General features: G+C 38.3%; 1 protein-coding gene and 1 pseudogene across 3 annotated transcripts; both read right to left on the minus strand.

Annotated features, from left to right (window-relative positions):
- Positions 1–26,677: 26,677 nt before the first annotated feature.
- Positions 26,678–27,203, minus strand: LOC100686509 (annotated as a pseudogene).
- A 23,398-nt stretch (positions 27,204–50,601) lies between these two features.
- On the minus strand, positions 50,602–243,534 carry HIVEP2 (HIVEP zinc finger 2). Of its 3 annotated transcripts, none has more exons than XM_038526205.1 (10): positions 243,240–243,534; positions 134,835–134,946; positions 81,263–81,357; positions 74,722–74,766; positions 68,273–73,809; positions 67,033–67,187; positions 63,418–63,593; positions 60,303–60,404; positions 58,632–59,527; positions 50,602–53,078 (listed from the first exon to the last, which is right to left on the minus strand). In XM_038526205.1, the coding sequence occupies exons 5-10, from the start codon at positions 73,424–73,426 to the stop codon at positions 52,254–52,256; spliced, it is 7,308 nt and encodes a 2,435-aa protein (XP_038382133.1). In that variant the 5' UTR covers positions 73,427–73,809; positions 74,722–74,766; positions 81,263–81,357; positions 134,835–134,946; positions 243,240–243,534; the 3' UTR covers positions 50,602–52,253. The 3 variants fall into 3 exon arrangements, with proteins under 3 accessions (XP_038382133.1, XP_038382135.1, XP_038382134.1); XM_038526207.1 differs by lacking the exon at positions 243,240–243,534 and adding an exon at positions 242,845–242,904; XM_038526206.1 differs by lacking the exon at positions 243,240–243,534 and adding an exon at positions 146,171–146,289.
- Between the last annotated feature and the right edge of the window lie 259 nt (positions 243,535–243,793).

The raw sequence follows: 243,793 nt of genomic DNA on the forward strand, positions 1-243,793 counted from the left end.
CTTTTTTATTTCAGAAGCAAACACAATTAGATTTCACACATTGGGAACCAGAATTTTGTTACATTGCTGAGTTCTAGATAGCAGTCTCTATTGTATGATTAGTATACTTCGACTGTTCTGTACCATAAAGTATTCAGTGCTTCATAGTGAGTTAGGGACAAACAGGCCTAGGCAGGGCTAGGTAGGGGGCTACGGAATCAGGCTCACAGAAATCCCAAAAATTCCAAGGTGTAAGTAAACCAGAGATAAGGAAGCAAGCTGGACCACCCTGCCCTAGGTGTGGGCGGGGAGGGGGTCTCTTTATGACAGTCATCTGTGACCAACAAAGAATAACCAGACCCCAAAGAAGAAGTAAGCCATTAAAGATGTTATCACCAGTCCTACCTCAAACCAAGACAGCACAAGAATCTCAAGGCCACAAGCTTCCCAGTCAGTTCTCAATAAAAGACTCTCACTACAAGCCTTCAGTGGCAGGGACCCCTCTCACTTCTGAGAGCTTTCTCTGTATCTTTGCTTAATAACTTCTATTGCTTTACTCACTCTCTGTTGTCCTCGAGATTCATTCTTCGACTCCATGAGACAAGAGCTAAGCCTTCCTGTATCAGTAGTGTAGGCCCCAGGATCCCCAAGGCCAATCATGGGGCATATTCTTAATGTTCCCTACTTGGGATCAGTCTCTCCCTTCTCTCACCCAGAATCAAATTTTCCTCTTATGCTTTGTTATCAAAGCTCTGCCAGGTAAGGCCTTGTTCAATAAACCCATTCACCTTGAGATATTCATATATGATAATATTCTACTGAAAGTAAGTCTATAAAATATTTACCTATGAAATAATACTTTTTAAAAAAGAGGCTAGCATTTTTTTTTTTAAAGATTTTATTTATGTATTCATGAGAGACACAGAGAGAGAGAGAGGCAGAGACACAGGCAGAGGGAGAAGCAGGCTCCATGCCGGGAGCCCGACATGAGACTCAATCCCAGGTCTCCAGGATCAGGCCCTGGGCTGAAGGTGGTGCTAAACCGCTGAGCCACCCGGGCTGCCCATGAGGCTGGCTAGCATTTTTTATTGTGAAGAGCCATGCGTTGCACCAACCATTTTAAATATATCAGCTCATTTAGTCATGACATCTCTACAAAATATCATATTATACCTATTTTTTGGATGGGAAAGTGCGGTTTGGGTGGTTGCTCTGTGTCATACTAACAATAAGTGGCAGTACTGGGATTGGAACACAGGCTACTTGAATTCTAAGTCTATGTACTTTATCACAGTGCCTGAAATGAAGCAGCCACTCTGCAAATTGTGACTGCTGCAAACAACAACAAAACAAAGATAATTGCACGTCTGCTATAGTATGCTTCCCCAAAGGCACAAATTAGGACCTTTTGGATTCAATCCCCTTTCAATAGCCTTCATGTTGAGAGTTTAACTAAACTACTCTATAATATTTCTGCCTTGGCATCCATTCTGTGTGGCCAAGTGGCCTGAGGGTCTTGAGCTGCCTGACACTAGCCCCTCCTCCAAGCATGTGCCCTAGACAAAATAGCTCTCAGGGCCACAAGTAAATGAAAGTTCCTGGTGTGACTCCCTCAACCACGCTGGTGATAAATAGTCTATCCCACCTCCCACGGCCTCCCCCTTGTGTATCCCTTAGAGGAGAGCCCCATGAATCTTACCAAAACCTGGCTCCTTCTGGCTTGAATAGACCAGACCGGCATTAGCCTGGCAACTCCAAAGCATTCCACCCCCCGACCCTCCTAAAGACATGAAACCCAGGTCCTGCCTCATGCTCTGCCTACACCCTGCCTCACCCATCCCCCTGTGGCTCCTGGAGGCATGCCATGTACCTCCTCCAGGACCTGTGGGTAATCAGCTTCTCTATTTCAATTCCCTTGTGGTGTTCTGCTGAACCTGTGGCTCACCATCCAGCACCCCAGGGCTCTGTTTAACAAATGTTCATTTAACAAAGTCACAGCACCTCAGCCTACACCTTCTCAGCAATTTCCTCTTCTCTCCATTCATTGATTTAACACTAATAATTTCGGCAGATAATTTAGGCGATACTAACAGCCAGTAAAGACCCTCTCTGACACAAGACTGCCTCTACTTTTCCAAGATGAGGAGGTGCCCCCAACCACCTCTTTTGATTAACTTGCCTCCTCCCTGCCCTGTTTGCAGTTGATCATCATTGCCATTACTGATCTGCTTCCTCTCTCAGGATCCTGCTCAAACCCCACTGGCCCCTGGAAAGGGCGTCTGTCCTAGATCACTGGCTGTGGAGGGATGAGCTATGAACTCACTCTACACCACCCAGGCCAGCCCATCACCCCCTCAGTTTCCTCTTTCCTCACTCCCAGCTCTACTCTGCTCATTAACCTCCTCATCTGCAGCATGAGAAGGTGTGCTGGAGAGAAGAACACAGGAAAAATCCTGGAACATGCTCAACATATTACTTTCATGAAGAGAACAGTCACCTCTGGGTCCAGATGCTTTCAGGCTCTAAGAAGGCCAATTGCATCAGCCTCACTGAGACAGACTCAACCACTCTAGCACCATCCCCACATGGCCACACTGCCTGCTGGAGGCCCAGTGGGGGTAGGGGTGGGGTCACTGCCTCTACCCATTCCTGGAGCTTCTGCAGCTGCCTACAGTTCTTTAATCCAATCAGAGCTACACTGTCCTGTTTCCATTACCATCATGATGAGATTGCCAGAAGCAAGATATTCATCCTTTCTGGCAAACCCATCCCTCTCAGGAAAGGCCATCTCTGAAGCTGCCTAGACTTCCTTACTTGTCCAGACGGTCTGGGGACTTTCTTAGGTAAGACCCCATTCCTTGGACCTTTGCCAAATCATTCACACTCTCTCATTCTTTCCAAGATCCTTGGAGGGCAATTGAAGAGAATGTCTTGAGTGTGAAGGAGAACCCCACTTCCCATGTAATAGCCTTTATGACATATAAAGGCTGAGCTCTGTCCACAGAACTCAATCAAGGACCCACAGTCTTGTTTTCTCTAAAAGCCACCTCCAAACTCTCTCTAGTGAAGATAACACTTAGAAGTTCCCTGTGCAATTTTTGCCAGAATTTTAATTCCGTTTGTTCTTTTAAGGTAGGCAGAATTGCCACTACCACCCCCACCCCACACACAGAGATGCTCACATTCTAATTCCTGAAGCCTGCAAATGTGTTACTTGCCTGACAAAGAGGACCTTGCAGGTGTGATTCAGTTAAGGCTCCAGAGGTAAGGAAAGTAGCCTAGATTACCCATGTGTGTCCAGTCTAATCACATGGGTCCTTAAAAGCAGAAAACCTTTCCCAGCTGTGACCAAAGAGCAATGGGGTAATAGAGATGTGACATAACTAGCTTTGACAATGGAGAGAGAAGCTGTAAGCCAAGGAGTGTGGCCTCTACAAGCTGAAAGAGGTAAGAAAACATATTCTCCCCTAGATCCTCCAGAAGCAGCCCAGACCTGTCAGACACCTTGATTTTACCCTAAAGAGACCTGTGTTGGACTTCTGCTCTCCAGAACCATAAGATAATAACACTGTAGTGTTTCAAGCTACTGAGTTTGTGGTAATTTGTTTTAACAGCTACAGAAACCTCATACAGGCTGAAAAAGAGCAACAGGCAATTCGAAGCCCTCGTCTTCTCAAAGTCCCATTCAACTAGATATATTAGCAAATGACTCCTTCCTAACTGACATTTACTTCTCAATAAGCAACTGTTACAACAACTATGAAAAAGACAAAATAAATTTTAAGAAAAAAAAATGTAAAAGATCAACATTATCCAGGCTGCTTGGGAATGTATATATTGCTACCGATGGAAAAAGACAAGGACTGGTACATGTTCATTCCCAAGATTATTTTCAATGCAAACTGTTAAATTTAACAGGAAAGCTCTTTTCTTATTACAAACTACCTGAGCACATTATAGAGTTAGGGATTTTGTTTACTAGATTCTAAAAGACATAAAATGGTACTGAAGAAGTTTTGAGATTGTTTGAAGTCAGGGCATCTTGGATGATCTCAACTCCCTATTGAACCTGAAGAACTTGTTCACAGAACTCCATATCATGGCATTCAGTGATTGTGCCAAGGCTAATCACCAAACTCTTCAAGGAGAGAAATTTGACTCCGTGTATTCCAACATGAAATGAAGCTTCACCAAATTGAGTCAAGAGCATTTAGAGCAAGCGTGAAGGTAATGAATGGATGCTTCCTCTTAACATCAGTGTTTCATGTTATATCCTTTCCCAAATATTAAAAAGGCATTTTTCTTTCCTGCCTTCACTCTTGAATCAGTCTTTTTTTTTTTTAATTCATTCATGAGAGAGAGAGAATGAGAGAGATAGAGAGAGAGAGGCAGAGGGAGAAGCAGGCTCCATGCAGGGAACCCGACACGGGACTCCAGGGACTCCAGGATCACGCCCTGGGCCAAAGGCAAGCGCCAAACAGCCGAGCCACACAGGGATCCCCCTCCCCTTGAATCAGTCTTAAAAAAAAGTTTCATGTTCCCTCTTATTATTTACTTTTATTTATAAAATTGTGAAAAATTGAGTCAAGAAGAATTCCTGCCATTTACTGAATTACTACTATGTGCTAGGAACCTGACGTTCACTGCCTCATTTAATCTCTTAATTAAGGATTATTATTCCTATTCATTGGAATAGGAAGGATGGAGGATGCCTGGGTGGCTCAATGGTTGAGCGTCTGCCTTTGGCTCAAGGTGTGATCCCGGGGTCCTGGGATCAAGTCCCGCATTGAGCTCCCTTCAAGGAGCCTGCTTCTCCCTCTGTCTATGTCTCTGCCTCTTTCTGTGTCTCTCATGAATAAATAAAATCTTAAAAAAAAAAAAAAAGGAATAGGAAGGACAAAACCAAGGCTTAGGAAGTTCAAATAACTTGCCCAAACTCGCCGGGAGAGAGAAGGCAGAAATCAGAGCACCTTCCCTCCTTAGTCAGGGTCCTCTAAGTTTCTTATATTATTCCCTCTGTTTCTTGAATGTGAAACATGTTCAAAAACAACCGTAAGAGTCAAATAAAAGGCTCACCAACAGGTGAGTCCAGTGTTAGATCATGAGTCCATTTCCCCAACCCAAGTTAGGGATTCCCCAGAGCAGCACACAGAGAAGGCCACTGGCTTCCCTCTCTGGGATGGACAAACAGAGAACTAATAAAACTCTTGTTTTTTAGTATGGCTTCTGTCACTCTGCAATTACCTTTCTTTTGTGAAGGGGCCTCTTGAGAGCCCTAGAGAGGTAGAAATACCTACATAGCCTAAAGGTATCTCTCACAATTGAGGGTCACAATTAATTTACCATTTCTATCAGGTAAGAAAACAATGTTGTTTGGTTACTAAGACAACAGCCTTCATTCTTTACTTTGTTGCTTTGGTCTTTTATTGCAGCTCCCCAGAAAATTTTTCTTCAGTATTGTGATGCCTTGTAAATTGAACTACTTGCTCAAATATCCCCTCTCCACCATTCACAATGCACTGTCTACTCCGCATCAAAATAGTCATTGCATAGATGCTTTCTACAGCAATGACTGTTGGAAAATAATTCCTAAACTCATTCTCCGTCCCGAGTGTGGAGGCCGAGAAAAATTAAGGCCATTCCACCTCAAGTTTAGCATTAGCACAAGTACAGCCATCTTAGGCCCCTGGGAATAAGAGCTGAACTTTACAGGAAAAACTGCAGAATGTCCTAGGCAGGGAATCTCATATCAGAAAGACAATAAAGCTCAGAATGCCCTCGGCAGAGAATCCCATATCAGATCCGAAGATACTCCCCCACCCTTTCCCCATATTGGAAAGAAAAAAAATTTTTTTCCTCCATCCCTTCTGAAAATCCCCTAGACCAGCCCATAAAAAAACCCAGCTGTAACCCACTTCGGGGTCCAAGCCCCTGCTCTGCTGTGTGGAGTATACTTGACCAAAGCTCGAGCTTGTAAATAAACCCTCATGTGCTTGCATCGGTGTCAGCTCCTTGGTGGTTTTTGGAATTGCGATCTTGGGCACGACACTGAGTTTTCCTTTAGCTGCCTTACTTCTGCTCCTTCTGCGATTTCAGAGACCGGTTTGCATTTCCTCAATTTGCTGTGGAGTTGCCATGATGTTATATCTTTGTGAATGATATTTCCAATGCCTAGAGCCCATTCCAGGTGGTAGATTCAAGCAAAGAATTAGGAACAATAGCATGATTGCATCAGCTGCTATAGAAATGACCAAGCATAAAGTAAAGGGAATCTGTTTTCATTCACTAAGGAGCCAACTTTGGCTCATTTATATAGCGATAAATACCTATAAACAATTTACCACTTATACAGGTATGTAACTGATATAATTGTTCTTTATCTGTGGCAGTAGATAAGAAATAGGAGAGGTGATGAGAAAAAATGAACTTTTTTTAGGATCATATATACAGGCTCAGAAGAATCACAAAGACCATGGGCAATGTCTCCATAGATGGATTAAAATATGACAATAATGTGAGAAAGGAGGTCACTTCTTGGGAAGTTTATCACAATGCTAGAAATAAAAGAGAAAGCAATCCATTTGGGATTTGGCCTTTGGTTTTCTGATTTAGGGTTCAGGCCTAGAAAAAACTTGCATTCTATTCCTATACTTGATACTCACTCTTGCATGGTTCCTTAGGGATACAAGTAATGAAACAGGCAGGGTATTGTAAGCAAGAAGAAACAAACTTCATTCTAAAATATTGGACAAGATTGGGATGTTCTACACACTTACAGAGAGCAAGGTTTGGGGAAAATGATATTGGCAATCAAAAATAAAACAAAAATCTTGATGCCAACTCAACATCAAAAAATCTAGCTACCTATAATTTGCCTCAATAATGCCCGAATTGAAATGTAAGAACTATAAACAAGACTGATGAAAAAAAAATTATAGAATTTGCAGGTGCTGGTCTAAGTGCAATCAGACCTCAAACACATCCAGATTTAATATCTAAAGTCTTGATGCAAAATATTCCCCAAGGGAAGCTGAGAAAACCTTAGCATATTAAAATAAGTGTAGAACAAATATTGTCTTTATGGTAAAAACAAATGATACCTGCATATACAGAATCTCATCAGAGGGTTATTATTTTCCCCAAATCTCAGTGTTTCTAATGCACATCTCAAGGTAATGATTTTTCTCTTATTTCTGAAGTTTACCAAACATACTGCAAACTATCTTGAATGGACTGTAGCATGGGAAGATTAAGGCAAAATGCTAATATTTTTTCAGGTTCTGACCAAGAAATAAGCAGACATGCTGAGTGATTATTTTTAAAATCACATGGTAGACTTTTACTTCTAGCTAAAATAGTTTGCACTAGACCACTTACTCTGATGAGAATAGAAAACTCAGATAAAATGTAAAAAAAAAAAACACACACAAAAAAAACAGCTATAACAACAGCTGTCTGACAGAAGGCATTGGAAAATGACTGAGGCAACCAGGAATTGAAGGGCCAAGATCCAGCAGAGACAAGAAAAGGGAGCCACAGAGAGCTGAGCTGATAGTCTGCAAACAGCTTTTCCCCTCAGGGCAATTGCCAATTTTTGGCATAGGATTGGAGGCTAAGAATCCACCCAGAGAGCTGTGGCTGATAGAGAAACAGTTTCTGAATATCTCACAAGGGTACAGACAAAAAAGAAAAAGACTGGGAGTGAAGGGGAAGTTGGGAGATTGGTTGGCCAAAGCATCTAAGACTTGAGGTAACAGAATCCTGAAGGGAAGGGAAGCACAGAGAAGTACACTAGATACCACATTTTCAACTAGAGGCATATGCCAAACCCTTAAGCTGCTAAGGACAAGAAGCTAGGCAGGAAATCACAGGAAATCAGAACAGTTTTGGCCTACTCACAGAATTGAAGAGACAAAAATTGGAGTTTACAGCCTGACAAAGAGAAGCCCTAAGTCAACTCTCTAGGCTCTCAGGTGGGACTCTTGGGGGCCACACCACTATGGAGGAGCAAACCAGAAGTAGGTCAATTTCCAGACTTCAACCCAGACTCGTCAGTTTTGTTGCTAATTGAATCAAAGTGATGTGCTTCTTCTTTAACTACATAACCAAAGGATAGGATAAGCCCTATCAAAGGAAGAGAGTGCCTCCACAATCTTTCGTAAGTAATATATAGCATTCAATAAAAAATTATGGTCAGGGATGCCTGGGTGGCTCAGTGGTTGAGCCTGAGCCTTTGGCTCAGGTCGTGATTCCAGGGTCCTGGGATCAAGTCCCGCATCAGGCTCCCTGCAGGGAGCCAGCTTCTCCAGCTCTGCCTATGTCTCTGCCTCTCTCTGTGTGAATCTCGTGAATAAACAAATAAAATCTTAAAAAAAAAAAACAACTATGGTCATATCAAGTAAAAGGACCAAGAGGAAAAAATAGGTAATATAAACAGACCCACAAATATTCCTGTTATTAAAGTTATAATACTTGGATTTGTAAATATATAATTAATGTGACAAAATTAAGAAAATATAAGTCAAACATAGTCAAACATAAGTATATTATTGCTAAAACATAAGGCAAAGATGGAAAATTCTTACAACAACACAGAAAATGTTTAATAAAGAAAAAAGGTAATTCACAAAATCTTCTGGCATACACATATACATTTTAGAATAAACCAGTTCTTTCATTAAATATAAAAGGATTAAATATTCCTGTAAGGGCCAAAGATTGTCCAATTGAATTTTTAAAACTATGTACAGGGACCAATTTACAAAAAGAGTCATCTCTGCTGTCAATCAACTCTATTTTCTTTTTTTTTTTTTTCAACTCTATTTTCTATGACAATATTTCCTCAGCCTTCCTTAGGTTGTGTAAGAATCCTCTGAGAATCTTGTTAAAACACAAATTTCTGAGCAACATCCTTCAGAGTAGAGGTTTAGAAGCATTTCTGTGAGGTCTCAGCAGCCAGGTCATGCTGATGCTACTATTCTTTAAACTTCATTTTGCACAGCTATTATCTACATGATGATAAATGTAGACTCATAGAGACTGTAGCAAAGGTCTGACTCCTTTCTAATGAGTTCATATGAGAGGTGAGGTCAGGAGAGGCAGATGGGCCCATATTTTGAGTTTGGGTAGGATATCACTCTGCGTTATTGTTTTATAAAGAAATAGCACATGCATACAACCTTCTTCATCTTTTCCATTAAGAAAATAGGACTCTCCCAGTTACCTTCATCAATCTCTATATTAACAGGGAGTTTATACAATGCATGTAAAAATTAGGATCCCATTTCACTGAAAATTCTGCTGATACCACTACTAAACCAAAATGGGACATCAGTCAAGAGATGTACCACCCTGCATGCTTAAAAATGCATCAGTGATTCACCAATAATTTCATGTGTGTTCCATCCCCATCTAAATATTATACCATATGAGGGAAGGAATCATCTCTGCCATTTTTTTGTATCTTCCCAAATATCAAGCACAACAATTTCCCTCAGTGAATTATGAAGACTAAAGCCAAGGCAATTGCTAGGAATTAGCATGGAGTTAATCCAAGTTTGCCTTCTGCCCTATCCAGCACTCCCATGTATCATCTTATTCAACACTCTTCACCAGCAACACCCACCTGACTTATATTAACCCAATTCAGTACTTCCACTGGGTTGATGGAACCCCAATGCTACCAATATCCCAGTAGAAAATAATTAACTTCCTACCTTTACATCTACTCAGAGAGCATAGCAAAATGAGGGTATACTCCCTGCTAACCCTATGTGGCAGCAACACTCAACAATGAGAGTCTAGACACTCCAGCTCCAAAATACAGCAGACAAACTAGACAGTGTTACTGCTGGAAGGTCAGAGCCCTTCAAATTACGTGTGTAAGTGACCATCTAGCTGGTTCCTGCAGGCCAGGCTTTTCCTGACTTCAAATTAGTCAGACCAGCCGTAACTAAAGCAAGCCTCCAAGACTGTTTCTGTTGGCTTAAAGGTTTGTTTAATTGTTGTTTTTATGGATGCCAGGCACAGACACTTGTGACTAATATCTCACTTATTTGAATGATACCAGTTATCAATGGTTTCATCAGGTGAATGGCACAGATCATATGCAACATATAAAACATGATTAATGTGCAAGTTCTGAAAGTCCTAAGTCCTAAGATGATAGATTTCAATTTTATTTCAAGATCACAGCATGAAAGTCAAACCCTCTCCTTTCTTTAGAAAGAGAAAGGAGACTGTGAGCCTCTTCATTTAGAGTTAGAAGGACCCCAGAAATATCAGACAAATTTATAAGATTCAGCAAGCTTTTCTCCTCAAAGTTGGCTTTCAGGATATGACGTCTAACCCCATGTAATGTTTTAATTTTGGGAACCCCTGCTGAATTGGGGGTAGGCATTCTTTCAGGACAAAGAAAGACCTGAAATCTTTCTTGAAACAAATATATTGGTTCGCAGCTAAGCAGCTAGCTGTCCCTCAGGTAAGCATTTAGATTTATGGAGATATCCAGGAGAACCAGGTGAAATGAAGAGACATGCTACTTTTCATTTATAGTTATAGTGAATATATAACTTGTTTATATAATTTGTTTTTTACTAGCCTATCTGGGATATAGGGAATCATACTTCCAACTGAAGTGAATAACTTCTTATATATATGGACTTCCTAAGTAACCCCAGCTGTTTCAAGCCTGTTTCCTAACGAGTCTTTCTCCAAGACTCTGTTCCCAGATTGCCGGTCATGAAGTCTCCACCAATGGAATATCACCTGCTTTATCAAGGTGTTAAACCTCCAAGCCACTGAATACCTGTCACCAAACCTGATAGGCCATTTCCTTCCTTTCCTTCCAGTGAATGCATGTTATTTCCATGTTTTGATCACTGCTAGTGTGACTCTTTCAGTGTATCTACTACCTCTAAAGGCTGATTCATCAAACTCTGTGTGCATGTGCATATGTGTGCATGTGTGCATGCATTTGTGCTCAGAGGATGATACAGCAGAAAAGACCTAAATAATTAGTACATATATTTTTGACCTTCCTCTCTATGACCTAGGGATTCTGTAGAATCCTTTCAAGGTTAGAGGAGAAAATGAGGAAACCCAAGGGGATTCAGTTGCCCTTAAAACTCCATAATGAGTATAGCTTCCTGGTAATCAGAATTATATATTGACTTTTGTAGCAAGCACGATTTTGAAGAAAGAGTGCTCTCACTTCATAAAGGGGATGGTGTTGAAAACCAGATATTTATTTCAATCCCTCTTCCTCTACAGATGAATAAATCAAGAAGAAATGAAGATTGTTACACAGTCACATAGCTATTAAGCTAGAGTTGGAACTAGAACTGAGGTCACTTGATTCCTCAAGTGTGTATTTTCTATGTATCACACAGCAAGGAGAAAGGAAAAAGAAACAATACTGTGTTTGTTACATGTGTTAATGATCAGGATATGTTTTGATGGTGATCTAGGGTTGAAGTGGGAAACAAAAATGTGGGGGTGGGATGTCCCATTCTATAATGTGTCCCAAGGAATCTCAGGAAAATCAGAGACTAAGCAAACGATTGAAATCTTGAGCTAAGGGAAATTCTTTCTGGATATTTTTGGTTATCTACACCCACATTTCATAGCATAAAGAGGCAGTAGGAGTCCTAAATAGCCCTTATAAGAAGTTTCCATTAGGATGACCATGAAGATGCACCTAATAAACTAACAGAATTTGGAGTTTCTACATATTGGTCATTTGTTAGGAGTCCTCATAGGATGGCAGCAAGGCTTATGAGCAGAATGTCAACTGTATCGTATCAAGATCACTCTAGTGAAGAAAGCTGCTAAAGTCTACTGGAAAGGTCTTACTGATCAGAATCTTTTGCATATGTATATACAAACACAGGCCTGCAGAATCAAACTGTGAAGGGTACCCCTGGGTTTTAGATCTTTATTTTCTTGGCAATCATAGATGATACTAGAATCACTTTGGGAGCCTTAAGCATAATGATGCCAAGCTCAACCCCAGAAGAATTCCTGCAGATAAGAGTAACATCATTATTTTTAATGTCCCAGATTATTGTAATATACCACCAAGGTCAAGAGCTGCTAAGTCAGAGGTTCAAAAGAATCCAAAACATGAAGGAAGAAGAATAAAAGGTAATGAGATGTTACTATGCTCCAAAGAGCCAAAGTAACTCACTGTCCAAGCACACCTCCTCAGTGCTGAGTGACCTGTGTTACTTACAGAACCCAGCTAGGATCATGTGGCTACCATGTCACCACCCTAGATGTCTCACTGTCCCAGTGCATCTCTCTCTTGGGATAAACCTGCTTCTAGAACTCTGTATGATTGCACAACTACCCGATCCTCACTCAGCATTCCTGCCTCCACTTCCAGGAGATGCTACCTTTACCTCCCATCTGCCATAAACAACCAAACCTCTCATGGAGTATATACATATTTTCCCCCACCATTAGTAAACAAAATAAATTTGCCATGTACTACTGTTTTTATGAGGCCCTAATGGAATCCTTCTTACAATCCCTTAAAGGGCAAGAATACCCTCCTGGTAATAGATTTTACTACTTAAATGAATCCATTCTAACCCTTGCATTTTCCAAAGATATGGCCGCTCACAGTAGCTGCAATAGCCAAAAGAAACCTCCAACACTTCTGCTAGCTCTGGTGAACGTTCAAGTGCTGCTATCCCATCTCTACTCAGAGGTTTCTGTTCATCATCTGCTCACAGCCTCCAAATCGCCCACACTTTCAGAAAGCAAGGCAACATTCCTCTTGTCTGCTTGGCTTCTAAGCAGCCTGGCACTGTATAAACAATACCGGAACAAAGTTTTGTCCTAGTAGCCTGACCCCATTCAGGCTGGAACTGCTCAGCCTTCTGGTAGACTTCTCATGCTCCCCTCCCCCAAGAGATGGTTTGATAGCCCACAATTCTGCCCCAGTTCTGAGGGAGGAGAACAGGAATTGCATCCAACTTCTTATGAATATTATTGAATCCTTGATATCCATGTTTCCACTTAGTTAGGAGGAGCTTACTGAGGACCTGTTCTGTACCGTGTGTGTGTGTGTGTGTGTGTGTGTGTGTGTGTGTGTGTGTAGCTTGGGGAATTAAAGCTTGTCAAAGGCAGGTGGAACAATGGGATGATAATAATTCCAGGAGTCAGGAATCATGAAGTCTGATCCCAGCACATCAATAACATGCCTAGGACTAAGGGCAAGAGTCCATTTCCACATTCCTAAAATAAAATGATCTCTAAGGAAAGTACAAGGGGAATGGAAGGGTTTGGCATTTCTGCAGCTAGAAATCAGAACAGAAAAACAACTGGAACACAACGGAAATGGCAGGTGTCCCTCGCTATCCAAAAGTGGAGCATTCTTATGAAAATTTTCATAAGTTGAAATGGCATAAAGCCAAGAAGTAATTACCATTAATTGATATAGAAACATTTTTGAGCATCCCCAGACCCCAAACATAAGCTTTCTTAGGTCACGTCTTGCTAAAAGATGCACACACACAAAAAAGCGGAAAGCACAAATGGTCATAGACCCAGTTCAAAGTTAGGATGGCTTGCTGCTGACATGCCAAGTTTAGGGTCTCCGGGGAAAGAGCTTGGATGTACCACTCTCACTGCTCTCTGCACACTGCCTCTAAAACAGCTCTCTGCAGAACAAACTGAACATGATGTTTGCTTTCCACCTTCTTTTGTGAAAGCAAAAATCCTCTTCAGATTCCTTTTGGTTAGCAGAAATAGGTACTATTAGGCCTTTTATAAAATTGAGTGGCGTAATGTGAACTTTTGAAAAGTGGGGGATACCTTTACCTGAGAAGAGTTACACAGCAACATAACCAAATTAAAAAGCCCTATCTTCAGTACCTTAAGAAATGAATAAAGTAATAGTTATATTAAAGGAGTGATATATGAAACAAGAGTTAAGGACACTGAATTTCATGAAGAAACACAATTATTAATATGTGGATCACTCATTTTACATGTAAGAATTGAAAGTTCCCATTTCCTGAACACACAGAGCCTTTATTGTCCATATGCTGTTATCTCTGTCTGTGCCCTCACTCCTCATCAGAAGCATTCACAATGCCCACACCTCGGAGAACCGGGATGATTTTGCATCTAACAACTTGGCTTCCAACTTGGATCCTCTGGGAAATGAAATTCTAAAGGGAGCTTTAGTCCAAATGAAGCCCCCACAGGAAAAGCTCGCAGGATGCCAGCTCCAGCTTTTCAGAGCACCCTCAGTAATGCTGAGAACGGCAGGCAACCATCAAGAGGAGACAAAGAGCCAAATGTGTTTCACAGATACATCCACACTGTGCATGTGCCAGTGAATGTCTGAAGATGCCCCTGACAGCACAGGCTGCTCCATCATGGACCCAAGGAAGCCCAAGTGTTACTTGAGAGATCTAAAACTGGCCAGAGAGGAGGCTGACACACATCCTTAGTGCCCCACACTGTTCTGACAGGGAAAACCCACAGTGTGTCCTCATCCAGAAGGTCTTTTCCTCCGCGGGTATCTGGGGATCTGCAGGCTGGGAGCTTCCTGGGATTGAACAGAAGGACGGGTCTGTGCATGTTCACACATCTCATTTCATTCATTCACACTTCAAAAGGCTCCAGATTCTGTTAAAATTTTAGCTCTTTCTTATTCTCAGTCCATTTTTGAAGCTGGCACCAGTACGCCTGCGTTCCAGGTATAATATATAGCTCCTCACTGCCTCCCACTTCCAAGCCTTGCTACCACGTATGCCACTCACATTTTCCTCCTTTCAACACAAACATGATGCTTTTCATGCTTTCCTTTGCAAATGATGGATGGTTGCTGAGCTAAATATGGAGACAGGGGTTACAGACACATTTTGTTCCTATTAAATGTTCTACTTCTGTGTTATTGCCTTTCTTGGCTTCACATTAACTCACTTCCTTCCTGGTATCCAAAAAGTAGGTGCCTATGATTGGAGTCCTGGAAGTGAAGAGCTAGACTCCATATTTCAGATCTATCTTTAGGTCTCAAGAGTGTCTCTATTTATTTGTAATTTCTTTTTAGGATGGAGTAAATCACCTGTCACTTTTGTGGTCTAAGATAAACACACTCCTTGAAATTTGGGACACCTGGCGTTTTCTTTTTTTTGTGTGGTCGACTGATGAGATGAAGGGTGAATTGTGAAAATGGCACTTCTGGAAAACTGATGTTTAAAATTCTTCTCTTTTAATAAGCTAAATGTGGGGGCTTGTGAAAACCCATGAATACTGACAAAAAGTTGAGCCCAGGCTTTGGAGATGCACACAGCCAGCTTGGTTTCTGGTTTCTGTCTCTCACTACCTTGTTTCCCTTATCTATCCTTAGAAAGCCTCAGTTTCCCAGTCAGCTTCCCACATTGCATCTGAGTGTCAAATCTCTTTTGTCCCCTTTAATATAGAGCAATTACCTTGTATTTTAAAAAATTTTATTTTTGCTGACTCTTTGGACATGAACATTTTTTACTAATTCAGGACAATTGTTTTGGAGAACGTGCTACATTCTGAATTTGTTCTATTTTTCCCCCATGATTAGATTCATATTAAAACTGCTTGGTAAGAATACTTCAAAGTTGATGTACACTTCTGACTGCTTCTCATCAAATGGTACATAATAGTCCCATTAGTAGAGAATACCAAGCTCAATTACTTGTTTAAAGTCATTTCTGTCGGGGCTCTTTATTCAAAAAGAAATTCTCTTTGTAATTAATAAATCATATTTGGTGGAGCAAAAATTTAAAACTGTATAAATATTTAGTTCCTCTAAAAATTTTCATCCAGTGATTTTGCAATCCATTAATTATTCTTCCATGAAACTTTTATTCACTTATCATGTATTTACTTAGGGTTGCAAAGCTGCAAGTTTTTTTAAAAGTGTGTCATTTCTTCTGCATATAGTTAATTGGTATTCTTTTATAGAAACAACTTCCTTTTTTTCTTTCTTCCCCTCTATTTCTCTTTCTTCGTTTTTTTTTTTTTAAGATTTTATTTATTTATTCATGAGAGACACAGAGAAAAAGAGGCAGAGAGAGAAGCAGGCTCCATGCAGGGAGCCCGACGTGGGACTCGATCCCAGGACTCCAGGATCACGCCCTGGGCCAAAGGAGGCACTAAACCGCTGAGCCACCTAGGGATCCCCACTTTCTTCGTTTTTGAATACCACTATGAACTGATGGATTTTTTAAAAAATCAATGTGCTACCACTGTCATCATTCTATCAATGTTCAAATTTGCCACAAATGTGATCAGTGGAAGCCCCCTCAAAGGGACTCCTATGAAATTTTTTGTTTTGTTTTTAGTGGTTGCATAGAGTTTACAGTGTGCTAACTGGTCCCATCTACTTTCAATTTTTATACTGCCTTATAGATAATTTAAGAACTTATGCTATGATAATTCATAACTTATGAACTTATGATAATTTAAGCAACAATATGTTTCCATATCCCCCCCGCCCCCCAGTCCTTTATGCTATTGTTAACCTACAATTTACTTCCGTGTGTATTATTAATCAGCAATTGCTATGTTTGCTTTAAGCAGTCAATTATGTTGAAAGCAATTATAAATGAGAAAGATTTTCTTTTATTTACCCACATTTACATCATTTTCTAGTCTTTTCCATTCCTTTGTGTAGATCTAAGCATCTATCTGGTATTTTGTGTCTACTTAAAGAATTTCCTTTATTTTTCTGGTGAAAGTCTGCTTGGATTTTCATTGTCAAAAATATGTTTATGTTGCTTCATTTTTGAAAGATATATTTGCTGGCTATAGAATTTTAGATTATTTTTTTCTTTCAGTTCTTTAGATATGTCACTCCTTTGTCTTTCTTTTAACTTACATAATTTCTGACAAGGAAACTGCTGTAATTCTTATGTTTGTTTCTCTGTTAATAATGTTTCTTTTTGTTTTTAGTTGCTTTAATTTTTTTATCACTAATTTTAACAATGGGAGTATGATGGGTTTTAGTGTAATTTTCTTTTAGGTTTATCATGTTCGTGGTTCCACTGAGCTTCTTGATCTGAAAATTTACATGTATAAATAGATATAATTATAATTCATAATGCATATAATTATATATAGTTATGACTTAATATATGTATAATATTGCATATATATAAATTTGGGACATTTTGGCCATGATTTTTTCAAATATTTTTTCTTCCTCCTCAGAGTTAAAGTCCATGTATATATATTGTTTGCTATTATTAAACACTCATGAAGCTTTGTTGTTCTTGTTGCATTTGTTTGTTTTATTGTTCTTCCTCTTCTTCTTCCCTCACCTCCCTCCTCCTCCCCTTTTCTCCTCTCTCATTTTCTTCTTTTCCTTCCTTAGTTTTTGTTTCTCTGTAGTTCATTTATTAGCACCTATTTTAATGTCTTCAAGTTCACTGACATTTTCTTTTTCAGTTCATCTGCTTTAATACCATCTAGTATATTTTTCATTTCAGATATTATATTTTCATCTCTGGAATTTCTGCTCATTATGTTACCATTTTCCCTTACTCTCTGATGCATATCAAACATGTTTATAATAGCAACTTTAATACTTTTCCCAATTTGAACATCTCAGTCTTTGGGAGGTAAATTTTTATTGACTGACTTTTTTCATAGACATGTGTTATATTGCACTACTTCTTTGCATAGTTAGTAATTTCTAATTTGATGTTAGACTTTGAGATTGTCTGTGCTGTATTTTGTTGTATTCCTGTAACTATTGTTAGAACTTGTTCTGGCATGTACTTCGAATCAATTTTATTCATCACATTATGTGGATTAAATTTTGTTGTTATAGATCAAGAACAATTTTTTGTCTAGTGTAGGTTTATCCATACTACAAGGATGATACCTTTCTGAAGATTCTATCCAATGTTCCGTGTGTTATGAGATCCTTCTCCCTTGTCTGGTGGAAATGCAAATTATTCTCAGCCCCATTTGAGCTCCAGGAATTCTTCAGCCCACTGCTTTCCAGTATTCCTTTCTTTGGTCTCAAGTATTTTCTTCCAAAGCATATACAAAACAGTACTCTGCTGCAGCCTCTCCGAATTATCGGAGCTCAGTTGCCTCCTCTCCAGTATCTTGCCCTGAAAATTCTGACTGCCTTGGCCTTCTTGAATTCTAATTTTTTTCTCCTCAATTTAATGAGATTCCCAATCCCTGTTCATATCCTTCTTCCTATTCTGCAGCCTAGAAATTTCCTTCAAGCAATTGTAGGTCAATTGTAGGTCTTTGTTTCTTTTTCTCAGGAATATACCTCAGGATATATATATATCCCAGTTTTCTAGTTATTTAATATAGGAAGATAAATTAGGTGTCTCTTACTCTGTCACTAATGAAAGGAAAAATCCTCTTTGTCTTCTTGTCAAGTCCCCATCAGTATTTGATTATCTTTTTGGATATTCTGTACTCATCTTGTGTTTTTCCAGCCCCAAACCCAGAATCAGTTATTTCCACAAGGAGCTCTTGATCTTTAGTAGACAATAATATTTAGAAGATGAAATATGGGTGCTACATTTGCTCACTTAATACTGTGGTGTCATTTGATCTATAACTTTTTAGATCATTGTTTCATACTGATATCTTGAATTTAAGCCCAACAGCATTCTCCTCACCTTCCCTCATGTCATATCCCTCTCTGTCTCTCTGTCTCTGTCTTTGTCTCTCTCTCTCTCTCTCTCTCTCAGTACAGCTAGAACCCTAGTTCCCAAAACATCAATGTATTTAGTCATTTGCTCAGTATACATAGAAATAATTTCATAATTATTCTACCAACACCACTACCATAACAAACTTAATAAGTAAAGTTTAGGATTTTTTTTGCAATTATTCTTATCTTTAAAATATTGCCCATACAAGATGCACAACCGCAGTACTGTGTTCAAGATTATTTAGATTCATTTTGCCTATGTGATTTTGCTATAAGTTTGATATATAGTTAATTTTTTTTCCATTGTTTTTATTTAATGTTAGGGTTTGCTTTTACTTCACCATTTTTAATTCAATTTTATTGTTTGATCATGCATAATATTTGCATGGTACAAAAATCAAAACCAACAGGGAAATCTCACTCCTATTCCAGTCCCCTCTACTTCATTCTCATGAACCTTCGATGTTAACCATTAAAATTATTGGTTAATTCTTCTTTTTTTAAAAAAATGAACTCTCTCTTTCTCTCTCTCTCTCTTTCTCTCTCTCTCTCTCTCTCTATATATATATATACATATATATATACATATAATTTCATTACTTTTTCCTCTTTTGTCATGTACAAAAGAAAAATCACCATGCATGCTCTTTTTTTTTTTTCACTTAAACTAGGGCACACAACATATAAGATGTCTCATAGGTATCCAACTGTAGATATCAAATAGAGCCTTAAGATTGTTCCTGATTGTTTCTCTACAAATGTCACATAATACTTACCCTGCCAATTATCAAGCAATATTTAATTTTGGTTTTGTTAATGTCAATTTCTCTTGAAGCTTCCTGTATATAACTTTAAGACAAAACTGATTCTCTCCAAAGCTCAATTTTAAAAGACAGACTTCTTTTTATCCTGACAAATTGGAATTACATTATCCTCTTATCGTTGACCCCATTTTTCAAAACTCAATTCTCTCCAAGTATGACCTTTCAGAACTCTACAACTTAACCACAGCTTGCTTAATTTGAGGGGGGTCCGTGAATGAGATTGCCCCAATTCAGATTCAACTTCCCTATTTTCTTCTAAACATCTGTCTGAAGGTCAGGAACAGTTTGAAATCTATATTTATTCTACAAACAGGTTTCCATAGGACTCAACCTGAAATTGTGGGCAAGAAAGAATTTCTGTTACTATATCAACTAAAGTGACCTTAGTGCAAAACACACAAATAAATAAAAACTGTATTTTCTGAAGAACTAATATTGAACAAATGTTGCTGGCATTATATAATAAGAGTAGCTTATATTGATAAATTAAATAGACTATCTCAGAGCATCTTAGTGCTATGACCTTTTCATTCTTGCAACAGTACAGTACTACCAAGTGGAAGGTCCATGCTGGATCTGAGCAATTGCACACCTGAATAAATCAGTCTTACTGACAGCTAAGGAGACAAGTATATTCATAGATATTATTCAAGTAAGATGTACCGCATATTATCATGAGAAGATCTGTAAGTAAAAGACAATGAGAGTTTGGTGACAAGGACATTAATTCTGATGGTGGACTTTGATAAACTTGGGGGACAAAAGATCGAATCTCAATCTTGGAAGGCTGAGCAGGATTTTGACAGCAATGAGTGACAATTTGTTTTGACCTGTGCTAAAAAGACCTATTGGAGGCTGTTGTAACACACAAGATGCCAGACAATTTTAATTAAGACAATTCCACTGGGAGTAAGAGGACAGAGATTCAAAGGTCAAATGTCCAAAAACAGGAAGATCTAGCAAAATGTCATTGATGATCTCACATTGCATATTACTGGAAAGAACCTAAAATAAAGATTTAATACCTGGGAATGCTGAGAAAACAAAGTGAGTTTTCTGATGGGTTTGTTTTACTTTCCTCACAGGGTTGTCATGAATATCAAGAAAAGTGAATGTGAAAAAATATTTTGTTTGTTGTGTGGTGTTCTTGTTATTTCTATTAACAAAAAGAGCAGTAATAATATGGCTATTTAAAGGTGTTTTTTTTTTCCTTTGTGAAAGCCTGAAGTGAAATGAAAACAAAGGCTGAAACGAGTTTTGCTGTAGAAAATAATTCTACCACAAGTTTCAAGTAAACCATTTGTAGCTGCTGAAATTGAACATATTGGGTTCTGCTAAGGAAGAGAAAGGGCCTCCAAACTCAATTTTAGCAGGAAAATGAAGTTTTTTTCTTGATGGAAAAGAATCTGTTGAATTCAATACAACAGTTCCATTTTTCCTAGGAGTGCAGGTTGGGTTGTTGTAATGTGATGTTTTCAAGAATCTTTATTTCCCTCTTCATAAGGAGATAAGTGAAGACTAGTTGTGGCATGAAGAGTCCTATTCTATGACAACCTTCCTTCTCGCCTCAGAGGGACAAATTCAGGCCATAAATTCCCAAAATAATGTGTCACAGTCACCATTATTGTTGCTATAAACTAAATGTGTCCCCTTCTCCCCCATATGTTAAAACCCAACCCCCAGTGTGACATACTTGGAGGCAGGGTCTTTGGCATGTGATTAGGTTATGAGGGTGGACCCCTCAAGAATGGAATCAGTGCCCTCATAAAAGGAACCCCAGAGAGCTCCCTTTCCCTTCTGCTATGTGAGGACACAGTGTAAAGACTGCCATCTATGAACTAGGAAGCAGGCTCTCACCAGACACTAAATCTCTCAGCACCATGATCTTGGACTTCTCAGCATCCAGAAATATTTAAGGAATAGATGCATATTGTTTAAATAACTCAGTCTATAGTATTTTTCTTATAGCATCCTGAACAGACTAAGACAATCACCCTCACAGCATTTAGTGAGTATTTGGTTTCATGTGACATTGTGATGAGTGGTACTGACAGAGTGACCCTGCTGGTCACCCACTGGCTGACCTTGCCAGTCCCTGCTGGTACAGATAACCGTAGGCACAAACATTACAAATATAGCTCAACAACATAGGCAGTGCAGAATGTATTTCTTATAAGCGAGGAAAGTAATAATAATATTCATTGAGTATATGTTATACACTCAAACACTATTGTAACAGATTCTGGTCTTTTGTCTTATTTACTTTCGACATCAAATAACCATTTGAGGTAAGACTCATTCTTAACCTCCTTTTACTGATGAGAAAACAGAAGCAGAGAGGATTGAATAGCTCATCCAAAATTACACAGCTAATATACAGTGAGGCATTATGGCTTCAGAATTCCCCTTTTTCACTATAGCTTATTGTCTCCAACAGTGTATTTTAAGGGTGAAGAATAGGAAGGAATTATAACTGATTGGAGTCTAACAAAAGCAAAAGAGAATCCCATGTGTAGATACAGAGATAATGTCCGTCTTTGGGTCAGAAGAGCAAGAAGAGAGTAAATAAGACAGGCTTGGGTTTGAATTAGAGCTCTACACTTACTAACACTGTGACTTCAGGACGCTGCTTAGCCTCTGCCTCTTTCTTCATTTATAAACTGAGAATCAAAGTCATGAATATAGCGAAGGCTTGCAGTGAGGTGTCTATGCATAGCAATTGGTACATAGAATATATTAACATTACTATTACTATTATTAAAGGTAAGAATTCGGCTACCAGACAACTCCTCAAAGGACAGAGCTTTATGTTCCTGTCCTCGGTTGGTTGTTCACAGGTAGCAGAACAATTTCTCCTTGGTTAGGGAAAGATTTAAATATAGGAAGGATTGAGGGGAAGGGTGCTTGAGGAATTGAAGGTTATTCCAGCTGAGACCCAAGCTCTCCACCATTGGCTCTCCAGTCATGACCTTGAAGTATACCTCTGACATGGCTTCCTTCTTTCCTAGGACTCCAAGCTGGCTTCTGGCTTTCATGGAATAGATTCTCCTGAAGTTAGGCTCATTCTCAGTGACTTTTTCCTGCAACAGCCACAGAGCAGCACTGCCACTCAGCTTCCTGGGTGCCCACCTCTCCTGGGAACACACAGAGATTTTGTCTCTTTGGAGACAGACCCTATTTGAAAGAGAACCTCAGCCTCTTAGAAAATTAAAAGAAAGTAAAAGTATTAAGACATAAGTGGGAGTTTATAATTTAGAACAGAGGTCTTGACAGATCTGGCTGTAACTCCTCTCTAAACAGATGAGGACATTTAAAACTAGAAATGGGACTTGCTAGATATCACTTAGCCAGGGTTAGCAGAACTGGAATGGCCAGACTCCTGGTGGAAGGGTTGATGTTTTCAGACTATGCACCTCAGGGCACCAGGGTTTCCCTGATGTTCTCCAGAGACTTCTATGGGATAAGAGAGTAGGGAGGCTTCAGGACATTTCCTCAATGAGCACACCTCCACAACAATATGTTTTACATTGAGGCTTCTGACTAAGACTGGCTTTGTAGGAAGGGCTCTAGGGCAAAAAGAGTATTTGAGAACCACTATCTTAGACCTTTCTGCATCTCAGACACTCATCATTGATTGAACAATTTCTAGAAAGCAAACTTGAGAGTTCCCCAATTACAGAGCCTGTTGTTAAATATTCCAGGGACCATTGGGGCCATACAATTATACTACAGGCCATCAGATAAATGTTCAAATAAATGTGAAGATAAAAGGGGGCATAAACCTCAGGATGTTTTTGTGTGACTTACATGTGTTTTCAAATTAATGGTAAAAAATAATTTGTCTGAGTAAGAAAAATATAGAAAGAGTAATAAAGACAACCTCTTCAATATTTTTCAAGTGCTTAATATGTGTGTCACAAAAGCTTTGCCTGTAGCCCAAATAAGTTTCTCACATATACGTGCTATCATTATTCAAATGTATCTAGGTGATTTGACCACTGATAAAATCCAACTGCATCTTAAAATGTTAAAGTTATGGTATTTTCAGATATTTTCTCAACTTTTCCCTACTATAGGCCTATGATTTTTTTTAAGTCATAGAAAGGACATTCCCATGTATGAAAATTTAAGGGAGGCTGGTTAGACTGCAAGACAGGCATGCGTTTTGAATAATAAATTCTGTGCCATAAACATAGCACATGGGAAAGTTTTCTGAGCATTTCTAGGTTATTTCTGGTAATCACTTGTTTTTGTGAGCCATAGCCATTCTTTCTGTTATTTATGATCACTTGAAATCAACAGTCCTCCAAACAGAAGGACAGGAACCTAGAGAAATGAGCTGGTTACATTATCTATATATTAATAAAAATTAAAACATTTTAAAAAGAGATGTAATAAAAAGTCTTTATTTCTCCCCAATATACAATGATCCTGTGACCTGGCAGGAAGAAATGCTCTTTACAGAAAAGTTAGCACTTGCTTAAGATAAAAGTTAATCATAAAAGGCAAACAAAGTACAAAAGAACAGATAACCCAGTCATTTGCCATAGCTAGTATTAGCATGGAAGAGTGGGGCAGGCAGTCTGATAAAACTGGAGAGAAGTGAGGCTCCCCATGTAGTGTTTATTTGGCAACTGGAAGAAAATAATCCTGGCTCAGTTGTAAGGAAAATCTAAAGGAGCTTAGATGTCACAATACAACCACCCTGGGAATTTGGGGAACATGGGACAGGTAACATATCTTTTTGTGTTGATTTTTTTTTTCCTGTTCTTAATCTCCAAACACAGTAGGTAGCGACCACAAGGCCAGTCGGAGCCTGGAGGGGCATCCTCTCTGAGGTGAGGAGGCAGCCCTGGAGTGAGAGGCAACATGATAGCCAGGAAGGCAGAGCCCTTCACCAAAGGGTGAGATAGTGAGAGAATCCATGGATGAAGAGCCATCTCCATGCACCAGGATAGTTGAACAGAAGGGAGACCCAGAAGCCCCAGGTAATTAGAACAATCATCCCTTTCTCCCAGTTCTCTACTCACAAAACTTGGGTAGACACAACAGTGAAAGGGGCCTCAAGGGCTAGCCTGTCCCTAGTGTTTGTGTCACAAACAGCTTTTGCAGCATAAGCTATCTTTTGATCCTGGGCTTTGAATGAATACCCTGCATGTCACCCTACGGCTTCACAGCCAAGAACAACAAACATTCTGCTGCTCTTGAACTTCTGGAAGTCATAACTGCTTAAGGTGGCACCTTCCCAGGTGACAAATATTCTTTTGTTGAGGCGGCCTTCTGCAGGCCAGGAAGAAAGCTATCACTGGGAACAGAATTGGCCAGCACCTTGCTCTTGGATTTTGCAGCCGCCGAAGTGTGAGAAACAAGCATCTGTTATTGAAGTCTCTCAATCTATGGTATTTGTTATAGCAACCCAAGCTGACTCATACTTACAGTTACGGAGCAGTCAGGTAACCCTTGACAATATGTTGCTGCCTGTGACATTCCCTTCATTTTCACAAATACTCTGAAAAATCTTTTGAAAACAGACAGAGATATGTGAAGAGCTCTCAAAAGATCTCTCAGCTTTCAGAAATTGACCTTCTGAGCAGGGTGGAGATTTGAGTGTTTGAGCTCACACTAGCTAATTTTTCTGGTCCAGAGAGTATATAAGAGGATCTTCAAGAACTCAACAGAAAAGAATTATACCAAACTGGATTAGCTGGGCTCCTCAAGTGAGGGCAAGCCCAGAGCACCTGCCAACAGTTAAAGATTGTGACCTACAGTCATTGTAACAAATTGCATAAGACCGATTTGGCAGACTTCCAGGTAACACCTCACTGAGAATTGCTACCAGGAAATTGCTAACACAATGCCAAGAAAAAGTGGCTGTGAGGTGCAAGATGAGGCCCCCTTTCTCCAGCATAAGAATCCTATTTTTTATTCCCATATGTGTGTGATATTTGGGATTTAGAGGTTCAAATTTTGATCTGTTTAACAGCATTCTCTTGGATAAAATATTAAAATTTCCAGGTCCATGCCATTGTAAATAGATCATCTCCTGCAGAGGGGCAATGATAGGAGTATGTAGTGAACAAAGCTGTGATGGGAAAACAAGCGTAAAATCACATTCCCACAGACTTTGCAGTTTTGAAACAATTGCCTTTAAGTTCTGTGTTGTTTCCTTTGCCTCAGCTTCCTCCTCCTATCGGTCTAGCCCAATCAGGCTTCTCAAGTGCTTGAAGGTCAACATACCAGCATCTATTCCACACCATTTCCTGGGCGAGTGCATCGTAGACATTAATGTTTCCGTAACCAGGGGAGATCAACAATTGTGCAGACAGTGTGGGGTTTGGTGATGCACAAGTACAGCATGAAACATCTTCAATAAATCATATTTGCTGTGTTTCCTATTCCCATCATGCAGGAAGTGCTGGTTCCACAGGCCCCTGGGCTCTCAGAGATAAGGAAAGCTCTGCAGTGTTCAGAATTTTCAGATAGAGCTTTGGAATTTTGCACGAGATATGGAGTATGCAGTTCTAGACTGAACAGATAGGAAGCTGTTCCTCAGGTGTCATCACCCACTGGAACTGTCTGTCTGGACCTGGGAAACATGGATAGCTGGGATTCCTCTCTGGGTTTGAGATAGGCTATTGTGTGGATGTTTAGATAAACTTATATCCAAATGCCTATCCAGCCATTGCTGTGGAATTTCATTCATGAGAGCAATGTCCATAGTAAAGGAAGCAGATCAAACTGTGTTTGGTAGGTTCATCTATGAAAGCGGCCTTAGATTTGACATCCTGGGGCCTGGTTAAAGGATCAAATGAATCAGTAGATAAATTATTAATCATTTTTCTTTATGTGACTTGAAACACATCCCTATCCTGAAGTAAGGTAGGATGTAAGCAATAACGTAAAGCATAATAAGAGTTGTGAAGTCTGCACTCTGGAAGGCTTTATTTGTTTGGAAGGTTCTCAGGGGTGGGGGTGCAAAAGCAAGTGTCCACATTATGAAAAGATGACATGAGTAATCCCAAACAAGGAATAGTCAGATACATTTAAATGCTTCTCTTATAATGCTCAATAAAAATAAAAGCAGGAACTAAAAGTTAAATAAATCATAAAACATGCGTTGATAGCTTCAGTGTAGAAATTGCATGTCTGTTAACATGACTAAGGGAAACGTAAAGAAATGAAAGTAGTCATATTGTTACTTTTCCTTACACAAAGGCAATTTACTCACAGAAAACAAAAATTTGAAGAATCTTGTTCGCAGATGGCTACTATGGTGACCCCCTTTCCTGTGGGTGCTATTGGAGGGGACGAGGGTGACATTTTCCATCTACCCAATCTCCATTCCTGAGTGGACAAGGGCTCTGAGGGTTGACTAGGCTCAAGGTCCAGGAGTCTTGGTTCGATTTCCTCCTGCGGCCCAGAGTTTGGTGTGGAGGCCAGTGGTGCCCAGCTCCTTGCACCTCTGGGTTACATCCTGGGCAGCCAACATGGCAGCAGTGTAGGGAGAAGACCCATCTAGGTCAGCCTCACCTTCATCTCTCTAGTCACACAGCAGATGATTTCCTTGCCAGAAAGACTGGAGACATGAACAAAACTGTCATTGAAGGATGCAAAGATGTAGCAGACACCAAACACATTTCCTCCTTCAACTACATGAGGTCCAAGCTGATGACCTATTTTTCCTTCCTTTCCTTCCCCTTGAGAGGAGCCATTTCTGTACGTCTTCTCGACTCTGCCACCAGAAAATGAAAGTAGTTATATTCTTCATGGACGATGAGTCCTTTTGCTCCCCTGTGATTGTCATACATAGGGTGTATATATGTCATTAGGCAATGTGATTCTTGCTTTCTTTGCAATTTCTTTGGAATGTACATTGAATGTGTTCTGATGTTAGGGAATTACTCAAAGATCTACTGTACAGCAATGTACCTCCAGGTAACTGTGTTGTATTGTACACTTAGATTGTTAAGAGGGTAGAGTAGATCTCATGTTAAGTGTTCTTTGCAATAAAACAAATTTTAAAAAATAAAATAAAGGAATGCCTGGAAAGCAGGCTTGTTTTCTTGCTTTGCTCCCAGAACTTGTTCATGTTAGGCATCTTCCTCAGCTGCACAGATTCCCCTCTGGGATTTGTGTATCCCAAACACTTCCTTTAGGTGGGTAAAGGAAGTATGTAAGTGTTTGACTTTCAAATATTTTCCTAATGAAAGAATCTGGGTTTGTAGAGACTTCATTGGTCATCTTGAACTTGTGTTCACTTCCACATATTAAATGGATCCTACTGAAATAGGGCTTTTTTTCTTTTTTTTTAAGTGTCAAATCAATTTCACTGAAAATTCTTCCAATTGAGTCATTGCTCAGACCCAGTGCTCACATTAAATCTCTGGGGTAATATTTGATCTCTCTCCTTTTCTCACACAGCATATCCTGCCCTTACACTATAACCTAAACCTTAAAAATGCAAGTATGACCACTCCTTAGTACTTCCACCACTGTCATTCTTGTCTGAGTTACCATCCCTTGTTCCTTGAACTGTTACAATATCTTCCAATTGGCCTTCCTGCTTCTACACTTGTCTACCCTGGAGTACATTGTCCACAGAGTAGCCAGAAGGATCTTTCATCATCCCATTATGATGTTGTGGAAGGCAAGAAAGTATGTTGACAGGATGGATTGCAATTGGAGGTATTGATGAGGACTCATGATTTCTAAAATGTGTATTTGAATATATGTATGTATCCACACACAGATAAACGCACACATGCACTTTTCCTAGCTCTGTCTACTGAAAGAACTTCAGAACAATGATGTTTAACGCAGTGAATGTGCCCCTAGATCTTGACTTCTGACTCCATCTCCACTAAAAGGAATCAGAGATTCTCAGAGAATTGAGTTTCCTAGGCTGGGTAAGCTAAGGACAATAAGATACTGAAAAGTTGCTTTTGTCGAGGAACACGGTCAAAAAGATATGACCACCAATTGACCTGTGAGTTGGATCTAGGCACCCCAAGGCTCTTCACTCCCTTCACCTGTCCATGGAATGTGAGATCAGCTTGCCTTTCACACTCCCAGAGGCTGCTCCAAGGACACAGCCTTGAGATGGTGATGCAATGTCGAAAACACTTGCACAGTATATGTGACTGAGCCTAGTGAGGGCCTCTCAAGATTTGGAGGGCAGGTGTGGGGATCCATTCATCTTGCTGCTGCCCAAAACAAGCCTCATGTGTAAGTTCCCTTTGCTATTCTTTTTTTTTTATTAAGATTTTATTTATTTATTTATTTATTTATTTATTTATTTATGAGAGACAGAGAGAGAGAGAGAGGGGCAGAGACACAGGCAGAGGGAGAAGCGGGCTCCATGCTGGGAGCCCGACGTGGGACTCCATCCCTGGTCTCCAGGATCACGCCCTGGGCTGAAGGTGGCGCTAAACCGCTGAGCCTCCCGGGCTGCCCTCCCTTTGCTATTCTTAAAATTGCCACCTACCATGCTGGGGTGGCCTCTTTCTTCAGTCTCCCTACCCTCTGCATATGGGGACTGATTCAAGTTACATCAGGAAAACTCCTGAGAAAGTTGTGTGAGATGGTTGTGAACCTACACCTTTTTGTTGAAAACTTAAGGAAATGCCCCTCAAAAATGAGGAGGCCTTGTCAAAAGGACACAGGGAACAGATTGAAGGAGCTCCCATTGGGACAATTTGAGAAATAAAATACTTAGGGGCAGTGATTAATCAGAAGTCATTGAAAAAATAGAAATCTACAAGTCCACACTGATAATACATAAATAAGGGTGAAAGGAAGGGAAGGCTCTTGCTTACAGTAGTATGCTATAAATGTGGGATGAGTAGTAAATATGGAAAATCATTATTTTGTAAATCTCACAGTGAAGAATTCAGGCAAGGATCATTAAGAAATGTTAAATCTAGGGAGTAATGTTGGTATGGACCAGGATATCTGCATAATTGCTTATTAGCTACAAGGAGAAATAGTAACTATACAGTGGACACACTAGATAACACGATGACTGAGTGATTAACGTTACCATCACAAACGGTGGGCAGATGGACATTGCATGTCTCCAGATGGGATATCCGGAGAAAGGCAAACATCACTTCTATGTCATTTCTGCCAAGAATGCACAAGCTGAATCTAATCATGAGAAAATATTAAACAAACCCAGAATGGGGATTGAGCTATTAAAACAGGGTGGTCAGGGCAGGAATGGATGGGAAGTGGGAGACTGAATGCTTCAAAACTGTCAATAATCATAAAAGAAAAAAAGCCAGGAAACTGTTCCAGATTAAGGGAGCTAAAACATGAAAAACAAATGCAAAATGTGATCATAGACTGGATTCTGTATGGGAAGAGAAAAAAAACTCTAAAAGGAAATTACTGACTCAATTGATATAATTGGAAAACAGATAATATTCTGGATACTATATTAATACTACATTTTACTTAAGTTGATAACTGCTCTGTCATTATGTAAGGCATATTAGTCAAGGTTCTCAAGAGAAACAGAATCAATAGGGCATAGAGAAATAGAGATGATAGATAGATGATAGATAGATAGATACATACATACATACATATGTGATAGTTAGCTGGATGGATAAATAGATAATAAGAAATTTGCTCACATAATTATGGAGACTGCAAGTCCCCAAATCTGCAGGGTGAATCAGTGAGCTGGAGACCCAGGAGAGCTAAGATGTAGTTCCAGTCCCAAGGTCAGCAGGCTTAAGACCCAGAGAGAAGCAATGTTTCAGTTTGAATCTGAAAGCAAGAAAAACACTGATGTTCCAGTTCAAAGGCTATCAGGCAGGAATAATGCTTTCTTACTTGGAGAAGGTCAGTCTTTTTATTTTATACATTCTTTCAACTGATTGATGAAGCCCACTCACATTGGGCAGGGCAATCTGCTTTAGTAGGTCTACAGATTTAGTTGTTAATCTCATCCAAAAGCACCCTCACAGACACACACAAGATAATATTTGACCAAATATCTGGATACTCCGTGACCCAGTCAAGTTGACACATCAAATTGACTCTCTCACAGGAGGGTATAGTCTTTTATCAGGAAATACCCATTGAAGTGTTTAGAGTTTAAGGGCCATAAAATATGCAATTTACTCTCAAGTGGTTTAATAAAAAAGATTTTGACAGAGATAGAGATTTGCAAATGATGAAGGAAATTGAGAAAATGTTAACCATAAGTAAATCTGAGTAAAGAATATATAGTCCTTGTGCTCTTCAAATTCTCTGTAAATCAGAAATTATTTTCAGATAAAGTTTTCTGAAAAGCCTTTCAGCACCCTGCTAAAAATCCTCCAGCTGTTTCTTAGGCACTATGGATGAATCCAACTTTTGTCACTTGACATGGAGGACAGTAAGTGGCCCAGGCTCTGCTGACTCTTCACCTCAGCTAATTCTACTCACCTCCCAAATAGACCCGTGTTTGTCCTGTGTGCTTTCTGCTCCTAAAATAGGACATTCTCTCTACAGAACTTTTACACCTATGTTCTCTCCATCTGAAAGCATCCCTTCTCATTGCTCAGGTGTTTTGTCAAATGTCACTTCCTCAGAAAGTTTCTCTGACTGAAGGAGCCTGTCTTCTGTCATGTTGCTCTATTTCACCTTACTCTCTGAATTTACCATTTTTACTCACTCTTTAACTTGTTTATTATACCTCACTAGTATATAAACTTCAAAAGGGCAGTTGTCTTATCCATCTGGTTTACCTCTATGCCTCCAATATCCAAAACATTGCTGGTCATATGATAAGTCCTAAAGAAATATTTTTGAATGAATAGACAAATGGTTAAGTGCCAAAGTATCTAAACCTTTGAAATTAAAATTCTTGATCTATTACTATTTGTTCTCCACTCATATATATATATATATATATAGACTTTACTAGTCTGTCACAGGAATTTTTGTGGAAAATAGTATGATAATACAGGTGAACATCAAACATAGAGTTTTATCATAGAGAAGTTAAGGAGAAGTACTAGAGGATGAAGAGAAACTTTAAAAAAAATGTAATTCTGAAGGTGCCTGCATAGTTCAGTTGGTTAAGCATCTGACACTTAGTTTCAGCTCAGGTCATGAGCTCAGAGTCGTGAGATCGAGCCCTACATGGAGGTCCATGCTCAGTGGGAATCTCCTTGGGATTCTCTCTCTCCCTCTACCTCTACCCTTCCTACACTCTCTTTCTCTGGGGAATAAAAACATAAATCACTCAAAATAATGAAATTTTGATGATCTGAAAATTAAAGTAGGGTGACAGAGTTAATTAATGTGAAAAATCAAAGAAAAAACATGGCATTAATAAGAAAATCTCTTACTAATGTGTCCTTGAATTCCAAATATCTAGTACAATGCCTAGAATATAGTAAATGATTCATAAATATTCAACACATGCAAGAAATAACCTGTCAATAATTCATAAGTGGGTCACTCCAGGGAAAATAAAAAGAGAGATGGTGAGTTTTGCACCCTCAAATGTTAAAACAGACTCATTTTTTTAACTAAAAGAAAAAAGTTCATGACAGCAAGAGGAAAGTAACATTAGGAATAACAATAACACAGAAATCCCCCAACAAAATCAACCCATGGAGGCCCAAGATACATAGTGAGTAAAATGGCAACAAGTAGTGATAAGGACAGAATTTTAAAAACAGTGAAAGAAAAGAAAACAGATATATACAAAAGAAACCCCATAAGGGTATAAGCTGATTTTTTAGCAGAAACTGCAGGCTAGAAGGGAATGGCATGATATATTCAAAGTGCTGAAAGAAAAAACAAAAAACAAAAAACCCTACAGTCAAGAATACACTACCCAGTAAGGATATCATTCAGAATAGAAAGGGAGATAAAGAGTTCCCCATACAAACAAAAGCTAAAAGAGTTCATGACCACTAAACCAGTAGTATAATAAATATTAAAGGGAACTGTTTGAATAGGAGTAGAAAGTAGGGAACAAAAAAGTAGCAAAAATAAGCATACCTATCAAATTCAATCAAAGGATTCCCTAAATAAAAAGGTGTGAAATATGAAAACATATACCAGAAACATGGAGGAAAGAGGAGTGAAGAATGGCTTCAAGCTTGAAAAGTGACCATCAACTTAATATAAACTGCTACAGGCATAAGAGGTTATATACAAACCTAATGGTAACCACAATTCAAAAACCAGTAATAGATATACAAAACCTAAAGGAAAGGAATCTAAATATATCACTAAATAAAGGCAAAAACCCATGAAAGTAAAGAGCAAGAGAAGAAACAGGGAAGAACTACAAAAACAACCATAAAACAAGTAACAAAATGGCAGTAAGTATACATACCTGCCAATAATGACTTTGAATGTAAATGGATGATCTTCAATCAAAAGATACAGAGATCCACAGAATGGATAAAAAAAGCCTCACCTATATGCTGCCTAAAAAAGACTCATTTCACACCTAAAGACCCATACAGATTGAAAGTGAAGGGATGGTAATGCATTTATCATGCAAATAGAAGTGAAAAGAAAGCTAGGGTAGCAACACTTCTATCAGACAAAACAAACCGTAAAACCATGACTGTAATAAGAAGGACAGTATGTATATAATCATGAAGGGAACAATCTAACAAGAAAATACAGCAGGTATAAATATTTATGCATCTCACATGAGAGCACCCAAATACATAAAGCAGCTAATAACACACATAAAGAAATAATTGATAGTAATAGAATAAAATAGGAGACTTTACACCACACTTACATCAATGGATAGAGAATCCAAATAGAAAATCAACAGGAAAACATGACTTTGAATGACACACTGGACAAGATGAATCCAACAGATACATTCAGAACATTCCAACTAAAACAGCAGAATACATATTCTTCTGAAGTGCACATGAACAGTCTCTAAAATAGATCACATATTAGGCCACAAAACAAGTCTTAACAAATTAAAAAATATTGAAGTCCTACCATACATCTTTTCTGACCACAATGCTATGAAAGTAGAAATCAACCACAAGAAAAAATTGAGGAAAAAAACTAATGGAGGTTAAATAATATGCTATTAAACAATAAGTTGGCTAACCAAAACATCAAAAATGAAATTAAAAAATACATGGAGACAAATGAAAATAAAAACACAATGGTGCAAAATCTTTGCAATGCATCAGAAGCTGTTCTAAGAGGGAAGTTTATAACACTACACGCCTGCCTCAAGAAGAAAGAAAAAAATCTCAGATAAACAACCTAATCCTCCACCTCAGGGAGCTATAAGAAGAAAGAAAACAAAACCCAAAACCAGTAGAAGAAAGGAAATAATAAAGATTATAGATAAATGAAAGACTAAAACAAAAACAATACAACAGATCAATAAAACTAGGAACTGGTTCTTTGAAAAGATCAACAAAATTGATAAGCATTTAGCCAGATTTATCCAAGAAAAGAGAGAAACAGAAAGAGAGAGTTCTCAAGCAAAATCAGAACTGAGAGAGAGAAACACCAATTGACAATATAGACAATATAGACAAAGGATATAAGAGAATATTATGAAAAGTTAATTGTCAAAAAATTGGACATCCAGAAGTATAACCTCTCTAAACTGAATCAGGAGGAAATAGAAAATTTGAACAGATGGATTGCCAGCAATGAAACTGAATCAGTAATCAAAAAATTCCCAACAAACCGAAGTCCTGGGCCAGGTGGCTTCACAGATGAATTCTAAGAAACGTATAAAAAGAGCCAGTACCTATTCTCAAACCACCCAAAAAATAGAAGAGAAAAAAAAGCTTCCAAAATCATCCCATGAGCCAGCATTACCCTGATACCAAAGCCAGACAAAGACACTACAAAAACAAGAGCAAAAACAAAAACAAAACAACAACAACAAAAACAGAGAGAGAGTGTGTTACAGGCCAATAACTCTGATGAAAACAGATACAGAAGATCTTCAACAAAATACTAGCAAGTCGAAACCACAAATACATTGAAAAAATCATTCGCCATATTCATTGCAATTTATTCTCAGGATGCAAGGGTGGTTCAATATTTGCAAATGAATCAACAGGATACATCATATCAACAAGAGAAAGAATAAAAGCATTATGATTATGTCAATAGATGCAGAAAACCATTTGACAGAGTACAACATCCATTCCTGATAAAAACTCTCAATTAACTAGTTTTAGAGGGAATATACCTCAACATAATAAAGGCCACATATGAAAAACCCATAACTAACATATACTCAGTGGTGAAAAACTGAGAGATTTTCCCCTAAGATCAGGAACAAAACAAAATGTCCACTCTCACCACTTTTATTCAACATAGTTCTGGAAGTCCTAGCCATAGCCATCAGACAAGAAAAAGAAATAAAAGGCATCCAAATTGGTAAGGAAGAAATAAAATTTTCACTCTTACAGTTGACACGATACTCTATATAGAAAACCCCAGACTCCACCAAAAAACTAGTAGAACTGATAAATGAATTCAGTAAGGTCACAGGATACAAAATCAATATACAGAAATCTGTTACACTTCTATACACTAATAATGAAACAGAAGAAAGAATAACTAAGAAATCAATCCCATTTACAAGTACACCAAAAGTAATAAAATACTTAGGAATAAACTTAACCAAGGAAGTGAAAGACCTGTACCCTGAAAACTATAGAACATTGATGAAAGAGATAATACAAACAAGTGGAAAGATATTCTATGCCCATGGATTGGAAGAACAAATGTTTTTAAAATGTCAATATTACCCAAAACAATATACAGATTAAATACAATCACTATCAAAATACCAACAGCATTTTTCACAGAGCTCAAACAAATATCCTAAAATTTGTATGGAACCATAAAAGATCAGGACGCCTTGATGTCTCAATGGAAGAGCGTCTGCCTTTGTCTCAGGGTGTGATCCCAGGGTCTGGATATTGAGTCCTACATTGGGGTCCCTGTGGGAAGCCTGCTTCTCCCTCTGCCTATGTCTCACCTCTCTCTCTGTGTCTCTTGTGAATAAATAAAATCTTTAAAAAAATAAAAATAAATAAAATTCGTAGGGAACCACGAAAGACCCCGAATAGCCAAAGCAATCTCAAAAAAGAACAAAACTGGAGGAGCACAATCCCAGATTTCAAGATACACTACAAAGCTATAGTAATCAAAACAGTATGGTACTGGCATAAAAATAGACACATAGATCAATGGAAAAGAATAGAGACACCCCTCCCCCCCGCTGCAAACCCCACAATTATCTGGTCAATTTATTTTCAACAAAGCAAGAATATTCAATGGGAAAAAGTTTCAACAAATGGTGTTGGGAAATCTGGACAGTTATACGCAGAAGAAAGAAACTGAACCACTTTCTCACACCATACACAAAACGAAATTCAAAATGGAGTAAAGACCTAAATGTGAGACCTAAAACTATAAAATTCCTAAAAGAGAGCATGGGCAATGATTTCTCTGACATCAGCCATAGCAACATTTTTCTAGATATGTCTCCCAAGGCATGGGAAATAAAAGCAAAAAAATGGGACTATATCAGAGTAAAAAGCTTCTTCCTTTGCACAGCAAAAGAAACTATCAACAAAACTAAAAGACAACCTACTGAATGGGAGAAGATATTTGCAAATGGCATATCTGATAAGAGATTAGTATCTAAAATACAGAAAAAACTTATAAACTCAACACCAAAAAATCCCCAATAATCCAATTAAAAGTGGACAGAAAACATGAACAGATATTTCTCCAGAGAAGACATAGAGACAGCCAACAGTCACATGAAAAGGTGCTCAATATCACTAAAAATCAGGGAAATGCAAATCAATACCACAATGAGATATCACCTCATACCTGTCAGAATGCCTAAAATCAGAAACACAAGGAATGTTGGCGAAGATGTGGAGAAAAAGGAACCCTCATGTCCTGTTGGTGGGAATGCAAACTAGTGTAACCATAGTAGAAAACAGTATGAAATTTCCTCAAAAAGTTAAAGGTAGAATTATCATATGATCCAGTAATTCCACCACTGCATATTTACCCAAAGAATATGAAGCACTAATTTGCAAAGATATATGCACCCCTATGCTCTGGCAGCATTATTTATGGTAGCCAAATTATGGAAGCAGCCCAATGTTCAATGCTAAATGAACGGTTAAAGAAGCTGTGGTATATACATACAACAGACAATTATTCAACCACAAAAAGAAATGTAATCTTGCCATTTGCAACAACATGGATAGATCTAAATAATACAAGGCTGAGTGAAATAAGTTTGTCAGAGAAAGACAAATACCATATGATTTCACTCATATGTGTAATTTAAGAAACAAAATAAATGAACAAGGGAAAAAAAGATACAAACCAAAAATCAGACTCTTAACTGTGGAGAACAAACTGATGGTTGCCAAATGGGAGGCTCCATGCTCAGCAGAGAGTCTGCTTGGGATTCTCTCTCCTTTTCCCCTTCCCTCCAGCCCCCCATCCCGCACTCTCTATCTTTCTCAATTTCTAAAATAAATAAATAAATCTTTAAAAATTTTTAAAAAGAAATAATAATAATAGCATTTATCTCCGGATGGTTACCACCTTCTCAGAACTTTTGTTTTGGTTTAGTTTTGGGTTTTTTGGTTTGTTGCTGTTGGTTTAGGGGGTAGTTTTTTGGTACCTCTGGTTCAATTGATGACTCATACTTCCCAAGAAAGTCATATCTTTCTGTACAAAGCATTCACCCTCTGTATTAACTAGGGATGAGAACAAAGCAAATTTAATAAAATATCTTTTTACCCATAAAAAATAAGAATGCAATTCAATTTGCAGCGAGGTTTAATTAGCAGGCATAAGTCATTTTGGTTTTGAAAGCATGCACTCTAGAGTGCTCAATTTATACCTTTATACTCCATTTTGATAATATAGTAGTAGTTATACCATGTAAAGATGCTCTCATCATTTTTGCAAAAACTCTAGAATTTTCCAAATTCCATGTATTTAGGTAAAACTGCAGCCTCTTAGAAGTCTCCTTTGGATGCTCTGTTTTGTGCATTCAACTCCCATTTCCCACTTTCCACATGCAGTACTCTACCTACGAAGTAAGGACAACAATTACTTAAGTATAACTACACTATTTTGTGATTAATTTTAAGGCTTAATGTTATCACTGGATCATGGTCTTGTGAATATACCAATGTATTCTTCTTGACTTTTTCAATATGTAATGGAAAGCCAATGTCACTACTTATATTTCCTAAGGTTAAGAGAAACCCAAATTATCAATTTGATCTTTTTTTTTATGTGAGATATAATCTGTATGGAGTAAAATTCACCTCTTACATGTCAACATTAGTTTTGACAAATGCATACTATTGTGTAACCACCACCACAATCATCACCCACCAAAATTCTCTCATGGCCCTTTTTAGTTAATCCTTTCCTCCACTTCCAGCTCCTGGTAACCATTAATCAAGCCAATCTTTGTATATGAACATGTTCATCATACCTCTTTCTTCTACTTTTATAAAAGTAAGACTTTATCAGAAGGAATTCAGAAACCAAAATGAAATTTTATCTGCAGAAAATTAGGAAAAAAACAGTTAATAATGATATTCTCACATTTGCTTTCATCCTATGTTATTTCTAATTATTTTCTCTGTATTATGATAACAATACATGGAAGTCAATGCTAACAAAAAAAGGATGATAGTATATGTCATGTCAGATAAGAAAAAAAATCATTTTGGTGCCCATGGTGAGCAAATGTCAGTCTCATAACAGTATCTAAATTATTAATTTGTTTCTATTAACCTTCTGAAGTGATTGATAATAATTAACAAACCATTCTCCTAATCAGGAATGTAAAAATGGTCTCAATTTGAATCCTGACTAATTGCTAGTAGCTGCCAAGAGTCCTGGGTTGTAGAGAATTCTGAGGCTTAATCGGAAATATTAATATCAAACATTTAAGTTTTAGAAATTATTAAACATTGCATGCAGATTATCTTATGTAATTCTAACAGGAAACCCAAGAGAACGTTCCTATTGTTATCCCTATTCTATAAGAGGAGAAATCAAGTTTTAGAAAAATTAAATAACTTATTCAAATCAAACAGGGTAGAGGTCATGAAGCTACAGTTTGAACCCACTCAGCCAGACTAGCACAGCTTTACCATTGTGCATCCAGGCAAGCGATCACACAATGGGGGGATTGGATTGGGGGCATGCAAATTTGTCTGAGGAAGTGAATCTGGGCTGAAATCTGTAGCATGTGTTCAACAGGGAAGGAAGAGAGGGTATAGAGCAAGGAAATGCTTTTCTGACAGAAGGCAGAGCAGGTGCAAAGGCCCAGTAGGTGGAAGAACAAGGCATGTTGGAGGAACTAGCTTGCCAGGTTGCCTAAAGCACAGAGGCCCAGGGGGAGAGCAGTGCAGGAAGAGGGTGGGAGAGAGGCCTACACTCTAGCCCTGTGAATGACTTTGATCTTTCTCCCAATGGCTTTGGGGAAGCTCCCTCATAGTTGTAAGCTGGCTGGTGACACAATCAAATGTAGGCTTTCAAAAGGTCACTCTGCCTGCAAGGGGGGAAACTGTGAGCAATCCAGTTGAGGGATAGTGACTGTGTTAACCAGGTCTTTTTACTTTCTATATCCTGATGCTTGACATCTGGGCCTTGGCTGATCTGAAGGGACTGCCTTACCCCGTGTTAGCTAATTCCTAGGGATGATAAACAATGGGCCTACAAACATGTCTTTCGTATGCAGACCAACCAATTCAGAGCCCATTCCCACAACTGTCTCCTTTATCAAGCTCTTACATTCTGGGCCACTCTCTACCAGCCTCAATCACCCCATGGTTAGATGCCAGACAACTAGAGACAGCCCCAGAGTCCCCTGAAATTACTCAAACTAATCAATCCTAAACCTGCTTACCCTGCTTGGCCTATTCCTCTCTCCCTCTGCCTCCTCACTAACCCTGGTGCTTTCCTGTGTGGCCCTCCATGGAGTGGTGTGCCCCTTCTTTGGGAGATCTGTGAGCTTAATAAACTATCTTTTCAATGGCAGTCATTGCCAAATCTGTTGACCTCATCGTACCTGAATAATAGTGAGACCTATATTTTAAAGCAGTGGCATCCTGGAGAAAAGGGCACATCTGAGAGATATTAGAGGTCAATAGGTCACGGTGATGGGTTGAATATGGGGCCATGGGGGAAAGTAGACGTCAAGAAGGATACCTAGATTTCTAACCTGCAGGCAAAGAGAAATAATAGTAAACACTTATACAGCACTTGTGGTCCTCCAGGCTCTGGCTCTGTTCTAAGCATTTTATATGTATTAACTCACTCAGTTCTCTAGAATCCTACTTATTATTCCCATTTCACACAGGGTGAAATGAAGACATAGAGAAATTAAGTAATCTGCTGTGGCAGAGACTATTTGATTTTTATCCATCCCCTCTCTTCTGCCTCCTGGGAATGCAGCTGAGCTATATATCCCAGTCACCTTTGAAGCTAGAAATGGCCAAGCGACCAATTTCTTGCTAATAGAATGTGGCAGGGTTGGACACTGATATGCAGCCCTCTGGGCCTGACTCATAAAACTTTCTCATGTACCATCCATCCTATGTGCTTTTGTCCCTTCTGGATTAATGAATGGTCTCTGGAAGCCTCTTGTTGATGATGGTGGAGCCATAATGTAGATGGAGCTTGAGTCCCTACCAAGGAACAGCAGACTCTTTCTGTAAAATACCAAAGAGTAAATATTTTAGTCTTTGAGGACCAAGAACCAAAATTGAAAATATTATGCAGATACTTCTAGAACATCAAAAACTCTGGCCATTTAAAAATGTAAAAACCATTCTTAGCTCATTGGTCATACAAAAAAACATTCCACAGGCCAAATATAGCCCACAGTTTGTAGTTTACTGAGCCCTGACCTACATCATCAAGTAAAGAAAAGTCACCAGATTATCTGGAAAAACTTTCCGTGAGCAATTAGTATACTGCTTGTTTATCAAACCATTGTCATTTGGGGCCATTTGATCAAGAATTAGTCTTCCAGAACTCATCCAAAGCTGCATATCTAGGAGGTAGCAAAGTGCAGATTTGAATCCTAGTTTCAAGCCTCTACTCATTGACACTGCACAAAGCTGCCTCTTGAGAAGGAACAAAAGTTTGATTATAACATCCACCAAAGTGTGGAAAGGAGCTGAGGAAGCTCATGTGCTTCCCGTTGCCACTCCCGTTCTAAATCTTGAGTTAGAGGGAAATGCACAAAGACAAGCAGCAAGAGTACTACTTTGTATAACTGTGCCTTGAAAACTCACTGGAGGACCAATTTTAATAAAAAGAGACCTCATTTGGTACTGTTACCATTCCTTCGAGGAGCAGGACTAACGTTATTCATTTTATAAAAACCCACGAGTGCCGTTTCTTCCAATTCCACTTCTACCTGCCACCTTCTCAGGAGTGTCTCCACTTCTAGAAGCTACCCAAATCTGGAAGCATACAGCACTTCCACTGAAAGGAGGTGGAATGCAGAGATGTGTAGGCCTGGCTCTGGGATCATCCCATATTTTCTAAGGTCTAAATCCCTTAGAGATATTTAAAATGACTAAGGAAACAAAGGATTTGTTTCTGCAGCTTTACAGAAAATAAAAATGAGAGGAGGGAGTTCTGGTATAGATTATCCTGAACATGTACACATCCCAAATGTTGGATGGAGTAGTGTACCTGCAAAACAGGCCTTCCCTGGAATAAATTTACAAGGAAATAAATCTACCTTCTAAATACCGCTCCTGCTCTTTCTTGTCATCTTTCTCCACCATGAAAGATTTGTTTACATTGGTGTTTATAGTTACCAGTTGGACTCAAAATAACTATTTTAATTCTGAGATCTCGCTCATGGATAAAGAATGTGAAAGGAGTTTTCTGTGGTGATGTTTGTATTTTTATTTTTATTTTTATTTTTTTTTTAATATTTTACTTATTTATTTAGGATAGTCACAGAGAGAGAGAGAGAGGCAGAGACACAGGCAGAGGGAGAAGCAGGCTCCATGCACCGGGAGCCTGACGTGGGATTCGATCCCGGGTCTCCAGGATCGCGCCCTGGGCCAAAGGCAGGCGCCAAACCGCTGCGCCACCCAGGGATCCCGATGTTTGTATTTTTAAATTAAGAGTGTAGCCAATTAATCTCCTCTATCCATCTCAGGAAAATGAAGATGATTAATAGGAAAACAGATGTTGTTAGAAAACAGTTAATAACTATTCATTTTGAAATTTTCCTTAAAACTTTGTTGTTGTTGTTGTTTTGGCTTTTGGCTTTTGGTTTGGTTCAGGAAAGTAGATGAGAGAGGTTATTTTCATTTTTACTGTACCAAATGTTATGAAGACAAACCAATGATGACCTGTGTCTGTATAATTTCTGCTACTTGTGAATACTTCATTATTGGCTGTTGTGGTTTGGTTCTATCATGCCAAATTCTAGAAATGCAATGCACAGTAAAAGTCACCTTATACAATGCAACCAGAACTAGTAGTTTGTTGGTTGATTTAAAAAACTCAAAGATCATAAAAACTTGTTACATACATCTTTAAATATTTTCTTCCAAAATAAATAAATAAATAAATAAATAAATAAATAAATAAATAAATAAATAAATAAATATTTTCTTGCAATGTAAAAGTCTAAAATGCCTATATATTTACCATTTACCATTACTATACTGTAGTGTACCACCTTGCCTTTGACCATGAGTCTGTGCTTGGAGATCTAGTCAGGTAGCTTAAGTAAAATCTAATCATAATGTATTGTCTAAATTCCAATTTCGCTTTACTTAAAGAGGAGTAAGGATTTAAAGACATTAAGTAATCAATCAAAAAGTAGCATCATTAATTGTTTCTACTTTTTATTTTGAATTTTTTATAATTGTGTCAACCACACATAACATAATGGCAATTTTTAATGACTCACCTTTACTAAGCCATTTGAAAGCACTTATCTTAGTAGTTATAGGTGCAAGCACTCCTTTTACACCTTTAGAGGTTTACAGTAGATTTAAATTATGTAACTTAGATAATCCACAAAATTTGCATAAACTGGTTTGGGATTCAATTCAACTGCATATAATTCAACTGGTGATAACAAAAATGTGCAGATGTATAGAAAGCAGCTTTGAACTTTCAGTTTGGTTAGTGGAGAGAATGAAGAAATGCGGTTACTCTTATGAGTACATTAGATAGAGTTCAATTTGAAGATCTTGGAATGCGTGTGTAAAGTGATGTTTTCATGTTTGTAGGTTTTCCAAACCTGTTTTGTTACTACATCAAATAAGCATGGTAATAGTGACACTTCATGGATTAGAATAGTATAATAACAACAGTAGAAACAGTAGAAATCCTGGTGTCTGGCTTACTTGGATTTGAACTTGATCATCGTTGTAATACCAGCAAAATGCCGTAGTATAAATGCAGGTCTTGTGGTCATTATTTTTAAATTGACTGAAATGGTGAGAGTCTTCTTAACATACTATGGGTTTATTTATGTGTAGATACCTGAATATATTCAGGATAGACTTACAGAAACCGTTGAAAGCTTTGAAATATTTTCTCAGACATAAACCCAAAATATTTGACTCTGAGTTAGTGAGGATGAGCTTTTTAGGATAAGTAAATACATTTCTGTCTGATGAATTTCTAATCCTCTTTATCTGCTTCCCCCAGCTTCAAACAGACCAGTGGCTCTCAACCGGGGCAGCATAACACGCAACCCTCCAGGGTCATTTGGAAATTTATGGGGGCTTTTGGATCAGTGCTGTGATTGTAGGGTATGACTGGTATTTAGTAAACAGGGTTCTGGGATGCTGGAGTCCTAGCAAGGCATAGGACAGTTTTGCACTACTTTCTAATGTCTCTCTAGACATTAATGAAAGTGCAACATCTATTTAGACTTATACGAATGTTAAACCCAACTCTGTTATATTCTAAAGACACATTTTTTGAGGGAGGGATAGATGTTCAGGAAGTCATTTCTACTATAAGAAGACATGGGTGTTCCTTAAAATGTGAAAAATCATGCAGTAAAAACCACAGCACATATTAGAAAAATGGGGTTAGGCATAACACTCACCAGGGACACACAAAGAAAAACCTATAACCCCCATAAAAATAGTAGCACCGTTTTACACACATTAAATGGTTAAGAAATACAGTACTATAGTACTATAGCAGCACAGTACTACAGTACTACAATAAATACAGGACTTGATTTGAAAAAGCCCCGAAGTTAGCTAGTGGAAGTGGGCCATGAAAAAGCTGCAGTTTGTGTTATTGTGAAGTAGTGGGAGGAGGGTTATCTGAAATTGGATAGAAAATCTCAACAACATAAACTATGTGCATGCAGGCGGCTCTATATGCAGGTGGTGAGATGAGATGGCTGGTAGGTATTTGAAGTGTATTAGTGTTTACAGGTGTGTATTCCTATGGGCTCACTCAGCTGAGGGCAGGTGTCTGGCTTCACTTAGTGTTTTTCCCTGAAAAAGTCATGCACAAGCAAACACATTATGTTCAAATTGTTCCCTAAACATATCAATTGCATTGGAACAAATTCTAAAACAAGTTTTATAGCAGAACTATGGACTGATTTTTTTTTTTCTAGAAGGGCAACGAGCATGTAAATCAAGAAAAAGTTGTATTTTGTTCTGTTGGGAACTTTCCAAGAATCGTTCACTGCTTCAGAAAATCATGTCCTAGAGGCAATTGTCACCAATTGAGGGTCAAGCACCAAACTCCTTCATAACATCTTCTATTGTAATATTTCTTTATTAGGATTTATTTATTTATTTGAGAGAGCAAGAGGTATAGAGAGCCAGAATGAGTGAGAGAAAGGGCAAAGGGATAGAATCTTCAAGCAGACACCGTGCTGAGTGCAGAGCCTGATATTGGGCTTGATTCCATGACTCATGAGACCAAGACCTGAGCCCAAACAAAGAGGTGGTCGCTCAACCAACTGAGCCATCCATGTGCCCCTTCTATTGTAATCTTTAACTGTAATAGTTAAAGACTATATAACTATTGAGTAAAAAAGTAAAAATTTAATATAAATTGCTTTCCTGCCTTTTCTCCCTTGTATGCTGTTAGGATATTATATTGACATTTTTGAAGAAGCACTGTAAAACATGTATCAGAAAAGGAAGATGGCACTGGGCTTGACAGGATTGTAAGCCACTGATATAACTTTTTTCCAAAAAAAAAAAAAAAAAAAAAGAGAAAGAGCTAACTATCATCTCCTGCCTTGATTATGCATAATAACCTCTGAGCAGAGCTATCTTTTCCCTCATCCTATCAGATTTATTCTCTCCCCAGCATTATCCAGAAGTACAATGGGAGCCACATATACAATTTCCAATTTTCTGTACCAACATTGAGAAAGGGAAATCAATTTTAATAACATTTCATTTTACCTACTATATCCAAAGTTGAATCATTTCAACATGTTATCAATATGAAAAATTATAAATGAGATATTTAGCATCCTCCTTATGCTTCAAAATCTGGCATACGATTTATATTTACAGCATATTTCAACTCTAACTAGCCTCATTTCAAGTACAATTTGAGAGAATTTTATGCTTTCCTGTGATAGTCAATACATAACTTCTGGTAAGCCAGATTTGACAATGCAACAAGGCTTCTGCTGAGTTGTGCAACATACCCCGGTCCACCCCTTCACAAACAGGGTTCCGTAGGAATAGAGGGCCGAATGCCCTACAACACCCACTGCGTGTAATGAATTAACTTCTATCTTATGTATGAGGATGGTCCTAGTTAGGTAGTCTCCTTAGGAAATTTGAGAAAATAGTTACTCAAATCATTTTCTGATGAGCTTAATTCTCTCTAGAAAATGCTACATGTCTTTTTTTTTAACCTAAGATGCAGTTATTTTATTTAATTCATCTGTCTCAGTTGAATATCATTTGATTTATAATCTCACTGGTTTCAAGAGGGTAACAGAGAATCAGAGAATCTGTTTTGGGGGAAGTAGTAGGTCCTTGGTGATCATAGGTTTTCTCTAAGAGGGAATAATTCACCATGTGGCTGTAAGTTTGTCTATTTAGAACAATGGAAAAGAATGAAAAAGAGAAGGCTTTTCTTCCAGGTTTCTCACTTAGGAGTCAGCACGGCAGCTCAGGTAGAGAAAGGAACATCTTCCATTTCTTCCCTCCCTCTGCTCCCTTCATTACTGCGGGAGAAAAAAGGCAGAGCTGTCCTATGACTTCAAGACAAAACCCTTCTGCTGACTCTTCTCTGCCTCCCTCCTGTTTACTTACATGTGATAAGCAGAAAAGGAGGTCGGGATTTCCAGGGCCTAGGAGGGGACAGCTCTCACACTCAGACCTCTACTTCTTGTGTAAAAGCTATAGGATGAGCTGAGTCCCTTCTTGGAGCCTGGACACGTCTAAACATTTAGACTAAGGCAGCAAGTGGGAGGCTCCATATCAGTCCTGAGGATGTGATATATCTGCATCCAAACTTTTGACAGTGATTTCCAGCAGGAGGAAAAGGAGTCACTTACAGGAAGCCTGTCTACTCCTTCGTAAAATTATGCTTTGGAGGTTTTACTCCTCGGGTGATTTCCAAGGTCCAAGACCCAATAGAAAGAGGAGCAGTTAATAGGACTGCATCACCAAATTCCTAAACTGGATATTTAATAGTAAGCACTGAGCACAGTGCTATGAAGGCAGATGTTTTATTTTGTTTTGGTTCACTGGTATATATGCAATACCAAGAACTTGGCACATGATGAGAGCTCAATATTTAGAAAATGAAGGAATGCAGATATTGTTGTGGGGTACAGCTTTGCTGGAGATACATGGGCAGTCTTAAGCTGGGCTATCCCGAGTCATTCAGGACCCACTGGCTGCATATGGTCACTGAAGGTTAAAATAAGTATAATTAAGTAAAATTTAAAATCCAGTCTCTCAATTACTCTTAGCCGGTCTCAAGTGCTCAATAGCCACAAGTAGTTAGGGCTAGGTGATTGTATGAGAAAGTGCAGATATAGAACATTTTTGTCAGTACAGATGGGATAATATCTGTGGGATATTGCTACTCTAGAACCCAACCGCTTGGTAGCTGTGTAAACTTAAGCAACTTATTTCTGTTTTGTGACTTTTAAATGGGGGAATAGATGAAAGCACTTGAAACAGGGCCAGCACATCTCTTATCATCATTAACTTAAAACACTTTTGTATAAGGACACTGTTCCAATACCAGAGCTGGGTCCCCCAACCAAATACAGTGTGTGTTTGTGTGTGTGTGTGTGTGTATGTGTGTGTGTATAGTTTTTCCTACATAGTACAACAGTAAGAACTGACACAAGGAGTCTGCTCTCTAAAGTCACCCCCTACCCTCAAATCATCAATTCTATTCCTAGAATTGATGGCTCTTTCAGATCTGGAACTCAAGAAAGATTCTCCCTGAAGGTAATGGTGCTCAAGATGAAATGATTCCCATGGTCCTTGCCCTTCCCAGAGCTGGGCACATGGTCGCAAATGGGTAGGTACCTGTGAGGATGTGGATTTCCAATGGCAGATCAGGGGCTCAGAGTCAAGTGCCCCAGCTTCCTGCTGCTTAGCTTTCTGTTTGATATATGCAAATAGTACCACAGCTATTCAAGTCATCCCATGCCTTGTTCCCACTGGAGAAATCCTGTTGCACACTTTTCACTTTCTCTCTCTTAATGATCTGCAAAACATTTTGAGCTTTTCCTTGTGCTTTGGACGTATGACTCAATCACTGATATAATTTTGTGGCTCCTTAGGCATTTTTAATAGAAAACTTTTTACTTTAGAGTATTTCATCCATTAACATGATTTCTAATGAATTGATAAAATGTATCATCATTAATGATTCTATTTTTTTTTCAGAAATTTTGTTCACATCAAACCACAAACTTGTATTTCAACAAGATAAAGCTTGGAATCTACTTGAAATATAAAACGTGCCAGGGACATATACCTGAATTTAAAATATGTTTTAGGTATTTGGTGAATAAAGAGAAAATACAATGGTTTGTTTCATTTTAATGACCAACACATATTTCTTTTTTTAAAAAAGATTTTATTTATTTATTCATGAGAGACACAGAGAGAGAGGCAGAAACATAGGCAGAGGGAGAAGCAGACTCCCTGTAAGGAGCCTGATGTGGGACTCGATCCCAGGACCCTGGGATCATGCCCTGAGCCAAAGGCAGATGCTCAACCACTGAGCCACCCAGGCGTCCTCCAACATATATTTCTGAATGTGATCCTAATTATCCTAATTATTGATCCTAGGATCCTAGGATCCTATTAGGATCCTAATGATCCTAATTATTGCTAAGCAACTGACATGTACACATAAAATGATCCATAAAGTAGAAAGTAGATCTAGAAAGTAGAGTCATACCTCCTGATTGTTAATCTTTGGCACTTTTTAATGCCAAATAAAGGATTTTGTGTCATTTTCTCTTTCTTTAGTACAACTACCACATGGCCAAGACTGGTTTATTAATGTATATAGAGTATGGATGAGAAGAGGTTTTCTCTATACTCAAGAACCAATGAGAATATCTTCATGCTTTCTATGATGCCAAATGGTCTCTAAGGAAAAAAAATTATACTGTGGCAACATAGATACAATCATATTTAGTAACATATTCCAAACTAATAATAACCTTGGTTATCCAGGGCATAAATGGAATTTGTGTTGCTTATATTAATTTGAATTCATCCAACTATAGCATCTTCACTGTCCATTGGTATGATTATAACACTGATCAAAATGAGAGCAGCATTAAGTTATCAGTTCTTTAAGCAAGTATGGACAGGCTCTTGGGGTATCTTGGTGTTAGCCTTGGTTCCTCAGTGAACAATCTATTTCTCCTTGAAAACTTCACCTAACTTCTTTGAATCACAGGCTTTAGAGAGGCATTTGTAAATGACGGGTTGGTTTTAAAACCTCTAATTAATTTTTAATAAAGCTGCCATGATGCTGCTAAAGAAATGCCATCACTTTCTAATTCCACAACTAGAGTTGGCCTCAAAAATGGTGTTCTTAAGGTTTTGCTTTCTAGAAACTATCTTGGAGAACTTAAGAAAATCAAGTTTTCATAAATTAGGTATAGGTAGGGCTCAGCACTTGAGATGTGCTGCCATCTGAAATGCATCTTCTTGGCTCACTCCCAAGTCACCTGTCTTTCTATTGGAAGTCCTCAAACATCTTCTGCCCCTTTGTAAACCCTGAGTGATTTCCTCCAAGTCAGCACCCTCGGCTATGAGTAAGTGACAAGAAGTGACAAACCAATCTCCAGCTTAGGTCTTTCTTGAGACTAAACTCATTCTAAACTGCTTAGGAGAGCTCATTTCATTACCTGCATCTGGCACAAATCCATTCTGATGATTAAGGACACCGTCTTTCCACTGCCCAAGTCGAGAGCTCCAGTCATCTTTATCCTCTCCATCTGTCTCATCCCGGACACCAAGTCAGTCACTAGTTATTATCAGTTTTTCATTAAGTAAAACTGTCCCTTCTTTCTCTGTATCCCCATCAGTTGCTTGAATTGTTGCTGCTCTTATTTCCATGGAAATAATACAACTCCATCATTCTCCCAACTGGTCTCCTGCCTCCACTCTTTCTGCCTCAAATCCACTCTCTTCATTGCTGCCACAGTGATTTTTTTATTTCTAAATAAGAACAACACTAGCAACAGCAATGCTACTTTCTTGCATCAATCCTTCTGTGGCTCAGCTTCCCATTGCTTCAGAGCCAGATCTGATGTCCTTAGGCTGGATTAGGAATATGGACTTTGCTGTGTCTTTCCGGTTTACATACCACCCTATCACATCCATAGGGAGCCAGCTCCATCTGGCTTTCTACCCTCTCTGCTTTACACATCCTTGATCATCTAACATGCCCTTCCCCACTTTTTTTTTTTTTTTAGCACATCTCTATTAGAATATGAACTCTAGGAAGACAAGAACTTACTTAGTTTTGTGCAGTACTGTACACCTAGCACAGAGAACAGTGTCCTAAGGTAGGTGATGAGAATTTCTCTGTTGAATAAGTCAATCTCCTATTTCAAGGATCTGTTCCAAGGCCACCTCTGTGATGAAGTCTATCCTGCAGGGAAGTTGCTCTGCTTTTTGACAGCAAACACACCAAATATATCATTATTTTAGCTCTAATATCATATTGCACATACTCATATACCTGTCTTTCCTTTTACTTGAGCTCCTCGATGGCAGGAATACTTTTATCATCCTCAATGCCCATCATAGTAGCCAGTTCAAAGTAGGCACTTAGAAACTGTTTTATGAATGAGTGAATACAAGAGATGAATTGGAAGAGGAAGCAATTAGAAAGGTTCACAAACACACACACAATGAGGAATAAGACATACAAATTACCCTTATGTAATTTTATGTTAGGGGTTTCTTCTTAATGAGAGACAGATTTTAGGCTGACTGCTTGTGTTGACCTTTAATTCATTTTGTAAAACAATTTAAAAAGACTGGCTCATAAAACTACACAGGTAAGTTGAAAATCCACCAATTTGAAATTTTTATAATGGAAATACTGATAGATTTTGACCTTTAAGGAGCTTCCACTTTCACTATGAAAAAGGTTCTACTCTTTTGTACTAAAGAATTGTGATTTGTGGTTATATTTATTTCAGTTGGTTTTTTGCCTTCAGTCACCTCAGCAAAAATAAAGAGATTTCCCCAGTGGAATTTCAGATATGTATGCATACTGAGAGGGAGTCAGAAGAGGAAATGATCATTTGATTTATTCATGACTCTTTGCAAATGCAATGTATTCTTCCCAAGCCCACGCTTAGGATCCGGTGACTCCATTTCTAGAGCTCACACGGTGGTGACCACTATCTGTCCCAATTGAATGACATATGGAAGCCAGTGACTGTCTTCTCACTTGTTAAAAGCATTCATGCTCAGCTTACCTCGGAATGGGCAAAGCCTAGCAATTAAAAGCACAGATGGTATGTTGGTGGCATCAAAATTTCTTTAGAAACAAAATTGAAAAATTAAAATGTAAAACAACACATTAAAAACTAGACACCTCAAGCATGTAATTGTATATTTATTTCTCTTTTTAAAGAACACTCCTTAATGTAATTCAATATACAAACTTGGTTTCACAGAATTATAATCCACTATATAGCACAAAGATAACCCAGATTTTGTGTGTGTGTGTGTGTGTGCATGCACACACATGTGCGTGTGTGCACACGTGTTGTTGTACCCCCTCCCTTCCTTCCATTCTTCCGGACCTACAAACGAAGGCTCTGCCTACCTTCCACACTAACCAAAGCCCATTCTGAACGTTGTGTACAAAAGACATCATCCTCCCACAAATTCTTTTCCCTGGAAAGCTTCTTTTTCCTGTCCCCCCTGAGATAACCAGGAGCCTGACACTCTTCCCCTCTTCAAGAGGGTGAAGTGGCTTCCCCTAAAGCTGATGCCAACCCTGTTACCATGTGGACTGGCTGAAAGGTCTCCACGCCCCTTCCCTGCGTCCACTCCTAACCCTCAGAGTCCAAGCACGTCCCCTCCGTCGCAGCCTTAGTTCCGGTCACCATCTTGTGCAGCAAGAACCAAGGAGATCTGTAAGCCCAGGTCTTCTCCACGGGCAGCGCACAGCACTGCCTGCCAAGCCACCGGGCCGGCCGATAACCAAGCTCTACACAGTCCCATGTGCTTTGTCACTTTAATTTTTAAAGACACCCTAGCATAGGTCTGTGGCAACCTAGTGTCCAACTGAGTTACATAAAATTGTACCAGTGATGCACTTGTACATATTTACATGGGGCGGAATGTTTTCCCATATTTTTAGATGAGTATATAGATCAACATGTTCACATAAGACCAAATACTTTTAATATTATTTATAACTGATTTATAAAGCTTTGAAAAAACTCACAATAGCACATTGTTTACTTTAATGCTTTACGGTACTATAAGTTTAAAATCACAATCAGCACTTAAGTTATAGTCAATCCAGCAAACAAGAGACAAAAAAATTTACAAGAGTTAAGAACTGACTGATACATCCTTTATCTTTTTTTTTTTAACTAATGCATAAGTGCAGAATAAGATACTCTAGTTTAAATATCTTGTTTACAATATACATTTTTGTTCTAGTTACGCAACAGTAAATCCCATGCTTCACATAGAAAAGCAATCCACAACATTAAGAAAAAATGTACAATTTATGAAACAAAGTAAATAAATATTAGTATTACAGAATCAGAGCTGTACATAAAAGCTGTTCAGTTTTAATCATATAAAAATATGTTTTAGTGCAACCTCACATATATATTGATGCTGTTTTGCTTTACATCATTTAGATCCAAGTGTCCAAAAAAGGAAAGAAATTACATTTATTACAAAGCAGATACACAAATTCTAAAATATGTACAAATTACTGCTAAAAAATGCTTATAAGAATATAAGCAAAGTAAAGAAAAGGCACAAACATCTGTACAATTTTAAAAGTACCAGACCCAATAGGTTAATTTCAAATTTTGTTTTGGTCAGGCTCATGATGACTTGTTAATTTACCTAATTCTTTTGATATAACAAAAGTATATATAATAGCAAACTACTGTAACTTAGGACAGGCATGCTATAAACTTGATTACCTCTATTTCTAGAAAAACAAAAACAAAAACAAAATGGGAAAATGTGGAAATGAAAGTCTCCATGCATCTTAGATCAAGGTAGTTGACTCTTCTCTGATGAAGGCTCATTGCCTCCCTCTGTGCTTGAAGGTAACTCTTTGCTGCTGTGAAAGCCAGACTGTTTATCATCCACACGACTCTTGCTGTAAAACGTCGAGTGAGCTAATGCAGTCTGTGATGTACCAAAATTGTCCTTTTCACCATCATGCAAGTCAGGGTGGGTGGCTGAGGTACAGGGCTGACCTGGCTCAGGTCCACTAAAGTGTCTAATGCTAACGTGTGCACTTTCCAAGGGTTTCTGGTGGGGGTCCTGTGCCCGCACTGGCTGATCGGCCCCAAGCAGAGCGGCGTCTTCTGTGGCAATCCGGAGAGAGGCAATGGCTTTCGTACAAGTCTGTATATTTTCCTCCTGTTCCCTCTCTGTTGCATTTAGGCTGTCTTCTGAAGTGCTCTGTTTCATCAATAGCCTAGGGGAGGAGGGCGAGCTAGGTGGACCAGATGACTGCAAAACGTGAGGCGATCGCTTCTCATGCTGCTTTGAAAGGACATAGGGATCCTTAGGGAAGAATTCCCCAGAAGCTCCCTTCTTCTCCTCAGAGCCCTCCATCGGCAGAGGCAATGTGGGTGGAGGATGTAAACCGGAAAGGGCCGGCGGCATGGAGTGAACCATTTGGATCCCACCAACTGGCACCATGGGGATAGGAGCTCTCACTTGCTGCTGAGAGTGGAGTGGAAGATGACTGAAGACATAGTCATTAGGACCCTCAGGGAAAAGGCTGGAGCCTGGATGTTCATAAGCACCTTCTTGGTCTCCATAGAGACTGAAGTAAGGAACCTGAGGTAATCCTCTTCTTAAATTCTGCATGGGGAAGCAGAGACCACAACGTTTAGCACCCAGTCCTCCTCATGCTAGGTCAAATAGGCTAAGCTATTTCAGTCACTTGGTCAATCACTCACTCAATCATTCAAAACACTTTAAAACTACTTCATCCCTTTACTGATTTTTCACTTTATGACACAAGAGATTTCTCAGTCGTCTTTTAGAATCCTTGAATGAAGCTGTCGGTCTATGAAAAGTGACTTTTGTTTTGAAACAGCAATGTGATAAATCATGCAGTGCATGAGACACATTTCAGTTCTGTTTCTTTTTTTTTTTTTTTTCAGAAAAGAAAATGAAAATAATGGATAATTACCAGAAAAAGTTTGCTGAGCAAAAAAACACTAATAGTAGGTTTTTAAATCAAAAAAAGTAAAAAAGGTTGCCATCTGTTTACATACTGGGAAGATTTTTAATATTTTTCTTAAGTGTTGATGAGTATAGCTGGAGTGACAAGCCTGAAAATTGGCTTTTTTTTTTTTTAAGTTTTCTGCAGAACAGATGACAAAATGGTGGTGATAGACAAACTGGTTAGTCCAATGTGCAAGACATTGGTTTAAAGGAATAAATTCCCACCAAGAGGCACACCGGGTGGAAGACTAGCTGCTTTATCAAATGATAAATCATTAGGCCAGTTTTTGTAAGGCAACTATCCATCAAAGTAGTTAACATTAACTATGTCAAACAGCTTCAAATTATATTCAACTACACAGCTGGGACCTCAAGATTATTACATTTTACCATCGTCTGTTTATATTATTATGTTCATTTAAATCCCATCTTGGCAATTAATGAGTTAGAACATTTAAAATTAAGAGCCAGAAATCCAGATTTCATGGATCCACTCCTGAAAGAGAACTTCCTTTCTATCGTCGTTTCTGTAGCAAAACACAACTTAGACTACGAGATTATCAGGCTTGAATGAGATGATCAGGTTTCAATTCCTGAGATTTATTCTTTTACTGGGCTGTCATTTAAAAGGTACTCAGTTTATTTTTATTTTTTGAGAACTTAAAATCAGATAGGTGTAAACCTGTCAAGAATGGTAGTAATCCAGGAGAGAGAAAAAAAAAAGTTCTAATTCATTTCAAGGATGTTTCAGTTCTAAAGCTCAAGGTATGCTCTATACCATTAATGATTCATTCAGTTCTTTTTAGACTGTGAGACAGCCTGAGGATGATAAATTATGTATTAGATCTGTTACTCTGTGCCATGCTTAGCTCTTACCCTCTTTTGGGCTATACCTTATTCGAGCTAGAAACAAATGACTTATCCTGGAAGGGCAGGAAGTAATGAAATCCTATAATCATGAGTTAGGGAAGGTGAGAATTTGATAGTATGAGAGTCATTTAAATGCTACTACAACAAATCCCTCTTGTCTTTGCTCCAATCTGGAAAAAGGCATGTTTCCTACAGCAACCACCAGTTAAGGTGCAAGAACTATGATGATGATGATAATATTAATATTAATATTAATAAGATAATAATAATCTTTGAAGATAATTAAATGAATCCTCTTTTAATTATAATGGTCAAAAATTAAAAGTTTAACATAAAATGTAACCTGGTTATGTTTCCATTTTGCTCTTGGTTGCTATTCTATGACATCCACTGCTTACACCTAATCAGAATGGGGCTCTGTGAGGGCCAAAGAGAGCCCTGACTCAAGGCTAACAAGAGGAGTGATGAATGAAGTGTCCTCTAACACTAAGATATATTCAAAATGTTCAAAATCCAATAGAATTTTATTTGTGTTAGGAATGAAAGTGTCAGGGCAGCTGGGTGGCTCAGTCAGTTAAGCGTCTGCCTTCAGCTCAGTTCATGATCCCAGGGTCCTGAGATCAAGTCCTGAATCCATCAGGCTCTCTGCTCAGTGGGGAATCTACTTCTTCCTCTTCCTCTACCTCTCCCTCTCTCTCTCTCTTGCTTTCCCTCCCCCTGCTCATGCTCTTTGTCCTTCTCCTCAAATACAGAAAGAAAGAAAAAGAAAATGTCATTTTCAGACCTTTTCTGATCAGCAATTAAATGATTACAGTCACAGAAGTAAGGGTGCCAGTAGAACTTTTACCATGTAAGTACTTCCCCTGCTCCAAATGCTACCAGGCCTTTCCACACATCCTCTTCTCCTGCATTCATCTCTTCTTCACCTTCCCAAGAAACTCTCAATAAGATTTTTCTACCTTGGTTTTTACCCCATTTGCAATCCTATTTAGTTTTGTAATTTGAGGCTTATCATTATAATATCATTGTAAGTCCTGGTAAGAAACACCTTGATACGGAAATATGAATAATGAACCCATGTGGGTTGTATTATGTGTATGTATGTATGTGTGTGCATATATATCCCATGTACCAGGTTTAATATCCCACTCATCTTTTCAACATTGTCAGTAGGTGCTCTGGAAACAAATACAAAGAAGGAGGCAGGAGTTCAAGGAGTTCATTGTGGGGCAAGGGAAGCAGGGAACCTGATGAAGATAAGCAGGAGAGGAGGCAGGTGCTCAGCTGGGACTGATCCAGGCTCAGCCACTGGCTGGGGGCTGTAGGGGAGAGTATGTAGCCTTGGATGGAAAACTGAGACCTATCATGATGGCACTAACAGCAGGAGGCTGTCAGTTTACAGCATTCCTCACAGCGGAATGGCAAATTCTTCCAAAGACAGAAATCTGCTTGGCCCACCTCCTTAGCTGCCACAAGCAGATTAAGAAACTGTGGCCGAGAAGTTAAATGACTTGTTTAAGATCACACAGATAGCAAGTGATAGAACTGAATGTCGACAATGCTCTTCTGCACTACATAGTGGAAACCAGAACATGTTTTTGTCTCCTTTGCTAATTTATGTACCAAAACATTAAAAATGGAATAGGAAATTAGTTTGTTTAAAAAAGTTGGGGCCAGAAATCATAAGACTTTTTCATCATCATCCTTGAGCTGTACATGTTAGACCTTCAAAAAATATTTACTGATGAGCAAAGATCGTTCCTTCAGGAGGGGAGTCGGAAGGAAGGAGAGTAGGGGGTGGGGGTCGGGGAGTGCGGTCGAGGCGTCGGGCTTGCGGGCGGTAGGGTGGCGTGCTTGTAGGTTGTCTTCTGCGTGCGATGTAGTGTCTCGTCGGCGGGGTGGCCTCCTTGCAGTCCTTCCTTCCTTCCTTCCTTCCTTCCTTCCTTCCTTCCTTCCTTTCTTTCATCTACAATTATCTATCTATATTAAAATTAACCAGAAGGCAGTAGGGCAGGAACAGCAAGGTAGTAGGATCCTGGTGGTTGAGTATCATCTCCTCCAAACCTGTTCCCTGGGTACTACCACTCCAGACTGAACCAGAGGATGAGTGTTGTCATGCTAGGCTAGAAGATCCTTTCATGCTACAGTCACTGACCTGTGAGCTCCTAGCCTATGTTAAGCAACAAGAGAAGGTATTGCTAAAAGAATTTCTATCAAAAAGGTTTATTTTTAGGGTTATTCTAATTTAATATTTTCATACATTATTCAGAGAGGGTGCAGCACTCAGCCAATATAGAGTTCAGGAGAAATAATCCTCATAGTGTCATCACTTCTGTTTAATCTTGGCAACAAAAATTTTCTTCATACATCACAGAAAGATAAACTCCTCCTTTGCCCCTCAAAAAGGATGTGATAAAACATTAAATGGCAAGTGTTTTGGAACAAGTGCCCCTTCTTCAGGGAGCATTCCCAGATCTCTTCCCTCTTATCACATGGACAATGCAGGAGGCTGTAAATTCTCTGAAGATAATTAAACTGGGTAATAGACCAATGGCTCTACAGTTGGCCTTCATAAATGGTAAAGTTTAATAATCGTATTAAGTATCCAGGTAAATTGGTATAAAAAAATACAACTGGTTGCAAACTCAGTGACTAGTAAAACCAATCTCCTTTCTGGTCACATATCCAAATTAGATGAACTTCCTTAGTCTGCACCTTTGATTCCTATGCCTGAGTTGACTGCAAGTTGCTGTTAGTTGCTTTAATAACAATAGTGTTATGGCACTAAAGGCTTACATTTTCACGACTACAATTGACCAAAGATATCCCACGTCTCACAAATACCCCAATCTGAGCCCACCTGGCCAAGGCCACACATGCTCTGCCAGCATCACTGGTCTATACTGGAGAAAGCATTTTTTTCTTCAGATATGGTATCCTGCCATCAGAGGGATTTGCGTATCTACAACTCTCTACTTAGGCCGTGGTGGCATAAACTCCAGAAGACCCCTCTTTTCTACTTAACACCACCAAGACACAAAAACTTGTGTAAATATACCTCTTTTTTTCCTAGCTGGTTAATTCATTATCTTGGCAAATAAATCATGTCCTGTTTGTATGCGTGTTTCTGCAGTAATTGTACCATAAAGACTAAGCTGGTACCACTTGTGAAAAGATGATGTTGGGGATCAGGGAGGGAATTGCAGCAGGGAGCTTTCCTGAGTTTACATATGATAACCTAAGCTCACAACTCAAGGTTGTTACAAGGCAACAAAGATGAGGGAGCCTGGCCACTGGGACAGTGATAAGACAGAGCTAGAAGTTGGTAGTGACTTTGGCTGGAAGGATGGTGTGGAGCCACACAACAGAAACCCAGAACAAAGGAAGAACAGCAAGAAATGGAGACTAGGAAACAAAAATACATGTAAAGCAAAGAAACTCAAAAGGTGTCATTCATCTGTCTATGCTAAGTGTCTGTTTTATTCATTTAAAAAAAAAATCCTATACAAACTGAAAGAAACATCAAGGTCAGCCATACCATGGAATGAGGCAGGGCAGATGCTTTTTTATAGATTTGCATTAAACCTACTGCCTAAACTTAATCCATGATTGTTACTGTTGTTATCTAAGTTTATCATGAGGGCATACCATAGAAATCTCAGAAACTCTCTCCCTTAGTTCTCCCAACTTTGTGCCCACCATCTCACTGAGCCAGTGCCCTCTCACTGAGCAGGAGGTGGTAGTAATGACAAGAAAAGCAGATAGGTTCATGCCTTTGACTCACAACATATCCAGGGGGTCACTCTCTCCTATCCTAGTCACTCACTGGTTTTACACATCCACTCACTGTGGACAAGGTAAAGAGTTTATTTTTTAAAATGTATTGAAAGTCAATGCTAATGCCTGATCCTTACTTGACAAAGTTCTACACCTGACACCACAAAGGCCCTAAGAGTGTCTGTCTATGCCGTCATGTCATTCCAAAGACTTCACCTTTCCTGCTCATGTAAAGGTTTCAGCTCATGCCCATAATTAGTTAAGCTTAGAAAGCATTTAGAAAAGCCTCACCTGTTCCCAGCTGGAAATGCACCACTGCTCTGATGCAATACTACACTTGGGGTAATGCCACAGCTATGTTACTAACAACAGCATGAGAGAAAATGTCTTCCTGCTATTTTCAGTAACCACGTTCCCTGCTTCCCGTGAGAGATACCCACGTTATAATAAATATCACACTAGTGTGTTAGTGTGTTATCAAGAGGTTCCAATAAGCTTTGGATTATAAATTATAAAGGGAAAGCTAATCATACTTACAGGAGGCCCCAATACAATTGGTTCTGCTTGCAAATACTGCCCCATGGACAATGGTGGGTTATGGTATAAAGCCCTTCTGGGAGATGGCGCTCTTATGGTGGTCATGTATCTTCTCTCTCTTCTGGGAGAGAGGTCTCTTCTTGCCGTGATGTCTTTCCCAGGTGACACTGGCCTCCTTGGAGACAGATGCCTTCTCGGTGAAACATCTCTCTGTGACATCTCTCTTCTCAATGCAGCTTCCTTTCTTGGTGAGAGATGTCTCATGGGTGACAGATCTCTCCTAGGTGATAAATGTCTTCTGGGTGATAAATCTCCTTTGGGTATCAGATACCTCTTTGGTGAATTATCTCGGCGGGGTGAAGAGTCATATCCCGGTGAGGAATGGTGGCTCGAGGGGGAGAAGTCCCTCGGTGAGGAGCTGGGCTCTGAAGACAGCATGTACTCTTCATCCGCACAACTCGGTATGTCTAACCTGTCTTTGTCCGGCTCTGAGTCTGTACTCTTGCTCTGGAATAACCTCTGGTATTCTGTCATCTGAGTATCTTCACATGAGTCACTGGGCGTCATCAGCTGAGTAACCTGAATACTTGGCAAAGTAACCAAATAGCTGATCAATGAAGAATGCCCCAGGGAGCTATCTGAAGGAACCCCATGGGGCACGGCGCCAACATTCACAGGCAAGGACGAGAATCTAGGCGGCTGAGGACTGGTGCTTCTCGATCTTGTTTTTGGTGTCAAATCGCCCTGATCATCAAAGTCATCATCATCTTCATCATCTTCATCATTATCATCTCCATCCTCACCATCAGATTCTTCAGCATCTGAGAACTGATGATCAGTTGAAATGCTGGACATGCTATGCTTCTCAGCTGCTTTGTGCAAATCTTCCATCGTTTCTGAAACATTGAACAGAAAGTGAAGATCAAGGTCTAAATGTCAAGGTGAGGAACTAATTTGGACCCCATCTCTTTCTAAAAGCTTTCTTCCAACCCTGCAGCCCCTAGAGATAGTTCTATCTCTGAACCCCTATAACACTCATTGGGCACTTATCTGGAAGACCTTACACTGGTTATTATCCTTTTATGACTGATCTGATTCATCTCAACCCAACAAAAGGATTCTAATGTGGAATCTTAAATCTCAGATGTCACCTGGCCCATAGAAAAGCCTCAAGAAATGGGTGTGGATAATGCTGTTAATAATGAGGCTAGAAGAAAAAGAAAGCAACGATCTATCTCTATAGGTATAAACTTACGTGTAAGTGATATATCTCAGGAAGTCTGACTGGCCCTCAGGTTTTCTATTAGGTTAATGATGGATTTTTTCCCTCTTAATAGGAATAATAATGCATTAAATTGTTTTTCAAATTTCCCCAGAAGTTTCATAAAATCTAAATCTCTGTCACAACACAAGCATAATTAGATTTCCTTTATGGTTAAATAGGAGTATTTCATAGTGAGGTCTTTTTTTCCCCCTTTAGTCAGAACTGAAATGCATTTATTTCTTCTCAGGTTATAAGCAATTCAACATGTCAGATTTATTTTATATATTTCATATTAAATAAAACTAAATGTGATCAGTTTTTTAAAATATCAAAACTTGTTTTACCACCCCAGCCATGAAGCTCCAGTGTGAAGAACGAACAGGTCAGTCAACTAAATTTTGAAATACCTGCTTCTTCAGTTTCTGTATCATCCACTGATGTCATTGAAACTCCCAACTCCAAGCATTTCTTCATGTGTGCTTTAGATTTCATATGCTTTGTTAGGTTTCCTAGAAAACACAGGCAAAAAGAGAAATTAATTGTTTACAAAAATGTGATGATTGCTCCAAAATTAGAAATGAACTAACATGAGATAACACAGATTTGTTTATACCCACTACCCTTTGCTTTGAACTTAAGAGGAACAATCTGGTTCCTGAATATACAGCCACTCAGAATTCTGACAAAATCAAGTTTCCTTATTCTAGAAGACTTGGAGAATAGGGTCATATGCAAACTTATGGGAAAGTCAACCTTGTAAAATAAATTCAAAGAACCATAAAAATAGTTGGCTAACTACTTAAAGGGAGCATTATTCTCAGTGTTTAGCATCTATCTGTCTGGTATATATTAGCAAAGTTTATTACAGCAGTTTCTAAAGTTCTTCAATATTCCCTATTTATCTTGAAATTCCCATCATTCTAAGAGAAAGATTTTCTGTCACACATGTATTATGATGATGATGATGATGATATATATAGAATTCTATCTATACATACATTTGTGTGTGTTTATATAGAATTATATGTTGTTATATAGGATGTGAAAGATTATGAAGACACTTATCCAATCACCTTTGACCTAGGATCTATGAAATTATATATATATATTAATATTTTATTATATATTTATCTATATATCATTCCATGTCATATATATAGCTTACTAAAAGACATTCAGGAACTAATTTAGTTGTAAGGGCCATATTATTATCTGTGTCCTTTGATGATGCTGTAGCGATGTACCAGCAAACACTTTATTTTTTAAGAGTAGGCTCACTGAATGTAGATGGACACTCTTAGCCTGATAAAATAGTTTGTTCCTTTGTAGGAGTGTTTAGCTCACCATTAATGTGATATATGAGCTACTGTTGTTTATTATTTTACTTATGTTATTTTATTTACTTGGTATTTTACTTAACTGATCTTAAATCTATGAATTTTATGTGCTATTTTGGTAATTCCAAGCATAAAAATATTTCCAGGTCCTTACTACTCTTATTTATATAAAAATGTTTTAAAGACCTCAAAAATTTTTATAGCCAGATCATTAAGAATTCCTAAATCTGTAAATTAATGAATACATCTGTATATTAATGGAAGTTACCTGCTTCTGCAAGGGAGAAAGTAACCTGTGTATATGGGTGGGTGTAAAAGTTAGGTGTCAAGATACTTTATTTAGATCTTGATATGTTTCTCCTCCTCTATCTTTCTCTCTTTTCTTCTCCATTTCAATAGGCAGTCAGGCTTTGGGCTCTCATCTTCAGCATAGGTTTGTAGTTAGAAATCTGGCACTGAAACAACTCTACCCTGGCTGTGGTTGACTGAAGTGCTGAGCTTCTGCAGGGATTCCAGCAAGGAGGGGGAAGTGGCTGGCAGGGGGTGGGTGCCTGGAGTGGCACCAGTGTTCAGAAGGTGCTGGTCCTACAAGGACACTCAGGATCTGCACTCAGAGGACATGGGTTGGGACAACAGTCACTTCAACTGGAAAAATGGAGGGGTTTCCTGGGATATTTTGCTCATCTTAAGATCCTGAGACATTTGGACATTCCTGAAGGGTGACAAGGAAACTCCAATAATGACCAAGAATAAATTATTTCCTACTGAAACTCCATGACAATGATTCAGAGCCAAATTTAATGTGATTTTTTAAGACTATAGAAACTAGCTCTTTATTTTTTATTATTATATTTATTTGACTTTAAAAATGCCTAGAAATATGACATTTCTTCACCCAGTGTTTCAATCAGCTATACCTTCAGCAGACTCCTATGCCCTGGGAAGATCTATCAGCTGTACTGACTGGCAGATTTGCAGCCTATAAAACCAAAATTTAGACTTTATGTCCTAGGGAGTCTCTTGGTGAAGTTCTAAATAAAAGGCTTCACTGTGCAAAGGTGGATGGTATTTAAAGGACCTTATGTTTATCTCTTTTGAAGTGCAAATGAACACTCCCTTTATGTGGCTTCAAAGGAAGCATCTTTGTAATATAGATACCTTTTTTATACAGAAGAAACAGATATACTGAGAGTCTACACATTTATACCTCTGACAAACCAATAAGACAATTTAGGATTTGGGTTATAGGAGAAAATAAAAACCCGTTTCTCTACCAAAGATTATCTTATTTGATACGTATTTTTCTTGACAAGTAGTGGAGCAGAATAATTAGCAGGCAAGTTTAAAGTTAAAACATAGGAAATCATATGAGGTTAGTGAGGGGGGCAAAAACCATTAGATCTAAAGTACTTCTACAGCAAGGAGTAAACATACTTCTACAAAAGTCCAACCACCTCTAATTCACTACTGTATGTAATCTGAGAGTGCTGGGCTTATGAACATTTCCATTGTTTTATAAAATGATGGAAATATCAAAGCAACCTTCCTGTATAAAATATTTTTATATAAATCTACCTGTAAAAAACAGATTTTTTTTTAGGGTAGAATATAATTTTAAGGCAGGTCCTAGTTTTATGAGATTCACAGTTGTGGCCTAAGAGTAAGAAATTGTCTCTGTGCTGATAAATACACAGAACACAAGCTATCAAATTTCTATGTATAATTAATGCAACTGTGGATGGAGGGGCCCACCTGGGAGTCTGTGGGTCTCTACATTATTTATAATCTTGAAACTGACCATGGGCACATGTTTTCTTCCCAGCTGCTGCCTTGCTTTTCTAATGCCACCGCATGGATTGTCTCCCGGTGGTATTTCAATACTGGTACAAAGATTATCTAGACCACACAACACTTCCAACATGCAGTAATAGCAATAGCAATCCAGACAATTCTTAGCCACTTCCTTCGGAAACAACCAGCCTGGCCCCAAGTCTATAGCTCTTACTTAAGTCATAAAAGGAGACTCGCTGTCTCATGTACATCCTTTGATTACTTACATAAGGGAAAAATATATTTCATAAACAAAACCATCTTACAGTCAATGCAAGTTAGTTATAAAATGGTATTCTGAATCCAACATAGCCATAAACAAAGTATCTTTCATCTAAAGAGATGAGAATTGTACCTTTAGTTTTGAAGGCAAAGTTACATAACTTGCATACGTAAGGCCTGACATCAGTGTGAGTGCGGATATGCTTTTTGAGCATGCTTGGCTTCTTACAGCGAATCCCACATTCTTCACAAATGTACTTTCCACGTCCACGTCCTCTGACATATACATAATCTTCATTTGACTTATACCTGTTTAGAAAAAGGGAATTCAGTGTGTTTTCAAATACTCTAGTGTTTTATATGTCAAACCAGAAGCTAATCTTTGGAGTGGTAATTTTTTTTTTGAGTGACAAAATTTGTATGAGGTTCTTTGACAAATAGTTATCAACTTTACTTCTATGAAGCCTATGAAGTTTATGCAATAAATGCCTGAAAGAATTAGATAATTGATTTGGCATTGAAAGCAAAATGTAATTTTTCTACATAGTGTTCAAAATGGAATTGGGTCCCTCTATTGAGTGTAGATACATGGACTTGGGGATAGAGTTGTTCAAATGGACTTCTATAAATCTCAGAGAGTTGCAGTGTTGTGCCTTACTACTTTTGGATTCTAGTACAGCCTCCACACAAGAACTATCCAGAAAGTTAAACCAACATATTCAAATCATCATATATCATTTGTTAACATTACATCGTCTAAGATGTGCATGCAGAACACACACGCTTCCCTCTAAATTTGCTAAAATAAGTATAACTGATAATAGAATTCCTCATTGCAAGCTTTTACTCTATTTTTACAATCCTGGCATGAGAGTGCCTCTGAAATTTCTAGCTTACACAGGCTGAGCTGAGCTCACCAACTGTTGTCTACAGATTTGATCCGCTCTTCCCAAGGACCCTGAATTTGTACTAAAGTGGAGTCTAAATTTCAAGTAGCTTCTGGTAAGTACTGTTACATAATAAAAACTGGAGGTTCTATTTTTCAATCAAATTTGCATTTGTTTCCAGAAGAACTTAATAGGTTTGTCTGAGGTCATCTAGTTTAATCAAATCAGTTCACCAAATCTTAGGTATTCATTGTAATAATCTATAAAACAAAGTGCTCAACATCATATTTTGTTTAGACTACAATGAAACATGATCAATCATAGAGTACAGTAGCATTCTATTGAATAATTCAATGAATATCATTATCTTTTAAATCAAAGCTAGGCTAAAATTATGGGTCTGATGTCATTCTTGGGAAGATATTCCTCTCAAGGGACTCTTTTTGTAACTTCAGAACATAAACTGACATATAAAATGCCCTAATTCCCCTTGGATTTACTTTAAAGGCACTAGATTTACAGATTTTTTTTGTTTGTTTTGGTTTGGTTTTTTAATTTCTTTCACAATCTAAGAGTACTGCACACTTCTCCATTTTGTCCTAGCTAATCTGTCATCAGGAATAAAAGTTCAACTTTATTCCTCCAATTTACTGAAGGATTTTTAAGAGAGAAAATCCATCCACATATTTAAATACTACCTCTATTACGGATGCTATGCAATCTTAACATTATTTACTTTTTGATCAGTACCAAAAACTCCAGGTAGGAATTAAGTAGTATCAAAAATACAAATAGTTTTGTGTGGTTTTTTTTTTCATCCTTTAAGTCTTTCTCCTTCCACAAAGAATTTTCAACTTCAACTTGTTCTTCGAAACTTTCTTGAACTTCATGCTTTATTTCACACTGTCTTTTGTAACAAAGTGGAAAAGAATCTCAAGATGCAAATTTTCTTTCACCTTTTAATTTCACTATTCTCTGCCCCTCAATAGATAAAGTTACCAAAGAAATATAGAATAAAACAAATGATTTAATAGAAAGCTAGTTTTCTTCACCTTAAAGTTAGTGTAGTGATGGGAAATGCATTTTGTCTTCAAGTGATATAACTTTATTTTTAATGCCTTACCTGATTAACTTGAAAACAGTAAAATTCAGTACCGAATAAAACTGCATATTAGAAAAGTCTGTACATATAAAATATTTACCATTCAACAGGTCTACAGACCCATGAATCTACTTAATACAAGAATGAATGGCTTTTGAAAAAAGCCAAAAGATACATTCAATTAAATTACTAAATCTAGGAGTTAGATAATATAAAGAACACATCCACTTAAAAATGTGATCAGTAAAAGTTCTTTTTAAAGCTATCACTTTGTCATCACCAAAATAAGAGGTGGTGATACCACATTGCTTGGAATGAACACTTGGTAACCAACAGGCAGAAGTTGTATCACAGATTAAGAAATGATTGGGATGTAGCCCATACAATGGGGCAATGAAAGGAGGAAGAAATGATATATGGGGACAGTCCTTGTGAATCATCAAAACAGCAATAAAATGTTCACATACGCTTTTCACTTGTGTCCTTCGTTAGTGGAGGTGGGCTCCCCAAAGCACATGTAATGGGAAGGTCTCTGCTAATCTAGTACAAGTGCAGCTATGAAGACTGCTGAATATAAGGGTGTTGATTCAGTCACAGGGACCTCTCAGTCTCTGAGGAAAGATAAAATCTATATTTCTCTCGTTTGTGTTAAAAGATGAGGGATGTCAAAAAAAATATCAAGACAAGCTTCAAGAATCCATACAACTGTGGTTTCAGTGGTGAAAATACTAGACATTCAAAGGGGTCAATACTAAGGGGGAAACAACTTTAATAATTCATCTTCAAACTGGTAAATCAACGTGGAAAATAGATATTTCAAATTCGTAAACATTTGACATTTTATAATCAAATAGATAGCATTACTCTGTCTTTCAAATATAACTGGAATAAATTCATGCTCATGGAAACATGTTAATTAAAGGTCTACTGTAGAGATAGGGCTGGCTAATCAAATGTGATTAACATGCTTTAACGTTTTAAAATTTTAATAGCATAAGTTGGAGCTTTTTCTCCCATGTGACCGACTGTATTGAAAATACGTTTCTACTGAAATCTAAAACTAGCTGTTGCACATATATGTAATTTTTTTTTTACTGTACAGATATCAAAGTCAATGGATCTTATCACTTGTGTTTATACAACTCAGGATTCAACATTTAAAAAGAAATTCCCAACAGAGAGACTGCCACAAACCAGAAAGAGATTAGGAAAATATGACAACTAAATGCATGGTACCCTGGCTTGGATCCTGGAACAGAAACAGGACATCAATGGAACTGATGAATTCCTCTCAGTCTGGAGTTTAGGTAATATAAAAGCAATAAAATGAACCATCAAATTAACTAGTTCCTAGGATTATACATGAGTGTGCATGATTGCATTTTTGTAAGCACAGAATAAAAATATGTCCATTAATATTAAATATTTTTAAGATGTCCATAAAAATATTAAGAAATGATTAAGCTTAGATGGCATCAAGAGTTCACCAATTTAGTCTATTTCATAGTGCATGAGACATGTGAAAATTTAAAGCAGAAGCCCAAACTATATTTGACAGGGACATTTTCAGTGAAAGTAAGTCATTGAAAGCAAGGGCATAAACTCATTATCTATTACCAGACTTCAGAAATGTGAGCTGAGAAGGAATTCACCTTATACTTCCAACCAGAGTAGATACTATTCTTTCCATCTGTACATTCGTGATTGCTTGCTCTGATCTAGGACTGAATATTTCACACATGCACGTATGTTTCCTTACCCTCCTTCAAAGATTTTAATTCGGATTGGCTCTGTTTGTTTGGATCCAATATCTTTATCTCCATGAATATCTCCTTTCCCTCTTTCTTTTAAGATATTTCCAACTAGTTTCCTCTCTAGTTTGCTGCCAAATAAAAAGGATGCATCAGGTTTCATCTGTAGAACAAAAGAGAGAATCATTTCATATGATTTCTCTAAGACATAGACATAGGAGAAGCCCACACATTCTGCTCTTCTCTGATCTCTGAAAATTAGCCTAAATTCCATGCTAAAAGGCCATGGCCCAGTTACATGAAATAAGGGACACTAGAGATAAAATCAGAGAAGAATGACAGCTTTTATGGAGTCATTCGACATTTTATTAAAAAAATACTCCTCTGTTGGCACTTATTCTGTGCAACACTAATAAAAACAGAAAACATGTTCTATATTATGAAGTAGCAATGAAAACAATAACAAGGACATATTTTCAAAAATTGTTGAAGGTAAAAGTAGCAATGAAAACAATAACAAGGACATATTTTCAAAAATTGTTGAAGGTAAATGGTAAATTGTTGAAGGTAAATGGTTCTAGGATTAAGTAATATATATTTATAAATCTTCTATTTGTTTCATTACTAATTTAGCAAAAATTCCAAAGTGTCCCTGTTAGCATTTTTGTAATTTTACATATAAGGTATTAATTGTTCACATAGGACCAAACCAAAAAATCACTTGGAAAAATGAATTTTGAGAGAGAAATAAAGAAAATGCATTTTAGTAAAAAATATTGCTAGTGGGAACATGGAAGCAAGATTGTCAGAAGGTCCACTCTGAAGTTTGCAAAGCTCAGTTATGACATCTGCACACCTCCTTCCCCATCCTTCCTCTCAGTGTCCATTCCCACATTCATGATGTTCTATGTCCTGTACCCACATTTCATAATCCCCTGAATTCCTCATATCAAAAGAAAATTTGATCTGCTAGGTCACTAACACAGGCCAGAAAGGAGAAGAACCCAAAGGAATTGAGTCCCAGTAGTAGAATTTCATGGCTCCTGGATGAAGAAGAGACTTCCCCATGACCTAGTTCATGGTCAGTGGCTTCTTCTCTTACCAGGGAAGGGAAATCAGCATTGCAGAGGGTGCCCTCAACTCTGACCTTCATTTCACTTGCATGTTTTAGACCTTACGTACTTCACTATGTACTCTGCTCAGTGAGCAAATGCACACTACAGTGCTTTTAGAAATGGTATTCATTACCTGAGCAAACTGCTTCCAAGCACTCGATGATGTAAGCTTGCCAGTTCCAGGCCTGTGCATAGCAGCCAGAGTATAAATTTCTGCAGTGATTTTTTGCTTGGACCTCAGAAGAGCCAGAGTGGTCTTGGTGTTCAATCCCGATGGGTTTGGGTTACAGGAACTAATGCACCATGAAGCATAAACCGAGGATTTGAAGGTGGCCTGTTGCACATAATTGGGTTTTGTATAATTCAAGAAGCACCAACTCACAGTAGTTGTTGTCCGCAGACTAGGGAACTGAAGAATCTGCTGGAAATCTGCCACATCCGTGAAAAGAAGAGTCGAGTTTGCCATTTTCCTGCTTGGGCCAGAAGCCATGTGCACCAGCATGCCAACAGGCAGCTTCTGGCCCTTTCCTTGCTCTTCAAGCTGACTGTCTCCTGGTGGCAACAAGTTGCTCTGTGGGCTCATGCTCATGTCAGATGCTGTCTCATCAATATCAAGTTCATCTGAGGACTCTCTGCTTTCAGAAGGCCCACTGGACTTCTGGCCTAGAGAGGGTGCCCTGGAGTTGGGCGGGAATGGCTCCCTCAAGGGCATGCTGGCAGATGGATGGTCTTGAGATGAGGAAGGGGACAGTGAGGAGAAAGAAGATGACCCTGACTGCAAGCCATCCTTTGGCTCAGAAGCACAGCCTTGTCGAACCAGCTGGGGTTTCTGTGGGCGGGACATATCCTTCTTGATGTCTGAGCTGGTTAGCTCCACGGCACTGAGTTCCTCCACAATCTGTCCATACATCTTTTCTTCTTTGACCCTTTTCTGCTGCTTTGTTTCCATGAAGAGTTCTAGGCTGCTTGCTGGAGAGAGCATACGCTTGCTACCTCCCAGGGTGGCCACACTGTCAGAGGTGGAAGGTAAACATAAGGGAATGGAGGATTCTAAGCCGAGGGGTAAGGTCTGAGGTACTTTCCAAATGGGGTATTTTTCTAAGCCTGCATGCTGCCCCAGCACCTGGGCGATGTTGAATCCTATTCCTTGCATGGTCGCATTGGTCACCAGTGTTCTCTGGGTAGTATTCTCATCAACTTTGCAGATGACAATTGCAGGACTGTTCTGCCCAAGTATCTGAGAAATGCTTGTGTACATGACGCTCCCATAGGATGGGACGTGGGTCTGGATCCTAACAGGCACCACTGTTCCAGGTAAGGACTGCAAAGGCCCAGCACTTGCTGAGGCAAAATCTTCCTGAAGAACCTGCTCGGAGGGAGTATCAGGTGACTTGGTGCTTGGGTCTGATGGAAACTTTGGAAGAATGTTCTTTGAGTGTAGCCCTGATGTTCCTGAATAACATGGGTAAGTTTGCTCTTTTGTGTGTACATAATCAGCAGGTTTCTTTCCAGTGTGCTCTGCAACATGCTCTAAGGGATAGCCAGGATGGATTTCTGCCTGGAAAGAAGGCTTGCCATAGCTCTTCTGAGGGTGCTGCACAAGGGGATGTGGGAAATGTGCCTGCCACCAGGGAGGCTGCTGAGCTGGTAAATGAACCATACAGACGGTAGGATATGGAAACTGAAACAAGGCATTCTGGATTGGAGAAAATGGAATAGTCTCTTGATGTGGAAATAAATGCGGCTGTTCAGACAAGTGCTTGCTTGCAATGTAGGATGTTGGCTGTAGCAAGGGATTTCTTAGAGACTCCTGACTGTCCATGTGCATGATCTGTTGTTGGGCCAAGTGGAGCGGTCCAGAGCTCAGCTGGGCACAAGGACCCACCACCTGTTTCCCGGGGTCCTCTGCCTGGAGAGGAGGCAGGACAGAGGTAGGGGCATGGTGCCATGCGGCCCTGAGGCCAGCGTGCAGGTGCTCCATCTGCTCCTGCTTTACACTCAGATCTGCCCCAGCCTCACCCTGGGCAATCTCCGGAGAGCCGCTGAAGGAAGCCTGCCGCACCAGAAAGCATTTCTTCCTCTCCCGTGATGGAGATGATGTGGTGGCCGAGGCCCCTGCCACGGGAGCATGGGACAGATTTCCATAATCGAATGATTTGCTCCGGATTTCTGGGACTTCGGCTGGATGAGGACAAGGCATCTGCTCGGACGAGCAGCGCCGCATCTCTTTTTGGTGGTGGTGGCCTGGAACAGACAAGGAGTATGAACCAGCAGGGACAGTCAAAAACTCGGAATGCTTCCCAAACTCATCTTGCTTAGGCGGTGCAGCAAGCTTAATGGTATCCTCTCTTTCAAAAGACATTGAAAAACTGGAGCTGTGGGACAAGTTGCTTTCCTGACTAGGGCTGCGGGAGAGACCTGTGCCTGTGGATTCAAAGCTGGATTCCCCTGAAGAGTGCTCCATATCTGCAAGCCGCAGACGCTTCTTCTTGGGTGGCAACTTCTCAGCTGGGAGCTGGGAAAGGGTCTCACTTCTCTGGGGCCACTGAAATTCTTCCACAGGCTTTTCTGGCTCTTTACCCTGGGTGTCTTTCTCCTTCTCTGGTTTATCAGGCTCCTCAGTCACTCGGATCTCAGGAACCTGAATGTTGTGCTGGCGAACTAGCCTGGGCTGTGCGTGGTAGGACTGCTGCTGAGCCGGCTGGGAAGGGGACGGCTTCCCCCCACTTTCAGCACTGTCTGCTGGTGGAGCCCACTCTGGACTCACCGGGGCTTCGGAAATCTCACTGTCACAGGTCTCAGAAGGTGAAGAGGCTTTATCCTGTATGCTAGCCACCAGCTCAGCTGACTCAGACCTTTCAAATGAATTGGGTCGGCTCAGCGAGTTTGTGTGCTGAATGACAGAAATCACATTTCCCGGAGGTTTTCTGCTCCCTAGCTCTGACATCTTGTCTGAATCAGTGGCCGAGGGTGACTCCTCAGACCCAAGAGATGGGCTTCCAGATTGGAGTTGGGGCCGACATGGGTCAAAGCGCTCAGAGTGACCATGAGAAGGGTTCTCGTGTCCAGACATGGCGAAACTACCTCTCATGCCTTCCTGCATCTGCAATTTGGGGTCATAATCTGAAGCCATGATGCCCATGGGAGTGCTCACAATGCTGCTGCAAATCATGGGGGTGTCCTCCTCATCTCCTACGCTCTTCTCTTTCCGGCGCTTTCTATTTTCACATGTAGTTCCATACATGGTTGGCATTCCCTGCAACGGCACCGAGGGATCCATAAAATATTCACCCCCGTGTTTTAAAGAGCCTAAGCAGGAAATGTCCTCCCACTTCTTGTAGGGTTTCCGGCAGACATCATAGTCATACCCCACTCGGTCCCCAGAAATCAACTTCTTTTCCTTCAAGGATAAGCTTGTGATACTCTTTGACATCCTGCCATGGTGTTCTGCCTCCATGTGCCCCTCTTGTACCGAAGGCAGCTCAAATGCAGCTTGTCTTCTTAACATGCGCTGAGGGGGTATTCCTACAGTCCCTGGATAGAACACATCATCAGAACCCGTCATCCTTTCATCAAATGAGTGACTTCCTCTTAAAGAAGGAGGAATACTTAGATTTGTTGCTGAAGAAGTTGGCATTGAGTTGCTTCTAATAAGGGGTGAAGCGTCCACAGGAGCTTCTAAGAGAATTGGGTTGCTGCCTTGGACATTTGCAGGAAAAAGCTTTCCTTCATTCCTGATTCCTTCATTCCTGATAGATGACGGAATAGCCTGGGATTGTCTGGATTCACTGTTGAATTTCGTGGATTTCAGCATGCTTGTTTGACTGGGGTCGATTTCTCCCTTGCTTGGGATCAGCTGTGAAACCGGATCTTCAAACATCTTAACATCTAACCGGGTGTTTACGTGAGGCAACGATTCCATCACGCCCTTCCTCCCCATTGTGGCACGCTCCTGGCTTGCGGTTGTAACACTGAGTGTATTTCTGGGACTAAGCCGACAGTATTTTCCAAAGATGATTTCTTCATAAGACTTTGCATTTGTGTTTGGAGGGCTTATTTGCTGCTCCGCACTTTCTGAGCGAGAAAAGTAACCAGAGTCAGTGCTTCCTTTACTGTGCGGGCTCAGGAGGTTTAGAGATGGCTCAGAATCTTGTCCTTTTTTCTCCGAGAGTCTTAGTGCAAGTTTCTGTTTAACTGTGTGAGAATCATCAGGCTTAGTATTTAGAGATGGATTTGATAGCATATCAGAGCCCAGATACTGAGAGCTTTCGTTAGGTAAAGGAATCCCACTTTTGGGGATAATCAAAATCGGCACTTTCATTGGCCCTCCCAGTGATTCTTCCAATGACCCATGATAGCCACCTCTGCTGGCAATATCCAACGGGATTGGTGGGCCAGGACTCATTTTCTCAGAAGCCTCAACAAATAAAGAGCTCTCCTCATCTGTGTCTGTGCTCTGCTCACCGTCTGAATGTATTTCTGCTTCTACATCAATAAAACCAGCCTCTAGGTCCAATTTAGATACAGCTGACTCTGTGAAAGGGACTAATCCTGCCTTAATTGCATGGGCATGTGACTTCCTGTGCTTATACAAATTGCTCTTTGTCTTGAAAGAGAAACCACAAGGTATACATGGATATGGCCGCTCACCGGTATGGGACCTGATGTGTTTTTTCAGTACACTGGGTTTGGCACACGCCCTGCTGCAGTAGGGGCAAATGTATTTGCCGGGCTTTTTGGGTTTGTGCTCTTTCTTGTGAGCATCTTCTGCCTGTTCGATACTTTTCTGAGAGTATTGGCTATAAGCGGGGTTCAGACTCGAAATCTTTTTTCTAGGGTAACCACCACTGTGGCCATGGAGAGGAAAAGAAAATAAGTCCTCAGAGGCAACAGATGGCAAAGGGCCAGGGAAAAGCCACGGAGGGCCTTCAAGGCTCTGATGTGGCTTGTTGCTGTGCATGACCCCCTGTGGCAATGAGTGCTGAGGGAAAGAGAGTGAATGTTGGCATGAATAGGGACTCGGGCGATGGGGTGGGTATTGCTTCTCCGTGACTTGCTGTGCCACATCACTAGGGGAGGCCAGTTTCCCAGAACCAAAAAGTTGTGCTGATGCTGTGTCTCCAATTTGCTCAGGATCTATTTGTGGTTGCCGCTGTCCTTCTTGACTGCCAAAAGTGGTCATCTTAATAACAGCCGATTGTTCCTGTCTCCATCTACCTGACACCTTGTCAGTTTCTCCAGACCTTGAGGTAGCTGTTTGTCCTAGAGCTGTGTCCCCAGTGTCCATTTTGTTACAAGGTCTTAAGCACTAGTTCACTTGAAAGCCAGGCAGACTCATGGAGTATCTTCAAAGCTGTGCTTTTCAAAGCTTGCTTACTTCCATGTTCCAGGGTGTCTGCAAACTTGCCGAGTGCTCCTTCTCTTTGGAACCTTCCACATCCACCCCGTGGTCTTACGGGCATCAGATGGTAATGTCCTTGGACCAGAGCTATAACACAGTTCTCTCCATTGTAGAAACGTCCATCCAAAAGCTAAGTGCAAATCTAGAAAGATTTCTTATGACATTTGAATATTTTCAACCAGCATGAAATTGGGATGAATAATCTGGGAGAAATTTTGCCCATCAACTAGAGCAAAGTTTAATTGCCAGTTTCACTGAGATAAAATGATCTATAAGAAAAAGAAATGCAAAGAGATTGTCATAACAGTTATCAAGTTAAAAGCCAAAACCAATCCCAAATAGCCAGCCTGACAATTGGAAAAACTGAAACTGATTTTTACTCTAAGGAATATTTTTTTAAAAAGATTTATTTATTTACTTGAGACAGACAGCATGAGCAGGAGGGCCAGAGGGAAAGGGAGAGAGAGAGAATCTCAAGCTGTCTCCCCACTGAGCACAGAGCCCAATGTAGGACACCATCTTGTGACCCTAAGATTACAAACGAGATAAAACCAAAGAGTCAACAGGCTCTGCCACCCAGGTGCCCTTCCAAGGAATACTTTTTATAGCTGTTACATTAGTTTCACAATTAAAGGATATTAATTTCAAACATGGCATAAGTCATAAGCATAAATTTCTTCAATGTTTTAATTTTGGTCATCCTTTTAAATACACCTTAATTTTGGTTAGAAAAGTATTTAAGAGAAAGCTTTGGGTAGATATTATTTATAAAATCATAGGATTTTTAAAAGTCTTTATTAAAATAAATTTAGAGCTATTTCTAACCAACTTGTGTGACTTGCACGCTTAAATGTACTACATATTTCTCTAGACAGATTTTATAGATTAATATACATATGCATACATATATTTTACATGTAAAATAGATATATGTAAAGTATATTTTAAGGATTTCAATATGTATTTTTACATATATGGATATTTATGTTAACATACAATACAGATATATTTTATAGATTAAAACTGGTGATTAGCAGAGCTAGCCTAAGGCTATAAGAATTAAAGGTTGTTCCAGAACTTTGGAAAAGGCAGGAAAGTGCATCCAGATAAATAATTCTAAAACCTTCATAATATGAAAAACAAAACATATTTTGGGGACAGTTTAAAAATGTAATGATTACCTGATTGGTGTAGCATTCTTATGGACATGATTGTCTTGACGCTTCCTGGGTAGAAAACAAACGCAGTTAGGAAAAATTGTTCCATGAAACCACAACATGGATGTATATGAGGGTCAATTTAAAGTTCACATACATAGGGCTCACAATGCAATGTGCCCTAGGAAAAAAACATTAATCAGTAGCTGCTTTGAATACACTGTGCTAAAGCAGTAAACTTTATACAGATACTGTGTCCAAAAATAACTGAAAGAGAAAAAAATTGCAAAAAATTTAGAGTAGTATTTTCCAATATATTCTGATATATCAAAACATCTTAGTTTTTTTGACACAATTTGCTTGGTTCTAATTCCTTAATTTTTTAAAAAAGTATTTTATTTATTTATTTGAGAGAGAGTGCAAGCACGAGCTGCGGGAGAGGCAGAAGGAGAGGGAGAAGCAGACTCCCCGATGGGTGGGGAGCCCCATATGGGGCTCTATCTTAGGACCTTGGGATCCTGAACTGAGCCAAAGTCAGACGCGCTTAACTGACTGAGTCACCCAGATGTCCCTAATTCCTCAAATATTAAAAAGTTGAAAGTAGCAGGGGGTTTTATTGAACCTATAGGTTTGCACATTTAAGTTTACATCACAACACATCAAGGAATTCTCCCAGATGGCCCTTAATGGCTCAGGGAAACTTGACAACTTAGAAACAATTAGATTTTAAGTGAACACTCTTCTTCCATAAGCAAATGGCCACTGTCATACCCAGAGGAGTCTGAGAACTTCAGTGCTCAACTGTATCAATGATGATGAAAACTGAGATGTTTCCCTGATAGGCAGGCTGGCAGTGCTTATCAAAGTAAGAAAGCACATGCACTTTGGCCCAGAAATTCCACTGCTGGAAATTTGTCCTTACAGATGTACCTGCACAATAAAAAGGTTGAAACTTAAAAAAAAAAAAAAAAAAAAAGAGTGAGGGGAGGGGCAGAGGGAGAAAGAGAAGCAGACACCCCACTGAGTGCAGAGGCCTAAAGTAGGGCTTGATCCTAGGATCCTGAGATCATGACCCAGGCCAGTCAGACGCTTACCTGACTGATGCACGAAGATATGCATACAAGGACTGCTGAAATAAAATATGACTCCATCATAAAACTTAGCCATTAAAAAAAAAAATAGAGCAAAAAATACCCATAATAGCAACTCATCCATTAACATTGCATGTTAAAACTGAAAAACCAAAAAACAAACAAACAAAAAACCCCAAAAAACCCAAAAAACTCATTGCACCCTAGAATGCATTTGACAATCCCATTTGTATATAAGAGAAACAGGTGGTAAACAGAGAATTTCTACAGGGATGTCAAACAACTTTTAAGTCTAGTTAAATTAAATTGCATAAATAGAATCAGGGAGTCAGAAGTGGGGAGGAAAGAAATTTCTTACAACTTTTGGTACTTTTAGTTTCTTTATCTTTCCTTTTGCTGAGGTATGTGTGTGTGTGGGGGGGGCGGTGAGGGCAAGAGAGAGAGAGGAGAGAGAAAATCTCAAATCTTAGTGAGTGGAATTCAAATCACAATCCTAGGATCATGACCTGAGTCGAATGAAATCTAGAGTTGGGCACTCAACCGACTGAGCCAACAGGCACCCCTTGTTTCTTTTTAACATGAGCATATTCACCTTTTTAATAAAATATTGGTTAAGAAAAAGGATGTCACCATGCAAATGTACTGCAATTTCTCAAACTAAAACTCAAGTGCTGGTCTTGCTTCCATGTCCAATTCGCCCCTAATACAAACTGCAGTTGTGATGACAGTGACAGCAGGTGCACTCAGGAAGGGGACAGCACATGGGAATCCCCACAGGAACAGTAAGTCTTTTGGGTGAGAAATCAGTAGCCCCCAGATATTTATAGCAAGACATCTGTAATCAAAAGTTTCTTCTGCTAAGAGCCAGAAATTTGCAAAGCAGTAGCTGGAAAAACTAAACAATAAGCATCTTAACTTTGGTTTGCTGGGAAGTTTTACTATTGCATTGAATTTTTCCCCCATAATGATCTTCCTCTGCATCCCTTTATAGGTAATAAGACAAAACCTGAAAGAGAAGTAATGGCCTCATAATACTGTAATGCAAATTTACTTCCATCAGTTAGAGCAACTGTGCTAACAAGAAGAATATGCAATGCCAAACCCAAATTGACTGCATTTTTTTCTTAGTTAGCTACATATTTAAGGCTTATTTAGACACAACCACCATCAGAATTTTAAAGGTGAATAGCATCCTCTAAAATGGAAATACAGTGTATTTTCAATTCAACAGGAACATTTGTGAGTCTTTCCTTAACTAGGAACAGAGCTTGAACTGAATAATTTCTAAGTTACTTTTCATATGTAATATTTTACAAGACACTGATCTGTGTGCACAGATCAGTGCTAGCAATAACAGTGATAATGCTTGGGTGTTTATTATGCATTTACTATATGCCAGATACTGGTTGGTACAGAGCTTCATATAAGTTACCTTATTTACTCTTCATGACAACTCTATGCAATAAGTGTGATTATACCTATTTTATAGTGAAGGATGATCCTTAGGGAGGTAGACTGTCAGAACCAGAATCAAACCCAGGTTTGGCTCACTTCTAAGCCTAGAAGGTCTCGCCTCTCTCATCCACCTCTGCTATTTAATTTCTGTGTTATACAGTAGTAAATTAAAACCATTATATCCTAAACAACACATATACAATTCTTATTCACTAAGAACATATTGTAAAAAAGAGATGTACAAATTAAATTCACATAAAGGCAATACTATTTTTCTCTTAAAGAATGAACTAGAAGATGTAGAAAAGTGACATACATAAGATTCAAAACCTGATATTTCATGGTCAGAACAAAATTCCCTAGAACACGTAGTTGATTGTGGGATTTAAATTTTAGGAAAAGACTCTAATCAGAAAAAGTCAAATCGGGGCACCTGGGTGGCACTGTGGTTGAGCAACTGTCTGGCTCAGGTCATGATCCTGGGATCCTGGGATTGAGTCCCACATCAGGCTCCCCACAGGGATCCTGCTTCTCCCTCTGCCTATGTCTCTGCCTCTCTGTGTGTCTTTCATGAATAAATAAATAAAATCTTTTTTAAAAAAGTCAAATCTACCATTTTATTTAAAAATAAAATTTTAAGAATCAATTTTGCTGACAGTCATATAGGATCAAAAAAATCTCAAAATTCAAAACTTTGATCCCACTCAAAAAGTACATTGACTCAATTATGTAAATAGCTTCTGCCAGGGAAACCTCTTCCTTTTACATCTCTATGACAAGCAAGCCTACCTAAGATGTCCTATCATTTTAACATGAAATCAGATGATTGCTTGAGTCACACTCCCTACTCCAGATCACACAGAGGACCTTCTGTATGTATCTGAGTTAGAGGTCTCAGCAGGCCTGAGGATCCCTCTGGTCTAACTTCCTCTGATCCTCAATGTCTAACTTTTCACTTCAGTGTAAAGCTTAAGAATCATGAGAGAATTGGAAATGCTTCCTCTTTCACATGCGCCTTTTACGTTAGATTTTAAACATAGTTGATATTACAGTATTTCTCTTCAATACCAGCCTTGGAGAGGCTTCAAATAACGGCTATCCATAAAATCACTTTCCTTCTTCCAGTTTCTGAGGCATATGGAGACAACTATAGAGGGGAGAAAACATGAGTGATGGCTCCTTGGAGGAATATACTGATCATATTCTTGAACCATTAAAAATGTGGACTCCTTTTCATTAATCTCTTGTCTACAATGGTTTTATCTTGGAAATAGGAAAAAATACCCATGTATATTGTGTGTACTGTAGATCTGCTATTGGTTTGTCCCTTTAAAACCAAACAGGATTTGGGAGTATTCTACAGTCTCTTTGCTGCTCCCCTCAACTTTCAATCAGGAGAAGAACTCACTTTTAAAATCTTAAGGCTTTCTGGGCACCTGGATTGCTTAGTTGGTTGAGCATCTGCCTTCAGCTCAGGTTATAATCCCAGGGTCTTGGGATCAAGCCCCTCACTGGGCTCTGTGTTCTGTGGGGAGCCTGCTTCTCTCTCTGCCTCTGCTTGCTGCTCCCCCTGCCACTACTCTCTCTCTGTGTCAAATAAATAAATAAAATCTTAAAAAAATAATAAAAAAATCTTAAGGTTTTCAAAGTTGAATCCAAGACACAATGATGACATTCGTCTTTTTTTCTTAGATTATACTTTTACTGAGCAATCTATCAATAATGGTAAAGTACTGAGCTTGTGTTTTATTGTTTAAATGTATGAAAATGCTTATTAATGGGGAAATAGTTTCTTTGGGCCTCATAATATTATCACAACCCATCAAATGTACCTTGTATATACCTGCAGTTTTAGTTGCATTTTCTCAATATGGATTTACTTGGCACCATAAAAGACACAGTAATGTGGTTAATTATAGCTATATTTCTTTTCTACCATGTAGATATATCTCATTTTTCATATTCCTAAATATATGTTAAAAATAAATTTCCAGTTTTCCCAATCAATTGATATGTTTAAAAAATGTAATATTAGAGCAATCCTCATATGTAAAAAAAGAAAAAAAAACCAGCCAGTTATTTCATTCTGTGAGATTTCTTTTTATGGTAACCAAACCCACACAGAATCATTTTTGGCACCCATTGCCAACAAAGGAGAGATATTCCAAATACAATTTCACATTCACATTTAAAATTTTCCCAGTATCTTTGAGTGCTACGAAAGGAGGGAGATACTTTGTTGGAGAATATGACTCTGGGGTTTCCTGTGGCTGGTGCCCCAGCCTGTAGGAGTCCTTCAGGCAGTAAAGACAGGCATTGTCTGGCAGCTTAAGCACATTTTTCAGAGGGGGATCGTGTTGAAAAAGATATTATCCTCTGCATGGCTATTACATAAAAGAGTTGCCAGTTTTCTAAAAGTGTGCCCTCTCCTTTGGCCACTCTTCATAGTCCCACTCAAATAAATTTGGCACCCAGTTAAATAATTTCCTCAGACAGGCCTTGAAAGGAAAGGCACAGAAACAGCCTCCCGTATAGACCTCAACAGAGGTCTCTTCAGGATAACAGCTGGGTGGGATTGGCAGAAAGGCAGACTTGCTCTGCAGTTGAATAAAGGCTTACAGTATCCAGGGTTGTCAATCTGGGATCTTTTGCTTAGAAAAACACTATCTTAGAAAAAAGCTTTACCTCAGGAAATTAATCATTACTTGAGTGGTGGCAAAAGTCAAGTGCGCATCAAATAATAACATCCTAAATAATAACAGTATAAAACGACTGGCAACAAACACCACCTTTCTACTTCCAAAATTTTAGCAATAAAACATTTTCAAAAATCAAAATGGTTATTTGGTCTTTTTTCAGAATTGGGGGAATATTATGCTTGTAAACAAATATACACATCTTAAAATAGCAATTACTGAATAAAACTTCAGAAGGCATTTCCATATATTTGCTTTTTAAATGCCAGAGATCAATTACCAAATATTTTAAGGAATACATGAGCATCTCAGGGCACAATGATGGTCTCACAAATCACTACCACATAGGAGGACTGGATAAGGGAAAAAAAGATCTACAAAAAAACCGTGACCATTGCCAGAGTCCAGCTGAATACAGACTTATTTCCACAGGATGATTAAAAAAAGGCACCATCCTGAGAGCCAAATTCATTATAAATGCTTCTTTTATTAGTAAAAATCCCCATAACAACCTTAGTTCTCCCTAAAATAAGCAAATTGCCAATACGAGGTGGATACTTTATATTATATAAAACTCTGCCAAGCAATTGAGAGAACTTTTGGAAAAAAGTAAAAATATTTTGATGAATACCCTCTAATTTGACATATGTTAAAATCCAATTTGATATTTAAAAGCTAATGGAAAACTAAACTATATTTTTTTCCACACTCGCTACACTGAGGGTATGATTGCAGATGTTTGTATCATTTGCATATTTATTTAGTCAAGGCATTTATGACTTATTTTGACTGCAGCCTACTACTTTCATATTTTGTTCAAAAAGTTTTTTGCAATTTTTTTATAATTGTGGTTTTGTTTCCCCCGTTGTATAGCTAAAGTAATTAGGATTCACTAAGTAGAATTTTAAATAAAAATAAAGTTTGCCAGAAACAAATTATCTTAAATGAAGCTATCTCCATTAGGGGAATTATAATTAAAATTGGTTTGCATGATGCCTGGGCGGCTCAGTGGTTGAGCACCTGCCTTTGGCTCAGTCGTGATCCAGGGGTCCTAGGATCTAGTCCCACATCAGGCTCCCTGCATGGAGCCTGCTTCTGCCAAGAGACACAGAGGTGTCTCTCATGAATAAATTAAAAAAAAAAACTGATTTGCAAAACAAAACTTTCACAACACTTTTCTCTCTAGAGGGCATACACACTGTTTCCTCCCAGATTTAATGACAAAAAAAGTTGGTTTACATATGGGTACATGGCATGCCAAAGCTGCTTTTCAAGTTAAATGTAAAAACAATTATAGTAAAGTAATAAATTTTAGTTATTAACCTGTTATCCACATATCAAAAAACAGCATCACAACCATTAATACTTTCCACGATGCCGACTCTCCCCACAGGAACTCATGCACAACTTCGGGGAACCTGAAAAATGAACAAGAAGATTTTTTAAATGATGGTACTTGTAGCCAGTTTAAGAGGCATGCTTATTCTTCATTCACAGAAACTGCTTTCCTTGAGGAAAGAAAATTTGGAAGAGGATCTCTCAAGAAGACATTTTTTTTCCAAAGAAAAAAATTTCCTTTCTTTTAACGTAGTTCAAATCTTTTAAACAAGTACTTGTATTCAAAAGAGAATTTCCTATACCAGCAAAAGTGAAGGCAATTAGGAAAATAATGGTAGAGTTATAACTTAACATATTAGAGCTAGAAATTATGCCATGGCAGTGCATGACACAGTTCTGCCTTAAAGCTGAGATTCTCACAAAACTTCCTTTTGTGCATCAGCAACTAAACTCTACAGGACAAAGTCTCAGATAACCTCGTAGCGAATTCTTTTCTATAGTTTATTTCAGCAATGTTATGTTCTGTGCTAAAATTAATTTCTGAAATAAGAAGCCAAAACTAACCAAGTAAAATCCTTAGACTTAACAAGAAAAAAAGAAAGGGACTTTCTCAGAATTAATATTTATCCAACTTTAATCCAAAGAGATGCATGGAAAGTCAGTCAAACTACTTAATCCAAATAGATTCATCAATCAACCATCTTGAGACAGTTATCTCCCACTATAAAAGGTCCATATAAAAATATTACTACACGATCCTTAGATGGTTTTTGTATATTTGTTCATTTTTTTCAAATATTGCTTCTTCTTCCAGACAAGTTAATATCTCACAGGAAGAACTAAAGATTCAAGACATGGCAAAATGTGAATTAATCCAGTCCCACTTCATGTGAGCAAAGTGCTTGAAGGAAGTAGTTTGCTTTAACTACTCCCCTCCCCACCTTTTCCACATCACCACAGTAGCACTTCAGGACACCCTGTGCACTTTGAGACGTGAATCATTATATGCAAGTAGGCCCACTTGGTTCCTCAAAAGACACAAAAGGTACAAAAATAGCTCTGCAATTGAAGCAAGAACCTCCTCAGCAGCCAGATGAATGTGGGTGGTCAGATAAGATTCCGTTGCTGCAAAGGGCAAATTATTAAGCAAATGCTAGATTTATTTTCTTTTTTAAACTATGTTCTTCTTGCCTCAAATCAACCATTTGCTGGTACTTAAAATGACACTTGACAACCTCTACTATTTTCCAAATTGAAAAGCTTCATCAAGGCCAAGGAGCATGATTGATTAAACACTGAAAAAAAAGACATATATTCTATAAGATAATTAACTGTATCTATATTTTTAACAAACCACATAGCACCTCTTTTAAAAAAATAAGCTAATGTACTTTAAAAAAAACAACAACTCTATTTTGGAAATATGACCTAATCTAAAGTAAAGTATGGCATGCTTCAGAAAAAAAAATTAATAAATCACAGAGCTAGTTAACACTCAGAGCAAAATTCACCTATGACATAAATGGGCCAAGATTCTACAGATATAGCTATTTATAGGGAACAACAACTTGCAGTATTCAGTGACTACCTATGATTGGCAATCCCATAGTCACTAAACTAAAAGGTAAGCAGGAGGAGAACATAACCCTCAGAAGGCCAGCACTGAGTCTCACTCCTTCCAACTGAGTTGCAACTCTAGACAGGCACCCAACCTTTCCCTATCCCAGAAATCATCATTCTTGCCAACAGCTTCCACAGGCAAAACAGAGCACAAGAGTATCCCTCAGACAAGCTGTGACAGGGCAATGTTCCCAGTTCTGACTCCGCTTTTCCAATCTTACTTTCCAGGACTATGGCTACTGGAAATAGGAAACATTTATCTCATGACATGCATATTTATCTGGAATTTTAGACTAGAGAAGATCCCTCTTTCACTCAATAAGAGGATTCAACATTTCTTTTTGTCACATGACTTATAATTTATGACTTCTTTAATGCTTGGTTTTCTCTTAAAGAATGAAAATTCAATGGCAAGGGTATTATACTTTTTTACCTTACAGAAACTTCCAGGTAATTAGTATGATCTTAAAAACAAAGATCTGGGAGATATTAACATGAAAGATATGACACCAACTTCAGTGATTTCATACAAATAATTTTGTTGCAAATTAGAATCAGGAATAGCCTCTACAAGGGAGGCAATTATTACTATTACCGTAAAGACATGAAGGTAACCATCTCAGAAAAGTACTTTTGCATTAATTTTAAGTGAGTTTTTGTGCTTGTTTCTCAAAATATAAGAAAAATCTCCCCTTGTGTAGCTCTTGAGAATGTAGTGTGACAACTTAGGTTTATGTTCCCTAGAAATCAAGAATTCACACAGTATACTCAAAAAATGGAATAAAGGAGGAGAGAGTTTCACATCTTTAACTATACTTTTAGGCTATTAGATTCATAAGAAGTCTTCAAGCAATGAAACTTTAATATTTAATAAAACTAACCATTTTATTTCAGGAAATAGTGTTAATGGATCTTGTTAAATATCCCCAGGTCATTTAAAATTCACTCCTAAATTTGGGGTGAAAATTATCTTTCAATTTACTAACGAAGCACAGACTGCTTTTTCTGTCACATACAGATTTATAGGAGAGTTCCTTAAAAATATTTTCCAATTTCCCCATCTCCAATTTGTAACAAACACTTGGAAATTTTGAGCATTATTGTTTCTGTCCCAGTGTTTTCTCAACCTTTTTACTCTTAAAAAGTCTTGGCATTAGATATTTATTCTTGGATGCTTACAAAGTATTGTCACTAAGCTAAGTAAGGAACATACATGCTATGTTTTTTTGTTTTGCTTTGATAGTAGATGATAGATTAGATAGATAGATAGATAGATAGATAGATAGATAGATAGATAGATTTTAAAATATCCATTGTTGCTAGGATCCTTTTTTATTTCAGTTCTCTATTCTTCCACATTATTTTAAGACAAGTTATGGCTTAACTTGGCAAACTTCTTGCACAAATATAAGTACCTTCCATCATTCTTGTTGTTTTTCCTGAGGTTAAACAAATGCACACTAGATCATAATTTTAGTAGAAGAACTGATAAGATAAACTGGCTGGATTTTAGATGAGAGTTGTCAAAATTAAAAATAATTATTTTTATCAACTCTATGAAAAAATGGCAAATAGGATTGGAAGCAAGATATGATTCTTATATTTTTCACTTAAAAGAAGTGTTTAAATATGACATGTTTAAAAGAATGAACACTGCACTTCACACACTGAAGAAGAGATACTTAATATCTACCAGTAGTAAAAGAAATTCCAAAATAGTAGGTAAAGATGGGAGAAGGGTACTTAATGAGAAACATATGTTCAAGATACACATTATTATTTGCACCAGTTTTTTTAAGGGAGGCATCTTTTCCCCACATACACATAAAAAAAAAAAAAGTAAAGAAATAAGCAAGCGAACAAACAAGAGGCTCTAAATGGACCCCTTGTTCCACCTCGGAGTATCTGGAGTGGCAAAGTATGAGGTACCTGGGAGGTGGTGGAGAAAGCAGTGCAGGTGGTGACAATACACACACGCACACATACTCAAACTCACATACACTTTGATGAGTGTGATAACTATACACTTTGGACCTTTGGAAACAATCTGTAAATGAAAGTGAAGGTTGGGGCTAGGTTTGAAATGGAAAGAAGGAGAAAAAGGATGAAAGAGACACAAATAGGAATAGAAAAAAGTAGTAATTTTTGGAACATGGGGCAATTCATTACGAGGACAAGGCAGAGGCTCTGAAAAGTCAAAAGATGTGTGTGGGAAAAGGGAGTTTCCACAAGAGGAAGTAGGAGCAAACTGAGTCACATTCACCTATTTTGTCTTTTTGTCTAGGGTTCTGGTTCTAGAAACTGCTTGTAAAAATGATCCCAGAGCTACCTGTGGTCTATTGCTGCTTCTCAGCAGGTAGTTGGTGCTGGAGCATAGACAAGATACAAAATAAAATAAAACACTGTGTAAATAAACAACCAAAAAAGTAGGCACGTGCAAATTAGGGATTATACCTTAGGCCTCCTTAACTAGGGTTTTGTTTTTTGTTTTTTGTTTACTATCTTATGACACTTTTAGGCACTCATTGGTGCCTACTATGTGCCAAGCTGTGGGCTACTTATGGGCGAAGTTCACAAAATACAAAACAGAAAAGGCAAGTTCTAAACTCTCCATTTAAGACTACAGAGACTGGCAGGGAGACATTTGTGAACAAATAAGTTCAATAAAGTGTTTTAGGAGCTTGGACATAAACATAAGCACAGTACAGGGAGACCACAAAAGAGGGAATGGTCAATTCTATCAAGAGAATTAGGAAAGGCTTAGTGAGGCAGTGGTACTAAGTCTTTACAGAAAACTATGCAAATGCACAAATGTACACAGTTCTCAATGTTAGGCTGAGAGATAAACACATTTGTTTGATGAAATAAAAATATAAGACTCTATCATTCCAGTTTCTCTCTAATTGTGTATACTTTTAGCATGGTCAAATGTTAGTTCACAGAGTTGCTTAAGGAATAAGGTGTTCTAGTTAATACCTTATGGCTAGGTAAAGACCACAGAAAGAATGATTTTTGTTTTAACATCTGCTAGTGATTATTTTCCAAAGTACATTAGCCTTCTCCTTGAGTTAATTAGAGTCTCCTGAACATAATTTAATCTTTCTTTGATGATTCAGTATGGAATAGTGCTCTCTAGTCCTCACTCTGCATCTGGGCTGTGATCATCTGGTATTGGCAATGCAAACTTCTCCCCACATGTGTTCCTAAATAAGCACATGTCATACTTTCCAAGATCACAGTTGTAATTGAGATTTGTTTTCTTGACTGCATATTTGATATCAAATAAGTCACATTTGACTAGCTTGTTTTAGGAGGAGATATATAACTATTCACTTCTGTGACCATTAATTTTGAGTCTCTTCTAAATCAAACAGGGAGTATTAAGTACTATGAAGCATTTTAGAAATCATCTATCCCATCAGCCGACTAACAGAATAAAAAGGTGAGAACCAGAGAAATCAAAAGATTTCCTTAAGGATTTATTGGGCATTATGATGGGTTAGGGCTATCGTTTAGGTCTTCAAACTTTCAAGTCAATGATTTCCCACTCTCTACACTACTTCCGCTTATTGAAATTTCATTAATCTGGACTAATTGCAGAAACTGGTTGAAAGGAATGAAAACTGAAGACTAAATAGCATGACCTTAGAGTAAACACATTATCATCCATAACTTCATAACTTTAAATGAATTGGTCAAAGAAACAGAATTATCAGTATCTCAAAACCAATGCTCCCATTGAACTGATTATCAATTTTTACAGAAATAAAATGAGTTCAAGGAAAATTTTAATGTTTCCAAAGTGAGTAAATGGTAGCAAAGTTAGTTGTTAAAATAATCAATTTCTACAAGTAGTACACAGTTTTGTAACAAATACAAAAATGTTTATTTAATTCTCGAACATTTTCCAGCATAAGCTATTTTGTTATCTAGCTTCTTATGTTCTTATAATTAAAAGCTTTTTTAAAGTAAGTATTTTAAGTTAAGTTATGAGATTATCTTCCCCAAAGCAAGGATAGCTTTTTCATCGACAGCCAATAAAAGTAAGTCCCTTGGTTCAGAATACCAAAATTTCACCAAGGAGGCCTGTGGAGATATAGTAACCCTATCTCCACAATTATTGTTTTTCTGGCAGAATGGTGTATGCTGCCTTGTTTTTTAAAAAGGGGCATCTAACGCCAGTTAGATGTTTTGTATAATTAAAAATCTTAGTATTTTTGGTGCAATTTTAAATGGGACTGTTTTCTTAATTTCTTTTTCTGCCTCTTCATTATTAGTGTATAGAAATGCAACAAATTTCTGTATATTGATTTAGTATGCTGCAACTTCACTGAATTCATTTATCAGATCTAGCAGTTTTTTGGTGGTCGTTACGGTTTTCTATATATAGGATCATGTCATCTGAAAATACTGAAAGTTTTACTTCTTTCTTACCAATTTAGATACTTTTTATTTCTTTTTCTTGTTTGATTTCTTGCACCAAAAATAACAAAATACTTAGGAATAAACTTAACCAAGGAGGTGAAAACCCTGTACTCTGAAAACTATAAAATACTGATGAGAGAAAGTAAAGACAATAAAAACAAATGGAAAGATACTCCATGCTCATGGGCTGGAAGAACAAATATTGTTAAAATGAGAAATACTGAAAGGGATTAAAGGGGAAAGGAGAGAAAATGAGTGGGAAATATCAGAGAGGGTGACAGAATATGAAAGACTCCTAACTCTGGGAAATGAACAAGGAGTAGTAGAAGGGGAGGTGGGTGGAGGGTTGGGGTGACTGGGTGATGGGCACTGAGGGGGTCACTTGACAGGATGAGCACTGGGTGTTATACTATATGTTGGCAAATCAAACTTCAATTAAAAATATATATACAAAAAAAAGTCCATATTGCCCAAAGCAATCACAGATTTAATGCAATCCCTATCAAAATACCAACAGCATTTTTCAGAGAACAAGAACAAATAATTCTAAAATTTGCATGGAACCACAAAAGACCCTGAATAATCAAAGCAATCTTGAAAAAGAAGAACAAAACAGGAGGTATCACAATTCCAGATTTCAAGATATACTACAAAGCTGTAATAATCAAAACAATAGAGTACTGGTACAAAAATAGACACATAGATCAATGGAACAGAGTAGAGAGCTCAGAAATAAACCCATGATTATATGGTCAATTAATCTTTGACAAAGGAGGCAAGAATATGCAATGTGCAAAAGACAATCTCTTCAACAAATGGTGTTGGGAAGACTGGACAGCAACATGGAAAAGAAACTGGACTACTTTCTCGCACCATACACAAAAATAAACTCAAAATGGATTAAAGACCTAAACATGAGACTTGAAACCATAAAAATCCTAGAAGAGAGCATAGGTAGTATTTTCTCTGACATCAGCCATAGCAACATTTTTCTAGATATCTCTCCCGAGGCAAAGGAAACAAGAGCAAAAACAAACTATCGGAATTACATCTAAATAAAAAGCTTCTGCACAGCAAAGGAAACTATCAACAACACTAAGACAATCTACTGAATGGAAGAAGATATTTTCAAATGACATATCCAATAAGGAGTTAGCATATAAAATATAAAAAACTTATACAACTCCACACAAAAAATACCCAAATAATCCAATTAAAAAATGGGCAGAAGAAATGAACAGATATTGCTCCAAAGAAGACTACAGATGCCTAGTAGACACATGAAAAGATGCTCAACATTACTCATCATCAAGGAAACAAATCAAAATCATAATGAGATATCAGTTGTCAGAATGGCTAAAATCAAAAACACAAGAAACAGTAAGTGTTGATGAGGATGCAGAGAAAAAGGGACCCCTGTACACTGTTGGTGGAAATGCAAATTGGTGCAGCTACAGTGCAAAACAGTATAGAAGTTCCTCAAAAAATTAAAAATAGAACTTCAATATGAATCCAGTAATTCCACTATTGAATATTTACCCCCAAAATATGAAAACACTAATTTGAAAAGATATATGCACCCATATGTTTACAGCAGCATTATTTGTAATAGCCATGATATGGAAGGAACCTAAGTGTTCATCAATAGCTTCAATGGATAAAGAAGATGTGGTATATATACATAATGAACTACTACTCACCATGAAAAAGAATGAAATCTTGCCATTTGCAACAACATAAATGGATCTAGAGAATATAATGCTAAGTAAAGTAAGTCAGAGAAAGACAAATACCATATAATTTCACTTATATGTGGAACTTAAGAAACAAAATAAATGAACAATAACAGCAACAAATAAACCAAAAACCAGACTCTTAACTACAGCAAACAAACTGACAGTTACCAGAGGGGAGGTGGGGGGGGGGGGTGGCGATAGGTGAAATAAATGAAGAGGATTAAGAGTGCTCTTATCACAGTGAGTACTGAGTAATGTTTAGAATTGTTGACTCACTATGTTGTACACTTGAAACTAATATAATGCTGTGTGTTAATCATACTGGAGTTAAAATTTAAAAACTCTTTTTATTTTCTTGGTTGTGATACATTTTTATTTTTATATTCCAATTACTATTTTTACCCTTCCTTTCAATTCCCTCTATTCTATCCCTTAATGTTATTATGGTAGGTAAATAACCACTTCTTGCCAAGCTATCTTAAATATTTACTCTAACTAAATATTTGAAGGATAAAAACCAAAGGAGGATTATTTGAACTATACTCTAACAAGAAATATAGCAACAAAGTCATATTCCAACGACCTGTTTTCTCAGGGTTTACCTTTTATAGTGCTTATGCTTACTCTTTCGTTGCTATAGGTATACATAAATAAGGTAATAATTCCTTCTCCAATTTTCCTTTTACTCCTGGATATGCCAAGATTAGCATAAAGGCCAATGTTAGCTTTGGATTGTGTGAATAAAGAGAATGGAGAAAACAAATTGTAAAATATGTATTATTTTATAAGTATGCATAAAACAGGCTGACCTTGCCTGAAGGAAAATCTGTCTCTCACAGTAGACCCTCCCATGTCAATGGAAATAATACCAAAAGCAATGAATGCACAGTTGAAAACTTCAATTGTATTTCGTATCTCATGATACAAGCAATTCTCAGATGGGAGAAAAAAAAATTGTCTTCACTCTCCTTACATTAGGTCTACATACAATAAGGATCCCTGAAAAAAGAAATCAAGGCAAAGCCTCTGACACATCATATATATAACCTAACCAGATGGGCCCTGTCTGCCTCTAATAACCAAGCAGCTGAAATAATCAATTCTATCTCCCCTCTTGAAAATTCTTACAGAGTGAGGAAATTGACCCATGTGTCAGTGTAAAGGTATCCAACTTTAGTAAGTCAAAGAGCACCTCTTGATTTAGCACTGTCCCTGGATTAGTGAGGCACATAGACTTCAGAATTAGACATAATGTTAGCACACAGTAAACATCCTGAACCCCACTCAGTTATTATTGAAGTTCAAGAAAGCATATGATCAAAAAGGGCTGGAACAACCAAATAAGACTCAATAGAGGTACATGGTTCAAACAGAAGCCAGCTTTTATCCAAAAGAAATAACCAGAATACCTTTAAAGTTACCTATGTTATGTGGTTATTCAGATACTCTCCTAGTACTTTGATAAACTCTGAACAGCATTCATATTTTTAGCCTATTGGAATATATCATTGCCCACAAAGTTTAATGCTAGAAAAATACTCAAGTTCCAAGCAAGTGTTTATAAGATCCTCTTGAGATAATAATTCTGTCAAATAATTCCAGAATTCCATCTATATAGGCCCTGTAACTTAGCCAAATGATATTTTTTCCCAAAACTTTTACATAGTAATAAAATGAAATAAAACACTATTGGAACATAAGTTTCACATTTATTTGAATTTGAATCCATATATTACTGTTTTATTATAATATACATGTAATTTAAATATCATATATTGTATAAAATATATATATTGTATAACATATGAAAGTTAGATTAGCTTCAGTGAACCTTACCAAGAAAGACTGAATTAAGAATAATGTGCAGGTGTGAAATTCAAAGATAAGTAAGACAAGATTCCTGCCTTCAAAGAGCTTACTGTTTTGTAGGCAAGAAAACCACATAAATAGGCTATAAAAGCAAAAGAGGAATAAAATGGTATTATGGATGCACCAAAACAAAAGGTTGCTTGGGAAAGCTATATTTAAGAAACACCATTTTTGGCCTTGAAAGGCTAGGATTTGGCAAGTAGAGATGCAGAGAAAAGGCATTTAATGTGGACATACTGTTCAAGAGAGAAGAAGGGCTGCTGAAGCAACAGTGACTGAAATACTTGAAATACTGGAGTTGAGGCTGAGAAGGAAAGGTGGTGGCAGACCATAAAGGAGCTTTATTTGGTAGATAATGAGAGCCAGCAGAGGTTCTGAGCAGATTGCCACAATCACAGAGACACTTTAGAAAGTTCACACTTATAGCTCATCACTTCCCATCTTTTTTTGAACGAATTTCCGCAAATGTGTAGCCTGAAAAAAAAATTAAGATTGAGAAGTTTGTTTTAAGACAAGGGAGATGAGAAGCTAAGGGGGAAAGATCCAAGTAATAAGATAATTAGTGGAATAAACTCTCAGAAAAGTGGGGGAGGGGTAGGAAACTCTAAAGCATAAATTATGGGATCACTTTCAGAAAGAAGAATGGAAACTTTTCTGTTTTAGACTGGAAGGACAGAAGAAATAATGAAGCAAGATTGCTCTTTAAATAGAGAAAAAAGAAATGGAGTAATTTCCTGAAGATGTTTTTTATTCTGCTCAGAAAAGTAGAAGGCTGATCATCTGATGAGGGGTAGGAGAAGGTGCTAGAGTTCATGAGGGCATCATGAGTTTAAACATCTAGTTGTCCTAAATTCTTAATCCGTTTAACAGTCCTAGGAAGAGCACTATTTGTTGTTAGGCTATTTAAAAAGAGGATTTTGTACCAGAATATATGCAAAATTTACCTACATTGATACATATACCCAAATAATATATTATCATATCAAATATCATAATAAAAGACTGCATTTATCTTTTATTTTTAATAAAACTCTGAGGCTGATGAACTATAAGCCATTCTTTGTGAAGAGTAGATTTAAAACAATTTTTAAAAATTTGTATACTGTTGGGTTTTTTTTTTTTTTTTTACTGTTTCTTCAAAACCACAGCTGAAGAGGTCTCTTATACTGTAAACGTTAAAGTTGATCTATATTGATTTTAGAACTCTGAGTTTCAGGAGATCAAACCATTAGTCAATATCTGGAATATACATTGGTTATTTTATTGAAATAACTGCATATATTCAAACACATTTGAAATACATTGAAAGTTTAACAGCCATTTGAATCTCTCACAGGACATGGGACAGCAGCTGGCAGAGTAGGAAGTCAATAGATACTGTCAGTTAAGTGAATAATAAAAAGAATTATATAAATAACTGTAAATAAGTGAATGAATGAACTGTGAATACACTGTATGTGTGTATGTGTATGTGTGTGTCCAGGACAAGATTTGCTAAATGACTGAAAAAAGCATCATAAACCCTAATCTATACAGCACGGAAGGGATCTTGGCAGGTCACCACCATATCCAACAATCAAGGACACAGAAACGAATTAAAACTTAGTGGCTGATCTGAGTGGATTTTAAGAAAATTGAGCATCCCAGAACCTTAAAGAGGATTAATTTTAGAATTTCTGGCTCTTCTCCAGCTACTAAACACAAAGAAAGAAAATTTTGTAAAAGCTAGATGTTATGTTAGAAATTTAGGTAGAAAAAAGTTAACAGAAATATATATATTTTTGCCAAATATTAAGTATAAACATCTAACTGCTTTAACTTTTCTTAAAGATCTCATCTCAATGCAGTAACTAAATTAAGTGATTAAGAGGCTTAAATGTTGTCTCTACCTAAAATGTAAACAATAAAATCTTAATTTAACTTGATTTCTCCAGTTTTTCAGTCTCATTTTCCTGCCTCCTTATTGATTAGAGTGGTCATTTTCATTGCTTAAATTTGTGAGATTAGATGTTGATTCTACATATACTTATGCCAAATATACAAATGTGAAGATCATTGAAAACAAGGGGAAGAAAGATGGTTCCTGGATTAGAACTTGAAGCCCTGAGGTAACACAACAACAAACCTCTACCTTTGCTCTGAACAATGGTCAAGACAAATAAGGCAATGTCGACACCAATGGCCCTCAAGATATAAAAAGTCACCCCCTGGGCACCTGGGTGGCTCAGTCAGTTAACCAATGGATTCCTGATTTTGGCTCAGGTCATAATCTCGGGGTTGTGAGAGTGGACTCCAAGCTGGGGGTGGAGTCTGTTAAGATTCTCTCTCTCTCCCTCTCCCTCTGCCCTTACCCCCTTCCTTAAGGAAAATAAGACACTCCTGGGGTTGTTCATGAATATTCTTACTTCTTGCAGTCTCAGAGTACATTTACTGCACTATCAAGATCCCAGTCTACATGCTAACTCCAAGAGAAGAATAGGATAGTATTGAAAGCACTGTAGTCAGATGGCCCAGTTCAAATAAATCATGGATTAAGTTTAGTAACTATGTGACCACAAAAATCTTAATGCAAAGGTAAGTAATAATATCAAATGTCACCTACCAATCCTATTCAATTGTGAGAATTCAACGAGACATAATGATTCAATGAACCCAAGGCACTTAGTAGAGTATCTGACACATGGTAATTGTTCAAGTATTATTGTTGTTATTTTTATAGGTTACAACTGCCCTCAGAGACTTAGCCTGGGCCTTGGTCACTCCAATTCCTAATGGAACCAGACTACAGAGCCAATCTACAGTGCCAGGCGACTGCACTGGATAATAGTGGCTCACTTAAGCCTGCTCTAGTAGTAACCTAAGCCCTTAAGCCAAACTATCATCATGTATGTCCCAGGCACAGGAATGAGGGAGGAGTGACTGGTTGCATTCCTCTACATGAAATTTCTCATAGTTGATAGTTATTATGGACTAAATGTTTGTATCTCCCTCAAATTCATATGCTGATGCATTAGCCCACCATGGGGCTATATTTGGAGATGGGGCTTTTAAGGAAATAATTAAAGTTGTAAGGGTGGGGCCATGATCCCATAGGATTAGTGTCCTTATAAGAAAAGACATCAGAGAGCATTCTCTTACTTTCACTTTCTGCATGCACACCAAAAAGAGGTCCTCTGAACATACAATGAAATGATGGCTATCTACAAGACAAGAGAATAAACACCAACCCTACCAGCATCTTGGTCTTGGCACATGGCCTCCAGAAACGGGAAAATGAAATTTCTGTTGTTGAAGCCACACAGTCTATGGTATTTTGTTATGGCAGCTTGAGCAGACTAATGTGATAATTAACAAACTTTTACAAAAGTACATGAAATTGTTGAGATGAGGGAGAAAACATGCAATGAATTTGAGAAAGAAAATCCATACTACTGTGCCAGTTCTAATACCTGGTAGTTGTGAAATCTTGGACAATTTATTTAGCATTTTTGATCCTTCTGTCTTCACTCAGAAAATAAAAACAAAAATTCTTCCCAATAATGACTGTTATAACCAGGATGTCTGTCATAGTAGGTACTCAATTAATTGATTTTTAAAAGACAATGAGATCAAGGGGGTATTCTGTGAGGAAAAGATCTAGTAATTAAAGATACTGTATCTCATAATTCTATATTACTACCTAAGGCAGAATATCGTAATATGCTGTGTTTCATTATGTCAACATTTAGAAAATATTATCATGTCCTAAATAATCACTTTTTATGGTATCACTAGTGATTGAGGTGATTTTTTCAATGTTTTAATCAACAATTTATCAAAGAAAATTGATGATGATTCTACACTACATTTTTTGTCCAATTCAATGGCTACTAAAACATATGTTGTTTGCTACTATAGACAAGGCCAGGTGTCTATTCTAGTTTACTTAGCAATTAAAAAGTTGTATAATTTATTATTTTTAATTGTCTAAAGTGATGACGTGTGAGAAATTTATCTGTTGTCAGCATCAAGAAAAATTTTATTTTTATTGAAAACTGACTTTATAGATGCTACATTTTTAAGCATATTTAGTGTTCCTCATTAGGATGGCTGCTAGAAAGCTAAGATCTAAATCTGGGGCCTTCCTCTAGGAAGTATATAGGCCTTCCTGGCACATATTTTGACAATAATATCATTTCTAGCTCCAAGTACTATTCCTACCTTTGTTTCCTATCATCTTGTACTCACAGTTACTAATATGTACACACATACACACCTCAATAATGGGAACAATTACAAAAAACATAGTAAATGCAGCTGGGAACTGTTTCCAAAATTGAATCTATTTGTATACTTCAAAAGTGTTTGGGCAGCACAATTGTGAAAATGAATTGGTTCCAGGAATATAAAAAGTAATGTGGAAACTCCCCAAATATTTGTCTTTTCCCTTTGCTTTAACCTACATTGATTCCAAGAAAAGAAAGGATTTCATAAATACAACTGCAAAGGTACATATAACACAACTCAAGGGAAACATTAATTATTTTTCCTTCTCTAAGGAATTGCATATGAATAATATGGAAATAATATGCTCAAATTATATTATCTTTGAGACATGGTCAAATTTCCAGCTACTGTCAAGGCTCAGCGGCAGACATGGTAAATGCATCTGACATATTCTTGGACACAGATAACTTACCCTGGCAGATCTACACACAAATCCTGCATGGTGTACTGAAGGGGTCGGATGAATGTTTTTTATTTGTTGAACATCCATAAGGTATAAAATCAGATTTGGACACATGTACTTGAGCAAGTTTAGAATCCATTTGATCAGAAAGCATTTCAAGTCTCAAATCAACCTCTACTTCTAAGCATCAACTATTCTAAATGTTACTAAAATTTTAAACAATGAATTAAGAGTCTAAAAACCATTTTCAGTGCCATTTTGATTAACCAATTTTATGTGATTTAATTTAATCTTTGTTTTCAAATAAATCCAAATACTAGATAATGTGTGGGATTCACAATTTTGGGTTTCAGTCAACACTGACCAGTATCCAATATGGACATACTGGCCCAATTTCTACTTTCTTCACACTCATATAAATAATTTGAAGAACACAACTTAAACAATGCAGCCAGATGTAATTCACCTTGAAAAAAAATTGAAAGCAATAAAAAAATATACACTTTTGTTTCAGCTTTAGGAGCAGTATGCTAAACTCTGCCATCCTATAAAGAAATGGTCTTAATTCACTGACTCCCTTTTACTGATGTTATTTGGAATCTCACTTCATCTTCTCTGATACACCACTGAAGAGCAAAGAATTTGCTTTAAAAATCTCATTAAGAATTCTTCCTTAGCACAAATTCTCATCAAAATAAACAAAAGTAGAGAAAAAGAAGCAAAAGCAATTAAGCAAATGAAAACACAGAGAAGATTGCAAAATTAAATATTTTATCATATTGTTTAATTTATCAGGCTTGCTCTGATTTCATTAAGGACCTTAGATAAGGGGCCAGAACTAATTTTATTGCAGCATCTGTTCTCTGATTTTAACATAAGAGTAAATTATTTGAATAGGCAGATTATAATACTTCTTTGAATTGATGAGTAGCAATCCAATATAGAAAAGAAAATGTTTTAATAATACCTTGCATATGTACATTACATTATTTTTCAAAGCTTATCATTTCATTCTCCTAATATCCTCCTAATGTAAGAAGAACATGAGGAAATTGAGGCTCAGAGATGCGAAGCCATTGTCACAATATTTCATGGGTCACACAGTCAGTGGGCAGTTCCCTGGTCTCCTGTCCCCCCACACAAGGCTCCTTTTGTGGACCAAACGGATCCTATAAATTAGTTTTAAGAGAGCATGTGTGGGATTTGTGGGCAGAAGATACAGGTTTAAGATCCCCTCTCCCATGTATTGACCTTGAGTGGTTTCCCTTACTTTCTCTGAGTTTGAATTTCCTCATATGTAAAATGGGAATAAAGATGCTGACCCCACTTTCCAACCCCTCTATTGGTAAGCCGATAATTTATGTGATATATGAAAGTCAGCTTGTCAATTTTAAATCATCAAATAGTAGATGTTATTGTAGATACTAATGAACAAAGCAGGTTTTTGCTAAAGAAACTAAAACAGAAGAAATTCAAAGGCCTGAGCCCTAATACTTCCTACTTCCCTGAGTGCCCTAAGTTCTACCAACATAGTAACCAGTCAGAAAGCTTTTTACACGACTAACGTGACTCCTGGATTGTCCATCAAGGTCAGCCCATTTTGAGAGAATAAGGGAGGCAGAAAATTGCAACCCAGGTGAAAAACTGTACAAACTTCCTCTTCCCTTGGTGTCATGCCTTCTTTGTGGGCATGCAGGTAGACCTAAGAAGTGAGAAACACCAACCAAGGTGTTTTAACCATAGTATTTGTGTGATGCCTTTGATAGCAAAGACCAGAGAACTTGATCCAAACTCTACAGCAAAAATATTAACATTGTTGACTCATGATCTGCAATAGTCCACGGGTAGTATGCTTTCAGGCTAGGCTTGATCCAGAGACTTGTGAAGCCTTCAGGATTTGGTTTATTTATTGAGATTCTTTTGACTCTCTTTCCTCTGTGTGTCAGATTTGTCTTTAGGCTGGCCCCTTTCCTGATAGTAGCAATGACAAAAGAGATTCCTAACTTCCTCTTTTCACCACCAAATCAAAGAAGAGAAAACTTGTGGCTTCTCAGGATGAAAATCTTCTTTCATGTTTGACAGGCACTGCCTACTATTACTGACAAGGCCAATTCAGAATTATTTATAATACTCTTCTTGACATAAAGTCACTACAAAGGAAAGGATTTTCCAGGCATATGTGTACATACTGTTCTGGCTCACCATGCAAATATGTACACAACAGGAAAACTCTTATTCCAGAATAGCCCTTTGTTTACAATGTTGGGTGACATCATCTCCATTCACTGTCTAAATGATTTGTGCTCATTTTAGCTTAAAGTCCCAATTACTGTCTTTTTGAAGGAAAAAAAATGAGTAAATACAAATAACCAATATCAAAAATAAAAAGGAGGACATTACCACCAATCCTACAGATTCAGAGGATAAGAAAATATTATAAATAATTTTATGAAAATACATATGAAAACTCAAAGGGCAAATTTCTAGGAAAATAATTTAATAAAATTGACTCAAGAACAAAAAGAAGAAAGTATTTCAAATGTATTACTTTTGATGAGTTAACAACTCTTTCCTTTGTTCCATGTAAAGTTGTGAAACAATTTAGAACTAAATGTTTTAATTCAATTTGGATTAATTTGTGCAGATCAAATTTAGTTAATGCCTAAAAATATAAAAAAAATAAAAATTCACCCTCCAGAATTTTTGATCATAACCATTTCATACTCTATTTTGTGTCTCATAGAGATCAAACCAAATAACAATATAGTTTCTTGAAATTTTCTTTGAGATGTTTTTGTCAGAGAAAAAAAAGATGACAAGAATATGAACACCCTCCATTTATAGTAAACCGTTGGTGAGGAGGTACTATTTATAAATGTTTTCCATACGATGTGCTTAGGGTTTTGGGTTCTGAGTACTATGCCCGTATTGTTTCTTTTCTCTTGCTTTTTTTTTTTCTTATGAGTAAGGAGTTCCACCCTCAGGTCTCCTTTTCTTTATGAGAAAAAAAGACAGGAAAATCTACTTAATGAAACAAGTCATGATAGCAGATAATGAAGTAAGGTTTCCCACAAGCTTATTTATTATACCACCCTCCTATTCACTTCTCTCCAATTTCTGAAAAAAGAAAATGGATCTTATTGTTAGCACCTTTGAAGAGAAGGGATCATAACAGTCAAAAGGACCATGGCCAAAATTTTTTTGATAAAGCTTACGGTAAATATGCCATGTGTATTCAAGGACAGAGCCTTGTCATTTTTGTGGACTAAGTATCACTAAGCAAATGTGAATATTTAAGAGTTTTTAACAGTGTCAGTGATTATCTACAATTTTTTAAGAACATGTATTTATTTATTTTAGAGAGAGAGAGCAGAGGGAGGGGCAGAGGAGGAGAGAGAGACAGAGAGAGAGAGTGAGAGAGAGAAAGAAAATCCTCAAGCAGACTCCTTGCTGAACACAGAGCCCAATTTGGGGCTCCATCTCAATACCCTGTTTTTATTGTTTTTTATAAAGTAAAAATTATTAAATGGAGTATCTATGTTGCAAGAAGTTCTGTATGTATGCATATATATAATGATATATATGTATTACATATATATATATAATTGTGTGTGTATATATATATATATATACACACATCTATCTATCTATCTATCTATCTATCTATCTATCTATCTATATACATACTCTGGTCACTAGCAGCTAGCTGGTTTCAGAATCAATGAATTAGTTGAAAAAATAACATTTGCTAAAAGCAATCCCCCCCTACTCTACCAAAAAATTATCAATGTTCCAAACATCAGAGCTCTCCAGCTAACTTCTATCATGCAACCTGAAACTGTAGTAAAGTTCAGGGTGGTAGAGGAGCAAACTAGTGACATCAGAAAGAGGGGAAACCTCCAGGCTAAGATCTGGTTAGCGGGAGACACCAGTCCCCTTGTAGGCTGGCAAGGAATCAAGACCAAACCCCTGACATTCAGCCCCTGACCCAGACCCACTGATTAATCTGGAATTTACCATTTTCACCTGGTACATGAAAATCCACTTATCACTTAATGTCAATGAATAATGGCTTCTCTTCAAATGCAGGTCAAACAGCTAAAGTCAATTTCCAGCAACCTCCCCCCGCACCCCCGCCCCGAATGTGATTAAAACCTTGTTGCCCAAGAACTTTCCCAGAAATCTGATTAAGCAGCAAATATTTTCCCTTTTCTTCAGACTTAGTGTCTCAGCTGCAACACAACTGGATGGCAGCAAAAAACTTTGAAAATGTCTGCATTTGCCTGGTGTCAAAAAAACTCTTAAACATTCGCAATAATTGAGGCATGAAACCCAGGAAAGAAAGAGTCATCACATCCAGCTGCTGAAGTGTGTCTCTATTACTGCAATTTTTAGATGCTTATCAAACTTTGATGAGCATCCATGATATATTAGTCATTATTAGCACTTATTAAATAGCACCTCTGCCTCTACCATGCAGAGCACAGAATTTGAGTTTAATAAAGTGGGAAGTGGGCACTCCAACTGCCAGATGGCAGCTTCACTTGATTTATGTTTCTCTATGAAACATTTGAGTCCTATCCAAGCAACTCACCTCAAGTTTCTAAGTATTTGGTCTTCATTTTTATATATACCCAATATGCCTTAGAGATAATAAATGCATAACTAATCATAATGAGTACATTTATGTATGAAAGTTTATAAAAGAATACATTTTCTTACTACGTAAAGTAGCTATTTGATGAGAAAGATTTCAACTTCCTTTTCAATTTCAAATTTTTCATTTTTCAAATTTCAATTAAATTTAAAGCTGTAAGTTAAAATCTTAGAAGTGGTTTCTTTTTATATCCTGAGAGATGATAAGCAGAAGAAAAAGGAGAATTTGGAATATTTAGGAGGACAAATTTCTCTAAGCACATGGAAAATATTCACATCTACAGAAATAATTTAAAGATCTGGTTTTCTCTCCCCAAACTGGAAATATCCTTCTGTTTTAGTACTGAGTGTCTCTCTCCAAGCTAACTGCAAGCAATCCAAACAGCACAGAACTTGTCATCTATACCAAACAATAGCTTTAGAGGCATCATAATTTTATCTTTTGATGCTTCATATTAATGAGTAAATAATAGCATTGTTTGACAAAGGCTGGTAATATAGTGATCATTATGTCGAAGCATCTACATTTTGAACAGACTGAGGTTGGCAGGAGTGCCTTCACTGCATGGAGTGGAGAACACCATGCATGCAAAAGCGCCGGCCAGATGGCTCATACATTGGCTCAGCCTGCCCTTCCATACTGTTCTGATGCTGTCTACAGATCAGAAGGGAGAGGAATCTTTCCCGAAACTTCATCAACTATGTGATAAAGCAGGGGCCAGGATCAAAGAAAATGGGAACAAGGGGCTCAGAGATGCAAAGCTATATGTAAGGGTAATATGGTAACATGAAAAGAACACTGGATTACAGCAAGTACCAGTACATTTTAAAATATTTTATTTCATTGAATTCTCATGATACCATTGAAATACAACTTTTCTTATAGCTGAGAAGGTTCAATAAGGCCAAAGGACAGACAGAGAGTAAACATCGGGAACAGGATTTTAAGCTAATTAAAAGTCTTTTACTCTGGAACCCCAGTATCCCCACTGATCCAGATCACCTCTCATTCAGCACACTAATTCAGGTCCCCTGTTTATGTATGCCTGGATAAATCACTTAAAATTAGTGGGCCTTGGTTTCCACACCTGTAAAATGGACATCATAATTCCTGCCCTGCTACCTTCCGTAGTTATTTTAAGAATTAAATGAATTTAGGAACACCTAGGTGGCTCAGTGATTGCGTACCTTTGGCTCAGGTCATGATCCCTGGGTCCTGGGATCGAGTCCCACATGGGGCTCCCTTCAGGGAGCCTGCTTCTCCCTCTGCCTATGTCTCTGTCTCTCTCTGTATATATCTCATGAATAAATAAAATCTTAAAAGAATTAAATCAATCTATATATATGAAAATAATAGTACAATGGAAATCACTAGGTTGTGGGAAGATCTGAATGCTACATTCACGGCCCTTACAGTCACTGTTTTACAGATACCTTCATCACAGGCCTCTGTGTCATGATTTAAGTTCTAATTTAGGATTTTGATATTTCATGGACCTAAGGGGGTATCTAGTATATCGCTATTCATCTTTAAGTCTAAGTATACCTTTCCTCTCTGAGGTATCCCAAGTCTTCTATGATCCCTGAGGACAGACAGCTACTAATGATTTCATCACCATGTGCCATCATTTTGATGTACTTATCTCTCACGCTAGAATGGGAGGCTCTTGGAGGCAGGAATTCTATCTATATTTGTTAATGAATGTAGCAAATGTAACAAAATCCAAAATGCATGGTGGCTCATTTATAATGGTGGTCTAAAATGAGGGTCCTGATGGATGGCTCCCCTCAATCCAAGAACACAAGTTTCTTGAACCTATAGCCCACCATCTGCAACAAGGATTCCAAGGCCACTATGATTAGCCTGCTTCAAGCTGGCAAAAGGGGGAAGACAGGGGGGGATTTCCATGGGAGGGTTTAGGGGTCAGGCATAAATGCAGCACACAGCACTTCCACTCACATTCCATCGACTAAAACTCAGCCTCATGCTTCACTATCTGCAGGAGAGACCGTGAAATGCAATCTAACTGTGAACCCCAGAGGAGAAGAATGCAGGTCTGGTGAACAGCCAGTCAGGCTCTGCCACACTTATACTAGAAACTTCAAAGATACTTCCTGAAGGAACCACAGGTACACCCAAGTCTTAGCCACATAGATATGAAGGAGGGAGGGGAAGAACCATATATAAAGCATATAGTATTTAGATCTAATCCACATCAAATCACTAATTCATTGCTTCTCTTCCTTTTCCTATCATACCCAAACCCATATGAAGGATGAAAAACTACATCATCAAAAGAAAGAAGAGCATTATAAGCAAAACCCTAAATTTCCAAAAAAAAGGAATCACCCCATAAATAAAAGGAATATTACAGAGACTAAATTCACTAGCAATACATAAAAGAAGAGGTGAAACATGACAGAGTCCACTTGCTGTTCAATTTACTGGAGAATTTTACACATTTATAATGCTAAGAGGGAAAGTCCTGTCATGTTGCTTTAGCTAAGCTAAACTCTACATCATAAAACCCTGATGTTGGTGCTTTAATATCTAAGTGGCTTTAATATCAGTTAAGTTTAAAAACTGATGGAATGTATGGATGAAAAAAACACTTAAAATTTTTGTTATAAGTAAAGGCAGTAGGTATGCCAAAAATGAATGCATGGTCTTTTAAGGCCATCATATAAAACTTTGTAGTAGGTAAAGTACTTTTTTGGAAGTCTGCATTTGACCAAGATTGGTATGTATTTGTTACTAAAAGAAACCTATCAAGCATAAGTTTAAATTGCACTCAGAAAGTAAGCCCATATGCCAGTGTTTCCTCATCACCTTGAAGTTCCAGGTGATGAAATGCTATGCTTCCTGTTCCAATCCAGAGAATCTCCTTCCTTTAGTGGAATTTGCTTCACTACACAAGCTCTCAAAATAGGCTTATTTCTGGGATTTTTCTGACTATATTTTAAAAGAGAAAGGACCTCAGTTTCACAGATGTTGGTGAAATAATAACAGTTGCACAGGCAAGGCATATAATTAGTTGAAAAAGAGGGTAAAAAAAGACCTCACCTACACTACGTGGGCATAAAGACTTAGGATGAAGTGTGAAACAGCTGCTGTCTGGATCTTGCACACTGTAACCAACACGGAGGCAAAAGCACCAGCTATACATATGTGCATGCACACATGTCACAAAGAGAAGAAATCCTTCCTAAACCCAAGACAGCACAAATGCCTACATTGAAAATAAACTCAGTAGTTACCTTCACCCCATAGGTGGCCAGGATCCAGACAGAGCAAAAGCAGGAGAGAGAAAAATGAAATGAATCTTCCCTTCCAATCAAGGGCTGCCCAATCGCATGGAAGATATTTCTCTTCTTTGGTGCCTTGTGTCATTGCCCTTCACGCACCCAAGTCCTCAGGGATGGGAGCCTGGAAGGACTGGAAAGGGAGCCAAAATCTTTCATTTTCATATCAACTTTTGTTTAGCTCCTAGGGGTTTCAACTTCTAAGCAGAGCTCTCAACCATGAATATCAAAAGCTATTTTTCACCTATTTCCATAATCTCCTTTGATTATTTTATGAGATTTATGAGCCAGTTTACAATGAGTTCAGTGAACTCCAGTTCAAATTTTAATTGCACACGGAAGAGCAATACCGGTTTATTTTTACCCAACATGTATAAATTCCAATGGGAAGATTTATTAACAGCTTCAACAATCATGTCTTAGTGGCAAAGAGCTCAAAGGACTTGGGAATAATTATAAATGAATACTACATATGGTGGTGGCCTGGCCACTCATTCAAAAATTGCATCAATACTGAACCAGGTTGACTGTCCCACAGAGACTGAGTTTTGGAAGGTATGTATAACAATAGGCTCACACTGTCCTGATCTAGCTTGATACCAGGATAAATCTTAGAATATCAAGGTACACAATTCTCGTCCCTTTGGGACAAGGCAGATAATGAAAATGTGTGGAATGGCATGGTGAAGACATGAAGAAGAGTAGTATCCAAGAACCAACTGAAAAATGAATATCTAAATATCTAGGTTTCATATGAATTTAATGCGATGGACTGTTTATGACACCCCCCCCCCCAATTCACAAGTTGAAATCCTAAGCCCCAGTGGAATGTTATTGGGAGATGGAGTCTTTGGGAGGTAATTAGGTCATGAAGGGGGAGCCCTCATGCTAGAATTAATGCCCTTAAAAGATGAGAGCCTGCATTCTCCCTCTCTCTGCCATAAAAGGATAAGATGAGAAGATGGCCATCTGTAAGCCAGGAGGAAGGCCTTCACCAAGAACTCAACCATGTTGGCACTCTGATCCAGGACCTCCAGAATCTAGAACTGTGAGAAATAAATGTTTGTTGTTTATATCAGTCTAGGGTACTTCTGTTTCAGCAGCACAAACTGATTAAGACAAATGGTTAATGGGATAAGGACAAAGCTGACATTCTTTTAAGAAAATATGGCAACCTAACAAGAACATTTGCCTGAATATAAGTCCATTTCACCTCAGCATGGAGAAAGGCTGAAGGAATTATCACAGGAAAAGTGCTAGAAAATTACTTTGAATAGACTTGAGAAAGATGAATGGGGAATATCAGTCCTTTAAACTGATTACAAAATTTCAGCTCTTGTCCAAAAAATAAAGAACAAAAACAAGAAACACATACTCAACAAAATCCCTTACGATTGCACTAACAGAACGTCACTTTGTATGATGCTAGATTGTGAGGTATCTATCCTTTCAGTTAAACTATATGCAAAATGTACACCAGGTAATTGAATAGGAAGATATGCTGTAAACAGAAGAGTAATTATGTGAGTACGCAAGGGCCAGCAGGCATCCTTAGGGAAATAAGGAGCCAAAGAAGCAAGATAAGGATGTACATGATCTCGTGCCACTTCTAGTTAGCCCCAGTGTAAAGGGTATTGCCTATATTCCCCCTGCAGGAAAAGGGAATGTTCCTTTTTAAAGCAGCCCTCCAAATCCTCCCCATCCCTCAGAGATTCCAACAAGCCTCAGAGAATATAATGGTAAAAAGCCAGATCCTGGGATCCCTGGGTGGCGCAGCGGTTTGGCGCCTGCCTTTGGCCCAGGGCACGATCCTGGAGTCCCAGGATCGAGTCCCGCGTCAGGCTCCCGGCATGGAGCCTGCTTCTTCCTCTGCCTGTGTCTCTGCCTCTCTCTCTCTCTGTGACTATCATAAATAAATAAAAAATTTAAAAAATTAAAAAAAAAAAAGCCAGATCCTAAAACAGGAAGCTTTCACACAGAACTTGCTCTTCCCTTAGTGGGAAGACAGGAACACAGAGGAAAAGGGATCCTGCCTTTATTTGCTCTTCACTTGCTCTCTGATCAAGTAGGGCAGAGTTTTACAGAAAGAAATCTTCCACTTTACTTCTGGAAGAGGAGCTTATTCAGAAAAAAAGGCTACACAGAACAGTTTTCAGAGAAGATCTGAGAAGCTAGGTGTCTCCTGGCCTAGCTTTATCCTTTCATAAACTTTTTGAGCTCATTTTTAGGTATATGAGAGCTCTTCTGACTCTAAATGTATTTTATTATGTTATCTACAAAGGAACAAAGAGGAATTTGGTAGAGATTCATGACGCACAAATTATCTGAAATACCAAAATCCTCATCATTCACTCATTTGTTCACCAAGTATGTGTTGAGCCCATATCATATTTTAGATGCTGTGTGTAGTTCCTGGTTTATCCTGGGGAAACAAATAGACATGAGCTCTGCCCTAGAGAAATTCAGTCTGGTAGACAGACCTCCCATCATAGGTTAAAACTACTATTCTCCACTTGCATATAGCTTAATATATCTACACATTAACTAATTCTCTCATTAAAAAGGCAGATTTTAGATCATAGTCAATACCATTAGGACCTTAGCACCTACTGGGCACTACTTTGTCAATAGTCCCAATGCACTGTTAGTACTACTAACACACTCAGTAGAGTTTGGAGAAATAAGATACAAAATGGTTTTTATTCTCAAGTAGTTTACAATCTTCTTTAAGAGACAAAATATCTATATGAAATATAAATAACAATAAATATTCCTAACTGCAAATATTCCATAAATAGGATGCCCATAAAATTTGTTATCCAAACCATTTCATTTTTTAGAGCAAAAGGGGGCGCTATTAATACTTAATATTGGGACTTCCCCTGGCAAACCAGAGCCTGTCAACTTCTTAAAATAAATCCCCTTTTGGGGAATGAATTCTGCAACGTAAAAACAAAATTTAGTTTCTTCCTCAAAGAAGTACTAATGGAATATTTACTATATTTGAAGCCCTATGATAGGCTCTTTTAGAGGTAGGCTTAGGAAAAGAGCTCACAAAGATAAATAAAACACAATGCTTATTCCCAGAGAAGACATAAAAATTGCTCACGTATTCTGAATACATATCATGTGACAGATAACCCAATGCTAAGCCTTTGCATACGTTATCTCGTTTAACCATCAAAACAACCCTTGGAGATAAGTGGTATTACTCCCATTTTACAGAGGAGGTTTATAGGGGTTAGGTAACTTGTCTAGGTAGCTGACATTGTAACCAGGTATGTCCCACTGCAATGACTCAGCTCTTAACCTATGACAAGAACTACAATAATCCAAAGGAGGAAAAATTGTGTTTGTGGTTGGAGTAATGTTGGATAGCAGAATGAAGGACAGTGGTATTAGACATGGACCTTAAAGAGTTAGAAGTCTTTTAAAAACAGTTATTAAAGGGGAAGCAACCCAGGGAGATGGAACAATGAACCAATAGCCCAGAGATGGGAAATAGTGGGTGAGCAAGGAGCCAGCTTGACTAGTACTTTGTACTTTTGCATAGAGGAATTGAGAACTATAGGCTGGAAAGGTCAGCTGAGGCCACCTTGCCTTCATGTTTAATTTAAGCAAATATGAAACTCGGTTTGCATGCCCTCAGTATACTCTGTATTTAATTTGCATCGAAGATGACCAGTGCATCCAGATCAAGGTATTTTGAAAGCAGAATGCCTCATAAGGCTGGGCTAAAGGAAGTAGCCAGAAGGAAGACCAGCAGACATGTATATCATCCAAAGACAGGCAATGGTGCCAACTTGGGGCTGGACACAGTCCTAGGAAATCCCTATAAGTTAAAATTATGTGAATCAAACCATATTTTTTCCAGAGAAACAATGTTATAATGAGGACAACATTTCATATCAATTGTTCTAGTAAGAAGCACCCCAAATACTATAACCATGGTCCCACAGCTTATATTTACCAAAGAATAATATTTTCAGTGTGTACATATAAATTAGAGGATGTCACAGTCATAATCTTAATGAATTGAAACCATCCCTAGAAACAATGCCTCTGTAGGACTGGGAGGTGCTGTGGGACTACAGGCCAAAGTGATTCCCAGGAGGAAAGCTATGCACAAGGCCACAAAGCCCACCAGCTGAAGGAAAACAGCCATGGACAGAGGGAGTGACCAGGGTCCCCAAACATGTGGAGTCACCTTTGGCAAACTGCCTGGGGTAATGGAGCTACAGGGGTGTCTCCCTATCTCCAAGGCTCCTCCCCCTCACAGACCTAACCCCTACACTATGCTGCCACATGAAGCTTCATAATATCTCTAATCTTATTCTCCTGCTCAAAGACTTTCAGTGACTCCCCATTTCCTACCAAGTTCCAATCTCCAGGACTGTCATTATGACCCTCCAGAATCTAGTTTGTATCTGTCTATGCACCCTAATCTTCTACTACATCTACTCCAATAATCACAGCTGTAGAAAAGATGACTTAGTCATTATTCTTGAGCATGGCTGTTCCCATCTTTATGCCCTTGTTCAAGTTATGAGCTCTGCTTGGCAAACTCTCCTTAGCTTCTTCATCATGATCTATCAACCTACCTATACATATGATTCAGCATTTGTGCCTGCTCTTCCACAAACCTGATACATAATAAATGCTCTGTATATATCTGTTGGATGGACGGATGAATGAATCTCTTAACTGGTAGTCATCATTCTCCTGTCAATGTGCCATAGTATACTTCTGTTCCTTTTGTGAAGCTCTCTGTACAATCCCTTCTTTCATAAATATCTGAATACAGTTCTCTCTCTCATTACATGGAAGGCCCTTGAAGTGTGAACTATATTCATCTTTGTATCCCACACAACTTTCAGTGCAAGGTCGTTTGTAACATACGTGTTCTATGATACAAGAAATAAAGCTATATGGTGTACTTAGCAATAAGTGGCAAATGTGCATAATAGCAAGTTTAATACATGTGAAAGATAGGTGCTAGGTGCAAATGAGTACTTGTGTCAGTAAATGCGTCTGAGTTAGCCTTAACTACAAGCAGACAAAGGTTAGGTATCTAGGCTGAAGTTAAATTTTGCTAGAGACAGTCATGGTCATCACCTTCTACTTCTACTTTAACATTCCATCTCTTCCTTGACCCCTTCTAAGAACATTCTCCCCACCGCACTCCCTCAAAGATTCTAAGTACCCCTCTCCATGCTCCCTAGGCACTACATGCATGAATACTTCAAAAGCAAGGCTGGCACACTACCATCTAACTTTTGCTCCCTGTGTCTCTACTCAGTGCAGAGAAGTCAGCTTTACTCATCTCTATAATCCATCATCCCCAGAGCAGGATCTGGCCCACATTTGGCTCTCAATAAGTTTCTTAGCAAGTACTTTACTTTAGAAGTACTTAGTTTATGTACTAAATACTACCACTAAGTACATTTATCACTGTTGACTAACTTAGGACATGTCGTTAAATCTCCTAGAGTAGTAGAACTTAATCTGACAGCGGCTCTGCTTCTTACTAGGGATGTGATCTTGAACAAATCACTTGTATCTCTGGGATGATTTTCCAATGTCTCCTGTGAAGATAACAGTAATCTACCCGGTAGCCTGTGGTGAGGGCTAAAGGTTATGTAAATAAGGAACATAACACAGCTTCTGGCAATTAATTAGTACTTCATAATGACAGCAATTGCAAGTATTACATTAAGAGGACAGGTAGAAGTAAATATTGATACATAAGTTTTTTCAATAAATAATAATTTTTAAAATGTTTAGTATTTTTTTTAATCAAACATAAAAATTTGATTTAGAAACCCATACAGACATAGACTACATCCTTGGGGCTATGTTATTTATCATGCTTCCAGTAAGAATCTCAATCCAACTGGCAAAAAAAATATAATGGAATTTAGAGGGGCTGAATTGAGCTGATGGAAAAACAGGCAAAACATGGTACAAGAGGTAAGATTTAAGGTCTGTCTTCAATCTGATTTCTGTCCCATGGTTTGCCAAGGAGAATTCAGAAAGAAAATCAGTGGGGAGGAAAGAGGATGTTTTCTCAACATTAAATATTAAAAGTGGATCGATAAGAGCACTTCATATCAAGAATTCTTCATCAGTCTCCATGACTCCCAAACATTAAATATGTAAGTGGTACATATGTATGCCATATTGAGAAAAAAACAATGTGGAAAATGTGCATCTGACACAGTTTCCAAGGAAAAGAATCTAGTGTCTAGCTTCCTGTGTAAACAAATGTCATCACATTCAAAGAACAGTACATCAGGAAATTCTCTGGAAGATGTCTATGTTTTCATGAGGGGTGTGTGTGTGTGTGTGTGTGTGTGTGTGTGTGAGAGAGAGAGAGAGAGAGAGAGAGAGAAAGATTGAGATCTGATACCATTCCACCACAGAATGACCTTAGAAGCACTGTAAGACAAATCATTAAAAATGCAACACATGCAAACTCTCTTCTATTGTAGATGCAGAGAAGTTAGTGAAAGCAAGATGATCATTTAAGATCAATTTAAGAAACCTGGCTTCTTACAAATAGGAGAAAGTAGGTGGATTTGTCCAAACCACACTATTTACATCTTCTAAACCCTATCATTTTGTGCAATGGCTAAAATTTCATGCATGTCACAAGTCTTTCCCCTCCTCCCCTGCCATACAATGTGGCTGCTTTTAAAAATTCAGATTGAGAATAAAAGAAGAAATTCAGAATTGAATTTAAACCACACAAGTTTTAGTTTAAGTGTTTAAAAATGGATAAAAGTTTTCAAAAAGGAAGAGCCAGCATCATGCCATGAAAACACTTCCTAACACATTCTCTAACAAAGATTTCACAAACCTAACTCCCTATGATAGGTGTGTACATGATGTTAAGTCCTTTATTTAGCAATTATCTAATATTGCCTTGAATTCTTCAGGCTAATGCATATTATATAAATGAGTAAATAAGTACTAAAATAAGTCTTGACTCAGCCTCAGGATAAACATGGAGTAGCAGGCACCAGCCATTCTCCCGCCTGCAAAGCACTATAAAGGTAGACAACAAATGATATGAAATGATAGCTCTCAACATACTGGATACCCAACAGCAAATGACAGTGATTCTCATAAGAAGGAAAACCAATGAAACGAGCCCTATATTACCCTCAGCTTACTACCTAGAGAAAGTTTTCAGCATGGTCAGGAATGGGGAATCTTAGGAAGAGACCAGTGATCTTCTCATGTTGAAGAAATGGACATGGGAGTGCTGGGAACCTAAAGTGTCTGGAGATCACAGAGCTTGGTGAGGACAGCACTGCACAGAGAGCTCCAAAGATCAGGATTCAGTAGTGTACTGACCAGCATACGCATATGAAGAAACCACCCTCAGTCAGGAGAAACACACTAAAAGTATGAGAGGCAACAGTGTCCAGTACTCACAAAGGGCCAAGAAGACTGCCTGTTCCCAACAACCAGAGTTGATAGCCTCATAATTCATGAAACCATCAATTAGAGTATTAAGAAGGATCTTGGTTTGAGTTGGGGGGTGGAAGTGGAGATTAACCCTTGATAAATGCTACCATAGTCTTACCTAACGAAAGCTTAAAAGCAAGATCTGAAAGGACCAAACTATTTGCCTAAACTCAGGAATATTTTTAGGAATAAAAAAGTCTCTGGTGCCCAACAAGGTAAAATTCTAGCACCCAATAAGAAATTATCAAGAATGTTGGGGTGTCTTGGTGGCTCCCTCTTTTAGGCATCTGCCTTTGCTTCATGTCCTGATCCTGGGGTCCTGGAATCGAGCCCCATATTGGGCTCCCTGCTCAGTGGGGAGCCTGCTTCTCCCTCTCCCACTCCCCCTGCTTGTGCTCTCTGTCTGTCTCTCTCTGTGTCAAATAAATAAAATCTTCTAAAAAAATTACCAACTAAGCAAGAAAGTAGAAAAATCTGACCCATAGCAAGAAGAAAAATTAATGGATCGACACTGACCCAGAAATGACACAGATGACAGAATTAGTAGAAGAGGCCATTGAAAGTTATTTTAACTATTTTGCATATGCTCAAGAAACTAAAGAATAAATATGTTAAGTAGTAGCAATATGTAGACATTAAAAAGGCCCACATTGAACTTCTACAGAGGACAACCTCAAACTGGGATGAAAAATACACTGGATGGCAGACTCAACATTATAGAAGAAGACAGCCGAACTTGAAAATATAGCAATAGAAATTACTTAAAATGAAACAGTGAATCGAAGTACTTGGCCCTTCTCAAAGTCCACAGTTCTAAAACTGCGTCTGAAAGTTAAATGAGGCCAATTGTCTGGAGGCTTAGATGAAATTCATATATAGTTGGAGATACACATAACACTATGAAAAGAAAGTGCTCAGTTTTCTATTAATAAAAGTATATGGCTTTATAAACTAGTCTCACTTTATAATCTTTCTAATGAAAGTTATACACAGTTTATAAGCCCTGGCACCTGCTAAAGAACCTTAAATGAGGACTAAACAAACTTATAAATAACTTTACAGTTTTAAATAACTAGTTTGACTTCACTAGCTATATATATATATATTATATTATATATTATATAATACATATAATATATGGATATAATGTACATAGATTGCAATTAAAAAAACACCCTGGGGAGACTATTATTTTTCAATGATCATAGACAATTATATTAATGCAACCAAAATGGTTAGGAGGCCTTTATTTCACTTGAAGAATTAATGTTCTTTGTCTTTTTGTTATTGAGTTTCTAACTGAACCATCCTTTGGCTCATGTACATCTCCCAGTTTCTGTTGTTGAATATTTTGGATTCTGAAAATATCATTCACACTCAAGATTTAATTACTCAATACGTATGGATGAGGGGTGCCTGGGTGGCTCAGTGGTTGAGCATCTGCCTTCAGCTCAGGTTGTGATCCCAGGGTCCTGGGATTGAGTTCTGCATCAGGCTCCCTGCAGGGAGCCTACTTCTCCATCGGCCTATGTCTCTGCCTCTCTCTCTGTATATCTCATGAATAAATAAATAAAATCTTTGAAAAAATATTCATGGATGACACACATATTTAGTTAATCTTCATTCATTTGCCCCTTTAGTGGAGTAAGAAATAGAATATTGTTAAATCATTTAAATTCAATAATTTAGAAATTACAAGACATTTAAATCTGGATGCTTCACCATCATTTCAGATGTTTCATAATAGAACATAAATTCATCATCTCTTCACAATCTTTCCTTTATTACTTCATTGGATGCCTTGTAGGTCCATGGCTGGTCACTGGAAATAGAATGAGGAATACGACACAACCCTCAAAGAGTTGATGCTCTAGGGTCAGATGGGGGAAAATAATTGTATACCATATGTGCGGTCAAGTATGGACAAAGCACTATGGGGGCAGAAGTGAGAAGGTGACTAACTGCAGAGATGAGGGATGAGGGTGACCTTACACCTTGAATTATCTGTGGAAGTTCACTACTGGAGAAGTCAGAAATGACATTTGAAGCAGAGGAACTAGCAGCTATAAATGCATAGAAGCATAAGGAAAGGAGATAGAGTTTAGGGGTAAATGAACACGGGTATGATTGAGGTATGTTATGTGTGGTATAATAGTAAGATGAGAGAAATGATTTGAAAACTAAAAAGTAGGCCAAGATATAAAGTACCTTGTATATTATGTTAAGGATTTTGGAATTTATCCTAAAGCAGAACGAGGGTTTCTCTTCTAGGAACAAAATAGCTTAGGAAGCAGTGTGGAGAACATACTGGAGGTATCTGGGCCTTATGGCAAGGGCACCAGTCAAGGGCCTCCTGCAATAGTTCAAAAAAAACACAGTGATAAACTGAATGGGATCGAGGGAGGAGCTGCTGATGAAAGGGGTGTTTAGGAAGAAGAATCGATGGAATGTGAGAACCAAGAGTATATGCCTGTGTGACATGAAGGTGAGGAAGGAGTGAAGAATAATTCCAGGGTTCTAGCTTGAATGGCTTATAGGGATGGAAAGGCTTTTCATGGAAAGACGGAGGAAGGAACAAGCATTAAAGGGAAAATATAGTTCTGGACATGTCTAATATGAAATTGATTTGATTGGGCAAGTTAAGCAGAGACATCTAGTATACAGTTGGAAGTATGGAAGTAAGAACCTAGAACATTCACTACAGAATAGCAGCCAAAGAAATGAAAGAGGATACAGACACTTAGTCCTTATAAATATGTAAAGTGATAGAGCCCTCTAATAGAACACTGCACTGTAATGCCTACTGGGCTGATGGAGGGCAGAACCAAAGACAGAGATATAGAGAAGAAGTGGTTGGAGAGGCAGGGTGAGAGTGAAAACCAATGGAGAAGAATACTTCAAGGAGAGAGTCAAATGTGACAGAATAGTCATAATAAGTAAGAAATGAAAAGTCCCCACTAGAGCTGCCAAAGAAAAGATCACCGGTGTCTTTAACATTAATAATTGCAGGGGAGTAGAGGTGTTGAAGCCAGATTCCTATGAAGATACGAGGTAAAGAACCTGGCATCACTAATACAGATTAATCTTTAAGAACTTCAGTGATGGAAGGCTTAGTGAAGCAGATTATATGAATGTTAATAATTTCCAATTTTAAAAAGTAATTACGGAGACTGTTATCTGCCAGGCAGTATACTGAGCACTTTATATGTATTATCTTTAATTCTGGAAAACTTAGATGTTTCTAAAACATTCTTTCTGTAATGCCAAATTTCCATCACATTGCTAATCAAAGCAAAATATCCATCTTGGTTATCTGTATTCTAAGAGTAATGACTGTGTCTAATACTTTTTTTTTGGTACCATCCAGTAAAGTTTAAGGGATGTAGTAAAAGCTCAACATCCTTTAAAAGTCTTAAAAATATATTGAGTGCTTGCCATATGCACTACTTCATATTAGACATTAGAGAATATTTTTATTACACTATCCAATTCTACACAAGTTTAGAGGCTCATTGAAAAGACAAGACATGCAAGTGAAAATTTAAATTACAGCTTTAAACATCAATTAAGTGCCACTACATTTATAATAGTACGATATGAGTTCAGTAAGGAGAGATTGCTATGAGCTAGTGTTGGGAAAGAAATATTTATGCAGCTGGTAGAAGTTAAATAAAGGCTTGAAAATTCTGACAGGAAGAGACAAGACTTTCCAGGAGGTGGAAATGCCTGGGTGAAGGAACGGTTGTGCATCTCATGAAAGCCAAAAATTCACAGCCAATGATTTATTGAACAAAATCTTCAACTGTATTGCTCTTTGCTCCGAGTTCAGCCCATTTCCAACATGTATTTTTTTCCTTCTGTATTTGTCCTAAATTCATCTTTTTATCTACAACTCATGGGCACAAGCCTCTGTTCATATTGTTCCAACTATGACAATCCCCTCATCACTCAACTCCACACTATTAGCACCTCGATGGATCCTCAGTGCTACTTCTGAAGTCCCTTCCTTGGATCTGGTGTGCAAATCACCTCCTTTAGGGGAGCAGGGAGAAAGAGGAGTTTAAATATGACAGCTCCTTGAGTACAGGCCACATTTTTGTCTAACCAGAGTTGAAAAGCATCAACAGGACCGGTGAGGACTTAATCCAAAGAAAGGCAAATGGGTATGTCCTTCAAGCTATTGTTGGAACCCAGATTCTAAAAAATAAAGTATTAACTAAAGCTTTGGGGCCCAAATTTTCTTCTGAGACTCATGTAATGAATAGGTCTATACATTTTAAAAATATAATAGCACCATTTTTTGGTTTTCCCCAATTACTTGTAATTCACCTGACTGAAACTCTGGCCAAAATACTGTGGCTTTGGTTTAGAATACATTCTGATTGTATTTCAGCTTAGGAAAGACATGCTTTCAGTTCCAGGCTCCATGCTCCCACTAAATCTCACTTTGGCTATACACTGGTCATTTGACCTCTCTTCTGAGATGACTAGTAGTCATATCAACACAATCTCATAACAATCACAAGCCCACATTCGAATTATTTCATTTCTAATAAGCACTAGACTGTTACTACTAATTCAATGAACAGGAAGTACCTGTCTGCCTTAAGCACTGTGCTGGATACAACATGCCTAGAGATAAAGAGAACATTACTAACAAGATACAAGATCCTCAAAAGTCACACCTGGAGATGTAACCAGTGAAGGACAACATAGTTTTAAGAGTAAGAAATTTACAAAAAAAGAGAGGGTCACTGAGGGAAAAGTGGGGGAAAAAATGTGTCTTGAGGAATAGCAAAAGACATGCAAGAAAGTGACACTTAAATGAGATCCTGAGGTACCTGGCTGGCTCAATCGGTAAAGCACATGACTCTTGACCTCAGGGTCGTGAGTTCAAGCCCCACATTAGGTGTAGAATGTACTTTTTAAAAAATTGTACTTAAAAAGAGAAATAAGTTAGATCTCAAAAGAGGAAGGAAGAAGAGAAGGGAAGGTATATATATTGAGCGTGGACTATTTGTCAGACACAAGTGACATATTATCACCTTGTTGCCACCATTTTAAAGGAGCTGAAACTAAGGCTGGACAACTGAAGTCACTTGCTAAAACATCACACAGCCAGCTTCAAACCTGGCTTTGTATGTCCTGTTCAATGTACAACCTCCCTTCCAAGGACAAGGGAGCATTTTTCATGTAGAAAAAAAGAAAGAATTATTATTGCTATAGTTAAATTCTTAAGAAGTGCCTCCTGTAATACTTTACTCATAAAGAATTAACATTTTATGGCTGTAGCTATAATTTTCTGTCTATAAAAAGCCATAAAACTCTGTCCTTTGAAAAATGCCTGAGGCTCAAGGTCACTTAAGGGATTTGTGAAACTTTTAAAATCATATGCAAAATGTTGTGTGTACATGCATCTTTCTGGTGGTAAGGATCAGGAACTTTCAACAGTCCTAAAGAGGTCTATGAACACCTCTCTCCAAAAGTCTAAGAACCACTGATCTACAGAAAGTTTTGCTGGGCTTTTTAATGTTCTCCCAAAAAGAAAAATACATATGTAAAATTTAGTTTCATATATAAAGAAATACATTTTATATGTAATAGGGAAGAGCATTCATATATTCTATTGCTAATATAACCACTTGATAATGAGACACTAAAGGGACGCTTTCCCATGTTCCAATCACCACTCAGGATGTTAACAGTGAAAGGGTCATTTAGAAAGCTAATTTCCTTTTCATCATGCTTGTTAACTGTTTACTTTAATTCACATCCTGTGTGACCCTATGGGAAAATTTTTAGCTAATACTGGGGAAAATCCCATAGGGTTACACAGGATGTGAACCGGGCCCATACTGAACTACCTTTGGCTCCAAAAATAAAATTAGGTAGGTGAGTTTCACTTTCTGTTTGTCATAAGTTCCACTTTCTGGTTCCCAAAGTTTAAGATTCATAGCATATCTGTGCTTCTGAATTGGCAGCTCAGTCAAATCCCCAAATTCTCACTCTTTTTCAGGAAGGATTTCTCAGTGTTGGATAGCAAACTCCTTTCTGCCACAAATGCAAATCTGCAGTGCGCATCCAGGGGAGCCTGGTGGAGCACTCCCAGGGTGCTCCTCCATAACTCTGCTCATGGTTCAGCTGCCCTTTTCCATTTCCTGTGGAGAACACACATCATACCACTTCCCCTATAGAAAAAAGAAAGCAGCCCAGCTTAATTGCTGATGGAAACACTGTCATACTTTCCACTGGCCAAGCTTGAAACCATTACTGATCTAACCTTCATTAATTTTTCCACAACAATTTGCAGAAATGTCAGGAAGCAGCTGCACAAAAACTGATTAATTGTGCTTATCACCACTACTTCACCAGGCTATATATATATATATATATATATATATATATATATATATATATATATTTGGGATCTTTTTGTTTTGATTGGTATTGGTGGTGGTGTATCTTGTTCTGAAAAACTCGGGTCTATTTTCGACACCTTCCAATGGTCCAGCATTTTCAAGTCTGGAGTAGACTCTATGAAGTTTGGGACAGCATCCATGAAGGAAGAGATTGCTTCCTGCTGATTACTCAGTTATATCTGTTTAAACAGACGTTAATGAATTCAAGTCTAGAGCAACACTGCATTTATTAGTCAATCACAGAAGTTAAAATTCACTTCCGAAATGCGAATTAGAAAATCAAGTGCCCCTTTTCTATTTTTTTCCACTTTCTTTCTCCCTCATCATTTTAGTTTGAGCTATACCATCTGTCTCAACCTATCAAGTAATGTACTGTGCATGGCTGGCAAAAACAAGTGGAACAGTACACCTCATAACCCCAAGTATGCAACCAGTGAGCATCTATAAAAGTGGTACCAACGGAATCTGGCCATCTGGGGATAACTGGTTACGGCAAGCTTTAGCTTCTCAGCCAGCATTCAGATTTGCAGACGTTTAGCTAGTTGGCAAAACACCAACTAGTGCTCAGAGAGAAACACTAACAAACTATTTTTCAAAACACAAGAATTCAGATATAGATTCTCAAAGGTGTCTTTGTCAATGTCGCTGACAAGAAGGCTTCAAATACAAAGATTAAAGCACTGTCATGCCCTTAACATGGAGACAAAGTCAACCCAGAGTTAGCATTCTGCAGCACTACTAAACTTTTTGAATATGAACATGTTTTTCCTTCTCCATATTGCCTGATTACATACGAGCAAGGGATTAAAAGCCCAACAGACTTTGAACTAAACGACACAGTACCTTTTAGGGCCAGCTCCAAGAGACTGAAAAGAGTTTCTCCTAGAACTGAATCAAAATAATCCAAAGGCTGCCTTCACCCCAGATATGTAGGTTCCTAGCCTAACCCCAAACCAAGGAAAACAGGGATTGGATAACAGTGGTATCAAGCACTGATGTAATAGCCAGACATGTAGCATAGTGGCCCAGATTGTGGACTCTGGAATTAGAATACCTCTTTCAAATCCCACTTTTAACACTTAGTAGACATAGACATAACTTCCGGCAAGTTACCTAGGCCTTCTGTGCCTTAATCTTCCCATCTGTAATACATGGGTAACAACAACGTTAAAACTGTTAGGAAGATTATACAGTGCTTAGAAATGGCACTAACGAGTAAAATCTAAATATTATTAATTCTATAATTTTCCGCTGATATTTCAGGCATGTGTTAGTCTAAAATAAAGAGGAGAGAATCTGACAAGAGCTCCTAAATTAATTTAAGAGACCCCAGGGGTTTGGCTGAAAGATTTCCCCAGCTATTATGAGGCTATCAATACTGCCTAAAATACCATCATTAAAACTGGGCCAAGCAATCAGGGTTGAATTTTCTATTTTTTCTGTTGACCCCCTCAGGTATCTTAGGGCATGTGCTTTGTGATGTTGTGGGATCTAGGGGGTAAGTACTCCTAGAGATAACCACCTTTCATCACCACCACCAGCAGGCCTGGAAAGGAGAAGTGGGAGGAAGGACAACACAGGCTAGGGAAGTGCAAACAAAGGACACTGAATTGGCCTTCACCATAATCAAAGGGTTTGCTGAATAAAACTAAGGAGCTAATTCCCTGGCACCTGAGATCAGGATTGAGGTGCCAGGAGGCCACATGGTGCAGGAAGGATACCTCTTTTAATTTCTATTGTACTGTGTGACCTAAAGTAACTCACTACACTCTCTAAGTCTTGACCTTTCATAGGGAAATATGGGATCTCATTCATATACATTAAAGCTTCTCAGCCTTCTTGCTGCCATGAGCCCCTCTGGCAGTCTGATGAAGACTGTGGACCCCTTCCTACCATAATATTTTAACTACATAAAATTAAATACAGAAGATTATAAAGGAGACTGATTATAATGACATATAATAATCTCAGAAAAATTTTAAAACAAATTTGTTGACAGAATATATGTGATTATTAAAAATTAGAAACAAGATATAGAGCAAGATAATATCCACCATAATTTTGAGTAGTCACAATCACATAGATACTTTGAGATGCTAGCCATAAGAGTAATGTGATGTAAAAATATTTGTTAATTCTACTGCAGATAAAGGCACAGATATTGCTACAACTACTGGTTTTTGTCCGTTGTCTGCATTAATAATGTAGGGAGTGCTGAAGTTCAGTTAGAGGTTAGTGAAAATAAAATTAGAATTTTTTTCTAAATCAAATTCTCAGATCCTCTGAATTCTATCTGGAGCTAAGATCTCCAGTGTAGGTAAATAACAAATCCATTTATAATTCTAATGATCTAGGATCAGTGATTGAATTGTGTACCCAGCTCCCTCCATAGAGTATTCATGAAGGAAAAGAATCCTCTTATCCTTTCCAAATATGTGGAGAGAAGCAGACTTACAGGATGGAAGCATTGTTCCCCATCCCTATCCAAGAGGGACTTGGAAATAAGTTGCCCAGACACTCCCTCTCACCCTATAGGAATACACAGATGAAGGGGCATCACCACCAATTAACCACAGATCCCATCCCAGCGCTACCTACTCACATGGTATTAATGCCCCTTGAGAAGCCCTCACCAAGTATTTCTAGAATGCCAGCAAGGGAGACTTACAAGAACCCACAGGCAGCCTGACAGCCAGACCGTCACAACACCATCTGCCATTTCTTCCTTCCAGCACCAGTTCCCCTAGTGTCCTCAGCAAGGAACCCCTCTGCTGTCTCTGCAAAGGGTCCCACTCTTGAGAATGTTAATGCTCAGACATCCCACAGGCAGGCAGGAGGAGTTCTTGCCTTGGGTCCCACACTTTAGAAAGCCCACATACTACACACACACCCAGAAGAAATGGACTGAGGGGCGCCTGGGTGGCTCAGTCGGTTAAGCATCCAACTCTTGATTTTAGATCAGATCGTGATTTCAGGGTAGAGGGTTCAAGTCCTGCATTGGGCTTCACACTTGTGGAGCCCAGTTAAAAGGAAAAAAAAAAAAGAAAAGAAAAAAATGCATTGAAAACTATATGTGCACCTCTGTCATCAGCATCAAAATGTCCTGTAACCCTAAACGTTATCGTTAGCTCCTGACGATAGCTGTTTCAATGCCAGGGAAATGTATCTCCACATTTTGTGGGTGATCTCTTTGCCCCAATCAGAAAGTGACTGAGTTTAAATGCCCTGAAGGTTTGTGGGGTGTGCCACTGCAGAGCATGGAGTTAGACACCATTTCAAAAGCAGAAAAAATGTGAGCAGCATTAATACCTAAGTAAAAGGAAACACAGAGTACCTGGTCATTGCTCTTAAATGGCACAAATGCAACAGATTCTTGTATAACAAAGTACTGCCAAGCATGCCTTTTTCTTGCTTCTCATAGCACTCTGATCAGTAGTGCTAGAATGATGAATGCATCCGTGGTACAACTGGAAAAATCACACATGGTGCCCAAATAATATTTTATAAGTAAATAATTCTTATTCTTAAATTTGTGCTGATGTAAAGTGCATGAAATGTGATATTAATTCTTTACGTTAGCAACTAAAAGAACACTGAGCACTAAGCCTGTATATACATTACTTCAATTAAAATAGTTATGAAGACAATTACATTTCTAAAAAGTACATTAAGAGATTTTAGCTTTATTTAAAAATTTTTTGATTTAAAATGTCTTATACATTCCCTATAATATGGATTGCCTTTTGACTTCAAAGTTATTTTGGATATTTAATTAAAAAATAGCTTTTTTGAAAATGTTTAGCTTTTGGATTTACAAAAGCTAACATTTGTGTTACTTTTTAATTACTCTAATTTACATTGTTAAGAAAAACATATTGATACTTTATATATTTTGAATACAGTTAACATTTTATATTTAAATCCTTTAGGTAACTGAGAATGAGGACAAGTCAAGAAAGAAAAAAAGCAATAGAAAATATAAAACCATCATTTTGCTTAAATGTTTTAAGCTGGAAATAATGATAATAAGCAGACTTTTATCAGGCATGACCCACATAAAATTCACTAACAGGACATGACAAATTCTTTATTTAATGATCATTTAATTACTGTTCAAAACAACAAAAATTGAGCCAGAAAATTATTCTCATCAAGTTCACAACTTGACCAGGTCAGATGAAGCCCCTGCAACTTCATATTCTTTATAAAGATTTCATCACTGATCAAGTTAAGAAGAATGCCTGTGGGCCCCCAGTTGCGTTCTTGCCCTGAAGGCCCCACAAATAAAGGCGGTAAAGCCAAATCTCAAGTTATGTGTTCTTAAGGTCCAAACCAACTTTGGCTTCTAAACCAATTCTCCCTCAAAATTGTCATGGAAACAGTTTCATCAGGTTTTTACCTCCACTCTTCTTTAGAATCTCACAATGATTTTTGTGCATATCTTGTCGCCACATAATGTGATGGCTCAGATCCAGTCCAAGGAGCTAGGGACGTAATAGTTAATGCCCTTCAATGCCCATATTGAATATCCTCTGCTCATCTAAGCTCGATATAAAATCACAGTTAAATATCCCTGAGTGAAACATGTACCAGAGTGAGAGAGGAGGGGATTCTGTAGTTTGAGTCTGATAAATTGCATACATCTATAGACAAAACCATTTTCTTGGTGTATTCTCTTCCCTCTTTCCTTTGTCTTCTCCCTCCCTCCAAGGCTTTTGGCTGACATATACTCCACCATCTTCACACCCCCAGTGCATTTCTTTACCAGACTATTAAAATTAAGGTCTTGAAAAAGGAAGAATGGCAGTGAAGGCCAAAGAGAATGAAGTGAGCCTTTCACATTTTTGCTCATTATCCAGTTCTGAAGTTTGGAGAATAAATCTTGCAGCAAGTTTTTTCCAACAATTTACACTAGCACAATAAATGTTTTGAACAGAGTTGTCCCTTTATATTTGGAAATTTAGAGTAATACAAACACAAACGCAAACCATTTAGAAAATAATACCAAAGTGAAATTAACTTTTCTTTCTCCCTAGAATTAAAAAAATCCACATAAACATTTTAATAAACTTCCATATTAACATAGTTTAATTAAAATATGTTAGAAAGTCTGTAAAATATATGTTAATATGTTCATCGCCTCCCAAAACTCAGTTTACATTTTGACATAATGAAAACCATTGCCACTTAAAATGAAAACTATTGCCATTTATGTATATATGATGCACATATTATGTTTTATATGCTTTGAAAACAAAAGAACTCAAGATTAAGAGTTCTGTGATGAAGATTCCATAGGTTTCTTAGTTCAACTGAATTTTAATTACTTAAAATAGAAGTAAACATGGTGGCATGCTACACTGACCCAAATATTTGTGAATGTGTAGTGCAAAGCAATTGGGGGAAAAACAGAATGCCTTGCTTGTCCTCTCATACAATATCATCAAACCAAAATTAAAATAAATCTTCCAAGACAGAAACTGATGAGCCTCATCACCAGTCGGAAAACATAGTAGAAAATCACAAAAATGGGGCAAGGAGACATAATAAATAAAAGAGTAAAAAGAAAAAAGTATTAGCTGGCAAGGAACATATCCCCACATTCTTAAATTTACTGTGGTTGGGAGACCAGCCTGAGTCAGCCTCACTGTTCCTTCTCACTCCTGAGTTTGATTGCTACCTAAAAAAATCTTGACAGTGCTTTCAGAGGTAGAGTGTGCCCCTACATTTGGGGAATTCCCTGAGGATACTTAGAATAGTTACAAATATACACAAATAAACATACTGACTCTATCTATCCCAAGACTTCTGCTAAGACAAGGGGAAAAGCAGCCCGATAAAATATCTTGCCCATTCAACTCTTATGGAAAAAGAATCTCACCTGTTGTACTACATAAAGTCTGATGAGAACACATTGCAATTTCTTCCAAAGCTTTGAGGAGTCTCATTACCATTAATCTAGTAACTGCATTACTGTATTCTAGCAGATGGAACACTTAAGAAGAATGTATTTTATTTAAAATGTTACAATTCTCTTCTCTACTCAGCTATATTTCCCAGCCCCCAGCCAGGGATACAATAGGAACTCGGGAAATGTTTATTGATTGAGTGATCAAAGGACTGAACAGATAAATGAATGAATGATTATAAACACATTCACACTTAACATACTTAACAAGTACTATTATGCATTTGTGGGGTTAAGGAGAAAGTGCTTCTTCCTCAATTCTACTATTCCTTTTAAGTTTTCTCCTATTCCTTTTAAATTGCAAAGTAGTCTGATATAATTTAAAATTCTCCTTTGTAATATTTTGGGCACATCTGTGAAAGTTCTTTGTGTCCAGTTTGCTGTAATAATTGGTTTAACGCTCCCCCCACACAACAAAAACCAACCAAATATAACTATGATATAAATTTTACCTTTTTTCCTTTACATTCCATGCTTATATGCTAGTCATCCTCACAAGGCAATTTATTTTTTTTTCACAAGGCAATTTAAAATTTTTAAGTTCTATTATTATTCCTAAATGTTAAATTGTCAGTGGTATCCTTCCTGCCTCCTAGATCCCTGCATCTTTTCCCTGTTTCCTCATAGTGAATGCAACACAATATGCCTGTCTATGACGCTATATTTTGTCTGTTTATTGGCACATGAATATCCTTGAGGACAGGAAAAGAACTAGTGTGTGTGTGTGTGTGTGTGTGTGTGTGTAAGCGCGCGCGCATGCGGGCACACACTTCCCTGGATTGTTCTCCATGGAAGTCTCCCACATGGGAAACGGGCCAAGGAGAGCCCGAGGACTTCCCCGACCCTGAGCCAAGGGTGTGGTAAATATGCTCACCATAACCAGCTGAGTACTCAAAGGGGAGGAGTGGGAAGGAGGAAGAGGGAAGCTGGTAATAAGTGTTGAAATCTTTTATTTGTCTGACAACAGTCTAAGAATATAACATTTTTGTAATATTTAAATATTTTGCAAAGATTTCTCAGGACCAACATATTCTCAGGTGATATCTCTAAGACCAGCCAGGCACTAGGATCTACCAGGGCTAAGATAAACTTGACCCACTAAGGAGGAATCACTACATCTCATTGATGTAGTTTTTTTTAAATTTTATTTTATTTATTTATTCATGAGAGACACACACAGAGAGAGAGAGAGAGGCAGACATAGGCAGAGAGAGAAGCAGGCTCCACACAGGAAGCCTGATGTGGGACTCGATCCTAGGACTCCAGGACCATGCCCTGGGCCAAAGGCAGGCACTAAACCGCTGAGCCAACCAGGGATCCCCTCATTGATGTAGTTTAGTTATATCTTTGAGATAGGTTATAATCTTTAGAATGTTCTCACTCCTACCCTACTGAAATCTCTTCAAAGGCCACCCGTGATCTATAAACTGCAGAAGACAATGGCCCTTTCTTAGACCATAACATTGATGACTACTTTGCAGCACTGGACACTGTTAGACATCCCTTCCTTAATTAAGTGTTGTGCTCCCAGCTCAAAATCTGACACACAACAGACAATAAGTAAAAGCTCTTCTTTCTATAAAGTTCCTCCCCTCTTAGCTTGGTACTTGCTTCTCTTGGTTTCCAACTACAATTCTGATAGCTAAAATACCTTGGAATCAATCCTCTCTCGAATCTTCCAGGCACAGATGAAGCATCTTCTCCCTTGTATGCTCCTCACTTTTTCAGTATCAAAATTAATACCTCTCTTCTTCGTGTTCTCATAACCCTCGGTACTACCCGTGCTATCGCACTGATCATGATCTGCTTTGGATTTTAGTTAACTGAGGATGTATTTTATCACTTAAGTTTTCGGCTACTTGGAAAGAGGATCACACTTGTTTTTATCACTACACACTTCTAGTACCAAGCACAAGGTTTTGCACGTGACTGGCTTTCCATCAATATTAGTGAGATTCGAAAGTTTACTGAAGTTGTCGAACTGAAAGCAATGTTTTTGTTTTTTTGTTTTTTTTTTTTGTTTTTTTTTTTAATTTTTTCTTATTTATTTATGATAGTCACACAGAGAGATAGAGAGACACAGAGAAACAGGCAGAGAGAGAAGCAGGCTCCATGCACTGGGAGCCCGACGTGGGATCCGATCCCGGGTCTCCAGGATCGCGCCCTGGGCCAAATGCAGGCGCTAAACCGCTGCGCCACCCAGGGATCCCGAAAGCAATGTTTAACTCCATCCTATTCTGCACCCCTCCATTGCCAATCACAGGCTTAAACCTACAGACAATTCAATCCCATGTGTCCCCTCCTGTGTATTCCTATTTCAACCAACCCAATTTAGAACCTAATAACTTCTCATGGAGATTATCCTGATAGCCTCTAACTTCTATTCCCCCAGGTTTTCTACCTCTTACTTAGAAGGTGAGGTGAGGTATATTTCAAAAATATAATCCCGGGGATCCCTGGGTGGCGCAGTGGTTTGGCGCCTGCCTTTGGCCCAGGGCGCGATCCTGGAGACCCGGGATCGAATCCCACGTCGGGCTCCCAGTGCATGGAGCCTGCTTCTCCCTCTGCCTGTGTCTCTGCCCCCCTCTCTCTCTCTCTGTGTGACTATCATAAATAAATAAATAATTACATAAAAAAATAATAATCCCATTGTATTACTCCTTGACTCAAAAATGGGGAAAGGTTCTCAAATGTCTAACCAAACTAATGTGCTAATGATGCATTGAAGTTCCTCCCCACGATAGGTCTCTTGACACTATTCTTTCCTTTTCTTCCATGTCTCCTTCTCACTTAGCAAACACACCATGTTACTTTTCATTCTGTGAGGACACCCACACCATCCACCTATTTCTTTGCCTATGTGGATATAATTCTCTCCACCTGTCAAAACCTCACCCGTCTTTAAAGCTTTCCTCAGGAAATACTTCTTGATCCTTAAGCCCTTCCCCCTCACATACCCACAAGAAAGTGCATATGGTTTCTTCCTTTGAATGGGCAACACATTTTACTTCCACATCTCTGGGGATGCTACTTGAGCTTTCTTCTATCCAAGTCAGGTACGTAGCAGTCTTATCTCTCTTTTAGATTTATAAGCAACTTAGAGGCTAAAATGTAGATTTCCTCATCATTTTATTCCTCCAACCACCAGAACACTAAATTGCATATGGCAGAAATGTCATAAATATTCATTGAATTTAACCTAACTGCAGCTTTTACAAATAGCCAAAAAAAACTCAGGTTCCATGTAAGAAGGATGGGGGCTCAAGCCAAGTTAGTGCTGGCATCTGTGATGACTGGGGTTTTCAAAATTTCCACTTAAGGCTGATGACAGAATTAAGCTCTGCTACAGTCAATGAATAATTTATTTGTGCACAAAACATTCTGTTAATGGAAATCTTTTTATGGCTCAAGATCTAAAATATATTTACTGCCCCACAGTTATTAAATGTTTGCTTTAATCATTAGTACACAAGGTAATGACAAATGATAATTACAGGATCATTATATGCTCTTAAACTGATTCAATCAAGAGTATCTCTTCTGAAATTCAAAAACTTCTCAGTGGATGGGAATGGGAGTGGATTACACTGGAACTCGCCAACTCACTGCCACCATCAAATTTAAGAATTGAAGGATTTGGTTGTTAGAAACTACCAATTGAGAGAATGGCTTTAGATTCAAATAGTGAATACATTTTTTTTTTAATTTTAATACTCAAGTAAAAATTCTGTTGCTTTCCTGAAGTGGACTGCTTCAATTGAACACATCATAGCAAAAGAGAACTGCATATGTTTGTGCATTCCCTAGATTTTCCAGCCTGCCAAAAAATGTTCCTTTGCTGTGCTATTTCAGCAAGTCGTGAGATGACAATGATTATGCTCCTCAAAAGGAAAAGATAGCTATTTTCCCCCCTGTTTTTATTTTTGGATGCTGAAAGGCACACTTCTGGCTGCTGTGAGTACTCTGACAAGTACACATGTTCCTGAGGAGGTGAATTTGTGGGAGATGTTGGCAGGGGTAAGGTTGAGAAAACCTAAAACTACCCTAAGCTCTTGGGAAATATTTAAGTAGCTAGAATATACAGCAAAAAGAGGAGGAAGACTCAAGTCTTCCAGTGAATTCCTGTTTCCAACTATCAACCCTCCCGGAAAAAGGAAAAGTCAAGTACTATATGATATATGCTTTTTAAATCTATTTTTATCTCACAATCAACAAGTACACAAGTTCATCACCCTACTACTGAAAGCAGTCTCTTTCTTCACTTCTCTTTTCCTAATTTTTTAAAGATTTTATTTATTTACTCATGAGAGACACACAGAGAGAGGCAGAGACATAGGCAGAGGGAGAAACAGGCTCCCTGCATGGAGCCCAATGCGGTACTAGATCCCGGGATTCTGGGTTCACGCCCTGAGCTGAAGGCAGAGGCTCAACCACTGAGCCACCCAGGCATCCCTTCTCTTTTCCTAGTAAGAGTAACATTCAAACTCCCAGGCTCAAAGCCTTGTGTCATCACTGACACCTGCCTCCAGCTCCCCTACTCTCCGATTGCAAACATACAAAGGCATATGTGCACACACACACACACACACATATACACATCTACTACACCCAATCAGGAAGGCCTACATTGGCTTCCTGCACACTATCCTTTGTATTATCTGTGTCCTGTGTCCTGCCAATCCTTACTGCTACCCCTCCAGTCTAGGCCCTCCACACTAGTCTGAGAACCAGCTACACAAAATCAGATCAGAAGGTATTCTGGGTCCAACTGGCAAATTTCCAAAGGATAGGCCTAGGCACAGTATCCTCAGGTATATGGAATCTGGGGATAATGACCAGAGACAGTGACCTGTGGAAGTATCAGGAGAGTCTTAAGGAAATCAATTGGAGCAGAAAATAGTCACAAGGATACTATGATGCATACCTGAGAAATCAGAAACTGAGGAAGAGATTAGAGAAGTTAAGTCTGAAAGAATTCCCTGAATCTGGGCTCAAGTGTTCACTAAAGTTTTCTAAAGTACCTCCGTCTGGGATGTAAGTGTGGGAGGAGATGTAAAAGGCACACCATGAGGTGACAGCTCTAGTGCAAATTCATGTTAAGTGTCTCTTAAGTGGCTTCTGTGCTTTCAGGGACTCTTGCACCTACGCACCCCACTCTCAAATCTACCTCCCACCCAACGCCACCCAGCACAACCTGGCTGGATTTATTTTCCTGATGTGCAGCTCTCGCTACATCTGTCTTCTGCTTAAAAATGTTCAGGGCCTTCCCACCACCACAGACCAAATTAAATGTATACCCTTTGTCCCAGACAGCTGTGCCCCACATTCACATTACATTTACACTCTATCTCCCAGGAAGCCTTTATCTTAGAGGCCATGTTGTATTTTATCTCATCAAATCTTTTCAAAGGTCGTTGTATTTTGTTCCCATGGTCAAGACAAGGACAATAAAATGTCCTTGTCAGGGGAATAGAGGGGCTTCTGTTTTGTTTTATTTGTGAGGGAAAGTATTGTTTTTATTCTACTTAGAGAAGATGCTTTTCGCATTTAAAGAGATCATTAAAAAAACACATAAATTTGTTCTTATGATTCTGCTCTGGATATTTAATAAGTATCAGGCTTGCTGATTCATCTCATTAATATGATTAAAATTAAATCGGTGCCCAGGTATAAATTTGCAGTCCCCAAAATGAATTTCAAAAGAAAACTCAGAGTCAAATATTTTTTTGAATTCAACAAATATTTATTGAATATCTACTATTTTTTTCAATCATCATTTTCAAGGCTGAAGAGGACATCCACAAAATAAAGACAGCCTTTGCCTTCAAACAGCTTACAGGGTGGCATGTGAGAGAAAAATTTCACATAAATTACTTTAATATAAAGCACAAAACTACATACAAAAAGTGATGTGAGAGAAGTAAAAAGTGTTATGGGAACTCAGAGGGAAATGAGGTAAAACATGAAGATGAGTAATACTAAAATAAAAGAATTAACCAGATTCTCATATCAGTAAAGAGCAATTAACCAAAATCCAATAATACAAAAAATAGATGATGTAGAAAATGCAAAGTTAATTTGTCTTTTGACAATTCATGGATGAGAATCCAATGTGATATCGGGTTCAAAAATAAAGATCTCTGAGTGATTTGGGCCAATATCCACTTTAGCAATTTACTACGAAAACTATCTAAACATCCATTCTTCATTTATGGGGTTGTCTGGAGTCTGTGAGATTCTCAAAACAGGGAGAGTGACTGGGTGAACTTAACAGTATCATCAAGGAAGGTAAAGGTACACTGCCTCTAAGATTCCCTACGAGACCTGATTCTTCTCCAAAATTTCCATATAGCTTCTATTTCCTTATTTGATTCATACTGAACAGAATATAGTGACTGCATCAACAAAGTTCCAATATTTGAACACTGACAGTCAACTAGACTGGTGACCTGGCAGCGAATGACATGCTATCTAAAGTTTTGGGAACCAGAGCTGAAGTCGGCGACTTTGAGCAAATCACTCAGTTGTAACCCCTTGAGCCTCCGTTTCTGCATACACAAAATAAAATGTGAGTAGTAAGTACATAACATTTATTGTCTAAAGTGAGATAATGCAACATGGAAGCCATTTGTAAACTGTATAGCATTACACAAATGGTAATTTCACGTCATCAGAGAAACAAGAAATATAATTACTAAGTCCCATTGTGTAGGTTTTGGGTGGAGGATAAAGGAGGAGAGATTTACCCCCCCGACAACCACCCTTCACTGCAAGCTAAATTCAAGAGGCAAGAGGGTAGGCAGAAGGGAATACTATGAAATGATATAAAAGCAACCCTCAGTTGGTTTTCAGATGACAAAATACTCTCATGAAACAAAATGTGCTTTGTTCATACTGCTGGTTTAATTAATGCTTGTTGACTGAATGACAAATAAATGAAGAATTAAACTATTGAATGCAGGAATGTATGAAGGTACAGCCAAGCAAAATGCTTGAAAGACAAAGCAGGAAGTATCACATGTGTGTTAAGAGTGAAAGAGATAATATTGGAAAAATGAAACCATGTGGCCCAAGAAGCTAACAGTAATGGGCTCCATTCACACAGACTGTAATGGCAAAAGAAACACAGTACTGGTAAGTAGAGATTGGGTCTAGGCTTCCTATCATTGCGGTAATGCTCATTCATAAATACTGACACATTCTTCAGTTACCTAAAAGCATTAAGGACCCAAACAGAAGAGCTGTATGTATCTGAAAAGCTATAAAAAATGACCCCACATAAAAGGAAACATTTTGAAGGCCACAACACATTGAACCTCATAAGATCTACTCTGAATTCGAAGTGGTAGCTGGAAAAATTATATCAAAGCTGTAGAAAGCACAGAGTAAATCTAAGTTGCAACTTTATCAAGTCCTTATAAGGTCTGCTAAAATGCATCCACATAGAATGCATTAAAGCTGTCCTCACTTTTATTTTCCATATTTGTGCAAGTAATGACGTATATATTTAAATTATTTATTTAATTCATTTAGTTATTTTATTTTATTATTTATAAATTAAATTTGATTTCAATGACTTCCGGATCCAGAAATTATTATCTATAATGACATATAATTCTCAGCTAAATAATTAACTGCTCTGAAACCCAATTTCCTCAAGTGAATATGGGATTCTTAATTCTTACTTTAAAAAGATTAAGCACCTGTAGCACAGAGCCCAACTCACAGAACATGTTAAGAATTTTCACCTTCCTTCTTACCTCTCCTCAGCCTAAAGAAAAAATGTCACTTATGTAATTCTTTTCTTTAAATATTTCATTTATTTATTTGAGAGAGAGCACAAGCAGGGGGAAGAGCAGAGGAAGAGGGAAGGGGAAGCAGACTTCCCACTGAGCACAGAGCCCGATGTAGGACTCCACGTGGAACTTGACCCCAGAACCCTGAGATCATGGCCTTAGCCAAAGGCAGATGCTTAACTGATTGAGCTACCCAGGTGCCCCACCACTTACATAATTCTTAAATAATTACATCTGATGCAATGAAAAAATATAAATCTGAGCACATTATTAAAAGGCCATAGTCCAGCTAATATTACCTTAAAATGAATAATTTCAAGATGAATCAAAAAATCAGAAGTTTTTATCTTGATGAAATCCCAATAGTTCATTTTTGCTTTTGTTCCCCTTGCCTTTGGAATCCTATCTAGCAAGAAGTTGCTTTGCCCAAAAGGCAACAGGAAGATAGTTGCAAACGACATATCAGATAAAGGGCTAGTACCCAAGATCTACAAAGAACTTATCAAACTCAAGATCCCCAAAACACCCAAATAATCCAGACAAGACATGGGCAGAAAACATGAACAGATATTTTTCCAAAGAAGAAATACAAATGGCCAATAGACACATGAAAAAATGCTCCACAGCACTTGGCATCAGGGAAATACAAATCAAAACCACAATGAGATACCATATTACACCAGTCAGAATAGCTGAAGTTAAGAAGACAGGAAATAACAAATGTTGGTGAGGGGCAACCCTCTTTCACTGTTGATGAGAATGAAAGCTGGTACACTCACTATGTAAAACAGTACAGAGGTTCCTCAAGAAGTTAAAAATAGACCTTCAATTGCACTACTAGGTGTTTATCCCAAAGATACAACTATAGCAACCCAAAGGGGCACTTGCACCCCAATGTTCAAAGCAGCAATGTCCACAATAGTCAAACTGTGGAAAGAGCTGAGATGTCCATCAACAGATGAATGTATAAAGATGTGGTATACACACACACACACACACACACACACACACACTGGAATATTACTCAGCCATCAGAAAGGATGGATACTTATCATTTGCATTGACGTGGATGGAACTGGAGGGTATTATGCTGAGTGAAATAAGTCAAGCAGAGAAAGACACTTATCACATGGTTTCACTCATATGTGGAATATAAGAAACAGCACAGAGGATCATAGGGGAAAGGAGGAAAAAGTGAATGGGAAGTCATTAGAGAAGGAGACAAACCATGAGAGACTCTTAACAAACAAATTAAGGTCACTGGAGGGAAGGTGGGTAGGGGGATGGGGTAACCTGGTGATGGGCATTAAAGAGGGCATGTAATGTGATGAGCACTGGGTGTTATATGCAACTGATGAATTACTGAACACCATATCAGAAATTAAGTATGTACTATAGGTTGGCTAATTGAATTTAAATTAAAGAAAAAAAAAGCATTGGCGACATGAAAGAAAATGGCAATGAATGAGGAACAATATTATTGATAAAAAGATAAAATCACTTGTTTTTACTATATTTTACAAAATGCATCCTAAGAGAAAGGTAATTCTAATGGTGAGGGTTTTACTTTCTTATCTTGGAAACTGTTTTCTATTTACACCTAATCTGGGGTGGAAAATTGGGCAAATTTTTAAGATGTATCATTTGAAAAAAATATCCTCACTTGGGCTAATGGACAAAGTCAGGTCCACCATGCCAATTTCCTATGAAGTGTTTCCTTACCCATCCTAACCTGTCCTCAACGACAGGCTAAAGAATCAGTCACATGATTAGGAAAATGTTAAGTATTGTTATGTTTAAATAATGATACAACTACCATCACCATTACTAACCATCATTAGAAATACCTTTAGTTATTGAGCCCCTACTAACAGCCAGGAGTTTAATCCTCAGCTAATCTTATGAATTTATTTGACTAAAAAAATATTATTATATTAAAACACAGTGACCCCAGTGAGCTGACTTTTAAGCAAAGGCTCCCAGAGCTCACGATGTGATAGGCGAGAAGTCCAGCTGTACTCAATGGCCAGGCCATGTTCATTCCCTAGCAGTACTCACAGAACATAATCTGTATAGTCTTCCTAAACATGCCTTAAGTGAGGTCCCACCAACCAAAATTTAACTGTAACACTGTGGGGTACTTTGCGAATAACTGTAAAAGCCAATCTTGTGAGGACATAGAGAAATAAGTGCAGCACTGGTGTGCAGCATTAATTTTAATTTTCTAGCATCTATTACAGCTATTGAAGAATTAAGGTTTTGCTTTTAAAACTTTTTTTTTAATGTTTCTCTTCCTTCAGGAAGCAGTTTTTCATCTAACTGCTTTATATCTCTTTAATTACCAAAATTTTTTTTTGTTTTTTTTCTGAATGGCACCATATGCCCACAACAATGTAAATTACTGGTCACAAATGTATCTTGGGTCATGAGCCTTATACACAAAATGAAAAGATATCCTGGGGTTTCCATGCTTAATATTTCTACACTCACTGAATACTCAAAAGCCACACTAACAAATCAAGTTCCAGGGCAGTTGTCTCAAGGGAGATTATTTCAGACAAATCTAAAGCAGTTGTTGGAATCATATGAATCATGCAACCAGATCCCTGAAAAACCACCTGACCTCATCATGTCTTAAGATGCCCATAGGTGAAACAGACACAGTTAGTTTGGTTTCAAAGTCTGCTCCCCAAATGATTATTCATTTGTTCTCTTATTCATTATCAGCCATCAGGTTTTTAAATAGCTTCAGTTCATTCAGAGGAAAATTGAATGACAACCTGTACAATTTAGAATTGTGCATATCATTTAGAATTTCAGAAATTCAAGTCTTGTGACCTGGACTAGAAATACAAATATTTTTCCAAATTTTCTGTTACTGTGTAAAGGGTTAATTAAAGCATGAGTTTGCCTGGATTAAAAAAAAATTACCAAACCTTAAAATCAGTATCATTTAGAATTCTGATGCCAAAAATCTGTTTGACAGAGCAGGCTTTACAAAACTGACATTTTAGCAGTAGCCAAAGTCCTGTTCCCACTAAATTTTGTCTTGGCAGCACCAGTAATTTGCTAAAAGCCCAAACTCTTCTTGGTTAGGAGTTCTCTACCTCGAGAGCTTTCCACACAGAGTGCAACGAGGAAGTTGAATTGAGCAAGATTTTAAGGTTTCTATTCTTATCATAGAAAACAAGCCTTCTGTAAAATGAGAATGGTTTAAATAAGGAGAGATACTAATTTACTCAAAATGTTAATTAGACTTTAGATTTGAATCTGATACAATACAGTACAATAACACATAAATATCTCACTAACAGTAAAATCTGATATTCTTACATTACCTCAAGTGTTCAATTAGCAAATAATAATTAAAATAATAAATAAAAGTATCTGGTTCCAAACTACAAGTGACAACATTTTCTCATCTTTCTAATTGGTACATTTCCAAAAAATTATGAAAACTTACAAACACGTTCATTTAGATAGCATCCCAAACATCTTTTGTAGGCAGTAAAGGCCTCAAATCATTACTGCCAACATTTCACAAACAGCTTAATATTTTGCTTAAAATGTCTTTCCAATAATTTTGAAATCAAGCCATATAAAAATCACTTGACTCAACTTACCCAGCAGCTGAATGTTAATGAATTGGTAAAAGAGTGTTCCAATCCAATCAATTCACTTAATTTTTCAAGTGGATCTCATTATGTTGTCTTTTTAAAAATTCAAAGACTCCACCTAATGAGGAAAGGAAAACAAAAACAAAAACAGTGTTTAAACCAGAGCAGCATTATAGGATCAGTACATTAATAACACAGAAATCAAATCAAGATTATTATTAAATCATCCTCTAAGTTACTGTGCTTCTTAAAAGTATAAAACAACTAAGCATCTGCCAACTAAAGTAAATTTTTCCAGTTTGGGGTAAAATGAATGTTCAAGCATAGAGAAAACAACAAAATAACACAATTAACATGAGAGCAGAAAAGTTTATTGTCAGTATTGATTGACACATAGAAGCAATGACTATATAATATCAATTAGGATATGTAAAATTAGATGTGAGAAAAAGAGGCAACTGATTGCTTTAGAATTCGGTTCACTGATTCTTATTAATTGACCAATGAAATACATATGTGTAGGTTGCAGTTCTCAAAGCAGTTAAGGTCTAGTTACATATAATCTCTGTTGAGAAATATAAATTAATACCTCAGATCAATCGTTTGGAGAGAATTCACTGGTATGAATTTCAAAATCATTCTCAGAATGTTAAACCTGGTCTCCCACAGAAAGCCTTTATTCTACTAAAGACCTATAAACAGCTTAATTAGGTTTATAAATATCAGTTAATTCCATTCACTTTACCAGAAGACACACCTTTTCTGAAGCCTGAATATTAAGTTACTATCGCAGCTCTAAGAGAAAGTTTGAGAGAAAGCAAGCTATAGCCCAACTGATGAGAGCCTAAAATAAATGGGATGCTGGAGGGCTGAGCAGAAGAGTAAGATAGAAGGTTGGATGGTGTCCAGCTACTCCTGAATCAAGTATCCCCAGGGTAGATTTAGTATGTTTTAAAGTCCCAGACCATCAAACCCAACTATATTCAAGTGCAAATTCAAAAACCTATCCCAAAGCCATAAACACATGATTTTTTTAATCATGCAATTTAGAATTAGCCACATACTGCCACTCCTCTCTAGTCCCACCATACATATTAGTAAAATTATTTTAGCTAATCTCAGTATTTAAAAAAGGTTGAAATAGATTTGCTATCCACTACTAAAAAGGAGATGCTTTAAAAAAATACTAAACTAAACCAGAACAAAACAAAAACGCTCCTAACAATGGAGAAGACAAATAGCAATAATTATACAATACACACTAAGTAGAAATCCACAGTAGTCATGGGAAATACATTTTCACTTCCAAGACAATCTAATGCCTAGATTCTAGATTCTAACTGCTATTCAAGAAATAGTTATCTAAAAAACTCACGTGGATATGGTCTCAAAAGACTTCTTCATTCACAAATTGTCGTAATTATTATTGTAGGGCTCTTGCCATAAATATGGCAAAACAAAAGTCAAATGGTTTGGTTATTTGAAATTATTCTGGATCAACAAATATAAGCACCTAAAGAAGGTGTTGCAAATTGGTACAACACACATTTTTCGCACTTGAATATCTAGAGCTGTGAAAATATTTTTGTACTTTTCTAGGCCTTTTATGAAAGTTTCAAAGGCTCTTTCAAATAATGTTTGGGAGCAAGCTTTATAATATTGTGTCTGAACTACTGCTGTGGTGGTTTGCGCTATTACTCGGTTTAACAACTTATCCTTCTATTAGTCACTTTCCAAGGAAAAGGGGGCACTTCCCCTCATGATGCAGAACTTGAAGATTCTCAAGAATCCTTTTCTCACTGATTCATCAATATGTAACGTGAAATTGACCTGTATAAACATTTAGATCTACCATCCCTCTTCCTGTGCTTATTTCTCAGAGTACTGCTTTCTTAAAATGTAGTTCTTGCCTCATAAAAGGACTTATTAAATACATGCGTGGGGCCAGTCATTAAGCCAGTATCTCAAAAGGTCTTTCATCTATAATACGGCAATATGTTTTCATTTCAGTCTAACTATGCTTATCTGAGTGGCCAGGCATTTCAAGTTACTTAGGAATTTCTCACTGGTGGTATGAGCACCTCACATTAAATCTCAAAAGCAGTAAGTACAAAATATATTAGTCATCTGTATGGATGATTCAGTCAAATGACTGCTCCTGATCAGCAGAGAAGATACATATCTGTTGCCTGCATAACAGGTGAGCCTCATGTGTACAAACCACAATACAACATTCTTTAGAAATGTTCATTTCTAAGGAAATTAACACTGACACCTAAGATATGATACTAGGTTCCTTACAATTTCTTATATTATAGAGTAGTGCAATGCCTAAAATAATTTTATAAACTGATGAAGGCAGTTAAATCTCAACCTGCTTACATTTAATTTCTTTTTATTGCCTGCCTCTACACATTAGGAAAAAGGAAAAAACAAAACAAAACATCTCAGTCAGTGGTATTTTGGCTTCATCAGAAAATCTAAATACATCTGAAACTTTGTATTTCAGTCAGTTATGTAGTCCAAACAATGTACTAATTAATTTATCATTAGCTAATATTTGATCATGCTTCTCACTAACTGGTCTATATTTATGTATAATAAATCAGATGTAGCCACAATGCTGAAACCAAGTGACTTTCTCCAGTCGAATGGTTTTCTCCATGTAGTATACAGGAACCATGTTCTCCATTCCCTGGGAGCACTTTAGCTGTTCCGCCTTTCCAACAGTGACACAGTAAACTTGCCATTTTAGGAGTACATTAGAGTAGCACTTGGCACCCTAGAGTAAGCTTGTGAACTCTGGTGTCTTTATATCCCTGGACTAATCCTTAGTCTGGGTCCTGGTCATCAAACACTATCCTTCTATTGATGATGAGACTAAGACTCAGAAGGTCACAGACATTTGCCCAAGGTCATGCAACTAGAAGGCAAATTTCCTGACTACTATTCCATCATTTTTCTTTTTCAACGATGCTAAAGATGCTTCTCGGTATAGGATGGGAGAGAAATGTGGCAGGATGAGTGCAAAGTGAGTGGGAATAGATGGGCAAATACCACAAGCTCCACACCACCCTCCTTCATCATGGTTACAAGTAACTTGCTTTTTTGTAAACCTAGTAAAAAACTGGCCAAGGAGAATAAGGTAACAGAATAATTTATGACTGTTAGAGACCCAAAACAACTTGGCATATTTTGGCAGGGTTCCAAAATAACATTTGGAAAGCAGTGCCCAAATAGCCAGAGTTAGTAACAGCCCTACTTGGTCATTTGTATTGTCTTTCTTAGAAGTACATAACAACATTGAAGACATTATTTAACAAAAAAAAAAAAAAAAAAAAAAAAAAAACCTAAAACACAAAAAATCTCTTAATCCCATCACCCAAACATAATTATTTACATTTTTTACAAATGTGTTATTTGCTTATGTAGGCATATTTTCACACAGATGCTCTCATAACACACATATAACAATGCCTTCTGATTTTTTTCATTTAATATTTCATAAACACATTCCATATTTCCATGTAATTCATATAGTTCTCATTTTTACTAGCCATATAATAGTCCATAGTTAGCATACTTAGTCATTTCCTCAACCATTCCTGTATGTGGGAACATGTAAGATGCTCTCATTTATTTTTAACAAGAGATACTATGCTTCCTTAAAACAGTAACAAAAAAGGGGTTATTACATTGAAGAGTATGAATGTTTTTATGGACTTCACATTATAGCCATATTGATGTCAAGAGATTGAAATCACCTATAAAGCTGCCAACAATATCTGAGCATTTCACTTTCATAAAACTTCCTCACATTTTTATGTGACTAAATTCTTTTGGTGGTTTATTTAATGTAAAATGGAACTCCTGGGTTGCCTTTTTATATCAATGGTGATCATAATCACTCTACCACTTAAAAATAATTTCATTGTCTTTCATTTTAATGTAAAAATTATCTCTATTCATGTAATTCGACTACATTTTGGTCCTATTTCTTTCTTTTGTATGTATGTATATATGTATTTATTTATTTTAAAGATTTTATTTATTTATTCATGAGAGACATAGACAGAGAGGCAGAGATATAGGTAGAGGGAGAAGCAGGCTCCCCACAGGGAGCCCAATGTGGGACTCAATCCCCAGACCTGGGATCACACCCTGAGCTGAAGGCAGATGCCCAACCATTGAGCCAACCAGGCATCCCTTTCTTTCAAATTTAAATGGCACTTTAATATGATGTATATATTAAGTTCTCTACAAGGTGTTCTGTACATTTATTTATATTTAGATCTTTAATCATTTAATATCTCTGGCATGAATTAGACAAATTCCAAGTTATCCAAGTACCATTTACTAAGCTTGCTATATTATTTTAATAATGGGATTTGTTACACTGATCTACATATTTAAAATGGAAACTTTGTTCAGACTGAGTAAATATAATGTGACTGGTATTATGATAAAAACTTGTTCATGTGTTGGGTAGTTTTAATTACTATTGTTTACGGTGTTTGAATTACAGTAGGGCTAGATTCTATACTTTGTTCTCTTTTTCTTTTCAAACACTTCTTGATATTTCTTTTTGTGCACATATATACTTGCAAAATTCTCACCCATTTTTCCCAGATTATACTATCTAATTAAGTGTAATATTTGCCTTCCATATTTAGTCATACCCAAAAAAATCCCATTAAGAGTTTAAATACAATTATGTTTTTTTGTTTTTTTTTTAAATACAATTATGTTGAATCAGATATAAGCATCCCTTCAATATTTTGTTTTGCCATGTAAAAAAAAGTGCATTATCATGCATCTCTACGTTTACTACATTTTTACATTCAATAAACATTTGCATTCTAAGATTCTTGGTTCTGTGTCTTCCCACATTTCCATTTCACTTGCTTGAAAATACTTAATTTCTCAAGTTCAGCAACTGAATTGTGTTACTTCCTCACAAGACCCCCTGAATAATATCCTTTACATGTAAGCAAACAGTGATTACATAGAAAAGTGTAAGTTCTAGCTTAAATAAAACCTCTTAATTGCCTCAACAAAGATGAAATTCAACTGTATATAAATGACACAACCACCACCAAATGCAACCACCTTATTTTCTTAGTATTTTTACAAGACACAGCCCCAAATTCATTTAAAACATAGCAGAATGACTGAGATGACCTAGTATCTTCCTCATTTTCCACCCCAACCAATGTCTCTCATTCCTGCTATCTGTAAACTAGGTTCAAAGATAGGGCAAAACCAACAAAGAAATGCAAATAACTTAAAGTTATAATAATCTATTATGTAAACTTGACTGGGGCACCTGGTTGGCTAAGTTGGTTAACCGTCTTCCTTTTGGTTCTGGCTCCAAGCAGGATCTCAGGGTCCTGGGATTGAGCCCCAAGTAGGGCTCCCTGCTTCTCCCTCTCCTTCTGCCTGCCCCCTTCCCTGGCTCCTGTGCCCCCCCCTTCAGATAAATATATCTTTAAAGAAAAAAAGTAAGCTTGACTGAGAATATTGCACATATTGTTGCACATTTAATTGAGTCCATGTGTTTTCTTCCTTGATGTACCAAACCTAGGGACTCTCAAGGAATGTTATATTTTATAAAATGTACGAGTACCTGAAGAATTTTAGACCCTATAGTGAAAGGGAAGCAAGGACCAATAGAAAAAACGGAAAGGGAAACACCAGGAATATCTGTGCGAAGGTAGGCAAATAAGGACAGAAGCTAGTTTCCATCCACACTTTGAACGTCACACTATGTGTCAAGTTGAGTGAAAGCACGAGTGATGTGCTTTCTCCAATTTCCTGAAGAAACACATAGAAAATGTGGCATATATTTAATCTGAGCCTTGTTTCCTGAAAGACTGCAGGATGCCCACAAATTTTCTTTCCCAGAGTTCAAAATAGCAAGCTGAGTGGGTGTAAGCACTTCAAGTGCAAAAAGAATTAAAAAAAAAAAAAAAAAAAGGTAACTAAGGAAAAGGAAACCATACTTTTTGCTTCTCAGTATGAGAATTTTAAAAGAAGCCAGTTAAAGGGATTTTAATGACTTGCATCTAGAGTTGTCTTGAATCAGAAGATAAATACAATTTGGATACTTAACCAGGGCCCTCTGGTCACTTTTAAAGGTTGCAGTTTCTGTGTAAAGACTAATTTCCAACCTCGTTACAGTAAGAGCAGGCAGTTTCACTCCAATACAGCCAGGTACCGAATGGACTCCAATACAACAGTGGCAAAGGGAGAGTTGAAGGTTTTTCTGGGGTCTCTACCCCTCTGAGGGAGAGAGACCTTCCTCAACAAATGCTTTAAAGCTTTAACACACTTATGAGTCACCAGTTTGTTAAAAGGTGGATTCTGATTCTATCGATCTGGTTGGGGTTCAACTTGTTAGTTCTCTGGTGATGCTGATGTGCTGGCCTGAGGTCCCCATTTTGAGAAGAGCAGCTCTAGTGTGTAACATGGGTTTACTAACAGCCAGATAACAGAAATAATCAACCAATTAAGAACATTTGCAACAGTAAAGTAGTTGTGATAAGAAATAATAAAATACACATTAGCAAAGCCATGAGCCAATAGATAAAAATTATTTTAAAAAAATAAGTGTTAGGGATCCCTGGGTGGCGCAGCGGTTTGGCGCCTACCTTTGGCCCAGGGCGCGATCCTGGAGACCCGGGATCGAATCCCACATCAGGCTCCCGGTGCATGGAGCCTGCTTCTCCCTCTGCCTGTGTCTCTGCCTCTCTCTCTCTCTCTGTGACTATCATAAAATAAATAAAAAAAAATTAAAAAAAAATAAGTGTTAAATGCTAGAATGTGTAATGATTCTACGCATAATCAGAAGTCGAGAGCAGGAAGAGTTATGTAGGGGCTAGAATAGAGGCAAACGGCTTCCCAGAGCAGGCTGTACTCAATCAAGCCCCAGATACAGGGTGGTGTGGACAGAGAGAGAGCAGGACCCCAGAAAAGACAATCCTGGAAGGGATATGGGGAGTTCTGAAAAGAGAAAACTGCAGTGCACCTACTTTGGGGGTGTAGATATTATCATTTGAAATTTTAACTTGAATTCACTCTTCAGCAGATGAGGGGAACTTTTGACTTGTTTAACATTTTTAAGTTTGGGAAGGATAATGCTATTCCAGGGCAGAAAAGAGATGAGTAGATTTACCTTAATTTGATGCAAATTTTCTCCACTGGCAATAGCAACAGTATTACTAATGACATTTTAGATTTAAGACTGGTAACACAGGGATGCCTGGGTGGCTCAGTGGTTGAGCGTCTGCCTTTGGCTCAGGTTGTGATCCTGAGGTCCTGGGATCAAGTCCATATCGGGTTCCCCTCGGGGAGTCTGCTTTTCCCTCTCCCTATATCTCTGCTTCTCTCTGTGCCTCTCATGAATAAAAAAAAAAAAAAAAAAAAAAAAGACTGGTAGCACACAAAACCACTTTGTGTGTGTGTGTGTGTGTGTGTATGCATATGTATGCCGTTGATTAACATATGTCTCTAATAATTAACAAGTTTAAAAGCACTGGAATATAATTTTTCACAACAGAATTAATGGTCACCTGTTATTCAGAGTGTCGAATTTTACTTTTATTATAAAAATAAACACTTTTTTCTTCTATAAAATACTTCTGGATGGCACATACCCACACACACCCTCAGCTCCAGCATTATTCTTCCCTTTCCTCCCACACTGGCTGACAATGGGAAGAAAACATATCCAGAAACAGAATGAAATTATTAATGAATTATACTTTAGTTGTTTTTTAAATCTCCTTTGAAAGTTTTTCCTGTCAACCTACAATATGTTCTATATATTGCGCAGTGAATTTCACAGGAAAAAAAGACTAGAAGATTGCAAAAGTCAGTATGAACATGAAAATTCAATCTCTACACTTTTTTTTAACTGAAAAAAAAATCACAGGGAGATGGGGTACCTGTAAGATGCAGGGGGAAGGGAAGCATCTGAAAGACATACAGTACATTTTAGCATTCCTGGGTCAGGTCAACAACCTTACTGAGTTTCAGTTCCATTTTTGGAACTACCAACTTCATCTTATTGTAAGCAATAAGAAATGATATATGGAATACTGGCAAACACTGCATTTCCTATTAATGTTAAATGCCAAAACTATGGTTTAACCAATAGCTTCTCTCCCTTCCGTGTTCCTGTCCTACAAAAATTCCCTATGCTTGCTGGCTGATGGAATTTAGGAATGGGTTATGACAGGGAACCCTGGGTGGCACAGTGGTTTAGCGCCTGCCTTTGGCCCAGGGCGCGATCCTGGAGACCCGGGATCGAATCCCACGTCAGGCTCCCGGTGCATGGAGCCTGCTTCTCCCTCTGCCTATGTCTCTGCCTCTCTCTCTATCTCTCTCTCTGTGTGACTATCATAAATAAATAAAAATTAAAAAAAATTTTAAAAAAGGAATGGGTTATGACAAAATTCTGCAATTTCAAAGTATCTAGATTTGAATATTTAAAAAATACCTGCATCATGATAGCTGTGCTAAATAAGGCACCCTAGCATTCAAGATGCACCAATGGAGTTACCTATTCCCCCCCAGTCTAATACACACACACACACACACACACACCAACACTCACTACTGACAAAATGATAGTACTACAAGGACACTAAATTGTTACTCATGAGTGACTTCTAAAAGAGAATGTAGTCATGTCCTGAAAAGACTGTCAAGTTTGTCTTCTACAAATGTCTTCCCCATTCTACTCTGAACCTTTTCAGGTGTCCTCCTCCAACTAGGTCATGGGATCATGCAGACCGCATTCCCCAACTACTGCAAAAAAAGAGCTAATAACCATTTTCAGACTTGACTGCCAAAAATGTAATGTGTTCTCATTAGGGAAATCAATACACAAACCAGCCAACCTTGGGACATTATAAAACTTCATATAAAGAAATAAATAATGGTTGGTGAAGAGACACATCTAAGGGAATAGATCTATTTCTACTCAAATAGAAGCAAGAAGCCCCCTCTGTGGGAAATGCTATTATCAATCCTATTAAGATACAGTGCAAGGGACCGTGTCATCTAAACTAGAACAAGATATGGTCTGCTTTCAGTTTTTTGAGGCAATTTCTATTTGAATCAAATTGGCCCTTCAGAAGACAGTTCATCGGTGAGAAACTCTCTCTCTCTTTCTCTCTCTCCCTCTCTCTTGGGTCTGGCCTTTTCAGTAGTTACAAGGCATGGTCCCATTTTTACTTCCTCAATATCTATCATTACAATCCTCCATGTTTATGTGTCCACGTGCTTTTAGAGTTACCAAAATATATCACCCGAAGTGATAGCAGTTAAATTTGCAACAGCACAGACTTCTCACTATAGGCCTGGGACCCTGGTGAAAATCAGTTCAGTTGAGAAAGATTTCCTGAGCCAAGACTTAAGTCCTCACTAACCAGGCTGCTAGGCCTAGATCAAATGAAGGTCGATGCAATGTCCCCAGAGCAAGCTGTTCAACTCACCCAGTGGGCTCCCCTGAGCTCTGCCAAGGAGGCCCTTCGGACTGACAGTCCACCTGGTGGAGCTGGGTTCTTCCCCAGGAGGAGGCCCCCACCCCCACCAACAACGCAGAGCACCGAAGCCAGCTAAGCAAAGCTGAGCAGCTGGGAGCAGCCACTTGTGGATGACACAAAGGCAGGCTCCCTCTGCCGTGGGAGTGTTAGAAACCTCTGATGATGGCTTGAGCTGTGGAAAGTGTATACTGCGAGACAGGACATCCCTCCTGGCATTCTGGGCGAGTAGAGCCTAGGCAGGGGCAACAACAGCCTGGCCTGAGGACAGTCTGCTCCGCACATCAAAGCCCAAGGCCCTGGGAGGCTGGCCTGTGGCCAAAGACGCAAAGAGCAGCAGGGGAGTGTGTTGCCTTAGGACAATAGCAAACTGGGACGTGGTAGAGTCTGTAAATTCCAAGCACTGGGGAGGTCTGCTCAGAGATTTTACCCTCTCCTGTCAGGGCTGTGATTTAATTTCCTTTGAAGAAAGAGAGAGAGAGAGAGAGAGAGAGGGAGAAACAAGAAAAAGAAAAGAATATACATCCCCAAACCTTCTGTCTGCAAAAGCAGACACCACAGTGCAAGTTAATGCACTCTGGTCCTTTTCAGCCTGCAGCCACTGTCTGAAACAATACAGCTAAGTGAGATGTGACATTCTCCCGTTCATCTTATTAGGGCATTAAGTCTAAGGGGTAATTAAGATCATTTAAATGCAAACATCACTGTTCCATTGCTAATATCCTCCCAGATCGTTCCCATCAGTTCTGTTTAATTAGAGAAGCATCACTCGTTAATGACAACCTGACAGTTTGGTTTATTTGACAGGACCAAGCACAGAGTCTCATTTTGGGTAACAAGAACTGAAGGTGAAGCATCAAACTCTCAGTCACGAGCATGACTCAGCTCTTGGACCCAAGACACTGTACCTGGGCAACCTGACCACTCGCTCCACAGAAATGGAGTTAATTCAAGAATCATCTCCTAGCCTCCCCACTGGTCGGTACAGCTTTTTGCACGAAAACATGCAGAAAACAAACTAAGAAAAACAAGAGCATAGAGAAAAAAACTCAAGATCAATCCCTCTCCCTCTCGTGGTCTTAAAATGGGATTCCTAAGGACGGGGACAAATGCCATAAGCTTCTGGAGCCCTGCCAGGGAAGCAAGCAGCAAAGGCAAACGTGGCATATGTCCATCCGCCTCGGGAGTGACAGGGTGCCATCGTGAGAATCCTGGCTGCCTAAACGCTCAGTACGACACAGAGGACCTTGTGAGTTTTCCTTTCAGAGGAAATGAATATGAGTTGAGATCACTCAACTCTAATCCACCCTGTACCTCAGGGTTAGCCTCTGGGCAGCACATGCCCTGTTTAGGCAGCAGTCTGTCATGACCCCGCCTGTCATCCATAGTGCATGCTGGGGGTGGATGCTCCTGACTCCTTGCTAATCCGGTGTGGGGAAGGCCAAGGTACAGAGTTTTACTTGATTGCATAAAACGTAGAGCTATTTTCAGCTTCTGAATCATCATTTCTGGCTGTTTCACCACCCTTTAAACCATATTACAACTCTTCAAAAATATCTTCCCTATTCAATTTTCACATATTTTCTCCTAAGCAAACACTTAAAGGAATATCACTAAGTTTCAAAAAGATGAAACCATGACATGGAAGAAAAAAAAGAAAAAAAGAAAGAAAGAAGAAAGAAAAGAAGAAAGAGAGAGAGAGAGAGAGAGAAAGAAGAAAGAAAGAAAGAAAGAAAGAAAGAAAGAAAGAAAGAAAGAAAGAAAGAAAGAGATCAAAAAGAGTTTTACAAATACCTGCAATTTAAAACGGTCACCCTTGCAAGAAGTGGTGGGTCAGGCCCTACAATTTCTTCTGTGATCTTCAAGCCCTTTAAGAAACCCTGGACAATTAACACTTAGCAGTACTTCGGTGCCTGAGGACACAAATCGATTTTGTTTTAGTCACACTTCGAAGAGAGGAGAAACATTAAATAATAGAAATAAAAAAGCTGCTAACTGATATAGGAAGAACCTAAGCTATTTCTGTAATAACTCCCCTGGGATTTATGCTGGATGTTATAAAAACAGGATGTTTTGTTTGTTGTTCTTCATAAAAGACTACCAAACCCATATAAGACTACAAAACATCAAAATTACAAATCTATGTGATGTTTCTAGTATTAAAAAAGACAGATGGAATTTTTATTCATGTATTTAAAATTTTTGCTCAATGTGGGATGACCTCTGGTAACATGCTCTTGTTTTTATGAATGCCAAAAGGGAAACAGTTACATAATTCTGCAATGGTCCAGCATCCTAGTGCAAAGAACCTAATTCTAAATACAGGACAGTCACAGATCAGTCTTTGCTGCTAAGACTTCTTATTTTTAAAATTAACATGAATTAATTCATGTTATCTGGATACCTGTTCCATTTAGTTAGACGCTAATCCCAACAATATAAAGATTCCAGTAACAAACTGTTGCTAATGATCCTTCAATGCAATGTGATGAAGCTATCAGTATCAAAGGATGAACTTAATATTAATGGCTTGTGGGTAATTTTAAATGGGTATGACTAGCACATCCAGATATACAATTTTATCTGTATGTAGCGGGGAGGAAGAGAAGGATATAGCAGGGGAGATGGTTATCATCTCATAACTGAAATCATGAATTTTCATTACCTTTTGCCTAAGTAAACAGAAGCATACATATCATGCCCTTATCCTGACCCACAGAGCCCCATTTGAGGAGGTAGAATAAATGAGAAGAGGCGCATATAGGAAATATTTGCACCTAAATATTCTCCCAACCAGATAGCTGAGTTCTGCTCTGTGCATTCAGACGTTTTTGAAATAGCTGGGAAAGTCACTCAAAACACTGCACCTGCTGCCATAATGCCATGACTGAGTCTCCATTCAAACCAAGTCCAAGCACCAAGTCAACCATGAGTCTAGAAAGGAAATAAATACAAGCCTCTTTTACTCTCTGAGGTCCTAGGGCCTACATCTAATCAATAAGGCTGATGGTTTCATTTTTTATAGAACTATAAAAAATATCTATTTAATATCTAGCCACTTACAAACTTTTCCACCTGGTGAAATAAAAATTTTGTTTCCTTTCTCAATATCTATAATATACTATTTTTGCCATTTGTTAGCATATTAGACAATCACTTTTTTAAAAGTTTATTTTTAAGTAATCTCTACACCCAGCGTAGGGCTTGAACTCACAACCCTAAGATCAAGATTCGCATGCTCTACCAACTGAGCTAGCCAGGCACCCCTCAACATCATTTACTAAGCACCTACCACATGCACCAGTGACTGTAGTGCATCAGAAGGTACACAAATGTGTTTTCTGACCTCAGTGACTGTGACTTACAGGTAGGATGAAAAGTGCTGTTGTATAAGTTACAATAAGGCCCCCACCAAGTGGTGGGTGTTAAGAAAGGGTTGAGAGTGGACACATTTGAAGTGGATCTGGAGTAATCAGCAGAAGCTTGCCAAGGCAGACAAGGAGAAGAAAACAAGTTTGAGAGGAAATAGAGTATATTCAGTTTTAGAACAAACTAGTTTTGAGGTGCTTTAGAAACATTCAAACAGAAATGTCCAGGCAGACATAGATACAGAACCCACAGGAAATGTAAGCTGAAAATCCACTTTGGAACACCATTAGGATCACCAGCATTTAGAGTTGATACTTAAAACAATGGGGCTGGTTTTGGGGAGGTAGAGAAAGAAGAAGCCTGGGCTGTACTTTGGAGAAAACTACCAAGATGGGGAATATGGGAAAGGCTGGGAACAGAGGTAGGGCAGCAGTTCACAGTATCACAGAGACATGCAAAGAAAACTATAAATGATAAAGACAGTTGAATACAAATCAACAGTAAGTCAAGTAAAAGACCTAAGGGGTGTCACTGAATTTCAAAATTAAGAGATTGTTGATATTCCTTTCTGAAGCAGGTGGCCAAAACCGTGATGCAGTTGAGATGGGTAATGTAGAAGCTAGAAAAGCCATTAAGATTATCGGTTCTAGTTTGTCTAGTATCAAAACGGAAAAAATTTAAGCATGTTTCATTTTCCAAGTTGAGAGACCTTAATAGCTGTGGCCCTGGGGGGAGGAAAAAAAAAGTCTTAACAATATTCTACTGGATTAAATGTTGGCCACAGAGGAGAGATAAAATTAAGACTTCAGTGTGTTAAAGTAAAATTTCAGATTCTCCACAATTAACTACCTACTAATGGGGATTTATTGATTTGGGAAGCCAAAAAGAATCAGTAAGAAACCATATAAAACTGGAGAAATCTTAAAACTTCTAAAAGGCAAAAGTAAATTTTGATCATAGAACTTTCAAGATGAACAAAACTTTATAGATAATCCATTTCAAGCTCCTATTGGAAAACAAATTTCAAAGCAATGCAACAATAACAACTTCCATTGGGAAATATCAAAACCAAATTTAAATTGTGCAAGATGAAAGAAATTGCTTGTAACAAAGAGGAAGCACAAACTAGCCTGTTTCAGAAACCTTCAAACATTTGATTCAGCCATCTTGATAGGAGGAGGTTCCTAAACCTGGTGATTACAAGTTATTATTAGTGAGTGCACGAAGATTTCTGCAGCGGTACCCTGAAAAATTCACTGACCTCTCACACACTTAGCAACTAATAACTAACTCCTCCTGCTCAGGCTGGTGTCACGCCTCATGGTGGCTTTCACCCCTTGTCTTAGGACAAGGACATATCTGCATTGAAAAGAGTAAACAAGGAACGGTGCCAAATGAAAAATGTAGTTTTACAGTGTAATGGTTTGTGTTGTCTGATTAAAACTGAAAACCCAGTTTTATTCACGTGATGAAAAATTGAGGAAAAAAAAATGCTTCTTTAGAACTTAGAAAATGACTTATCAAATTGGTTTCTGGAAGATATAAAAATAAGAGAGTTTCTTTTGCATTTCTTTTTAAAAAGTTTTCCAACTCCCTTCGTCTTTGTCTTGAGTAAGAAATGCAAAAAAAAAAAAAAATCTCACCAAGAGGAAGCAACTTTATCAGGCCTGAAATAAATAAAGTCTGGTAATAGGATCTGACTCCCAGCCAAGTGGGGTCCACCTGCCCTCAGTCTGGAACGACTTAGAATTGTGGCTCCTTCATATTTAGACATACACATATACACCAAACATTATCTCATTTCTTTATGAGATGTAGCAGATAGTTTGGCAGCCTAGACTCTGTTTAGACTGCTCTGATTTCCATAAAAAGGAAGCTTAAAAGTTTGGGCTTACTACTGAAAACATGAAGAAAATGAACGATCTAGAAATAGTAATGGAGTTTGAAACAATCAGCACATAGAATGATAAAAATAATCAACATTTACTAAATCTTTGTGCCCCAGCAAATGTGCTAAGTGATTTACATGTATTTTCTCATTAAATCCTTTATGAGGCAGGCACTAATATTACCTCCCTTACGGATGACATGAGGCCCCAAGTTTAAGGAATTTATCCATTGCCTCACAGTAATGGCTGAAACTGTTTTTTTAATCCAGTTAGTCTGACTCAAAACCAATGTTTTTGAAAACATATACATAATAGTAATATAAAAAGATGCGTGATTTGAAGAAATCCAAAACCAGTGCCAAACCAAAGAAAGTTTAATATATTGAGCATTTCTATTACTCACTATCTATACTGGTATGACTGAACCACATAGCAGTAGTTTTGGGTGTCTAGTATGGGGGTGAACCATGTCCATATACAACAGTGATAAAACACTTTCACACTTAGAATGAAGGTCACTGCTCTAAATTGGGCAACAGAATCAAAATCTTTCTTATACAGTTCAAGAGTACTCTTTTACCCAGATCATTGTCCTAATTTACTTTGGCACTGAAAAGTGTTTATTACTATAAAGTAAAATGAAAATTGATGGGTTTGGAGGACTTTATATGCCTGTGTTCCACTAGATTACTTTTGGAGGGCATGCCATGCTTTTCTTCTCCAGAAAATACAATATTTCTCTGTTCTTAAATAAAAACCACAAATTTCCAAAAAAGAAACAAAACTTCACTACATAGATATTCTTTTAAGTTGTGTCTTAACTTCATTATTGGGAAATGTCTTTATTTAATTTTTCTATCAAAAAATACACTTTTCTTATAAAATGTTCATGATGAACTCTTTATTTCCCCTCATTTATTAAATTCTTCATTCAACAAACAACAATTGTGCCCTCCCAAAGCCGTGATTCTTGTCCTCATGGAACTTAAGGGCTTGAGAAGGACAGACATTGAAAACAGATTGTTACTGTGTAGATCCCATAACAAAAGGCAAGACATATAATCAGAGAGCCAAGTAATAGTATTTGAGAAAAGTGACTCTCTTCTAATTGTACACATTTTAAAATGTGGAAGCTAAGCATCTCTCCCATCATGATCCAAAGCCTCAAATTTAGAGGTGGTTAAAACAGACACATGTTAAATCTACCACAACTATGCTTTCTTTCAAAACTGGTAAGTATCCTAGAGCATCCGGAATCCTATTTGGAAATCATCAGTACAGATGATCTAGAAACTTCCCAATAGAAGTCACCAGCCACCATTCTCTCATCCTAGCTTGCATAGATTTATCATAGAGTCTAACATATCAGTTTGTGCAACTTGACAAATTTAGAGAGAAAGGTTAGAAAGAACAGACAGCATTATCAGAATTGGGAGACCCTTTCAAGACTTGGAGTAGCAGGCTTTTCTGCTATACCTGTGTAGTCTGAAATGATAAACATCTCTAGCTTTGACAAACTTGATGTAAAAATCTGGTATTTGACGTAAAAATAAAAAGTGAGGTATTTTTGTTCCTCTCTTTTAATTAATCTAAAGTCCCCTTAGAAAAATAAAATAAAATAAAATAAAGTCCCCTTAGTTACCGCACACTTGTACAACATGTATCTTTTCCTTTTACTCTTTCTAAAAATCTGCTAAGATTCGAGCTGTTTTGTTATGGATTTTCTTCAGTTGGTATCTCAGTCCATAGATTAAGGTGTTTGTCTTTTCCTCCTTTGGCCGACTTAGGCTTACTAAGTCCATTTGGCAAAGATTGTATACAAAAGCATGTCCAAATGGAATCCAAGGAAACCGCCAGATGACTATTGTTTCCACATCAGAGAAGCAAACCATAGATGGTCCAGCCTGTCTGCCCTCCAAGTCTGGGACTTAGAGTGGGAAATCCCAACAAAAGGGGGAGTCCAAACTGCCTATTGAGGGTCTCTTTGTGGTTTCGGTGAAGAACTCACTTGGAATAGGCAGGAGCTAGACTATTATACCTCATCTTCCAGCATGCCAAAATGGTTCCTTCTTAAAATAAGTCATATTCCAAAAGCTCAGTTTTATGTTTACTACTTGAAATTTGGAATGTCTCCCTCTAAAACCAGAATCACAAACAGTGATTGGCATTCCAGGCTAGCCTAAGGCGATGTAGTAGGAGCACTAGAGAACCTAAGTCACCTTACATGTCATAGCCTTTTTTTTTTTTTAAAGATTTATTTATTTATTCATTCAGAGAGAGCTAAGAGAGAGGCAGAGACACAGGCAGAGGGAGAAGCAGGCTCCATGCAGGAAGCCCGATGTAGGACTCGATCCTGGGTCTCCAGGATCACACCCCGGGCTGCAGGCGGCGCTAAATCGCTGCGCCACTGGGGCTGCCCATGTCATAGCTTTTATTCGAAGAAATAGTCTCATTGAGGACTTGAGTCAATAGGATATCAAACTACTCCTTACTTTTTTCTACATGGGCCATAAAAGTCTAGGTAGAATCCCAAGAGGTAAATAATAATATAAGAACAGCAATACACGTTCTTCAGGGGCAGAGTGATGGCTCAGGGGCATCAGCAGGGAAAATCTTGGTGACACTAGTCTTTTGCAAAGGCTGCAGTGGTGGTCTGGTTACTGGTAGCTACTGAGGTGATGGGAGAGTGAAAGAGAAAAGCTGGCCCTCAGAATAGGTCAATCAGAAACTTGAACAGTGGTGAAAAGGAAGTGTCCTCAAGTTGAGGGCAAGAGGAAGAGAAAGGGAATTCCTGCCACAAGCCAACAGGGGAAATCCCCTGGTTTGGGTTGCTAGTCACTCAGTCATGGGATTAGGAATATTCATCATTTGGTAATTTAACCCTCCCAAACCTTACTTTCTTCTCTGGTTTCTTAAAGTCAAGCCTTCTGTTGTAAACGAGACTGCTTCAGGCTGGCATATGTGCAATGTTCCCCAGCTTTACTGCTGGTCTACAGAGGTCCTCAACCAGGGTGATTTTATCCCCCAAGGGACACTGGGCAATGTTTGGGATTATTTCTGGTTATCATGGCTGGGGAGGGGGTGCTATGGTCATCTAGTGGGTTGACATCAGGAATGCTGGTTAATATCCTACAATGCACAGGACAGCCCTCCACACCAAAGTATCATCTATCCCCAAATCTCAATAGCACCTACTTGAGAAACACTCTAACTCTATAACTGTGCAAGGGTAATGTTGTGTTACTTGTTACTGTGCTCATGATGTGTCTAAGCAAGTGATTATAGCACACAAATCCTGCTGATCACTATATTACTCAAACTCCCTTGTGAAAATCATACTCAACTAAGAGAAATTCGACAATCGACATCATTCTTCAAAATGAACAGAGTATGACATTTGATTTTTAACTGAAGAAATAAAATCAAGAGAGCCAAACATTGAGAGCCTGGCAGTAACACTGTGGCATGAAGTTGGTATATCACCAGGATCAAACTGCAGCTTTCTAGAGAACAGCGCTGTGCTAGCTCCTGTGTGAATGCAAACCCTGCCACCAATGCCACATCCTGCTTCTTAAGCATTTCCATAAACAACAGCTGTATTCCTCACTGAGCATCCAATGACAACCCAGGAGTGTCAGCTACTTCCCGGAATGCTCACAGCGCTCCAGGGTTAGAGCAATCATCTCCCCCAGGAAATCATTTACTGGGCTGGATGTGTGAAAAAGAATGAAAGCAGGGTCACTCATCAGGGCACAAGTAGTTCTGTGACCAGGACAAGGGACATAACCTTTCTCTGGTCCTCTCTTTCTTCAACTGAACAGAGAAAGAGGTTGACTTAGTCATTTCCAGCCTCCCTTTCAATCCCCACTGCCATGATCTGTTTTCTTCCCAGATGGTAATGAGAAGGGGGGCTGATCCAAAGCAAGTTGGAAAAAGTGGCCTTGTAAAGCCCTCTCCAGTGAGGGCCCCCATTGTGGGGAGTCTGTGAACACAGCAGATGAACCACCCAGGCAGTAAGCAGTCCCATAAGAGAAGCCTTTTTGAACAAAAGCGAAAAATGGCCCCAAGCTTGACAGAGCAAGTCTCCATTTAGCTCCAGGCTGTATTAGAAATGATGACTGTAAGAAATCAAGGAACAATCTCCATGTGTGCGCAGCAGGGAAAGGACTAATCATTACACACTGGCCTCGTCAGCCACAGCCTCCTGCACAGATAGCCATCACCTCCCAAGCACCCTCTTCTCATTAGGAAGGACAGAGCAAGAGTACAGTGTGTTTTTAACTGGGCCTTTGTAATAAAAATCACAGACAAAAGCAAAATGGGAAGGCAACAACAACACCAATTTGAGCAGCTTTTAGATGGAACGGACAAATGCTTTATGTATTTATATCCATTTGGTAGAGACCCAAATTAGTTCTAGTGCTAGGGAATGGCTCAGCAGGACTGAATGATCTGCTGGGATAGTTTCCATTCACTGTTCTATTCTACCGTAAGAAAGGAGACTGTTTTCATGAGTATCCCCCCACTTCAACCCCCCTCCCCGACACCAAGATTTTTATGCCATGCTTCTGCTCATACACTTACTGTGGCTATTTAAAAGTAACAGTATCAAAGACATACTCAGGTCCTATCAAGTATGGAAAGTAAAAGATTCTATTTCTAGTCCTCAAGATTTTAAAAACCTGAACATGAAAAAACACATTAAAAATATGCCATGCCCGGGCATATGCAAGAAGTAGAACTAATAAAAATCCGTATTTCTGTCATTTTGACTTTATCACAACTTCCCAAGGCTATGTTTTCCCAGCAGAAACACCAGGATTTTATATGTGTTTGAAATACGAGGCCTTCTGATAAAGCGTGTTTGTTTTTTTGTTTTGTTTTGTTTCAGTAAGAGCTGATCTTTCTCAAACAACCGCCATATGCATTTGAGAGTGCTGGACAACCACCGTCTCACTACTTTTTGCCACATGCTGTTGAGGGGGACATGGCAGGTACTCTCACCCCATTCCACTAAGAAATAAACGGCAAGGGGTTAAAAATCAGAGCCCTTCCCCACCTCACCCCCCCAAATCCAATTCGATCTCCTACGCCTCTTTACTAGCTAGTCCTCTCCCTAAGCCTCCTCAAGGGAAAGGAAGGAAAAGACTCCCCTTCAACTTGCATTACTGCCATTGAAAGACTGAAGTACTTCTCTGGTAAAATGAAAAGGCAGACAGATGCCAAGAGTTGAGTTCCCTTTCACTACAAAGAACTCTAACATGGCCAATGGGCTACAAAAGAATCAATAGCAGTAATGACCGCCTTTTGTGGAGGGACCCCAGCAGTCAGCTGGACAGGGGACATTGCTAAGCCCAGGTACACGGCCTGGATCAAGGATCAAACATTCATTGCCTGCAAACAAGCTTCACGATTGAGAAGCATGAGTAACTTACTTCTTAAAGATATAACTGTAAAGTCTGATACAGACAGACAAGTGTAAATCCTTCAACGCACAGACCAAATGCTCAGCTTGGTGACCATAAAATGCAATGAGCAATGAAATCTAGGCTACATTAGTCAACTTCCAAAATTCTAATACCCCCCTTTTAGCCTTAAAAAGATGACATCTCCACGTGCACAAAGAAATGGCCAGCAAGGGAGAGCTCTGGTTTAGAGGGCTTCCCGATTACACCGAACCCACACACAGGAAGTGGAGGGGAAACCTCTGTGACTGGTCTGTACTAACCTAGCCTTCCGCGTACGAAAGACGGCGGATAAGGGAACTACTCCATTTCAACTTGGCTCTAAAGCATTTTCTTTATTGGGAAGAAGGCAAAAGTAATCAATAATTGCCCAATTGCTTCTGTGATCATTTTTCTTCCCATGTTGTTCACAAATGCAGCAGTGATGATGCGTTTCTGAGATTCTGAGAACAAGAGACAACACCTTTGTGATCTCGATTTCACTTTTGAAATTGTTACTTAACTGCCACCAACCAGCAAACATACGCAAAAAATAAAGACGTCTACAACATTTAGAAAGTGGAGCTTGAGTTAACGAGCAAATGAGAAAAAATATTATGTCACTTGCCATCAAATGTTATCTGTCAACTTAAAATAAGAATCCAAATAAAGAGAGGTTCAAACAGTCCTACAATAAGCTATTGTATGGTTCATAAGTCTGGGTCATTCACAACTCCCGGAAATAGCTGCATGTTCGCCAAATGCTCTTATTTTGTATGTTCTCACGGGCTTTCAGGGCTTGTGCAAATTGTTTTCCAAGCACCATCCGGCCATAATGACCAGGTTACTACTGATAATTATGCTTGCCTGTCTATAGGTTTGTCAGCTAAAGAAATCCACAGACGGCTGTCATAATGAGCAGAAATCTACTTCTGGCACAGCTGTGCTGACCACAATGCATTAGAAAAACAACCCTCTTTGCAATAACCAGTTCTGGGCATCACTGGTTAAAAAAGACTAGTTTCCTGTTTTTCTCAAAAACTTCAGAGTGTGGGTATTGCTATTTTTTACCCCACCCACACCTTTTCTCTTTAATTGTTGAAGATTTGGTGCTGTAAACACCTAATCATGGGCAATACACACACACACACACACACACACACACACACACACACACACTACAGCTTCGGGTTTAATTTTAGGTCAGATTTATCCTTTCCAAGCCAACACCTGCCCTCTATCAAGGAGAGGAAGGGAGCATCCCCCTGGAAAGGGAGCTCAGCCCAGGCTTGGGCAACACCCCATCACTCTATCACTGGGACAAGAACTAGGAGCAGGACAATGGCACCTCCAGGTTGGCTGAACCTGGCTGGAGTCCTGGAGTTGGGTGGCCTTAATATGGCACAAAGCATCAAGTGCCCTGCCTGATATATCACCTCAATTATTCTAAGCTATTCTTCCTCACTTTGAAATGTTAATTCTTTCTTTCCAGGAGAGATCTAAGTAGTCATGTTCAGTACAAATCATCACAAGGGCGGCTGCCCCTTCCACTTGATCCCATAAGGTCCCTGCTTCAATGTCATCTTCTCCCATACTCTCTCCCCATCCAATTAATACACACAGAGCATACGTGTTGGTATGGTTGACATATATCTGTCCCCCATGCTAGGCCAGACGCTTCTCAGAAGAGGCAATACTGTTTTGTTTACCCCTGCTATCTCTAGCACATGAATAATACCTGGAAAAAAGCAGGTGACTGGTTAATATTTGCTCAGAATGAACACCCCCGCCCCACATACTGCTAATTCACAACCACCTTTAGCTCACTTCCTAACCCCTTGTCCCAGCTTTGTGGAAACCCTTAGCTACTGTACTGTAGTTTGTTTGCTTCCACCTTTCTTATAAACCCAGAGTTCCCAGAGCTGGAAACTGCACTGTGCTTACTGCTCAGGACCTAGCACATAATAACTGTTCAATAAACATCTGCTCAATGATGTTAAATGAATCACCTGTGATTGCCTAGCTTGAGGCCAGGGCTGGTGTAGACACTGTAGAAATATAAAAAGGGGTAAAACACAGATTTCTTTCCGTAACGTTTTTCCTTTACCTACTCTATAGCTTTTGGTCACTACTAGAAAAGTCTGAAGTATTTCCTCAGCCAACAGCATTGGCTTAAAGGCAAGGCAGTAAGAATTAATCCACATAAACTTGTCAAAACAAGGACCAGAGAAAAAAATTTTAAAGGAAGTTGAAAACAAAATGTTTACTGCTGTCCTGCTAGGCAAGAAGTTGAGGTAATATCCTTTGAAAGTCACTGGACCGGAAGGATTCTAACCAAAATCAAATCTTCATTTTGGTTAAACTTCACAATAGGGAATATATAAAAATTTTTCCTCCTGTAAACTCTCCTTTTAAAAGAAAGGCAGAAATTCATCAAAGGCCTCTATTCCCTCAGACCTTCTAAATTTTTTTCTGAAACTGTAAAAGGGATTAGAAAAACTTTGAGCCACAATTATGCGCTGCCTTTGCTGACTCCCATAATGTTAAGAACCAAGAAGATAAAAATTTAAATGAGCAGAAATAAATTTATAGTGTTTATCATGTTTCAAGATTTTTAAAAATTACTTATATGTACACTCATAATTGTAAAGTTCTACAAGCTATCCATTACTGTTACTGCGAGCCCTGGAAATAGGCCTTATTCCTAACAAATTTTGCAACTTGTCTAAGTAATAAATGGACTTTTTAAGATGAAGTAAATCCTCTTTGATTCCTATGTGCTTCATTTAACTATGAAAAAAATAAAAATAGAAACAACTTAAGTCAACCACCATTTCACAGAAGACTTGGATCAATTTTCAAGGAAATTAAAAAGCTACTTAGTACATGCATATATCAGATAACTTAAAAACACAACGGAGCCACATACCAATAGTGATACATGAAGGCAATAAAACAGCATATTCAAATGTTTAAGTGCATTCACAAAGGGAAATGGTTAGAATAACAAAGCCTCTTTGCTTCTGTATGTTTGGAAATAAACATGGCCATTGTTATACTTTGTTACTAAGGAGCAAAGTCTTTCCCTACTCAACCACAGATCAGTTAAAATTACCTTCCCCAATATTAATACTCACATGATTGATCTTTAAGAATGAACGTACTAATAATGATGAGCTCTAACATATGTACTATAGGCTTGAATTGAATAAACCATAGGTTCTATATATGAAAAAAATGGAATGCCATGTCTCACATAAACCAAAGATCTAATACAACATTTGATTAACTGTGAGCAATATGACAGCCCAACAAAATAATTCTGTTTCTTCTAGGTGTCCTTGGATAAAACAGAATAGCTCCATACAAATAAATCAAATTTATAAAAGACATACACATGTCTTTAAAGACATGTCTTTAAAAAGACATTTTGCAATCGGGCTGATGCAAAAAATAAAATGAACATTACATGAAATAGATCTTTTGGCTTTCATTCCAACTCATTAATAAATACCCTTGAAATTACCCCTCTCCTTCTGAACAATTTAATGTTGTTTAAGTTCTAAGTTGTCAGCCCCATACTTTCAGATTATAAATAGATAAAATTCAGTGTATGGAACTTCTTTTTAGAAAAGGATTCCATTTCAAAGTGGACTCCTAAGAAAGAAATGGTAAGTAAGCAGACCAGACAGCGTGGCAGCCTTACTGGAGATTAGAATTTGGTCCACCTGCAAGAGCAGATGGTTACTCTGGACAGCTGCAGGAAGATGGGGAAAATAGCTTAAGAGCTATTGATTTCTGTAATGATTAAAAACATTGCCAACAACAATAAAACAGCATTTAGATTTTCATAATGTTACTTGAAAATTTTCTCAGGAAATTTTAGGTTTATAAAGTTAAGGAGGCACATCAGCCTGGCAATCTCTGTAAGCCTCTGTTATCAATATTTTATAGCTGAATCTTTTTTGCTGCCCTACATTCTCTTTTCCCACTGTATAAATCTCCACAACAGACAAGAAGCACTAATAAACGAAACATGGGTTTAGCTAATATAATTACAAGAAAGAATGAAACAAATTTATTGTACTAGATTCCAGATGTGAAAGACAAGCATCAATTCTTCCTCAAACAACTTTACTACTTTCAACACTTAAAAAATGCATGTATAATATATTAAAATATATATATTGCAATGGATTTGCTGTTGTAGCAAATGAAATACATAAAAGTGGAAAAAAATGGTTGGTTGTATTTTTCTTATAACTTCTCTGCCCATGGCTCCACACAAAATTTAATATGAAAACTCAGGTATCAGAACTGTATGCATAAATAAACTCTGAATTATAGTACTTTGTATTAATCCCAAATACAAGCCAAATCTTTTCTCAGCCTTGTCAATGTTCCTGACATTAACGCATACACTGTTTTTGTTTTAAGACCCTGAATCTTTTTGGGAATTATAAATTAACTTCTTTAGATTATTAATGGATACTAATAGTTACTATGCATAAAATAATTCCTAAAACATTGCTTTCTGAAGAATCAAAAAGCATACAAGGTACAATATCACAAAATATTTTTAAAGACAGTGCATGTCAAATATCAAGTTATGAATCCTATAAATTTAATTGAATTCTCAGAAGTAAAGAGGAAATAAAATAAGTATAGAAAGTCCTTCTCCAAACAGATCAAACTCAGTAGTAAATACTATGCCAGTTTTAGAATATCAAAAGTATCAAATCAAAATTTTCACAATACTTCACATCTATCTTCATTTAGCCATGCTTTTACATGTTACATATTTCAAAGGTCCACTCTTGATAACTCAGGGACAGGTGCTAGGATCTTATAAGGAATAAGATGTATTTCTTTCTATGGAAAGCCTACATTCATTCCACTGAGAACTGATTCAAGGAATATTTATAGTTCACATATCCTTAAAGCACATTTATAAGCAAAATCTTTATTTAAATCTCATCCTTATTTTTTTATGGAGCTTTTGTTCCAGCATAGAAAAAATGTTTATACTGCTATAAACAAAGATTGTATTAAAAGGATATATATGTGTTAGCAATTCTCAAATTAAACATGCATGATTTACCTTTGCCTCTTCCACTGGAAAAGACCACCCAGTAAGAAGTCAGACCAGCAAGAGGGCTGTCTGGGGATCCCTCTCTTTTCTTTCTGTTACCTATGTTGAAGACTTCACTCTCCCCCTAATCCTGCAGCCTGGAATTAGAACCATCTTCTCTGGCTCTCTCCCTGACTCTCAGCCTACAGGAATGTCAGCAAGAGCCTCCCCAGATCCCTCCAACCAAGAACTCTCCGAGTAGCCAAGAAATCAGGAGTGGAAAAGATGCTTCTCCCACAATAGCAGAAAAAGTCATGTTCCCCAATGTCACAGCCTGTCACTTAGAATGCATTTTTCCAGAGAAACTGACACCCAAGTCTATAACTCCTTACCTATTACTAATACTGCAAGCGCTTTACAGGTCAATTCAGTTTTGTGACTTAGCAAAGAAAAATATTACCCCCCAAAGTTTTATAAGTTGGGTATCTTCTGTGCACATAGAAGGACAAAGAAACTGGAATCCTTACACATGACACTTCTACAATCTATAATTTTTTGAGCACCTAGTAACTTCTAGGTGCTCAAACTTCTATGTAATAGCAAATGTATTTATTCTGTTCTGTTAAATGCCTTTATTCTGCTCTGTATTGCTTGTTCTTTTCTTTAAAAGATTGCCTCTTTTGGAATTTCAGTTCAATCCACCCTGCCTCCCTACAAAATTAAATACAAGGAAGGGAAAATTTACTCCACATAATCTGTCTTTTGCCTGGATGATACTTTATGTCCGTCGGTATTCTTCTTTCCTCAAAGGCCCAAAGCCCAAAAGAAGAAATTCAGTGCATTCCTTTTCTTTTTTTTTTTTAAGATTTTATTTATTCATGAGAGACAGAAAGAGAGAGAGAGAGAGAGGCAGAGACACAGGCAGAAGGAGAAGCAGGCTCCATGCAGGGAGCCCAGTGCGGGTGGGACTCGGGCCCAGGACTCCAGGTTCACACCCTGGGCCGAAAGCAGGCGCTAAACCACTGAGCCACCAGGGATCCAAGTGCATTCCTTTTCAAACTGCAATTATCTTCCATGGGGCTAAACACCTAGGCAAGTGATCAATTCTCACCTCGCATATTAAATATACATATATATGTGCTAGAGCTTAAAATTAAAAACTAGACTCTTCAAAAAGTGTTTCCTGCAGCAAGAGTTTTATCACAGTCTATGTGGTTTTTGTTTCTGCTGTTGTAGTTTTTTATTCTCTAGTAAGAAAATAAGTATATTGACAGTCAATATACTGTCAATATATTGCTCTAGAAAAATCAAATCTCCTCTGAGTGACCCTAGGTATCTAACATGCTGCCATTTTTACAATTCAAGATAGTCTGGACTGCTGTGTATAACCCAAGAATTCAAATTCCATTTTCTATTGTATTTCTAATTGCTTATTCAGTTAGGATGTGGGGTGGTGTGCATTAATGCTGTCAGGAACATTGTAAGAAAATGCTGAGTGAAAGACATAAAAACCCTAATCTTCATTAAAAATTAACCAAACAAGACATTAGGGTTATGTTATGAAGTAATGAGGGTCTCAACTTACTAAACTGAGAAGAACAGAAGTGGAAAAACTTTTAAAGACTAGTGTCACCATTAGTTTTCTCTTTTACTTGGTTCAAAATCCTTGCATAATGAATACAGTAATACTTAATAAATGTATATGAACCTACCACCTAACTTCTTTTGCAGTTTAATTAGGTGGCTGACTTCAGGCATACTATAAATTATAATGACAATTTAATTACTTCTTTAATGTGCACACTTAAAAGATTTATAAACAGGAATAGAACAGCCCCGGACATTGAGAAGAGGCACACCAAATGAAATGAAGCACAACCCAGGATGATGACAGAGATAGACGATTTCTATAAGATAGAGTTGAACCAGAAGGGGTTTTGCATGCTTCAGTAAACAACTGTTCTACTGCCTCACGACAAATTATGAACAACCTATATAGCTTCTTTATAACCTTAACTGTTTTTACAGGGAAGGAGCTGCACCTGCCATATTTTATTTGCCAGCTATGCCTTTCCGAGAAGGTATAACCTTCCCAAGAAGACTCTTGCAGTGAAAAAGCAGACCTCTGAGAGGGTCACAATTGGTTCCAACCCTTCATCTGGCACTGGCCACCTGCAACTGTGACTAAATTGACCTCCATGGATTTCAGTGTCCTTGTCTGTAAAGTGAAGAAAATCCCTCCTTCACAGGGCTGGGTTGTAAATCAAATTGGATAGATAGGGTGGTGTGTTGGCTAAGAGGCATACGTCAGCCTCTTACTACCTTCAATCAAGCATGGTGTTTATTTTCCTTGTGTCTCCGTTTCCTCATCTAGGAAATGGGAGACAGTAACGGTGACTGCCTCAAACGCTCACTGGAGAACAAATGAGATTAATGCACCCAAAGCACACTTGCCTGACACATCTAAAGTCCCCAGTAAATGTTAGCTATTAACAAATCACTAAGTGTGGTCATTGGCACACACTTCCTTTTCCCCAACGCCCAGCCACACAGATATTTCTAGCAATGGGCAGTTCCTGAAACTTCATCTCAGGCTGTAAAGCTTTCTTTTGGAATTAGGTAAGGGCTTACTGCTTTCTCTTTTTGCCCTATGTATGTGTCTCCATACCACAGTACCTATCTTTAAATTTAAGTTTCTAGAGCACAAGTATTTTGTCTGGAAAGTTGTTTCTGTGAGGCACCTGCAGTCTTATGAATCTGGACATGTCTTCAGTTACTCAGAAAACATGTGGACAATCCTAAAAGCAGTTCGTATTCTGATGTTAATGACAATGAGGAAAATTATTTCAAGGACTAATAGGTAAAGGTGTAAAAGGACTTTCTTTTTATCTTTAAGGTGAGTCTCTCCCTTAAGTGATTTAACCATATCAGAATTTTATTTCATTCCAACTGGGTCAGGCACACCTGGATGTCTCAGTGGTTGAGCATCTGCCTTCGGCTCAGGTCGTGATCCCAGGGTCCTGGGATCAAGTACTGCATCGGGCTCTCAAAAGGGAGCCTGCTTCTCCTTTTGCCTGTGTGTCTGCCTCTCTCTCTCTCTCTCTCTCTCTCTCTCTCCCTGTCTCTCATAAATAAGTAAAATCTGTAAAAAAAAAAAAAAAAAAAGATTTACCCCAAATGGGTTAAAATGCAAAGAGACTCAGCCCAAAAAGGCCAATTATCCCTTTCTAACTGCTAAAAGAACAACAAAAAGTTTCTTATTCCTTTGAACTGTCTTTATTAAAAAAAAAAAAATGAAAGAGACGATAAAAAATAGAGCAACATTTTTTTAAAGATTTAATTAATTAATTAATTGACTGCTTGATTTTAGAAGAGGAGGAGGAGAGAGGGAAAAATCTCAAGCTGACCCTGTGCTGAGCCCAGAGTCAATGTAGGAGCTTGATCTCATGGCCCTGAGATCACGGCCTGAGCTGAAACCAAGAGTCAGACTGAGCCACCCAGGTGCTCCTGAGCTACAATTTTTTGATGGGGATTTTTAGTTTTCTTCCCTGCCCCCACAGTAAACTGCAGAATGGGGACTACAGAAGACGGGGAATAAGATCCAGTGGGTTATGATTAATCTTAAGTACGGCTATACTGATTCTCATATTTCTAACCAGCTCTGGTAAGCATGGTGTTATTATTCCTCTAATAACCAGCTGGATATATGCCTTGGTGTAAATATTTATTTTAATCAAAATACACTCAATTAGAAAGCACCACTGCCTGCTTATATAAGAAAACAAACATTTTACTCTTTTGCTATTACGTGTTTTCATTTGTCTTTTTAAAAATGCATGCTATTAAGAAGCAAGCTTTATGCTTACAACTTTACAAAAAGGCTATATAATGAGTATTTCTTATTGTACAAGTCAGGCAATTGTATATATTCAACCAAATGTTATTAGCTGCCAGTGGTATTTATCACTCTGGCATCAATCTACTGTACATTTGGTCAAAGATAAAACAAATATCTGGCTTGAACTGCCTTCTACAACCAGTTGTCATCATCACAGATTGATTGCAACAGATATGCTTTTGATACCCAGAACCTGAACACACCATCCCTGATTCTTCCTCCACCCACTTCTGTGACAGCTTTGGTCAGCAACAGCTGCAACTGATATATTACTCTACTTGTCTGAGTACATGGCAGAAATATAGAGATTAGATGACATAAAGCCTTGAATACTAGACATAGCTCTTCTAAAGTTTTCCTGAACTAGTCAGGAAAAAGGAAAAGATTTCTGATGAAAGAATCTGTATGTGTCATCAGTTACTTAGAAAACATATGGATAAATAACCTCCTTTCAATAATTAAAACATTCACAGTGAAAGAGTAGCATGCAAGAGTTGGAAAGTAACCCCGTGTTTTTAAGACAATGAAAATTCCAAGAGGATCCCATGTGAAGGTCTTGAAATGTGCTAGAACAGGCCACTTACTTTTGTATATGTTCTCATTTTTAGAAAGAAAAAGAAATTCCCAACAGTCTCAGGATCACCCATCTGAATAACCCAGTTTCAAGCCTTCTATATCATCATTTTATACTACTAATCTGGCACAGATTAGCAACAGAAAGGAAACATTTGTCTATCATCTTAAAACTAGAAAGACATCACATGGCAAGACCGCTGTGTCAGAAATTTCCGTTTTTAAGAGTGACACAGTGCATAAACAATAGTTATCCTACTGAGCTACAGTTCACTTAACCTCACAGCCCAGCTGATGATTGATGAAGGGTCAAGAGGGTAGCAGACTTTGGGTGCACTACACTTCAATCCTTTATCAAAGATGGCAAGAGGCCATGTACTACAATAACGGAACAAATACTTCCTTTTGCCATACAGTAAATTCCTTCCTCTGATTGGCTAAAGCTTCAGCCCATGGTTCACACAATAAAGACAGGTTCTATCATTAGCAAAACACATTTTAAAAAGCAGTCCCTTAATTCCTGGGCCAAGTGAAATGTCTGTTTCTCTATGGCAGTTAATAACTAGGTGTATCTTTCTGCCTCCTTATGCTAAAACATCTACTAAAAAGACCATAAAGTGACTTCAAAAACCCAACCTCAGCACTTTTTGTGCTACTTCTTGAGGCAGATGCCCATCTGTAAAGGCAATTAAGCCTTTCAGTATGTGCAAGAGGCACACACAGAATGTTCTAATCAGAGAGAACATTTAATATATGGCAAATCATACTATTATTTCCATTTATTTGCAGTATTTAAAAAACACTATCAAGTCATGGTTACAGATTCAGAATCAAGGAGAGATATCTATTTTGAAAGAAAATAAGAAGGCAGAATGTTTATTCAAATGTTTGGAATTCTGGTTAATTGGATTTGTTATGATAACTGTCAATCAGAAAACATTTCAACCCATTTTGTTGAAAAATCTTATTTTTTTCATAATGTAGAAGTACAATTTATTGTCTCTATAGTATTTTCTCCTCCTTGGTGTGATTCTGAACATCTTTCAAAATTACAGAATAATCCAGATCTAAGTGATACAGAAAGTTTGAATATATATCAAAAACCCTAGATCAGTGGTTTGTAATCTGGGATGATTTTGCTCCCTCAGAGACATCTGGGTATGTCTGGAGACATTTTTTGGTGGTGAGGACTGAGTACAGGGGATTGGTACTATTGGTATCTACTTGGTAGCAGCCAGGAACACCACTAAACAACCTACAATGCACAAAATAGAGTCTCTACAACAAAGAATTTCCCGGACCCAAACGTCAACAGTACGAAGGTTGAACAACCTTAGTCTAGATTTTGTTTCAAAAAAATGTCACTGTCACATCACCTCTTCTCTGAAAAATAAAATGCTCATGGACAAAAAAATTTTGTATTATGGCTAATCAAAAATTTAATGCATAAAACAAATTTATTTGCCAAAAACATACGCATTATATACAAATTCCTCATTCAGAGTAGAAAAGGATTTCATAAAAGCCGTGTATTCAAATATAATACTAAAATCAATTTAATCATTGGTCGTTAACATGCATGAAGCAATTCTTCCAATTTTAAAATTTGTTTCCAAGATACTGAAGCACAACACTAAATTTTCTCTGATCACATGATCTTTAATATGACAAATAGGATAACCAGAATATGGAGAAAAATCCAACTTTTAAAGCTGTGTTTAATCTTAGAACCAAAAAATAAATTAAAAAATTTTAAAAAAGATTAAATTATATGACAACCAGCATCATAAAATGTACACTTGAATCACAATCAGAAGACTTACTTAAATCAAACTAAGGTTTGGATTATATATGTTAGTAGCTTTATTTAGTAACTTAAGTTAATCAACACAGAAATGCCAAAAAAGACCTGAGTTAGAATTATACTCATACAACTAATCTTGTAGTCTATGTGTTCAATCAGTGAACAGGTGTTCATTACCTTCCTTCCTAGCAGAAAGGAAAGACTGGCGATTTCTCCCACAGAACACTGATCCGAAAGGGCCCTTCAGAGAGATGAAACACAATCTTCGCTCAGAGGGCAGGAGGAGACATGGGACGCTTAAAACCTCCCAGCCACAGTGGCAAGGCCAGCCCTGAACAGCTGCAGGTTAGTGCTCTCAGAACTACAGGAGGAGGTCCCTAGGCCCCCACCAGTACCCCTCAGTGTATCTGTGGCAGCAGAGGACCCTCTGCTGCTTTGGGATTCAGCACCAAGGTTATTATAAATGTGAACATTTTTGTGTAGCAGAGAAAGCTCCGTGGAAGAAAGGATGTTACCACCTGAGTTCAGGAAGTCTGCTCTCTGATCTGACCCTACCCCTCACAAGTGGCTTGTCTGTGAGCCAGTCACTAAGTGTCTCTGGGGCACAATTCCCATATCTGTAAATCAGGGTTGTTGTGAAGATTAAATGAATGTATACAGGAGACCTTTCCACACCACCAAGCCCCATAAAGCACATGAGTTTGTTCCTATGAAGGATCACTACAGCAGAGCACCTTCTTTCTCTATTCTTCTACATGCATCTTTCTGCTCTCTCTAACCATCCATCCCTGTACCCTTCCTCCTCCTCTCCAGAGATATATCATTAAAGTCAACCAAGTGTCATTAAATAGAACCTAAAACGGTATAAGAGATGGTACATTTCATCACTTCAATATAGAATTTTATTTCCTCTTTGAACCTACATGAATGCAAACTACTTCAGATCCATTTTTCCTCTTAAACTTCACTACAGGACACCTTGAGGGGGTCAGTCTGTTGAACATCTAGCTCTTGGTCTAGGCTCAGGTCACGATCTCATGGGTCATGAGATCCAGTGCCACATGGGGTTCCACGCTCACAGCACAGTCCGCTTGAAATTCTCTCTCCCTCTCTCCCTCTTCTTCTGCCCCTCTCACTCATTCTCTTTCTCTCTCAAATAATCTTTTTTTATTTAAATTAAATTAAAAAAACAAACTTCACAAAAGCCCTGCAATAGAATAACATTATGTTTATTTTACAATATAGAAAAAAACTGAGGCACATAGAGAAAAACTTGTCCAATTTTCACTCAGTTAGGGGCACCTGGGTGGCTCATTGGTTGTGTCTGCCTTTGGCTCAGGGAGTGATCCCGGGGTCCTAGGATCAAGTCTCACATCGGGCTCCCCGTGGGGAAGCCTGCTTCTCCCTCTGCCTATGTCTCTGCCTCTCTCTGTGTCTCTCATGAATAAATAAATACAATCTTTATTAAAAAAATTTCACCCAGTTAGAAGTAAGGGAACCAGGACAAGAAGCATGATAATTTAATTCCAGAGCCCACACTCTTAACCACTACCAAGAATAATCTCTCACTTCAAAATTAACATTATTTATACAGTTGAATATCAGTTTTTGTAAAAATGAGCCTTACAATGCACAGATAGCCACACAATGCACAGTCACCCCACAGCACAAACACACTGAATCTTTTTCTTTCATAAACCTCCCCATCATCTCCGTTTCCTGACAGCCTCAGGACATAGACGGCAAGATTGCTGAAATCAACTTTTTGCCTAAGACAGGGTCCCATCATGAACCAAATTTTCTTAAGCTCCAGAAGAAAGTAGCTTCTCCAATGAGATAATCTCTGATGTTGCAGAATTACTGGCATGTGTAGTGAGATAACAGAAAGCAGTGAATACATAAAAATAATAGTGACAATGATAATCATATTGACACGTGCTTATTCACAACATTTCATAGCTTACAGAGTATTTCCATATACATTGTTTCATTAGATTTGGATCATCCAGCCATGAGGAAGGTAGATTTGCAAGTATCAAAAGGAAAAAAGCAAGTCAAGTGTCAGAAAATTCAAGAAAAGAACTAGTGTCTTAAATACCCAAATTTCAATTGGTTATTCTATGGCCAAAAATGAGATTTTGGAGCCTCTGAGGGGCCAGAACAGAACACATCTGTTGTAATTCCAAAATAACTTTGAAATTCTTATTTCTTCTAAAAAAGATAAATGAAGCAAAACAAAACAAAAGCTTTATAAAAATAGTTCTATGTGCATTTTTGTATGATAAATAAAAATCCTAAAAATACAAATCTAATCTTCTTTTTTTATCTTTTTTTTAATTTTTATTTATTTATGATAGTCACACACACACACAGAGAGAGAGAGAGAGAGAGGCAGAGACATAGGCAGAGGGAGAAGCAGGCTCCATGCACCGGGAGCCCGACGTGGGATTCGATCCTGGGTCTCCAGGATCGCGCCCTGGGCCAAAGGCAGGCGCTAAACCGCTGCGCCACCCAGGGATCCCCCCAAATCTAATCTTCTGAAACACACTATGTGAATCGATTCAGAAGCTAAAATCATAGAAACACGTACTTATAAAAGTGCAATTGCATATGTTTGCATTAACACCCCACTCAACCCCCTTCATCTTGCTTTCTCATCTGTGCTGCCACAAATCACTTACCTTTACCTATGCCTCAAGCCTAACACAGGACTTTGTACATGGTGGGGACTCAACCAAGGCACAGATAGGCTAATTAATGGCAATTAAGCTGGTAGCTCACTACAACAGTCTTAAAATACATATTGTTGAAAACACACAGACAAGCAACCCTAAACTCAGCTGAAATGCAAATTTGAGCAAAAGTAAGCCACAGATTTAATGGCATTGCAACAAAAATGCTCCTTTGGAATCTCATAGCTCTCAGTCATTTGGGCCCAGGGTAACACAGGGAGTAGTCCTTTAAAACTACTATGGTATCTTCTGAATCACTGCCATTACCCGAGAAAACCCCAGGAAGTGGTTTGATTGAGGAGCTGGACCCGTGCGTAGATATCAGCTGATGTCTCTCACACATACACACAAGCTGGTAACAATGGGGACATTGTGAAACCAGGAATAACCTTCTCCTATCTGCGGTAGTTTGGGAAATCATTTCTAACCCAGTGAGTATGTAACTTGGGAACAAGTCAAATGGTTAATTATTCACTGAGAGATTAGTAATTAATCTGTTTTAGACCAAGTACTGTAGGACCTGAATAACATAAGGATGTCCGATGTCTGGAACAATGAGTCTTTGGGACCACTTCCAAAAAGCCGCAATCTTTCCTAAACAGTTATGACTAACCAAGAACAAAGCCTAAGTGCAGGCAGCTACTGGCAAAACCTAAACAAAATGGACAGTGATTTCATAAAACCTTTCAAACTCACTTTATTTTAAAATAGAAATTGATGACATCTTTTTTTCTTTTCAATAAATGATTAGTGAAAATCACAGTATTACTCCATGAAACACATTTAAACAGCATTCATATCTTTACCTGGAAATGAAAGGAAAAAGGCAAGTCACCCTACCAAACCAAAACTTAAGGAGATACTGTGATTTATCGACACATGTAAGTTCAAAATAAATGTTTACCCCTTTCCTGAAATTGAAGTTAGCCCTTTTCTGGTCAATTTTGAGATTTTAAGTAAGATTTCATGCATTACTGGGGTTTGTTTTACAAATTTCCCATTTGATAGTTTTCAATTTATCACTCCCTGGTTCCCACCCTTTCTGACTGAGGCACCCCTAATCCACTATTTCTCTGTATTTCAGCCCCCCCAATCCCAACCTCTGTAGATACTAATTTTCTGTGGGATCTAACAAGGTTACACCAGCAGCCATAGGACACAGCTTTTCCACCACCTATATCAGCAACGTTTCCCTAACAGAAAGGATTTGCAGTGCCAGTCATAAAGCATTACACATCTTGTTTACAAACACCATGCACCTCAGACAATGGCATGAGGCTGCGTCACAGAAACACAGAACCAAGATTCTCCTGCCTTCCCTTCCCTTCCCAGCAGGGTACCCAACACATACTCTCCTAGCTCTCCCATGCAAAACTACACTAACCTTCTGGAAAATCTTTTACATCTATTCACTAGAGGGAAAAAAAGGGTGGGGAGGGGGTTACCCCAAACAAGATATTTATAGAAACAGACTTTTTTTTCATCTTTACTTTTGCAAAGGAAATGGATGCCTTCTTGAGAAAAGCTGTTTATGCAAAACAGCAAAATCTGGGAAAGACTGAGAATTAATCCAATCACAGGCATTATTTAGAATGACAATACTATTCACAAATAAGTGATGTACACAATGATTACCATGAACCATGTGTGCCTTTAATGTAATTAATCATAATAAAAAATAAGTGTATTTGACTTCTTTTAAAATAGTTAATCCATGAATGGAATATATGGTTACTCTTCATTTTGAGCACACATGTCCCAGGTACTCTGGATTAAAAGCAATTTAATCCACCATTTGTGTATACTGAATTAAGCATGATCATACAGCGTTAGGAGCACACACCAGAGAAGAAACCAGTCTGTGACTACACTCGCTTTTCCGAGCTCGCCTCTAGACATTTTAAGAGCAGCTTCTGGAAGGATGATAATAAACTCAGAATAGATGAGGTGTTCCCTAGCTCCTGAATTTGTTAAGGTTGACCAGTAATGCTTCTACTTGTGTAAGGAATGAGTAATGTCCTTATAAAAGACTGTGTTTTCAGGGAACTGACCAACAGCAAAGAAAGAAAACATATTTGCACCAATCCCTAAGCAGTTAGCATGACTTTTGCTTGGAACAGGAGGACATACTGTACTTAAATTTACCCACTACAAATGGTTCCCCTCCACTCAGCCATTGCTATTAAAAGAACCAAGCTGTTCTAAAGACAAGCAGGAAGAGGATATCCAAAATGTGTAGGTGGGATATTTTCATAGAGCTTCTCTAAATTCCAAATACCTGAACAAACCAAACCAAGTTAAAACCCCAACTCAAGCTATGACCCATATTAATTATAAAAACAATGTCCACCCTTTTCTCTATTCAGTTCTATCTATGAGTATATTTTTTATAAAAAAAACTTTTGATAAGACTGCTCACAAATGTTTGCAAAGAACCATGCCATCCTAGGTCTAAATTTCTTTCTTTCTTTTTTTTTTTTTTCAGATTTTTTTTTTCCCTCCAGTTCCGGCTTAATAAATATATACCTATTTGCTTTTTAAAAATCTATTTTGGGGACACCTGGATGGCTCAGTGGTTGGGCGTCTACCTTCAGCTCAGGTCCTGATCCTGGGGTCTGGGATCAAGTCCCACATCGGGCTCCTTGCAGGGAGCCTGCTTCTCTTTGCCTACGTCTCTGCCTCTGTGTGTGTGTGTGTCTCTCTCATGAATAAGTAAATAAAATCTTTTAAAAAAATAAAAATGAATTAAAAAATAAATATCTATTTTGTCCCATGTAAAATAGTAAAACAGTCCAAATATTATTATTGTTCTGAAAGCAAAGTTTTTGAAAGACATGCCCTCATCATTGATTGTAAGGGATGTAGTGAGTATGCCCTATATGCCTGCACCATAATAGCTGCCATAGGGATTCAAGACTTATAACTATAAATCAAAGCCCCATGCTTAGGAGCTAACCATTTAGTATGACATGCATACATAAAATTATTACATTTCCCTCTGAGAGGTATAGACAAAAGGAGGAGGAAAATCCTTAAGGAATTTGGTTAGCATGTAAGAAAAGAAAGGACACATGGGAAAGAATAGAATAAACAAAAGCCTGAAAATCTGAAAAAACACAGCTCATTTGCAGGACATCAAGGAGGTCAACAGAACTGATCAGAGGGCTAGAGACAAGTTAAGAATTAAAACTATCCAGGTGGGACAGGTTCAGAGGTCACTTGTCTTAACATCTTTGTTTTACAAATAAAGAAAGCAGGCTCAAGGTGGTGAATGAATCAACAAATACTTTGAAGTGCTATTTACTCTACTAAGCACTGAGATGCAAGGGTGAGTGACAAAATGTCATTGACCTCAGCAAGTCCAAGGAGTTAAGTGAGGGGTGGAGACAGACCAAAACAAACAAACAAACAAACAAACAAACACAAAAACCCACACACAATTAAATTGATCATTTCACGTTCTGGTAAGTCCCAGGAGGAAAATCATGTGATAAAAGGCAAACTGGAGATAGAGGGACAAAACCTCTCAAACCTGAATCTCAGATGGCTTGTTCAATCAAAAAATGTGACATTTGAGCTGAGACTTGAACCAAGAAGGAGCCATACCTGAGAAGATGTGGGTAAAGAGCATTCTAAATAGGAAAACAGTAAGAGCAAAGAGCAAGGCAGGAAAACAATTTAGCAAGTCTAAGGATCAGCATGAAGGCCAATATAGTTGGAGCCTCATAGGGAATGGAGCGTGTAGAGAAGGATATGCTGCAGGTCACAGTGAATAGCTTAGATATTATTCTAAGGGCAATGAAAATTTATTGGAAAATTTTGAGCAAGGAAAAAAAATCATATAGTTTATACTTAGTATGCTACTCTGAGGAGTGTCAGGGAGGGTAGTTAAGAGCTTTTGCAGCACACAAGGCCGATATATGGCCCAAAGGACACTGATCGCTCCTCGTTGACTATCATAACTTTGATATGTGGGATAGCCAAGTGCACGAATTGAGAACATATTTAAGTTGGGAACTCAGGAGAAGATCCATTTGTGGCTATAAAACTTTGAAAATTATCAGCATAGGCATGATGTTTGAAATCATGTGAGTATTGCTATCTGCCAGAAAGAGCATTTAAGTAAAGATAAAAGGATTGAGGACTAAGCCCAAGGAGACTATAACACGTAGGGGAAGGGCCAGCAAAGAAGACCGAGAAGAGGCAGTGGGAGAAGAGTCCCACAGCAACAGTGTTGCAAGGAAGCTGGGAGAACCAAGTGTTTCATCAAGCAAGACTTGATAGATGGTCAACTATCCCAAATGCATAAAGAGTTGAAGACATAGAATGACCACGGGCCTTGGCAAGATGTACAGGAGGTGAGGAACTTGAGAAGTTAGTAGAGATTATGTGAATTTGAGGAGTGTTAATGAACAGTGGTGTTTCCAGGCCAACTAATCTAAAGGCAGGTCTCTGGATTCCACCTCCTGCGCTATTTTTTGACTCTCAGCTGCCTCTCATCTGTGGACCTTAGAGACCCCCTGAAGAATTTTAAGCAGGCAAGAGGGATGCTGAAAGAGAGTTATTGTAAAGTTAATCTGATAGCAGGGTGGCAATCACTTCAAGGTAGAAGACTCCAAGATCTATAGCTCCAGGGTGATGAGAGCCTGCATTCCTTGGGCCAAGAATAGGGATGCATGGACCCACAGGGGCAGCTCTAAAGAATACACAGCACCAAAGCAAGCTATAATGACTAAAATGGCTTTCAACTGAGTACCACTGAGAGCAAAAGTCATTCAATAAGGTAGGAGAAAATAATGTGGCTAAACACAAAATGGCTAAGTACTTTTTGCCATCACAGGGTATGTTGTGTGATATCTGCATTTTAAAAGATATCTATAAAAATATCAACTTTCCATATTTTTCTTCTTTTATTATATATTAAGAGCAGTCTTCTTTTATAATTGCTAATACTTTGAATAGAATATAAGCTAGTCTTCCTAACCATCATTCAACTTACAGTCCAACATGTGTACTAACACGATCACCTAGAAGGTAAATAATACAGCATTAAGAGTTCAGAATTAAAATCCCATTTCAGAAACATTTCAATTCAATGCTATTAAGAATTTACACATCTTGTTGCCACCCTAAAATGCTGTTCTACCAAAGTCCAGAGTTTGGCACTTCGGTCCTTCATACTTCTCCCCCATATCTTTACTGGCCTTTTCATTCCAACACAAAACGCACTAGAAAAATGAAGATGTATCTCAGCCTCCTAAGGAACTGTGTGATTGCCTCTAGGGGGAATATATTCTACAAGGGGGTAGAAAACGATGAGGATTATAAAACACTTACTTTGGTTTGTTTGTTTGTTTTACAAAAAAGCATTGCAACTATTCTTCCTTAGCTTTTCGCATAAGAAAGATGCACCCCTTAATCATGGAAACCCAACTTAAAGGATGCAGGGTCACAAAGAGGTGCTGGGATTTTCTGTGCGTGCAGCTCTAAGAGCAGCCCACAGGGCAATGCAGCATGCTTGGAATATTATTTAACTAATCTGCATGCACATATTTCCTTCATCCATCTTTATGGGAGTGGAGGCAATTCTTGATATTTTAGACAATTGTCAGGTGTATTTTTTATGTCATTTAAACTTCTGATGCAGTAAATGGTCTCCAAAAACTCTGTCAAACCCCAATCATATTGGCTTCAGTACAATGAGAAAATGATGAAAACAGAGTGTATTCTAAAATCACATTACCAAAGACTCATTAATCACTGCATTGTTAACAAATGTTCCAGATTTTAATATGTAGTTCAAAACACAGCTCCACATTCTTCTATATACAACATTTTCTAGAACTATTCATTTCTAAATAGTAACAAATCTATACATTAATTAATACAACAAGAGAAAGCATTTTTAAACAAGTTATCAGACCATCAATTGCTCTGGGTAAAAATACAAACATGCTTCGGGGTATACCTTATCAGAGAGAACAGTTGAGGGAGGAAGAGATGGCCCTGGCAGTGGTCAAAAGCCATCCCATAATCCAATGTAAAGTCAGCAGCAACCCTCTCCAAGGTCCCTAAGAGACAAGAAGGCACTGGGAATGACATCAGGGAGGTACAGAGTATTGTCTGTGCTTCCCCAGATGTCCTGGTAGCAGACAGACTTTTTCCCTCTATAAGGGAAAATCAGTCAGCAAATGTGGCTCAGTTGACAGCTCTAGATCACAACTTTTGAGCAATGACAGGACAGAGATGATAGGGACAGGAAGAGGCCTTTCTGCAATGCTAGAACCATAGGCACTGGCCTCATCATCCTAATTATAGGAATTAGAGGGTGAGAAAGGAAATGAAGTTCCACTGACGAGGAGAGACCATGGTGTGATACAACTCAGAAGACCTGACTTCTAATCCTGGCTTTGCCATTCATAAACTGTGTGGCCCTGGGCCTGTTATTTAGTCTATCTGATCCTCTATTGTGTGACTTAGAAACTTGGGAAGAGAGCAGCATCTATCCTATCTGCCATATGAGTTTTATAAGAATTCAGTGAGAGTATGTATTTGGAAGCTCTTGGTAAATTGTGAAGTCTTGTGAAAATGGAGATTTCTCATTTCAGGCCAGGAGCACATCCTTTAAATTGTAGACCCTAGGTAGCCAGGGAAGGTTTTAGATCTTCACAGTAACCCATTAAAAATGGTGTTTTAGGAAGATGAGCCTTGCAGTAGAATGAAGAATTGACTAGTGACTGGTAGAGAAACCAGAGTCAGGAACACCATCTAACAGGCTGTGGGAGACTAGGTGTGACATTGGAAAGCCTTTCTAGGGTCATGGTGGTTGAAACACACAGCAGGGGACCTTTTTTGGATAATGTTAAGCATGAGGAATAATAATGTATTACAGAAGAATGTTACATGAACTATCATTTGAATCAACCCAATCACTCAATCCTTCAGCCCTCCACTAACATCCCAAATTTAATCCCATTACTCTCCTGGACCTTCTGTTTCTCCCCTACCTCAAACTCAGACCTCTACTTGTTAGTGCCAGACTCCTTTCTCAAAATGTTTTTCACTTCCTCACAGCTGCTGAGGAGGCTCTTTGACCTCATATTGACTTCTCGTCCCTTAATCTTCAGGTCCCTTCCCAGACCATCTGACTTCTCTGTTTTGGCAACCATGGAACACAGAGTCAGACATTTCAGCAACACCCTCATCAGCCTTCTACAATCTTTTCTCGCTGTACTTCACCTATCCTTCTCATGCCCCCCTTCAAATGGGGCTCACTCCACAGGCTGCTTTCACTGATTCCCTGGGTTGCATGGCAATACCAGCAAAAGCCACTGAATAGTGCCACCTGGGTTGTGATCTCCAAATTCTAATGAATTCTTTCAGGACAAGGATGCTGTCTGGTTCATTACTGTATCCACAGAAGTGAGCCCAGGGCCTGGCATCTAAAACATCCTCAATGTATACTGCATGAGTGAAATTGATCATATCTGGAAATCCTATAATCTATGTCTCCTATTACTTCACTTTTCTTGGCTTCCACCTATCCCTTCTGCTCCTCTTTATCAGGTTATATTTTTTCTTCCTATCCTCGAAATAAAAGTATTTCCCAGGGTCCTAAACTCAACTCCCTTACATTTCCCTTTTGTTCACTCTCCAACAAAGACCAGTTGCCACCCACAAACCCAAGAGAATTTTGATCATTTTCATTAGGACCCAAGTTCCACACTCTTGCCAAGAGTCCCACAACTTGAATCCTGCTCCAGAAGGTGAAGCTTCACCCCATCCTCCTCCCCAAAGAAAGACTCCAATGACAAGGAACAAAGGTCAGAGAAGAATTTGACCCTCCCAGTGGGGACAACTGAGCCTCAAGTGGGATTGACCGGCAAGCCTTTGCCACCAGACACAGTCACCAACTTGTCCTACATTAATAACAAAGAAGCCTCTTTTCTCAGCAATCATTAATTGCCTTTAAAAGTCCAGGTTCTCTGAGGCCTGAGGGCTTTACACCTTTAAAGTCATTGGGTACCCTTCCTCTATGACAGCCTTTCACCTAAAAGAGAAAGGTTTGCTTCAGCGCTTCATTAGAAATGGAGAAAACTGGCCCTCCACTGAGACCCTACTCCAAATCTTCCCCTTTAGCCTACATGGCTTTGACTCTGAGTAAGTGTCCACGCAAGGTTCAGCCTCTAGCTGGGCTCTATCATATTTCCTCCTACCCACCAATGCCCAGGCACAACTCAAAGCCACAGTTATAACCACAGGTTCCTCATAGCCCTATCTGGACAGAGCAGTTACATGAAATCAAATATGTCTTTGCCCCCGTGGTTTTGCCTTTCTTTTCTCTCTTACTGGGACCTTCATTCCTTGAGCCACTGGGGCCAATCTCAACCATCTTTGATGCTTCTAGTGCTCGGTCTGGACCAGGCATGGGACATACTCATCTTCTCCCCATACTAGGGAGGATCTATCCTTTTTCAAGCTTAGTAATATATATTCCTGGTTTTTCTTAAATTTATTCCCCCCTAGGAAGATAAATTATTTATTGGACTATGCTATGTGGTCTTATGAATACCTCTCAACGCACATAAAACTAACCTACATAATAGAAGGAAACCGTTTTCAATATGACCTTACCCACAGGAGTCAGTTTGTGATTTTACACAAAATGAGGCACTTGTGGGCAATTACTTATTTAAATATCTATAAATCTTCATGTTAAGAATTTTTTAATGTCCAGTAAGAAAAAATCTAATGGTTTAGAAAGGGGGAAAATGTGTAAAATAATATTCTGCAACATGGGAATTTGAGAAAATGAGTGTAGATAATTATAGCAATCTGCCTGACACAAGGCAAGAATTCCCCCACAAATGTGCTTAGAAGAGATTCCTACCCATCCTTTAGTTTTGAAGCAACCAGACAGCCTCATGTAACTTTAGTAAGTTAGAAGAATGCCTCCGATGAAAATTCTTGGACCTGAGATCCATCATTTGCATTTTAAAGAAAATGGCCACTAAGGTCTTGCTTTCAGAACAGTTAGACCCACACAAATTTTTCTTTTATAGAAAATATGTCTTCTTCCAGACTAAGTGAAAAGAGTAGAGTAAAATATTTCCACTACAAATGCATCTATCTCTATCCACCGTTGTTTACACACGGCTTTTCTTCTACCCCTGAGCTCCCAGTCTTCTATTCTATGAAAGCTCTTCCCTTTGCCACCATTCCACAGGGACGGACTTCTACGCTGCTGACTCAAATGATGACATCTTGTTGTAGAAATCTGAGCACCTCACGGTGGATCCACGCATCAGTCACTGAGGGACGCTGCCAACTTCTGTCACAAGAAGATTAAGACAACACACTCAAAGCTGCAAACATTGCCCTAACTAATTAGCAGTTTTGTTTGCATTATCAGGGCTGCAGGAGGACTGAGCCCAGAATCACCAACCTCTCTCCTGACATGGCACACAGGAGGTTAGAGCCTTCCAGCTCCTAAAACCCAACAGATAATCTCCAAGGGGAGGCGTGTCCTTTAGCTACATCAAGACAATGTGTTTTGAGTATAAGGCTCATCGGTTTATGAGGTCTCATAATCTTCATCTGTAAATGATGACAGTAAGATATAAAAGTTTTTAAAACTTGAGTAATCACTGAGAAGAATTCATAAAACTAAGGAATCCTTCAATGCTATTAATGTACCTAGTTACATAGGTAGGAGAGAATCATTTACCAAATGAAATATTTTTACACCCTCCCAGAAGGAGCCTTATAAGTGGGTCATTCAATTGTTCTGACACTATCAATTAGGTATTATCCTAATTGTAGGTGATTTGGGGGGTTTCTTTTATCCTTATGTAATACTAGAGCAACATACCTACGAGAAGGTAAAATTAAGTATCATATCACCTCAGTGTTAGTGTTTTAGACACTTAGTGTCTGCATCACCCTTGTAAGCCCTACAACATAATAGAAATCTCAGTTAAAGGATAACATATTAACCAGGAAAGTCTATCAGCTTCTCTGACCAAAGTCGATACACCAATCATTCATACTACATTTGAACAGTCTGATTATCCATAATTAATAAAAGTGTCTCCATAGAAACCAAGTATACAGTGAAATTCACTTATAGTGAAGGATTTGCTTTAACAAAAAGACTTCAAGCCAAGATTTTGCTATAACTTAGGTTTACACATCATCATACACTGATGTCATTAGATATTACTACACCTTTAGGATTTCACAGTCTTGAAGATTACAAAAGCTCTGCACATGGGGAGAGAGAAAAAAAGGTTTGGAAGAAAAGATTTGCATATGTAGTTATAAAAATACCAAAGCAGATTCCATGCTAAGCTCTGCCAAAGGAGAATAATTACCATTGCCCATCAGCATGCAGCCTTGAAATTATATTCTCTTCTCCCTGCAGAAGCAGTCATCAGATTATCAAAATGAGGTTATCCTGACTACACTCAAATAGTTCTTATACAGAATAAGCACAATGCAATCAACAGACAAGCAGCGATTTCCCTCCCACACAAACTATAATCTTTTGTGAAATATATTTTTAATGAAGAATACATAGCCCTCCTACACGTTTGGTTCTGCTCTCACACTCCTCCACATAAAAGCATACATACTTTTTAAAGAGAAGGTGAAGAATTTTATAGCTTCTAATAACATCCCCTACAGTGCATGGCAAAAAGGAATATTAACATCTGAACTAACCCCCAAATGTATCTTTTTCATATAATGTTACTCTTATAAAAATAAAACAAGTTACCAATGGCTCCTGGGGGACAGTATGCTGAAATCAACATAAACAATGGATCTTACCAAAATTTTAGTGATTTCTTTCTATTTAGATACATTAAAAGGGCTAAATTCATTCAACAACTAATGACTCAAAACTCATGAAACTTAATTTTAAACTTGCAATTTCAAATTATAAATTGCTTGTCATGAGTCATACTGCTTATTCAAAAAGCAAGTGTTTGAAAAGAAAGTTTTTTGTAGGTGAGGTTGATAGTGGTACTCATTTTTCTTTCTCCCTCAATCATCTGAATTTAAAATGTCAAAAATTGAAACAATATGACTAGATCGTTGGATAGATTTTTACCATTAGGATAGCTAATTGGAAATGAGGCTATAAAAGGAATTATGTATGCCCATGCCCACTCAGTGGAATTGTAAGAGGCAAAAAGAGACAAAAATCCCTCCACTAGGGCTTATTTACCCCACACAGCACCTGGTTTAGGGTCCTAGGCTCTGGGATGTATTTCTGAATTTGGTTCCTAGGAGGCAAGCCATTAAGAAATTAGTTACAGTGATAAGTAGCCTTGGTAATCTGTACATCAAGGAGCTATGCCTTCATTCTAGGAAATTAAAAAAAAAAAAAAAAGGAACAAGACTAGCTAAAGCCAAATTAATCAATGTTATTTTTCCATAAAGAAATAGTCTTAAAAGATCAGAAAACCAATTTTGCCTAAATGCTTAAATGTTGTAATTGCTTTACACTAAAAGGAGTGTTTTAATTTTGTATAATTGTCATTTAAAAAACAAAATCATTGCTGAAAGGATAGCCTGCAAACACAGGCAAAGCAGAGTTGGTTTGACTCACGTGTGTACCTCAGCCCATCTAAATAGAACCTGCTATTCTCTAACTTAGCACAAGGTTAAGAACTACTTTTGCAAACAAAGCACCATCAGGGAAAGAGAGAGAGAGAGAGAGAAGAGGAGATGAAAAGAGAAAGAGGCAGGAAAGAAGGAGACAGGAAGACAGGACTAGGAAAAAAAGTTTAGGAGATGGATTCCCGCATGGGGAAGCAAATGTTGCTGCTGACAGGCTGGTGAATCAATCTCCATAGAGAGTTCAGGAGCCTCACTCTCACAGGTGTAAGAAAGACATGGGGAAACAGAAGAAAATGCGAAAACGTTGTGAATACAGTTAAAATCCCTTCCACGCGCATCCACTGGTGCCCAGCTCTACTCCCCAAAGCATGTCGATGTGAGGTGCAGGCAAACTTTCAGAATCCCCTCCAAACATATCCCGATGAAAGACAGCACAGATTCCCACGTATCTCTACGAACGCTGGCACACCTTTCGGTTCAGAGCCCCTAGTGCTACACGGGTTCCTGACAGCCCAGGCTCTCGCCGATGGAATCTGGCTAGCTGATTTGAGAAACAAAAGCCCAACTCATTAAAGAGAACTCGGTGCCTTCCCCGCCAACCCCGCAGAGCCCCTGGTGCCTCCACAGCAAGGTTCTGACTGTCCGCTTCCTGGGCTTCGGTCCCGGCGGTGCACCTTTCCCCACACACAGCCTCTCGGGCTAAGGAACCAGCTGAGCCAGAACTGCTGCTGTTCACAAAAGGAATTCCCCCTCCCTTCCCCTCCTTCTCCCTCCCCTTTCTTCTCTCGTCCCTCCTCCCATCATCCGCTGGTGAATAATAGCACTCTGCTACCTGCCTGGATCAACACCGTGAGCCCCTGTCTTCAAGCATTCAGAGAATTTAACAGCCTGGAAATTCCTGTTGTCCGTTCGCTGAGGTCACAGATAAAGCTAAACAACAGCCGTGGTTCCCATCAATCATAAGTCACTCACTGATAGAATGTATGGTAGGAGACCTGATGTAAGCAAGTCACCAGAGAAAATACCCACTGATGACGCATATCCAGGCATAAAAATAGTTACAGGGCCCTCAAAGGGATTATTCAACAGCCTACATTTAGACTTTCTTACAAGAGACCTGAAGTCAACGTGCTGCAGTTTAATGGCTGGATAGAGTTGAAGTTTTAAGCTTCCTCAACAGACAAAACCACAAATCACTGGTTTAAATAAGTGCCTGCAATAACTTAGTAAATTTTAGTTTAGTAAATTTTAACACGACTTTACAAGCATTAAACGGAACCACCAACTATCTTATAAAATGCCACGTAATCTCTTTTATTTGTGTCCTCCCTCATATAACAATTCCTTTTTTTTTTTTAAAAAGCAAGCTCTCCAAACCTTGATAATTGGCCCAAAGAAAAACAACATCCATTGCTTTCCAAATCGATGTTAGGAAAATAACACATATTGCAGTTCTGCTTCTATATCCTTTTAAAACATGTTTCTAAGGACAGCGAAGCTTAATTATATGTTTCACTGACCTTCTGCATGCCGTATTCACAATTATGTTTTTCCCGTATTGGTCTGATCCCTTATGGAAATAATGATCACATGCATTAGAGACACCTACTATGTATCTTACACATAGTAGGCATTATTACTGTTTGCCACATAAGCGAATGAATCAATGAATCAACGAAATGCTATGTACAAATATTTTAATTGAGTGACAAGTAACATGGTAACTAAGACTGAAATCCTGGTTTTTTATTTTATGAGGAAACTAACTTTTTACATGTGTAACAATTTTAATAGTTTCAAGTCATCTGTTCTCTTTTTCCTCCCACTCAAACATATGCATAGTTACCCTGCATAGAAAGGGCTTTTCACATAGCTTTCATATTAGAAATGTTGGATTTTTGCACATTTTAATATTTGAATATATAAAAATGTTCCCTTCATGGTCTCCATTAAGCAAATGTGCTGACACAATGAACAATAAAGGCAACTGTCTATGACATAACCCAAAATTCTGCCCCCGAACTTGCATACCCTACTTGTTAGTCTTCATTATAAATCCTTTCCTAATAGTGGACAGATTTACATTGTTACCCAGTTAAGTACTAGCTATGGAACATCTCTCTGTGAGAGAATTTATCTCGGTGCTTAATAATACTAACTATCCTACCCCCAAAATTGGCAAATACCTATTAGCAACATTGCCATAACTTTTGACAAATGTAAGGGCTTTATTCTACAGGGTACACTTCCAGCAACAGTAACCAGATGACATTTTTCTTCCTATACTGATAGGTTCTACATCACTTTCCTCAAGTATGATAACACTGCTATAAATACAAGTGAAAATTATTTTTAGTACTAAGATTTCGCAAAGCATTCACGTTTCTCTCCTGTGCATATGTGTCAACAGTATGTGGCCTAGTTTAAAGAATCTAAGCGGAAATGTTCACTAGTGCCCTCTAGTTGAGCATTGCTAAGGCAATTTTGAAGAAACACACGTGTACTTTACCTTACCCACTCACAAATATTGTAAAAACCATCAACAGCTCTGCAATTAATTATTCACATAAAAGGTAGAATAATAAAACAAATTAAATCTAGGGTCTATTTTATTTCATAAGGTTTCATTATTCATTTTTGAAAATGCATAAAGAAATTTTTTTTTATTTTTTTAAGATTTTATTTATTTATTCATGAGAGACACAGAGGGAGAGGCAGAGACATAGGCAGAGGGAGAAGCAGGCTCCGTGCAGGGAGCCCGATGTGGGACTCCATCCTGGGACTCCAGGATCACACCCTGGGCTAAAGGTAGACGCTAAACTGCTGAGCCATCCATGCATCCCAAGAAAATAACAATTTTTTTAAGGGGAAAAAAATCAAACAGACAAGATAATAAGACATATTTGTATTTGCAGAAGAAGAGAGAATGTACTTAACTGACTCAGAGACCAAAAATGTTTCATGAAATTTACAGAAGCTCATGTTTTTAAATAGCTCAAAAACTAGACAGGGCACCCAGAAATAATCAGGTTTCATCGTGCATCATACATTTGACAGCCTTCTGTCATAGTGATCTATGATGGTCAGGTCTGAATTGAGGACCTCAGATAATTTCAAAACAAAGCCTATCTCCAAAGCTGGCACTGTTTAAAATTGCACAGACATAACCTATCAATACAGAGATCACAGATTGAATTCCATAAGAAATTATTTCCATCAGCACTCCTGGTTTTGGTAATTCTATGCCTGTTAAAATTTACTATCACCAGCACAACTGATTTTCTTTTAAAGAAAATGGAACTTCCTCACCCTAGAGTAGAACCTGTGGTACCATTATAATTAGTTAAGTCTGTGATATTATTTTCTGCTGCAACAAAGAAGCTAAACACTGCTTGATATTAAGAAATGCCAAAAACTATGTCAAGGGGCAGTGCTAACTTTTATCTTTTAGAAATATTAAACAGCACAATCACCTGTTTACTAAATTAGGACCAGATTATTTAATGATCTGGACAGAATCATTGGTTTCATTGGGGTTGGTTTGGGGAGCATCACTGAAGACAATGTAGCAAAAAAAAAATCTGCTTTTTCAACATTAGGCTCTTTCTAAAAGCCATATTTATATCCTCCCTCTATGTCACTATAGAATACCAGGATAATAAATCTTTTTGAATGCTGTGGCTCTATTAAAAAAAAGGGAAAATGCATCCCTGGTTCACTATCCTGGGCCCAGCCTAGGACAGACCCATTCCATTCAGACTATAAGGTTAATTCTCCCTTCCAGTCTCAATATTATTGCAGGATTCTGTTTATTTTTAATTTATTTAATCACATACTTAAAATGTCTCATTGTTTAACAGCAGACTTTTCCACTTAACAGTTATGATTGCTTTCTGAACATTTTATGACTTGTAGTCAATTAAGCCATTGTCTTCACCCTTTCCCACCATGCAACACACCCACATGAGCATGTGTGAGCACACACACACACATATACACACGTACAACCTTTTCCTTACACCTAATCTCCTTTGATGAGGCCAAACTTTCACCAAACACATGTAAGAGTCATCTTTAACTTCTCCTTGCTCTCAGCTCTAATCCAAAAGCTGGACAATTTTACCCAAGTTATGCCCTTGTCTTTCTTCTCTCCAACTCCACCACTGTGACCTCAGTCTTAGCTTTCCATGTACTTTGCCCTAGGTAAATACAATAACTATCCTATAATACTGCAAGTAACCTTTATAAAACAGAAATCTGACGATGGCACTCATCGGATTAAACCTTTCAATGGCTCCTGGCTGCATCATATGAAGTCTTGCATCAGAGAACATCTTACATGATCATAATTATTCATTATGTGTCTAAACTCTTTTAGGTTTGAAGCTGCTTGAGATGAGAGACTATGCTTTGTTGCTTGTTGCATCTCCAGCTCCCGGCATTTGCTGAATTGAAGTGGACCAAATGGTAGGACAATGCATTGACAACAACTCCAAATGTAGTTCCACTATACTACATAAAGAGACAGCATGGCAGACCAATGGGTTCAACCCACAGCCATCCTAGGCAATTACATAACCTCTTTAAATGTTAGGTTCCAAAAAAATGGTGTCAGGATTAAAAAGAATAGTATACATTATGTGCCTAAGACAACAGATGACATACATTGAGAAGGTACTAAATAAATGGTAGCTATTATTATGTCTTAAGTAGAAATGTGTAACAATAATTTCATCTCCAATGATCAGTTGTACATACATACATATATCAGACAACAAAATTATCTGTTTCAGGGCTGTTGACTAGACACATATCTATATAGCTGTCTAGTGCCATACGTGTAGCCAGTAACCATATGCAGCTGGTGTGACAGAGGAACTGATTTTTTAATCTTAATATAATTTAAACATAAATAGCCCCATGAGGTCAGAGGACTCCCTTATTGAACTGCGAAGATTTACTGCAACTCTGATATCAGTGGTTTCCCCCACTAGGTGCTGTCCCCTCTCCTTCCAAGCAAATCAGTTTTTTTGTAAGTTTCAAGTATCAAGGTCAATACTTCTCCTGTTAAAGAAATCAGACCCCAAATAATTCACTCTATCCAAAGAGATTAAGTCCTAAAGTATGAGAAGATCCTATGACAGAGTTCCACATGGAGTATACATGTTGAGTGAATGATGGTGTCATTTAAAGAAACAAATGAAGAATACAGTTCAGAGAATGGAACCCCCACCACAACACAGAGAGAAAGATTACAGTGGCAAGTGCACAGGATTTGGGAGCCCAAGACCTTCCTTCAAACTCCAGCTCTGCCATTCACACATTCCATGAGATCTCGTGAAATTCTTTTGACCTCCTATCTGTCAAATAATGGTAATATTAAGACAACTCACAAATATCTGTAATAATTGGAGGAGATAAATCAGATATATAAATAGCAGTGCAAATGGTGTAACTGAGAAAGTTATAAAAATAACATTTAAATCTCTACCTCTGTATTATAGTACATAATGTCCTATAAATATGAGGTGTACTGTACATGAGTCTTGACAATTTGGGTAAATGCCTATAGGGAAAAGAATAACTATTACAGGGATGATTACACATCCACTTATAATCTATAATAAAAGGATTCATTAGTTCATTGTGATCAATAACTGTAGTATACAATCTCTCTGACACCAACATCGGGTAATGTTGAAATTTGCTTTCAAAGGGTGCCTGGTGGCTCAGTTGGTTAAGGATCTGCCTTTGTCTCAGATCATGATTTCAGGGTCCTGGCATGGAGCCCCATGTCAGTCTCTGCTCCTCCCTCTTCCTCTGCCCTTCCCCCTACTTGTGCTCTCTCCCACTCTCTCTCAAATAAATAAATAAAATTAAAAAAAAAAAGAAATTTGCTTTCAGATATACGACCTGTCTCCTTTATTATACCACATGTGCTAAAGGGACAGGATCTGAGGCCCTCAGCAATATTTGGTAATAATGCTTCATTTCTGTTCTGTATTTTCACATTCTTAAAGTCATCTTCAAGACAACTCAAGATAGACCAATAATTTTATTATTCCCATTTTTCAGAAAGGCAAAGAAATAACATGGTTAGTAGGTAACACTATCACGTTGATAATTCCATGTCTAGAGTTCTTGACATTATACTGCGGGGAAATCTCCAAAAGAGAATCCAAATTTGTGTTCATCTGCCCTCACAAGAAGAATTTTAACAAAATATTAGGTATCACACTAGTACCTATTATCATGTACTATAATAATATAGAAGGTAAAGAGTTAAATGCTACTTTTATAACTTTCTCAGTTACACCATTTGCATGACTATCATGTGTGTATATAATACATAATTTAATATTGGTTAATATTAATATATAATTTAATAGTTTTAAAAAGCATTTCTCTGCACACTCAACAGATCCTTATAACACCTTACAAAGAAGGTAAGCATCAGGTAGTATGATCCCCATTTACAAGAAAGAGGGGCTTGGCGAGTCCTTGACCCTGAACCCTGCCTTTGCGGTACAATGAGAACAAGGATGTTTGTACTTGGGCTGTAGGTCCACATGTACTGCCAAGTAGCTGAGTAACTTCAGGTAAGTCACTCAACCTCTCTGGACCTCACAGAATGTGAGTCTCACAGATATCACCCTGCTGTTAAATTGCTGTCATTCTGCAACTCAGCTACCTCAGAAACATTGCAGAGACAAGGCTCCAGATGGTCTAAAATCTCGCTGATTTTCCATCCCCTCTCATACATCATCCTGCCTCTTCAGATATCTCACTGCTTTTTCACAGTTGAACAAACTGGACCTAATTAAGGAGTTCATTCTATTTGTTTGTTGGTCTATCTTGAGAGAGCATTAGGCCCCACTTACTCTTTGATCACTTGGCTTATGTACAGCCAGCAAAAACATTCTTCTACAAGAAAGACTAGCAAGACAGACATGCACAGGCACAAGGGTCCCAGGGAAGAGGGTGTGTCCTCCTCTTGTGGCTCTCTCACTTCCCTGCTACACTTTCACTTCTTCGGGGATGGAAGGTACCTGGTTGTTTTGATGGCATGTAATATCTTTTTCATTTTTATTTTTCAAAGGGACAGTACCAAACCTAAGGTTAATAGGAAGATGAGTTCTAGCATCTAGGTCCAGGGACAGGGTCACAATTGCTTTAAAAGCAATTTAAGTGGCCCCACAAGAAACTTTCTACCATGAGTGGAGGGTAAGTCCAGAAGAAGTCATGGCTGAGGGGGCTTAGCTGACGGCAGCACTCAAGGACCCACATCCACACAGACCCCCTCTGCTGGCACAGATAAAGCTCTTCCTACATCTCTGCTGAAGCAGGTGCCAGAGAAATAAGCAACCTGACCCCCTCAAGAGTCTTTGGAGCCTGGCAGTAACCTGAGCTGCTCTAGGTTATTTTTGCTGAGAGCTAGTGGTTCTTAAAGGGACTGTGGTCTACGTGCACATATCCAGACACAGAATGCAAATCAATGGAAAGACCAATGTGATGTCCCTATCTTAATTAAATGCGGCTTATCGAAAGGATGTAACAAATCAATGAGAAAATATGTGGGCAATATTTTAAAGGACTCGATCGTAATATCCTATGATATAGCATCATAGTTTTAAACAATGGATATGCTGAATAAATACCCCAGACCCCACTGGTTTAAAGTGTAACAAGAAAGCAGGCTGTGTCCTGAGTGCTGGACTGCCACTTAAGAAGGGACTGAAGGGCAGAGATTGAGAGGTTGCCAGCGCTGTGCTCAACAGTTATCACCCTGTTTCGATGCTCACTGTGCCCTTACAAGTATAATCGCTGTACAAGAAGGAAAGTGGAGCTCAGGGAGCCTTCATCACTCACTCAAGAGTTAGGTAATGGCCAGTTGCGGGCCCCCTTCCACCTTCTACCTGCGCGGGTGAAGATGCGAAGATTTGGAAAGCAAATACCCCATTCAAAAACAATTCTTGTGGAACAACCAGTCCTTTCATTCCCTGCCCCACATCCCCAAACTGGCCAGGGAGGAACAGGAATAATCCAGTAACTAGGAAAGTGGGATCTGGAGTCACAAGCACCCAGATTTGCAAACCTGCTCTACCACAAATCCACCGGGTGACCTTGGTCAAGTCAGGTACAGTTCCCGAGCCTCAGAGACAGTAAGAGTAACACCAGCATCATCAGGCTGCTTATGGAGATTAAATAAGATCATCTCTTGAGTTATGTATTTGGAACAATGCCTACATGTGGTAAACAGTTGCTAGTATTAGTTCTATCCATATTCCTATCAGGCAAGTGTGTAATTCAAGTTGCCTTGAAATTTGGTGATGTCTAGTCACAGGCATCAGCTAGTTGTTAGGCAGGTACCTTGCAGACGTGCTCTCCAGCGCTCACAAGTTTGTCAGGCAGGTAATTCTACTCCCTTTTGCACATGAGGGACACGGGGCTCAGAGAAGCAGAGCTCATTGCCCGAGTAAATGACAGAGCAGGGATTTTAACTTGGTGCAACTTCAAAGTCAGGATTCCTTTTACTCCATTGAGAAACAGGGAACAGCATGGAAAGCAAATGGAAGAATGCTCAAGAATAACAACTTTTTCCCCAGGTCAGTCACATAACCTCTCAACTAGTTTCACCTTCCAGCTATGAATGCTTTTGGTATTTGGTCTTATCTCTGCAGCAAACTACACATCCAGTACTGATCTACAGGCAATTCTACAATAATAATAGAGTTTTCTGTAAACCTATTAAAACTATATAAAGTGTCCACTTCTGAACCACAGATCTTCAGAAAGTCACAAGCCCCAGATAATATAAATCATGAAAAAACATACAAATGCTTACACTTCTTAGTTCATAAAGCATTTTTGCAAACATCAGCTCATGGAACCAACCTATGCAGCAAGGTAGTATGTAACTGTTCCTCATTGGTAAAGAAATTGAGGCACAGGTTAAAGCAAGTGGGGATGTAGCCCCATAATCAGGAAATAGGAGAGTCAGGTTTGAATACCTAGGTTTCCGGGTATCGTATCTATATTCCAGCCATTATGCTGTACCTATCTCTAGAAGAATATCAGCCTCTTTTCTTGGGTGACCTGCTATCCTTAGAAATATATCAAGGTATGATCAATAATTAGCATCTCTTTCTGTCTTTCAATGTACTATATTTTGGTGCTTTGAAAGACAGGTGCTCAAAAATATAGTTTCAATTAACTGCTGCACTATTTCCTAGTATGGCATGATATCTCCCCAAGAAATCCAAGTCAATCGTGTCACTTCTCAAAGCTTGTGTGTCTAGGGCACAGAGCCACATCCTACTTATCATCGTAGAGTCTGGAATGTCTTACTGCATTTAGTAGTAGGTATTTAAAGATTTAATTAAATAAGGCTCAAGAGTAGTATAGTTTTATTTTTTAATTTTTATAATTTTTTTTCAGGAGTACTATATAAAATATGGATGTTCATATCTTGAATAACCTTTGGTTTTAATTTGGGTACTTTTGACAGAAAATTTGGCAACAGAATTTAGAATAACAGTTACTAAATGTCTACAATGTGCCTCAGACTATTTCAAGTGCTTTAAGTTTATTGATTTCTTAATTTATTTGTTCCTGGCAACAATTCTATGGGTAAGCACTATTACTGTTCCTATTTTACAGATGAGGAAACTGAGTCACAGCTTTCCTAAGAGTATAGAGCTGCTAGTGGTATGGCAATAACTTGAATCCAGGGCTTCAGGCATCCAAAATTCAGATCTCACTTAATCTTCACAACAACGATGGGCAGCAATAGTAAATCATCTTGGAGATTGAAGGCTGCCTTGATAATACCCTGGTGTAATCTGATATTCAGGAGAAAAAATAAAATTATCCAACTTAATTGCTTATAATAACAGTCCTGTTCCATAACCAAAACTTATCATAAGTAGTACACCCATCACATTACAATTTAAAAGGTGTTGGAAAAATAAAATTTGTAGCTACATTTTAATTTTAATATGTGTAGTTTGAATTTATGGCCAACTTAGCTCTTCGTAGAATTTGATACTTTTTGCATATAATCTTATATCCTTGACATTGTTTTTCATTTGTGATCTTAAAATTGCTGTGGTTCTATCTAGCATTCTTTGAAAGTTGCCTTTTAAAACAGAGATTTGTGGACAGATTACTTCAGAACTTAGTCTTATCTCTTTTCTTGACTTCATTCATCTTTTTCCCTTATCTTCTTTTCTATTTTTCCTGTTTATTTTATTTCTGTTTATTCTATTTCTTTGTCATAATGACTTAGGGTGGTGCCCATTAGTAATCTTCCCAAACTAGAAGCTCTACCATGGGTTTCTCAAGAAGAGTCCATAAACAGCTGCATATACCATTAGCACCAGGGATGGGCCCCCGAATATGCATTCTCAGCCGCTGGCCAGGTGAGTTCTCTACATCCTGTGATAAATCAGAGGATTTTCAATCTGCCAACTCCTACAAGTAGTTCTTCTGCTGAAGGCAGAATATACATTTAGCAATGTGTATATGTTAGTTTTATAAAAATGTAAACTTCACTCTCTAGACCTGAGTGTCACACAACACGCATTTTATGTACTAAATTTAAAGCAAAGATTTTAGCACATTCTATTATTTATTTCAGTGTGTAGCAATGAAGAGACATAACAAGGGACTGTTGGATCAAATGAGAACTCCAAATGGATCAAAGGAGGCCCAAAAATGTAATTGCTTAAAGGGACATGTTTCGACTGAGGCTGCTGAAGCAACAGTTTTTATTTTCAGCATTTCATTTTCATGTAAAACCTGACCATTTGGGTCCCTATATTTATTCTGTATTGTCTAAAACCAACTTTATTGAACCAGCTAAGAACCAATGGCTGACATAGGAATGCAAAGTACGGCATACAAAGTAAGAAAAAATTTTTAAAATGGCTGACAGGAGAAAAAAATATATGAAAATTCTTCAGAAAAAAAAAAAGAAATAAAATTCTTCAAAAGTCTTCATTTAATGAAAAATAGGTATTGACTCATCAGGAGGTAAGCTAAAACTTAAAATGTGACCTCTTTCAAGAGGTGCTGGGCTTAAAGTGTTGATCATTCTTCACAAAACCTCACAGGGAAATCCAATCTACTTGGGTCAATATGACAGGCTACTCCAGTCAGTATTCTTGTCAAATCACCTAACCTGTCACATTCACATTCTATTCTTTTTCAGCTTCGCAGAGACACCCACTTCCTCAACCCCACCTTCCCAACAGTTGAACCTCTTCCTCCTCCCTCCTACTTCCTCAAGGCCTTTCCACTCCCCCTACTCCTTCTTCTCCTCCAGGCTTTATTTCACTGTCCTGTCTAGATCCCCCTGTGAATCACTGCACCTTTGCCTTGCCAGCATCTTCACTCATTTGTCACCGTGCCCTTCACTATTCTCATCCTCAAATGGATCACTACTCTGGATCACCAAACCTTCCATTCCTCTGCCTGTTCAGAGTGGCTGAGGAAAATCCACTATTGAGACAAGAGCTACTTCTGCTGAGCCTTCTGACCACAAGCATCTTCATCTCCTCATGGTCTGGTCAGTTCGCTCTTCCTCTGGTCACCATTTTCTTCAATATTATCCAGTTTTTCCAGACAAATGGCTGCTATATATATTCAAGTTTTCAAGTAAATATTTCCTTGAAACTTAAACTTAGTAGCACACCTCCCTATCCTACCCTCTTTTTTGCCCCAACCGGTGCTTCTGAGAGCTCAGAGAACTTTGGCCACTCCAGGATTCTGCGCAATCAGTAACCATCTTGCCTTTATTTCAGCTATCTTTCTCTGTCCAGTGCCTCTCTATTGTCAGCACAGATAAAAAGGTTCACAGCCATTTAAAAATGCTCTCTGGGTCCCATATCTTGCTCTGTTTATCATCTCACTCCTTCTAAGCATAGCCAAGCTTTTTGAAAGAGTAGTCAAAGTTAGAAACTTCATGAGGGCAGAAAGTATGACTATATTGTTCTCTAATTCCAGTGCTAGAATAGTTCCTGGTAGGCTCTCAATAAATATTTTTCATTGTTTAATGCTAATGCTGCAAAAAGAAAGAAAGCCCAATTGAATAAATTGGACAAAACATGTCAATAGGTATTTTAAAAGAGAACCCAATAGCCAAAATAGCTGAAATGGCACAGCTTCATTAATCATAAGAGAAGTGAAAATTAAAATTACAAGGCTATACTACTAAATATTTAAGCACCTGAATGGCCAAAATGAGGAAGATGAGAATATTACACCAGAGTGGGGGCAGTTGGGACCCTCAGACGTTATTGGAGGGAGTATAAATTGGGACACCCACTATGAAGAAGTGTGTGGCAGTTAACAACTCATGCCAAATATAGGCAAGCCCTAGGATCCAGCAGCTCACCCCTAGGTATACACCCAACAGCTACATACTAAATTATTCATAGAAACATTATCTGTAATCGCCAAAAGCAAAACCCAAATTCATCAATGGTAGAATGAATACATTGTGTTACATTCATACAATTAAATTCTATACAATGAGAATGATGGTTACATACAAGAACATGAATAAAGCTCACTAACATATGGTTCAGTGAAAGAAGCCAGACACAAAAGAGAACATAGCATATGATTCCACATACATAAAATACAAAAATAGGTAAAACCCATATGACATTAAAAGTTAGATAGTAGTTACCCTTGAGTTCCACTGTGACTGAAGAATGACAGAAGTAGTTTCTTGGAATGCAGAGAGTGTTGTGTTTGATGATTTACTCTTTCATTTGTAAAAATCCATTCTCTTGGATATGTACTTTTCTGAATATATATTACACAATTTTTTAAACCTAAATATATTAGGATGCCTGGGTGGCTCAGCAGTTGAGTGTCTGCCTTCGGCTCAGGGCATGATCCCGCAGAGTCCCGGGATCGAGTCCCAAATCGGGCTCCCTGCATGGAGCTTGCTTCTCCCTCTGCTTATGTTTCTGCCTCTCTGTCTCTCATGAATAAATAAATAAAATACTTTTTAAAAAGTTTTTTAAACCCTAAATATATTGATTTGCCCTGATCCTCTTCTTATTTAAACATTCTTGATTTCCTTCTCTGTGTAACTTTCATAGACTCCAAGGTCCTTGAAGCCAGAGACCTTGGATTCTGTAGCTCTTACACAGAACTTAGCACCCACCAGCTCTCCAGCAATGATCCTGAACAAATGAATGAGTACACTGCCTCAGCTCCACTGACAAATTCTATTCTCTTTACATGCTCTTGATTCCAAAATCAGCATTTTCAGTTTTCTGATGGACTCCAGACCTCAAGATCTGCCTACAGAACAGTGCAGGGATAATAATCTGCCCTTTATTTGAGAACTTGCTTTGAGTCAGGAGCTTTACACATATCTCTTTTACCCTTCACCGGTGGCCTACAAGCCAATAATTACTACTCCTACTTTACAGACCAGGAAACAAGAACCTCAGAGGTTAAGTAACTTATTTAAAAATAGTTGGGGAAGCAAAGTTGAAATTCAGATCTTTCCTATCCCCCAACCAGTGATCTTTCCCATTGACCACATATGACCATGGATGTAAAACATAAGTCATCGCTTTTCTCAAAGGCTTGCTTGTGTTCCTCCTATATTCTCATCCTGGGCAATGTTATCACTACTCACCTTGTCATCCAGCTGGAGTCCTGAAAACTGCCTTCTCTTCCCTCATGCTTCACACTGACTCAGTCATTAGTACTGTATCCCAAGCATGACAATCCATCTTGTGCTCATTATTGTGATTATTACAACATTAGTTTAGGCCTGTGTTTTATTCTCTTAAAGATTACTGTAAGTCTTCAACACTGTGTCTCCCAATCTAAGCTTGGGTCTCTCTAATTAATTTTCATGATGCTACCTGAGAGTCTTTGTAAATGCAAATCTGAACATGTCTCTCCTTGTTGCCTACAGGATAAAGTTCCAACATGCCAGCATGCCATACCCTCCTTGACCTGGTCCCTGCCAAGCATTCCAGATCCTTCCCTTGGAACCTCCACTCCTCCTCTTCCTATACTTTATCATCCAGCCATATGAAAATTTAATGCTCACAAAACGCCTTGTCATTTTCATGTCTTTAGGCTTTTGCATGTCAGTGTCTAGCTTCCTGGAATGCCTTTCCTCCAGCTGTCTACCAGGCAAACTCCTAGACATCTCACAAGATGCAGCTCAAGTATTTACATCTCAGGTACTCTCCTCAAGCAGAGCTGATTGTGCCCCTTTTATGTCACAGCCAGGCTTCATGCATCCTTCTCTTACAGCCCATGTCACAAGATATTGCAATATTTTGTAGTCTGCACTTAACTTTTAAGATATTAGCTCTTCAGAGACAGGCACGTGCCTGTTGTTTTTTGTATGCTCTGGTCAGCACACAGCAATAAGTCAAAAATAGTCAAATAAGGTAATTAATAAATGAAATCAATGGTATGTAGGTATGATATTGTGATTTATAAGAAATATATATTTGGTCACTCTGATGATCAACATCTGTTTCTCATAAACACTTGCTCTTTGTCCAGTGTCTTGCTCACAGCTCCTCAAACCCTTGGAATTTCCTAAGTGTCAAGAGTGATCATAGTGCCTTCTGTTATCTTAATGCAGTGACTTTTGGAAAGCATCTAAGGATGAGAGATGGTTGTCAGTGGAGCCAACCAAGTGAGTAGACGGTTGAAGCTTTCAGTCCCACACCCTATCCTCCAAGGAGGGCCTGGAAGCTGAACCAATCACCAATGGCCAATGGCTTAGTCAATCATGACTATATAGTGAAGCCTCTATAAAAATCCAGAGGAGTGGGTCTGGAGAACTTCCAGGTTGTTGAACACATGGAGATTGGGAGAGTGGCTTGTCCCTTCCCTGGACCTTGCTTCTGTATGTCTTCACCTGGCTGTTGATTTGCATCCTTTATCATATCCTTTAATAAATAGGTTAATGAATGTTTCCCTAAGTTCTGTGAGCCACTCCAGCAAATCAAAAGAAGAAGGAAGTCACTGGAACCTCTGATCTGTAGCTCATGGATCAGAATCACAAGTGACAACCTAGACTCATGACTGACATCTGAAGTGGGGGTAGAGGACAGAAATTAAACCCTGAACCTGTGAAATCTGACACTATTTCCAGGTAAACAGTGTCAGAATTGAGTTGGCTTCTCACACACTAGTAGAACCTGAGAATTGCTGGCTATTGTGTGTCCAGGACTCCCCTACATGTTGGAATTGGGTCTGGAAACCTTAGAAGAATGAATATATATAATCTTAGTTACAGGTCACTTATTTTTAAAGCCAAAGAGATTGTTCCAAGCAGAAACGATGGAGGAAGTAGATCATCTCTTTGTGTAAAGAAATGACAAATGCAGCCCAAAGTGTAAGCTGAAAACAATATCTAGGTATTGTGCAAGTATCCTCAGGAATATAAGATCCTCAGGTTGCCCCTCAAGTACTCCCTCCTACCACCATCAGAGCCATTGAAGGTGCTGGGCAGGGAATATATTCAGGAGTAAAATGAAAAGGGTAAAGATCTCTATTAAACAGGATATTTCTTGGATCCCTAATCTCTGAACCTAGCAAAGATAATCATCCATATTCAACCTCAAATCTTAGATGGTACAAAAATGGTCAAAGATTTCTTAGAAATTATTCACAGAGCTAACCAGGGCAGAAGAGAACATTCCATTTATCCCCTGGATCAGCAAAATTGGAGCACAGTAAAAATAAACATTTTTCACATTGATCTCTCATTTCTAAAATGCAGGACAGGATCATGACCATATAATAAATAATCCAGTGGTAAGATTATCTCTTCAAAGTGAAAAAGCTAACCAAAGGACTGTGGGATGGATGGGGATAAGCATAGCTGTGAAGCATGAGTGAGAGAAGAAACTTACAATTTTCAGAGCTTAGCCAGAAGCCATGTATTTGTGGGCAGGAATATTTAATTCTCCAATCATTCCACACCACCTGGGGTCCCTCAGTAAAAGGCCAGACACCAAAGGACCAACAGAAAGCCTTCCTTCCCACAGAGGAGGAATCTGATCACAGCTTTCACAAGCTCCCACATGACATGAAGGCTACAAGTTAAGGGCTCTCCCTACAAAAAGACTGTGGAAGGTAGCAGCCAAACACCCCTAGAAACACACAGAAAAGCAATAACTATGTTGATATTACAAAAAGGGAAATGGGAAAGAGCATCCTCCTCCTAGCAGCATTCTTTAATTGCCTTTTCTTGCTTCCTTTCTGGAGAGAAGGAAGGTGGGTGATGGCAGCAAGGTCGTGTAAAAGACCACAAGGCCACTGACATGAACTTCTATCTGGCCTCCTTGCACAAAGGCCCTATTATAATACACATATAAAAACACGTTGGGCAAGACTTAGAGGGTTGGTCTCTGTACTTGTCCCCAAACTCACCCCCAGCCCTGTGCTTTGAATGCACTTTGTATACACATCCTCTGACAGAAGATGTTCTTCATGTTGTCTTAGAGCTGAAGCCCCTGTAGCTTAGATGGAGGATCACACTGCTTTTGTATTTCCAACAGCAGAGGTAAGAATCAGTGCACAGTATTAATTCCACTTAGATTTCAGATTTCCAGTTGCTTGTCTTCATGTTTAAAGGAACATTCTCTCTCTCTCTCTCTCTCTCTCTCTCTCTCTCTCACACTCTCTTTTAAATTACTCTTTATAAGATTTACCACAATGGAAGCTGCTGGCCAACTCTTGTTTTTGTAAAATATGTATGCAGAAACTTGAACACATGTGTGATCTGTGAGCTTCCTCTCCTGGTGCCCCTCCCATCTAACAGAGTTTGTGACCTGATCACATCTTAGGCGAGTCCATGAGAAATGCAAAATGTAAACCAATCTGCAGTTAGTAAATATTCTACAAAAAAACATAACCAGTAGCTATTTTCTCTGACATCATAAATCTGATATAAATCTTCATACTATTAATACTTTCATGAGTACTCTTACAATGAGGCCTCAACAATCAACATCACATCTAGAACACTTGCAAATATAGAAGTACTTCTGCAAGTTCCTCTTAGGTTTCATTTCAAAGCTCAGCTCTTATCTTATCATTTCAAAATAAAATAAAAGAATCTTAAAAAGAACCTAAGCAAGGAACACAAAGTGATTTTCTAATGCAATCTTAATATTTATTGCCACCACTCCTTTTTGGATTTTGCATCTCCTAAAAGAATGATGATTTGATTTATACAAAATCAAGTGCAAAGGAGCTAAAGAAAAGGATTTTGATTTCTTGCCTGGAAATCTGCTCCTGCTCCCCAGTTACACATTCTCATAACCTTTGGTCTCAATTTCTCAGGTAAAATCGCCAATCTGCTGACAAGAAGTTTTGCATTACGACTTCTCTTCCCACACTACATACGTTAAAACTCAACTATAAAAATGATCTTAAGTGCTAACCAGAGCAGCAACACTGAGTCTAATAGTTTAAAAGATGAGAGTGTAAACATGTGGAGGAAGGAGAGGCCAAAAAGGTGGGTAAAGCATGCTGCACTAAGCTACACATACTACCAAATGGCTAAGCAACATAAAATTTAGAAAGTTAAAAACTAGTTTATGAGCAACGAAACAAATAGTGATGGCAGTGGATGATAATCCAAAGAATAAAATAAATATCCATGCATCCATTCCAAAATAAACAAACAAACAAATTATGTAGATATTCCCTTCCTCCAAGGGGTAAAGCTTAATTATTCTCTCTTTAAGTGTGGGCTGGCTTCCAAAGAACAGATTATGGGAAGAGAAAAGTAGTAGCTTCACAGTGGAAAAACCTAGCAGATTCTACCTTAACCAAGGGATCAAGGTTAACGTCACCAATAATCAGTTATGTTTAAAAGACATACCCGATAATATGATGTGATGAGAAGGGCAGGTCACCTCTGTGACCTTTTCTAAAACCCATAACTCTTGTCTACAAAATTACTGGCCTACAGTTTTCAAAAATGTCCATCCCTTCTGTGAAAAAGTGGAGTATGTCATGGTATGCTATGTTATAATAGATCATATTATATTTTGTGTAATATTAAATACGCTAAAAGTGAGTAGCCAATTAATACTAATTTAACTTTGCAAGAAAACCAGATGATTCTTTTTTTAAAGATTTTTTTATTTTTTTTAAAGATTTTATTTATTTATTCATGAGAGACAGAGAGAGAGAGAGGCAGAGACACAGGCTGAGGGAGAAGCAGGCTCCATGCAGGGAGCCTGACTTGGGACTCGATCCCGGGTCTCCAGGATCACGCCCTGGGCTGAAGGCAGCGCTAAACCACTGAGCCAGGCTGCCCAGAGATGATTCTTTAACACTGTTAACCAAGACACTCTGGCAGGCCAGCCTTTTTAAGTAATAATTTTGTTTAGTTAATAATTTTTTTTTAATTTTGATGGTTTCGAAACACATCAGGATAACATCTCCAAATGCTGTAGACTTCAGTTTTTTTTCTCACCACAAATAGTATGTATATTTTCACTATGACTGGGAACAATGCACCTGTTATTGATGATTCTGATAATCATTTAAATAGGCTCACTCCATATGTATATTTCAATGGCACAAAGATGTCAACAGTTCAACGTTAGCCGTAACAGGACCTTGTGAGCACCCTAGCTGGACAACCCATGCTGCTTCTTGATAGGCATTCCCCAGCCTCTTGGCTGGGTGACAGCAACCACAACAGCCCACAAGGCGGGTGGAGAACCGATGAATAAAATGATAAATATTTGTGATGAAACAGGATGTTGGGGGGAGGAGCAAGGGGGCAGAATATTTTAACTACTGAACTACTGAAGCTACTTTGGAACTTTAACAAGATTCCCTTGTAAAACTAGGAGCAGTAAACAGATCCAGTGTTTTCTCCTTCATTGTAAATAATTTGTAGAATTAGTACTTACTGTACCACACATCACCCAGGCACAGGATTTAAGATTTTGGACTACTGAATCATAGGCACTAACCCTCAACAAATGTGATTGTCCATGGAAGGAAATTCAAACAATGATGTGAAAATACAATTTTTTCAGGTCAGAAAGACAATAGCTTTCAACAGATCTTCCCTGCTGCTGATTGAATGTATAACGTAAATGACTATTTACTAAGTTAAACCTCTTACCTATGCCACTTAGTAGTAGTCAATGACAATATAATTTACAGGTTTAGGAGTTCCCTTGTCAAGAGTAAATTCAAGAAATTCTGAAATAAAACATAGTATGCCACTCACATAGAGTCTCAAGACTCAGAGCACATGACTCCTGTGGTCCCCATTTATTCACATTGTGATTCTGGTATCTGATATCAAGTAAGGGAACAAAACAAAAGGTCAGACTGTCATTATGGTGGTACCCTTTTGGATCCATTTTTAAAGAAAGTGTTATCACCAACAATGCCTTTTTAGAATCTGCAATACCTAGGTGGCTCAGTTGGTTGAGCATCTGACTCTTGACTTCGGCTCAAGACATGATCCCAGGGTCAGGAGATCTAGCCCCAAGTCAGGCTCCATGCTGGGTGGAGAGCCTGCCTAAGATTCTCTCTCCCTCTCTCTCTGGCCCTCCCCTACACCCCCCTCAAAAAAAAAAAAAAAAAAGAATCTGCACTACTTCTCTCTCTCTTTCTCCCCCCCTCCTATTTCACTTCTCTCTTGCCTTCTTGCTGATCATTCCACCAAAACAAAGTAAAAGCCAAAAAATAAAGCACATCTCAGTACAATTTGCCACTTTAAACAAATCTCTGAAGATCTCTTTACTCAAAGTGTCCTAACACTGATCAATTCTTTTGCTACATGAAAGAAGACAGAATGATACCTGGTGTTGGGGAATGAGAAGAGAAGCAAGAACTGAGCAAGACGTAGCAAGATCATTCATTTTAGTGTAAATACAAAAGCTTATATCAATACAAAGCTTGAACATCCCTAGTAGCCGGAGACTTACAGGCTCAATTCTCCCTGCCTAAACTTCTCCTAGTATAGTTGACAAGTCCCTCCAAATGAAGGAGTAGGAAATTATATGGATGAATTTGAAGACACATGTTCTACTTTTGTTTTCCATCTGTTATGCTAATCATTCTAAAATATGATCTATGAATCCCTTTTCTACACTCCTCTTTAAAAGAAATTTTCTGGAAAACAGTAACATTTTGAAAGCAATGCTGGAGTGTACAGGTCACAGCATCACAGGTACTTTCCTTCAATAATACATTAGAAATATATCTGTAAACCTCTTGTTCAGCATGAACAATAGGACATCAAGCTCAAACCTGTAAGGAAATAAAGTAGGTGCAGAATCAGAGATGAATGTCACGTTTCATCCCAAACACTATCAGAACTAATACATTTCCTATGAATGGACTCCAGTCTAAGAGTAACTCACTCTGGATATATATTAGTTCTTTGCTCTTTCTGAATGAAAATAGGGCAACTCAATGAAACTGATCATGTGCTCAAAGAAGGAACTAAATTCCTTTTTCTTATCCTTCAAAAGAAAAAGAAAGTCTCACATATAGGAATATCTTTACCAAGACTAAAGATATTTAAAATGTAACAACTAAACCTATAATATTCATAAGAATACTTTGTTATTCATTTGTTCCCATCCGTCAAACCTGACTTCATTCTTAGACTTTCTAATTGTATCAGTTCAATTTCACAGCCCACACCATCATTTATCAGTTAAGTTACCACTGGCAATCGTGGTTTTCATACCTATTGATTTGGAATACAAGTAGATTAATATGTCATCAGCACACAACCAGCATGGCCCCTCCTGTATGATTTATTAAAACCAATTTAATCATAATTTCTTAATAACTTTTGATGATTTTGTTTGCCCTTATTTTATAATATTTTTGAACGGCTATCTTCTGAAATTACTTAAGGGAACAATCTTCCATAAGCTTTTTATTTTTATTTTATTTTATTTAAGATTTTATTTATGGAATGCCTGGGTGGCTCAGAAGTTGAGCATTGGCCTTTGCCTCAGGTCATGATCCCAGGATCCAGGATAGAGTCCCACATCAGGTTCCTAATGGGGAGGCTGCTTCTCCCTCTGCTTATGTCTCTGCCTCTTTTTCTCTCTGTGTCTCTCATGAATAAATATTTTAAAGATTTACTTATAAACTTCTCCTCCCTTGTATAAAATATTGGAAGATATCTGAACTCCTGTCTCTGAATGACAGTTGAGTTATACTGCTCAACTACTAACTAATAAACTAAATATTTCTCAGATAACCTAGGTTATTTTGGACAGATTGTAAGATTAATTAAACCAACAAAAAGAAAATGTTGAAATAATTTATAAACTCTGAAAGTATATCTCAGTTACAAAATGGAATCTAGGCTCAGAAGAAGAAAGCCAGTATCAGGGGATAATTTAGATCATCCATAACAGGCTGCTAAAATCATTTTTGCAAATGACTGGTGATGTGAAGCCATATTTCTGAAATTATACTTAAACTTTAAAATGAAGACACTGGTAGGCAGTGTCATAAATGCTCAAAAAACATGGAAACATTAATTTCCAAACATAGAATGTTTTCAAAGTGTTCTATAAATATAAAACATAACTATTTTTTGCTATTAAGACTTGAAATTAAACATGTCTTAATTTACCAACCAGATTCACTGTTTTCAGAAGATCTCAGTGTAGTTTTCATCTACATTCTAAACTCTCAATTGTTACTCTGCATTTATCCATAAATATTATTTACTAGATCCTCTAAATATTAAAAATAAAAACTGACAGTCCCCCTCTGGGTTGATAATTCCACAATTCTAGATTATACTTACCTATAAGAATCCAATCCACTCAACACTAGACCAAGAAGCAACGTGAATAATGACAAGTAGAGGACCACACTACCCATATGACTGTAATTTTTAAATAACTTGAAAATAAACAAAAAAATAAATAACTTTGAAAATATTCATCAAAAACTAACCAGAAATAGACAAACCAAATAGGACTAAACCAAGATTGTTTTATTATTATTAAATTATTAAAGAAATGCAAACTAAAACAATGCAGTGAAGTTTTTCTCTTTAGCACGATTGTGATGAAAATGGAAAGTTATCTGAAAAAACAGATCACATATAATAAAAATATTCATACCATTCGACCAATAATCCCACAGGAGAAAAACTGAATATTCAGAAGTAAAGGGATTTTAAGAAAACTGTGACCATGAAATTAGATAAAAACGATATAGCCATTAATTAGAATATAGAAATTGGCAAAAGAGAAAGTGTATAGGAGAATGTGATATTGAAAATAAAGACTATATCAATATTATGATTATAACCACTTGAATACAAGCAAAGATCAGAGGAGTATACAAGGAAAAATTAAAAATCAAGTTGACACATCATAAAAGATGACAGGATAGTTATCCTTTCTTTTTTGCGTGATATGATATTACTTGTGGGATAAATTTAAAACTTGACAAGAACAAATGAATTGTAGCAATCTAACCAGCTCCTGAATAAAATCTCCCCAATACATCAGTCTGTACTATCACGAAACAATGGCTATATTCCCAGGCAAGTTCACCTAACAGCCAGGTCTCTGTAGGCAAAGTAAGACTCAGATTTTACATGAAATGAGACTGTAACCCATCCGCAGCATATCCATGTACTCTGAGTCATTAATCCATGCCCAGGCCTTTAAAAGTTGACTATCTAGTATGTGATGTTAGGGATTGTTCACTCTTACCCTTTTAACTGTACCACATCCATTATTTCTACAGGAGTTCATGACACACTACCAAATCATGTCGTATAAATACAGGCAGTTCTCAACTTACAAACACCTGACTGACAAAAACCAAAAATAAAACCAGCTGCCGCTGTCCCCGGGGCTGTCGCCTTCTAACACTACCAGAGGTCTTGCTGATACTCCCAGAGAGACTCAGCTGTTGCGGGGGGGCAGGGGGGGAATCTTTCAGAGAATTTGAAGGGAGGAAGGGTCAAAGCAGTGAAAGCAGGACCAGGTAGGGAAAGCACACAAAGCTGGTGCTTACCCTCCATAGTATTCAATAAACATTTGATAAATGAATGAATGAATTTCTATTTTTCACTTCCACAGTTTGAGTCCAATTACCTTGTCCCTATCCAATTCCAATAACCCAATAACATGCCTCTTTCTTGGGCTACTGATTCATGGAGCTGGAGCGAAAGCAGGGAACCGAAACCCAGAAACAAACAGCTGCGATCAACAGGCTGCCTAATTGAAGGTTCACAGGACAGAGCCCAAGCCCAGACCAACCCTAAAAGATCTGTTCCCAAAAGGACCGGCAGAGAGCACATGATCTACAGAAAGGTAAGACAAGAAATAAATGGTGAAAGAAAGTCAAAGGTGAAAGTGTAGCAAAGCTTATTAATAAGGATACCAAATGAGAGACCAAAGAAATGAAGTCTTTGTCTAGAAGACTTTGCGATCTAGAAGTAAAAATGGCATCAAGAGGAGGGTGGGCTGGGCCTGGTTTGGGGCTAATCTTGTGACACCTCAAGATATCAGTCTGATGCATTACCACAAATTCACTTGGATGGCTTTAAAGAAGCAGAACTACTTGATACACATGTGAAGTCTAGGGACTTCTCAACTCATTTCACTTTATATACATATTCATCTTCTGCAATTTTAAGCAACTTCATTGCTCAAAAATCTTCCTCAGCCCCTTCATACCAACTGAATTAGAGAAATCATAGATTCTCAGAGTTTGAAAGAGGTTAAAGACTTTTAGTTCAATGATCCAATGATAGAGGTATAGCAACTTCACTTTTCCAGTGAAGATCCATCAAAATATGGTCTAAGCTGTAAAAGTTACAGTTCTCTAATTATATCCCTGTACATTTCTTGCCTCCTGACTTTTACTCCTGGCTACTATGTTTGCACAACTAAAGGGGGCACCATTTATATAATACTCTATGTAAATGGTGCTCTCAAAAGTTTAGCAATATTCAACTCCTAAGCAGCCATAATGGGTGATTGAACTTTCACTTGTAACATTTTCTCCACCTAGAATGCCATCTCCCCACCCCATTTCTGATCCTAAAGATGCTAAGATGCCTAGGCCTTCCATAAAGCCCTTCCTGGTTCCTACAATTGTTTCTAATATTTTTTCTCTAAATTTTCCCTTTATTTGGTTTATGCCTCTTTAATGCATATTCTGTCTTCTAGTATAATGAGTTAGTTATACATGTCTCATTTCAATATCAGATTTTATGTATACTCCGTGAGAATGAGAATAGCTTAGGATTCACCTTTCTTTCTACACAGTCCCAAGCCCATTGCCAAAACCAGAGTAAGTACTTAACTGTTGGCTGGGACTTTTGATTGGAAAAGAAACAGAGATGATTCAGAAACTAGAAAAGTTTGAGGAAGCAGTTTAGGTTAGAATGGAATATAGCGATCAGAGACATAGGTACATTTTGATAATTTGGTGTTTTCAGGCCCACTGGACTGGAGAGTGCTAAGTGATAGGATGTCACTGTCAAAGCCACACTTACCCATATTTCAAAATTTTGCTAGGACCAAAACTGTACTTATGGAAGAAGACCTTCTCTTCACCTTTTCCTCCCTCCAGTGAGACTCAACCCTCTGACAAAATGAACTCCGAATTTCACACAACCCATTAAAACACAGGTTTGAAACCAAGTACAAAGTAACCAAGCACATTTAATCTGTTTTATATAATATCAAAAAAACAACTGTTTTTTAGCTAACAAAGCTCTACTAAAGGACAAATTTAAAGAACACAAATCAAACAATTTGAGAGCAGGTATACCATTTTAAAAGTATCTAAATACAGTTTTCTCTGCTATACAGAGCCCATGTGTCTGCCTAGCATATAATATTCATTTCCTTAATTAGTATGCATGCTAAAATATCTATTTTAATAGATGTATCATGCTCCAAGGAAACCATTATGATCTACTAAAGGATGATTAACCATATAAAATATGATTCAATATTAACATATAGAGACATCTTCAAATTAGTATACAGCTTTCTATCTATATACATAAATCTAATTATTTTTGAATACTTAAAAATATTCTGTGTTTATGCAGCATCGGTATAATGTATATTGTTGATGATTCTCATTATTTTAGTATATAATTACACATATGGGCACTGATAATCTGAAAAATAAATCCCACCCATTTAAAGACAATTTAACTATGAATATAGTAGGCAAGGGGACAATAGTGTTAAAGAGAGGAGAACTGGGGATCCCTGGGTGGCGCAGCGGTTTGGCGCCTGCCTTTGGCCCAGGGCGCGATCCTGGAGACCCGGGATCGAATCCCACATCGGGCTCCCTGCATGGAGCCCGCTTCTCCCTCTGCCTGTGTCTCAGCCTCTCTCTCTCTCTCTCTCTGTGACTATCATGAATAAATAAAAAAAAAAAAAAAAAAAAATCTAAAAGAGAGGAGAACTGGAGAATGAACTGCTTCCTAAGCATATAGAGTAAGACTACATGCCAAAAGTTGTTGAGATGATATATATAATAATACAGTGTATTACATTTATATATATTTATATGTTATATTTATATATTTGTACTATATTATTTAAACATATGTATAGTTATGGTACTTCGCTCTCTTCTTAGCCAAAATTTTTTCAGGGTGATTATTGTGAACATAGGTTACCAAAGCAAATCTACTTGTTTGTTTATTTATTTATCCAATTGATTTACTAGAAAAGTATTTGTGGAGTTTTTTTTCCTATAAGATAAGCAGTACATTAGCCCTGGAGATACAGTGTCAGCTGGGATAGGCATGGTCTCAGCCCTAGTGGAAGGTAGATTCTAAGAAGAAAAATCAACAAATTATTTCTACTATAATTTGGAGTCACTGGAAAATGCCTTCTGAAACTACTAAGATGTATGCAACTGCTTATCCTTAATTTGATTTCCACATCGGCCTACATTTTGTTCTTCGTTTCTAAGATCGTAGGTCTGATTTTTACAGTTCGCCTATTTCCTTCTTCACTTTCAGGCTGTCAGCTGTTACTACTACAATTAATGTGTCATTCTTGACCAGCGATACCATTCTCCTTCCACCTAACACACAGCTCCTAAACTTCTCTCAGATCAAATTACCAAGCCTATCAAAACTGAGCCTAAAATAAGGACAAACAGGCTCTGAGTAAAGGCTTAATAAGGGCTTTATGTCATGGTGGCTTGATAAAATTAGCCAGATCTCTCTGATGTGATATTTCTATTATAATTTCCCACCTCTTCTTCCATTTCTTTATTTTAAAAATAATAAAAACACACACAAAAAAACAAAGAAACAAAAACCCTACACATCTGCTTAAACTAAATATCCCTGCTGCCAGGAAAGTTTTCTTCATGCAAAGTCCTTAGAGATCATAAGGACTTGCTTGTATCATACACGTATGATGTATATGTATGTATATGTATGATCATACATGTATGATGTATATACGTATCATACACGTATCAAACACGTGTAGACCACTGTTTCTCAAAAACTGGCCCTTGTTTGCCTGCAGCAAAATTATCAGATTTGCTTATTGAAATTCAGGTTTCCTAAGTCCCACATTAGACCTAGTGAATCAAATTTACAGAGCCTAAGAACTTGAATTATTTTAAAGCATCTTGGGAGCCTGTTGAGCATGATAAGACTAGAATATACCCATCTGAATAATCAAACAATACTTATTGAAGTATTGTTCATCAGTGCCCTATAGAGCCAAGCCCTCTATTTTACTATCAGCCTGTAACATCTGAATGCCCCTCTGCAAAACACTGGATAAAATTAAGTATAAAATGTTAAAAAAAAAAAAACCCACAAAGTTTAAAGGCCACTTCTGCCCAGGGAGCTTCCATTCTAACCACGAAGACAAGATATGGACTGAAAAAAGTCATGAAAATACACATATGCAGCATTCAGGAGAAGGGCATGGGTGAACAGTGTACTGTGAGAGGGGCAGAGTCCAGGACTCAGCAGAATAACATTGGAACTCATAAAGGAAGACTTCCAAAACAACTTTGGGGCATAATTTAAAAAGAGAGATGTTTCAAGTGTGGGTTTCTGAAGAGGTGTGGAGATTGCCAGAGGGCATTTAAGATCAAGGAGAAAATATGTATAATCATATCTCTGGGTACCACACAGTCAACACAGAGAAAAGGAGAAGAGCCCCAGCGCAGGATTAGAAAAAAAGAAGAAGCTGAGATTCTGGTTTGGAAAAATCTCCTTGAAAAGGAGCTTTTATAAAAAACATATATGATCTTTCTAAACAAAGGAGGTATTTTATCCTCACTTTACAGATGAGGAAACTAAGAATCATCTGAGATCCTTGTCCAGGGTTTGAATTGTCGGTCAGAGCCAATCCTTTCCATCCACCACGGACTCTTCTTTGCCCACCCAGAGGGGTCACTAACTCATTACTTGTCTTTCAAAACAGTAAACTTGTCTTTCAAAAACATCATATTTCTCCCTCTTTCCATTTCAAGAAGCCAGGGAAAATTTGTACGTGTGTGTGAGTGTGCACACGCACACACATATGAATACATGTGTACGCACAAGAGTGTGTGAAGGAGGTATTACTAATTTAACTAACCACTTAATATTTCTTAATAAATGAGTTAGTGCATTTTAGTATTCTAATGAGTGCCCTGGACCTAACATTTACGGAAAATCATGTTTGAAAGTAAACATTAAAGTCTCTTTGATTTAGGAACAAATGATCATCTGAAATCACTATACTGGGTTGGTGACACACGTTTCCTCTGGCTATTCTATCTGATGTGATAGCCACATTTAAATTTAAAATCAGCATTAAATAAATTTTAAAAATGAGTTCCTCGGGTGCCCTAGCCACATTTCAAGTGCTCCAAAGCCACATGTGATTAGTACCTACCATATGATCAGCACAAGACACATGGCATGCCCATCATTATGCAGTTCAATTGGACAGCACGGCTCCAGAGTGGCACTTGTATGGAAAGCACAATGACAGATCCCAATCTATACAGCAATCATCATTGACATCTAGTTCTAAACACATGCTAACCTTGGTTGATCAAACTTTTGTTCCTCTGGCTGAGCCTTCCCAAGTCCTGGGAGTAGAAATGCAAGCCTTCCTCCTCAGAAGTCCTTCAACCCTCTCTGTTCACCATACATCCCTTTCATGGTTGTTCTGATGCTGGTTTGAAAGCTATGTGCTCATCCATCTCCCCAAGGTTAGCTCCTCAAGACCATGGGGGTCATAGTCATTGGAGCACACTCTCACAACCTTATACAATAAGAGTTCCATAAACAGAGTATATTCTTAATTAAAAGAATTCTAGGTAGAATCTATTACTACTGGGAACATCTAGAAAATACAAATGTAGATAAAAAGGGGAGGAAGAAATAAAAAAGGATCTAAAGCATGGTAAGGTTTCATAATCATTCCTAAGAGGCAATTGCTTAGCTGCAAATATTGCTGTGTAGCACACTTAGAAGGAGAAAAATCAAATAGTTTTAGCAGTGGGTCCAAAAATGTACTTAGCTGAGAAATCAGAGGAGGGTAGGTGCTGGGCTACCTAACACCCACCTCTGACACTACCATCAGCCAGCACACAGAACTTGGCCCCTCGGCCCCTTACCACTGGGCAGGATGACAAACCCAGTGCTCACAGTGACCTGTGGGGGCTGGAATGCACAGCTTAGGAGGAACTTTTCAAAAAGTTTGTATCAATTCAAGTCTTACTCATGCAATTACAACATCCTTAAGAATTCCAGCCTTGGCATCCAAGTGAAACTTCTACTCTGAGAATGACTATGGGACTACTAAAAAAAACAAAATTTCTTTCACATTATCATTTGAATAGTTTCAATGTATCTGAAATACGAACGAGATGTGATTGCTTTCAAAAACCTGTTTGAGGAGGGGAAAACCCACGGCATCAGGACAAACTGGATATGTCTATGAGGACGGAAACAAAGCCAAAGGAGGTGAGAAGTTAACACATTCACCGCTGAGTGTTTTGTTTAGCCAACTTGAATGCAGTTTCCCACACTTATCTAAGCTTCTGGATAGGGCCACCTTAGCCCAGAGGAAAGGTAACTTCACAGGAAAGGAAACCAAGGAAAACAGTGAATACGGCTAATGACGCTCAGAGAGATTCACAGATGAGGGAAGGGTTTGAGGGTGGCTCTCAGAGTAAGTGAAACCTACAACAGAGCTTGAGATGCATCATTTTCCATAAGAAAAGTCACCCACTCTTGGCCCATCCTCACCATCAGTCTCATGGCTTTCACCATTATGGCCTTTCTGTATTGTGCACAGTTTAGATCGATAAAATGTAGCCAACCAAAGACCAGCCCTGGCAGAGCTCTTGGTCAGCAGCAAGCGCCTCTTCCGCCACAATGTACCCCATGCTTGGTCAGCCTGGAGACCTGAAACATCAGCAGGCTCTCAATATAGGAAATGAGGCCCTGGGAACATGCTCAGATTTTGTAGTCATGCTACAGGCCATAAAGCATAATGGTCAAGCACTAGAGCTCTGGCATTTGCCTCCTGGATTAGAATCTGGGCTTCACTGCATACCCACGTGTAACCCTGGGCAAATTGTATACCTGCTCGGTGCCTCCATTCCCAACCATAAGCCATTAAATTTAAGTTGTCCACCAATTCTATGTCATAAGCATGTTTTTTCATATTTTAACATTTCTGAAATCAAACTATCTTACTATCAATAGCACCTCAATAAACTAGAAGTTTTCTTATACTTTCCTAGAGGTACATCAAATGCTATCCTATATGGGCACCTGGTTGGCTCAGTTAGTTAAGCCATCAACTCCTGATTTTTGCTCAGGTTGTGATCTCAGGATGGAGGGATCAAGCTCCAAGTCAGGCTCCACTCACGTTGGGCGTCTGCTTGAGATTATCTCTCTCCCTCTAACCCTCCCTACACTCACACTCATAAATAAATAAATAAATAAATAAATAAATAAATAAATAAATAAATAAAATATTTTTTTAAATGCCATCTTTGGGACACCTGGGTGGATCAGCAGTTGAATGTCTGCCTTCGGCTCAGGCCATGATCCCAGAGTTCTGGGATCAAATCCCACATCGGGCTCCCTCTGCCTTTGTCTCTGCCTCTCTCTCTGTCTCTAATGAATAAGTAAATAAAATCTTTTTTAAAAAATTAAATAAACAGGGCAGCCCTGGTGGCTCAGCGGTTTAGCGCCACCTTCAGCCCAGGGTGTGATCCTGGAGACCCTGGATAGAGTCCCATGTCGGGCTCCCTGCATGGAGCCTGCTTCTCCCTCTGCCCCCCCCCCCCCCCCGTATCTCTCATGAACAAATAAATAAAATAGTTTTTTAAAAAATTAAAAAATCAATTAATTAATTAATTAAACAAATAAATATGCATCTTACAATTGATGGCCCCTTAGCATCTATGAAATGTGGTATAACCTACTTCACAGGGTTTAGGTAAAGATTAATTTCATTAGTGTAGTTTAAGTATTTAGGATACTGCTTGGCCCTGAGTCAGATGCTGAATTATTGTAGTATTAAATTTAGGACTCTAAAAATGGATGCAGTCATTTAAAAAAATCCTACTATTACCCATTTAACTGTTTGTTAAAATGATGACTAATGCAGAGGTGTTGGGGGTTGTTGGTAGTGGTTAAATGCCTATCACAATCTGATTTTTTACCAGCCCTTGCAGTGTGCCTGGTACATAGTAAGTTCTCAAAAAATAATTGTTAACTAAATCAACTGAATGCATCACCCAGCCCTGTTCCTGTCAAAAGCCTCCCCATAACACATAAAACACCTACTAGCCCTGTAAATAAAGGGACATTAGTAGATAGATGGTTTTTAATGCCAAGTTACAGTTAACAGATTCCTACTTTTTAAAGGCTGGAAACATGTTTCCAGATCAAAATTCCATCCAGGTTTGCTTCTGCTGTAATTCCCCCCCACACTCCCTGACTTCAGTTTTCCACAAATTTAAATTCTGAACCACACATACACATACATACATACATACATACATACACAAATTCTGGACATCTGTCAAGGCTCAATTCAAATTTAATTTCCTCTTCGAAAAATTTTTCCCATTTTATCTTACCCCATTTGGTCCTCTTTCTATTCCTACCCATCACATTCATCTCAGCTATACACATTTTATTTGGACCTTACTAGACAGAAGATCACTATCTTGTACTAACATATAGTGTGAAAATGGGAATGGGATCTATGTCTCCCCTAGAAGACTTCCAGAGAGGCAATCTGCTTGTATCCTCTTTTTATGCATTGAATGGTATCCCACCCCCACAAAACAAACAAAAAGGAGAATGAGAAAGAGAAGGAGAAGAAGAAGAAATATTGAAGTCTTAACCCTAGCACCTCAGAATGTAACCTTGTTTGGAAATAGAGTCATCGCCGATACAATTAGTTAAGGTAAGATTATACTGGAATAGGGTAGGACCCTAATCCAATAAAACTGGTGTTCTTATGCATGAGAAGACAGCCATGTGAAAACACAGAGAGAAGACTAGGAGAGAAGCGTGGGAGAGAGTCTTCCTCAAAGCCCTGAGAAGGAACTGACTATGCTGACACTTTGATTTCAGACTTCAAACATCCAGAACAATGAGAAAACAAATTTCTGCTGTTTTCAACCACCTAGTTTGTGGTACTTTGTCATAGCAGCCCTGGGAAACTAACATGTCTCCTCACCGAGAGGCCGTGACACTGGAGTGACTCTTCATTGTTGGTTTTCTCTGGCCAGAATTGCCTCATCTTCTTGGTGGGCTCTTACATTCCTCTATATCAGGCCTTTAAAAGTTGGGGTTTCTCCAGGGTCAGCCCCAAGCCATCTCTTCTTCTCACATTCAATATTTCTCTTTATACTCTCATGGACCCCAATTCAATAATCATCTATATGCTGATGACTCTCAAATTTCTAACTACCAGTCCACCCTCTCTTCTGGATGCCCATGTTCAACTCATTACTTGACATCTCCACTTATATAATTCAAAGCCACTTTAAACTCAAATTCAAAAACAAAAGTCATCACTCCCTTAAACCACCACTGAGCTCTTCTATAGTGAATCTCATCCAAGTGAATAGCACCTCTGGCTATTCAGATTCACAGATGCATTCTTAGCTATTTCCTCTTCTTCATTCTCCATTTTCAATCCACAATCAAATTCCATCTATTTCTCCTCCTAGAAGTCTCTTGAATTTCTCATATCTTCCTACTTGCCTCCATTTTCCCCCTCCACTACCTTACTTTATCCCACTGTGGAATAATGGAATTAGTGGATTAATCCAGTGTAGCGATTCACTCCCTGAAATACCATGATAGATTCTTGACTAGTCCTACATCCACTCTTGCCATCCTTCAATTTTTTCCTCATACTGCAAACCAAGTAACTTACAAATGCAAATATGACCCTTTCATCATCCTGCTTAAATAACTTCCATGGCTTTCCACTCTATGAATTTTACAATTAAAAACAAAATCCTAAATCAAGTTTATAGGACTGCATAGACTGGCCCTGCAGACTCTCCCAGCCTTACCTTCCTTGCTCCTGGTGCTCTAGTTACAGTAGAGTTCCTTATTGTTTCTGATCAAAACCATGATCCTGCCCAATACAGGGCCTGTGTGGAGGCTGCTCCCTCAACCTGCAGAACCCACAGCCCCTTCACTTAATGTGTGAAACTTTAAGTTTTAAAGTTAAAGCCAAACTTGGCTCAACACACCCCTCCCTCAAAGTATCTTTCCTTGATTTCATCAGAGACAAAGCTCTCCCCGTCTCCTCTCTCTTAGCACCTTATTCATCTCCATTATAGCACCTAAGCATAATTTGTAATTATACATCTGTATAATTATTGGATTAGTATGAATGAGTGACCCTTATGAGGGCTGAGTCCATGCCTATGTTGCTCCTGCTGCATCCCCAGCTCTTAGAATAGTGCCAGGCACATAACGAGACAATAAATATTTGTTAAATATTTAAGTTTCAATTCTTTAAATTTAAATTAGAATGGTAAGCAAACACTAGACAAGTTGCTGTGTTTAGTCTATCATATTGTAATGCGAATTATTTCTTTAGAAAAATATATACAGTATTTGTTAATTTTCCAAAAAGCTTCTACTCCAGCATACAACAATACAGCAAATGTAATACATACAACAATGTAACGGGAAATAGTTCAGTTTAGTTTAACTGGATTTTAAATACATTTATTTTAATACAGCATTCTTAATAGTTATGCTGCCATAAGCAATTATGAACTTACGTCACTGAAAATGTCAAATCTGATCAGTGACAACTTCTTTCCTACTCATACCCTAATAGTCTATGTATAAGTGAAAGTTAAAAGTTTCATATGTGATGTACTGTTGGTTTTATCGCCAATGTTTCCTTCTCCATATCAATCTACTTTATATGAAAAATAAAATGTGCTAATAATAGAAAATAAAGTAGTGATGTTACATCACCCAAATTAAAGAATCACTTACCCCAGCCCTAGTAAATTTTCTCAAATCTTTTTGAGTGCCTATGTTGGTATGCTGCTGAGAAGGGAAGAGCAGAAGCCACATGCATGACTTCCATGAAAACTTACACCTACAACAGATGGCAACAATCATGAGGGCACACGAACTCCAAGTTAACAGATTTTATTCTCATTAAAAGTGATGATAAAAGACAATGTAACATCTTTTCTAAAAGATGGTAAGATGTTAGTATTTCTGAATTTATTTAATTAAAGAAGAATCTTATAAACAACTTCTAAGGATATGTGTGAACCCAAAAGCTGCCACAACCTTGAACATGATTTACAAAGGAGTCCATGGTAGACAACAATGCTATGCAATATCAAAAACAATCCTATCTGTATATCAGATAAATTCTGTTTCTCAAGTGGCTTAATACACACTTTCAAAACCATAAGACTTTCCCATTATTTTAACAAGAACAATGTTAGTAATGAAATGAAACAATCACAATCATTTCTCTATCCCCTTCTTAATACCTTCTTTCTTCAATTCTCTAATAACCTACCCTCCTATTTATTTTTTCTTCTAAACAGATGCACAGTTAAAACTGTGAAGTACCCACAGAGAGTTTTCACGGATGCAAATACTACTTCCCTCTAGCTATATCCACCTGGTCCTTACACAGCTACCTGGTCCTCTTATCTTTGGATTGAGTTTTGAATGTGGGTGCTAGTAAGAAAAAATTATTAAAGCATTAACAGACTAGATGCCTCCTAAACTATAGCATTTGGATATTCTGCACTAGCTTTCAACTCTGCAGGCCTGTGGCTGTTCCAGAATTGTCTCCCCAAGATCCATGCCCCATGAGGTCATGCCCATCTGACCTCTTTGGAGCCTGATAAGCTGAAACACAGCTATAAAAATAGAGCATCCCTAAAACAACTTTTTATTCACCAACAAACACACCATTCTTTCAATTTTAGAGAACTAACATGTTCATATAATTACATAAATACAAGGTGAAATGAATGAATGAGCCTGAACTTACATAAACAGGTTTTCCCATGACCAAGAAATGTAAAAACAAACTCCGACACAAACAGGTTCCAATAATTCAGAAAACATGAAGGCATAAAAGCAATTTTAACTGAAAGAGCCTGAAGTCACAGATTAAATCATTCTCACCATGTTACTTTAAATATAAACACCTGTAGTTAACACTTTCATGTGTTTCTTCATACCATATAATTATCTACATATTATTTCACTTTTAAATCATACAATTGAGATTATTTTATTTTTAAGACATATTCTTCTGGTTTGAATTAAATGTCTTGTTAACTCCAAGACATGTCATAACACTACCTAGTTTAATGACATCTTCAATTCACTCACACTGGCTTTCTTAATTCAGTGTATTATCAATGTGTTTTTATTTTAGCTCTCATAGAAACACAAGCAAAAAGAACTCTCAAAAATGATAAAGACTTTTGAAGTAAGACATCTCAACTCTCTTATTTTTAAAAAATCCATTTATTTAAGAGAAAGAGAGAGAAGTGCACAAGCTGGGGGGAGGGGCAGAGGGAGAAGCAGACTCCTCCCTGAGCAGGGAACCCACATGGGGCTCAATGCCAGGGTCCTGGGATCATGACCTGAGCTGAAGGCAGCTGCTTAACTGACTGAGCCATCTAGGCACACTCCCTCAACTCTCTTTTTTTAATGAGACAAGATTAAAATAATAAAATAAAATAAAATAAAATAAAATAAAATAAAATAAAATAAAATAAAATAAAATAAAATAAAATAAAATAAAATAAAATAAAATAAAATAAATAAAATAAATAAAATAAAATAAAATAAAATAAAATAAAATAGGAAAATTAGAACACAGTACTATTAAATGTCCTTTGTGTGACATATATAAAATATTCTCTGCCCTCTTCCTGATAATAGTGGTTTTCTTCACCAGTTTCAGAGCTTTATATTTAATATTTGATTCATAACTGTGTTTTAAAAATTAAAGAGTGAATCCTACTCAATTCTCATTGGTGAGGTCAGAAATGTGCTTTCCCAACTGCAACTCAAATCAGGAACTGCCTACAAATATCCCCTAAACAAATCTAGGTCCACAGTAATATCACTTACAGGCCTTTTTTTCAGAAGCACATTGCTCTTCACAAAACACATGTCCTAATACAGTTCATAGCATGGATAAATTTATCATAATTATATTCGAAGACCCACTTTTATAAATATCCTCTTATTTGTCTTCTACAAATAAACTCCATGTTCAAACCTATTAAGCTTGAAGAAATAAAATGAAATATACACTATCTATGCAAGAAAAGTAAAGCACATTTTAAAATATTGATAATTATATTTATTTTTAAAAAGATACCATGACATGACTTTCACATTTAGTATGACTATCCTCATAAAATATTAACAAAATTTAAATAAATATATGCCAACTTCACATTGGTCACTAGTGTTAAATGGCAAAGAATCTTGGTCCTCGATGGAGGTAAAAATATATCAAAGAATTACTTATTCACAAGATGCAACCATAGGCCTTAAAAAACACTCTGCAGATTCTTTATTCTGGGTAAAAACAGATAGCTTTCCTTTTTTTTTTTTTTTTTTTAAGATTTCTTTTATTTCTTCGAAAGAGAACTCAAGTACTGCTCTACCCTTTTCTCCCGATCCCCCACCCCTGCCTGTCTGACTTAATTCACTTGTCTCAAATGACAAGATTTCATTCTTTTTTATGGCTAAATCATATTATATAGATAATCTTATATACATGATAGAATATATATATGACAGATGATTGATAGATATGTCATATATGATATATGATATCATGATATAGATATATGAGATATATATAAATATATATATATATATATATATCTTCTTTATATGGTCATCCATATAATGCACAGGAGCTCCCTTTTCTCTACAACCTTGCCAACACTTGTCTTTTTAATAATAGCCATTCTTACAGGTGTGAGGTGATATCTCATTGTGGTTTTGATTTGCATTCCCCTAATGATTAATGATATTGAGCATCCTTTCATGTACCTGTTGGCAATCTGTATGTCATCTTTGAAGAAATGCCTATGCAAATCTTCTGCCTGTTTTTTAAATCAGATTGGGTTTGGGGGGGAGGTTGTTTTTGGCTTTTTGATTTATGGGGTTTTTGCTATTGAGTTGTATGATGAGTTCTTCCTGTATTTTGGATATTAGCCCCTTGTCAGATACATGATGTACAAATATTTTCTTTCATTCAACAGGCTGCCTTCTCCTTTTGTTGATGGTACCCTTTGCTATGCAGAAGCTTTTTAGTATGATACTAGTCTCACTTATATTTGCTTTTGTTACTTTTACTTTTGGTGTCAGATTTTAAAAATTAACTACAAGATCTATGTCAAAGAGCTTACCACCTACGTTTTCTTCTAGAAGCTTTATGGTTTCAGGTCTCACATTCAATTCTTTAATTCCTTTTGAATTTACTTTTACATATAGTTTAAGGTAGTACATTCATTCATTCATTTATTCATTTGCATGTGCAGTTTTCCCAACACCATTTTACTGAAGACTATCCTTTCCCCATTGTATATTTTTGGCTACTTTGCTATAAATCAATTGAACATGTACACACTTTCTGGGTTTTCTATTCTGTTCCATTGATCCATATGTCTGTTTTTATGCCAACCTCATACTGTTGTCATTACTACAGCTTCATAATATAGTTTGAAATCAGGAAGTGTGATGCTCCTGCTTTATTCTTCTTTCTCAAGATTGCTTTGACTATTTGAGATTTTTTGTGGTTCCAGACAAATTTTAGGATTGTGAGTTTTTAAAATGTCATTGTAATTTTAGTAGGGACTGCATTGAATCCATAGATTGCTTTGCATAGTACAGACATTTTAACTATATTTATTCTACCAGTCTATGAGGATAGAACATTTTTTCCCTTTTTTGTGTATATCTTCTTCAATTTTGTTAATGTCTTGCAGTTTTCAATATACAAGTATTTTACCTAGTTAAGTTTATTCCTAGGTATTTTATTCTTTTTGATGTAATTATAAATGGAATTGTTTTCTTTATTTCTCTTTCTGATAATTCATTGTTAGTTTATAGAAACACAAAATATTTTGGGGTATTGACTGTGTATATCCTGCAACCAACACTTCTTTGATGGAGTCCTGAGAGTTTTCTATATATATAGTATCATGCCATCTGCAAATAGTGACAGTTTTATTTCTACTTTTCCGATTTGGATGCACTTTATTTCTCTTTCTTATCTAGTTGCTCTGGCTAGGTTTTCCAATACTATGTTGAATAAAAGAGGTGAGTATAGGTATCTTTGTCTTGTTCTGATCTTAGAGGAAATGCTTTTAGCTTTCCACCACTGAGCACGATGTTAGCTCTGGGCTTGTCATATATGCCTTTATCATACTGAAGTATGTTCCCTCTGTACCCACTTTGTTGAAAGTTTTTATAATAGATGAATGTTGAATTTTGTCAAATGATATTTCTGTATCTATTGAGATGATCATGATTTTTGTCCTTTATCTTGTTAATGCAGTATATCACACTGACTGATTTGTAGATGTTGAACCATCCTTGCATCACTAGAATAAATCCCACTTGATCAAGATGCATGATCCTTTGAATGTATTAGTGAATTCAGTTTGCTCATATTTTGTTGAGAATTTCTGTAAGAGATTAAATTTTACTTTTATTTTCTTGTGACATCCTTTGTCTGGTTTTGGTATCAGGATAATACAGGCCTCATAAAATAAGTCTGGAAGAATTCCCTCCTCTTCAATTTCTTGAAGAGTTTGAGAAGAATTGATATCTCTTCTTTGAATATTTTGTAGAATTCACCAGGGAAGCTGTCTGATCCTGAACTTTTGTTTGTTGGCATGTTTTTGATTACTGATTCAATCTCCTTACTAATAATCAGTCTGTTCAGATTTTCTATTTCAACATGATTCAGTCTTGGTGGGTCATATGCTTGTAGGAATCAATCCATTTCTTCTAGGTTGTCCAATTTGTTGGCATGTAACTGTTCAGAGTAGTCTCTTATAATCATTTGTATTTCTGTAGTATTAGTTGTAACATCCCTTTCATTTCTGATTTCATGTATTGAAATTTATTTCATTTATTTCATTCCTCCTTCTTTGTCATTTGGTAAGTGTAACTAAAGTTTGTCAATTTTTATTTTCAAATATCTCTTAGTTTCACTGATCTCTTCCATGGTCTTTTTAGACTCTGTTTCATTTATTTCTGCTCTAATGTTCGTTACTTACTTCCTTCTACTAACTTCAGGCTTCATTTGTTCTCTTCTATTTCCTTGTGGTGCAAATTTAGGCTGCTTATTTGAGACATTTCTTGTTTCTTGTTAGAACTGCTTTTGCTCCAACCAACAAATTTTGATATATTTTCTTTTTCATTTATCTCAAGTTATTCTTCTTTTTCTCTTTTGAATTCTTCTTTGACACATTAATTGTGCAGTAATATGTTTAATCTCCACATGTCTGTAAATTGTCCAATTTTCTTCATGTAATTTTTAGTTTCATACCACTGCGGTCAGAAAAAGCTGCTTGATATGATTTCAATCCTCTTAAGTTTATTAAGATTTGTTTTGCAGCCTAACGTATGGTCTATGCTGGAAAATGTTCCATATGCACTTGAGAAGAAGGCATATTCTGTTGCTTTTGGATGGAATATTCTGTATATATCTGTTAAGTCCATCTGGTATAACATGTCATTTAAGGCCAATGTTTCCTTATTGATTTTACAGTTTATTTATAAAAGTTTATAAATAAACTTTTTAAAAGTATTCCTATAGTCAGAAAGTTAGTTTCATCATACAAAGTTATTCTGTTAATTATAAAGACACAGTGGTTCAATCTTTCTATAAGCCCAGCAAACATGTCCCTTCATATTCATTTCATCTCCAAAGATAAGAATTATAGTGCCCTTTCGCATAACCACTACATGTCACAGAGTTATAGCTAAAAAGAAAGTAACAAACCTAAGAACAATGTCCGTCCTATCCTTTTCTGCTACTTATTTGTCACCAAGTTATCTTGGTATCTCCCTAATCCTGGCTTCCAAAGGTCAGGGAACTCAAAGCTGGCCTTGGTCCAATGGTTTACAGCTTTACAAGTGGTGTTTCCTTCTTGCACCATCCAGATGATACATTTGTGTTTGGATTACCACCCCCAATAAACTAAGACTCCCATGACCCACACCAGAAGGAGAACTCTTTTGGCTATTCCCCAACTACCAAGAAACAAATTCCTAAATACATCTTAAACTTCAAGAATTTAGAAGCTGGATTATTATTTGAAATAACAGAAGAAAAAACTTCCCTTAGAAAAACAAAAGGAACCTACCACCACAGGGAGGGGAAAAAAAATTTATTCACATTTACTCATCTGCATAAAGTAATTATTAATCCATCCTTTTTCACTAATTCACTCAACTGTTCACCCATTTATCCAACAAATGTATAATGAACTCCAGTAAGGAAGAAGGCTGTATTCATGATAAAAGGAGCCTGGGGTTTGAATGCAGCCACCTTTTAAACTGAAGATCCAAAACACACTAGTGTCCCAGGATGATAATATTACTGCTATATATCATGCTTCTTTCAATATTTTTCAATTTACTACATGCTTATTGTACACTTACTATATGTTTACATCCTATTGAAAAATCAAGTAATGTTCCATGATCACTGAATTTAAGCCACTTAACAAAAAGAGGATTCTGGAAATTATGGCCCAGGAATTTGAAATAGCATCTGAAACATGAGAGATAGTGGTATCATCTGAATTTCTTCACTCAGCACCTGTTCACTGGGCGTCTGCTTCTGGTAGAGCACTGTTCTAGGCCCTGGGTATTAAGTGGAGATGAGGCAAACTCTGCCCTAGTTTGTGTACCTCGTCAGGAAAGGCGGACAGTAGTCAACCCAATTTTTAAAAAATACTTTTTAAGATAGGATTCAAATTATGATTCCAAGATATAATAGATGACTGCATTTATTCCAGAATCTCCCTCCAAGAAACACAAGCTTCTTAGCTGAGAAATGAAAGATATTCTTTTACCCACCCTAGTCAGAGCTGTAGTTTTGGTCACTATAAAGGTACAAAATTCTTCTGCAGCATAAAGAGCAAAATATAATATTGGGTTTGGGTTAATGTTAAGGAAATTCAGGTTTTACCTACAGTCTGTAAGAACTCCTCACACAATGACTTTCATAGTACAGTATGCTGATCTCGTTGTTATGAGACTTAACTAATGTGCCTAAGGATGCTACTTAGTCCCTCCAACAAGGTGCCGCATAAAAACTAAAGATTGTTGTTAATACAGAGCTGGAGTAATTGATCCTTTGATTAATACTGCTAAATAAATACTTTCATAACACCAGTTCTAAAATGGCCAAGGTCAGTTTAAAAGCAGTTAAATCTTATTATAGAGCAAGCAAACATAGTACAGGGGATCCAACTATAATGTGGCCACAAAGGATGAAACTAGCATTTACATTAACAGTTTTCCTTGTCATATCAGATACACCTTCTGTATAATGTTACTGTAGGGGAGAGAAGGGAAAAGATAATCATATTTTTAAAAATGATCTTGCAGTAGCACAGTGCTTTCCAGTTTTCGAAACATTTCCACTCACACCTCTCATTTGCCTCCTGAATCCATTTAACTATTGAGATATTGAGAGTGTATTATAATGGAATCCACTCTCTTTGGTATAGTTCCAAGGAGCCACAACCTCCCCTCTGTTCTTAACTTCTAACTTTATTTGCTTTAGTGGGTCACTGAGAATATCTGTATAAATATGTTTGTGCATTTCAAAACCAATAAGCGTGCTAAAAAGTAAGGCTTAGATAGTAAAGAGAGAGAATCTTTGTGTTAAATTCTGTAAGGAAAAAGGTATCTTAAAAGAGATATAATTTTTAAATCTACAGCTCTTCTTCCAAATGTCTCAAATAATCTTCAACTTCCTTATTGCATAAATCAGCTGAAAGCATCCCAAGGGAAATGATACTGTATTATATTCACACTCAATGATCCCATGAGGACTTTATTTTTTTTAAAGAAAAACACTTTGGCAACAATTATAAAAGCTCAAAATGAGTAAATAGCCTTATGACTCAGTTAAACATGTAAACAGTGTATATTCCAATGTAAAATGATTTTCTAGATTTACTAGGCACTACTAAGCGATATTTTCATCTATTAAATCTTTTCACTGTCAAGTCTTTGATAGAAGAAACCTTAGCAGACCTCTCTGTGAACTTTGGCATTTTGGCTGTGGGGCCAAAAGAACAATCTACCATTACAAAGCCTATTCATGAGTCAACCAGAGAAGCAATCACAATGATGACTGCCCAACTGATACTACTTACTCTTTTTGACATGCTGGCAAGTATATGAAACACTCAAGATCTATGTTACTAGATTTCAGATTGTTAATACCAAATATTCTAAAGCGTAACTTGGAAGATCATTAGTACAAAATAAAACGCCTTTAATTAAAAAGCCTGGATTTACTTGCTTGGCTTCAATTTTGTAAGCCTAACCATAGAAAAAAATAATAATAATAATGTAGGAAAAGAGTAAAAATCTGTAACTTGAGGACAGTAAGTCCAGGGCCATAGCACCGTTCTCAAATTGACAAAAACAATTAGTATTTATTCACACAAGGTTCACTACCTAAATAACAAGGATTAGACTCATGAACATGGAGATGATTTTCTCGTGATGATTCTGTCTTGAAGTGCACAACCGCATGATGTTCGTGCTTTGCACTAAACGTACTTCGTATCTTTGTTGCCACAATAAAGTAAGAGGTGACAGTTAGGAGGAGGTTAAACAAAAGGTTTCCTGTCAGGGTTTTGTGAAAAGGAAGGTTGTCCATTCAATCAAGGCGCTGAAAAGTCGGCTCAGGCCCTCTGTGGTCAGCATTATTCAGCACTATTCGTCGGATTCCGGATTCCGGGAGCCCGCCAAAGCTCCTGGCCCACCTGACCGGGTGTTCCCTCTGCTGGGCAAGAGGTGGGGGCCGCCCAGGGCCAGCGGCCACCGACATCGGGCTTTTCAGCACAGGGGAGTCCCCGTGCAAAATCAGGAAAGTAAGCCCTTGCAAAGCGAGTGCAGCGCATCCTCCTCGGGGGTCCCTTGTCCCCGGCGCCCTCCCCGCCCTCCCCGCCCCGCCGCTCCCCGGCCTCCCGGAGCAGGCGGCCCCGAAAGTAGGTCTCAGCCGGCGCAGCGGCGGCCGCCGGGAAAAAGGAGCCCCACTTTCTCCGGGCAGGAAGGGGGGAGGCCGAGAGCATTTCCTGTTGTGCAGCTGAGCCGAGCGGAGACGTCACTGCGTTCACACTCCCTCGGGTGTCAGCGCACCGGGGGCCGAAGTTCAGCCCCTCGCAGGGCGGCCGGGGCGGGGGCGGGGGCGGGGGCGAGGCGGCGGGGCTCCCCGGCCGGGCGCAGGGCTCGCTGGGCCGGTGCCCGCACTGCCCCGGGCGCGGCGGCGGGGGCGCGGCGGGGCCGCCGCGAGGGAGTCGCCTTTCCCCCCGGGTTGCGCGCAGGTCACCGCGGGGGGGCCTCCCCCCCCCCCCCCCCCCCCCGCCTCCCCCTCCCCCTCCCTTCTCCGGCCCCCGCCCCCGCCCCCTCCCCCGCCCCGCCCCGGCCCGCGGGGAAAGACGCTATTCCCGGGGGCCTAGAGGAAGCACTTGCCTTGCGCACGTCCCTTGGCTTAATTTTTAACGTAATTTCCCCCAAAGGTGACTCTTTTTTTTTTTTTCCCCTCCCACTAGGGTTATTTTTAAATAATCAAACGCGGATATGATTTTACTGTTGTGGCTGAGGTATGTTTTCTCCTCCTTTTTCTCTTAATGGTGGATTCCTTAAATAACTGTCAGAAAAGACAAAAGAGAACATTTCTACACCGCATAGCTCCAGTGAGGCCAAAGGAGGCAAGAAGGCTGTTTAGTCGTTTCTAAAAGCACAGTCTATATGTGTTCATTATTAAAACACCCACTGCGCAACATACAAAGTCCTTTCACTTATCAGGTCCTTCATTAGTTCTGTTTCAAATGTCTAATATATTAAAAATAAAAAAATTAAAAAAAAAAACCTCAGTCTCTTCCAAAGCTTTCAACCTTGTACTTCTCCACTTTAATAGCACACAAAACTTAGGGCCAGAATGTTTTTTTTTTTTTTTTTTTCTAAAGTGAAGCTGTATTATATATATATATATTTTTTTAATTTATGATAGTCACAGAGAGAGAGAGGCAGAGACACAGGCAGAGGGAGAAGCAGGCTCCATGCACCGGGAGCCTGACGTGGGATCCGATCCCGGGTCTCCAGGATCGCGCCCTGGGCCAAAGGCAGGCACTAAACCGCTGCGCCACCCAGGGATCCCAGGGCCAGAATGTTTTAAAATGGAAATTATCCATTCGGTAAAAATAATGGTGATTTTTAACGTTTCTTTTATCCTACATTCCCAGGCTTCCATTTAGTTTGAAACCATGAACCAAATTATAAGCATGTGTAATTGTAGAGAAGCAGTGGCTTAAGGTTAATAAAGTTTAAAAGGAAGACAATAAGGCATCTTCTTACAATGTTAACAAATGTTACATTGTGCCAACATCTTGAATATTTAAGGAAAGCCACGTTTCACATCAGGGCATGGAATGAAAATACTTAGGGCTTTACCAAGTATAAACGGTGAGGTTGGGTGACAATGATTGTGTCCATGTAGATTCATCAGTTGTAATAATTGTACCACTCTGGTGCAAGATTTTTATAGTGGGAGGACTGTGTGGTTGGTGGGGGGAGGGGCACAATGCAGGGAGATCTGGGAAATCTGTTCCACTCAATGTTGCTGTGAACCTAAAACAGCTCTAAAAAATAAACTCTATTTTTAAAAAAATATATTTAGGCTAAGTGTCATGATATTTAAAATGTACACTGCATTGTAACCTATGGAGTCACAAGTAAATAAATCTTAAGAATTACAAAGAAATCATCTTTATGCTCTCATGAAGTTCATCATCCAACTTGATAAAGAAGTTTACATTTTTAAAAGTTGACTGAATTTTTAAAATATTTAAATGTACATGAAAGACTTTATAATTTAATGAATGTTGGTTGTTCTACCCAGTCATGTACTACCTAGGGGCAATATTAAAGGTTACCTTGGGGGCACCTGGGTGGCGCAGTGACTGAATATCTGCCTTGGGCTCAGGTAGTGATCCCCAGATTCGTGGGATCCAGTCCCACACTGGGCTTCCCACAGGGAGCCTGCTTCTCTCTAGACCAAAGTCACTGCCTCTCTCTCTCTCTCATGAATAAATAAATAAAATCTTCAAAAAAAAAAAAAAAAAGTAAAGGTTACCTTGGCTTCCACTTAAAGTGATCCAAAACCCCTGAGTACTTCTTAGGTTGTCCTATTTTCCAAACATCTGATTAACACAAATACTTTACATATAATATGTTAAGCTTGCTTAGCTTATTTGAGTTTACCATTTATTTCATATATTCCTATCCCCATTTTATCAAAAAGTAGGCTCAAAGACCATAGGACTAGTTAAAAGTATGGAACTCAGATGGGCTCTTTTCAATCTTGTTGGAAAGGAATCACAAATCCTTCCCATTCCCATACTCCGAACTCCAAACTAAAACCACCCCTTCAGTCCTTCAGGGGAGGCTCTAGGCTAACTTGGTAGCCAGTGCCTCTTGCTTATGAATGTTGGGGAGGGGGAGCAAAGAAATAAACACCCCCAACTGCTTTATTTCCCCAGTTTGAATACAGTAACTTTTAAGCAACTTCCCTGAACTTCCCAAACTATCAAAAGATTCTTGATGTAAAAGTAATTTCAATATGTCCAGTCCTAGAACATAGCACAGTGGTCATCTCACACCAGCATTTTTCACTTGCCTTTTATCATCCCCCTCATTCAATCATCTTTTTATCCATTAAATCTCTGCAGTGATGCTCATGGTTTCAATTAGAACATACTTTTACTTATTCCTTCAAATCACCTGTCCATAGTATATAATTAACACTCCACAAGCTGCAAGTAACCGCCCAAATACTGTCTAAGCTCACTGAAGATTTTATTCGAAGTTCATGCTCTCTAGTTCATGCTTAACTGCTGATGATGGCACTTGGAAAGAACAAAGGAGGGATGACTAAAAATTATCCTGTTTTATAATCCTAATTACAGACCAAATGAAATCAGTATTATCACAAATTTATTAGAGACCGAGGATAAAGAAAAGGCCTGAATGTTAGCATTAAATAAATCAACTTGTGAAAAAATACACAATTGATAATATAAACCATAATCATAAATTATGGTGAATTCTTAGGTCCTGGTGCTATTTTCAAAGGTTTCTCTTTTAGATCATGAAACTGTGAGGACAAAAGGATGTTTTATAAGGATAATGCATTTTTACACTTTGTCTATAGAAACAAAATGCTCTAATTTTGTGCTTTAAAGTACATTCTAGGGATGCCTGGGTGGCTCAGTGGTTGAGCGTCTGCTTTGGCTCAGGTTGTGATCCTGGGGTCCTGGGATCAAGTTCCACATCGAGCTCCTCACAGGGAGGCTGCTTCTCCCTCTGCCTGTGTCTCTGCCTCTCTCTGTGTATCTCTCACAAATAAATAAAGAAAATATAAATAAATAAATAAATAAATAAATAAATAAATAAATAAATAAATACATTCCAAGACTGCACAGTTCCAACCTCACAAAATATATTATCATTTCATTCACTATGAAGAATTAAGACTTGAACTTTTACTTTTTTTTTTTTAGATTTTATTTGTTTATTTATTTATTTATTTATTCATGAGAGACAGAGAGAGAGGCAGAGAGACACAGGCAGAGGGAGAAGCAGGCTCCCTGCAGGGAACCTGATCTGGGACTCCATCCCTGGACTCCAGGATCACTCCCCGGGCCAAAGGGAGGTGCTCAACCACTGAGCCACCGACCTGGGACACCAGTTTGATGTCCCAAGACTTGAACTTTTCCAAATTCATTCTTTTAAAACTCATTATTAAATTCAGGATTGGTCTCATTTCGATGTAGTTACAATAGAAGAGTAACTGTGACCTGCTGCAGTTCTATTTTGGTCTCCATGTTTCTGAGATCCCACTTCTCTACCATAAGAGCCTCCACATTGCCTTACACTCTGAATGGACTTCGACACAACTTGACTGGGAGAGGCTGACTCATCACACAAACTGGCACCTCTAAAAGTATTCAGGGCATATGAGGTTTTTATTCTCTCATAATATCCAATATTGAGGGTTATTCTTCTCAAATAAGCCTTCACCAATCATTTGATGTTTTTTTCCAGAAAACTAGCTCCCAAGAAATGCAATGACAAAATCATTAGGATGTTATTCTTTCTCAGCTCCATGTCCTTCTTACATTACTCATTGTAGGACTGCATTGTTCCTCTAGAGCTAGTACTTGTCCAAGTCAGAGTCCAGGTCAAAATTAAATATGTGAAGCAAAGTCAAAAGAAGAGTACCGCTCCTTGACTGAACAGGAAGGAGAAGGTACAGACATGAGGAGAGAACTACGTTACACACACACATACAGGAATGAATAAACCTTTTGTAAAAAAACTATCTAACTACATGCTCCACAATCTTTGGCTCCAATAAGATCTTTTTCTACTTCAGTATTTCCAAGCCCTATAATTTTATTTTTCTTACAATATGTCTCCAAAGCTACAACCTCCTATTTATTAAGTGATCCTCAGTGCAAAACATTAGTGCCTTGATTCTCTCAAGGCTGGACAACTTCACAAAAGACAGACCTGTCACTAAAAACAATATTAGGACCTACAGGTGGTACAAGGACTGTCCGTTTCCTCTTCTAGACCATAACAAGATGGGACATCATCACCTCATACTTTTCAGGCTCTAGATAAAAGTCAGTATGTTCTTCAAATGGAAATATGTTATGTAGTACTTAAGTGTTTCAGAGCATACCTCCTTTTCCAGCCTCCATCTATATTTAATATTTCAGAATAGGCCCTCAATAAAGTCTAAATAATAGTGTGTTCAGATGGCCTGTAATCAAGTGTCATTGAAATATTAGTGTTCCCACATGCGTTCAAGTGTAATTAAAATTTAATGAACTGCATAAGTTGCTATGTTACACTACAGTATTTTTGTATTCTCTCCTAGTCCTTCACAGAGTCCTGTGTACTTCTCTAGAGACTAACAGTGTGACCAGAGCTAAATCTAAAATGAGTTACTTTCCACAGTGGTTAAAAGGAGAGTTCCAAAATCAAAGTGCCCACTCAGGAAATAGTAACTTTTGTTTTAGTAACATACATAGAGTCTTGTTACTCTTGTCTAATATATTGTCTAGTATATCACTTCTGTGTATAGTTCCTCTTGTTCCGTGAAATACGTGCTCATCATCTTCTTTACTATTTATTATGTGGATTAAGAAGTAATCCATGTAGCCAAATTAAAAAAGCATTTTCTCACAGACACTAAAGACAGTCCAGATCTAAAGTAAGAAAATTTTCTAAATTGTTATTAAGATGCAACAAAATTCATTGCATACTCCCAGGTACTACAAAGGTGATGGTCTTACGAGTCATACACTTGCATAGAAGTACTTCCCAACATTCTATATCTCCACTTTTTATTAATAGAAGATATAAATCAAAGAAAAGATTGATTTAGTTCATAGAAAATTACAACCATTTGAGCAGAACTTAGTGTCACTATGGCAAGTCATTTATAGGAAAAAGAGTAGGAAGTAGAAAAGACATGAATAATCAGCACAGGAAAATGCCCACTGGTGATATAATTACTTTACCTTTGTGATTAAAGTCATTATCCTAAAGATTGTTGAGCTTCTAGGACAAAGAAAGTAATAATGATATGCTAATTCAAAATCAGTATGTCCCATGCAAAAATGCACATGAAACAGAATTTTCTGCATAAAAATTCCTACATATCTTTTATCTGTTTCATTTCATTTAACTGTGTTTGCAAAGTTATGAAACTGCCAAAATCAGGGGCAAATTCTCAATGTGTTGCAGTATGTACGTCCACCATTACTTATCATATTAAATACAAACTCTGTAAGCTGGAATACAAGTCCTTAGACAATGTATCTCAAGTATTCTAACTTTATCACCAATATTCACTAAATATGCATTTTGTGCTACCCTCAAATCACATGTTTCTGTGATAATACTCGACACTTTCCCACCATGATGCCTATCAAAGTCAAGGCCTATCTAAAGCATCCCCTTTCTCATGAAATGTTCCCAGAACTCCTCAGCCAGAGATGATTTTCCACCTTAATACTTCACCTCTCTGGTGGTACTTCACCTGCTTCTTCTAATTATAGCTTCCTTTGAATAGTTCTTTTGCTCAGTACCGTACATTACAAAAGTTTTGATGATGAGAATAGTGAAACACTCCTCTTTATCTTTTATATTCTATTGCTACCTCTATTGTATTTTATACTCCCATACATGTCACACCAGAATTTCAATAACTTTATTTGTAAAAATGGATTTGTGTTACATTATTACACATTCCAACTCTATTCCCGCTGTAAAGGTCTCAGCACGTTTAGGCCTTTCCTGTAGAAGGTCTCTACCCAGTTGATAAGAGGCTATATTCTAAAGAGTAAAGCAATAAGCAATTTACTTTTGAGGATTCAAACCAAACAATAGCCTAGAGTACATTTCAGACATGAACAGATTGATCCCTAAAGAAATTAATAGAATAAAAATGAAAGAGCCGGGGATCCCTGGGTGGCGCAGCGGTTTAGCGCCTGCCTTTGGCCCAGGGCAGGATCCTGGAGACCCGGGATCAAATCCCACGTCGGGCTCCCGGTGCATGGAGCCTGCTTCTCCCTCTGCCTATGTCTCTGCCTCTCTCTCTCTCTCTCTCTCTCTCTCTCTGTGACTATCATAAATAAATAAAAATTTTTTAAAAAGTTTAAAAATGAAAGAGCCATAATAAGAGGTCTACTTGAGGGAACTAGGAATATTCAGCCTGGAGGAAGGAATACTTAAGATGAACATGATCACTATCTTTAAATAGTTGTAGGAATGTCATGCAAGTGAATGAGGAAACGTGGAAAGCTACAGGGGGCCAAACTGCTGATAAACTGCCGTGTTCCAGGAGTGGAATCTGCCTCCCAAAGCAAAGAAGTAGAGACTAATGCAGGTAATCGTTGGTGATTTGTCCTGAGTGCTTTCTCCTTGCTCAGTTGGGGATTAAATGATGGCTCCAATGGCTTTATCTAATCCTGACATTCTCTGAGAAGACTTACATCGCAAAATGTCCTGTCATCATTTGACAAATCAATACGTCAGTCCTACACCCATGCAAATTAATCACCATAACTGAAATCAGATACTTTAAGAGATGCCCTAAATCAGGTGTAACTTGCAGAACTACAAATTGTATCAAAGGGACAGGGGCAGCCCGGGTGGCTCAATGGTTTAGTGCTGCCTTTGGCCCAGGGCATGCTCCTGGAGACCTGGGATCGAGAGTCCCACGTCAGGCTCCCTGCCTGGAGCCTGCTTCTCCCTCTGCCTGTGTCTCTGCCTCTCTCTCTGTCTCCTCTCCATGTTTCTCATGAATAAATAAATATTAAAAAAAGGGGGGGGTAGGAAGAAGTAAAACTTCTCACTAGATGCTGAACTGATACGGAAGATGCTGCCCACTAGAACCTAAGATCTGACCCACCTGGATAAAAGCTCGGGGAAAGTTTACATTGAATAAGTAAGTAAGGCATTTGCATACTCCAGAGACCCTCAGAGTCCCATTTCTATCCTGCTCTCCTTCTCCCTGCCTCATATTCTTAGTAATACTTAACATGTCTATGTCAAACATGAAAACAGCAGTTTGATTTACACAATTGTGCAGCATAGTGTCAAAATTTCTTATGAAATTCAACCCAAAACCTGTTGGTGTCAAGGAGATCACAGATGTTAGAGATACTGTTAGACATGGTCTGCTTTTACAGCTATGAGGAAGATTAATATAATCACAGCAGGCTTCAAAGCTAGGGCCATTTTGTTATTAATTTCAAAGTGTCTTCTCTTTGCTTCTCTTTGTTCCCATCCTACATAACCCATAAGAATATAGGAAAAGAAAGACAAATTATCAGGACAATTTCCTCACAATATTAATTCCTGGGTTTAGCTAAAATGTGAAAGTTTTCCAGATCAGCTATTGATACCCATCATAACTACTTTCAGATATCATTAGATTTAATATTAGTAAACTCACCAAAAATGGCCAAAATCAACTGATGACTGAACAGATTTGGAGTCTGTCCATTAAAAAAGTCTAATCTCTACACTCAGCATCCAATTATTTGTTATATTCTATACTGTCAGGTGATTTATTTTAAAAGGTCATTTTGAATATTCTGAGCCACTTGGCCCATTTTTAAAAGCTACACTTGATTAAATTTGGGCACCAAGTTCACCATAGACATTACTGAGGCCATCGGGACAAGTAAACAGATTACAAATTCAAAAACAAATTGTCTTTGGATTCCTTTTCTTTTGCTTGAATATGGGTATAACTATCTCAAAATTTTGTTACACATGTGCATTAGTGACTTACGCAAAATTTAAATGCACCAGGGGATATTACAACAAGCTGTGGAGCTGCTAACCATTATCTTTCTGAAAACAATTACATATGCCTATAATAAATTGCATCAATAGCAGTCAATTATCTCAAGAACACTTTACTAACCCTTGTCACAAATGTATTGCTGTGTATCATATTTTTTTTCAACAACTGAATTATTCTCAAAACTTAGTGTTGCTTCACATCCTAAAAATAGCCACTCCAATTCTCTTGTGTTACCCTGCTCTGCTCCCAGGAGGTAGGGCAGTGCTATAAACAATGCTTCATTTTTACAGATGAAGAAGAAGTGAAATATAACAGTACAGCCACTTTGCTTGAATCATTTTGAAAATCAATAATGAGGCAAGCAATGAACTAGTGGGATAAGGGTTTACTATCAGCCATTCGTGTCTTCTATGGCCCCAGTGTAGGCTCTAATGAGCACATCCTGACACTAAAGCCCCCAAAATATTAAAAATCCTCATTTTACCCAAAAAGTTTGTATTTCTCTAAACAGAAACTTTGACACATAGCAAATCAATTGAGTAAAAAGAAAATAAATTGAATGTTTATGAACCTGGATTTTTCCTTTGCTTAGACAAACAGGGGTTATTTAAAATGTAGGCATCAGGAGAAGAAAGAAAAATAAAGTTTGATAATTATTTCATGGATAATTAGAGGCTGAACTTCCCATGACTTGTCCATAAAGTGTTGGGGCTGGCCATCAGGATTGTCCCACAAGCCCCTGCTGGATTGCCAAGACAGATTTCATCACTTCACCTGAGAGGAAAAGATTCACCCCCAGCCTTCCCTCCTGTATTTTTCTTTGCTTCCAAGGGCCAGGATCCATAATGGAGTAAAGAAATACATTCTCTCTTTATGCTAAATCTATCCAAGCAGGCCTACCAAGAAACAACTTTTCCTTAACCCCTACACCTATATACAGTAACTACCTGCATATAGCGATCCTTTCAGAGCACTCTAAACAAAATATGGCCAAAGAAAACTATCCTATATGGAAGAATCCTTGTCCACTATAAACTTCCTGGTCCAACTGTAGGAAAAAACAACCTCAAAATGGCTCTACCTGGACAGTTGCTGTAAATTCAAATGGGAAGCATAGAGCCCAGGGAGACCCTGACTACGGCTGTAAGAAGTGTGATTGGTGGGTGCAGAGGGGAGACAGCTGTTTCCCAGGGAACATCTTATGAAGGTGAAGAAACACTTAGGAAGCAAAGACTAGCCAGGATTCCATCCATCATTTGATTCTGATGATCCCTCCTGCCATCTTACAATGAGTCCAAAGTCTTTTCTTACCATTTCAAGTATGAGTTTCTTGAGAATTATGACTTTCAATATTCACCAAATACCTACTGCCTTCCTACTGTCTATCTACCATGGACTGTTTACCACATTTTGGGGAAAGTATAAACAAATCACCCTAATCCACTAGAAATTTGATCACGAAAAATTATACGAAAATGAAAAATTCATTTTAAAAAGATGAAAAATATACATGCCAAATGTAAGTCGTGGTAATCTCTTCACTTTTAACAAACTATGAATACATTGTACAATAAAATGTGTCATTTAAAAACCATTCTCTTTCTTCCTTATGAAAAAATAGCCAGAACTTGATTCTATAGGTTAGGAAAGGCCATCATGCTGAACCACAAAGAGGAATTTTAAAAAGGTACTATAATATTTAATCATGCAAAAATAGTACTATGCTACTATGAAAAATATAGATACAGATATGGGTATAATAAATGGGATTTTTTCATTAGTGATTTAGTAAATCCTGCAACACTTCACTAACTATTATTTGGTTTGAGAGACACAAGATGAAAGTAGAGATTTTTAAAAAAACACTGGAAAGTAGTACATAACTAAATTTGCCTAAAAAAGTTTCTAAAGTAGTCCAGTAGAATACAAACACCATGAGGACAGGGAATTTTTTTTTAACTATTTAATCCCCAATGTCTAGAACAGAACCTTTCCCAGAGCAGGTAGGTGCTTAATAAATCTCTGTTGAGTTAATAAATGTCTGCTTAAAAGCCAGCAGTCCCAGGAACACTCCAGTTGTGCCTCCTAAGCAAGTCCAAGGCCCCATGAGTAAACACTGGTTCTCCAGCTCTTGCAATTTACATAGAAGTTCAAGTTGGGTAATTCAGGCCCCGAAGGCTATTTTTAGACCAAAAAACTCCAGAAGGATGATCCATAAAGAACCAGGGAATTTCGTTCACTTCACTAGTGTAGCACAGGCTGAGCTAAATGAGAAATATCCCCAAACTAACTGATATTTCCACTTGCCAAGTTGAAAAACATGGGCTCTCTGACATCATTTCTTAAGCCATTTCAATCAGGAGCTTAATAGACCATTTGAAAATGTGTAAGTGATATTTTACTGTCACAACACTGAGTTCTCTTGTGTTTTTTTTTCTTTTGGTCTAATCCCTTCTTAATAATAATCATAGTGATTATGTATTTAATGTTTATTATGAACTCAGTGAGATAGGTACACATATTCTCATAAAAATTTCACAACGACCCTTAAACAGATATTATCATCCTCATTTTGTAACCTCCAGGAGGTTAAGTGACCTTCCGAAATTCCCTGGAGCTTGTGATAGAGCTGGAATTTACCCTGTTCTTTCTTTCTTTTCTTTTCTTTTCTTTTTTTTTTTTTTAAGATTTTTATTTATTTGACTCAGAGAGAGAGAGAGCACAGGCAGGCAGAGCAGCAGAGGGAGAGAAAAACAGGCTCCCCACTGAGCAGGGAGCCTGATGTGGAACTCTATCCCAGGACCCTGGAATCATGACCTAAGCCGAAGGCAGACACTTAACCCAGTGAGCCACCCAGGCGCCCCTTGTCTGACTTTAAATCCAGGCTCTTTGCTCCTAGGTGACCTCCTTCACACAGTGTGTATCCCACTAGTGGATATGCCTATACTACTATACTGTGCTAAAGTGAGCGAAATGGCTAGCAATTTAATTTTTAAAATTTCTGTAGTAATTTTGATGTTTAACAGTTGCTTATGCTTATGAAATGTTAAAAAGACCAAATGTTTTTGGAGCCAAATAGCCCTGAGTTCAAATCCTGCTTCACTACTGTTGGAGTGTCCCTGTAAAAAGTCTGTTAACCTTTCTGAGTCTCGATCTTCTGAAGTGTAAACATGAAGGTAATACCAAATCTTCTGACAGCTATCACTGGAGAGTGCCTGGTATGCAGCCTGGCACAGAGTAAGTGCTCTTTCAGCCTACATACCCTTCCTTCTAACGGATTTGCAAATTGGCACTGTGCTGATTTTATAAAAGTGTTTAGTTCATCCTTGTAATACCATAATTACAGAATATAATGACACTGCATTCTCTATAACTACAAAGTAGAATTTATAAACTGATAGAATATGTGTTGGAAGAGGCTTTAGAAGCCCATCTGTTCCAATCCTTTCATTTCCAAATGAAGTCCAGAGAGTTTAAACGACTTGCTTCCAAGTTTTTACAGAAAGCTAATTGCAAAGACACTACTAGACCTTACGTCCCTCCACCTCCACTTTCACTATACCCCCAGTTTTGCCTCACATTACACAGGCATGGCAACACATGTAATTTTCAGACAATTAAGCAGTATAAAATAACCTCAGTTTAATTGCATCCAATTAACAAGCCAAATTAGTGTTTCATATGTACACTATTAAACTAGTTGTCTGGCTTCCAAAAGAAATAAAACACTGTTTCAAATGAATCTAGTATTTTAGTGAACAAAGCTACTTACAATTTAAATTACCTTTCCTATAATCTTCTTTATATGGAATTAGACCCAATCTCCATTTTAAAAGAAATTCTTTCTGCAGCTATCAGGATGAGAATTCATGCTTATATTTTAAGTATCAAAATTTTCTTTCTCACTGAATACATACGATTTTCTTTTTTTTTTTTTTAAGATTTTATTTATTTATTCATGAGAGATGCAGAGAGAGAAAGGCAGAGACACAGGTAGAGGGAGAAGCAGGCTCCATGGAGGGAGTCCGACGTGGGACTCCATCCATGGGGCTCCAGGAACACACCCTGGGCCGAAGGCAGGCATTAAACCGCTGAGCCACCCAGGGATCCCTGAATACATACGATTTTCTAAGATTAGTATATATGGGTGTCCATCCACACATGTATGCCTATGCACATATGCACACCTACAGACCCCTAAGCAAATATAAATGAGGGTGTGTCTGTATTTTCCCACTGCCTAGTTTCAAAAGTCCCACCTTTTCCTTGGCCTTCTGAAATCAAGTGAATCTGCCACAATGCAAATAAGAGCTTCCCTGATCTCCTGCTTTCTTTTTCCGAGAAAATGAAACCACCAAATAAATCTGTCAAAGAAGCACCGCCTTTCAAAGACACCGCACTACACTATCTGTCCAATATTGTCATGATTTAGGTATAATCAGCTATCATTTAGAAAGCAGTATTCTAATGAACCACAAAATGAATCATCTATCCATTCCTTAAATATTTACACCTTAAAATAATTTTAAGTATAATCATTTCCATAAGTTAGTGTTTGGTAGCAAACCTCTACTATTAATATTTATGAATAATGTTCAGGGTTAAAAGTTTTATAGTAGGTTAAAATAATAATGTAGTACTATGTTCTTAAGATGTAGCACAAAGTGACTATCATACATATTTGGTCATGCTTATCAAATTATTTTAACCACTTGGTTATGTATTATTTAAATGTTTATGAATAAGATAAAAAATTCATATTGTCATTCAGTAATATCAACCTTCATTACTTCTTTTTGGGGCATGATACCAATTTAATGGCCTCCTTGCCACCAAGATATCCAGCCCATAAACTTTTCTCTCTGAACACACACACATTCTAGCATCACTCCTCTGCTCAAAAACCTTCAGTGAAATCCAGCTTTCTCAGGAGGGCTTCACATCCCACCTGGTCCAGAGCCAATGCTCACCATACTCCTCCTCCGCCTTGGCACAACTATGCCCCACCATCCCAGATCAAATTCACTGTGCCCCTCCCTTCTCTCTCAGGAGGATTTCTTGAAATTCACTTCAACCTTCAAGGCCCCGCACTCAAAACTTACTTATTCCCATAGGGACCTTCTACTCTTTCCAGTTGGGAAAAAAAAAAAAAAAATGCCTCCATGTATCCTCTACTTCCACTTGTTTTAATACAGTTTATTTTAAAAGCCATATGTCTTCTCTAGATTATAAAAATTCTTAAACCAAGGTTCATTATCCTCTTATCTCTCAAGTACTCATCCTGATTCCCAGTCTGACTCCAGGGCATAAGCTTGAGACTTCTCCTATACATACTGACTCCTTCTGCCACATAAATTGAATTTTCTACATTCTGTAAATTTTAAAACAGGGAGCAAATTAATTAAATGACAAGAGTTCACGAAATGGAATATGAGTCCAAAATTACACAAAGAAATGTTATTTTCACTAACTTGTTTCTCTACTGTTTTGTGATACACTGACCCTGAATCATACAGAAAGAAAAAAATAAAATCCACATTTTCCCAAAGGTCCTGGTATTTGCAGTCACGTAGAGAAATTATCTGGGAACTGAATGTTTCACTAGCTCTTTAGAAACATATAGATTCAGCTCATGCAGGGCTCTAAAGATTAATTGGTTCTTCAAACAGCGACCTTGTAAAGACTTCGGAATTGGTAGTTATTCATTAATTGAATCAATGATGTTGACGAATTTAGTTAACTTGAACTTCTAATACGTATTTTTTCATTTAAATTATTTATTTTAAAGAGTGATCTGCAAATAACAATAGCTAACCTACAACTAAACTCCTCAAACTGAAAGTCAACACATAGAATCATAACAAACCTCCAGGGGTAAAGTATCATTGATCATTGTTCAAGTATCATTGATTGTAAACATGCTATAGATAGATAGGCCTCCTCCAACTTCTAGGCCCTGCCCCCCAAAATTCCCTCTCCAATGATCAACATCACCAAGAGTAGGGTCACCATATGCCCAGATTTTCCAAGGACAGTGCCCATTTATACCAGGTTAGATAATCATTCATAAACATTCAGAATGATCGATGTGAAATCAACCACATTGTCTGGCTGCACCTTGCATTACCTCTGTTATTAGGTGCCCTCCAGCCCCACTGGCTCACTTTCAGCTCCCAAAAACACTGTACATTCCCCAATCTCAAGGCATTTGCATTATCCCCTCTTTGTACAATACTCTCTTTCTCCCCACCCACTTCTTTCCTCTTGACTATAACTTATTCTTCAGTCTCAGCTCAATTACTACCTCCTCAGACAGAGGTGATATATCCCTTATTGTACACTTCTTTATGTTTTTTCCATAGCACTCACAACTTAATGTGGCTCTACTGCTATTGGTTCACCTCATGGCCTATATCTGTCAACTCCACTAGATTAGAAGCTTTTTTTCTGGTCTGGATCATCATTATATTTTTGGTGTCTAGCAGAAGGCCTGACCCATAGTAAATACTTGTTGAATGAGTGGATGAATAAGTTGTATTGATAAACAATGACTGGGTCATTTGTCATAGTACTCTGGAGAAACAGCTAAGATTATATTTGAATGACAAGTCAAAAATGCTGCCTGGCCCTGAGTGCTTCCAGCCCTTACATCCAATCACCTCATGACCCAGAAGTGGTAGGTCAAACCCCACCTGCTCTCCGCCCAGAGCTGTCTTCAGGCATACAAACTTCATTTTCATCTCTTGTCTCCAAAGCACTTTCTTCAAATATGTTTACCTAGTTAGGCTCCAAATTTTAAGCTGAGAGGAAATCTAAAGTTATAGACACTTATAGAGTAGACCAAATGCCATAATTAATACCTCAAATGACAGATAATATATGTTAAGATTAGCACATATTTGGCTCAAAGAATGGTGACACAACTTATCAAGCAGTCCGGATTCTATTCTAAATTCAGTTGTGAAGACAGTATAGTCCTATATCTATCTTAACGCTAGTAGCCATGGTCCACAGAAGCCAAAGATTGCACAAATCAAGTAGGCTATGTTACCCTCTTGTATGTGAAGACTGGCTGTGTCACAATCATAGATAAAGTGCTCAAATATTTTTCCAAATTACTTAGAGCCATCTCACAGCTACAAATACTGATTTACAACTTCCTTTTTGTTAGCATTGCCATAAATAGCATATAGAAAGCAATGTTTTTTTTAAATTGTGATAAAATATCATGAACAAACAGAAAATTATTTCAGTTGTACAATTTCCCCCAATAAGCAACATCTTATTTTCATAAAGCTTTCCCATTTTCTCTCAATCTTCTGTGTTCATCCACAACTTCATGCATTGAGGAGCCTTACTGGAACATTCACTGAAGTTTTACTCAAGAATAATGAAGGCTCTGCCTATGCGGTTACAGCAAACCCATACACGCTGATAGTGTGAAGTTCCTTATAAAGCCTGAAGTCCACTGAGTTGAGATGGCAAACTTCCTCTGTTCTTTTATATAGTAACACCTTAAAAGCTGTAATACTTACATACCACATTTTAGCCAAAATATGGATTCATGATGAGTTCGTGCATAAATTCATTATATATGAAGCATAGCACTGGAATTGTCAGGTGGAAGTTTAAATTGTGAACCACTTCTCCACCTACAGGATTGTTGCATAGACCAATACAGAGTCCTACTGATGCTGACTAGGAACCAAAATTTGAAAGCAGTGTTCATTTTTAAACAGACTTAGGGGAGTAGCAACCTGTTTGATCCCAGACCATCCATCCAATTGTTCTTAACCACTTTTCCCTTATTATAATAATTACTACATGAGGAATTAAATTATTCTATACCGTAATGGAATACGCCTTTCACTCATGCCAAATAACATTTTCTATCGGTCTTTAAAACTACTTTTGCTACACTGAAGCTTTCAGATTAACTCCAGCTAATTACTGATAACTAAAGAAAATCTAATACCAACACAAATAGACTGTTAACTTGTTGTTGCTGCTGTTGAAATAAGCCCCGTTTTGAAAATCAAAATAGGCAAATTAAAAAAAAAAAAGTCTTCACTTTAAATTGAATCAGCACAAAAAATTCAACTTGGTTTTCTGAATAATGACAAAGTGCCAAAAGCTCAAGCAGACACATGTACCATTATTCTACAAGGAACGCCTGCATACGTGTCGTCTCTGTTTTGTTTTCATAGTAACGAGAACGTTTGAAAACACATCTCATGTAAAAGTAGCCTAATCAATCAAAAGATTCTGCTGGCTAATCTTTCAATGTAGTCAAATAATATGATTTCATTCTGCAATAATACACATATTGTAAATCCACTTTCACATCCATGTTTAATAGAAATATAAAAATGTTTTATCTACTTCAAAGGTATTTTTCCAAAGACCTCCACAAGGATCCAACAGATTAAAAATCAGTTGAATTTTAAGTCTGTAATCATCATCAATATGCTACTACTCCCAAAATCGTCCCCAAATCAATGTAATCAGAAACACTCTTCCATAAACATAAGCAGTCTCTTTAAAAAGCCAATAAAATACAATCACCGTACAGAAATACAGATTCCAACAAATGAATTTTGTTTTATATCTGACCTATGTTCAAAGCAAGAAACTCAGACAATTTTCAAAAGATTCACCATTGCCATGTATCTTTTTTCTGTACATAAGAAAATACGCTGCATATTTCAAACCTAGCGGTCAAAAGGGATTATGACATTTGAAGCACACTATCATTAAGTGGATGTTGGTAAATCCCTTTCACCTCAAAATAAAAATGCACAGTTCTCATCTGGTAACATGATTTCTTAGTCTTACTAATGAAAGTGATAGCACACAGAAGGCATTTTTGTCTTAACAAATCATTTGGCCTATATCTCAAAAATCAAACCGAATCTGCTTCATTACACAATCTATTTGGTTAAAATCTTGTTTTGGCATCCTGATAAGGTGAAAAGCACAGGATTAGTGCAAACACTAATATATGTATCAAATACATAAATTAATACATATCAATGTACATATATATGTATGCAAAGATTTAAAATAACGGTTTGCTCAAGGACAAATATCACCAAACATTACTATATCGCTGGAGGAAATGTTTCTAATAAAGTTAAATGGCCTTTTTCTAGGAGGACAGATCATTGCAAATTTAATTAAAATGGATCTTATTAATATTTCAAGTAATTTCTGGGCTTGATTATGCGCCACAAAAGAAACAACTGTACTAAAGAGAAAAATCAATAGCCCTTGACTAGAGCTCTGAGTATGCTAGAAAAACACAGTCCTCTTGTGAATTATCAAGGTCTAGCCTTTGGGGGTGGGAGAGAGTACCAATATTTATTTGGAGGTAAATGGAGTTATTTTTAAAATGGCAAAAAAAAAAAAAAAAAAAGGAAGGAGAACAATCGGTTCAAATTTTCCATTATAATGAAAGTACCGGAAACAAGCCTTTTTATGTTCATTTTAGGCCTAAGAAACTGTGCAGAGAATAAGGCTTTTGCAATGTCAGTTGCACACACTGCTTCCTGTGAGAATTCTAAGCCATTACAGGTGTCCTGAGGCCTCCAGCGAAACCTATTATCAGGTTATTCCTCCGGTCCCCTCGAAGCCACCCGCACTGCCCCCTACCCCACACATATTATTGCTCGGCTCCTCTAAGCGTCTGTTAAGGACCCTCTGTCTTCTCTGCACTCCCGAGGTTAAAGTACCCACTTTCCCCCGGCGAAGCCTGTAAAAGCTTTCCCATTAGAGAAGACTAGTTCCTGCAGTCCTTTTCGGTTAGATGCTTTCAAGTCAGAGATGAGAGGAGCCACTTGAAGAAAACCCTTCTTCCCCTCCTCCCTTTTCCCACTGGAAGCCACGTCCCTGAAGGACACCACCACCCGGGGGCACTTCCTGACCTTCTACTCCCTCACCCAATTTGGGCTTGGAGGGTTGGGGTCGCATTTTCCCGTGTCCTCTGCTGCACTGGATGTGTTATGTAAGAGGGACAGAACGCGAGAGGCACATGCGTATAAAGCGCACCGATCTGTGATAACAGCTGGGGTGGCAGAGCTAATCTGGAGTCTCCCCCACCCAACACGACAGACACCACACGTCCATCACCCCCCCCCACACACACACACACACACACAGAGCAATGTTTTCCTGTCTCGCCCCTACCACCACCCGACGCACAGAATGGGAAGGCGGGGGGAGGGGTGGAGGGAGGTGAGAGCAGCGGCGGCGGCGGCGGCGGCAGCACATCTGCTTTGATAGCAGCCGGCGGAGCCGCCGCGGCAGAGAGCCCCTCGTTAACCCCCTTCCTGTGGCCGCACCACGTCATGGAACATTCCCGGAACGGGCCAACGTTCCACCCACTTCAGGGAACAGACATAAAGGCGCAGACCCAGCTCCCCACAGTGCAGAGCGCAAACACACATGTCCCTTCCCGGTCCCCGGGCAGACGCACAGACCAACACGCATGCAAACCGCCCCCACCCGTCTCCGCGCGCCCCCGGCCGGCCCGACGCGCCGGGAGCCGCTGTGCGGCCGCTGCACCCGCGAGGCGAGGGCGCCTCCGCCTGAACCTTCCATCGAGACAGTCCCCTCCTCGCTCGCTTCCTTCCTTCTCTCCTTCTCTCCTCCTTGCTTCCTTCCTTCCTTCCTTCCTTCCCTCCTTCCTTCCTCGCTCGGGAGGAGAAAGGAGTCACTGAAATGCCAACCGCTAGCGCCTTCGCCGCGCTCGCTCGGCCGCAGGCCGGCGGCCCGGCCCCCGCGCCGCCCGCCCGCCGCCCGCCCCCGGCCCGCGCCGCACGCCCGCCGCCCGCCGCCCGCGGCCCCCTCCCCCGCTACCTGACGACGGGCGGCCGGCGGCCGCGGCAGCCGCAGCGGTGGCCGGCGGTGCGCGCCGGTGCACGTCCCTCATTAGTACCCAGGCACATTCCTGCCGCCGGCGCTCCCGCGCGGCCCCCTCCCCCCAGGACATTACGCAAAGCAGCCTCCCCTCATCTGCATAGATCCTCGGCCAGGGTATTCCCCGCATTTCCCGGCGCGCCGGACCCCCCGGGCGAGGTCTCCCCCGTCCCCGCCCCCTCCGACCCTCACCCTCGGGCCGCCGCCAAGGGGCCGGGGGCGCGCGCCGCGACGGGCGACCGAGGCCGGCGGACGCGATCTCGGCATAAAGTGAAACAAGCTCCCGAGGCGAGGGGAGGCAGGAAAAACACGGCGCCCGCGCCCGGGCCACTTACCGCGCCGAGGAACCTAGATTCCCGCCGCTCCGCTCTCCCGAACGGCCGGTCCGCCCTCCTCGCACCCCGGGGCTGCACCCGGCACCCCAGAGTCCAGGCGTGCAGGAACAGTGCTAAGGAGCCGGGAGACCCTCCAAGTTGCTCCAGGCTCGGGGGAGCCTCCAGGTCCAAGACCCAACTTGGCAAAGACTTGTGCCACGGTCCCCGCAGATGTTCCGGCGGAGACCCTCCTCCGGCGGGGACGCAGCGCCCGGCGGCGCCCCGCTCCGCTCCTCTCCACCCTCTCACCGCCAGCCCGCCTCCCGCCGGCCGCCCGCCTCCGGTCCGCGAGCCCCTCGGGCGGCTGTCAGCTCCCGGCCGCCGCCGGGTGACCCGGGCGGGAGGAGGGCGCGACGCGGCGGCCCGAGCCCGAGCGGGCGAGGGGGATCCTCGCAGCCGCGGCGGCCGCTCACCTGGAAAGTCACCGCTGAGAAGGAGGAGGAGGAGGAGGAGGAGGAGGAGGAGGAGGACGGAGAAGAGGAGGAGGGAGAGGAGGAGGGAGAGGAGGAGGGAGA

This window comes from Canis lupus, chromosome 1 (genome assembly GCF_011100685.1).
Source record: "Canis lupus familiaris isolate Mischka breed German Shepherd chromosome 1, alternate assembly UU_Cfam_GSD_1.0, whole genome shotgun sequence".
In the NCBI taxonomy this organism is placed as follows: Eukaryota; Metazoa; Chordata; class Mammalia; order Carnivora; family Canidae; genus Canis; species Canis lupus.

Bases quoted from the DNA above. Each gene is read 5' to 3' on its own strand.
- HIVEP2 (XM_038526205.1), bottom strand. From the start codon at position 73,426: ATGGACACTGGGGACACAGCTCTAGGACAAACAGCTACCTCAAGGTCT. The intron at 63,594-67,032 runs GTAAGGAAACAT...TTTTCTAAACAG, and splicing joins ATTAAAATCTTTGAAGGAGG to GTATAAGTCAAATGAAGATT. The intron at 53,079-58,631 runs GTAAGTATGATT...TTCCCCATGCAG, and splicing joins CAATTGTATTGGGGCCTCCT to AATTTAAGAAGAGGATTACC.